The sequence below is a fragment of the Crinia signifera genome, chromosome 5 (genome assembly GCF_055691185.1).
Source record: "Crinia signifera chromosome 5, ASM5569118v1, whole genome shotgun sequence".
Classification (NCBI taxonomy): Eukaryota; Metazoa; Chordata; class Amphibia; order Anura; family Myobatrachidae; genus Crinia; species Crinia signifera.
The window spans coordinates 210,134,180-210,422,265 of record NC_139221.1 but is presented as its reverse complement, the minus strand read 5'-3'; the positions used below and the strand labels follow the sequence as shown (position 1 = coordinate 210,422,265).

The following is a 288,086-nucleotide window of genomic DNA, read 5'->3' as shown; positions in this document are numbered from 1 at the left end:
CCGTCGGCTATTTTCCTTCGTGGGGGTCCACGACCCCCATAGAGGGAGAATAGAATAGATGGCTCGCGTATCGAGCCACCGTGCCTGCAGTGTGGCGAGCAGAGCGAGCTTGCAAGGGGCTTTGTTGCGCTCGCCATGTTGTCTGGGTCCGGCCAGTCGGGATAATGACTGTCGGGGTCCCGACGTCGGGATAATGACTGTCGGGATCCCGACTGTTGGACCCCTATACCACACCCCACAAAACTACCTACCGACATTTAACCATTTCTGTATAAACCTCCACTCTCCATCTCTTAACCATATTTTTTAACCCCGTTAAGTATGTAGCAGATACTGTAAGAGCTTTACAAATGCCATCCTTTCCCTAAACTCATATCTTTCCCTTTTGACCACCTATGTGCTCTTCTATTCATTTACTGCAAATATTCTGTCACCATTTTCCAGAATGCATTATCCACCATTCATACCTTCTTTATAATTAGTTATTCTACTTACATACAAAGCCATTACTCTGACTATACCAACTTATAGCTCTTTGCTTATCTCAAAATATATCCCCACGACTTCTCCACTCTGCACAAGATCTGCGTCTTTCATCCACACTCATTACTCGCTCACACTTACACTTGCAGGATTTTTGTCGTGCAGCACCCAACTTCTGGAATGCCCTTCCACGCACATTAACACTCTCCTCTAGCCACCAAACTTTTAAGCGTTCCCTGAAAACTCTCCTCTTCAGGCAAGCTTATCATATTCAGGACCCCCCACACAACCTCCAGTAGCTTTCATATCTGATTACATCCCATCAGGAATGTCTTGTAATCTGGTGAGACTGCCATGCTATGGCATCCTGGTGAGACTGCCATGCTATGGAATCCTATCCTTATTTATCCCTCCTATTAGCCATATATATTGTAAGCTTGCAAGCAGGGCCCTCCTGCCTCTATGTCGGTTTGTTTCTACCCAGTTTGTTTTATCACTGTATTTTCCAATTGTAAAGTGCAACGGAATCTGCTGCGCTATATAAGTAACTGTAAATAAATAAATATGATTTCCCATTCTTGTATACTGTATTTCCCTCAAATTTGTTCTTTAGTTCACTTATAGCTCATACAGTATGTGAGGGACACTGTGCAATGTGGAACACGAACTGTATACAAACAGTTTCATCACTTTCCTGGAATATTAAAGATACCATCATCATGAAGCCACACAGGCAGTTTGGGATTACTCTGTACAAAGGATTCTGGGTCACTGAGGATAACAGCCAGACAGAGTATGCCCTCTGTGTACAAGAGCTGTACAGAGTTCAATCTATTGAAGAAATCTAGGATGCATTCAAGCTCTAGCTATGGCAGAACGTTTTATTTCATTCTAATTCTGCTACAACCCTACAGCTCAGCTGCGATACACTCCTGAATGTCTGAACTTGGACTTGAACGTATTCTCATTTGAATGAATGTTTGGTTCTGCAGCAAACACCCTGCCTGGTTGCCTGGAAGCTGGTTGGACAGTACTTCTCAAGGATAACAGCATACAATACACAGTGCTGTCATATTCATTTTACATAGCCTTGCAGTCTACAAAACAAGTACAAATAAATGAAAGTGCAGAACCAGTGGTTCTAGAGCTGGATTCCACAACATATGGCCCAAGAACAGATTTTATCTGTGCATATTACAGAACTGAAAGGGTTATTTCAGAGCAATAGCGCAATTAGTATGCAGTAAGCTGCTACAGAACTGCCACCACACAAGTAACAGTATGAATAAAGTCTGATAAGAAGAAAGGGAGAATTTCCATCTCAATGGCGAGCCCCTGCAACCTAGATCTAGAAGCCTTACATAAATGTGTGACTGCTTTGGTTGCACTTTAATGTTCAACAAGCTGAGTGAAAATAGGATCTGTTCTTATAGACATGGAACTACTACATATGGATGTAAGCATTACACAGTTGGTAGCCATTTTGATGCAGAAGTTAATTATGCAGGCCGCCAAGTTAATTACAAGATCTCCTGCTGCATATGGTACGGCAAGGTAAAATAGTACAGTAGTGATGTGGATCACCAAGCAAGACTGCTGAAATTGCTTAGGGCTTCTCCTTTATATAACTTTGTAGCACTCGCTGTGAGAAAAGTTTACTTTATGAAAAGTTACCAGGATGCTTATCTGGCTTCCAGATTTCCTCTGAAACAATATAAGTAATTTGGGGAGTTTTTTTAATCTCTAAGAGAGCCTGTATAATGACAGGTAGAAGCCAATTATATACAGTATAGATTAATTGGAATATAATGTAGAGCAGGGTTGCCGACTTGCATAAAATCCTCTCCGGGAGAAGCCCGGAGAGGAATCTTTCATGACGAGTTTGGGGGGCGGGGCTTAACAGTGACATCATTAAGCCCTGCCCCCATTATGGCAAATAGCCGAAATAACTGATCTCCATGGAGGGGGCGGGCCTAAAATGACACGATTGTGCCATTTTAGCTCCGCCCCCTCCTCTGAGACCCGCGGATTGCGGCATTTAAATGAGAAATTCCGGGAGGGTCGGCAACCCTGATGTAGTGCATAGTACCATGTGATAAGGTCCGCCAAACCACTTAAAGGGACAGACCCAGCAAAGTCCAGTGATGAATGTCTGAAAGGAGTTTTAGAGACAACAATGTAGCCTTAAATGTAAAAGTTATTAGAAACATGCCATATAAATTGACATGATTGTTTAATGGTATGTGATCTAAACTTTATAGTGCCATTTGATCAGTGTGTTTGTACCGTTTGCTATCTCTTGCATTTCTGTGCACACCAATGTGTACTACTTCCAGGCAGGACCACTTGTACCATACCATACCATACCATACCATACCAGGTGAGGTGAGCATCACATCTCATGCATCAACCATATACAAATATATATTGGTTCATGTGAGTTATACAGAGGACAGAGATAAACTACCAACCAATAATCTCAGAACTGTCATTTTGCAAACAGAGCCTGTAGCATGATAGTTAGGGGCTGATTTGCTGGTATTAGTATCTCTTCATTTTATCAGTCTCCAAGGCTTAGTGCGTAGACACCATTGTTCTCACCTCTTCTAATTGCTCTATTGTTCTCATGAGGAAACAATTGATTTCTACATGTGAAACTCAGCTCCCAGATGATTGATTTAGTAATAAATAAAATAAAAAGAAAACAGGCACTTTTATTAGACAACTTACAGTGTGGTGGGTATAGAACAGGCATTCCCAAACTGTGGCCCTCCAGCTGTTGTGAAACTACACATCCCAGCATGCCTTGCCCTAAACCCCCATCCCTGCCACTCTATAGCCTAAACATAACCCTCCCCTCACACAGCTCACCCTAAACCCCCATCCCTCACCACTCCGCAGCCTAAACTTAACCCTCCCCTCACACAACTGACCCTTAATCTTAATTTTCATCCGTCGGGATTCCACCGCTGATATTGTAATTATCAGGATACTGACCACATTCCCTTATGACAATGCTTGTTAATGTCTTACATTAGCAATGACAAATCATGTGACAATGATAATAAAATGTGATTTTAAAAGAAGAAAAAACTAAACATGACCAAGACCTATTCCTGGCGTATATAAGGGTTACCTGCAACATGGGCCTGGGTTGCCTGTGCACTATGCAATCATTACCGCTTACTGGTCACCATTGTCGAGCAAGTCCCTACCAATCTGGGGGCACCTCCAAACCAGTCCAGGAAAAAAAAAAAACAAAAAAAAACCATAAATAAAATATAGCAGTGAAGTGTACAGAGTGTAAGGTGTCATAGCATTAAGGTTATGTGAAAGCAACTACAAGAGTTAAGGGTTGTTCCAAAAGTAAAAAAAAAAAATATGAAAAAAATATATAGGTAAAAGGCACAGAAAGAAAAAAAATGTGTGAGGGGAACACACAGATTCAATGTCAGCCTATAATTGCAGCATGGTAGTTTTATTTCCAGCACACTGTGCTGCTATTCTACACCATGCTGGGCTTTGTTGGAGTATTGTGATGACTGGCTACCTCAGACTCAGCCAATGTGGGCCAGAGCTCTCATGTCAAACGACTGATATCTGAAGTTACATTTCTTCCAGCTGCATTTTGGGAGATGAATTCCATGGGCTAAATGTAATAGCCTCTATGTTCAGGGGGAGCAGGGTTTTTGCGTGAGTCTGTCTGTGTTTTTAAATCCGCAATTATTTACAAAGCTGGCACACAAACTCTTGAGTTCCAGATGTACAGGACCTATTACAATTCTCCCCATGTGTCCACTTATTAATGGGTCATAGGGTTGATAGTCCAAAGGTCGACAGGTAATAGGTCGACATGTGAAAAGGGTCGACATAACTTAGGTTGACATGGTCAAAAGGTCGATACAAGCAATAGGTCACCCTCCTACCTTTTGACTGTCTGTAAATACCCTGTTTGTTGTATCACTGTCTCCTTTTGTAAAGTGCATCGGAATCTGCTGCGCTATATAAGAAACTGTTAATAAATAAATAAATGAAAAAAGTTGATATGTCGGCATGGACAACAAAACATGTGGAAAAATCATGAGTGTACTGGGTCCCCTTGCATGGCGAGGGAACTGTGGTCACGGTGCCATGCTACACTTGGCAAACTATTAAAATCTAACTATGTCCACTTGGATAGTAAAGTATGAAGAAACTCCCTTTTTTTTTTAAATGTGAAAAACACGTCAACCCTTTTGATCTCGACCTATTGCTTGTGTCGATCTTTTCACAATGTTGACCTAAGGTCTGTTGAACTTTTTCACGTGTCAACCTATGGCCTGTCATCCAATAGTAGTCAACATATTGACTGTCAACCAGCGGAACGCATCCTGAGCCAGGTGAGGACAGGACACAGGCTCAGGAAGTACATCAATCTATGAACATTCTAGGTTTTACCCAACAAACATATTATTTAGGCATGCAAAATGGAGTTTCTAAGTGACCAGATTCCTTCGGGATGCGGTCATTCGTCAGACTGCATTTAGGTCTACAGTCATTAGGTCGACCCCACTAGGTCGACTGGCAGGAAGGTCGACCTGACTTAAGGTCGACATGGGCCAAGGTCGACATGACTTAAGGTCGAATTTGCATAAAGGTCGACATGAGGATGGTCGACTGGTCATAAGGTCGACATGGGTTTTTCACTGTTTTTTTGAGCCGACATGTGCCGACAGGCGGTATTTCATGCCCTACCATCCACTAGGGCGTGGTGGGAGAATAAAATAGTGTGCCGAGCGCAGCGAGGCACCGTGCCCGAAGCATTGCGAGCGAAGCGAGTGATGCGAGGGTCCGATTCTCATTGCCAACTGTGTCCATGTCGACTGTGTCGACATTCGGATCAAAAAACAGTGAAAACCCCATGTCGACCTTATGACCAGTCGACCTTCCTCATGTCGACCTTTATGCAAATTCGACCTTAAGTCATGTCGACCTTGGCCCATGTCGACCTTAAGTCAGGTCGACCTTCCTGCCAGTCGACCTAGTGGGGTCGACCTAATGACTGTAGACCTAATTGCAGTCTGACGAATGATCCCATTCCATTCCTTCTTAGTGTGCCTGTCCCTGTCTAGTCACTGTCTCCGATTTTATAATTATAAAGGGAAATTCAATGTGACCCCAAGAACTAGCACTTTCTCCCTGATGAATTGCATTACCAGCACTGTCACTAGGAACACTGGCAGTAATACAATAAAGAGCAATTACACTAGCAGGGAGCAAATGATCACTTCTTCTTCCGGTGAGTTTTGCCTTCAGTGTTCATGTGGCATTCACCTCATCATTTAGTTCAATACAGAATTGCAGCCCTAAAACAACCAGTCCAGCTATATATTTCACAACTTGCAAATTTACAAATGGTTGAAGGAAAAATGCAAATGGCTGCCCCACAGAATTATGAAGCAAAAAAAACATTAGGATCATATGACTGAAACCTCTGCATATCATCCAGTTGTGCAGCACAATTTGATTTATGTGAAATGTGCCAACTGCGCTCTTGTATAGTGTTGCTTATTGATATTGGTTCCCTTATCTAACAGAAGAAATTCTTAATACAGCTTAAGCATTTAACAATTAATCATTCATACTTCTGCCACCACCCTACAACCAAGTAATTAGTGATATATGCAAGCGAATAGTTAACAATGATGAAATAACAATGATGAAAGTGCTCTGATACAGTAATGTAATACATTGCTCTAGCAAATCAAAGGTTAAGTATTTTGTATACTTTGTTACCCAATATTTGCATACCGGTCAGTGACTGTGCTCTGCAAACAGCTGTGAAAGGTACATTAATAGTACTGGCTTCTGTTCCAGGTAGCCGTTCCCTCAGGGATATACAGCAGTATTGTCCACTGTGGGCTGTGGGATTACAATTACTGCTAAGAGTCACACGATAGATGTGTTCTTGTTTGCACATTATTTTTTTATTCACAGTTTCTTATATAGCGCACACATATTCCGCAGCGCTGTACAGAGAATATTTGAACATTCACATCAGTCCCTGCCCCAGTGGAGTTTACAATCTATATTCTCTACCACATGTCCACGCACACATTCATTCTAGGGTTAATTTTTGTAAGAAACCAATTAACCTACCAGTATATTCTTGGAATGGGGGAGGAAACCGGAGTACCTGGAGTAAATCCACGCACGCACGGGGAGAATATACAGACTCCGCACCGTTAGGGCTATGGTGGGAATCAAACCCATGACCTCATTGCTGTGAGGCAGTAATGCTAACCATTACTCCATCTGTGCTGCCCATCTGCACATCTGTTACTGTAATAAATAAATGCACTGTACATACATAATAGGACGTAGTTGAGTTAATTAAAAAAATAACATAAAATAATAATTGATCCCTTTCATTTTTTTAGCACAGAAGTAAAACAATGTCATTCCTTATTAGATAAAGAAGGATATTGAGCTTTTTTTAGTAAGTCAAAAGATTTGTTGTCTCAAGAATTATGATTTGTGACCCACAGGGCAGCTTTAAAAAGTTCTATCTCCTATCAGAAAGACAGATTTCATTTTTTTGCCAGTGAATATTGGCTATTTATAGATAAAAATAAATTAACCAAGTCTTTTATTCAATTATTATTTTTTCATTTATTTATATGGCAAAACAAATGACCTAAACAGAAATAAGAATAAAACAACAAATACAGTACAGAACATTGCAGGATAATGTTTATAAACATGTGTTTATAAAGACATGCAAGACATGGTTTATAAACATGAGCGTCCACAATACCCAGAGCCGGACTAGACTTTTTGGCACCCTGATACAGAAAATGCCACCCCCTCGTATTTTTTATACATGGACATAAGACAAGCCACTTGTACCCCTTTCACATTGCCAATATAACCTGGGTAGGACCTGGTTTGTCGCCGGGTTGACCCAGGCTGAAGTGCGGTTTGAAAGCACCAAACCTTATGTCCTAAGTCGAACAATTCAGCATTTCAACCCGAGTTACAGTATAAGAAAGTTTAACTTTAAACCCGAGTTTTATCACTTCACCGAGCTTAAAAAATCTGCCCCTGTAGGAGCAGCAGTGCCTGCTGGGATTGCCGGCATCATGGGAGGACATTTTTATTTGAAGATGAGTAAAAAAATTGGTGGTGGGGAAGGGGGGGGGGGGGGGGGGTTTGCACTACTGTAGTGGCCAAGCAGTGGCATACCAATACCCCTGGGGACCCCACAGTGGTGGGGAGGCACTGTGTAAGTGTGGGCGGTGGTCTGCGGGGCTATTGTTACACCGCTACCGCCTGCCGGGACCTGCCGCACCTGTGGCCGGGACCCGCAGATTACTTGTCTGCGCTCCTGGTTTTTCTCCTGGCTCCTGCTGCAGTGCTATGAAAACTGACCATCACAAAATGTCCACCCCCATACAGCAGACAGTTTTTTAGGATGCTAGAGGAGGCGGTGGCCTCCTCTAGAATTCTTACAAACGGTCTTCTATTAGGGGCAGCCATTTTGTGAGGGTCAGTTTTCATTAGTTGAAGACTGAGGAGACCAGATCTGCGGGTCCCTGCCAAGAACGAGGCGGCAGCGGCAAGCGGCATGCAGAGAGGTAAGGGGGGAAGACGGGGGTGTTCAGCGCCCACCCCCTCTTCCGCGGACATCAAAGGAAATTAGTCAGTTCAGACTGGCTTATTTCCGTAGGGAGAGAATTCATTTGATGGTCCGCTACATCAATTGATTTCTCTCCTCTTTTGGCCACATGCGAGTGGATGTGTTCAGCATACATCCCCTTGCATGTTAGTGTGGGGATTTGGTGGGGGCGGGCGGCGTTTCAGGGCTCGCTAAGCAGTGAACAACCACTGCTTAGTGAGCTTTGCTGAATCAGGCCCAAAGAACAGAGGAGAGAGTGATATCATTGAAGATGGAGGAGGGACCTTGGCTGGGGAAAAGTCAATGACTTTACCACGTTCTCCATTCTGCCATCTGGTCATTATTTACTATGGTAAGGTAATAAAGAAGATATCTGAGATAAATAGTGATTACAAATTTTACTGCGTAGATATTTAAATGCATTTATTATTTGTATTGTTATGTCTTTCTTCTTTATTGCTTTGGATTGTGTGTTGTCATACTGTAATCAGCACATGGCGGTATCGATCAGACTGAAACATAAACCACTCTGGAAATGACGAAACTAATGACAAGTATCTTGTGATTTAGACAATATCTATATATCTAATAAAAACATTATTTACGCAAATGATGGTTTTATAAGCAGATTACTAGGAACAGTCGGACATCTTGCCAGGACTCCTCCTCCTGTATTTACAGAGCCGGCCCTAGCCTAAATTATGCCCTAGGCAAGATTTTGACTGTTGCCCCCTAGCACCGCCACTAGTTCCGCCTCTGACCCTGCTCCCCTTTCCCAGCATCATCAACCCTCATCATTGCAGTCATCATTTTGGTGCTCCTACCCGCAATATTTTAAATAGAAACAGCGCACCCATTCGGTGCGGAGCCCATACAGGGGTGTGTTCTTGCTGGGAAGGGGCATGGCCACACAATAGTACCCCCAATTCAAATTATGCCACACAGTAGTGCATCTTTATTCACATTATATCATGCGATGGTGTCCCTTATTCACGTTACATCACACAGTAGTACCACTTTACCTTATGTACATTACTCCTCATATTATTCACATTAAACCCTTCGAAAAAAATCCTGAGAAAATATTGTATTTTAAGCACCTCCATGGCCACACTGAAACCCAGCACAAAGCAGTGTGTGCTGGATAGAGGAGAAGAGCTGCAGCTGCTGCTGTCACTTAAGGGGACGGGGCCCGGGGCCCCCACTGGGTAATTTGTACCCCCTACCCCATTCTCTAGGCACCCCTGATAATACCACACAGTAATGCCCCTTACACATGACACACATTTTTAATTTCCTTATAACCATAATGCCCCTTACACATTATGCCAACCTTTATTAATGCCCTTCATACACATAATGACACAAATAATGGCCCTTACACATATGTCACACATTATTAATGCCCTTATACACATGACACACATTATGCCCTTACACATGTCACACATTATTAATGCATTTATACATGACACACATAATGCCCCTTACACATATGCCGAACACTATTGCACAACCCACCCAACCGCAGACAGGACTCGCACAGCTGCTAACAGCCTCACTCACACACACAAAATAGGCATGCTGCATATCATTTTAATCAGCAGAAGCTGCTGATGCACCTAGGCATTCCAAATGCCCAAGGCAATTGCCTAGTTGGCCTATGCCTAAGGCCGGCTCTGTGTATTTACATGTAGTACAGATGGGTTGTAGAGATATTTGGTATCTGGTATCTGAAAGTTGGCCACAAAGCAAAAGAATAATGAGTTCTCGTCTCAGAGCCACCATGTAAATGCCTCTCAGTTTATGCCTCGAAGGCTTACTCTGCTTTTAAGATGAGAACATTACTGAATCAAGTGTTTATAGTCTCAGTGACAGCAATATCGATTGCACATTCTATGGCAAGTGTCTGAGTGTTATTTGTAGTTGTATTTCTAAACTACAATTTAAAGCCTGCCTAGATTATAATTCTATAATTATGTTTTATTTGCTGTCATCTGATATCCAGTACATGTATTAATTGACTGTTTTACAACTAGCGGGTACCTTGTGTTTCCTGGAACAAGTCACTGCAGCCAGATGCTACCCCCTGAATGAAAAATGACCAATGCTAGATTAGAAAACAAAGGTGCAGAACATATGATGGGGTTGGCAGTTCTTAGAGGGAGCAGTTTGCACCGGCGGATGGGAGGAGTTGGTGAGATGAAGGCTTTCCTTGCTAAGTACAGAGTAGGTGTGCTGTGCCAGTAATGCTAATAACAGTTGCATGTCATCATTACACTGCTTACATTTACAGTGAATGTACCTAATCATTTTGGCAATAACTATCTTTAAAGTTCTTATCCATATGTAAGGTGCATGTAGCACCCAGGCCTCGCAAAAAGAGCTTGAAGGACATACATAAACACTAACTGATGCATACCAGACTCCCATCAGTCCTGCCTGTCTTCTGCAGTGCTGACACACTCTGTTTGTGTCACAAATTCATTACATTATATCCATGTTGCTCTGGGGTTATGCAACTGGGCACCTCTGAAGGCGGGGGCGGGGTTTAAAAAAAAAATGAATAATTAAGCACATGTGGCTAAGCTGGCAAGGCGGCCCCAGGAGCGGATTTAGGGGTGAGGACACCCTTACAAAAACAGTAATACCCTCCCCCCAACTTGTATTTTTTTAATTGATTGGTTATTAACCCTCATTTGATGATAGACAATTTAACAGACTAATAAAAAAGCCACTAACTGCCATTTTTATATTTGTAATTATGTATACATATTTACTAAGTAGTATAGTTTACGACACTCCATTGAAGATGGCATATGGTACAGTACAGTGGGCAGTTACTGGTATATTTCAGGCTGACAGTACCAATTCAAACATCCAAGTGCCGCCTCCAAAATCATGGTGCTATAGCTATAATTCTTCCTACTACTCCATATATGCGATATTACTAGTAAGTTACTTTATGTGACCATTGCCTTACATGTGAGCAGCACAGAATATATTTTCTCATGAAATATGAATTTAAATCTCCAGATAATATTTGGTTGCAGTTAAAATGTATTTTCTAGGTAATGTAATTTAATTTTCCTACCAGAAGGTCCTGAGAGAAATACACCATTTTAGTTAATCCATAACTTCCAGTCTGAAGTTCCTTACATAGACGTCAGAAGTTATTCCCTACTTTGCTGTTATAGGGAACCTTGCATTCCATGCCGTGTGTATTGGGTGTCCTAACTGTTCCCAAATTAACTTGAAGGAACCATGAGGACATGGATATATTTACACAAAGTAGCTGACCGCATTATGTTGTCCTCCTTTACATCATCTAATGTCCATGGGGCTCTGCCACTCCTCAAGTTTGGTTTCATGCATCATTGACATGTTAAATGTAATGCCCTGGGAAGACACAATACAGAGCTGAAGCTAGTCTTAAACTGGGTACATATACCCTGGAACATATATCTGCAGATCAGAGGGCATGTGCATGCCTTCCAAATGTCCTAATATTTGCAGGATAGTCCCATTTTATTGGGACTGTCCCGCATTTCACCCACAACCAGCAGTGTCCCATGGTTGGGGTGCAGTTGGGAGTCCGCCTGCCCGTTGCTGATCTTCTGAGCATGTGCACAGCATCTACTCCGGGAGGCAGAGGGACAGGAGGCATGGCTAGCAAGTCTCAAAGCGATGGCCATGCCCCAACAGCGGCGAAACAGGGCATTGCCTTGTGATTGTGGACATTCCTGCAAAGCCACGCCCCCTTTTCAGGAGTCCCTACCCCTGCCAGGAGAAGCTTGGGAGGTATGAGTGTATTCTGTTATACACACTGCCAGATCAGTCTTGACTGTCCTCACAACTGGCCAGGTGCATTTACATGTGCCCGATCAGTTCCCTCCAGGTTGTGAAGCAGGTGAACAGACAGTTGGCCAATATATTGGTGAATCATGCTGTGTAGGTATGATCTGCCATCAGCTGTTACACAGTCAACGCAAAATCTATGTCTGTGAATGACATTATTCACAGACATATTGCTGTTATACACTGGCCGACGGAACCTGCGATATATCGGCCGTTCAGTTGAATGGCCACTATATTGGCCAGTGTATACTCATCATCCATTTCATCTTCTCATTTGGTCAACCATCTACTGTAATTTATCAAACAGTGAATTTGGTGGATTTAGCAATACTTTCTTTGTGTTGGTCGCTGTGATCAATTGTGTAACTAAAGTTTGGTCAATATAGTGTATGGTGCAGTGGTTCCAAAATGTTTTTGAGTCACAGTTATCAAGAGCATCACAAAAAAAAAATTCAAGGCACCCCTAGGCAAAATGTTTCCTATTGATAAATTCAGAAACAATATTAAATTAAGGGTACTTGTGAGTTATCCGGGCTGCCGATTTTTTGATTGTATGCCTTAAGTTAAGGCATACAATCAGATGCGATGCGATGCGATATCGCATCGCATCGCATCGCATGCGACCATCGGATGCGATGACCCGATTTTTCCATAGGAATCAATGTTAAAATTGACTGAGTCCATTTTAACATGGAATTCAATGGGAAAAAGGGGTCCTTTTCATACCCCTACTATCCAAGTGGGCATGGAGTTGGATATAAACCTGTGGCGAGCGTAGCGAGCCACCAAGCCCGAAGCGTGGCGAGCGAAGCGAGCCCCGCGAGGGGACGGTATTCTGTGTCCCCTCGCAGGGCTCGCTACGCTCCCCACGCTTCGGGCTACGTGGCTCGCTACGCTCGCCACAGGTTTATATCCAACTCCATGCCCACTTGGATAGTAGGGGTATGAAAAGGACCCCTTTTTCCCATTGAATTCCATGTTAAAATGGACTCAGTCCATTTTAACATTGATTCCTATGGAAAAATCGGGTCATCGCATCGCATCGCATCGCATCCAATGGTCGCATGCGATGCGATGCGATGTGCCCGATCCGACCCGATTTAGAAATCGGCAGCCCGGATAACTCACAAGTACCAAATTAAGTAATTTGTGTTTATATGTCATCCATAAGGTCAGTTATGTGACGAGGGACAAGATTTTTAAAATGGCAAGGGACACCATCAGTCCCCATGGGGAAAAACACACTAACTGGCCTACACATAAAAAACCCCCCATTGGTCCCCACATGAAAAAAAAAAAATCACATTAGCCCTTCATAAAAAACAAAATTAATTCACACTGTCCCTAGATGAATGCAATAAAAGTTGGGAGGTATGCTGTACTGAACTTTAAGTCCTGCAAGGAGGGACAAAGGCCCAAAATTAGGGAGCATGAGTTGCTGCAAAAGGGGGTGTGGCCTTTCATCACGGCACCCACGAGGCCACGCCCCTGTTTTGCTCTGTGAGCCTCTAGTCATGCCCCAGCCCCTCTGGCTGCGGGAATAGACATTGTGTCCCAACTGCCCACCCCACCGCCGCAGGACACTGCTGGCCACAGGAAGGACACGGGAACATCCCTGAAAACCGGGACGTTCCTGCGGTATTCGGGACAGTGGGGAGGTATGGTACAGTGCCAGGCTTATATGCTTGCAGAACAGATGAGACCTTATGCCAATGCAAACTGTTTTCAATATGGAGTGATCCAGGGTGTAGAGTTAAAAATGTATCTATTGTTCCATTGGCATTATTGAGAACTGCTCATGGCGCACTAGGACTGCAAAATAAATAACAGATTTCTCTGCAGTATCCCTGTTGCAAAATTGGAAGAAGCAGTGTTACCTCATTTAACAAAAGCCATGGAAAGGGGTCATCACTACTTCATAAATATACCCCACAGCCCCAGAACATTATACTGTACATGAGCAGCTGTGATGAATATTCAGAGGCAATATAATCTCTGATCAGTCTTGTGGCAAGAAAGAAATGCTGACCCATAGTTAGACAGGAATTTTTTTTTTAGCACAGTCTAGAAGGGTTCTGTACTGTGGTGATATGCATTTATATACAGTATATAGGAAAGCCTGAAGACACTGTCAGATTAAAATGTATTAGCAATACATTCAATGATTAATATCAAGCAGTGATATACTTATTTTTAATACATGAAATTATAAAATGAGCTCTGGCACCTATCTGAAGATTAATGCATCTGGTTCAACTTTGATAATGATATCCACTGGTGTATATATAATTTATTGCTTCTGGCCTACACAACTGATCTGCCAATGAGCCAGCCAGGAGAACACTATCATTATTATCAGCAGCTGTAGAGATTGCTATCTGCAGTGCATTTATTGTACAGTGGTTAGAAGAGCAGATCAAAATGCATTGCATGCACATTTTTCATTTTTGTCTTTTATGCAGATATAATGTTGATTTTATTTTTGGGTAAAGTTTAGAATGAATGCTCGAGCAGAGAAAAAGGTATATGAGTGTCATTTATATTCCCTTTGAAACTACATTTCAACATAAGTTTTACGAATTCAACTGATTTGGAAATAATTCCTAAGACTTGACAGCTTTTCAAAATGTATTGCATTATTAAGCTTCCCAGCAGACAGCTTGCATAACATGTTTCCATAATTACATCCAGGGGATTTTACGGCTTAAAGTCACTTGTTATATACCATGTAGAATGTTCGGTACTTGTGTAGTTTCACGGCACCAGCATGGCGCTGTGCGTCTTAGTCCCCTTGCGGGGCTCGCTTCGCTCGCCCACGCTGCGGGCTCGGTGGCTCGCTACACTCACCACGCTATTTAAAATCAACTCCATGCCAACATGGATAGTGGAGGTATGAACTATCCATGATGGCATGGAGTTAAGTTACTTTTTTTAACATAGTTTGTGGCGAGCGTAGAACCCGGAAGTAGCACGCTGGTGCCGTGAAACTACACAAGTACCGAATGTTCTGTTTGACATTTAGCTATTGCAAACTATACTAACCATGATGTTCTTCTTGATTTTAAGAGTGGAATGTACAAACCACTTACGCAGTACATCTTGCCACTTACTAATTGCATATGTTGGTACAGTGCGAAGTATCTCAAAGGCCAGTGCTCCGATAACCTAAGATTATGGCCGGGAAATATCCGCTGGGCAGGTCGAAAGCAGTGGCCGCGTTTTACATGGGCTTCCTGGCTAATAACATCACCTGAAGACAATCTCTGCACCCCAAACCCAACAGTGGTGGCGGGGAACATTCAGAGATACTTCCAGGCTAGGCGGTTCTATCTTCCCCAGCTCCCTAGAGCTGTAAACCAGATGGCGACTTTCAGTGCAGGGATGCGGCAGTTATCTTCCTGTCAGCTCAGATGACTCCCACTGGACCAGGCAGCATCTGTACCATACCTTGGCTTGTTGCTGGCCACCTCCCAGGAAAATACTTATACCCAGCCATCCAGACACCAGGGCTCCCAGGGTGGGGTGAGTGGCCTCTGCACTGCACTCAGCAGCATAACAGGCCATCTGATTAACCCCACCTACTTCCATACCATGACACCTGAAGAATCATTGCACCTTTACTGTCTTAGTTTATGAAGCTGGAAGATATGTGAAGTATTACAACTAAAGTGGTGAAATAAATATAATACTGTACTTCATCTTTCTATAATTAAGAAATATGTAGCTACATCCCCAAGGGGCTCCAGAGGCTCCCAAGCTGCAAAAGTTCCCCAATTCCCGTACCACCGACTGCCGCTACCCTACAATGTCTCCAAAACTTGAAAATATATTCTATGTCTCACCTGACAATGGCCTCATGATTTCTCCTCTGCACAAAGGGAAAAATAAATATGTGACATCCTCTCACTGCTTTAAGACACCACATTGGTGCCATTTACAGAAGCAATTACTGCAGCCACTGCCTTGCTTTCACAACACACCAAGAGACTGACAGAAGCAGAAGAACGTATTTCTGCATTAGAGGATGCATTCATTGAAGTGAAATCCCAACTACAAGCACAGGAGGTTACTCTAGCAGCATTGACCGATAAATTTGAATATTTGGAAAATCGTAATAAGAGAAAAAATTTGAAACTTATAGGCCTCCCAAAATCTGTAAAACCTAAAGATCTTCTTTACTTGGTTAATACATGGTTGCCTGAAACCATAGGCATTTCCATGAATCTTTGTCACCTCAAGTAGAGAGAGCACATTGGATTGGTTTAGACCAACAATGCCCACTTCCATTTACTTTCAGACTTCTGAACTACATGGATAAGCTCAAAATACTTGAGGCACATTGTAAAGTTCCAAACCTACTTTATGAGAAATCTAAATTGCACTTGTTCCAAGATTTCTCCTTCAAAGTCTCCTCCAGAAGAAGGGAATTCTCCACCTGGCGAAGTTGAGGGTATTGCACCTAGGAAAAGCATACTTCTTTGATACTCTCACAGTGGCACAGAACTTTCTTTGTTCTCCAAGAACCGCCTCTCCACATTCCCATGTGAATGATAACGACTGACTTATACTAAATAAATATCGAATATCAGTGAATCTGGTTGATCACACAATATTCACTGTTGAGGGGGAAAGGGGCTGTCGACCAGTGCACAGGTTAATGACAAGGAAAAAAGGTGATAAACGTGGAGGTATATATCTGGTCCACAATAGCTATGTTGAGAGCATGCTCCCTCCATACATTTCGGAAGTGGAGGTGCACCTAGGAGAGTAACTATAGTTACAAAAAAGGAAGAAAAAGACTCTCTCTTTTTTGGGGGCACTCTATCGCTAAGATCACGCGTGGTAATCTATAGGTTTCAATGAATGAAATTTCAATTATCATAGTGGTGTGAGGTGAGGTACCCACAATCAAACTTGCCGCCCTGATGGCGTGTTATACAGGCTGAGGCCACTCTGTGAGAGCGGGCTCCTGGATTAAAAATCCAGGTTGTTTTACTGCACAGTAGCAGTAACTATGTAGAGGCTTTAAGTTATTAGCTAATACACAAGGTAACGGGGAAAAAAAAACGAAATGAAGTTTTTTGAAATTCCCCTTGGTTTCTGAAGCAGTTTAAGATTTAACTTTTAATTTATTCGTTTTTAAAATATTGGCTAGATAGACATTTTTCTAGACAGAGACACACATTCACATACAAACAAAAATGACAAGAAAACAGGTGTATACGATTGTCTCTCCGTGCACTGCGAGGAGATTGCCCTTATATGCAGATAATGATCCCTGTCCTGTACAATTCCCCTTTGGAGTCTCTCTGAGGATTTAATCAGAGAATATGCTCATTCTCCTACAGATATCTTGCAATCTAGGGAACAAGGCTCTAAATGATACTGTATCCTTAGGGTTTACAATCAGAGACTTAGTTGCAAATACCTCAGAACATTAGGGGCTGGATGTATTAATATACATCGCCACCCTTCGCCTGCCAGCCGCCGCGAGGCTAGCATCGGGTTGCGGTGACGGAGACCCCTGCGATACCTGTAATGTGGTGTGCGAGGGTCTCCGTCACATCCCGGCGGCTGGCAGTGTCCCCCTGCATCTCCTCCTCCCCCCTGCAGCCGGATGTCCTCCCGGCTGTGACACCTGCTGGGGGAGGAGACAATGGAGGATGGGATGGGGGGGGGGGTGCGCGGATGGCGGGCGGCGATAGAAGCCCATAGGCTTCTATAGGATATCGCCACCCAGAGGGTGAGGGTGGCGATACCCTGCCCAGCGGAGACAGGGCGGACGGCTAATGGTAAATAGGAAAATGTGGTAAAACACCCGTTTTACCGCATTTTCCCCTTTAGTACATCCCGCCCTAGCCACATACTAAATACGATAATTGAAATGTAATATTGAAACCTATAGATTACCACGCGTAATCTTAGCGAAAGAGTGCCCCAAAAAGGAGAGAGTCTTTTTCTTCCTTTTCTGATCACACAACATGCCTTCCATATTCCTGAATAACAGGCTGGTACAACTGCCATTACTTGTTTTTAGTATGTGGCTATGGTGAGTGGGCTTAACCCACTATTAACAAACCTTTTGATTATGTTTCCATATCTTTTAATTAGCCTTTTGGATATATTTGGTTTAGAAGATGATCTATAAGATTGTTTCTTTAGTTCATTGAAAAATACAAAATGACTGACAGTTCTGAGTTTATGATATGCTCATTATGTACTTACATTAGAGATTGAAATTATAAATGTTAATCGTACTCACACAGTCTTTCTATTATCCCCATTCTGCTCGCTGGGACCGCACTAGGAGTTTTTATTAGAGTGTAGTCAGCTCCGATTCCCGTAATCCCGGAACTGGTTGATGTCCCATCCTTCTAGTGTTCCAACTCCTGACACTATGATCATTCACACATTTAAATTAGTGTCATGGAATGTTGATGGCCTAAATATACCCCTTAAATGAAGAAATATATTAGACATTTGAAGAAGTTCTGTCCTGATATAGCATTTTACAAGATTGTCACTGCAAAATAACAGACCCTAAAACACTAAAAGACGCATGGGTCAAAGACGTTGGTAGTGCATTGTTCCCACAAAATGTAGAGGCGTTCTGATTCTATTTATTAAATCACTTAATTATACTATTCGTGATGAATGGGCAGATTCTAAGGACAGGTATTTCTTTTTAAAAGTTCTCATTGAAAACGACCCATTTACTGTTGACATGTATATATGCACCACCTGTCTCTAGCACACTGTTCTACTCAGGGGCGGATCCAGAAAAAAATTCCAGGGGGGGGGGGCACCTTGGCTGGGGAAAAGAGCGAGGAGCTATTTTGCATGTGCAGGGAAAAATGGGGATGCCCTTGCAATAGGAAATAAGTAATGGGTAGGCAGTGAATGACGTAAAGAGTGATGACGAGACAGGGGCATAACTAATGCTTTTTGGGCCCCATAGTAAAATCTTGAAAGGGCCTCCCTTCCCTCCGATACAATGCCCTTTAAGTTGGGGGGGGGGGGGGGGTGGGGGGTGGCAGAAGAAAGAGTGAGTGAGACAAGGAGGGTGATGGGGAAAGAGAGAGAGACAAAAAAGGAAGATTAAGTAATAGAGAGAGTGTCAAGGAAGGACAGGTACTGAGAGAGAGGGTGTCAGGTATAGAAAAGAGGAGAGAAAGAATTAGAGTGAAAGAGTATCGTAGGGAAAGATGGGAAGAAAGAGAGAGGGTGTCAGCGAGAGAAAGGAGGAGAGATAGTGGGAGAGAGAGGTGTGTCAGAGAGAAAGGGGAATGCCAGAGAGAAAATGGGGAAGAGAAATTTAGATAGAGAGGGTGTTAGCTAGAGAAGAGTGAGAGACATTACCATGTATCGACTGTCAGAGAACGATGTAAAGTGTGGAGATATAGGTGGAGAGGAGAGAAATAGAGAAGAAAGAGGGAGCAGGGGAGGGGAAAATAGAAAATGGAGGGAGGGAAGCAAAGAGGTTGGAGAGAGGATTCAGGGAGAGGAGGTGGAGGAGGGGGAGAGGAGGAGAGGAGAAGGAGGAGAGGAGGAAGGGAAGCAGAGGAGAGGAGGAAGGAGAGTGGAGGGGGAGGAGTAGAGGAGAGGGCAGCAGAGGAGAGGAGGAAGAGCAGAGAGGAGGGGAGAGCATGAGGGGGAGCAGATGAAAAGGGGAGAGAATGAGGGGGAGAAAAGGAGAGGATGCTGGGGAGAGGAGGTGAGATGGAGCGGAGGAAGGGAAGCAGAGGAAGGAGACTGAAAGAAGGGGAGCAGGGGAGGGGGACTGGAGGAGAAGTGAGGTGGAGCAGAGGAGAGGGGAGAGTGGAGGAGGAGAGCAGGAAGAGCAGAGAAGAGGGGGGAGGGAATGAGAAGGAGCAGAGAAGAGGGAGAGAGGATGAGGGGGAGCAAATGAGAGGTTGAGAGGATGAGGGGGAAGAAGAAGCTGCAGGGGAGAGGTGGTGAGGTGGAGCAGAGCAAGGTGAGTTGAGGAGCGGAGAAGGGAGAGCAGGGTCCCCAGCTCCCGCTCTCCAGTCTGCTCCTCAATCTCCCTGCGTGCAGAGTCTCCTCCACCTCCTTTTTACATGGCCCCTCATAGTCGCTCTCATGGTTCCCACAATGGCACACAATATTAACAATTAAAAAAAGATATTCTAAACGACCCCCCCCCCCCCCCTAAAATCAGCCACAGGCTCTGCTTATACCTCTGACCCTATGGAGACAGCAGGCCGGGGGCGAGATGCGGTGGCAGCGCACGGAATGGCCAGCCCCTCCACACCACCGCCTAGTGGCTGCATGACGTCATGCTCACTAAGCCTTAAGGGGCCCCGAGGCAGGGTAGTTATTGGCTGGCACAGGTGGGTACTGTGCTAAGTGCCGCTCCTGGGAAGCAGTGTGACCGCAGGTTCGAGGCCCACTGCCACGACTCATGCGGAAGGAAGCCAAACACCATCATTGCTGCTACACTGCGTGATGAGTCCTAGTGATGGGCCCTGAACCTCTGCCTCCCAGGTGCACTTTTTGTTACTATACTGATAGTAAAGGAATGATTGGGTTTAGTTCCTCCTTGCTGATAGGACTGCAGGTAAGGACAGAATTTGATGCCCTTACATTGTTTTTTATCTTGCCTCTAGTGTAGGCAATTTTCTTTCAGATTTTTCATGGTAATATGTGTCTGTCTGTTTTAATAAAGGTTGACACCTTCTTGTGTCTTATTCAAAATTACTGCATGTGTTTGCGTCTCTGTTTATGTATATATAATCTGTTTTGACAGTAATCTACAACAAAAATCTAGAGTGCAGAATACCATCACAAGTCTTACAGAAAAAAAGCCCTGTGCATACAATGCACTTCACTGGCTAACAGGTAACATTGTTGCATTTTAGTTATATAATACTTTCACTTCAGACCAATTTGTAGCATCTGTCTTATTGGGTTAGTAACAAGATCACCACTGTGTGGTAACTGTTAAATATGATAGTGTTGTGAAAACGCAACTGGTATATTATCAATTCATATAATTGGAAATAACGGATAGGTTATCCCTTTCTACTGGCCATCTTTCCCTCGCCGTTCAAACATTCTCTTGTCTCACCTATTCTTAGAAGAAGAAAAAAAAATCCAACCTGGACCCTTTATCACCCACGAGCTATCGCCCCCCCCCCCCCCCCCACCTATATTTAATACACCTTATTCTATTTGTGAGTCACTACTGTTCTCTTCAGGGGCGGATCCAGAAAAAAATGACAGGGGGGTAGCATCTTGGCAGGGAGAAGAGCGAGGAGCTATTTTGCATGTGCAGGAAAAATGGGGATGGCCTTGCAATAGGAAATAGGTGATGGGGAGGCAGTGAATGACGTAAAGAATGATGAAGAGACAGAGGCATTACTAATGCTTTTTGGGCCCCATAATAAAATCTTGAAAGGGCCTCCCTTCCCTCCCATTACAATGCCATTTGGTGGATGGGGTGGGGGGGGGAGGAGTGAATGAGACAAATAGGGTGTTGGGAAAAGAAAGAGAGACAAAAAGGAAGATAAAATGAGAGAGTGTCAAGGAAAGACAGGTAGTGAGAGAGAGAGGGTGTCAGGTAAAGAGAGAAAGAATCAGAGTGAAAGAGAGTATCATAGGGAGAGATAAGGGAGATAGAGAGAGGGTGTCAGGAAGTGAGATGGTGTTGGAGAGAAAGGGGGAGAGATGGAGAGAGAGAGTTAGAATGTCAGGGAGAGGTATTATGATAGAGAGAGAGTGTCAGGGAAGAGAAAGGGGGAGAGATAATGGGAGAGAGAGAGGTGTGTCAGAGAGAAAGGGGAATTTCAGGGAGAAAGTGGGGAAAAGAGAATGAGAGAGAGAGAGAGAGGGTGTTAGCTAGAGAAGAGTGAGAGACATTACCATGTATCGACTGTCAGAGAAAGATGGAAAGTGTGGAGATATAGGTGGAGAGGAGAGAAATAGAGAAGAAAGATGGAGCAGGGGAGATGAAAATAGGAAATGGAGAGGTTGGAGAGAGGACTCAGGGAGAGGAGGTTCGGTGAGGTGGAGAAGGGGGAGAGAGGGGAGAGGAAAGGTGGAGGAATAGAGAAGAGGGGGAGCAGAGGAGTGGAGGAAGAGCAGAGAGGAGGGTAGAGCATGAGGGGGGAGCAGAGGAAAAGGGGGGAGAATGAGGGGGAGAAAAGCTGAGGATGCTGAGGAGAGGAGGTGAGATGGAGCGGAGGAAGGAGGCTGAAAGAAGGGGAGCAGTGGAGGGGGCTGGAGGAGAGACTAAGGAGGAGAGGTGAGGTGGAGCAGAGGAGGGGAAGCTGAGGAGCAGAGGAGAGGGAAAGCAGAGAAGAGGGAGCAGAGGAGATGGGAGAGGAGAGGGGGAGCAGAGGAGAGCAGGAAGAGCAGAGAAAAGGGGGAGGAAATGATGAGAAGGAGCAGAGAAGAGGGAGAGAGGATGAGGGGAGCAAAAGGAGAGGTTAAGAGGATGAGGGGGAAGAAGAGGAGAGGCTGCAGGGGAGAGGCGGTGAGGTGGAGCAGAGGAGGGAGAGTGAAGGAGGAGCGGAGAAGGGAGAGCAGGGATTTTAAATAGTTGTGACAGCAGGTGTCCCTCCTAATCTGCTCTGTACCTCCCTTCCCTCCCATTACAATGCCATTTGGTGGATGGGGTGGGGGGGGGGGGCAGAATAAGGAGTGAGTGAGACAAAGAGGGTGTTGGGAAAGGAAAGAGAGAGAGACAAAAAGGAAGATAAAATGAGAGAGTGTCAAGGAAAGACAGGTAGTGAGAGAGAGAGAGAGAGAGAGAGAGAGAGAGAGAGAGGGTGTCAGGTAAAGAGAGAAAGAATCAGAGTGAAAGAGAGTATCATAGGAAGAGATAAGGGAGATAGAGAGAGGGTGTCAGGAAGTGAGATGGTGTTGGAGAGAAAGGGGGAGAGATGGAGAGAGAGAGATAGAGTGTCAGGGAGAGGTATTATGATAGAGAGAGAGTGTCGGGGAAGAGAAAGGGGAAGAGATAATGGGAGAGAGAGGTGTGTCAGAGAGAAAGGGGAATGTCAGGGAGAAAGTGGGGAAAAGAGAAATAGAGAGAGAGAGGGTGTTAGCTAGAGAAGAGTGAGAGACATTACCATGTATCGACTGTCAGAGAAAGATGGAAAGTGTGGAGATATAGGTGGAGAGGAGAGAAATAGAGAAGAAAGATGGAGCAGGGGAGAGGAAAATAGGAAATGCAGAGGTTTGAGAGAGGACTCAGGGAGAGGAGGTGCGGTGAGGTGGAAGAGGGGGAGAGGGGAAGAGGTAAGGAGGAGGAGAGGAGGAAGGGAAGCAGAGGAGGGGAGAAAGGAGAGTGGAGAAATAGAGGAGAGGGGGAGCAGAGGAGTGGAGGAAGAGCAGAAAGGAGGGTAGAGCATGAGGGGGAGCAGAGGAAAAGGGGAGAGAATGAGGGGGAGAAAAGGAGAGGATGCTGGGGAGAGGAGGTGAGATGGAGCGGAGGAAGGAGACTGAAAGAAGGGGAGCAGTGGAGGGGGCTGGAGGAGAGGCTATGGAGGAGAGGTGAGGTGGAGCAGAGGAGGGGAAGCTGAGGAGCAGAGGAGAGGGAAAGCAGAGAAGAGGGAGCAGAGGAGATGGGAGAGGAGAGGGGGAGCAGAGGAGAGCAGGAAGAGCAGAGAAAAGGGGGAGGAAATGATGAGAAGGAGCAGAGAAGAGGGAGAGAGAATGAGGGGAGCAAAAGGAGAGGTTGAGAGGATGAGGGGGAAGAAGAGGAGAGGATGCATGGGAGAGGCGGTGAGGTGGAGCAGAGGAGGGTGAGTGGAGGAGCGGAGAAGGGAGAGCAGGGCTTTTAAATAGTTGTGACAGCAGGTGTGGAAAGGGGGGGGGTTAGGAGTGAATTGCGCTGCTGTATATAGAAATTGTACCCTAGGTGACTGTACAAAGATAAATGCAGGACACACTGTAGCTTTTTTTTATATAAATTTTATATCTAGAAAAAACACATAAATTTACAACAAATAAAAACAATAATAAATATAAAATAAAACATATGAATGTACTGAGATTGGGATCCCAAAACAGCTATTTTAGTTTAAATAACTTCACAGCAGAATAGAATAATGAGCTCAATAAATGCAAAGTGGCTTGAAATTGGCAAAGATCTGCAGGTACTTGTTGCAGCGAAAGAATATACAATAGGAGATATCAAAATATGTCCGGATCGTTCGGGACTGGCCAGTCGAATAAATATGATTTTCAAGCAATTATTAGGCAGTCACAAATATTTAATGCTCACCAGATTAGTAGTAGGGGTTTAATGTTGGTAGACCCAGTTGGTGAGGTTAAAGAGCCCCTCGGATGGAAATGGCTGTTCTCCTCGGCAGCACGCCGGTGAGGTGGCCCCGCGGTGTGGGGTGCAGACACCGTTCGAACTACGGCAACACTGAGTAGTTTTGGAGAGTAGTATGCCGTCCTGCAATCTGGTAATCTCTGCGCAGTGTAGTTAGACCGTACACAGCTGATGGCCGGCGGCTCAGGGTGAGGTGAGCCGCACTTCAGCTGGGGGAGCACAGTCAGCGGTGAGCCCAGGGAAGGATGGCAGCGGAATGCACGCTCAAGTGAGACTGGATGAACGGAGCTTGAATCAGCTTGAGACGGCTAAGTGCCGTTTGATGTATGCACAAGATTTGTGCTGCTGGCTGGGGAGCACGCGAGGTGGCTGTTGCCGGTGATGTTATGCGGCTAGCGCTTCCTCCGTGAGGTTCTTGCTGTGATAAGGCTGGTTGAAACACCTTCTCAGGTACAGGATAATAGCTTGTCAACGCGTTTCGTCCCCTGTTGTATGTTGGGAACTTTTTCAAGACATCTGTCTTGAAAAAGTTCCCAACATACAACAGGGGACGAAACGCGTTGACAAGCTATTATCCTGTACCTGAGAAGGTGTTTCAACCAGCCTTATCACAGCAAGAACCTCACGGAGGAAGCGCTAGCCGCATAACATCACCGGCAACAGCCACCTCGCGTGCTCCCCAGCCAGCAGCACAAATCTTGTGCATACATCAAACGGCACTTAGCCGTCTCAAGCTGATTCAAGCTCCGTTCATCCAGTCTCACTTGAGCGTGCATTCCGCTGCCATCCTTCCCTGGGCTCACCGCTGACTGTGCTCCCCCAGCTGAAGTGCGGCTCACCTCACCCTGAGCCGCCGGCCATCAGCTGTGTACGGTCTAACTACACTGCGCAGAGATTACCAGATTGCAGGACGGCATACTACTCTCCAAAACTACTCAGTGTTGCCGTAGTTCGAACGGTGTCTGCACCCCACACCGCGGGGCCACCTCACCGGCGTGCTGCCGAGGAGAACAGCCATTTCCATCCGAGGGGCTCTTTAACCTCACCAACTGGGTCTACCAACATTAAACCCCTACTACTAATCTGGTGAGCATTAAATATTTGTGACTGCCTAATAATTGCTTGAAAATCATATTTATTCGACTGGCCAGTCCCGAACGATCCGGACATATTTTGATATCTCCTATTGTATATTCTTTCGCTGCAACAAGTACCTGCAGATCTTTGCCAATTTCAAGCCACTTTGCATTTATTGAGCTCATTATTCTATTCTGCTGTGAAGTTATTTAAACTAAAATAGCTGTTTTGGGATCCCAATCTCAGTACATTCATATGTTTTATTTTATATTTATTATTGTTTTTATTTGTTGTAAATTTATGTGTTTTTCTAGATATAAAATTTATATAAAAAAAAGCTACAGTGTGTCCTGCATTTATCTTTGTACAGTCACCTAGGGTACAATTTTCTATATACAGCAGCGCAATTCACTCCTAACCCCCCCCCCTTTCCATTTCTTTTTTCTCTGTGTGCCTGACGGGCTCACGGGAGTGTATGCTGCAGCTGAAGGTTTTCCCTATACAAACTTTTTTGATCTATTAGGATTACTAATTATTGTAATTGCCGAGCGCCAGGTAGTGTGTATATAGGTGCCTTCTTTAAGGCTACCCTATTTCACACAACACCCCCTATTTTTGTGACAGCAGGTGTCCCTCCTAATCTGCTCTGTACCTCCCTTCCCTCCCATTACAATGCCATTTTGTGGATGGGGTGGGGGGGGGGGGGGCAGAATAAGGAGTGAGTGAGACAAAGAGGGTGTTGGGAAAGGAAAGAGAGAGAGACAAAAAGGAAGATAAAGAGAGAGAGTGTCAAGGAAAGACAGGTAGTGAGAGAGAGAGACAGGGTGTCAGGTAAAGAGAGAAAGAATCAGAGTGAAAGAGAGTATCATAGGGAGAGATAAGGGAGATAGAGAGAGGGTGTCAGGAAGTGAGATGGTGTTGGAGAGAAAGGGGGAGAGATGGAGAGAGAGAGATAGAGTGTCAGGGAGAGGTATTATGATAGAGAGAGAGTGTCGGGGAAGAGAAAGGGGAAGAGATAATGGGAGAGAGAGGTGTGTCAGAGAGAAAGGGGAATGTCAGGGAGAAAGTGGGGAAAAGAGAAATAGAGAGAGAGAGGGTGTTAGCTAGAGAAGAGTGAGAGACATTACCATGTATCGACTGTCAGAGAAAGATGGAAAGTGTGGAGATATAGGTGGAGAGGAGAGAAATAGAGAAGAAAGATGGAGCAGGGGAGATGAAAATAGGAAATGGAGAGGTTGGAGAGAGGACTCAGGGAGAGGAGGTGCGGTGAGGTGGAAGAGGGGGAGAGGGGGAAGAGGTAAGGAGGAGGAGAGGAGGGAGGGAAGCAGAGGAGGGGAGAAAGGAGAGTGGAGGAATAGAGGAGAGGGGGAGCAGAGGAGTGGAGGAAGAGCAGAGAGGAGGGTAGAGCATGAGGGGGAGAAAAGGAGAGGATGCTGGGAGAGGGGTGAGATAGAGCGGAGGAAGGGGAGCAGAGGAAGGAGACTGAAAGAAGGGGAGCAGTGGAGGGGGCTGGAGGAGAGGCTATGGAGGAGAGGTGAGGTGGAGCAGAGGAGGGGAAGCTGAGGAGCAGAGGAGAGGGAAAGCAGAGAAGAGGGAGCAGATGAGATGGGAGAGGAGAGGGGGAGCAGAGGAGAGTAGGAAGAGCAGAGAAGAGGGGGGAGGGAATGATGAGAAGGAGCAGGGAAGAGAAAGAGAGGATGAGGGGAGCAAAAGGAGAGGTTGAGAGGATGAGAGGGAAGAAGAGGAGAGGCTGCAGGGGAGAGGAGGTGAGGTGGAGCAGAGGAGGGTGAGTGAAGGAGGAGCGGAGAAGGGAGAGCAGGGTTTTTAAATAGTTGTGACAGCAGGTGTCCCTCCTAATCTGCTTTGTATCACCCTCTCATCTCCGCTGCACTCTCCCCATGCAGGATCTCCTCCGCTCTGTCCCCAGCGTGGATCTCCTCACCATCAGTATAGGGTCCCCAGCTACCACTCCCCAATGCCGTGTCTGCTCCTCTCAGACCCCAGGCGCCTAGTCTCTTCCTCCAGCTCTTGGCGCCTGATATCTGCAGCAGCAACGCGGGCTCCCCAGCTCCCTCTCTCCAGCGCCGGGTCTGCCCCTCTTCCTCTGAGGGTACCTGGTCTCTTCCGCTTGCTCATGGCTCCGGATCTGTGCAGCAACGCAGGGTCCCCAGCTCCCACTCTCCAGCGCCAGGTCTGCTCCTCTCCCTCAGTCGGTGCCTGGCTTCTTACTCCTTCTCATAGCGCTAGATCTCTGCTGCTGCAACAGTGCAGGGTCCCCAGCTCCCGCTCTCCAGACTGCTCCTCGATCTCCCTGCGTGCCTGGTCTCCACCACCTCCAGTTTGCATGGCCCCTCACAGTCGCCCTCATGGTTCCCGCAATATGGCACACAATATTAACAATAAAAAAAATATATTCTAAACGACCCCCCCCCCTAAAACCAGCCACAGTCTCTGCTTATACCTCTAACCCTATGGAGACAGCAGGCTGGGGGCGAGATGCGGTGGCAGCGCACGGAACGGCCAGCCCCTGCACACCACCGCCTAGTGCAGGCCTGGCCAACCTGTGGCTCTCCAGATGTTGTCAAACTACAAATCCCAGCATGCCTTGCCACAGTTTTGCTATAAGGGAGTGTTAAAACTGTGGCAAGGCATGCTGGGATGTGTAGTTTCACAACATCTGGAGAGCCACAGGTTGGCCTGTCATGGCCTAGTGGCTCTCTGAGCCTTAAGAAGCCCCGAGGCAGGGTTATTATTGGCTGACACGGGTTGGCGCCGTGCTAAGTGCCGCGCTTGGGAAGCAGTGTGACCACGGGTTCGAGGCCCACCCCCACGCCTCATGCGACAGGAAGCCGCCATCATACCATCATCGCCGCTACACTGCGTAATGAGTCCTAGTGATGGGCCCTGAACCTCTGCCTCCCGGGTGCACTTTTTGTTACTGATACTGACTATAAAGGAAATGTTGGGTTTAGGGTTTAGTTCCTCCTTGCCGAAAGGACTGCAGGTTGATGCCCTTCATCGTTTTTTATTTTGTATCTTAATTTAGGTTTGGAGTAGGCTATTTTCTTTCATTTTTTTTCCATTGTAATATGTGTCTGTATGTTTTAATAAAGGTTGACACCTTCTTGCGTCTTATTCAAAATTACTGTGTGTGTTTGCGTCTCTGTTTATGTATATATAATCTGTTTTGACGGTATTCAGCACTCTAGATTTTTGTAGTAGATTACTATCACAAGTCTTACAGAAAAAAAGCCCTGTGCATACAATGCACTTTACTGGCTAACAGGTAACATTGTTGCATTTTAGTTATATAATACTTTCACTTCAGACCAATTTGTAGCATGTGTCTTATTGGGTTAGCAACAAGATCACCACTGTGTGGTAACTGTTAAACATGATAGTGTTGTGAAACCGCAACTGGTATATTATCAATTCATATAATTGGAAATAACGGATATGTATGTCTGTTCACCACCTATATTTAATACACCTTATTCTATTTGTGAGTCACTACTGTTCTCTTCAGGGGCAGATCCAGAAAAAAATGACAGGGGGGTGGGGGGGGGGGCATCTTGGCAGGGGAGAAGAGCGAGGAGCTATTTTGCATGTGCAGGAAAAATGGGGATGGCCTTGCAATAGGAAATAGGTGATGGGGAGGCAGTGAATGACGTAAAGAATGATGAAGATACAGAGGCATTACTAATGCTTTTTGGGCCCCATAATAAAATCTTGAAAGGGCCTCCCTTCCCTCCCATTACAATGCCATTTGGTGGATGGGGTGGGGGGGGGGGGGGAGCTGAAGGAGTGAATAGGACAAATAGGGTGTTGGGAAAGGAAAGAGAGAGAGACAAAAAGGAAGATAAAATGAGAGAGTGTCAAGGAAAGACAGGTAGTGAGAGAGAGAGAGAGAGAGAGAGAGAGAGAGAGAGAGAGAGGGTGTCAGGTAAAGAGAGAAAGAATCAGAGTGAAAGAGAGTATCATAGGGAGAGATAAGGGAGATAGAGAGAGGGTGTCAGGAAGTGAGATGGTGTTGGAGAGAAAGGGGGAGAGATGGAGAGAGAGAGATAGAGTGTCAGGGAGAGGTATTATGATAGAGAGAGAGAGAGTGTCAGGGAAGAGAAAGGGGGAGAGATAATGGGAAAGAGAGAGGTGTGTCAGAGAGAAAGGGGAATGTCAGGGAGAAAGTGGGGAAAAGAGAATTAGAGAGAGAGAGGGTGTTAGCTAGAGAAGAGTGAGAGACATTACCATGTATCGACTGTCAGAGAAAGATGGAAAGTGTGGAGATATAGGTTCAGAGGAGAGAAATAGAGAAGAAAGATGGAGCAGGGGAGATGAAAATCGGAAATGGAGAGGTTGGAGAGAGGACTCAGGGAGAAGAGGTCCGGTGAAGTGGAGGAGGGGGAGAGAGGGGAGAGGAAAGGAGGAGGAGAGGAGGGAGGGAAGCAGAGGAGGGGAGAAAGGAGAGTGGAGGAATAGAGAAGAGGGGGAGCAAAGGAGTGGAGGAAGAGCAGAGAGGAGGGTAGAGCATGAGGGGAAGCAGAGGAAAAGGGGAGAGAATGAGGGGGAGAAAAGGAGAGGATGCTGGGGAGAGGAGGTGAGATGGAGCGGAGGAAGGAGACTGAAAGAAGGGGAGCAGTGGAGGGGGCTGGAGGAGAGGCTATGGAGGAGAGGTGAGGTGGAGCAGAGGAGGGGAAGCTGAGGAGCAGAGGAGAGGGAAAGCAGGGAAGAGGGAGCAGAGGAGATGGGAGAGGAGAGGGGGAGCTGAGGAGAGCAGGAAGAGCAGAGAAAAGGGGGAGGAAATGATGAGAAGGAGCAGAGAAGAGGGAGAGAGGATGAGGGGAGCAAAAGGAGAGGTTAAGAGGATGAGGGGGAAGAAGAGGAGAGGTTGCAGGGGAGAGGCGGTGAGGTGGAGCAGAGGAGGGTGAGTGAAGGAGGAGCGGAGAAGGGAGAGCAGGGATTTTAAATAGTTGTGACAGCAGGTGTCCCTCCTAATCTGCTCTGTACCTCCCTTCCCTCCCATTACAATGCCATTTGGTGGATGGGGTGGGGCGGGGGGGGGGGCAGAAGGAGTGAATGAGACAAATAGGGTGTTGGGAAAGGAAAGAGAGAGAGAGAGAGAGACAAAAAGGAAGATAAAATGAGAGAGTGTCAAGGAAAGACAGGTAGTGAGAGAGAGAGAGAGAGAGAGAGAGAGAGAGAGAGAGAGAGAGAGAGAGGGTGTCAGGTAAAGAGAGAAAGAATCAGAGTGAAAGAGAGTATCATAGGGAAAGATAAGGGAGATAGAGAGAGGGTGTCAGGAAGTGAGATGGTGTTGGAGAGAAAGGGGAAGAGATGGAGAGAGAGAGATAGAGTGTCAGGGAGAGGTGTTATGATAGAGAGTGTCAGGTAAGAGAAAGGGGGAGAGATAATGGGAGAGAGAGAGGTGTGTCAGAGAGAAAGGGGAATGTCAGGGAGAAAGTGGGGAAAAGAGAATGAGAGAGAGAGAGAGAGAGAGAGAGAGGGTGTTAGCTAGAGAAGAGTGAGAGACATTACCATGTATCGACTGTCAGAGAAAGATGGAAAGTGAGGAGATATAGGTGGAGAGGAGAGAAATAGAGAAGAAAGATGGAGCAGGGGAGAGGAAAATAGGAAATGGAGAGGTTGGAGAGAGGACTCAGGGAGAGGAGGTGCGGTGAGGTGGAAGAGGGGGAAGAGGTAAGGAGGAGGAGAGGAGGGAGGGAAGCAGAGGAAGGAGACTGAAAGAAGGGGAGCTGTGGAGGGGGCTGGAGGAGAGGCTATGGAGGAGAGGTGAGGTGAAGCAGAGGAGGGGAAGCTGAGGAGCAGAGGAGAGGGAAAGCAGAGAAGAGGAAGCAGAGGAGATGGGAGAGGAGAGGGGGAGCAGAGGAGAGGGAAAGCAGAGAAGAGGAAGCAGAGGAGATGGGAGAGGAGAGGGGGAGCAGAGGAGAGCAGGAAGAGCAGAGAAAAGGGGGAGGAAATGATGAGAAGGAGCAGAGAAGAGGGAGAGAGGATGAGGGGAGCAAAAGGAGAGGTTGAGAGGATGAGGGGGAAGAAGAGGAGAGGCTTCAGGGGAGAGGCGGTGAGGTGGAGCAGAGGAGGGTGAGTGAAGAGCGGAGAAGGGAGAGCAGGGATTTTAAATAGTTGTGACAGCAGGTGTCCCTCCTAATCTGCTCTGTACCTCCCTTCCCTCCCATTACAATGCCATTTGGTGGATGGGGTGGGGGGGGCAGAATAAGGAGTGAGTGAGACAAAGAGGGTGTTGGGAAAGGAAAGAGAGAGAGACAAAAAGGAAGATAAAGTGAGAGAGTGTCAAGGAAAGACAGGTAGTGAGAGAGAGAGGGTGTCAGGTAAAGAGAGAAAGAATCAGAGTGAAAGAGAGTATCATAGGAAGAGATAAGGGAGATAGAGAGAGGGTGTCAGGAAGTGAGATGGTGTTGGAGAGAAAGGGGGAGAGATGGAGAGAGAGAGATAGAGTGTCAGGGAGAGGTATTATGATAGAGAGAGAGTGTCAGGGAAGAGAAAGGGGGAGAGATAATGGGAGAGAGAGGTGTGTCAGAGAGAAAGGGGAATGTCAGGGAGAAAGTGGGGAAAAGAGAATTAGAGAGAAAGAGGGTGTTAGCTAGAGAAGAGTGAGAGACATTACCATGTATCAACTGTCAGAGAAAGATGGAAAGTGTGGAGATATAGGTGGAGAGGAGAGAAATAGAGAAGAAAGATGGAGCAGGGGAGAGGAAAATAGGAAATGGAGAGGTTGGAGAGAGGACTCAGGGAGAGGAGGTGCGGTGAGGTGGAAGGGGGGAGAGGGGGAAGAGGTAAGGTGGAGGAGAGGAGGGAGGGAAGCAGAGGAGGGGAGAAAGGAGAGTGGAGGAATAGAGGAGAGGGGGAGCAGAGGAGTGGAGGAAGAGCAGGGAGGATGGTAGAGCATGAGGGGAAGAAAAGGATAGGATGCTGGGAGAGGAGGTGAGATGGAGCGGAGGAAGGGGAGCAGAGGAAGGAGACTGAAAGAAGGGGAGCAGTGGAGGGGGCTGGAGGAGAGGCTATGGAGGAGAGGTGAGGTGGAGCAGAGGAGGGGAAGCTGAGGAGCAGAGGAGAGGGAAAGCAGAGAAGAGGGAGCAGATGAGATGGGAGAGGAGAGGGGGAGCAGAGGAGAGTAGGAAGAGCAGACAAGAGGGGGGAGGGAATGATGAGAAGGAGCAGGGAAGAGAAAGAGAGGATGAGGGGAGCAAAAGGAGAGGTTGAGAGGATGAGAGGGAAGAAGAGGAGAGGCTGCAGGGGAGAGGAGGTGAGGTGGAGCAGAGGAGGGTGAGTGAAGGAGGAGCGGAGAAGGGAGAGCAGGGTTTTTAAATAGTTGTGACAGCAGGTGTCCCTCCTAATCTGCTCTGTATCACCCTCTCATCTCCGCTGCACTCTCCCCGTGCAGGATTTACTCCGCTCTGTCCCCAGCGTGGATCTCCTCACCATCAGTATAGGGTCCCCAGCTACCACTCCCCAATGCCGTGTCTGCTCCTCTCAGACCCCAGGCGCCTAGTCTCTTCCTCCAGCTCTTGGTGCCTGATATCTGCAGCAGCAACGCGGGGTCCCCAGCTCCCTCTCTGCAGCGCCGGTTCTGCCCCTCTTCCTCTGCGGGTACCTGGTCTCTTCCGCCTGCTCATGGCTCCGGATCTGTGCAGCAACGCAGGGTCCCCAGCTCCCACTCTCCAGCGCCAGGTCTGCTCCTCTCCCTCAGTCGGTACCTGGCTTCTTCCTCCTTCTCATAGCGCTAGATCCAGTGGCGTAGCTACAGGGGTCGCAGCGGTCGCACCTGCGACCGGGCCCCTGAGCCAGGGGGGCCCAGCCCCCGCCACTGTCCGGCCGTCCTGGATGAGGGTAGTGAACAGTAGCACCCGTTCCCAGTGGTGCTTTGCGGGCCCGGCCAGCGTGCGTCGCGCTGACGTCACGCGGCTCTGGCACGTACCCTCCCGTACTCCTCTGTTGGCGTATGGTCTGCTGAGGCGCCATGGATTAGGAGGACCTCCCACACTCCTCCGCGGGCGCATACTCTGCAGAGTATACAAAGCGCCGTGGAGCAGAAGGACTGTGGAGCACCTGCGGCGGCTGGCGGGAGTCTGGACACAGTGAGAGGGGAGCAGTGAGCAGAACACAGAGTGAGTGGGCAATTGCATACATATAAATGTTGGAGGCTTCACCTTAAACTATCATTTTATCTTGCCTGCACCTTTGTGAAGGATAACACATTAGTTACAGACAGTGTTATGGGGATCTCACATGGAACTTGGAAGAGACTAGTTAGTGGTAACAATGCATGCACTGGACATTCTAATGGGAGTAATTGCTTGTTGCCACTATCATTGCATGCAGTGCTGCGATGTCACTGCAGACTGTCCTTCCCCACTAGGATTGCATTTTGAAAAGATTGAAAGCCAGGAAACTGCTAACCTGGGCCTCTCCAGTTTTATCATCTTTGTTCTTTTAATATTTTATTTAAATAAACTACTATCCTATGTTTAAATGTTAGTTCTATTATTAACATAATATACTTGATGTATTAAAATATAAACAGACCAAGGTTTTAATTTTGTTGTATGTAGGGGGGCCCCAAGCTGACCTTTCGCACCAGGGCCCATGAACCCTTAGCTACGCCCCTGGCTAGATCTCTGCTGCTGCAGCAGCGCAGGGTCCCCAGCTCCCGCTCTTCAGTCTGCTCCTCGATCTCCCTGCGTGCCTGGTCTCCACCACCTCCAGTTTGCATGGCCCCTCACAGTCGCCCTCATGGTTCCCGCAATATGGCACACAATATTAACAATAAAAAAAATATATTCTAAACGACCCCCCCCCCCCCCCCCTAAAACCAGCCACAGGCTCTGCTCAGGGGCTGGCTGGCAACTTTTAGCCTAGGGGGCAAGTCCAGAGCACTGGCCCATAATCAGCCATGTCACCGCTGGAAGGAATGCTTTTGCGCGCCGTAGGCGCGCCGAAAAATTAGGGGCGTGGCCTATCATAAGGGGCGTTGCCTGTACCATGATTGTATTGTGTACCTGCAGATTGCACATTTTAGCGAACCTTGTAATACCCATTACACATAAAGCCACATGCCGTAATGCCAATTACACATTATGCTGAACACCATGATGCCAGTTACACATTACGCCCAACACTGCGATGCTAATTACTCAATACACCGCACACTGTGATGCTAATTACACATTATGCTGCACACCTTGATGCCCATTACACCCCATACTGTGATGGCAATTACCCAATGCTCCCCACACCGTAATGTCCATTACGCCCCATACCATGATGCCCATTACACCGCACAATGTGATGTCCACAGTGCCAGATATGCCCCCACAGTGCAAGATATTCCGCCACAGTACCAAATACACATATGCCCCCACAGTGCCAGACACAAATGCCGCCACAGTGCCAGATATTCTGCCACAGTGCCAAATACGCATATTCCTCCACAGTGCCAGATATGCCCCCAGAGTGCCAGAGACACATATGCCCCCACAGTGCCAGAGACACATATGCCCCCACAGTGCCAGAGACACATATGCCCCCACAGTGCCAAAGACACATATGCCCCCACAGTGCCAGATATGCCCCCACAGTGCCAGAGACACATATGCCCCCACAGTGCCAGAGACACATATGCCCCCTCAGTGCCAGAGACACATATTCCCCCACAGTGCCAAAGACACATATGCCCCCACAGTGCCAGATATGCCCCCACAGTGCCAGAGACACATATGCCCCCACAGTGCCAGAGACACATATGCCCCCACAGTGCCAAATACACATATGCCCCCACAGTGCCAGACACATATGCCCCCACAGTGCCAGATACACATATGTCCCCACAGTGCCAGATACACATATGCCCCCACAGTGCCAGATACACATATGCCCCCACAGTGCCAGATATGCCCCCACAGTGCCAAATACACATATGCCCCACAGTGCCAGATACACATATGCCCCCACAGTGCCAAATACACATATGCCCCCACAGTGCCAGATACACATATGCCCCCACAGTGCCAAATACACATATGCCCCACTGTGCCAGATACACATATGCCCCCACAGTGCCAAATACATATATGCCCCCACAGTGCCAGATATGCCCCCCACAGTGCCAGATACACATATGCCCCCACACAGTGCCAGATATGCCCCCACACAGTGCCAGATATGCCCCCACACAGTGCCAGATATGCCCCCACACAGTGCCAGATATGCCCCCACAGTGACAGAAACACATATGCTGGGGTGAGGGAGGGGGGGGGGGGGGAGAGCGCTTACCCACTCGCTAGCTGCGGGCCGTGCTGCGGCTGGATCAGCTTCTCCAGCCCTCCTGCGCTGGCCGCGGCTTCCAGAACACGGCCGCGGCTACAGGAAAATGGCCGCCGGCCTCCTGCACTGAGAACATGTCCTCAGTGCAGGGGGCCGGCGGCCATTTTCCTGTAGCCGCGGCCGTGTTCTGTAAGCCGCGGCCAGTGCAGGAGGGCTGGAGAAGCTGATCCAGCCGCAGCACGGCCCGCAGCCAGTGGGTGGGTAAGCGGCCCGGGGGGCATATGGCACTCTGCCCCCCGGCCCAGCCCGCCCCTGGCTCTGCTTATACCTCTGACCCTATGGAGACAGCAGGCCGGGGGCGAGATGCGGTGGCAGCGCACGGAACGGCCAGCCCCTGCACACCACCGCCTAGTGGCTGCATGACGTCATGCTCTCTGAGCCTTAAGGGGCCCCGAGGCAGGGTTATTATTGGCTGACACGGGTTGGCGCCGTGCTAAGTGCCGCGCTTGGGAAGCAGTGTGACCACGGGTTCGAGGCCCACCCCCACGCCTCATGCGACAGGAAGCCGCCATCATACCATCATCGCCGCTACACTGCGTAATGAGTCCTAGTGATGGGCCCTGAACCTCTGCCTCACGGGTGCACTTTTTGTTACTGATACTGACTATTAAGGAAATGTTGGGTTTAGGGTTTAGTTCCTCCTTGCCGAAAGGACCGCATCGTTTTTTATTTTGTATCTTAATTTAGGTTTGGAGTAGGCTATTTTCTTTCATTTTTTTTTCCATTGTAATATGTGTCTGTATGTTTTAATAAAGGTTGCACCTTCTTGCGTCTTATTCAAAATTACTGCGTGTGTTTGCATCTCTGTTTATGTATATATAATCTGTTTTGACGGTATTCAGCACTCTAGATTTTTGTAGTAGATTACTATCACAAGTCTTACAGAAAAAAAGCCCTGTGCATACAATGCACTTCACTGGCTAACAGGTAACATTGTTGCATTTTAGTTATATAATACTTTCACTTCAGACCAATTTGTAGCATGTGTCTTATTGGGTTAGCAACAAGATCACCACTGTGTGGTAACTGTTAAACATGATAGTGTTGTGAAACCGCAACTGGTATATTATCAATTCATATAATTGGAAATAACGGATAGGTATTTTATGTATGTCTGTTCACCACCTATATTTAATACACCTTATTCTATTTGTGAGTCACTACTGTTTAACTTCTACTCAGACCTGAATAATTTACAAGGCTGGATGGGACGGCCACTGATCTTGGGTGGGGATTTAAATGTAACTTTACAGCCTTCTTTAGACATTTCCAGGGGTCACCGACAAATCACTGGGGTCGCAAAGCTTCCTCCACCTTAAATATGCTGGACCCATGTTGTTACATGAACTTCCCACCAATACACCTTTTTATTTTACATCCACACAATGGCCCTTATTCAGATCTGATTGCGGTACACATTTGTTTGGAAAATGGGCCATGTGCACTGCAGGTGAGGCAGATGTAACATGTGCAGAGAGAGTTAAATTTGGGTGGGGTGTGTTGAAACTGAAATCTAAATTGCAGTGTAAAAACAATCCAGTATTTACCCCCCACAGAAACAAAATAACTCACACAAATCTAACTCTATCTATACATGTTACATCTGCCCCACCTGCAGTGCACATGGTTTTGCCCGTTTCCTCCGATCAGATCTGAATAAAGGTCAATGTATTTCCCGGGTTAGATTACAGGTTATTGACTTGCTTTTTATTACATGAAGTTGAATCCACAGTGATTGATATCTTATATCTGATCATGCCCCCATATTAATCACAATTACTGTAGGTACTCAAAAAATCACCTCCATGGATGATTTAAAAAAGATTCTCTGACAAACTTTTCTTAATTATGTAAATGATAATTCTGGTCACCTTGATTGCATTAATTTATTTTGGCAGGAATTAAAACCGGCAATACCAGGCAATTTGAAAGCATATGTGAGATGCTACAAAAAACAACTTAAGATTCAAATCTTACAGGCATCTAGAGAGGCCACAAGCTTACTAACCCTTACTGACTTTCTTGGCAGAGACTAATACTACTTTCAGACCGCAAATGCCGTGTCGCACACGGGATTAGGACACGGGTCCCATCCCCAGAGCAACACGGCAATGCGGTCTGAAAGTTCCGACACCGACACGGCATATTGCCGAGTCGGTGACGTCACATGGGGCGGTGCTGGGCGGCGGCGCGTCATCGGGGGCTCGGGAGGAGGCAGTATTTGGAGCTGACAGTGCTGCCTCCTCCATACTGTTAACGGGACACGGGTCGCTCGACCCAGGCACCCGTTCACACTGCGCTTGACACGGGTCATAGCCGTGTTCAACCCTGGTCATTACCAGGGTTGAACACCCGTGTTGCTCGACCCGTGGTGGCCTTTTCAGACAGCACCGTGACCCGTGTTCAGGCCCCGCGAACACGGCAATAAGCCGTGTTCGGAGTGCGGTCTGAAAGCGGTATAACAGAACGCTATATAGACTACAAAATGGCTTATAATGCTATAATTACAAAACAGGCTCAACTTAATTTACCAAAAACAAAGATCTTTGGTTTGGGTAATAGCCTGGGGAAATTATTAACAAATTTGGTCAAACATTCCCGAACCAGCAATCATATATGTTCTATCCGAACTGCCCAAGGTACTGTCTCCACAAGACCTTATGATATTAGTGAGACCTTTCTTATTTTTAAAATTGATATAAAGCTCCTCCTGATGACCCCATACAAGGCCATGTCTGTTTAGATTAGGTGGACCTGCCCAAACTCTTGTCTGACGACAGAAATGCATTTTTGTCTATTATTACAGAAATTGAAATTGATATGATCATAAAAAAAATTGCCCTCTGGTAAAATGCCTGTCCCTGACAACTTCACAGCACACTAATATAAAATTATTCTTCTCCAACTGACCTCAAATTCCTCTTATAGACCAATTTCTCTTTTGAATCAAGAATTTAAAATATTCACAAAGCTGTTAACAACTCGACTCTAATCGATTTTGCCTAAACTTTTACACCCAGCACAAACCAGGTTCCTTTGAAATAAACATTCTGTTCCTAATGTTAGAACACTTTTAGCAGCCATGCGGATAAAGCGCTTGGAAGAGTCTCTTGGAACCATCTACTTGAGAAAAGGCCAAACCAAATTCTTGAAATTGAAATATCCTAAGGTTTTAGCACTATTTATCACTGTCACTTACCGAACAATAAATGCCCTAAATACTTGTAATTTTCAGCTATTTAGAGGAACCAGACAGGGATGCTCATTATCCCCACTTTTATTTAATTTAGCTCTGGATTCTCTGCTTCTCATTCTTTGTACTGTTGTGGGGTAACATCAATGGTAGGATGTAATATATGTGCAGTGTAGGAACACTGATGACATCCCAATATAGTAGAGCAAACAGCAGAAGACTCAATAGATGTTTTGCACTGTGCTACTGCCCACTGAAGACTGTGAAGATACTGGCAGTGATGAATATCGGTGAAGGAGCATCGATTGTGAGGTTTATCAATGGCAGAAGTTAAGGAGTATTGATGGCAGAACACCGATGGAGCAGAAGATTGATGGCGGAACACCGATAAGAGGAGTATCAATGGCAGAACACCAATGAAGCAGGAGTATCAATTATCAATGGCGGAACACCGATGGTCTTAGAGATGATGCTGGAACATTGCTGGAGTCAGGCGGCACCGTCAATCCTCTGGAGCTGGTTAGCCTGGAAGCTGAAAATAGAGCACAGCAACAGCAGAGAGACACTATCACAGGATAGACAACCATAGCACTGATAATCAGGAAGCATGGATCAGGGAACATAAACCTGCTGGAAAAGAGCTGTAGACATTTTGACACACATAACCAGCAAGCAGTTCCAATACCAATATTTTTCTGGTAGATGTGCACTGCTCAGACAATGCCAGCAAAGAAATATGTCACTCATAAAAGATGCATTTCTGATATTATTATAGACACTGGCCTTGGACCACAAACCCAGGGGACCTCTGCAAGCAGTGATGTAACAATGGCACTGCAGCCCAAGAGGTGGCTTGGGGGAGCCAGCACTGTGGTGGCACCTTGTCTCTGCAGATTCCAATGGATCTAGCATCCATATGGACTCTGCTGAATGTGTCCCTCCATAAATGTCTGCCCTAGAACCAAGCATGTATCTCCTGGCAATGAGCATAAAATCCCTGGCAACGGGCATGTAACTCCGGTCAATAAGCATGCAACCCTTGGCGCCAGATTTTTTTTGGGGGGGGGGGAATATATTTTAGTCTGTAAGAGCCATGGGACACCCTAGGTTTCCACTGCACACAGTTTGGGAACACTGTATAATGAGATTATTTCAGTGTAAAATTTATTGTGTCCGGTAATTGAATGGTACATTCACAATCCGGCAGTTTTTTACTTGCATTTAAAAACATATTGAGGGAAATTTACTAAGCCAAAATTGTGTAAAAAATAGGTGTATTTCTGTATACGAATACACCTATTTTTTTACTTTAGTATTTTCGGGATTTACTATCCCAAAAATAAGCCAATTTGTGTTCGTATTGATGGCACATTCGTATTTGTATTTACAAATATGAATGAATACACAATCGATAGAATACGAATAGAAATCACCATTCAAAAGAATGGTGATTCCTAATTTACTAAGCGGCCGTTTTAAATTACGGCCTCTGATTATCGGCAAACTGCAGATAATTGTCAGCCAAACAAGCCAGGAAAATACACTTAATTTTCCTGCCGTGTTTGGCAGAAGCGTGCATGGATCAGTCAGATCTGTGCAGGCTTCAGTGTACCTACGGGCTCAAGATAGGTAAGTATCAGAATGTATGGGCATTGTATGTATTAAAGTTTTATTTTTTGTGTGTCAGTGTGTTTACTTAACTATTTCTATTACTGTGGAACTACAAGTTCTAGCAGGCCCTTTAATGTCCCGCATGCTGGGACTTGTGGTTCACCAAGTCCCAGCATGCGGGGGAGGCTTGCTGGGACTCATAGTTCCACAGTATTAGACAATAGTTTTTCATTCTATTTTTTACCACTTCAATCAGACCGGTACCCAACGCACAGGGGTTCCGGGGACAGCACCAGGCTTCAGCCTGGGCAGGTAAGTTCTGGAGGGGGGGAGACCCCTTCATTGGGGGGGTCTCCACTCCCCCAGGACCCCTGCCCAGACTGGTCAGTAGGGTTAATGTTTTGGCCGAGGGACCTTATATAATAAATGTCCCCCGGCTGCGTGTGACATTACCCTGCTGGCTGGTTGGGCCTGGGGCTGGTTCTTAAAATACGGGGGACCCCTATTCATTTTGTCTCCCGTATTTTGGGAGCCAGACCCGGCTCTGGAGCCTGGGGCTGTTTTTTTAAAGTCAGCGGAATCCTATTTCATTGGTTTACTGATTTTTTAAACCAGCCCGACTCTTTGAGCCTGGTGCTGGTTACGGCCGTGGGGAGGGGGGGACCCCACGTCCATTTTTTTTATTTATACAGTATATTTTTTTTATTTATTTTTTACACACTGCAGCCTGCACGGATCTGACTGCCTATACGAAATGGCCACTAATACGAATCAATACAAATGAATACGACATCGGGGATTACAAAGCAGTCATATTTGACTGCTTTTTAAATTATCCCCCGGAACACGAATTTGCATAGGGCTAAAACAGCCAAATGCAGTCGTATTCATTCTTATTAATAATACGAAAATTTGTATTCGTATTCTTAGTAAATTTCCCCCATTATATGTACATTCTTGACTTGTATCATCATCCTGATACAAATATACCCCCTTTAGCTGTACACCCTAACACTTAATGGGGCCATTCTGTGGGGTAAATTTACTAAGATGGGCATTCTATTGAAGATGGGATGTTGGTAATTTTACCCCTGTATGTCTTGTTTGAATTTCCCTTAAACACAGCAAGCCGGCACTGCCAAAATTGTACAGTAAGGGGCAGTAGCTGAAAGTCAGATAATATTTTCATGGTAAATAGAAATCACCTCGGAAACACTCATCCAAATTTAGACGTCACTACGCATAGACCGACCCTGATATACAAAAGTCATTAATCAGTTAGACTGTGGATGTGCAAATTCTTTTAATTGTCTGCATACACGGGATGTCTCACTCCAACAACAAGCAGATGGTTCTATTAATACTATCCTATTTAGCAATGCCAAATGGACTTGTAAAACCCTGCAATTGAAATAATATTTATAGAATGGGAAATTCCCATGTTACCTTCAAGTACAGTACATATTTTCCAAAAATCGTTGTGGCCTGCTCCTTTATTCACTGTACAGCTATATTTACTATTTTTTATTAATTCTAGAATGCTCATTAACAAATATTGATTTTAGATCAGACACTTAAACAAGGCCATAAGAAGGAGTGAGCGGCTGCTGCATCAGCACAGGGTGGGATAGCCTAGGGTTGGTGGCATACCTATCCTCGGCTGCAGCCGTGCCTTGCTCTGGCTTACAGTTCCTGCACTGTGTGTGTATGGGTCAGTGGATCGACCAAATTAAGGTAGACATACATTGGGTCGACTACTGAAGGTAGGCCTTAGGTCAAAACACGGAAAAGGTCGACATGCCACATTGACAGGGTGAAAAGGTCGATACAATCATTAGATACAGAAACAGAAGGGCGATGTGACAATTTATTTAAAAAAACAATAATACACACAATAATTAGGCATAGTACCGTGTCTGGCCTTATCATCAAGGCTATTTATGTCGCTTAATAGACAGTCAGAGGAATGGTTCTCAGTGGGATCCCGGGCCTCCACCGAAAAATAGTCCTCCCACAATAGCCTCGGATGGTATAGCAATAAGTCCAGTCCAACGGCCTCTATGTCCTTTTAAAATCCTCCACCTCCATTCCTCTGACTGTCTATTAAGCGACATAAATAGCCTTGATGATAAGGCCAGACACGGTACTATGCCAAATTATTGTGAGTATTATTGTTTTTTTAAATAAATTGTTACAGTTTTACGCTATGTGCAATGTTGAATTTTAAACCGAGGTATACAAGTGAAGGAGAAAGGGAATCTTATTCGCAACATCAGACAACACTATACGAGATATCTTGTGGCCTAAGGAAAGGCTCATTTGCGGTACGGGGAATATTCTTTGACCAGAGAGATTTTTTATCATATGTTTATTTTAATATCTACACTATGAAGGTGGCGATTTGTCTTTTCTTCTTGTTTTGAGGTATCGCACTTCTACGAGACTTATCAACATCGAAACTCCTCATATCTCAAGTGGGAGCGCCCTATCAGACCCTTCTGTTTCTGTATCTACTATTGCCGGATAGTTGGGTGACTATCATTTTTGATAAGGCTGCACCCTTTGTTTAGGGCGCAGGTTCTTTTACCACTTTTTTGATACAATCATTAGGTTGACATTGGGTAGGTTGACATGGGTTTTTCAGGTTTCCCACTCAGTGCCTCGCTACCCTCCACACACTGTTTTATTCTCCCTCCATGCCCTAGTGGATGGTAGGGCATGAAATACCGCTTGTCGTCACATGTCAGCTCAAATAAACCCCTGAAAAACCCATGTCAACCTTTTGACTGTCGACCTTCCCAATGTCGACCTTTTGAGCCTGCCAACCTTAGGCATGTCAACCTTTTTCATGTGTCGACCTAAAGCCTGTCGGCCTTCAGTGGTCGACCCAATGTATGTTGACCTTAATAGTGTCCACCTAATGACTGTATATCCACTTTGCAGGGTCAGAGGTGTAGCGTGGAGCCATTTGCCGGAGCACACACCCCACTGCACATATATCGTACATAGATTCACACACACGCAGTGATGCAAGTAGAATTTTGACAAAAATGGGCATGGTAATGCTATACATGCAAGTGGCATAAGTGTACATTTCCGCCCCACCAAGTCATTTTAGTGCTGCATACCTGATGTGATCTGTAGTGCCACTTACACACAATGCCCCAGCTAACGCCACTTACACACGTAATGACCCCACTCATAATGCCCCTACTAATGCCACTTACACACATAATGCCTCCACTAGTGCCGCTTACACAAATACTGCCCCTAGTAGGTATTACTGCCCTACATGCTCCATGCAAGATGTTACATGCTCCTTGTCCAGGGGTTTCATGCTCCTTTCATAGGGGTTACATGTTCATTGCCCAGGGGTCACATGCTCCTTGCCAGAGGGTTACATGTTCATTGCCAGTGGGTTACATGCTCATTGTTTGGGGGTTACATGCCTGTTTCCATGGGGATTGCATGCTCATCGACAGGGGGTACATGCTAATTGGCAGGGGGTTACATGCTTGTTGCCCAGGGTTACATGTTACGTTACCATGGGGATTACATACTTCTTAGCCAGGTTGTTACTTGCTTGTTGCCATGGTGGATTACATGCTTGTTGCCAGTGAGAATTACATGCTCATTGCCAGGGGGATTACATGCTCTTTTCCCAGGTTACATGCTCATTGGCAGGGGGGGTTCATGCTCATTGCCCAGGCCTAGGGTTTACAAACTCTTTGGCAGGGGGGATTACATGCACATTGCAATGGGGGATTACATGCTCTTTCCCCAGAGGGTACATGCTCCTTGACAGGGGGTTATATGCTCATTGGCCTGGCCCCATGGTTTACATACTTGTTGGCAGGGTGGATTACATGCTCATTGCCGGGGCTTTACATGCTCATTGCATAGAGTTAGGCACACAGCCTGCAAGCGCTCCCAGAATCCTCAATTCCATCTATAAGGGAGCTCTATGGACTATTTTTGGAGAGGTGCAGGGTATCTGTCCATCCATGGTAAATGCAACATTATCTAAGGTTGTTGTGAGCATACTGTACATGGGTGTGTTATTTGTCAGTTGAGGTTTGAGGTGGTATTTTTTTATAGGTTAACAGTGAGTTATGGTTATTTTTCATTATGGAGCTTTGTTCCTTTCTTTAGGGATTTTTATGGTGGTGGGTTGGGTTTCTGTGCCTTTTAGGGTACAAGAATGTTTCAGTGGCATTTCCCCTCTGAGAAGGGTGAATTTGTCACTACCTCAGGGGAGGATCTGATTTGAGGTGGTACTGCCCAATCCAGTTCTCACTAGGGCATACAATAATAAGTAATTCATTCTTTAATCAAAATAACTGTGGTTGGCTAACCAGGCGCAGCTGTAACATTATTGGAGTGACACAGGCAGGTTGCTGATAGTGGTGGCCATACTTGAGGCAGATGATATACCCCTAGTGTAGAGATGGGGAAGTTTCAATGGTGCAATTGATTGTTATTTCTAAAGTCACCCAAGATTTATGGCTGTGTCTGTAGATACTGAAAGTGGACAGCTCAGTCTTTGCATAATCTAACCCACCAGAAAAAGTATTGTTTCACAGATTTGGCATAAAGGGGGTTATTGTAATTCACTTGGAAAGGCATAATCACTCTCTAATGGACAAAACCATGTGCACTGCAGGTGGGGCTGATGTAACGTGTAGAGAGAGTTAGATTTGGGTGTTTTATTGTTTCTGTGCAGGGTAAATACTGGCTGCTTTATTTTTACACTGCAATATAGATATCAGTTTGAAGTACACCCCCACCCAAATCTAGCTCCCCCTGCACATGTTACATCAGCCCCACCTGCAGTGCATATGGTTTTGTCCATTAGAGAGTGATTGTGCCTTTTCGAGTGAATCAGAATAACCCCTGTCGAAGTCGAGTTGCATATACACCACAATAGAATAGTATGGCCGGCATCTTGGTTCGAAGAGTTACGTAAATGGAGTATAGGAACCCGGTGGAATAATAATGCGAAACCCCGTGTGCAGCCATACTCATATATAGATAAAATATAGATAAATGGTCTTAATTTGCAACACATATCTTAAATGATAAAACACAACTTTTATTGATCATATTTCGCATCTGTGTGTTCCGTCTCTCATGCGCAGCGCTCCGGTTCTTGTATAAAGTACGCAACTTGTTACAGCCAAAAGTTACGGAACAATTACTTATTTAATGGTCATTTTGCCACAAGGACAGTGTAACTGGGAGATCCGGATGGAACACGTTTTCACAGCTTGAGTTATGACCCCTATGACGATGCCTTAAGACAAAGATACCGAGGTGCATTCCCCTGCACCAATCCAAGAGAAGCGACACCTGATCTTCTGACCAATGGAGACCCTCAATGCCCCCTCTACCTGGACACTATAAGCACAACATAAAAGTTCTCTCATTGTACTTTTTCTTCTTCCTGGACTGTGATCTGGATAGACTACAGGGAGCTCGGACCGAGTTTGCGCCTGCGTGCTGAGAGATGGTAACAGGTCATCTTTGTATGTGTAGTTTGTATTGTGGCTGATTGTATTTACATTTGTAATATATATATATATATATATATATATATATAGAAGAGTCTTGGTGGTCTGGCACTCACGCTTTGAAGTAGTTTTTAGGCCAGGTGCCTTCTGTTGCAAATGTGTAGATAGAAGAAGAAATGCAGCGGCACTCATGGACTTGTGAAAAAGAATTGCTTCTTTATTGTAGTATTTCTACGTTTCGGTTTGTCTCCAAACCTTCATCGGGAAGGATGAAGTTTTGGAGACAAACCGAAACGTAGAAATACTACAATAAAGAAGCAATTCTTTTTCACAAGTCCATGAGTGCCGCTGCATTTCTTCTTCTATCTATATATATATATATATATATATATATATATATATATATATATATATATATATATATTCATTTCTGTAATCCCCTGTTGTCTGCTAAGGACTAAAATATATGGTTAAGGATTTTATACCCTTATTCCGGAATTCATACCAAGTCTTGTCTAATATTCGCAAATATTGGAAAGGTTAACAGGAAATTATACCTGGTATTTTTACTCATAATTTAGTACTAAGTACTGTGAAAGGATACCGCTTTCAGGGCATCGGTTTAGCGTGTATTATGCACTGATAAGGTTCGCTATGCGGTGCTACGCCTTAGTTCACCTGTAGCTAGGAATAAAAGGTTATAAGTTTACGGACACAGTACGTAAACTGGTACTTCACTTATTATCCATCGGTTTAATCTTATATAGACATTTACACCCCTAAAGTCACAGATGCAATTGTGGCAAAAGACTCAAGGAAGGCTGCAACTATGTCCATCTCAGAATCAGGCCCTATGAGAAGTGATCTGATCCCCCCAACAATCCCCATCCTGTTAGGGTTGCTTCCATGAATTTTCCGGGCTGGTTTTTCCATCCCAGTCTCCTACTTTACATCTGCCATGGCGTGATTATTAATAGCAAATATTTCCTATACATTGGCAAACTGTAAATATGCCTCTGAAAGGGGATGCAATGTCAGTGATCAGACCGATGTCGGTGAACAGTTTCAAACCGGTGTTTGAAATACCAATGCCGTAATCCTGATCGGTGGCCACAACACTGGCACCAGAATCCCGCCATTAGTAGAGATAATGACGACAGAATCAGGACATCTGGCAACACTATCATAATTATACCAGGGTGTCATAGTGTTAGGCTGGGGTGGGTTAGGTTGAGGCACTAGGGGGAGGGGAGGGTAGGTAGTATGGGGAGAGGGTAAAATTATTTTCAACAGAATGCCACTGTCAGTTCTCAGGTCACGCATACTGAATCCTCTGTAAAGGTGCCCATACACTAGTAAGATTTATCTTCAGATCTGGCTGGTTGGAACAAAAACATGGTTATGGATGAGTGACAGTTTGTCAGTTTTCCAGCATTTCCAAGCAAATGGTCAACTGTCATTTGCTCTCATCCATAACCATGTTTTTGTTCCAACCAGACAGATCTGCAGATAAATCTGCGTGTGTATGGCCACCTTAAGTTGTGTAGCAGTGTGGCAAATGACCATGGATGGGATGCATTAACATCCGCCGCCCCCCTCCACCGGCTACTGCACTAAGGGGCCCATTTATCATTGTTCCCATTTACAATGCGATCTAGGCAGAATATTACCTTCCAGGATCGCATTGCAAAATGCGATCACTTTGTTGGGATGTATCATCCCTGACAGTGCAGGGACAGAGCTCTGAAAGGAGCCCGTCCCTGCGAAGCACTGACCCGGAAGCCATGGGACTGCGCATGCGCGATTATGCGCTGACCCCCCACCGACCCCGCTGACCATACTGCCGCCAGTGCAGTGTGTAGCCCATAGGCTACAATGGGCTATCGCCATCTCAGAATGGCGATAGCCCAGGAGTGCGAAGCCGGGCTGCCTGATGTTGATACATCGGGCAGCTTTGCATCCCCCATAGAAATCTATGGGGTATGTGGCCAGTGGCGATGCAGGGGGGATTTATTACTTGTTAAATGGGGCCCTAATACTAATCACATATGCTGTAACATATGCGATTAGTATAAAAAATGGCAGCTCTTGCGAATAGAGTTGCCCTTTGCAAAGCAGACAGCAGGGGTGAGCGGGACCCCAGCGGCTGTCCCCCTCTTGCTGTTGTCCAGCACCGTCTCCTCCTCCCTGCATCGGAAGGGGAAGTATGAGGCTTTGGAGGAGGAGATCACTGGTCCGGGCCGCACAACAGGAGTCTGCCCGGACACAGGTGAGGGCAGAGGGGATCGGCGGGGGTTCATGAAGGGTGGCGGGGATGTGGTAAGTAGCCCACAGGCTTCTATGTGGTATCGCCAGCGAAAATCATGCGTGCGGGTTTGTCTGCATACTAAAATGCGGTAAAAACAGAGATAACTGGGTTTTTACCGCATTTTTGTGATTGTGCATCCTGCCCTTTACCACTAACTGTATTGTATTTATGCATACATTTGTATGTTCTTAGGTGGGTTGCATTAATGATAACTGGGAGGAAACATCATTTGATTGAATCATTTGTCCTAAAAAGACATTGCGAATAAGCTAGAAGTGCAGTCAAAGGGCGGGATGTACTAAAGGGAAAATGCGGTAAAACGGGGGTTTTACTGCATTTTCCTATTTACCATTAGCCGTCCGCCCCGTCTCCGCTGGTCGCTGGTTTAGTACATCCCTCTGGGCGGGATGTACTGAAGGGAAAATGCGGTAAAACGGGGGTTTTACCGCATTTTCCTATGTACCAATACCCGTCCGCCCCGTCTTCCCCTGATACCCTATAGAAGCCTATGGGCTTCTATCGCCGCCGCTCGCCGTCCACGCGCCCCCCCTCCTGTCCTCCTTTGATCTCCTCCTCCCCCAGCAGGTGTCATAGCCGGCAGAACATCCGGCTGCAGGGGGGAGGAGGAGACGCAGGGGGACACTGGCAGCCGCCAGGATGTGATGGAGACCCCCGCAGACCACATCACAGGTGTCGCGGGGGTCCCCGTCACAGCAACCCGATGCTAGCTGCATATGTTAGTACATATGCGGTAGCATTGCGGCGGCTGGCAGGCGAAGGGCGGCGATGTATATTAATACATCCCGCCCAAATAGAGAAAGTGATCATTAGGATTTGTTGGTTACTTAGGGGATTTGCTAAGAGACTTTTGTTGGCAGTGTAACCTGGTCAAAGAAAGATGCAAAGTATGAGGCGTAACACCTTGAGATGCACTTGGATTATCAGGGGTGAAAGGGTCAAGGAAGATATCATGGAAAGTTGTAAAGGAAGAGCATCTGTACGGCGATGTCATGATGACATAACACAAATAGTGGAAAAAGGTACATTACTAGGATTATTCAGCCGTACAGCATTATTCACAATATATTGTCTACAAAATCCCTTTATCTTCTTATTCTATGGGTGAGATTTAATAGGATGAGAGATTCAGAAAGTGAGAGATTTGGGAAGAAATCTCCAGGTTTTTTTAAAGCGGCAATCATTTACACTGCAAAATCAAACTGGTTTTGCGGTGTAAATGATTGCCGCTTTAAAAAAACTGGAGATTTCTTCCCAAATCTCTCACTTTCTGAATATCTCATCCGATTAAATCTCACCCTATATCTTATTACAAAATCATCTGTATAATGAGTACAAGTGTTGCTTTAATACTCTGGAGTAAAATACACTGTCCTGGTTTACTATTAAAATTAATTAACCATCCCATTATTCACCCCACTCTAGAACTGGTTATACTAAAGGTGGCCATACATCAGAAAGATATTGTACCCAATCATACAATCTCAATTGATTGTAAGATGGATTGTATGCAGATTGTGTGCACATCTTGTGTACACAAATCATACAATCAATCATCAGATGGATTGTATGACTGATTGTATGATGGATTGTATGCAGATTGTGTGCACATCTTGTATACACAATCATACAGCAGATGGATTGTATGACTGATTGTAAGATGGATTGTGTGTAGATTGTGTGTCCAAAAACCACCAAGGACTGCCGGGGATTTCAAGGGAAATTGTACACAATCATGAGCGCAATCGATCTTAAGATCGATCTTTCTGATGTATGGCCAGCTTTAGGTGCATTTCTCGAATAACTGTGTATTTAATCCTGGCATTATGTGACCTGGCTGTTCATGGGCTTCTCAAGTAAAGTTAATTAATTAGAATGAATTAGACACATGTGGCTGGTAATCACGTGCTTGCATTTTTTCATCATTATTACATTGTGTAATGTTCCTCTGGACCGTTTTCATAATGTGATGAGCATCATAATAGATCTCATTATTAGGTGGACTCAGGGGCGCCGCTATAACAGTTCCTGCTTCCCCTCATTAGCGAGGTGAAGCAGGAGGGGACACCGACAAGATGTATCAACATCTTGCCGGCCGAAGCATGGGAGCGCTAACTCCCCCCTCCGGCGATGTCCCTCCTGGAGACATCGCATCAGTTAATACTGATGAGCCATCCCCCCCCCCCGGCCGGCTGACTGCGCATGCGCAGAATCTCGCTACTCTTACAAGATCCCCAGTGCAGCTCAGAGCCAGCAGCAGGGACAGCGCTGTCCCTGCTGTGGGCACAGGGCATCACCGCCGGCAGCTGTCAAAGTCGTTAGCTGCAGGCGGCAGAACGGTCAGCGATGCTGACCGTTCATAAATTAGGCAGGAGGCAGGCGCGCAGCACGAAATATCGTAGCTGCACTATGCCTCCGGCCAGCAGGTTTCATAGATATAGTGAAGCGCTATCCCCTGCTTTAGCGCTCGGGGATAGCGCATATGCCCCACACCGCCGGATCATAAATCTACCCCTTAGTGTGTGTGTGTGTGTGTGTGTGTGTGAGAAACATAATCCTTGTAAGCACTGTATAAACATGTTATACAAATAATTATATTTAGCATTCATACACATTACTGCCTTTACTACGAATAAGCTTTTATTAATAAATGGCCATGACATTTTCTGCTGCGTGGTTTACAGCCTGGTGTTGATCTGGTTGTTGCTCTTATTTTGAAGAGAAGGGTTTCTCAACCTCAGTCCCCAAGGAACACCTTATACCCACTTTAAAACAAAAAAAACGCCCAGGAATTCATATATGGGTCTGGAATATGGTCACTAGGTCTACAAGCATTAGGTCGACGTGCATGAAGGTCAATCACTGAAGGTCAACATGGGCTAGGATGACAGGGTCATTAGATCGACAAAAGAATTAGGTCGACATAGGGAAGGTCGACAGACAAAATGTCAACATGGGGTTTTTAAAAAAAATTTGAGCCAACATGTGCCTACAGGCGGTATTTTATGCTCTACCATTCACTAGGGCATGGTGGGAGAATAAAATAAAATAGTGCCCAAAGCATGGATGATATGTTAGAGCATATGTGGCTATTAATAATGCGATGCCCGGCGATAATGGGCAGCGGATGTTACAACATCCCGCCCTCAATGTCTGTCTATCCAAGGAGCTATACCCTCGGGTCCCTTTTAGACTGGCGGCATAAACCTGTTTATTGCAGGGTCAGTGACATCACCGTTCACAAGTGCAGCAAGGCCCTTGGATATGAGACCATCTCCTAGTGCCAGTTCTCCTTATGCTGTAGAAATGTAAATGGGTTGCAGGCTTACCTGTTTACACTGGCTTACCTGTTAACAGGGACCAACCCTGTAAGCTAGCCGGGATAGATTCCTGAGTCAATGGATTCCTGACTACCTATTTTACACTGAGGCTTTTATCAGCAGTGGAAAAGGGGTATAACAGTCCAAGTATTGATTATAATTGAGCTGACCTAACTAGAACCCCTCTTAATTTTGATTTAGCCGTCTCTGCTTAAGCCATCAAACCATCAGCACTGATGACTAAAGCCGGCAGGAAGGCCAGATTCACCACTATGCCAGGACTATCCAACAGACATGCCACCGGAGACATCACCACTTGGGACCCCTGCGAGGACTATGCGGTGCAGCATCGCAATGAGTACCCTTTTGCTGCAGAACATATCCTGACAATATCGTACAGTGCCTATAATGTCAGAACATGTGACTATGACTACACCAACTAGGTCGACAAGCATCGGGTCGACAGGCAGCAAGGTCGACATGGGTCTAGGTCAACATGGGTCAAGGACAACATGTGTCTAGGTCGACATGGGTGGACCCAAATGAATGGGTCTGAATTGGCTCCTTGGTCCAATATTTACCAGCAACTACAAACTATTTCTACTCCACCAAACCATACACCATCTTCAGTGGACAGGACATGTGCACACTGTCACTGCAAGCTGTCCTACCCAGTAAATGTATAAATGTAAAAGTCATAGTTCATTGCTTTATGTGCATCTAATATTATTATTTATACTTACCTAGTCTCCCAGAAGTTGCGTCAGACTCCCATTTTTTTGGGTAGCCCCCGCACATGCTTCAGCATTCCACCTGCTTCCTAGTGACACAGACAATTATTGAAATCACTGGTCCCAGTATAGGGAAAGGGCTAAAAGAGGCAAATTTGTAGCATTTAGCCCTGATGGGAACAGGGCTTAATTCATACTTGCTTATTCTCCCGGAACGGCCGGGAGACTCCCTGCAATCCCTCTACAGGGGGTTCCAAGGGGACCAGTTAATGCGATTCATGCTGAATTGTGTCATTGTGGCCCCGCCTCCACTGTACATTGCCTGTAATATCACTATTATGCAGTAGGAACGTGGCCACGATGATGAATTGCGAGTGCCATGCTCTCTGCACATCCTCCAGAAGTGGGCCCTGCCCCCTGCTTTGCAGAGCTGGCTGCCCACTCCCAGAGAGGATAGCAGTGGCGGTTTTTACCTATGGGCTGCAGGGCTGCAGCCCCCCCCAGGTAAAATCCGCCACTGTAGTGAAGCCAGATTCAGTCTGTGAGACTGCACTGGCTTCACTGTGACTGGTAGTGACTTCCTATTGGAAGTCCGAACTGCCAGTCACCAAGGCATTCACATTGGGAGGTGTTCCCTCCATCCAGGACGCCTTGCTGCGGGCTGCCAGGCAAAAATGGCAAATGCGTATTCATAGTACCTATATCGGTACTGTGCACGCGCTGGTCCCGGTGCCTGTAACTTATATTGTACAGGCGCCGGGACCAATGTTCCCTCTAATTTTACAAAGGCTGTGGGCGGCAAAAAATATTGGCTGTGCAACTTTGGAAGGAAATTTATATTTTCACTTATATATAGAACTGGAAACACTTATATATAGAACTGGAAAACAGCATTTGTGTCAACTTACCTCAAAATGATATTAAACATTCAAACAGAGCCAGCAATGTAGTTTATGGGTGAAACACACATTGAGTCCACAACTGCAAAAAGGGGACCATTGCTGCTTTGTGCGCACTGTTGTAATGTCTGTGCGCGCACTTGGCGAGTTGTGTGCGCGCGCACATGCGCACAGCTTATAGGGAACACTGGCCGGGACCATGATTACTTATATGGGCTGCTGCCGAAGCAGCCCATAGGAGCTGGCCATATGCGCAGCACATATATTTGTACTGCGCATGCGCCAGTCCCGGTGCCTGCAGTCATAGGAGGGCAGGCACCGGGGATGGGAAGAAAGTGGCGGCGGTGGTGGCGGTGACAGGGGGAGGGGGTACCTGCGGCCAGAGGTAGCCCCCCTCCCCGAAAGAGGTAGAAGTCGACACTGGAGGACAGTTAGAAAGTTGGCAACCCTGGCCTAATTATGTCACAGCTCAAGCTATACCACTCCAGAAGCACCCAGAATCTTCTAGTAGGTAAGTATGCTATTATTATTATTATTATTATTATTATTATTATGAATATTTAATGTCAATCATTAAATGAGGGCTTATAACTAAACCATTGAAAATAATAAAATTGGACAGAGGTTCGGCGCCATTGTTGTTGGTGCCCAGACTACTAAATCCATCCATGTCCACATTACAACATAGCCATATTAGAGCAATATCCATGGGCAAACATAGACCGCCCCTAGGCACAACATTAACGGTCACCCCCAACATGTTGAGGCCACCAACCACCACCACAATGTATTTACCATTGTCCCTTCCTCCCACAGTTACAAAATAAAAAATATGTCTTAATGACAATTTACAAAAAAAAAAAAGAGACTCATCTTGCCATTGGCCTAGCCGCCCTCCAATAGGTGCCACCCCTAGGCATGTGCTTACTGGGAAATCCACCACTGGCAGTATCCCCTCATACACTTTAATACAAGAACAGGCATATACAACCAATGTGCAGCAATGCCTTACCTTGCTATAGTCATGACAAATGAACATATTAAATCTTAAAAAGATTTAAGACACGCGCTCAAGTCTGACACAACAAGGTTATCTATATGCCAAGAAAGTTGTAATCTTAACCAGGGTTGTAGACAGTTGCAAAATGTGTTTCCAATTAAATTCTATTTTCAACTGCAGACAGATATATGTAGAGAGCTCTTCGTTTTAATAATTTGACCCTGAAAGTTTTTTATTCTAAAATTGATCAACCATTATTCATTGTGTGTATTTTTAGCTGCATGAGTATTCTGGATCACGAACCGTATTTTTATACCAGAGATAATCAAAACGTTTTGTCATGAACATTTATAACTTTTACGACTTTAAAAATATACTCACATTCGCAGTTGCATAAAACACGCTTTGCCTATTAATTAGAAGGCTTAGCTATAGTTAGAACTTCAATATTTATTGTAAGCACATTCCAGATCTGTTTATAAATAAATCTAAAAATAACAAAACGATAAAAAAAAATAGCAGTGTTTTTTTCCACTTAAAATGCAGTGGCTATAAAAATGATTAACACTTTTTGTCATGTTTAACATTTTCCTATTTACTCAGAAAATGTTACCACTATCAGCCTAATATACAGGGGGCATATGTAATAGAGTTTGAGTTTGCCAGAGGTGCAAGGTACCGGTCGATCTCGGAAGTGTTTTTAAAACTGCAATAATTTACAAATAAAAACAGGTTGTTTTTGCCTTGTAAACGATTGCCGCTTTAATAAAACATCTGTGATTGTCTGGTATACCGCTCCTTCAGCAAACTCAGACCCTATAAAATATGCCCTACTATGTTATATTTATTTATTTGCAGTTTCTTATATAGCGCAGCAGATTCTGTTGCGCTTTACAATAGTAGACAGTGATAAAACAAACTGGGTAACAGACAGACTTGGTGGTTAGAGGGCCCTGCTGCAAGCTTACAATCTATTAGGTATATAGGAGGGAAACACAAGGACAGGCATCAGTAATAGCATAGCAGTCCCAACAAGTTACAAGTCCAGAAGGGAAGCTATATAATACATAAGTGCCTCAGAGGGTTATGCGTGTAGAACTTAAATATGATAGGCTTGCCTGAAGAGGTGAGTTTTAAGGGAACGCTTGAAAGTTTGGAGGCTAGCGGAGAGTCTAATTGTGCATGGAAGGGCATTCCATAGGATGGGAGCAGCCCGATGAAAGTCCTGTAATAGTGAATGGGAGCTAGTGATCCGCTCAGATGAGAGACGCAAATCTTGTGCAGAGCGGAGTGGTCGAGATGGGAGATATTGTGTGATAAGTGCAGAGATATATGCTGGTGCAGTATGGTTAATAGCTTTATATGCAAGTAGAAGTGTTTTATATTGAATACGGTAATATACAGGCAACCAATGGAGGGACTGGAAGAGCGGATCAGCAGACGATGAGCGTCTTGCAAGGAAGATCAGCCTAGCAGCAGCATTTAAAATGGATTGCAGTGGCGAGAGTCTGTTCTTGGGAAGACCAGTTAGGAGACTATTGCAATAATCAATGCGGGATATAATGAGTGCATGGATAAGAGATTTAGTAGTGTCTTGTGTGAGATACGGTCGTATTTTGGATATGTTTTTTAGATGCATGTAACATGATTTGGAGACAGATTGAATGTGGGGAACAAAGGACAGGTCAGAGTCGAGGGTGACCCCTAAGCAACGAGCTTATATCAAACAGAAGTTTTATTTATAGAAAAGTACCAGTCCAAGAAACTAGGTACTTGTGTATTATCATGGCGCCCATCGCATTGCATCGCATACCACTAATTAAGGTATGCGATGGGACCGATTTGAGGCTTTTCCCAGGCACAGTGTACAATTTTAATATCGCGTCGCATCGCATGCCATTATAATGGCATGCGATGCGATGCGATGCAACGCTATTTCAATGTTAAATGCCCAGCCAGACCCGATTTTTAATTGTATCCCCACCCTGATGGGTAATAATAAGTATGTTAAATGCCCCCCCATTGTTAACACCACCCCACTATCAACGCCAACCCGAAGCGTGGCGAGCGCAGCGAGCCCGTGAGGGGCGGCGGTACCCGTCCTCCGACCTTTTCATACCCCCACTATCCACGTCGGCGTGGAGTTGATTTTATATAGTGTGGCGAGCGCAGTGAGTCACCGAGCCCGAAGCGTGGCGAGCGCAGCGAGCCCCACGAGGGGACGCGTATAACTTCACAAATATTATGCGGCCCCTCGCGGGCTTTGCTGCGCTCGCCACGCTTTGGGCTTGGAGGCACGCTGCGCTCGCCACTCTATATAAAATCAACTCCACGCCGACGTGGATAGTGGGGGTATGAAAAGGTCGGAGGACGCGTACCGCCGCCCCTCGCGGGCTTGCTGCGCTCGCCACGCTTCGGGTTGGCGTTGATAGTGGGGTGGTGTTAACAATGGGGGGGCATTTAACATAGTCTTTACCCATCAGGGTGGGTGTATAATCTAAAATCGGGTCTGGGGGGCACTTAACATAGGAATTAGGCATATGGGTGCACTTAAAATCGGACGCATTTGATTGTGTTGTTTTTTTTTTTCTTTTTTAAACAATTTTTTTGAGGGGTTATACAGACCGTTCTTTATATCTATATATTCAATATAACTAACTGTGGCCTTTTATGGTTTCTCAGGATAATTGATGTTTGCGGTGTTCTAAAAGTTAATACATGAATATGATTCTTTTAGGTTAAAGTAATTACAAGAGAAAATTTATATTATTCCCATAAATAAGATATTGTTAATGTAAGATATAATTGATTATCTTGTGATAGTCATATAAATGTTTGTAATTTTTATTTTTTTATTTTATTTTATATTTAATTTCTGTTTTTTTTTATTTATTTTTTTATTTTTTATTTTTTTCGCTAGTTTAAGTTGTAGTTATGTTTGATTTGTGGAAAAAATAATAAAAATTACTCAATTTAAATTTTTTTTTAAATCGGACGCATTGCATCGTATGCGATCATATCGCATGCGATGTGATGCAACATGATTTTTGGTTGTACAATGACCTGCAATGGAAATCGGGGGCGCCGTGATAATACACAAGTACCAGAAGCTATATTAGAAATATAATATTTCTTAATATGTCATGTACTGTATATTATCAAATAGAAATGGAGACAATAAAATAAATAATTAACTGTGTTAACAAAAAAGACAAATAGAGTTTTCATACAAGGGAGAACCTGTCCAATAGACAAATACCTTAGACGTGTATAAGGGTACATCTGTGCAGTGTAATGTGAATTGCTACTATTCTGTGGTCACTCTCCTCTATATGAAGCCACACCCCTATATTTTTCATACTCCATACAGATAAAGCCTGAGTGGCATCGACCCAAGATTGCTGTATTACAGCAAGACTACCATTTTGGAGGAGCCAACTCTATAGTGCTGGACTACCAGCATTACAAATCATACAACGAAAGATTAGACATTTACGCATAAGTAAGTAACATAATACAGACCAGGTAAGTACGATGTGAACAGACAAAATACAGTGAATATAAAGGGTCCTGCCTATGAGAGTTTACAGTAAAGAGATACAGGGTAAAGCATAGACAAAATGAGCTATAGGACACGACATGTAGAGTGTGTAGGAGCAGTATCAGGGAGCGTAGGAGAGGCTAATATGGGGGACAGACTAGCAGAGAATCCTAGATACAACAGAAGTGATGTTTGGTTGGAGAGTGGATGATGGTGGTTCAGGGGTGAAAAGATGTAAATTGAATACAAACCATGGGGGTTATTCACACCTGATAGCTTAGAGCCCTGCAATCAAATAGCCTCCGCCCGCCAGAGTAAAATCCCGCAATGTGCAAGGCTGCGAAAGGTTTGCAAAATTACAGAAGATCTACAATTAACTGCAAATCCATTCACAACTCACTCATCATCAAATGTGTGTGCAGTAACCCACAACCTACTTGGCTGATGCACTAGAAACAGGCTGATCGAGGCCAGACCCAACATCACACACCTTCCCTGAAAACGCCTGGACACACCTGCATTTTTTTGTTCACTCCCTGAAAATGTCAGGTTACCACCCCCTGTCAATCAACTTGCAAAGGCCTGCAATTAAAAAAGACGATGGATTTTATTGCTGGATGTCTTGTGCATGTGCACTGTGATCCGAACGCATACACAGTCAATCAATAATTGGCCAGCCAGCAAATTCACAGCTATGATGTCAGAGATCTATGGAGATAGTGGGTGGACTGGTGGTGAAAGCATTGTAGACGAAAGTCAGCAGAATTAATTGAATGCTGAAGGTAATGGGGAACCATTGGATTTAAGGATCTGCACTGTGTATAAGGAGCAGAGGGGGAAGATGATTAGTTTTGCCACTACATCTTGGAGTGATTGCAATGGGGTAAAGACCAGAGAAAAAGATGTTGCAGTAGGCATACACTGTGGGCAGTATTCAATGCCGGCCGGGAAGAGGGTTAAACAGCGGGGGTTGCCGAAAACAAGAGACCCTCGCCGTTTAACCCCCGCACTGGCTGCTTACCCTATGTTCCGGGGGAATACTCGCTGTCACAGGACGGCGAGGATTCCCCCAAACAGCAAAGCTTGCGGCTAATTCAGGGAGCCCCCTTCATTTAGCCGCGAGCCTCGCTGTTGTAGCGGCCGCACACACCGTTTCCATGTTGCTGCAAAAACCCAGCAAGGTGGAAACGGCGTGTGCAGGGGGTCAATTAAATATTGACCGTGCGAGCTGTGACAGGAAGCAGTCAGCACTGCTCACTGACACAGGGAGCAAAAGTCATTGAATATACCCCAGTATCTTCTCCCATATTTTCAACTACAGTATCTATTAATGGCGATGTTTAAGGAGTCTGCATTTTTAAGCTGTACTGCATCAATCATCAGAAATATATGATATTACTCAGGGTTTCATTAATCAATAGAACTAAGATTTATCTTCCTGTTCCAGACAAAACTGCACAAATTCATTTTCTTGTTTATCTTCAAACTATCTATAATAAATGTAATGTTTCCTGTGCAACATTTAATGCATAGGTCTCTGCATTCTGCCCTTAGCTGACCCTGAACATTGTACAACTGTTGCTGTCCATCATAAGTCTTGAAGTGCTGTGAGATCAGTAGAAGGTAACACTATAAGCTCTAGGCATAGGCGACATGGGAAGATGTGACCGGAATATATTAGATGATAAGCTTAACATGGGTCATGTGACTAGCAGTCCAATTTTCAGCTGCCTACACATGCAAAGTCCACTTAATGCCACTAGAGTTTGTTGCAGTCTTTTAACTGTGCTATATCAGTTTTGGAAACATTGACACATAGGTAGTGCTTATCCCTCTACTTAGTCGCCTTTCATAGCTATGTGAAGAATTTAGGTAAATTAATTGGAAACAACTGGCCAATAGATCTGTTAGATGAACCTGCCACATCTTCCAGCATCCCTTCTTACAACTGAGAAAAGAACAGCTATACAGATTGTATTGGGAAGGGCAATGTAATGCAAAAATGGACTTAAACCCCATACACACTAGACAATAATGTAAAAGATAAAACTTTTGATCAAAATCTTTTATAGTCACTTTTAGTGAGTAAACTCGTTTAACGATACGCACTTCCACTCAACGTAAATTACACCCCCTTCTGCTGAATATGCAGGTCAGTTTTGGCTATGCAGCCAATGACCCGCATGTTCAGTGGGTCCCAGTGACGTCACTCACCAATATCATTTACAAATATCGTTCAGTGTGTATACTGAATGTTTGCCATGGGGTTCTCTGGGGAAAAACTGCCGATATTGCTCATAGGGCATGTTGGCTAGTGTGTGTTGACTGTATGTGAGATAGGGATCTGCTCTTTTTTTGGTGTGAAATGTATCAGGGATGTCTTAGTCAAGCAACTTGCTATGAACATAATTTTGGAAACAACTCTTGTAGGAAATCTTCTATGAGTGCTCCAGTGCTGGAACATTAACAGTAGAGCCCTTGTATAACTGGCCCAGGGCAAATGCCCCTACAGTCCTTTTTATAGCTATAGATCTGCAATAGTGTGTGTACATGTTGCAAGACTATGTCCCTACTACATATACTATGAGAAGATCATTTGAGGTATCCAATACACCGTGGTAATTTACTGTGGGTAATTGTATCGCCGAGGGCTATCCTATTGACCCCGAAGAGCTGTCACGAGCCACAGCTTATCTGAGAATTTGTTTCAGCTGCCTCGGGCAGTTGAAACAAAATCCCAGATTAGCTGTGGCTTTTACGGGACACAAGAGCGAAAACACACAGGTTTCAATGAACCTGTGTTTTCGCTAAATATTTTTTTTGGGGGGGGTCGAGGTGCGATGACCTAATAGGATTACCTGAAGAAAAAAATTGTCACAACATTGTGAAGAATCTGATTTTATCTTTTTTTCTCACTGGATACATTTTCACTGATAATTGGATGCCGGCCTGTGTCTCTGACCCCTGGAATGTGTATGTCTCCATATATATTCTGAATCTGACCCTTGTGTGAGTATTGTGGCATGTGAATCTGCCCTTGTGAGTGTATTTTAAAGTGTGAATCTGCCCTTGTGGGTGCATTGTAAGGTTTGTATCTTCCCATTGTGTGCAGATTGTGAATAGTGCATCTGCTTTTGTGGGTGGATCATGGAGTGCGGATCTACCTTTATGTGCAGATTGTGAAGTGCCAAAATCAGGGCCAAAATTTCCATGCATACATGAAACGGGCCCACTGTGTTAAATATTACACAATTACACTGCAACTGTATGTTCTATTTAAAGCTGGGTACATACTAGGCAATATATCATCCAATCCAATATATCTCATCGACCAATGTGTAGGCACTGTTGCTCGCTCCCACGCACCATTCATTCCCTCTTCTGATCTGAATGCAATGCAGGCAGGCCTGATGATATCATTAGGGACACAATGCTCATGGATGTGGTCACTGAATGATATATGTTACATGGTAGCACAATATGTTTTATTGTGTTTGGCTGACTGACATTGTTTTGTCAGTCGTATCACCAGCCACAATCCTAGATTGTTTAAGCTGAGTACACACTAGATATAATTTCTAACAATATGCATGATAATGATAATGATAGAAATTATATCTGCCCTGCAGGAAAACATTCACCATAACACCACAGTGCAAGACGAAACTAAAAAACATGCTGTCTGTAAGTGCCTCCCTAACTACCTAGCTAGAGCTGGCCAGCTCACACACACCCCTGAATGTCACCATTAATGCCGTGTGCTAATGCCATCTCATGCGGGGAACTGGAGCGTTCCTCCAACTGCTGGTTATACTTGGGAAGGTGACAGCCGCACTGACCCTAGTGCTCAAGAACGCTCTTATCCCTCTATGGGGGATACAATACTGAGCCTAGTTACCTGCACGCCTAATGCCTGATTTGCAGCCTTAGGCCTGGTGCCCAACTTAAAATTGTCAAAGTGACTTTGGCCTAGCGTTTACAATCCTGTGTGCCCTGAACTGTTGGTCAGGCCCTTTTACTTCGGCTGGGGCTGAGAAAGTCCGACTGTGTTCTATGGATTTTATTCCTGAACACCCAAAGATCTAGGGAGGGGGTAGGTGGCCCATGGCTGCCTACCTGGAGTAGGCGCCGGGAGTCTTCTTTGTTGAACCTGGAGTCTTCGGTCCTTTTCCGTGACCGTCAAAGCCCTGGTCATGGCTTCCACTATCTTCTGGCTCAGCCGGCATCTTTTCCTGTCTTCAGCGCTCTCACTCCGCTACTGCACTTTTCTTGCGCCCCCGGCAGCGTATGATGTCAGGTGCCAAGTGTGCGGCAAGGTAGTGTGTGGCGAGTGCTGATTGGCTTGCCGCATCCGTTTCTGCCTGACTGACAATTTGGGAGCCCTAATTGCTTCCAATTGGTGCTAAAATGAAACCGCTGTGGGCTGTGTTTCTTAGTGGTAGACAGAACGCAACAATTAGCCAATAGACGCTTGCGGTCCAGCAGCCAATCAACTGGTGGCTGTTGGACCGCGAGCACCTATTGGCTAGCACGGTCCAGCGGGAGATGTGCATGTCTCCCAGGAACAGCGGGGAGCCGGGAGCGGGCGGGGGTGCCGGGCTCCACACTAATCCCTCTGTGTTCCACACTACTCCCTCCCTCCCACCCTCACTCCACACTCCCTCGCACCCTCTGTCCCTGCTCTGCACTATCACTCCCACCCTCCCTGATCTGCACTATTACTCCCACCTTTCCCCCCTGCTAGCAATTTCAGTCCCCCTTGGCAACAAGCAACAAGTCCACCTTGGCAACAATATAAGCCCCCCTTTGGTAACGAGCAATATTAATACCCCTAGGCGACAAGCAATTTTAGTCCCCCTTAGCAATGAGCAACTTTAGCCACCCTTGGCAACGAGCAATTTTATTCCCCCTAGGCAACAAGCAATTTTAGTCTCTTTTGGCAACAAGCAACTTTAGCCCCCCTTGGCAATGAGCAATTTTAGTCCCCCTTGGCAACGAGCAATTTTAGTCCCCCTTGGCAACGAGCAATTTTAGTCCCCCTTGGCAATGAGCATGAAGCTCCTTGGCATCGAGCATGAAGCCCCTAGCATTGAGCATGAAGTTCCTAGCAATGAGCATGTAGGTAAGTGGCACTTATGTGTCAGATGTGAAATAGGCATTACGGTTTGTTATATAGTATGTAATGGACATCATGTGTGACCTTATGTGTAATTGGCATTACCGCATGTGGCTTTATGGGCAATGGGCATTACGGTGTGTGGTGTAATGTTAGGCCGTGTACCATTTTCGCCACTACAAATCATGGGGGGGGGGGCAAACATGCCCTTGCTACACCGCTGGTAATGCCACAGCCAAGCAGAGACTTTATATACAAGTCCCCCCGGCCAAAGCATTCACCCCCTGACCGGTCAGCCTGTGCAGGGGTCCTGGGGGAGTGGGGACCCCCCCCCCCAATGAAGGGGTCCCCCCTCCAGAATGTACCTACCCTAGGGCTGTCCCCGGGCTGATAAAAGTGTAAAAAATAGATTAAAACTATTGTATATTGCTGTGAAACTATGAGTCCCAGCAAGCCTCTCCCGCATGCAGGGACTTGGAGATCCGCAAGTCCCAGCATGCGGGCCATTAAAGGGCCCGCTGGAACTTGTAGTTCCACAGCACTACAAATAGTTAAATAAACACACTGACACACAAGAAAAATAAAACTTTATTACATACATAGCCCACTCAAACAGATACTTACCTATGTTGAGCCCGTAGGTAGCCCACCTTCCATCCATCCGCATGTCCTGAACAAATCCTTTGGGTACCCGTGGAAGGAAATTATACTTACAAGGGTCCTCTGGCGTAGATCTGGTCCTCGTCAGTAGTACTAGGCATCCACGGTCTCTGCAAAAAAAAAACCCTGAACCAGCGAACTGTCAATAGGAGACGCAGGATGTTTGTTTACATCCTGCGGCTCCTCCTCTTGAATGCCGCTATTGGTGGCCTAGCAGCTCTTGATTGGAGCCAGTATGTTCTGGGCTCTGGTGAGTTAAATGGAAATCCCATAGTCAAATCATACACAGCCAATAACTTCCGGATATCCGGTGACATATTCTGGCCCTACCAAAGAATAAATCCGTTTTTTTAGGTATTTTTAATACTCATTGTAAGTATTTAATATGCTTATGTTTTACATTCTGTCTCCTGCTCATCTAGAATTTTTACTTCCGTTGAATTTAATTTACTTAAAAAATAATTGTACTGGGTGCGCAACATGAATTAATTAGCACAGGTATATAAACCTTCAAATATTTTAGCCAGTATTACTTGATAAAGCTGCTGACGCAGCGAAATGTGTTGGTGGACCAGAAGGGTGACTACCACAGGTCCATTTCTTCAAATAATTCCACTATTCACATTGAGAGACTGGACCAGCCCCATTACAGCTTGGGATAGCTTATTCCTCAAAGTGAACTCTGCATATACTGTACCTTCCACACTCTGCAGCAAGATTACTTATCTCCTCCAGCCTATAAAGGGACTCCACCAGTAAGATGAATTCCATTTGAGACCTTATTCCAGTGAGACAACAATAAGAACGGACACAAATAACCAAAAAGTCCAATAGGACTAGTGGGTTAATATTCCACGCTATAATGGACTGTAGTTTATGTCATTACCTTTTTTAAATTTATTTTAATGTATGTGATTTTATTTAATTTATTATTAAACTGTGATTTACATTATTATTTGTTAAAGTACTGATATTCCTAGCGCACGTCCCAATATATTTAACTGCAGCTTGGCTCAACAGCTCTGCACCAAGCGCCTCTGTTTGATAACTTGTTATCTACCCCTTAGCAGCCCAATACAAATGCCTTTGACATTGGAAAATATGAATCCTGAGAATTTGTTAGCTTAGTAAATTTGCCGAGTTCTCAGGCTGTGTTTTTGGCCCGATTATGACTGATCACCGCCGATCCCATTCCTACACGTTTGTACAGGGGATCGGCTGTGATTGGCCACCTTAGCAAATTTCCCTATTAGAATAGAAAAATTATCAAAATTCAGGTTGAATAGCCATAATATTTCCTGTTGTAGAAAAATAAATGACTGTGTTTAGTGTTGCAGCTTTACACACATAACATATAGAAATAGATGTTGAGCATTGACACTTATGGTTTGGTGACTGTCTAATTGTAGTTCTGTTTTCCTCAAAAATATTTTCAGATATTACAATCTTTGCACTGGCTAGATCAAAATGTATGGTCTATATTTGTTTAATTTTCTAGTATGGAAACATAACTTAGTACCTTTCTGGCTAACAGATAAGCACTGAATATTTTATGAGTAAATTCTTTTTATTATATTTTTAGCAACAGTAGACATCAAATATTAATCATTGATAATGTTGTTATGGTTTATAGTTGACATTAAAATACAGTGATGTCAAGACAAATAAAGAGATTTCATTTATTTAACCCTTAAAATGTACTAAGACAGTGACATGTTATTTTGGACTTTTTTGGACTTATAAATATACTTATAATCAGTGCTATTTTTGTAGGAATATAGGTTCAGGAACTTTGGGTGGGGCAGAACTTAAGTGGCGCATGTCAGCATCGTAAATGTAAGTATGCAGGGGGAGGGTTAGGATTAGGCACTAGCGGGGGACCTAAACTGGGTACACATTAGATGATATGTGTACCCAGCAAGCTTGTGCACGATGGAGGTGCTGGCATTGGCATGTGTTCATACACACTTGCCAATGCCATCTGCGAAGAGCAGCAGCAGCTTGGAGGGGGGAGGGGAGTGGGTGGCAATCTGCATCATGGATCTTGCTAATGACGACCTCAATTGGAGCTGCATGCAGGGCCGACAGAGGATGTAATTGACAACGCACTGGAGTTAGCGACATAGGGCCATATTTTGGTTCACTCTCAGAGGAAATTCCTTCTCAAATGGACAAAACCATGCACACTGCAGGGGGGGGGGGGGGGCAGATGTAACATGTGCAGAGAGAATTCGATTGGGGTGAGTTATTTTGTTTCTGTGCAGGGAAAATACTGACTGCTTTATTTGTACACTGCAATATAGATCTCACTTTGAAGAAAAACCCCACCCAAATCTAATTCTCTCTGCACATGTTATATCTGCCCCACCTGCAGTGCACATGGTTTTGTCCATGTGAGAAGGAATTTGCCTCTGAGAGTGAACCAGAATAAGGCCCATAGTGTGTACACCAGGCATTCCCAACCACTGTCCTCAAGGCACACCAACAGTGCAGGTTTTAGAGATATCCAGGCTTCAGCACAGGTGACTTAATTAGTACCTCAGTTATTTTGATTTAACCATCTGTGCTGACGCCTGGATATCACTAAAACCTGCGCTGTTGGTGTGCCTTGAGGACCATGGTTGTGAATACCTGGTGTACACAATATAGATGACATGCACAAAAATGTCATCATGGCTGGTCCCTCTCATGCATATGATCTAGCTTATCATTTAGTGTGTAAACACCTTTAAGGTTATGCTGTGGTGGTGGTGGTGGGGAAGGGGGGGGGCACAATGTATTTATTCCAACAGTACAGTATACCAAAATGTCTTTCTGGTACACTGTAACTATCTAGAAGTGTGCCCCGATAATAGGACAGCTTCTCTGCTCCCAGCACCTGAGCAGCAGCAGGACACAGCTCCAACCAGAGCAGGAATCAGCTGTCAGATCCCCACGCTGAACAGGCTGCTGTGTCGGATATTAGTTCCATTGGTTCACGGTGCCAGACTGGAATCAACGTACCAGTCCAGCGGAAGAAGCAAATTTTAAATAGCACCACGTCTCCCGTACACAGCGGGGAGACGGGAGCTAGCGGGGGAGATGGAGAGGGCGATGCTGCGCCAGCAAATACATATATGATTGTGCCATGAATACATATACGAATTAACGTATACGAATATTACGAATATGCCTAAAATAATTGCATTTTGCAGTACAAATACGATTTTTTATTTTTTAGCCGTATTTGGCTCAGCAAATTTCCCCCACTGTGTGTGTATGCACCTTAAAGTTTTTCGGCACCCTAGGCAAAAGTGTAACCTACTGCCCCCCCCTCCCCCCCAACCCTGCACTGCCACTGATATCCATTTTGCAGCCCCTCAGAGGAAAGTGTACATGTGACGTCTGCATTAAGTACTACAAGATCTCTTCCTCATAGTCATTCATAATTTTTTGATAGACAAACTCAGTGGTGACTCCATAGATCCCAGCACCCTAGGCAGCTGCCTAATGGTAGAGCTGACCCTGAATATACCTCCCTGAATGTACCTGATGGCAGGGGATGTAACGGGGCAGAAGCACTGTGCTGTGAATAAATATGATATGAAAACGATGTTCCCAAGCCTCTCTGCATATTGCGTCATAAATATTGTTTGACCGCAGTTGCCATGGTAGTAGTATTAAGTTCAGCAGAATTGATGTGAAAAAATCAATAAAAAATGTGACAAAACATTAACACAAGCAAAAGGTCAACATTCTACAATGTATTTTTTTTAGTGTGGTGTCCAGAACTGTACTCCAAATTCTAGATGAGGCTTAACCAATGCCTTATAGAGTGTAATAATTACAGTGTCGTCCCTTGTTTCCATGCCCCTTTATATACATGCCAGTTACCTATTTGCCTTGTTTGCTGCTCCTTGGCACTGAGCACTGCAACCAAGTTTATTATCAATTTGTACATCTAGGCCCTTTTCCAAATCCAATCTACCCCATTTTTGAATTAGATATTTTTTTTATTATTTCCATTGACATAACAACAACAATAAAAGATAAACAATAAAACATAGAAAAGAAAAACAAAATAAAAAAGAAAATTATACATATATATAGTATGGAGTATCTCTCCAGCATTGGCTTTAGGCTGTCCAAAGAAAGAGAGTCCTTTACACATAATAATCCCTTTACATCTATTTATCATATCCATACATTTCAATTAACCCAAACATGTGCGTGGTGTGTCCATGGAGAGAGGGACAGCGGAGGGTAGAAGAGAAAAAAATATATATATTTTTTTCTTCCTTTCCTTCTTCCGCTCCTCACTTCCTCACTTCCTCCCCTCCCTCCCCCCTCCCCCCCTCCCTTAAGTGTCTATATATTTGTAGATATAAACCTATCTATATTTTCAGAATGTATTTTTCCTAAGTTTTTTAGTGTACGTGATTTACTAAGTGTCCTAACTTTTCCTATTGTGCTAATGCAGCAATATATAAAATTGCTGTATAAGGGCAGTTTTCCCCCCCTTTTCCCTCCCCTCCTCCCCTCCACCCCCCCCCCCCCCTTAAACTGCCTTCGTGGGTTTTCGTGAATTTTCCTTTGTTATTTACATGTTGTGTTCCCTTTCATCCCCCCCTTTCCCTTTCTATTCCTTTGTGCGGTGTAACCTTATATTAAGTGTATGTGTTTGTGTTATCAGTCCCAAAAGGGGGAGAGGAACAGGAAGAAGAGAGAAGAAAAAAAAATATATATCTAAAAAAAAAAAAGGGGGGGGGGGATTTTCATCTCTCCCCTCCACCATCCCCCCACCGAGACACCCACACACACCTAGCCTATGTACTTAGGTTACTTATAGAAGTCCGTTCTAAAACCAAGAATTAACCGTCTAGTAAAGGGACATTTACAACCTTGTATCAAATTGTATGAATACATCGATACATAACCAAAATTAGATTGAAACAATAGTTTTCGCAATTAGTACATGCCTTATTTTATAACCCAATCAATAGGATTATCCTAATCATATCTATACAATGCAGCCTGTACATATTTTCCCTTCGGTTCTCCCCTCTCCTACTCCCAACCTCACGGTTTTTCCTTTCTGTTATTTTCCTAGATAACCTGGACCAGCTCCACACAGATCCATATATATATATATATATATATATATATATATATACACATAAAAAATATATATATATACATATATAAAATATATAGAAAAAATAATAATAATAATAGAAAAAAAATTAATAATTTATAAATAAATAAATAATAAATTCATTTATTTATCGTATCCATATACCAATATACAATCTACCTGTACTTCAAACAACTACATCTGTATTATGTCTTACCTAACAAATCTACCCTTTCATTTATTTTCAAGACACTATATATCCTACTTTATAATATTGGTCGGTTCTATGTCGGTTTATTTTTTTTCAATGTCACAGCAACCTTTCCTTCTGTTTCTTATACTATCTTCTATTCATTTCTACCTACTCCTGAATTACACCATCTGTCCCATTTTTCTGAGAATTTAATTGGTGTCCCTCGCATTTTAAACATATGTCGCTCATGGCGTGCCACTTCGTTAACCAGTGCTCTCCACTTATGTATATTTGGGGGATCCGGCGAAAGCCATACCCTTGCTATAATTACCATAGCCATTGTACTAAGGCATAGAGAATATCTATATATCTTATTTGAGTACTTTTCTCCCAAATCTATACCAAATAAGCATACCAGAGGGTCTATCATAGGCAACATTGGGGCCGTACTTCGTACATCCTTCCAAACCGCCCTCCAAAAATCATAGATAATTGGGCATTCCCATATCATATGCCAAAAATCCGCATTATCCTTCTGACATCTTGGGCATTCAGAGTTGCCTCTAAGCCCTGCCTTTTGAAGAGATGACGGGGTCCAATAAACTCTATGGAGAATATAAAAAAATATTTGCCTATAACGTATACATGGAGTAGTATCTTTCAAAGAGCCCATCATCTGGCTCCATTGCTCATCATTAAGATGCCCAAGATTCATTTCCCATTTTGCTCTTAGATTACTAATTTGGTCTGGAATACCTTTATCATTTATAACTGCGTATATAGCAGACATTTTCCCCTTCTGCCCCAAATTTAATAACATTTTTTTAACCGGTGAATCATACATTATCGGGGGACCTTTGGGGAACTGGGCTGTCACTGCATGGCATAGTTGGAGGTACCGAAAGAAAGCAGTATTCGAGATTCCTAAATTATTTTTTAATTGTTGGAACTCTACCCCATTTAATGTGTAGTTAGCACACTGGTTATGTCTCCCAAGATGCATTACCTTACATTTAGCAACATTGAAAAGCATCTTCCATTTATCTGCCCACTCTTCAAGTTTGTTTAAATCTCCCTGAAGCAAGGATACATCCAAACACGTTTTATTAACCATTTTACAAATTAATGTTATTTAATAACGGCCCTAGCACCGAACCCTGGGGTACACCACTCAGTGCTGGTATACAATTTGAATAAGCACCATTTATAACCACTCTCTGTTCTCTCTCTAGCAGCCTTTTTTTTACCCAGATGCACAAAATGGTACTTGTTTCCTAGCACGGCCACAATCTTGTCCATCGTGTACCTTAAAGTTAAGGTACACGATGGACGCGATGGACCCGATTTCCTTTGAAATCAGGTCCATTTTGCCGGCAAAATCGGGACCATCGCGTCGGTCGCGTGCATTTACATGGCCCGCGACGCGACCGACGCGATTTTGCCATAGGCTTCAATGTTAAAATATTTTTAACATTGAAATCGGGAGCATCGCGTCGGTCTTGTGCCATTATAATGGCACAAGATGAGATGGACTTGATTAAGTCCATTTTACATAGCAAACAATGTGAAATGGGCCAATATAACCCATTTCACATTGTATATGGCCCCGTCATCGTTAAAAAGTTAAGCAACCCCATTGTGAGCGTCACCCCATGATTGACGGCAACCCGAAGCGTGGCGACCGCAGCGAGCCCGCGATGCGTGTCCTCCGACCTTTTCATACCCCTACTATCCACGTCGGCGTGGAGTTGAGAATATAAAGTGTGGCGAGCGCAGCGAGCCCGAAGCGTGGCGAGCGCAGCGAGCCCCGCGAGGGGACGCGTATACCTGTGAAGTTATACGCGTCCGCTCGCCACGCTTCGGGCTCGGTGGCTCGCTGCGCTCGCCACACTTTATATTCTCAACTCCATGCCGACGTGGATAGTAGGGGTATGAAAAGGTCAGAGGACGCGTACCGCCGCCCCTCACGGACTCGCTACGCTCGCCACGCTTCTGGTTGGCGTCAATCGTGGGGTGCCGTTGAGGGGGTAAAATTTGGGGTGTCTGGGGACTACTTTACATTGAATCCAATGTAAAATAGGGTCCCAGGGGCCCTATTCACATTTGATTCAATGTAAAAACCGGGTCCATCGCGTCGGTCGCATCGCACGCGATTTGGTCGCATACAATGCGACCGACGCGATTTTTCCGACCCGATCACCCCGATACAAATCGGTGTGGCCGTGCTAGGAAACAAGTACCCACAAAATTTACTCCCTGGTCCCAATTCCCTCATTTTGTGGATTAGCCTCTTATGTGGTACCATATTGAAGGCCATTGCAAAATCCAGGTATATCACGACGACAGCATTGCCTATGTCTAGGCTTCCTCATAGAAACTAATCGGCTTGCTTGGCACAAGTGGTCATTTATGAACCCATGTTGTTTGCTGCTGATTATATTATTTAGCACTAAATATTCCTGGATACAATCTCACTGGTCTATAACTTGCTGGGTCTTTTCTATTACCTTTTTAAAATACTGGTACAACTTCTGATCATCTCCAGTCTCTTTAAACCAAACCTGAAGAAAATGATTTATCAAATACGGAATGCAATGGGTAAGCTTACTCTTGTCAGAAATCGCAGCGCACTTTCACATCTGCGACCGCGTTGGCATTCCTTACCCGCAGAATGGTGCGTCCTGCGGTGCAAGTCCCTGAACTGTCCCAAGTATTCTCCATGGCAAGATCTGCATGGCGTTTCCCTGGGGCCTAGTCAGCGTCCCACACTGATCCCAAGACAGTCCCACGCTGCATGGGCGCTGCCATGACACCTGCAGTAAAGTCAAATCACTGAATCTCCCAATAGGTTTCCTGTGACCTTGACACTCTGACCTGTGCACTTGACCATGTAATGAAGGTGTGCGCAGGTACTTCCTGGAGTTGATTGATGCTGTGACTTGCAGCCAATAACAGGTGGGCAGGGGGGGATATAGGTGAGGCCTCTTGCCCTTCCCTCTCGCCTTGAACAACTAGTCTGATCCCTGAGTACCTCCAGAAGTAAGCGTTCTAGGCTCCAGGTTCCCTGTTCCAGAGTTCCTGTGTTATACCTGAGTGAGCTCATTGTCTGCCCACGGTTCGCAGGCCATCAACATCCAATGTCAGATCCCAGGCCGTCGACCACCCTGTCAGCTCCCAGGCCGTTGACAACCATCTTGGCTCCCAGGCAGTCGACAACCCTCTCGGATCCCAGGCCGATGACATCCCTTTGGCTCCCAGGCCACCAACATCCCTCTGGCTTTCAGGCCATCTACAGTATATCCCTCCGGCTCCCAGGTCGTCAACCAGTATCTCCGGCTCCCAGCGCGTCTACACCTCTCTCAGGCTTCCAAGCCGAGGCAGTCCATATATTCAAATCATCAACAATTCCTAGTTCATCCAGTCCAAGCCCCAAAGTGCCACTGTCTCAAGTACACAAGCACTCATCACTTACCATCTCCCATATTTGGCCAGTTAGGTGTGGGAACTCAAGCAGATGGCTGCAACCTCGCCACCGAACACAGCGGAGTCCAAGCCTCATTGCGGGGTTCCCTGTTCGCAGTGCCATGCTATATGAACTACCCTTACCTGAGACCTCCTGTGCTCCTGTTCCATAATCTACCACTGGCTCACTGCTGCCACATCCGGGAACACCAAAGTCCCGAGCCCTGACAACTCTTCGGTGAATACTGTATTAAATCCTCAAGGACTAATCCCCACCTTTTATGGTGCCTGAAGTTTCCAACGTTTGGTCCTCTCTAGTAAAAACTGATGAGAAAATGTGTTTATCACCTCCTTGATTTTCCCTTTTGCAAGCATTATTTATCAGGTATACGCCAGCCAGCCAGATTGAAACTCCGCCCAGTGCAAGCCTGCAAATTGCTTAGCAAAAATTAGCAGGATCGGCGAATAGCTGCAAATTCTTTTGCAAGCTGCTCATCAACGAATCATTTTTCCAGTGTGTGCAGTCTGTGTGTAGACCAGGACTTACTCAGCAGCTGCAATAGAAACGGTCCGATTGGCACTTCTGACTTTTCCCTGACACACCCAGAAATGTCCGGTTACCAGCCACAAATGCTGGCTTTCTGTCAATCAACCTGCGTAGGGCCAGCAATAAAAAAAATGGCTGGATTATCTTGCAGGCCTCACGCTTGCACACTTTGATCCTTACACATGAGCAGTCTATCGATAATCGCTCAGCCTGCAAATTTGCAGTTGTGTGATTACGTCTACATAATGCCAATGAAACTGTGTGATATGAACTTTGTAAAACTGATCTTATTCCACCGGTCATTCGGTCCACTATAAACAGGTATCTCAATCCATACACATTTCTGACCTACAACCTACAACCCTCTAATACATCATCATATTAATTGTTATTTATATGTCACCGCAGATTCCTCAGCTCAGTACAGTCAATAGTACAGAAATTGCTGTCAATAATACATAACTACAGCTTAGGTTAAAGTTAAAATCAATCCAAGAATAATATTTGAACTAATATATGAACACTAGAATAATGCATGAGTACATTAAAGTTTAATAACTCATGTCTGTGTCCAGAGACATCTTAACATATGGGCTTAATGGGCAGCTACCCAAGGCTCCACCTTCAAGCAGGGGCAGATTGGGCTGTGAGTATTTGTCTCCTGAGCTGCTTGGAAGGCAGTAGAGAATATCTGAGTGACCAGGGAGTGTTCAGACAGGGAATGGCTGTCAGCATGCTGATTGGTGGATGGCTGAAACTATCTACCAATCAGAGTGCTGACAACCATTCATTCTATGGGAGCAAGTGGAGAGATGATGCAGGACTGCAGGAGGGGCACGCTATGATTTGTTTAAAAAAAAAAAAGTTAATGGGTGTGTAGGGGCCACGTTGCTTTGCCCAGGTCCTGCAATACTGCTAAGATGGCACTGTCTGCATCCCCAGCAGCAGTACCCTCATTTCTGCATTGCCAGTACCAGCACCTTCATTTCTGCATCCCCAGTCCGAGCACCCTCATGTCTGTATGCCCAGGACCATCACCCTCATGTTTGTATCGCCAGTACCAACAGCCTTGTGTCTGTATCCCAAGCAATACCTCCCTTGTGTCTGTATCCCCAGCACTTGCACCTGCACATCAACAACCCCAGCACCTGCACGTCTGCATCCCCAGCACCCGTACCCGCAGGTCTGCATCCTCAGCACCTGCACCCTCACGTCTGCATCCCGAGCACCTGAACTCACACGTCAACATCCCCAGCACCTGCACCCGCAGGTCTGCATACCCAGCACCTGCACCCTCACTTCTGCATCCCCAACACCTGCACCCTCACTTCTGCATCCCCAGCACCTGCACCCTCACTTCTGCATCCCCAGCACCTGCACCCTCACTTCTGCATCCCCAGCACCTGCACCCTCACTTCTGCATCCCCAGCACCTGCACCCTCACTTCTGCATCCCCAGCACCTGCACCCTCACTTCTGCATCCCGAGCACCTGCACCCTCACTTCTGTATCCCCCGCTCCTGCACCTGGGTGTCTCACCCATCATACATTGTCCAGCACAATAGGGGGCTATCTTAAAGATACCTGTCAGAAGATTTCCACTCTCCCTTTTGGTATCCAAATGGCTAAAAGACAATAAAAACATATAAACAATAAATTTGAAGGCAGATAAGAACCACTCGGCCCATCTAGTCTGACCCCCCCTCCCTTTTTTTCCACAAGATCTAAGTCTAAATGAAAAAGGTCAACATGCACAAGGTCTCTGGTGACAAAAAAGTTGACACAAACAAAAGTTCCACACATGAAAAAGGTTGGCATGAGTTTTTGGGGGATTATGTTAATTTTATTTTTATTTTACTTTTTCATACTATACCATCCACCTGGACTCAAATGGAAACAGAAAATGTGTGGAGTGAAAGCATGGCAAGTGAATCAAACCACGTGAGGGGACGTGGTATACTAATCGGGGGTCTAACTGCGCAGGTGTCAACAATTACATCTTTTCAGGTGTGTTCCTCTTCCAGGATACGGTTGGTTGGTCGACCTAAAGATGGTCGACAGTCATTAGGTCGACACCATTGGGTCGACATAGTGGAAGGTCAACAGGTGTCTAGGTCCACTTGAGACAAGGTCGACAGGTGTCTAGGTCGATATAGGAGAAGGTCAACATGTTCTAGGTCGACACAAGCATTAGGTTGACATGGGTTACGTCGATAGACAAAAGGTCGACATGGGGGTATCCACTAGGGCCTGGTGGGAGAATAAAATAGTGTGCCAAGAGCAGCAAGGCACCATGCCCGAAGCATGGCGAGCGGATGCAGTGTACTGTACTTAAAACTGTGTCCATGTCAACTGTGTCGACATTCGGATAAAAAAACCAGTAAAAAAACCCATGTTGACCTTCTAACTGTCGACCTATTGCTTGTCTCGACCTAAACACCCGTCGACCTTGTCCCATGTTGACCTAGACACCTGTCGTTCCAGTATGTCGACCAAACAGTGTTGAACTAATGACTGTCGACCATCTTTTTGTCGACCCAATGATCCCATTCCCCTTTTCCATGTTTATTTTTTTTTGTGTAGACATTTTGCCAATTTTGTCCTTGTAGTTACCAAATAATAGAATAATAGACTGATCAGGCAGCAGCCCTAGAGCAATGGGTACTGGTGGGGGGCGGCGCAATGCCAGCACAATCCTACTTGACCTCTTGCATCTGCAAAGGAAAGGCAGCGCACCTGTAAAGGGGGAGATATATTGCTCAGCAATATATTGCTAGCAATATATTGCTCAATGTCTCCTTTTCATCAGCGACCAGAGATGGTCGCTGATGAAAGGGAACCTCTGCCGGCGGTGCCGCAGAGGTAATCAGCTTGCTCCTGCGACCAGCGATTAGACCGGGGCTGAAAACGGGAGCGCGCACCTGGCGATTTATCGCCGGGGCACACTCCCATCACTGGCAATATGGTCACCAGCGACCATATTCCCAGCGATATCAGCCCCTATCGCAGCCATGTGTACACGGCTAAGTACATTCACTTGACATTACATCGCTGGGCACACACCGCCAGAGGCGTAGCTACGGTGGAGCCGGTGGAGCACAAGCTCCGGGTGGCGACATGTCACCTGGCGCCGGCTCCCCCGCCCTGCTCGCACGCTGTGCCCAGCATCAGTCTCAGTGGGGTAAAATCCGGCGAGCGCACTCACTGCGCATGCGCTGGAGGCAGGGATGCGGCGCCATGACGAACGCCTCTGAGTCATCTTATGCACCGACTGTAGGCACTCCCCTCAAGCTCAGAGACAGCCAGTCGCGTCCATCCCGGTCCCCAGCCCGCCCCCTGCCGACTGCTGCATATTAATGAACTGAGTGTCGGTGAGGAGGCCGGGTCCTAGTTCCGCATGCCCTGGATACACACCGCCCAGCCTCCGCCTAAATATACCGGAGACACCGCACTGCAGTAGCCTAATCACCGGGGATTCCAGCGGAGGAGCCCTCAGAACACCATTTCCTGTCATTGCCACCCCAAGGTACAAGCACCCCCGCCTGCTGCCATTCATCCATGACAGGTGCATCCCTGCCACAGCGCCCGGCCTTTCCCCGGTGCCAGGACCCGCAGAACTTGCACTCTATTCCCTGTGTCAGTGCAGTGACCTGCAGAGTTTACATTTTATTGCCTGTCAATGCTTTGACCTGAGGAACTTGCACTCTATTCCCTGTCAGTGCCGTGATCTGCAGAGCTTACGCTCTATTCCCTGCCATTGTGAGTGCTGTGGCCTGCAGAGCTTGCACTCTATTCCCTGTCAGTGCTGTGACCTGCAGAGCTTACGCTCTATTCCCTGTCATTGTGAGTGCTTTGGCCTGCAGAGATTGCACTCTATTCCCTGTCAGTGCCGTGACCTGCAGAGCTTACGCTCTATTCCCTGTCATTGTGAGTGCTGTGGCCTGCAGAGCTTACGCTCTATTCCCTGTCAGTGCTGTGACCTGCAGAGCATACGCTCTATTCCCTGTCATTGTGAGTGCTGTGGCCTGCAGAGCTTGCACTCTATTCCCTGTCAGTGCTGTGACCTGCAGAGTTTACGCTCTATTCCCTGTCATTGTGAGTGCTTTGGCCTGCAGAGATTGCACTCTATTCCCTGTCAGTGCCGTGACCTGCAGAGCTTACGCTCTATTCCCTGTCATTGTGAGTGCTTTGGCCTGCAGAGCTTGCACTCTATTCCCTGTCAGTGCTGTGACCTGCAGAGCTTACGCTCTATTCCCTGTCATTGTGAGTGCTGTGGCCTGCAGAGCTTACGCTCTATTCCCGGTCAGTGCTGTGACCTGCAGAAATATGCCCTTGCTCTGGGCACCGTGGAACCTAGCTACACCACTGCACACTGCACACATGCAGGTTACACAGTGCTCACAATTAACTATGTCTCTACAATATGCATTCTGTGCTAGGACAATATGCAGACAGGGGCATGGAGGAATATAATGCTCTGTACAGCAGCTGAGGCAGTAACTGAACACAGGGAGGCAAATGGTAAACAGAATGCAGAGTACACAGGAGCTGCTCATGAGCCCCCATCAGCAGAGAAGAGATCAGACACACGGGGCTGTCACTGTGCTCGTCAGGGCGCTGTAGGAGGAGAAGAGCCTGCAAGGATGAGAGCTGTAGTAACCAGGGTGACCAGCTCCGCTCGAAAAGCACTGCTCTCATTGGCCGGTGTTAGTCAGGATAATTTCCGCTCTAGCTCGGAGTGGGGCGTGTACAATGAGGAGCCGTGGTAAGTGCCGCACTTGGGAAGCAGTGTGATCGCGGGTTCCAGGCCCACCTCCATACGTGAGGAAGCAAACACCATCATCGCTACACTGCGGGTTGAGTCCTAGTGATGTGCCCTGAACCCAGGGCCGGCAACAGAAATCTTGGGGCCCTGTAAATTATATTTCTGGGGGCCCCATCTAATTCCAAATCCGCACAACGCTCTTCCGCATGAGCCTCATTTAAACTTTCGCTGCTCCAGATTCTGCTTTCAGGTGCAGACTTCTCTCGTTCTCAGTCCTGCTGGCCTGGCTCCTGGCTGCTGCTTCTTGCTGGCTCCGGCTGCTGTTGGCCTGTCACTTTCACAAAAAATGCTGAGCACTACGAGCAGGCTGTGCAGGTGCAGAACAGACTACCCGCGCATGCGCAGTAAAAGTACAGGAGCCAGAGACTGAGGCCACAGCACCAGCGGCGAGTACGGCTGTGCACCTGTGGCCCCAGGCCGTGCGCACACACAGAGTAGATGGCTCTGCACGCCGAGTGGCCAGTGAGTGAGTCAGTCAGACTCAGCCAAAAAAAGATGGTGCACAGTAGACGGCCGGGCCGCAAGGGTCACTGACAAGCCAGCTAGTACAGGCAGTGGCTGTGCCAGGGCATGGAAACTCTGGGGCCCTTCAGATCTATGGGGCCCGTCACACTTGTCCCCCTTGACCCCCCCTGTCGCCGGCCCTAGCTACAGGCTCGAATAAATATCCATGGCAGCCTGTAGAATCTGCGACTGCAATAAAAGGCACACAGGAATGCGCCTCACGTCACAATTGCAGGAAAATTACTTGCAATTACGCACTAGTGGATGACAGTGTACATGTGTACAGAGGCGTAGGGAGGGCGGAGCCACCGGAGCTCCTGCTCCGGGCGCCGATTGGTTGGCTGGCGCCGCCGGCCCGCCCCCCCTCCGCAAATGGTCCCTGACTCCCTGCTACTAGTGTGGCGGGCAGCGCCGGCGGCTGCCCTGCCCGGCGCCTGCCTCCCCTCCTGCCCAGGCTGCTCGCCCGGTCCCCGCCGCCAAGCGTCACGGGCGGTGAGGCCGGGCGGCGGGCTGACAGTCACCACGGCTGCCTGTGAATTGCTGCTGCTGCTGCTCGGTCTGGCTTCCGGGCAGCGCAGGCAGCCAGCGTATCAGCACTAGTGTGTGTGTGACAACAATGTCACACTCCTCCCAGCGACTCTGACCCCCTCCCTCCTCCCTGGCTACAGCAGCGCGTCATCACCAGCCTTCCCAAGCGCTGGCTGTAGCCTGGAGGAGAAGGTGTGTTGCTGGCTGCCGCCCGTGCGATATTCAATTATTCAAGGTGGATAGATTTTTTTTTTTACAGCTAAACGGGGGGGGGGGGGGTGTGTGTGTGGGGGGGGGGGGTGGTGGTGGTGGTGTGGGTGGGGTGGGTTAGTGAATCTCTGGCTTCTGCTGCTGCCCTGGCCTGCTGTGCTGTTTATATCTTTATTTCTGCTGTATATATATTTATCTATCTTTATTAATTTATCTTTATTTACAGCTGTCAGCATGTTATATATAGCGCAGCAGCTTCCTTTACAGTGTCTTAGCGCAGCAGATTCCGTTACAGTGTCTTATATAGCGCAGCAGATTCCATTACAGCGTCTTATACAGCGCAGCAGATTCCGTTAGAGTATCTTATATAGTGCAGCAGATTCCGTTACAGCGTCTTATATAGCGCAGCAGGTACCGTTACAGTGTCTTATATAGTGCAGCAGATTCCGTTACAGCGTCTTATACAGCGCAGCAGATTCCATTACAGCGTCTTATACAGCGCAGCAGATTCCGTTACAACGTCTTATACAGCGCAGCAGATTCCGTTACAGCGTCTTATATAGCGCAGCAGATTCCGTTACAGCGTCTTATATAGCGCAGCAGATTCCGTTACAGCGTCTTATATAGCGCAGCAGATTCTGTTACAGCGTCTTATATAGCGCAGCAGATTCCGTTACAGCGTCTTATATAGCGCAGCAGATTCCGTTACAGCGTCTTATATAGCGCAGCAGACTCCGTTACAGCGTCTTATACAGCGCAGCAGATTCCGTTACAGCGTCTTATATAGCGCAGCAGATTCCGTTACAGCGTCTTATATAGCGCAGCAGATTCCGTTACAGCGTCTTATATAGCGCAGCAGATTCCGTTACAGCGTCTTATATAGCGCAGCAGACTCCGTTACAGCGTCTTATACAGCGCAGCAGATTCCGTTACAGTGTCTTATACAGCGCAGCAGATTCCGTTACAGTGTCTTATACAGCGCAGCAGATTCCGTTACAGTGTATTATACAGCGCAGCAGATTCCGTTACAGCGTCTTATATAGCGCAGCAGATTCCGTTACAGCGTCTTATATAGCGCAGCAGACTCCGTTACAGCGTCTTATACAGCGCAGCAGATTCCGTTACAGTGTCTTATACAGCGCAGCAGATTCCGTTACAGTGTCTTATACAGCGCAGCAGATTCCGTTACAGTGTATTATACAGCGCAGCAGATTCCGTTACAGCGTCTTATATAGCGCAGCAGATTCTGTTACAGTGTCTTATATAGCGCAGCAGATTCCGTTACAGTCTGTCTTATATAGCGCAGCAGATTCCGTTACAGGGTCTTATATAGTGTCTTATTTTTTAAGTTTTTTTCTTTTCAAATGTAACATGCAAACACATGTTAGCCACGCCCCTAATTCATTACTGGGGTAGGGGGGGGGGGGCGCGAAATATGCCCTTGCTCCGGGCACCATGGCACCTAGCTACACCGCTGCATGTGTACTATGGTAAATGCTAGACCAAAAGTCCCCCATACATTTTCCCTCTGCGCAACTGTGTGTAATCAGCACATGTAATACAAATAACAGAAGTAAGTGCAGGTAATAAACAGCAGGTCTCTTGGAGCTAAGGGAGAGACAACTCCAGGGCCATCTTAACTCTTGGGCTTACTGGGCAGCTGCCCTAGGCCCCATAATTCCAGGTGCCTTTGGGCAGGGGTTTGCTGGTGACATTGGAGTTTGTTATGAGGCTAGTAGAGAATGCTCCCTGGCTGCTTTAATTATGAATTACACAAAATCAGAGCTGCTGGGAAACATTCTGTACCGGCCTGCAGCCAAACAGTTACTGGCTGTAAGCATGCTAATTACTGGATGGCTGATAGCAGGTGGAGAGACACCATGGGAAGTTGTGATTTTCTTTTACTTAAGTAGGGGCCCCAGTGCATTGCTTTGTCTAGGCCCACTATGCCTTTAAGACGGCCCTGGACAACTATCCATATGCATAGACGTTGCATACTAGTCGCAGTTTGATTGACAGCATTTAGGGGTGGAAACATGGCATTTTCTGGGTGTGTTTGTGAAAACGCAGACATGCCCAGGCATTTTATAGGTTGGACTCTGACATCTGCAATGAACACTTCCAACCTGGTTCTTAAGCAGATTAGTGGAAACCCTAGACTGGCGCAGATAGAAAAAAAACCTCTTCGATGGTTCACTTTTTGCAAATTTATCTGTGAATGAACTGCTATTTGCAAAACACTCCAAATTGTACAAGGGGCAGTTATTTTTTCTGTCTGGGTGGGACAATTTTGATTGCAGGCAACTGCTTCTTCTCTAACTAGCAATCCATGCTGATTAGGCCCGTAAAGCAGGGGATGACACATCTGTCACATTCACTGTTATGCTAGTTAGATTACACTGGTTTTATTATCAATCAGTCTCTAGGACTTGTGCTTACATAATACACTCAGAGTGTATAATGTAGAGTGACATTGCACAGGGTATGTCAGGCAGATTTGCGACTACCGAGAGTTGCATGGTTCTGACACTTATGACCACTTGCACCTGGAGGTACAGGACAATGTATGGTTGATTGTTTTTCTGAACACAGCAGTCAGTGTAAATTCTATATTCATGACACATAATCGCTGCTTTTCTTTTGGAACCCTGTCAAGAACAGTTACAGAAAGAATCAGTGTTTGTGCATCAGGAACTTAATGCTGACAACGTCATTGTACATAGAGAAGAGCAGTATATGCTAAAGCCCCGTACACACGGGGAGATATATTGCTCAGCAATATGTTGCTAGCAATATATTGATGAGCGATATATTGCTCTGTGTTTCTTGTTCATCAGCGACCAGAGATGGTCACTGATGAAAAAGAAACTGCCAGGGGAGCCCGGCAGTGGAAATCAGCTGGTCGCAGGAGCATGTTCCTGCGACCAGCGATCACTACAGGGGTAAAAACGGGAGCGCGCACCCGGCGATATATCGTTGGTGCACACTCCCATCGCAGGCAATATGGTCACTCAGCGACCATATTTCCCACGACATTACACAAAATCGCCCCCGTGTGTACGCACCTTTAGTACAGCGTTGCCTAGGCTTATAAACACACCTCTGCATACTCACAGAACTGTGTCTGTTGATGATTTGAAATAAGAATGGTTCTTTTTTTTTGTTTACACTTTATTATAAAAACATTTACATTTCTGATACTTTGTGTATACTTTTGGGTATTTAATAAACATTGATTGCAAATATTTTTAGTTTTACAAATAGTTCCCAAAGCACCACCTAAAGGTGCCCATACACGTTACAATTATTGCATACAATATTGTATACAATATCGCATTTCATCCGATCTCGGTTTTGCGATGACATCAGATGAGATGAGATCTAGTACAAAAAGTATGTGCAGCACATACTTTTTGTACTAGATCTCATCTCATCTGATGTTATCGCAAAACCGAGATCGGATGAGATGCGATATTGTATACAATATTGTATACAATAATTGTAACGTGTATGGGCACCATTAGGCTAGTTACCTGATTGACATGTCATAAGACCCACTGTCATGCCAACCAAGCAGCCAATCCAGGTAAGTGTACAGACTTACCAATTGGCTGCTTAATGTGTTGGAAAGAAAATCCAGCTAAGCAAGCATTTGATTTAAACCTGATCACTGATCTGCAAAGTTGCAGATGTTTGCCCCACCCAGAAAGAATATCCACCCCATCACCGGATGTCAGCTGCCCATTTCCTTCCCAGCGTGCACGAATATGTAAGGGTCTTGAAAGCAGAGCCGGCCCTAGCCTAAATGATGCCCTAGGCAAGATTTTGGCTGGTGCCCCCTAGCACCGCCACTAGTTCCGCCTCTGACACTGCTCCCCTTTCCCAGCACCATCAACCCTCATCATAGCAGTCATCATTTTGGTGCTCCTACCTGCAATATTTTAAATAGAAACAGTGCACACATTTGGTGCGCAGCCCAAATAGGGGTGCGTTCTTGCTGGGAAGGGGCATGGCCACACAATTTTACCCCAAATTCAAATTATGCCACACAGTAGTGCAACTTTATTCACATTATATCATGTGAGAGTGTCCCTTATTCATGTTACATCACATTGTAGTACCACTTTACCTTATATACATTACTCATCAAATTATACCCTTAGAAAAAAATCCTGAGAAAATATTGTATTTTAACCACCTCCATGGCCACACTGCAACCCAGCACAAAGCAGTGTGTGCTGGGCAGAGGAGAAGAGCTGCAGCTGCTGCTGTCACTTAAGGGGAGGGGGCCCAGGGCCCCCACTGGGCCCTCCCATCAGGCTTTGGCCTGGGTAATTTGTACCCCCTACCCCTTTCTCTCGGCACCCCTGATAATACCACACAGTAATGCCCCTTACACATGACACACATTATTTATGTCCTTATAACCGTAATGCCCCTTACACATTATGCCAACCTTTATTAATGCCCTTCATACACATGACACACATAATGCCCCTTACACATATGTTTCACATTATTAATGCCCTTATACACATGACACACAAAATGCCCATTACACATGTCGCACATTATTAATGCCCTTATACACATGACACACATAATGCTTGTTACACATATGTCGCACATTATTAATGCATTTATACATGACACACATAATGCCCCTTACACATATGCCGAACACTATTGCACAACCAACCCACCCGCAGACCGCACTCGCACAGCCGCTAATACTGTGACCTCTGCCTCTGCTTGGATTCAGATGTTTCCTCATACATCTTGTCTCAATAGGCCATGCAGCTCCTGGCCCTTCTGCTAACGTTGGGTGCCTTTTTTGCTGAAAATTCGTCTTATTTGCATTGTTATGACCAGCACACACAAGGAGCTTCCGATGATTAAAATGATATGCGGCATGCCTATATTTTGTGTGCGACTGTGGCTGTACCTGCATACGGAATGCTATGTTACAGTGATTTCCATGAATACACTATTTCATATGCAGATACAGCCTCACTCACACAGAATATAGGCATGCTGCATATCATTTTAATCAGCAGAAGCTGCTGATGCCCCTAGGAATTCCAAATGCCCTAGGCAATTGCCTAGTGTGCCTATGCCTAAGGCCGGCCCTGCTTGAAAGTCACTTTTATATGTGTGCACCTTCCACATCTTTCGATGGTCGGCGACCAAGATGTGGGAGGTTCCCCCTGCCCTGCAAATGGATGTTTATGTTAAACATCCATTCACAACCTGTGCGTGGCAAGGGAGGGTGGGCAGCCCTGCATTCATAGGCGGGGTTTGGTGGGCAGCCCTGCATTCATAGGCGGGGTTTGGTGGGCAGCCCTGCATTCATAGGCGGGGTTTGGTGGGCAGCCCTGCATTCATAGGCGGGGTTTGGTGCGCAGCCCTGCATTCATAGGCGGGGTTTGGTGGGCAGCCCTGCATTCATAGGCAGGGTTTGGTGGGCAGCCCTGCATTCATAGGCGGGGTTTGGTGGAGCCAAAACCAGAATAACCCCATTAGACTGATTGAGGCTGGCGATGATGTCACAGACCCTCCCTTAAAATGTTTGGGCTTGCCTGTGTTATTCAGGCACTCCTTGAAACTGGCCAGTTACCACCTCCAATCCACAAAAAAACAGGACTGTCCTGTGAAAATTGGGGCAGTTGGTAGGTATGTTAATACCTGAAAGTTAAATTTACAGAATATGTTATCTGTGATCTTATAGTTACAGCTTTTTGCTGGTATTGAGTCATAATTTCCTTTAGTTTCTCTGTCTTCCTGTTTCCTGTATCTGTTAAAACGCAGTACCTACCACTTTGTGTCATGCTTTTCACATTGTAATAAATTATTTATAGCAATGATAAATACATGTCTGGCTAGGGACAACTTTGCTGACAATAAAAAGTAAATTGAGTTCACTACAAATGAGCGGGAATGTACCATCATTATAACCTTTAAAGGTGGCCATGCACTGGTACAATTTGGCCTTTTCCTACACGATTTTGATGCATTGGGATAAATCATGTGAAAAGTGTCAAATCGTATGTACTTTAGTTACTATTCAGATCCGTTGTGCTGTCCCATACACAGCAGATCCGCAGAATGTCACTGCTGAACCAAGGATACACTGTATCTCGGGGCAGTGAATGGCATTGCATGTGATAAAGTCTATGCAAAATGACCGCATATGATTTATCGCATGCTATCTAGCCGCCAAGGAGTTGTCACATGCGATACCTCGGGGCCTTTACCGAACTGATCAACACTGCACATCACCAATCCATGGCTCCAGAAGCACAAATGAAAACTCTACAACTCTATGAGGGCTTTCTCTCCTACCTCCAATGAGTGTCAGTACAATGCTGGACTTTTTGTCTTCCGGGTTTCCATTGCCAAGTATGGGTTAATGCATTCAGAAATGGCATTACCAAGAGACAAAAAGTTTAGATTTAAAATATTGCATTAAACCTGAAATTGATAGAAGTCTATAGGTATGGGGGCAAGCTTGGCTACATATGTAAGTACCAGATATTTAATTTCTCTTATTTTAACATTTTGATCAATTAAGAAAAGTTTTAACAATAGACTCCCCACAGTCCACTTTTTTAATAAAAGGCACAATCAGTGGTGTAATAGTAACTCAAACAGCAGTGGTAAATGCACCACCATTGTTCGGGTTTGGTTGGGCAATTCGCATTACTTGAACTTTATCCTTCTCTTGTTTTAAGGCCCCCATACACTATGCGATTTTGGACTGATTCCCCGCGATTTAAGCACTTGGGCCGATAAATCGCGTGAAAATGGCCCAAATTCGCATGTGTTTCATACGATACGATGCGCGGTCCCGTGCGCATCGGACCGGATCAGGAGGTCGGACTTGCAGCATGTATGATCGCGTCCGCCCCAGCACTAATCTGATTAACGCTGCATCCCCACTGCTTCCTCCTCAGCCGGCCACTCATTTGAGAGCTGCCATCGCCATAGCCTGCCCCCACTGCTCCTCACCACCACCCAATGCCATACAATGTGATGGTATACGATTTTAAATTGTATAATGTTAAATGGTACCCCTATAAGATTACTAATTGTATAAGCACCGTAAGGGTTGCTTACAATGTTAAGAGCACCCCCACGACACCCCCACTATCAACGCCAACCCAAAGCGTGGCGAGCGCAGCGAGGCCGCAAGGGGCGGCGGTACACGTCCTCCGACCTTTTCATACCCCCAATATCCACGCTTCGGGCTTGATGGCTCGCTGCGCTCGCCACACTATATAAAATCAGCTCCACACCGACGTGGATAGTGGGGGTATGAAAAGGTCGGAGGACGCATACCGCCCCTATGCTGCTCCCTACTGCCATTTTCCCCTCCCCATGCTGCCATACAGCCCCCTCACTGCCAGCCCCCCTATGCTGCTCCATACTGCCATACTCCATCCTTCCTCCACCTGCCCCTACCTTAATAGACTTTAATTAAATAGGTGCATACACAAAGCTTTTGCTTGTTCTGGTCCTTCTTAACCATATAATTTATTATATCGCCCAGAGTGTACAAAAATGCCATGGGGGGGAGCAAAATTTCTAGTTACGCCACTGGCTTTGGGGCTGCAATTCTGCAAAGGGGACAGGATGTCTGATCCGTATTAAGGAGAGGATGAATGGGGCCAATTTTGTCCAAAAATCTCCTTCCCTCAAGTAAGAGCATTGAAGATGGAACGTGGCTGGGTCTTCCAGCATGACAATGACCCCAAACACACTGCCCGGGCAACTAAGGAGTGGCTCCGTAAGAAGCATTTCAAGGTCATGGAGTGGCCTAGCCAGTCTCCAGACCTCAAACCATTTGAAAATCTGTGGAGGGAGTTGAAAGTCCATTTTGCCCACGACAGCCCCAAAACATGACAGATCTAGAGAGGATATGCATGAAAGAGAGGGACAAAATACCTGCTACAGTGTGTAAACCGGATCGAGAACTACAGGAAACGTTTGACCTCTGTAATTGCCAACCGAAGTTATATTACAAAGTATTGAGTTTAACTTTTTGATTGTACAAATATTTATTTTCCTCAAGAATATACAAATAAAGTGTTCCAAAATCATACAATGTAATTTGCTGTATATTTTTTTCCACATTCTGTCTCTCACAGTTGAAGTGTACCTACTGTAGGATGGAAATTACAGACCTCTCTCATCTATTTAAGTGGGTCAACTTGAACAATCGGTGGCTGTCCAAATACTTTTTTGCCCCACTGTGTGTGTGTGTGTGTGTGTGTATGTATGTATGTATGTATGTATTTATGTATATATATATATATATATATATATAGGCTGTGGTGTGCGGTCCGGCACTCTCCCCTCCCGACAACAGCCCCGGTGCCTTCCAGGCATAAACGATAACGACACACTAGTAATAGGCGGCACTCCGAGGTCTTCTTAAATCAACTTTGTATTAGGTCAGGACACCAACGTTTCGAGGCTTACGCCTCTTTGTCAAGGTGATATAAAGCAGTGAACCTGCTTTATATCACCTTGACAAAGAGGCGTAAGCCTCGAAACGTTGGTGTCCTGACCTAATACAAAGTTGTTTTAAGAAGACCTCGGAGTGCCGCCTATTACTAGTGTGTCGTTATATATATATATATATATATATATATATATATATATATATATATATAGATCTATATCTATATCTATATATATACTGGACTATATATATATATATATATATATATACGCAAGTACACACACTCACCGGGCTTGCAGCTGCAGTCATGTTGTAGATAGGCAATATGGTCCCTCCTCATGCCACAAAATACAGTTTTAGGTTGATGATTTGTCTCATCCCCTCCCAACTGACCCCACAACTTGGACAAAAGATGCAGCAGGAGGCAGGGCTTAATAATATAGTAATAGGCAGGGCTTAATAAAATAGTACTAGCTCTCTTTTTCTGTCAGAACGTTTATCTCTCTAGCTCAGTCTCTTGTAGTCATTAGCATTTGGCACCACTTCAGCATCATCGCTTATCCAGTTTCTTTCCTCAGACCTGCAGCACCTCACTATGCTCTTCTGCTCTGCTCCTCAGCACATATGCAGCCAGTGAATTCTTTCCTTAATTGCCAGTTTGTCACTTTTTTGAGTGCTGAAGCGCAGCCTTGTGGCAGCTTCCTATATTGCATTGTCTATTGGCTCTAACAGAGACAAGGCATTATACTAATGCTGCACACAGGGATGCAGTTAAAATCCCGGCGGTCGGGATCCCGGCGTTCAGAATCCCGACGCCAGAATCCCGACCGCCGAAATGCCGACACATTCTCCCTCCTGGGGTGTCCACGACACCCCTTGAGGGAGAATAAATTAGTGTGCCGAGCGTAGCGAGGCACCGGGCCCGCTGCGTGGCGAGCGCAGCGAGCCCTCAAGGGGGGGCGATCCACGTCCCCCCCTTGTTGGCATTTGTTCCCGACCGCCGGGATTCAATACTGAATCCCTGCACACATAATGCACTTGTGCAACAATGAGCAACATGCAGGAAGAAGACTTGTGGGTGCATTATACACATGACACTATGGGGGAAATTTACTAAAGGAAATTTGTAAAAAATAGGTGTATTTGTATCCAGAAATACCGTTATTTTTGACATTTACTATCCCGAAAATACGGCACATCAATACGAATACGAATTGCCGTATATTCGGGATAGTAAATGTCAAAAATAAGTGTATTTCTGGATACAAATACACCTATTTTTTTACAAATTACCTTTAGTAAATTTCCCCCTATGCCACATAGATCTATTGGAAAAAGAGTGCTTCATAAATAAAATTATTATTACCATTAATACAGACCCTTATTAATGTTATGCCACACATTAGAAGTAGCCCTTATACACATTATGCAACACAGTAGAAGCAGTCCTTACCTCTCTGTTACTAAAGAGGAATGCCCCTTATACATATTACATATTACCTCCTCTGTTTTGCTTATCGCATTGTGCCAACTCTGAATATTCTACATCATTTATGTAATGTTAGTATATTAGAATGCTTAATATTTGTAGACACTCCCTTACTAATATGTGTAAGCCTGAATCTTCGGTGATGGTCCCTAGGACCAGGGGAATGCTGGGAAGTGGGTGTTCCTTGGGCAGTGTGTCTGGAGTTGGATGGAATAAAACAGCACAGCAGTGAACTCACATGTCTCTGTGTCCTTATGACTGGATTTACAAACATATGAACAAACCAATTTACAACCCTCCAAGTGCATTACCATTTGATGGGAGGGGTGTACCAGAGGTACACAACAGTTTTACTTTAAAATAAAGAATTTCCTACCTTTCACCTGCTGAGGGTACTTTGCACAGAAAAAAACAGTAAATTTGCAGGGATAATGCAAAGAAGCTCGTAATTGAATAGAGGGTGCGGTGGTCTGTGAATCAGCACCATGTGAAAACTTTGGTTTTGTCTCTGTTACCTACCTGGCTGTTGCAGTGACCAGTCACGCCGCTGATGGCTGCCTACATGTAATGTCTTAATGTAATGTATGTAATGCCGGTACTTGTTTCCTAGCACGGCGCCCACGATATTACATTGTATGGCATCTCATCGCATCGCATGCGGGCATATGGCATGCGATGCAATGCGATAAAAAATTGTATAAGCCCCTATACGATTTTAAATTGTATAAGCACCCTAATGGGTGATTATGTCAAATACACCCCCACGCCACCCCCAATATCAACGCCAACCCGAAGCGTGGCGAGCACAGCGAGCCCGCGAGGGGCGGCGGTACGCGTCCTCCGACCTTTTCATACCCCCACTATCCACGTCGGTGTGGAGTTGATTTCATATAGTGTTGCGAGCGCAGTGAGCCACTGAGCCCGAAGCGTGGATATTGGGGGTATGAAAAGGTTGGAGGACGTGTACCGCCGCCCCTCGCGGGCTCGCTGCGCTCGCCACGCCTCGGGTTGGCGTTGATAGTGGGGGTGTCGTGGGGGTGCTCTGAACATTGTAAGCAACCATTACGGTGCTTATACAATTATTAATCTTATAGGGGTACCATATAACATTATACAATTTAAAATCGTATACCATCGCATTGTATGGCATTGTATGCCATATACAATGGTATACAATTTTAACATGACATAGGGGGCCATCGCGTCGCATCGTATTGTATACCATTGTATGCCTTATGGTATGTGATGCGATGGGCGCCATGCTAGGAAACAAGTTCCATAACGCCCCCCCCCCCCCCCCCCCCTTTCATCCCTGCTTGATGCTGCACTGTAAATCCACAAAAAAATCCTAGTGGCCAATAAAGTTGATTCTATTCTAAGATGGCATTATGTGAAATTCTGAAATTTGTATTTTTGGTGCTTAATGAATTTATGTTTCCATACCATTGGGGAGTCTAAGTGAATTTCTGTTGTCTTCTGTACATATTAAGGAAAGTGATTAGACAAAATGCTGATACACTAGGGCACAATGATACAAGAAACTTTGGAAATCCCTGGTGTAAGGGATAGGAGGCTGCTGCAAAACAAAGTAATGTGTGACTTCTCAGAAGCTGCAGCAGGGGGAGTCTGATGCTGAGTGTTAGGGGGAATTGCGGAACTCCTGCAAGTATAGCCAGTTCATCACTGAATAGCAAATTATGACAGCATGAACAGTGTAGTGAAAGCAAATAATAATAATAATAATAATAATAATAATAATAATAATAAAAAATTCTCACCCATGACAAATGCATGTCATATATATATATATATATATATATATATATTTTTTTTTTTTTTATAAAAAGATTAAAATAAATAAGTTGTCTATCGGTAAAGTCGGTAATTGGCGGCTGCAGAACCTCTTCTTCGTGACACAGTGCTTGGTTCTGGCTGGCAGCTGTCCCTCTCAGCAATATGCAGCACAAATGACCAAGATTATTGTTAGTGTGCCTGCTAGTCCGACTCCTGGGCACATAGGTGACAGTCCCGTACAGGGCAGTGCTAGGCAATGGCATAATGAGTAAGGAGGAAGAGGGTGAGGTGCGGGCAGCTTTGTGCAGTGGGGAGGTGCTAGCACTAGGGGAGTGTCTGTACTGTAGCACTGGCCGTACACTGGAGGAGACAGGGGAGTGAGACACAGAGCCGGCTGCGTGCTGGGACAATCTGCAGAGCAGCAGCAGCGCAGGTCGGCCAGGCGGGGGATGCTGCTCCGGGGATTTCTCTGCTGGATCTGCCAGGGTCAGCCAGTGCAGCCACACTGTTGACTTGCAGTGCCATCCTCGCCCCAGGAGAAAGTGCCCCCGCTTCTAGTAATGTAGCATTTCTCTGCACATGGATCCCGGTGCTGTATGTATAGTCACTCATACCCTGCATGCTCAGTGCTGCACAAGGTGTAGTAGTTACGTTGCTGCAAGCAGCGGGCAGTAGAGCGGTGTGCTCTTCTACATCATCCCTGCAGTGCCCGGATCCGTCTTGGTTGCAGGATGGGTGGAAATCTTGGCTGTCACCGGTCCATTCCCAAGGACCCGTCAGACCTGTGCCAGAAGAACCGCAAGTTCAGTGCAGCCTGTAACTTCAGCAACATCCTCGTGAGCCAGGAGAGGCTGAACATCAATGCTGCCACCGAGGAGGAGCTGATGACTCTGCCAGGGGTGACCAGGCAGGTTGCACAGAACATAGTAGAGTACAGAGAGTATATTGGGGGCTTTAAGAAGGTGGAGGACTTGGCTCTGGTTAGTGGGGTGGGGGCTGCTAAATTGGAACAGGTTAAGTTTGAGATTTGTGTCAGCAGTAAGAGTGGCTCTGTCCAGCACTCTCCTAACTCTCTAAGGAAGGACATGGAGCATGGGCACCATGGTCAGCACCTCTCTGCAACAAGGGTCAACATTAACACTGCAACAGCTTCCCAGTTCATGGGCCTCAGGGGGCTGACAGATGAAATGGCACAGGATATTATCCTCTACCGCACCCAGCATGGTCCTTTGAAGAGCATTGAGGACTTGGTCAAAGTGGACTCCATTAGTTCATCTTTCCTGGATAAAATCAGGCACCAAGTCTATGTACAAAGGTCACGGCCTCCATCCACACATACTAATGGGGGCTTACACTTCATGGCCAAACCTCATCCTAGTCCGACCTCCTTAAGCCTGCAGAGTGAGGACCTTGACTTTCCACCTGGAGGACCCACTCAGCTCATCTCCACTCGCCCAGCTGTAGAAGTCTTTGGAGGTGTGAGGGAGGGTAAACCTGTGCTAAGGTTGGCAACATGGAACCTACAAAACTGTAGCCTGGACAAGGCCAGCAACCCTGGGGTCAGGGAAGTGATATGTATGACCATACTGGAGAACTGGTAAGTAGAAATAAGAAAGACTGTTTTAATAAATTCATATGTACAATTGTATACAACTTGGACCTATTTCTAATATCTATATACATAAGGGACACATGCGCAATGTTTATACTTGTCAATATTTGGAGCCATTCAAAAGGAGCCAACCTACTTTGGATGTTCATGTGGTGATTGATTCTTGCTAACAGAATTTACTTAGGTACGGCAGCTCATTAACAAGAGCAAATTAATTAAGCGTGTGAAACTGCACTATATATATATATATATATATATATATATATATATATATATATATATATATATATATATATATAGCATGGACAAGAAAAAGGCGGCACTCCAAGGGTTTGGGATCAAAGTAGTGTATTCAGAGATGACACCAACGTTTCGGAGCGTGATATGCTCCTTTGTCAAGGCGGGTAAAACAGTGAATCATTCACTGTTTTACCCGCCTTGACAAAGGAGCATATCACGCTCCGAAACGTTGGTGTCATCTTTGAATACACTACTTTGATCCCAAACCCTTGGAGTGCCGCCTTTTTCTTGTCCATGCTGTTTATTTGTTTGGAGGGCACCAAAGGTAACTGACATCGGAGGGGAGAGTGCCGGACCGTCCTTTACCTGTATGTATGTATATATATAGATATATAGATAGACAGATAGATCTATCTGTCTGTGTGTGTGTATATATATATATATATATATATATATATATATATATATATATATATACGCATATATATATATATATATATTTTTATTAGTTGTTAACCATAGGCAATGCATATGCAGGATGCAATACACACATTTTACCAATAATGCCTATGTACTCATATGCAGTCATAGTAATAACATAATAATTAGACAATACATGTCCAATAAGTTACGATCATTAAAGCCATAGTAACACATGACAGCGCTACACCTGAAGTGTCATGTAATAAGTATGTGATAAAATTTTAGTTCCACCTGAACATTATAATTACATGAATAATTATCTATATGGATGGCATACATGGATGGATATAGAAGATGATTGTGTGTAGTTCATGTTCGTAAATGAGAATATAAATAAATATTGATGGAACACTTCTGGATCCTGGATCATTTAATTGTAAATTGTTTGGTTTTATTACATTAAAGACATGACTTAACTAAAACAAAAATATTTTACTACAGTATGTCCTAAGGCTTGCATATTGTAAAATGCTTTTAAACTCCATGGGGTGAACTCTATCAGCTGTGCGTTCTCCTGCAGTGCTAGAAAGTGTGGCTGTATGCCTCTCAGCACCTCCATCCTATCAGAATCTAGTTTACAGTCAGATATGGCTGCACAGAAAATTTGCAAGTCCAGGGCGAGATTGAACTGTGAGATGGGCTAATAGCATTGACCACATTGTGTCTCAAGGCATTTATGTCATTGTAATTATGTAGTTATTTGGCATTTTGTGGTAGGCATGTTGGACTCATAAGCATTCAACAACAAAATCAAGGTGTACAGTATCCATGTATGTACACAATGTCAGGTACTGTAGACACCAGATCAGGTCATAACAAAAACGCATTCATATTTGCTTTAGATAAATTTATAATAATACATCAGGCATACTCTTTCTTCTTATGTCCATGTTTCGACTTGGGGTATAATTGCATTTCTAGCATATGTGTTACATGACAGTTCGATGAGTATCTGTGTACTTTTCCATAACTTAGTAATAAACATCAAACAGAACAATAGAAACTGTCTATTTTCACTACTTCCTATATGAAACTAATCTGATTTCATATGATTAACGCAGATCTAATTCAAATCTATGATGAAATACTGATGTGTAATAAATGTTTTAATATTACATACCATAACAGTCTTGTTACTGACTAAGTATTAACCCCTCCCTTTCATGCACCTGAAAAGTAGTACTGAACTAATTTGAGCATCTACCACTATCTGTATGTATACCATAACAGTACACTGCCATTTGTGTAACTGTAAATCAGACAGAAGAGACTGAAATATAGATCATTTATGCATTTGTTGGTTATAGCTTTCTGCATCTAGACAGATGGAAGTTTGGTTTAGAACTTGGGCTGACAGAAGAGGTATAAGTGTCCTGGGAGGCGTTCCTCCAATCAGAGATTGTGGTGCTGATCATTGACATCATAGACCAGGACCACTCTGCTACACCATCACTGACATCAATGAGCAGCAGCCAACAGCTTTCTATGTAAGAAGCTGGTAGATGTTTCTCTACTGTCATTGGTGGATATTCAGTGTGGGGGAACTACAGGGATATTGAACAGACTATACTAGTGGCATTATACCACTTTAGGTGCACACTAACCTATGTTCATGTAATGGTATCCCCCTAACCCTGGTTGGCACAGGCATTTGTTAGTGTGCAGATATTGTTACGCTAATATGTAGCAGTTTATTTAAAATGCTGTGTTTGCACTATGGCCTCTTACAGCCAAGCCCTCTATTCTGTAAACCCAGATCATTCAAGTGATCAGGCAGTGTTATGTTTACTCCTGCACCAGCTTCATGTGTACTTCCATTAAAAGTAAAGTGTTGGATTTCTCTCTCTCTGTATGTGTGTGTATATATATATATATATATATATATATATATATATATATATATATATATATGTATACTGTCTTATGTTTAATATGGTCAAGACAACATTAATTAGGACATTGCTTTAATTTATATATTGTACAAGTGTTTAATACCAAATCAAACTCTAGGGCGATTTTCATGCAATTTGTGCACTTTTTATGTGATCGCGGTGATCATTCATATGAAAAGTGCCCAAATTGCATTTGATTGACAACAGGTTTGAAGCTATGCGCGGTCCCATGCGGATCTCACTATAGCCTGCGAGTCGCGCCCGCTGCAGAAGCAACCTGCCAGATTGCTTCCGAGCCAGACAGGGTTGTTTGGGATGGTATGCAATATATAGCGTGCAAAAAGGTCCTGGGCGGCTCAAGAGCGGATCAAGGTTGACTTCTCCTAGGGGTGAAGTCACCTAGTATATGGACGGCTTTAGTTACAGTACTTTGGATGATTCTCTATAAACGCAGAAATGTTCTGTTTCACATACAACATTTGATTCATTCCAGATTGCTATATTAGATGACACAAGGTGATATTCTGTATGGGTATTGTTATGTATGATCTGTCATGGTTCTGAATATACGTCTTACTAATATTAACCGGGCTAGGCCACAACAGTCAAGCTGATATATTGATATGATCTATAGCATAAATATTGGGACATCGACACAATTCTCATATTTTAGGCTCTACCACCACAATGGGTTTTAAATGAACAAAACAAGTTGTGCTTTAACTGCAGACTTTCAGCTTTATTTGAGGGTATTTACATCCAAATCAGGTGAACGGTGTAGGAATTACCACAGTTTCTATATGATCCTCCCACTTTTTAAGGGACCAAAAGTAACGGGACAGTTGACGCAAAAGCTATTTCATGGACAGGTGCGGGCTATTCCCTCGCTATTTCATCATCAAATAAGCAGGTAAAAGGTCTGGTGTGACATTTGCATTTGGAATTTGTTGCTGTCAGCTCTCAATATGAGATCCACAGAGCTGTCACTATCAGTGAAGCCAGCCATCATTAAGCTGAAAAAGCAAAAGAAACCCATCAGAGAGATAGCAAAAACATTAGGGGTCACATTTATTAAACAATATTTGCAGCTAAATTCCTGAAAACACCCATTTTCGGGATTTAGTTACAAATATTAAATATCACACTGATGTATCAAAGGGTGACCGCAGCGGGATCTCCAATCCCTGCTGCAATCCCCCCTGCACCACCGCCGGCCGCATCCCCCAAAGGTTTCTTGCCGTTTCGCTTCCCTGGGCTATCGCCATTCTGACATGGCGATAGCCCATTCTAGCCTATGAGCTCCTGTTTACACTGCCGCCTTTTTAAGCCCTGTCCATGCGCCTCAGGGATGATACATCCCGTCGATGGGATCACATTTTGCAATGCGATCCTGGGCGTAATATTCTGCCAAAAATGATAAATGGGCCCCAAAGTGTCAACAGTTTGGAACATTCTGAAAAAGAAAGAATGCACCGGAGAGCTCAGCAACACCAAAAGACCTGGAAGACCACGGAAAACAACTGTGGTGGATGACTGAAGAATTGCTACCCTGGTGAAGAAAAACCCATTCACAACAATTGGCCAGATCAAGAACACTCTCCATGAGGTAGGTGTATATGTGTTAAAGTCAACAATCAAGAGAAGACTTCCCAAGAGTGAAGGAAACAGGAAGACCAGATTCGAGTTTTCCAAACAACATCTAAAAAATCTAAACATCTAAAAATTCCTAGACAGAATTGCCCCTCCCTTTTGGCACCTGAGTGACACACCTTTGATTGAGCAGCTTACCAACAAAAGTGTTGAACATCTAAAAAAAGCTTTTACAGTTCTGGAACAACATCCTTTGGTACAAGTTGATCTTTGTCTCATCTGTCCAGAGAGATGGTAAGAGAAGAGTATGGAGAAGGAAAGGAACTGCTCATGATCCAAAACATACCACCTCATCAGTGAACCATGGTGGTGGTAGTGTCATGGCGTGGGCATGTATGGCTGCCAATGGAACTGGTTCACTTCTATTTATTGATAATGTGACTGCTGACGAAAGCAGCAGGATGAATTCTGAAGTGTTTCGGGCAATATTTTCTGCTCATATTCAGTCAAATGCTTTAGAACTCAATGGACGGCGCTTCACAGTGCAGATAGACAATGACCCAACAAAGTATTAAAAAGTGAAAGTTTAATTTAGGTTTTTTAAATTTGTCCAATTAATTTAAGTCCCTTAAAAAGTGGAGGCACATATAGAAACCGTTGTAATTTCTTCACCGTTCTCCTGATTTGGATGTAAATACCCTCAAATTAACGCTAAAAGTCTGCACTTAAAGGGCATCTTGTTAGGTTCATTTCAAATCCATTGTGGTGATTTATATAGCAAAATATGAAATTTGTGTCAGTGTCCCAAAATTCATGGACCTTTCTGTATGTAAAAAACATTTTGTCTTTATGTGTTTAGTAATGGGATACGAAGTATGTAGAGTTTAACGTACATTTTAATCTACACCAATTACTTTAGATGCACTAAAATGTATAGCACAATGCAAATAAAATCTATTTGATTGTCTTATTTTTATATTCATATTAACTCACATTCAATTAAAGTGTTAAAAATGTATGTTACTCACCTAGAGGTTGAATGCAGAGTTGCACACATTCCTGTTTGCGTAGCTTATCTTGTGTGAATTTGCAGTGTGCATACTCAGAAAGGAAGCCCATGTGTATGCAGGTATGCAGAGGCAGACGGAGAAAGGGACAGGTGGGGTTCACATGGAAACAAAATGAAGCAAATATAGATATATACGCTTGTTAGGAGGCATATACATTGCACCTAGTGTACAGCAGGTCCAAGTACACACTGATGAGGATTTGTACACAGGGCCAGATTACAGACCTAATTGGCCTGGAGCTGAAGATGTTCAAGGACCTATTAGGAGAAGTGGAGGCGGTGAGGCCAATTTGATGTAGGCATGTAGAACCTGTACACTACTGTATATGCCCCGGTGTCTCCCTAAATCTATAAAAGTGCAAAAATAGCATAAATGTGTACAGTAGAAATGCCACTTTGATACTTATGATTTATGACCAACCATGTGGCATAGTGGTGTCTGTCTGCTGATCTTCAAGCTGCCATGATGATGGGCCTATTTTTATGTGGAAGCCCAGAGCTGCAGCTGTAGATCGCTGCTTAGCGAGCCTTCTAATGTCGCCCGCTGGTCATGCGAATGCTCGCCCCTCCCCCCAGAGAATATCGCCGCCACACTGCGAATGGATGTTTTGCATAAACATCCGTTTGCAGGGTAGTGTGCAGGTCCAAAATCATTTGATGGTTGCCGACCATTGAATGATTTCTACAGTGCTCGCAAATCTAAGTCAATTTGGGCAGTCAGTCTAGGAAACACAGCTTCCCGCCTCCATCATGCGCCCCCCCCCGTGCGAGCGCCACGGTGACTATACAAGTCTCTGAAGGCACCCGCACATAAGCCCTCCACATGCGCATAAGCGAATATGGGCAGTGCTTTACCATTGGTCCCCTGTGCGAACACACGGGGCAGGGGCGCGGACTAACAACAATCAGGGTCCCTATGTCTTCACATGCAAACTCATGAGAGTGCATATCGCTGAGCGATGTTGGCGATATACCGGTCTGATCCGCTGCATATCGTTCAGAGTGTACCCAGCTTATGCCTGCCTGGCATTGATCATATCCCACCGAGAAAAATGCTCTCTACTGAGTGAGCAGGTTCCACTCTTATTTTTTCCCTCTAGCTAGATTGTGCACAATGAGGTATGTATTAAAGTACAAAAAATAGTATCACAGAGGTTTAAACTTATGTGAGACGTTTAAACTTTTACAGTCCAGAGTTTGTAGGACATATTTTCCTAAATCACTTGTACTACTGTATATTCTAGTAGGCTGTAATATAAGACCTGCAACCTATGAGTGACCTGAAAGTTAACACTCAGTCTAATTCAGTAAACAAGGCAGTGTGCCATTCATCCTTTAAGCTTTCTCTTTGCTTGCATTGGTTCTGAGGTCTAATATCTCTAAATATGGAGACTGTTTGCTGTAACTAATATTACATTTATGACCATGGGTGTATATTCACAATGTAACATGTAACTCCTGACTCTATCCTTCTCTGTCCATCCTACATTAGGTATTTTCCCCTTAGTAACTGTGGGGAGTGTATAACCCCAAAGTTCTACTATATCACCACCACATAAAATTGACCAGATGCACTAAGCTTTAAAAAGTAAAGAGTGATAAACTACCAGCCAATCAGCACCTAACTCTCATTCTATCGGCTGTGTTTAAGAAATGACAGTTAGAAGGAGCTGGTTGGCTCTCCACTTTATCTCTTTTTTGAACATTGGTGCACCTGGCCCACTATATTAGAGATTCCACTGCCGGTATTGTGCATAAGACAGCATGCAATGTGCATAATCCTGGAGCAACACAATGTCCAGCTTTAACCATAAAGATCCTGGCTTGATCCTCGACCTGTACCTGCTGTTAACCGTTTGTTATACTGCCGCTGATTCTACCTCTTAAATAAACCATATCTGCCATATTGCCATCTGCCATATTGACTAAGCCCTATTTGCACAAAACTGCCACATAGTACGGAGTGTATACCAAAATGGCTACCTTGTCTCCCTCCTGGCTCCTCCTCCCGCCCTCTGTGGGATGAGATATACTGACATGTCATGTGATGTCTGCAAGGAGCCACGGGTGTATGAACAAGATGTGCGTGTAACACCGCACCTCAACCAGCTGTTTACCCCATTAGGAACTACTGGCCACACCCAGCTCCATTTTAAAAAGTAGCACTTGAAGTAAGTGACATAGGGAGTGATGGACATGGGCATAAATATATACAGTAAGTGAGGGGATGGGCAAGGATGGCAAACCTCCCAACATCTTGATTTTAACTGGATAGTCCCACTTTTTGGGCACAGGCATGTGGCATGCGCAAAGCCCCTCTCTGCTCTTCTGAAAAGTTGTGAGGTAAGCGGTTTGCAAAATATAAGGGGGTGATGGGCATAAAAATATATAAGGTAGATGGCGGGTATCAATTATAAGTGTGATGATGGACAAAAAATATAGACGATGTGATGGGCATAAAATATATAAATAGGGCCTTATTCTAGTTCACTCTTAGAGGCAAATTCCTTCTCAAATGGACAAAACCATGTGCACTGCAAGTGGGGCAGATATAACATGTGCAGAGAGAGTTAGATTTGGGAGGGGTTTTTCTTCAAAGTGTGATCTACATTGCAGTGTGAAAATAAAGCAGTCAGTATTTTACCTGCACAGAAACAAAATAACTCACCCAAATCTAATTCTGTCTGCACCTGTTACATCTACCCCCCTGCAGTGCACATGGTTTTGTCCATCTGAGAAGGAATTTGCCTCTAAGAGTGAACTAGAATAAGGCCCATAGTATCTAATGTAATAATGCATCCATTTATTATATTACGTAGCTCGCGTATGGACAAAGCATTGACCAATTTATGTGTTTTTTTTCAGGCATCATTACCAGTTACACAAAGAATAATGTCTATAAATATTATTCAAAAGATGTTTCAAACTCAAAACCCTTTCTTTACAAGCCATTGACTTCCACACGGCCTCGTATAAATCCCTAGGTTTCTTTGGTTAAATGATTTTGATTGGTTGTTAAAAATGTCCTTTCTTTGCATCCAAACCATCATAGACACTTAATTGCAGCAACATAAAGTGTTAACAGTTATTTATATTAAACTATAATTCATTTAATTACAATAAAACTTTCCTAGCACTGCCCCTGACATTTCCCGCATTGATCCAGTATTTTTACTTTGTGGTTTTCATAAATATTTAGCTTAATAGGGTTTAATTGGGTTTGCACATACAAGAACGCATATCTGAGTGAAAATTCTAATTTTTAATTACTACTGTAGTTCGCTTGTGGTTCAAGTAATAGTGAAGATTAATTAATAGTTTACATTTAAAATACAGATTTCAAACAATTTAGCTGTCAACCTGCTCTATCAAAATAAAATGAACTCATCTCAACTGTCAAGAACATTTTATCTGAGTGTTTGCTAATACTAAATTTGTTTACTGTCATAACGCAGTGTACGATTTGCAGCATTGTTAATGCATTATGACTGCAAGAGGCTTTAGCAGGATAACATGACTGACAGTTTCTCTTCTGCATGGAATCTGTGGAATCAGGGTATAGAACAATGACTAGCTTTGTTTATCTTGCAGAGGAGGAGAAAAGCGTCCTATAATCTGCAGGGCTGCTCTAGAAACTCTTTGAGGACAGTGCTGTTAGATAAATGTACAATGGAAAGTCTCAGGCTGATTAAATATACCGCCAGTCTTTAAATAATGTATTGATTTTTTTATTTGCGCTTTTAGAAATATATAAATGAGAACGTTAAATAGAAACTGGGACCTGACTGGAAATGTTATTGCAGTATTTTCGTATTCCACAGAATGATCTGTAAGTGGCAAGCACACAATTGTTGGCAATGTACAGTATGAGAGTAGTTCTGAATAGATTTCTATAGCTTCTCCTACACTTTAGAACTAAATGCAATTATGGTGAGTTGCAGGTGGCTGCAATACAAAAATGATTTATTCAACAAGTTTGAATAGAGAAAACATTTCATTCTCCCATTCTTGTCACTTTGTGCACTGTATGTGGAAGTCAGACAGAAGATTGTAGCCAAACATGTACAAGTTCAGGACTACAAATCAACCTACTCAGAACTTTCTTTTTCTGTTTCCAAAACATACAGTTATCAGGAAGTTTAAGTACCATGGCACTGTAGTCAACCTCCCATTACATGGGCGCAAGTAAAAACTTAGTTGAAAGGGATACATATGGATGATCGTTGGTCAGGATGCTGGTAGTTAGAATACCAACAAGCATCAGATAAGTATACTTACCCTCCCCCTGCCCACTCTTACCCTCTCATTCAGCAGCCTAAACCCCCTCCGCAGCCTGACCCTAACCCTCCCCACTAGTGCCTAAACATAACCCCCTCTACCCCAACACCTAAACCAAACCCTCCCTCCCACTGCCTAACTCTAACCTTCCCTCCCATGCAGCCTAACCTGAAGTCTTCCCACTAGTGCCTAAACCTAACCCCCCATTCCCTAGGCTGCCACAAGCACTCCCATTAGGCATCTCAGCAGTCGGGATTCCGGCATCGGCAACCTAATTGAGGTCGGAATTCTGGCACTGGGCTCCAGGCGGTAGTAGGCATGCTGACGTTGGTATTCTGAATGCCGGCATCCTGTCCACCTCTATGTGGTCGGAGTTAACAACTCCCAAAAGATTGGAACTGGCACTAAAGGGGCCAGTACATCTGTGACTGTTGCTATTCACCGTTCTGCTAATTCCTGGCTCAGGATTGGCAAGTCAAATTTTTCATATATAAAATTTCCAAAATGGATGGCCAATCATTGATGCCCGCTGTGGCTTTGCACACTGAGGGGCAGATTTATTAAGCTTGGAGAAGAGATAAACTGAAGATAAAGCGGAGAAAAGGTAAAAGGAGATAAAGCACCAGCCAATCAGCTGTGTTTGAAAAAGACAGTTGGGAGTTGATTGGCTGGTGCTTTATCTCCTTTTACCTTTTCTCCGCTTTATCTCCAGTTTATCTCTTCTCCAAGCTTAATAAATCTGCCCCTGATTGTCAAATTGGACATATGGGACATATGGCAGTACCTAGACTGTATCATATGTCTAGTCTTATTTGAGCTTTGTCCATTTGTATTTCTACAAGTGACAGTGAGTTTGAAAGTGCTGACATGATAAAAAATAGTACATAAAAAAATTCATGAGTTCTTAGAAATAATATTTCAGTCTAAGGGCAGTATTCAATGAAAAAGTTCTCCGTGCATGGAGAGCGTTTTATTTAGCTCTCCATGCACTCTCCGTGTTCCGGAGGGCTCGCTGCCACTCCTGCTCCCTCTATTCAATGTGGTTAAGACTCGCCGCCACTCGCGGTGAGTCTTAACCCCTGCAGGGAGCAGGGAGCTTTCAGGGAGCCGGAAGCAGCCAGAGAGATTAAAGTCTCCCTGGCTGCTCCAGAGGACTGTGGAGGGGAGGGGGGCTCTCCAGGACCCAGGCTGCACCCCCCTATAGCCAGCGGGGGACCCAGTATTCACTGCACCATTCGTGCATAGTTACGTTCGGCTGCAGTGAATATATGAATATCTAATGAGCGGCTCGAGCGCTCCGGCCCCCTGCTGGCTGCACTGTGTAAAAAAAAAAAAAAAAAAATTTAAAAAAATATTTTTTTTTATTAAATATATATTCATGTGCTATAAGCACATGAATAAAAATAACATGCCCTTCACAGAAAAAAAAACCTGATTTTTTTACACCAAAATTAAAAAAAAAAACCTTTTAGAATAAAAGTTCACATTCCAGCTCTCCATCAAAAGATGGAGAATTTCTACACCGAGAGAGACGGCGAAAATTACTTAAAAAGACGGCGAATATTTCACATTGAATAGGGTTGCTCGCTTTTGGAGAGCAAAATGCTCCGTCCAAGGCGAACAAAGCACAAGTTCTCCACAAAACACGGAGAACTTTTCTCATTGAATACTGCCCTAAGCCAGAAAATTGTTAGTTTCTATATAGATAAACAGTATGTACTGTAGGTGCTGAGTCAAAATGTAAATGAATGTTTTCTTGTTCTTGAGTGCTGAGTTGTGGAATATTACTGTATGTGAAATTCTGCCTTCCCCAGAGTGATATATTGTGTTATGAACGTGAAATTATTAGAATAGTGAAAAACAGCAGAGATGCACAGATTCTATGGGAATTTAAAAATATGTTTTGCAGCAAAGAGCATTTTCCCTGAGCTAGACTAGCTAATACAATATGTTCTTAAATAATGTGGAGATTACTGATGTCTCTGGCCAGTGTTTTGGTAGTGTAGACCCCAGCAGATGTAATTAATGGGGTACATTCTGCTTTTCATAGCAGAAGAATAACAATGTCCACAGTCCATGTATTGCATATATTACTTTTAAGGCCCCCACACACTAGAACGATTTTTTGGCCGATTGTCCGATTTCCGACCACCAATTTTTATCGATAATCATCCGGTTATTGCGGATTATTGGTAAAAATCGTATTTACATCTCCAGGGTTGAGGGCCATTTGGTCTTTCAACTACTTTTAGCTCAACTTAATTCTACCCCATATTATTTCAATGCAATTGTCTTCTTTATCCCAAAAGTCACAACTGATTAAAACAGATTATATACAAGGTGAGGTTGTAGAGTACAACAAAGGTGAATTACGTATTTAGTACTCCCAGGAGTCAGGAATTCCATTGACCTACTAACAAAAATGACCATTCACCTTGTCACATAGAACTGTTGCGCTATTATACTATTAAGCTGAGGATTTAATAACTATATATTTTTTCTGATACTAAAACCAATGACTTACAATAAGTTTTTTAGATAGTGGTTTAAGTGATTTACGTATGTGATTATGTTTGTGAACTGCCAGGATGCTGAAATACACCTGGGATTCTGGGCACTGTAAATTACCCATTGTTAATGTCATTTCATAAATGAGTTAAACTAACAATACCACAGTGACTTTACTTCATGTTAATGATTAATAGTAGCCTACAGTATGTAAACAGTCAAGGAATTTGTGTATCTTGTAGTTCTGAAACACCCAGATTAGCATTAAATAGGACACTTCTATTTGCATCATCATGGACATTATGGGCGGGATGTTATAACATCCGCGGCCCCCCTTCGCCGGACATCGCATTTTTAATAACGGCATATGCTATAACATATGCCGTTATTCATGCAAGGGACAGCTCTTGCGGTAAGAGCTGTCCCTTGCGATGCGGTGCCGGCGCTGGACTTCCGGGTCTGTGACCCGGGAGTCCATCTGCGCATGCGCAGACCCCGGCGCCGGCCACAGGGCACGCTGGGAGGGATCCGTGACGGATCCCTCAAACAGCGCTGCGGTAAGAAGCCCATAGGCTTCTGCAGGGATTCGCCAGCTTTAGCTGGCGATTCCCTCCGCAGCGCTGACACTGCGGAGGCGCCATATAGCATATAGAAATGCGGTAGAAACCCCGAAAACGGGGTTTTTACCGCATTTCTGCTATATAGCATCCCGCCCTATGTATTATGGTTCTGATTCAGGCCTGATCACAAGCAGTTAGCCTCCGCCCAGACAGAGTGAAAACCCACCATGTTTAAATATGCAAGAGAACTGCAACAATTTTACAATCCACATCCATAAGCAATTCGCTCACCAGCTAATGAGTTTCCCAGTCTGAGCAATTGTTAGTATGATTGGGAGCAAATTGCATGTGCTTTTAAGCACATACAATCTGTCATTAGATGGCTCATACAACCAAGGTTAGTTAACACTCTCTCCCTGACTAGCAGAGAAGAGAGGTGCCGATTCTGTTCGGCCCATGGCAGTGAAGATGGTGGGAGCCGCAGATGTATCCAAGCAGCAGACGGGCGGGCGGCTGAAGAGAGCGGTGGATGTCCTTTTGCTCAATTCTGTCACTACTCTGAAAACAGCTTTCAGAGGATTGCTGCATTCAGGCTATTTAATAATGGCATAACACAGCAGATGTGAGCAGATTGATAGTTGCTTGTAACCTGTAAATAAAAAAATAAAAAAAACTGGGTTTTTTGGTACTCCTATCCTTTTGATCCTAGTAGGCTAGTCCCCTATTTAAATGGAGCTTCAATCATACAATCATGCAGCAGCCGGATTGTATGACGGATTGTGAGTACATTGTGTATCCAAAAACCACCAAGGACTGCCGGGGAGTTGAATGGAATGTTGGACACAAACACAACTAATATTGTAAGCAGGTCTTTCTGATGTATGGCCACGTTGAGCCTTCCACAACTCTGACAAAGACAGACTGATCAAGGCCGGAGCTGACGTCACACACACCCTCCCTTAAAATTCCTGGGCATGCCTGCATTTTTTTGACACACCCATTTGGGCTTGCGCATATATGCAAGGATCCTTACGAATGCAATGTCAATTGATAATCAAATGGATTGCAAATTTGCATAATGGCGATCAACTGAATCAATCAGTATGTTTGAAATAGTAATCTCATTAGGTAGCTGAGAAAGATAGATATAGTTAGCTCTTACTTGACATTTGTGTTATAGTTTACCAATCTTTGTTTTAAACCCAGTTACATTTCCTTCATTCCAGTGGTGGATTTTACCTATTGGCTGCTGCCACCCCAGTGAAATTTGCCACCTCAGTCAGCCATTTGTAGTCTGTGGCTGGCTACACTGGGACTGGTAGTGACCGCCCTTTTGAAGCACTACCTGTCAATTGCACACATGACAGGCAGCCACATGGAGAGGTGACCTCTCCCTCTACAGCTGCCAGTCCGGGCTGCGATTATCAGAGTGCTTTCTTTTGGGCAGCATTATCTGCTTCTTTGCGCTGTACCTGATGCAGTCTGCAGAAGCCAGCGTTATGCGCAATCCCACCACTGCTTGTGTGCATGTCACGGCACCTATCAGGTCACTAGCCCAGGTGCTGGGACCCGGCCAACAAGAGGTGTAACCCTGGGAGGCAATAAAATCATCTGTCGCCGGCTTTATGTTCCCAAGGGGGCACCACTTCTGCCCTGCGACTTTAAATCAGTTAATTAAAAGCTATGGATATCATTTCTGTGGCTGACTCCCCCTCTAAGCAGGACCATAGTTGTCACACTCTCTTTATTCTAAACATTATTTTTGCAAGTGTCACGCCCTGTCTTCTTCTAGTTCTTAAAATTTATCTTATACTATTAAACCGTAAGGGGGGAATTCAATTAGCAGCGGGGTTTAACTCCAATTTCCCTGCAGCACAGGGAAAGGCTAATCAATTTAATAAAGTTTTTCCCATGCCAATAACAAAATTGCGATTCAAGCAGAGAAACCACTGCTTCTGCGTAAAATGTGGAATCAATGGGTTTTTTTTGCCACGTGTGAACTAATTTTGTAGGGTGTTTTATGCAGACTTAACCTTGCAGCTCAATGAGCTGTGAAGTTCAGTCCGAGTGCACATGCCCAGACTAATAATATTTGCTAATTGAATACCTCCTGCAATTAGCTGCGCCTTTACTCCCCATATAGTATAAAACAGAAACTGTATTGATCTACTGAAACCATTGGGTAAATATATGAAGGTTCATTATTATGGAGAAATGGTATGAACAGTGTTATGTGTGCTGATACCACTACTCCCCATATATAAAAGAGGAGGTGCAATATGGGAACGGGAGCACTATGTCATCATTATCAACGCTGCTACTTTTAAGGTAGCATGCTAAGATGCGGGGGCATTGTATGAAAACCTGCAGCTATCAAATTTGACAGCTGCAGGTGTCACTGTCCCATTGACACTGTAGCAGCTTCTGCCGCTCACTGTTCCAGGTCACGCATGGGAGATCTTGCGATAATAGCGAGATCCCATGTATGCGCACTGGAGGCGGCGGGAGGAGAACCCCAGCACATCAGTAGTAGGTTTTAACTTTTCGGCTCCGGCAGACAAGAAGTTAATCCATCTTGTCATTGTGGCTTCCTGCTTCTTTTCGATAAAGAGGTAACAACATAGGTGCAAGGGGTGCAGCTGCTATGGGGCCCAGAGCTGAAGGGGGCCCATCTTTACTGTCTAAGTAGTATGTTTTACATACAATGATCACCATCAGTTGCTAAATAGAAGGCCCATTCAAACTTTTGCTATGGGGTCTACAAATAACTGGTTACGCCCCTGCGTAGTGGGGCAGGGGCGTAACTGATATCTGGCTGTACGAATTCACGGCCGTGCGAACAGGTCTGAATGAGGCCAAAGGTACTGATTTAGTCGGCACAGTTCTGATCATAGCGCACGTGGATGGAAAGTGCGAAAAAGTAAAAAAAATAAAATATATATAGAAAAATTGGGGAAAACTAATTTCGACCAGTGTCATGTTGACCTTTTAACCATGTCGACCTTTTGGTTATGTCGACCTAATGCATGATGACCAATAGTGTTGTCAGCATATTCACTGTTGACCTTATTACTGTCGACCTAAAGTCTGGCTACCCCCTAGTATAACACCTTTTTATTTTAACCTGTGAACTGGCGTGTAAGAAGATATGATATAAAGCTAGAGCAATGGGTTTGACAAAACAAAGGAAGCTAGCTATACCCACTTACAGAGCAATTACACTCAGCTTTCAGGTTGCAAAATGATTATATGGTACCTTTACTGAAGCCGTGATTGCCGTTTCTCCCTGCTGTGGTGTGTGTTTGAGTGAACTGGATGTCTTCCTGAGATCTAATGATTGGGCTCTGGCCAGACCTGGAACCCAGCTTACAATGTTAGGAATTTTTTTAAAAACAGCATTTAGTTCCCAAATGGGTACTGGCTGATATTTTACTGTATTAACATACAGATATATACCGTATGTGGTCCACTATATAAATATACTGTACGTGTGTTCATTTCTTGTATTGTTGCATTGTAACTTCAGAAAGCGCAGTGTTTTTACGCTATGTTTTATTGTATATTCTAGTATTGATCATCCAATGTATTGCTAATCCTGGGGCATTTTTTTGCAATCTCGGGATTCAGGACTGAAAAAATGCCTCCATATACATAGTGGATCTAATACGAGCTGCAAGAGGTTCTATGAACATGGCAAAAATGAAACATGACAGTCGGCAGCCCTGGCGGGTACCATTGTTCCACGTAAAGTGGGAGGAGACAATACCACTTGTCATAACCATAGAAGAGCAGCTTTAATAGCCATTACAAAATGACCGTAAAAACCCAAAAAGGAAAGGGTAGAAAATAAAGAAAGGCCAAGAGATGCGATCAAATGCCTTCTCTGCATCCAGCGCAAGAACAACTAATTGTGAATTAGAAGCATTAATATGATGGATCAAATGAAAAGATACATCTGATGTTTTCTGAGGCTTGCTGACATTGGATAAATCCCACCTGCTCAGTGTCAACCAAATAGAATCAGAATCAGAGTCAGAACAGAATTTCACTGAGTGGCCAAGATTTTAGCAAATATCTTAAGGTCTGCATTCACAAAGAGAGGGGTTCTTTCCTTTAAGAAATAACAATAATAGGGGGATTATTGTGGGAAATTTGCTAAAATTGGAGTTCTATTTCACATGGGATGTTGCTATAGGCAACCAATCTACTAATTTATTTAGCACATTCTAGAAGATAATAGGTAGTATCTGATGGTTGCCCATAGCAGCATTCCATCTGAAATAGGATTCCCATCTTAGTAAATTGGTTGGCAGGTCTGATAATAAAGTTGGTTAGGTGGGTGGGCCAGTGTTTTAGTGGACAGACAAGTTGGATAGTTGGTTGGTTTGATGGTTGGAGGAAAGATGGTCGGATGTATGACCAGCAAACTGTGTATGCTTAACGATTTGACTGCCGTGTCAGCAGTCCATCAGTACAGTGTGTACCCAGACTAACTCTGCTGTAAATTGTCTGGTCTAATAGGGTGTACACACAGGCCGACTCGGCAGCCATTGATTCCAATTTGTTATTGACAGCAGGCTGCTGGCATCGGCCAGGAGCAAGGGATGGCGGGACACACGGTGCATGGGGGGAGGATGCTGCATTGAGCAGCATGGCACTGCTTTTGATCTAGCAGTTCGAAGCAACGAAAAAGGGCTGAAGCTTGAGCCCGAAACGCGTTGGTGAAGGAGGGGACACATCTAATGGTGAGACCTTTTTGCTATTTACCATCTGGCAACTTCACCTCAACCTGTTCCGGATGCAGGGAGAGAGTGAATTTTTTTGGTCTCACATTATTTGTGTTTGTTTTTTAACACATTTTTTATTGTCTGTTTTTATCTGTATACCATATGGAATACATTTTTTACGGAGTTCACTGGTTGTGGAGAATATCCTTACTTGGAAAAGACCAAAGAAACCGCTTTGTGCACATAGGGCCTCATATAGAGGTGAGTGTCTGTCTATCAGACGTCTTGATGTGTTATTGGGGATTGAATCTAAAGTGTCGAGTGATATACCTGAGGATTGTGACCCTGCTCTAAAGATACCCTTATATGAAAATAGGGCCTTTTCATCAGGTCAGTAACATCCATATTGGGCATACGAAAAAGAGCGTGAGGTCAGAGGAGGAGTGGAGGGGAGACCGTCCTTGGAACCACATAAAGATACCTTTATGTGCATATAGGGACCCCCACGGAGGTCAGTAGAAGGCCCCGTCCTGTCCAGACAGTGTCTAACAGACATCAGTCAAACCAGGAAATCTTCCAGCAAGTTCTATCCAAAATAACCTTTAAGGGACAGCGCTGAAGTGTTTTTTCATTTTTTAGTATCGAAGCAGAAATAGACTTGCCTGCCATTGTGCGGTTCAGGGTCACTTTCGATTCGATTTGGACCATATAGTCCAAATTGAATTGAAAATGTTTACACAGCATAACTCCCCATTCAAAGCAGTTTTTGGAAAATCCCTTCAGAAGGAAGTGACAAATAGCATGCAGAGCAGGAGCTACATACATATAAACAATTCCGGGTACTTATGTATTATCTGGACTCCCATGTTAAATGCACCCCATTTTTTCATACCCCTACTATCCAACTACGCATGGAGTTGATTTTATATAGTGTGGCGAGCGCAGCAAGCCACCGTGCCTGGAGCGTGGTGAGCGCAGCGAGCCCCGCGAGGGGACGCGGTCTCATAAGAAAAACGGGAGTCCACATATTACATAAGTACCCAATTCCGTTATGCCTGGGGCTATTCAATTAAAGTCTCTTTTTCTTGCATGTCAAATTCATATTTTTTTAGGTGGTGAATTTACTAAGATGGAAGTTCTATTAAAGATGGGATGTTGCCCATCGCAACCAATCAAATTGTATCTATTATCTTATTAATTAAGTAGAATCTGATTGGTTGCGATGAGAAACATCCCATCTTCAATAGAACTCTCCTTTATGCCATGGAATCCGGATGAAGTTTTCAGACCTACTGTATGTCAGCCTGTGGGCTGACTTTGAAGACTATGTAAATAGCCCAAGGGATCAATTAGCCCACAGTAAATTACTGCAGCTAATAGAACCCCCCCCCCCCCCTCAGTAATGCTCAGGCTTTTAATAATGTAACTTACTAATCATCCATGTCCAAATGTAAAAGTACAGCGACAATAACCTAGCTGCTCTGCAAACACAGTGAATTAGAAGCTCAAGCTAATGAGCTTTCACAAGTATTTCCTTGGTAGTTAATTTTCTCATTGCCTGTTATTATTACCTAACTTCCCATATGTTGTAACCTTATTGCCACTACATATATACAAATTAATACTCAGCACCAATCTTTCTGCTGGGAATAACATTAACATGCCTCACCAATTCTGAATAATTGGGGCTTTCATATGCAGGCTTTGTGGGAATTCGGCTTAGTATGCCCATATTCCACCGACCGCCAACACAGCTGTGCCGGGAACCGCCGGTGATTGACAACCCAGTGCGCCCATTTGTGATGTCAGTCCCAACGGATCAGGCAGTGTGTATGGGAAAGACGCTGCCTGATCTGTCTGTAGATATATCTGCAGATCAACTGATTTGCAGATATATCTAATAGTGTGTACCGAGCTTAAATTACAGTGGCTAATTGATTTTCCCCCTATATCTCATCTCTCTTTACAAAAACCACTAGCAGACCTGGGGTGAACTACATATTAAATTGTATATATTTGAATACAATGTAATTACAGTCCCTGTTGGTTTAATGGTCAGAATACTTTTGTCCAAATAGTGTTTATATTAACTATACAGAGCCTGTGTGATTTTGCCCTGCACGTTTGCAGAACAGATCTATTGGCCCATTTATCATTTAATATTTGCAGCTAAATCCCCAGAAACACACGTTTTTGGCAGTTAGCCGCAATACTATGTATCAACTGGATGTATCAGGAGGGATCCCTCCTGCACCGCCGCTGCTCTCCATATGAAACTCTGTATCAGACCCTTCTAATGATTCTAAATCATTAACTTATGTTTTACCTGAACAGATGGGCCTTACAGGTCTGATATTTGCCTAGGAGATGTAAAAGATATGCATGGTACAGGTATCATGCTTCCTTGGGCAATATATGTGAATAAGCAAATTGTCCTTATCTCCCTGATCCGTACAGTGCTATTTCATGTGCTGATAAGCAAGTGTTGTGTAGCATCATAAGTTTACTATAACATAAAAAATACACTGAAATAAAAACATTTGCAGTAATGCTAATAGGGTATGGTCTAAAGTTGAGATTCTACTTTTGAAAAATAGTTCAGCTATTACTATAATAGTTCAGCTATTATTTTTTTTGTTGACTTGGTGGTGGTGGTGTCATTATAGATCATTACCAGACAGAAGCGAGTTCTACTTCTCTACTGAAAGTTGCTTTTTAAAACCCTTTAATTTCTCTTATTCCATGTGATACCACAGTCCTGTTGTTTGTAAAAGGGAACAGAAGGAATCTAGATATTGTTCATCGTTTTTCTCACATCCTCATTGCACTAGGTTTGGCCTGGACAGCCTTGCGTTTTGACATATCTAAAACTACAGCAACATCGACTGCAACGGAACCCAGCAGGGAGCCGGCATCAGCAAAGAGCATACACACTTGCCTATACAAATAGTTATTTTGTAATATGCTGGGACCATAGGTATGATGATTTCTTTAGCACTACTACTTTATCACTACTGCTCCTTTTCCACCAAAGTACTGGGTCTGACCCAGGTCTAATCCTCCTTGCTAGCCAGGCAGTGGTGGATTTAAGGACCAGGCCACCTCTAGACACCCCCCCCCCCCCACTTCAGTGCCAGCTCCCACCACTATACTGTATATTGGAGACTGACCCGCTGCCTGCTGACAGCCAAGGCAGCCCCCATACCCACAAGCACACATAAACAGACCTAGCACCACAATGCACCATGCAGTATGTAGCATCAAAGCATCCTTTCTGCCTGGATGAGTCAACTACAGTGCATCCGGAAAGTATTCAGTGCTTCACTTTTTCCACATTTTGTTATGTTACAGCCTTATTCCAAAATGGGAAAAATATTTTTTTTCCCCTCAAAATTCTATACACAATACCCCATAATAACAACTTGAAAAAAGTTTTTGGAGAGATTTTTGATCATTTATAACAAAAAAAAAAAGAAGAAATCACATGTACATAAGTATTCACAGCCTTGGCTCAATACTTTGTTGATGCACCTTTGTCAGCAATTACAGCCTCAAGTGTTTTTGAATATGATGCCACAAGCTTGGCACCCCTATGTTTGGGCATTTTCGCCCATTCCTTTTTTTGCAGCACCTCTCAAGCTCCATCAGGTTAGATGGGAAGTTTCAGTGCACAGCCATTTCAAGATCTCCCCGTTGATGCTAAAGCAGATTCAAGTCTGGGCTCTGGCTGAGCCACTTAAGAACATTCACAGAGTTGTCCTGAAGCCACTCCTTTGATGTCTTGGTTGTATGCTTGCGGTCTTTGTCCTACTGAAAGATGAACCGTTGCCCCAGATCAAGAGCGCTCTAGGTTGTCTCTGTACATTGCTGCATTCATCTTTTCCTCTATTCAGACTAGTCACCCAGTAACTGCCACTGAAAAACTTCCCCACAGCATGATTCTGCCACCGCCGTGCTTCACTGTAGGGTTAATTCTGGCCTGGTGATGAGCAGTGCCTGGTTTTCCCCAAACTTGATGCCCGGCATTCAGGACAAATAGCTCAATCTTTGTCTCATCGGACCAGTAAATTTTATTTCTCATGGTCTAAGAGTCCATGTGCATTTTAGATGGCCAGCCACCTCTAGGAAGAGTCCTGGTGGTTCTGAACCTCTTCCATTTATGGATGATTGAGGCCACTTTGCCCATTGGGACCTTCAAAGCAGCAAATATTTTTCTGTACTCAGATTTGTGCCTTAAGACAATCCTGTCTCAGACTACAGACAATTCCTTTGTGCTTTAACATCCACTGTCAAGTGCGGGACCTTATATAGACAGGTGTGTGCTTTTCCAAACCATGTTCATTCAACCATTGAATTTACCAAAGGTGGACTCCAATTAAGATGTAGGAACATCTCAAGGATGATCAGTGGAATCAGGATGAACCTGAAGGCTGTGAATACTTATGTACATGTGATTTCTTAGTTTTGTTATTTTTTATAAATTTGCAAAAATCCCCCCTTTTTCACGTTGTCATTATGGGGTATTGTGTGTGGAATTTTTAATGGGGAAAAAATCAATTTATTCCATTGTGGAGGCTGTAACATACCAAAATGTGGAAAAGTGAAGCGATGTGAATACTTTCCGGATGCACTTTACTTGAATCCTGCAGTTACAGCACAGTTAGCTAGTGGCCCTAAACAGGAACTGTGCTCCTGGCTGACAGAAAGCAGCATTGGTAATGTAGGAGACAGGTGTCCTGAACAGAGCTCACCTGAAGCAGATCCCAGGGTTGGGGAAGTCTCCACACACTACCTCCTTCTCCTGTTTGGTTATGTGTTATGCCTAGTGCACATGCACTGACTTTCTGCTGCCTCATCCCCCAGGTCTACTGAGCAAAAACCCTAGTGAATGTGCATTCACATGCAGAAATGGGCAGTGGAGAAAAGGTATTAGTAATGTTCGGTTGCGAGTTTTAAAATCGGGTAAAATCGGTCACTGTGCTCAGCCTTAGGGAAGCCAGATGAAGTCATTGAGGGGTAGATGTATGAAGCAGTGATAAGGGAGAAGAAGTGATAAAGTGCCTGGTAAATTAGCACCGGCCAATCAGCTCCTGAATGTTAAGTTACAGGCTGGGTTTAAAAAGGGTCAGTTAGTAGCTGATTGGCCGGTGATAAAGTACCAGGCACTTTATCACTTCTCCTCCCATATCACTGCTTCATACATCTACCCCTGTCTGTCCTAGCTTCACGGTCACTGGCAGTGATTTCCTATTGGAAGTCCTACCTGTCGGTTACCCACATAACATGCAGTCCCATCGGGAGGTGTTCCCTACCTTTGGGATTGCTATAGTTAGAGAGCTGGCTTCCTGTAGGAAGTTGCTCCATGACTTGCTGTGCAACCTAATTTGGCTTCTATGGGCTGCAGTTGGGGGTATCTGCATTGTACAGACGCTGGGATCATGATCACAGGCGGGGACTGGGAGCAGCGTTAAACAGGGGTGAGCGGTAAGTAGCTGCGGCAGTGTGGGTGGGTGCTGGCAGCACGGCAGCGTCAGCCCTCCTCCTTCAATGAGATAATGTGTGTTTCTCAAGTCATATATCAGGGCTTATATAATTTGTAAACAAATGATGACTGATAATAATCATCCCTATTCAAAATGAACTTAAAAGAGGTCAGAACAGGTCATTGTTGTGTGTCAAAACAGCTCCATGTAGCCATACAGTTTTTATCCAACCCCTCTATATAGAGGTTTATTTTAATCTCCCATGTCCTAATAAGGATATTTCTTGAAGACTATAGATCCTTAGTACAGTAGTATAGTAGAGTCAAATTTAATTATCCTGACCCAGGCAAAATGCAGGTCTGGGCCCCTCTCTTCTGAGCAGCCCTGCCAAAATGCCTTTCTCCAAGAATTCCCCCTACACATTCACTCCATACCATGCTGTTTACTCATCCTTGTTGCTTCTCATATTCCCAAAGAGAACTCTCCTCTCAACATATCCAGCAATTCCAGATGTTATATAACTACAAGCCCCAGCATACCAGACAAGATGGCGTTCTAGTTCCACATCAAACTATAGGGCATCTGGTAGTATAATACTAGTGCATTTCAAGGCTTTACTACCTAAATTGGTCCTAAATTATATTAAAAGTTCTGTACTCACACCCTGTCTTGTAACTGTGGTCAGAGCTCCCAGTGGTGATCAGATGCTGATGCCCACTTATCTTGTGCTCAGTATACACTTGGCGATATATCATTAACTATATGCACGATATTGACATTTTTAACAATATGTTATGAACATCGGTCAGTGTGTATGCTCAATGTCTTTAACGATGCACACTCCCGCACATCGTTAATGACCCTGTCTCTGACTTCAGTTCAATCTGTCAGTGACTGCATATACAGAGCTGGTGGCAGGTGACATCACTAACCAATATTGTGAACGATGTATCGCATGTGATCCGGCCTCCAGGAAGCTGTCCGTTCAGTTGATGGGGTATCGCATGTGAGGCTAGCATGTGATACCTCGGTGTAGTGTATGACCACCTCCAAATGACCCGGAAACTCCTCACCGGCTAGATCTCATGCCATATATTATGTGGTAATTTTGCATATGATACATCATACGATGTGTGGGAGTGTGAATCGCTAACAATATTATTAAGCATACGCATGTGTGTACATATGAACATATGTGTGCACATATGTTCATAACATATTGTTAACAATATCAATATTATACATAGCATTAACGATATATCGCCAAGTGTGTACCGAGCACAAGATGAGTGGGCATGCGATCCCAATCACCACTCCGATGTATCGTTGGTGCAGCAATGACAAAATCGTTGTAGTGTATTTGGGCCTTTAGTTTTATATGCAATAATTCTTTCCATACTATCAATGATTTGAAAACTCACAAGGAGACAAAAAGCCAAATTGGCATCCGATATCTGTAATAATGCCTGGTTATGGTTAATGTGCATTATTTCTTAAAATTTTCACTATGACCACTGTCAGAACTTCGAAAATAAAGAAGGAAAAGTACTCTCTTTTGTTTGGGGGCACTCTTTTAATTGTCAAATTATATGTCAAGGTTTTTTTTTGAATAAAATGTAACTTTTAATGTTTTTTTTTTAAATAATTTAGTCAGATAGACAGACAGACAAACAACATTAAACATTGAGAGTGAACAGTTGAGTAATAATAATTTTATAGAATAAATTTGCATTCAACTGTTTGTATAGACCACACTGGTTGTCTGATAGGAAAACACCTTGATCGGACAGTAACGGCTTTTATTTGAATGCCAGCCTGTGTCGGAATCAAGGTTTACTGTGCCTATCTTTGTGGTAGGGAAGTCGGATAGCGAAATATAATTCACAGTTTATAAGACCAGGAAGAAATTGTTCTACACTGGTGCAGTCCGGATATTTTCAAATAGGACATAGGCAGTATTGCTGAATATATGTATTATAAATCTGTAATTTTTGCAATTGCTGCTTTCATGACAATTTAAAGATACAGAACCGTGGTTTGGTATTTTGTTGCGCAGGTAACCGCTAAGAGAGAGGGTGTCAGATACAGATAATTTACTGAACTTAATTAGAGACAAAACCTTATCCAAAACCTTCCAGTGTCGCTCGTGCTCAGGTACTATCCCCTCCCAGATCCCCTTTTCCTACCCTTCTCCCATTTAAACACTGTCAGAACTTATCAATTAAGCAATGACATAAGAACTCAGTTTACACAGATATTACATAGTTGAGTCTTGTGTATTGTATATTTTGGTTTAGAAAGTGGCAAATGTACACTACAAATATTCACAAGTGAAACTTTACAAACTGTCAGCAATTCAGACAAACATATACGCACATGTGCAGATCCCCCACCATCGAAAAAGGGGCCAAATCCATTGTGAGAACAAAATGATCATTGAGAACGCTGCAGTATGAAGGCTGATGATAATGCTAGGGAGATATTTGTTTCCATATAGGACTTTTGCAGAGTACAATTTCGAGAGGATTTAAATACCCTTGCCAGCCTGACGCTTGCTAAACCCTCTCTGCTTCTTTGATCCGTAATTAAATGTTTGTCCAATAAAAGCTGTAATCTGCTCTTTGTTACAATCCTCTACTTATTTGCACAAAAACGAAAAATATATTTTTATATGTTTGCAAAGAGCAATAATAAATAATACTGAATATCTATTAGAAAATGTCCTCTAAAGGGTACAGTTTAATATACTGTATCAATATGAATTAGAAGAGTACAATTAAATATATTGCAATAAATTTGACATGCATTAAAAAAACTCTTATTTATATTTTGTAATATTGTAATTGAGAACTTTCACATAGATAAGTGTTGTCAATATATTTCTATAATATGTGCCACACATATACATCTGATATGCTACCAGGCCAATTCCTATTCAATAAATACTGTAATACATTCTATGGAGGATTTTCATACCTTGCAGAACATTGTGTCCCTCCTGGAGAGGGTCATCTCTCCAGGAGGGACACATAAATGTTCTGCTCCTGGACTTCCCTTAATGTACGATTGCCATCACCTGTGTTTAAAACACATTTATTTTCAATGAACCTGTTCAACACAGGTGACAGCAATCATACATTAAGAGGAAAGTCTAGAAGCAAAGCATTGTTTCTCTCCTGGAGAGGGTCATGTTGGGAGGTATGGATTTTATGCTTTAAGCAGCCCGTACACGTCCCGATGCGGGCGTGCGTTGTGGGCTGCAATAGCAGGGATCACATTGCATTGCATTGCATGTGCATGCGTTGTGCATGCAATGCGATGCAATTTGATGAAACCTAAGTACAAAAAGAATGTGCAAGCACATACTTTTTGTACTGTGCGATGAGGTGCGCGGGAGCGCCCACCTCAAAGCACACATCGGCTCAGCATGCTTAGCAGCGTGTATGGGCAGCTTAAGTCCTAGCTGTATACCAAGTGCCAGTACTATGCTAATTACAATACATTATGAGGGCCATAGGAACAATAAACAGGACAATCACCAAATAAAACACAGACATTTAATGTTCACACATCTTCCAGTTCAGGGTCATAGCGACTCTGATTATTTACAAATATAATACCCATATGTCCTCCACAGCTAAACCAGTGGTAACATACAGATCTAGAACTGGTGAGGTCCGAGCGGTGGTGGCTGGGAGCTTAAAGCAGCATGTGCCGGCCGACGATGCAGGAGGTTACTACTGAATTTGAAAAAATATTTTGAAAAGACTGGCCAGACGCAGATTGGCTGAAAGAAGAATTTCAGCCGATCCCTGAGAGTATTTTGCATGCAATAAATTACATGCGATTTATTGCATGTAAAAATGGCACATCAAGTGTCAAATCGTAAGTGAGCCTCCCGTGGAGCAGCAAGCAGGGGCGGATCTAGGGAGGAGGGCGCCCCTAGGCACAACAATATTGTTTACTAAGTAGGGCAGTTTATAGGGGCAGTATCTGCATGTCCTATCCATTTACACTCTATTTAAGATGGAATATAGTACAGTACAGTGGATATTTTGCAGTTATTGGTACATTTTGGGCTGACAGTACTATCACAGGCATCCATGTGCCGCCCCTAGGCACGTGCCTCACGTGCCTAATGGGAAATTCGGCTCTGGCAGCAAGGGCAAACCTGTCTGATTTGTCCTTAGGACAAATTGTCCCAGTGTATGGGGGCCTTAATACCCCATTCATACCACAAATGATGGGGTCACACCCAGATTTAGGACACAGGTGCATTCCAGGTATCGACCTGGCATTTGCATTATGCTTATTGCCGGGTCGGTGACGTCACACAGGGGCGGGGCGTAGTGAGGGACGGGGAGGAGGCAGGTCACACCGCACCATACCCCATACCCCTGGTGGCTAGCAATGTTGTAATGCCGGGGCATTGCTCTTGGGATTTTGATAAGGGACCCATTCACACCAGCACTACACCCAGGTAGTTCCCGGGGCTAACCCAGGAAATAAGGCTGGTGTGAATGGGTTATTATGGAATCCCATTGAGGACTGCTTGTCATTTTGATGATGGTGGGGGAAGCATTGTCAATGTTGCTTCTAGAAAGAGCAATCTCTAAAAGGCTCTATTGAATTCTGTGTTATGTGAAGGATCACACAATGCGACTATGACACCTACTCTTGCCTTGCACCTTCATTTGAGTGTGCAGAAAAATTAGCAACATTTCACAAATCGCATTGTATTGAATTGATTTGGGGGCACAATTTTTAAAAATCCCTCTTCTTAGAACTCATACAAAAAATTGCATTGAAAAACTACTGTTCAGCACTGGGCCTGTACTGCACGTTCTTTAATATGTGCATGCTTTAAAGCTTCCTTACACAAACTAATGACTGTACCTGTGTCCGACTAGGTGATATGCATGGGTAAAGGCATTACACAGACACGTTCATGGGCCAAAAGATTCCAATTAGCAAGTTCAGCCAGTAACTCTCCAGGCAAATATGGCTTTATCTGCAATTGTTATTAGAATCTCATCCAACACATTTGAATCTAAATTGAAATTGCTAAAAAGAAAGTTTTATAATATCACACTTACATATCAGCTTAGATTATTATTTAGTGTACTTAGCGTCCATTGCTGGCAGTCATTGAGAACAATATGCGAGTCACAGAAAAGACAGCCGAGTCTTGCTTGTGGGATCCAGAGGTAAATCCATTATTTAGAGAAGCCTGCTTGTGACGCTTGTGCTTTGCCTGTGTGTTTTTTCTGCCGGCTAAGCCCTGAGGCTTTTCTGCATGCAGCAGGCCACATGTCTCTGGCAGTCACAGGCTGCACGCACAGAAGCTGCAGTGGGAGCTGCTGCTGTTCTCTCCTCTGACTGATTGCAGTCATTGCCGGTCAATGAACTCTCTAAGGCGGGGAGGTCAATGAAAGCTTGTGGTGATTACCATGTATAATCTTACGCACTTTCCGTGTCAGGAAACGTTAGCACAATAAAGCTGCATTATTTCAAATCAGCTCCTACCTGTCATGACACAGGCTGGGTTTGAAAAATGTCAAGCAGGAGCTGATTGGCTGGCTGTTTATCACTCTCCATTTTATCACTTTTGCAGCTTAGTGCATCTGCCCCTATGGGAGAGATGTATGAACCCTTGAAGACAGAAAAAGTAGCAACCAATCAGCTTCTAACGCTAATGTTTCAAACAAATCTTATAAAATAGCACCTAGCTGATTGGCTGGTACTTTTACTTATCCCTACTTTAGCACACCCCAAGGTTTGATAAATCATACTCATATGCTATGCAGAGATAATTTTACTGGAAGTAGCAGGGGGGTACGATATTTGCTTAGTCTTCTAGCTCCTGCACAATTTTTGGCTAGTTCCCCGCATCCCAGAAGACTAGGCAAACCTTCCACATCCTGCGCACTTCCTAGTAATCCTGCCTCATGGTGTCTAATATACAGTAATGTCCCTGAACAATTGTGATAGGTAGATGTATAGGCCACTTATTATTTGATGATATTAGTGCAATACGTTTAGAACAGAAATTGATATGTCATTACATACATGTGTTCAATGCTTCATATTAATTATGTTAAATACAAAAAATTGAAGTACATAAATCAAATGAATGTGGTGAAATTATAATGTGTCGCCAATTACCTCACAAAGTGTAACTGATACCCCATTCACATCTCACAAACAACCCGGGTTACTGACGGGTCGAGGTGTGGTAAGAAAGAACCAAACCTAATAATTCGGGTCCACCAACTCGGTAATTCAACCCGGGTTATAAAAAGGGTTAATCCCGGGTCGCCATGAGTATAATGGGCGATCCGTGTTTAGTCTGAAAAGATCGGACCCGGAATCAAGATCCCTGGTCCCACCAGTTGGAATGGCCATCGTTGCCGTTGCCATCGATGGCAATTCTGCAACTGGCCATCGATAGTGCTTAACTATGCAATTGATGACCATCAATATTTTTACATATATATGGTCATCCAGCCTGTGGGCCAATCAAAACATGGGGGCGGGGCTTCGCAGGTGTTGGGGGTGCTCCATGTCCCAGCACTTTGGGGAAAAAAAGCAAAACATCGTTTTGCTATTCCTTCGATGGGGGAAACCATCAGGTTCTCCCCCATCGATGGCAAAAGTATTCGACATCGGCCATGAACCATAGATGATTTCGAATCATTGTTAGTCGATGGTCATCCCTACCCACCAGGCTTTGTAATGTGAAAGCGGCATAAGCAATCATCTATATATGTGTATAGATCTATATATATATGTATAGTGTCCGTGTGTCACCGAAACACTGCCTTCTGTTGGCAGCATTTGAAACTACATCTAGCTTTCAAAGCATTTGCTTTGGGCGGGCTTACTAGTGTACATATATATGAACTAGATAGACATATAAATCTCTGGCCCTTATGGCATCAAGCATCCTGTTCAAAGCGAGTCTAGTTCCGTAATAGATATATTAATGTATTATTTCTGTCTACAGCACATGACTGGCTTAAGGTGGATGTGGAACCATTATTTATATTACAAAGAAGACTATTTTTGTAATAGAATAATACCCCTTTCACATCGCACTTTTAAAACGGTATATTGCCGTTTTTTTTCCATTTTACAACGTTTAAGGCTGCAATGTGAAAGTGCCAGAGTTGATTTACCGGTTAAAGTTAACCGGTATTTCAACACGGTTAAAAAGCAGAGTCCTACACGTTTTAAAGCCGTTTTTTAGGCAGTGTGAATGGCTCTATTTCAATGGCTTGAAACGTGTCCCTTGGGGGTTAAATGGGTTGAATGTTTGAATGGTATTAAATGATTTTTAAAACTGTTTTCACCTGCAATGTGAAAGGTCTCAAGGCTCAGACCCGTTTTAAAGTCCCATTTAAGAATACCGTGTCATTACCCATTTCTGCAATGTGAAAGCAGTATAAGAGATAAATAATGTAACCGTGTGTCTAATATTTATTGTGGGTTAAACATATTAATCCATTTTAAAGGATATTATCCAACAGTATAATAAATCTTCCTCTTGCACACTAATGCCAGGTACACACGGTCCAGTTGTCGCCTTATGTGTTTGCAGGAACGTTGAAGTATTTTTAGCTGATGAATGGTGAAAACACTGATAGGGAGCATCATATAGCACATGCTGCAGTGCAAACACTATATTGTTCCTGACCTTCTGATCCCATATTACAGATAAAAATAAATTATACAGTGAGTAAGATTTATCTTATGTACAGCCTGTTCGACCACTGACTCCAATCCGATGTGCACAGCACCATGCATCAGGTCGGCTGGGATGTCATACAAATGAGATTTGGTCAGATTATCGTCCTGATTCGTCGAACTGTTGGATTTCATAACTGGCATGATTGATCTAGTACTTTGGCATCAATGATCTAGTACTTGGCATCAATGTGGCCCAGAAGGATTTATTCCCCCAACTAAGTTCAGTGTGATCGATCTTCTGTTCACCCTTTCAAACTATGGAGCTGATTTTGAATTATGTGCATCTACAGCACTTTTCTGTACAGCGCGGCAGATGTAATAACAATCTGGTTAGTAGTCCATCCGGAAAACTTTTGCAGGGTGCAAAAGATCTGACAGAGAAAGGCCTCCCATCTGAGCCCACATGCTGCAAGTAAGTGCTGTAGTCGGCTTACACGGCCATAATGCTCCCATGGCGCTACAACACGACAGGTCAGTTAGTTACATTAGGCCTGATTCTGAGGCATGGAACCATCTAACAATAATCATACAACATGGGATTAGGATCCTTAAATTCAATACAAATCTGCTCGAACAATTAAGCTTTACTGACAGGCATTTCATAAGCCCTTTACTGATATGATAGAACATAGATATTATGTAATATTATAAATGGAAAAATGCTATATTTGTGCCCAAGTAATTTGAACATTCTCCTATTGTAACTCAGCAACAAATGGACTTCATTGTAATATTCCGATCAAAATAAAGGGTGTTTTTTCTTTTGTTATGAAGGATTATAAAATGGTGAGTAACAAGGCCAGATCAAAACTTTTTCTTGTCTCCCAATCGCAACTGAAACCAGAACAACCAGTTCAGGATTATGTGTCCAGGCATCAACACAATTGGATTAACAATTATATTGTATGACTCACACATTTGTTTGAATATAACCATGTGCTCACTGTGATATTTGCTAATTTAGGAAAAGTGCACATTCACTCTCGTCTGTTGTCCTTTATTGTACCTTGACCCAGAGGCATACAAGGCACAGTATATAAACCATCTGCTAGCTAAAATTGTACTCCAGAACGTATCAGTAATAAAGATATAGAAATACTTGTTGTTACACCAGTGCTGTCTGCATCTTGCTTTTGCCTAGTTGTTTAGCAACCAATGTCAAGTATGTGTGACAATTTCCAATGTACAATGAGGATTTTATCTTTTTATGTGAGAGAACATTTTACACATGAAGGTGTATGATGGGCCTAAAGTAAAGAAAAAAGAAACCGTCAAAAGGGTGTTTAGTGGATAAAGGGGCAGATGCACTAACCCATGGAAAGTGATATCGTACCAACCAGTCAGCTCCTGTGAGACTCTGCTAGCATTTGGTGCCTTTTTTCTTGAAAATGCATCTAAACCTGGGTACACACCATACTATTTACCACCACTGGTATCGGGAGCTGATATAGTGGGTACACTCTAGGCCAGTGGTTCGCAAACTTTTTAAAATCACGGCACCCTAGAACATCAGAATTTTTTTAAGGCACCCCTAGTCCAAAAGTTTCTTATTCTGTAAATTGATTTGTATGTCATACATGGGTTTATTTATGGGTGAGGGACAGGATTAGCTTCCACTTGCCTACTTGACCCTCTCCATGAGGGAGAAAATGCTCTGTTTCTGGACTTCCCTGGTAATGTATGATTGCCATCACCTGTGGTGAAACACCTTTACCTAGCTCCCCACAGTTGATGGCAATCATACATTACCAGGGAAGTCCCGAAACAGAGTATTTTCTCCCGCATGGAGAGGGTCAGGTAGGCAAGTATGGATTAGCTTCTGTTTGTCCACATACTTTATTATTGGTAGCCCACCAGCAATGTTTTTGCCTTTTACAATGACCGTAAATAATTTAAATTGCCTCTAGACCGCTAATCCAAGGCACCCCTGCAAGTGTCCCGAGGCACCCCACGTAGCCACGGCACACAATTTGGGAACCACTGCTCTAGACAATACCAATAATATCGTTAACAATATAATTATTAGGCATATTGCTTAAAAAAAAAAAAAACACAGTGTGTACCCAGCTTTAGTCAGCTAGAGTGTGCCTGGAGACTGTGCTGAATAATTTGACATGCAATAATATTATATCTGTGCAACTGAGTCTCTGAATCTGTACATAAAGTGCTACAATGCATCAGACGCAGCTATTTTCCATAAGTTATGCTCTGCTTAATATATACAGACTCAGTCAAACACACAGATAATGAAGTGTCATATATCAAATTAATCAGTCTCCTGATGCATACTAGTTGCATTGTGTTGTGATTTAAGGGGACAGTGTTCTTACCGGAGAACACTGGCCCTGACAGATCGCTCAGCACACAGCGCTGACACATCACTGTGCAGCGCTGTGTGCTGAGTGAGCTACATGGCTCAGCAGTGTCGCCCCATGTGTAGGCTCCATTAGACACATTTTCATCAAATAAAAGTCCGCTGTTAGGAGAGCTGCATGGGGCCCCTGGCAGCTAACTGGCAATAAGCACTCACACTGCGTGATATATTAAGGCTAGATATATGAGATGGCATCTGTATGACAACATGTTTTTCATTTCCTAGTCCAAGTGTATTATCTCCTTACTATCCACAAACAGGGATGAAATCTGACCATAGAGATAAATGCAAGCTGGGCTCTTTTCAAGTAGTACAGTCCCCTCCTGAGCAATAAGATCGGGGCTTGCCTCAGTCAGTAACTGATACATGCAAGTATTACTGGCATGTTTCGCTTGGTCTCCACTTGTCTCAGGTATCATTTCTGTAGGGATGTATCATTTCTGTAGCATTTTGTGTATAAATCATGTACAGGTTGCGTATCCCTTATCCAAAATGCTCAGGACCAGAATCGTTTTGTATAAAGTATTATTCCGTAATTCTGAATATTTTTATATTTGAAATCATGCATTTATGTTGTATAAACACATCAAGCACATGACATGCACACAAATATATTTTATTTGTACAGGTTTTAAAACATAAAGCAAAGTTTGTGTACAATCTCAGGCACTGACGTTGAATGCCATGCAATCATTTTTTGCACATATTTTGTGCCAGTTACATATAATTTCCCCAGTAGTGCCAGTTACAGATGTACCCAGTATTTTACTTTCTGGGATCTATGGTTTTCAGAATAATTTGGATAACAGATATTTGGATAAGGGATACTCAATATGATCAGGGCCGTCTTTCCCATTGGGCTTAATAAGCAGTTGCCCAGGGGCCCAAGGATTGTAAGGGCCCACCACGATGGGGAAGGCGACTCTGCCCTGGGGAACGGCGGCGGGGATCCGGGCAGCAGGGGGGCTGGGAGCGATCTGGGCGGAGGCAGGTCCCGGGTGGCGTGTTGAGGTAGGCGTGGAGACAGGTCCCGGACCGTGTGTGGAGGCAGGTCCCGGCGGCGTGTGTAGACAGGTCCCGAGCGGCATGTGGAGGCACGTCCCGGGTGGCGTGTGGAGGTCCGGGCGGTGGCTGCCAGCAGCGTCCGTGCAGGCAGTGGCGACTCAGACCTTGATGTAGCGCTATTTGTCCGGCAACAGGAAGCGCTGCTGATTTTGAAAAGACTGCAATGCTTCCCGCCCAGTAGCAAATAGCACTACATCAAGGTCTCTGAGTTGCCGCTGCCTTAACTGACCCTGCCACCCGCCGATGCCCGCATTGCTATATCAAGCTCCCAGCCCCCCGCTGCTGCAGCACAGGTGGGTGGAGGGGGGTCGTGAGGGGGGGCCCTCAAATTATTTTGCCCAGGGGCCCACTGTATTGTTAAGACGGCCCTGAATATGATAAGTTAATTAAACATATTCCTGTTTGTTGAAGGACAAACAGGAACAAATTCCTTCATTCAGTATTTACTTTCGGACTTTCAGATACTAAAGCCCCATACACACTGGTCGACTTTCATGTGAAAGCCACTCAGTTTAATCATCTTAGTGTTAAAGTTGCCCAGTGTGTACGGGGCAGCAATTAGTGGTGAGCGCTGCTGCACACTCCCTCTTCATTGCTGCTGCCACTTATCTGCTGCTATTATCAGCAGATGAGCGACAGAGTGGACAGCTTTCTATACCAGTCTGCTATGGAAAGCCGTCCACCCCCAGGGAAAGTTGCTGGCCAGAAGGAAAAATGCTCAGTGTGTATGTACTGAGCGTTTTTCAGCCCAGCGACTTTCCCCATCATCGTTATCCATACACGCTGTTCAATATCATCCAGTGCGTATGGACCTTAGCAATGAGGCTCGCCGGTATTTGACACTTTTTTTAAAAGACCATTTCACAAATGTTAAGAAAGTTAGTTCTGAAAATAAGTTTGAAAGTGTACGTGATATTTGACACCATATACCCGACAAAAATAATAACAATTTCATAATTATTGCACAAACAATATGAGATAAAATGTAGTTAGCGTTCCCTTACAGTAGAAGCTAGAGGTGTTACAGTGAGTGGAAGATAGGAGCACCGGAGGAGGATTTCAGAGCTGTGCCTATGTTATGTAAGGCGATGTCACTGTTCATTTAAGATAAGCTGTTTTCTGCAGTTACACATATATGCTTTTTACGCCTCTTAAAAAAATCATTTTGACATGGTCATGTTCTAAAGTAGAACTGCTAAGCGTTATCTGCTGCTGATGCAGTTTTTGAACTGCTTACGCATTGGAATACAATCATCAGGATATACTGTATTGTTATTATGATCTGTCCAATAAATATAATGAAAGTTGCAGTTTATTTAGCAATATAAATTTGTTGTGCTTTGTTTTGTCATCGTAACCCAGTTGTAATTTGCAGGTGTTAGGTAGCACTTTGCCTGCTCAGTGCTTTTGGAAATACTTTCAGGTTTTCATGACTATGGGCAGTATTCAATGAAAAAAATTTGCCGTGCATGGCGAGAGATTTTTTCTCTCGCCATGCACTCGCCCTGTTCCGGAGGGCTCGCTGCCACTCCTGCTCCCTCTATTCAATGTGGTTAAGACTCGCCGCCACTCGCGGCGAGTCTTAACCCCGCAGCGGACGAGCGTCCGCGGCAGGGAGCTGGCAGGGAGCCGTGGGACGGTGGCAGCCAGGGAGATTAAAGTCTCCCTGGCTGCCCCAGAACATATGTGGAGGGGAGGTGGGCTCCCCGGGACCCAGGCAGCACAAGCTGCTCCCCCTCCCTAGTATTCACTGCACCCGATCGTGCATATGTAATGATCGGATGCAGTGAATATATGAATATCTAATGAGTGTCTCGAGAGCTCCGGCCCCCTGCTAGCTGCTCTGTGTAAAAAATTTTTTTTTTTTTTTTAAATATATATTTTTTTTAATTAAATATATATTCATGTGCTATAAGCACATGGATAAAAATAACATGCCCCTTCACAGAAAAAAAATCCTGATTTTTTTTACACCAAAATTAAAAAAAAAAAACTTTCAGTTTAAAAGTTCACATTCCAGCTCTCCATGAAAAGATGGAGAATTGCTACACAGAGAGAGACGGCGAAAATCAGTTAGAAAGACGGCGAATATTTCACATTGAATAGGGTGGTTCACTTTTAGAGAGCAAAATGCTCCTTCTAACGCAAAAATAGCACAAATTCGCCATAAAACAGGGCGAATTTTTGTCATTGAATACTGCCCTATGTATGTACAGGCAGCATGTACATACATCATTATCAGTCTGATTCCGAGCTGCACAACAGTCAGGCTGCGTTGCTGGCTTGTAGATAAATGCAGATAGCCACATGTGTGCAGTGTTGGCTGAATATGCGGCTAAGATATATTTGAAGCTTGGTTTGGACGCATGCACATTGCGATTAATTGTAAGATACATTCGCAGACTGTACATCTCTAAATTAGCCTCTTTAAGGGCCAGATGCACTAAGCTTCAAAAAGTGATAAAATGGGGAGTGATAATCAACCAGTCAATCAGCTCCTACCTGCCATGTCACAGACTGTGTTTGAAAAATGTCAGACAGGAGCTGATTGGTTGGTTGTTTATCAATCTCCATTTTATCACTTTTTGAAGCTTAGTGGATCTGGCCCCCAGTCATTAAGTAAAGAAGTTAGTATTGAGCGCTCTGTCACTATCAACATATTTCTGTACCTGGTGTGAGTCCTATTGGACCCACACCCTGCACTCATTATAAACACACCCATGGCTGGTGATGCAGAAAGAGTAGGTACATAGTTCAATGCAGATAATGGGTCTTGGCATCATTTAGGCTTAAGACTAAAAAAAAGTTTAATTAAACATGTCTAGAAGTACTACAGAGAAAGTATCCATGTGGAAATATTTCATGAAGACATTCCCATGCAGGCAGGGACAGAGATAAACTTGTGCACTATGAATGGCCCTCATTCAAGTGTGGAAGGAGTAGCGATGGACCTGTACTATGCATGTGTAGTACAGGTCTGAGACATGGGTCGCACTTAGGCATCAGACTGTCAGTGATCAGACGTGTCACCGTAGGGACCAGGGGCTAGATTCTCTAAGCTTCAAAAGTGATAAAATGGAGAGTGTAAACAGTCAGCCAATCAGCTCCTACCTGCCATGTCACAGACTGTGTTTGAAAAATGTCAGGTAGGAACTGATTGGCTGACTGTTTATCACTCTTGAAGCTTAGAGAATCTGGCCCTGTGTCTGGATCTCTGCCATGGGTCACGCAGCCGGGAAGATCCGATATTGTGTCCTTGGATTCAGTTCAGATCAGCAATGCATGCAGGAAGTGTGATCTTCCTGCTGCATTACCATGTTAGAGCTATCACTGCTCCATCTCTGTGTGCATCAGCAATAGTCCCTCCATAGACATCTGAATGTGGGCCAATGTGGCCTCAAACTAGCTGGAATACAGTAGCAGTACCACCTGCTTTGTGCACATTAAACTAAATGCAGGAATGTATGCATCTATGCAACCTCACTGCTCCTAGCCATACACTTGGATTTATTATCAGTGTGTACTTGCCACCACTATGGCTGGTGGAGGAGATCCATCTGAAAGCAGGCATATCTTTGTACGTAGCACACAAGTTTGGTGCCATGGCCTTGCTAAACATATCACATATGTCTGTTTTCTGTTACTTCCTAAGTACATCCTTTCAGCCACAAACACTTACAGTATGTAATTAAGGGGTAGACGTATGAAGCAGTGATAAGGGAGGAGAATTGAGCCAGAGGAGAAGTGGCTCATGACAACCAATCAGCATGAAGTAACATCAATAATTTGCATAATATAAAATTATACATGGCTCACTTCTCCTCCCTTATCACTGCTTCATACATCTACCCCTAGGTTCTTGTGATCACGTTCCTATGGAGCATCCATACTGTAGATCCAGGACTGTTATGCTTTCTGCATCATCAGCGGGTGTGGATTATTTGAAAGTCATTGTGTAGATAAAAAGTCAAAAGGCCAACATGCAGTAGGTTGATAGGGTCAAAAGGTCGACATGGGAACATAGACACATGAAAAGGTGGACATTATTTATTCAAATATTTTTGGTGTAAATGTCGACAACATGGACCCCGAATTTGTGTAACCTATACCCTCGCATGGCTTCGCTTGCCATACTTCAGACTTGCTGCATCACTGCGATTATCACACTATTAGATTCTGCCACTATGCCAACATGTATGGCGAAAAAATAAAAAAACAAGCCCGTTGAAATATTTTGAATGAAAAACTTATGTCGATCTTGTTATGTGTCTAACAGTTTGAACCTGTTGACATTTTGACCCTGTCTACCTATTGCCTGTTGACCTATCGTATGTTGACCCTGTTGACCTTTTGACCCTGTTGGCCTATTATACATCAACTTTTTGGGGTAGACCTATTGACTGTACATCTAGACACTATAGATCTAGCAATCGGAGCAGCTTCCGCTGTAATATGCTTTATTTGAAAGCTTCCTAAAAGTGCAGTAATCACATGTATTTGGGAACACAGCGACACAGTGCCACCTTTGCTTAGTAAGAGCTTACTGAAGAATATAGCATACTTTACTACTTGATCATAGCAATTATAATAATATATGTCTGAAACACTACATGCAGATCTACACTCAAAAGGAACAAGCATAATATTTATATAAAAAAATGTCCAATTTGTTAAGGCCCTATCTCACCCGATTGTGGAGGATCGAGCCAAGTGATCGGGTGAAATAGACCCAAATTGCGTAGTGTATGATATCAGATCTGATCCGATGTGCGGCACCATGCGCATTGGATTAGATATGGAGGTTGGACAGTCTGCACATAAGATAAATCTTATGTGCAGCCGTCAGTGCGGCAGGGAGCGAGGTTTGGGGCAGCGGGTCTCTGGTGCAGCGGGTGGGGACCAGAGAGCATGGTCCGAGGGACCGGACAGCAGGGTCTGAGGTTGCAGCGGGAGAATAGAAAAAATTCTATTCAAAAGACTGGGCTCTCAGCCAATCAGCGGCCACCCAGTCTTTTGAATAGGACTTTTTTCTATTCTCTCGATGCTACCCTGGTCCCTGCTCTCTGGTCCCCGCTCCCTGCCTACCGCTACCCCGGACCCTGCTCTCATGCCGCTACCCCACCTGCAGCTCCGATTTATCACATATAAAAAATGTTCCAAATCTTATCAAGCTCTCCTGGGGAGCTGCCGGGGGAGCTCAGGGAAAGTCGTCGGCCTAATGTATGAGGGGCATTATTTATTTATTTATTTTGTCTCTTTCTCTATTCATGGTAAAATATTGCTTTAAGTATTTTAAAAGAGAATATATCATAATATACAATAATACTGTGCCATCATTTTTTAAATCTCTAGAATTACATTTCTGCTCACTGTATCACTGCTGTAGCAATTGCATTGTGTTCCCCAGTGATCTGTAATTGCATTAAACCAGGGGTTCCCAATCTTTTTAGAATCACGGCACCCTATAGTAGCAGAATTTTTCCACGGCACCCCTAGGCCCCCCCAAAAATATATAAAATGAAGTAGATTGTGTTAATATGTGTTTCTTAGGTTCAGTTATGTGGTAAAGGGCAGGATTTGCTACTGATAGTACACATTTTATGATTGGCAGCCACCAGCACTGGTTTTGTCCACAAATAATTGATCATAAATAATTTGAATTGGTCCTGGACCACCAACCCGTGGCACCCCTGCAAGTGTCCCGAGGCACCCCAGGGAGCCACGGCACACAGTTTGGGAACCACTGCATTAAACTATTATTTTGTGAACAAGTATTAGCTGTGCTTGATTGAGAATGATAAGCATCACTGCAAAGAAACATCATTAGATCAGATATATTTATGAGCCAATTATAAGAGTAAATGGGGAAAAAAGTGTTTGTTTTTTTAAATTGCATTTATTTTAGGAAATTTAGAGTTATATCCATAACAACAGAATTATCATGAGGCATAACAAACAAAACAAATAACGGTACTCTTTACCTAGCACGGCGCCCATCGCGGTCATCGCGGGCATTGAATGCACTAAAAAATCGGGTGCGACGCGACCGACGCGATGCCCGCGATTTCCCATAGGGAACAATGTTAATTTTCTCAATTGACCCGATTTTACTGTTCAATGCCTCAATTGACACGATTTTTCCATAGGAAACAATGTTAAATGGCCCAAAGAGGCCAAATAGCCACCCTGAAGTGTGAAATGGCCCCCACAATTGTTAACGCCACCCCACGATCAACGTGAACCTGAAGCGTGGCGAGCGCAGCGAGCCCGCGAGGGGCGGCGGTACGCGTCCTACGACCTTTTCATACCCCCACTATCCACGTCGGCGTGGAGTTGAGAATAGAATAGTGTGGCGAGCCACCGAGCCCGAAGCGTGGCGAGCGGACGCGGATACCTGTGAAGCCCGCGAAGGGACGCGTTTACCTGTGAAGGTATCCGCGTCCCCTCGCGGGGCACGCTGCGCTCGCCACGCTTCGGGCTCGGTGGCTCGCTACACTCGCCACACTATTCTATTCTCAACTCCACGCCAACGTGGATAGTGGGGGTATGAAAAGGTCGTAGGACGCGTACCGCCGCCCATCGCGGGCTCGCTGCGCTCGCCACGCTTCGGGTTGACGTTGATCGTGGGGTGGCGTTACCAATTGTGGGGGCCATTTCACACTTCAGGGTGGCTATTTGGCCTCTGTGGGCCATTTAACATTGTTTCCTATGGAAAAATCGTGTCAATTGAAGCATTGAACAGTAAAATCGGGTCAATTGAGAAATTTAACATTGTTCCCTATAGGAAATCGCGGGCATCGCGTCGGCCGCGTCGCACCCGATTTTTAGTGCATTCAATGGCCGTGATGCCCACGATTTTTTTACCTGCGATGCCCACGATCAAAATCGTGGGCGCCGTGTTAGGTAAAGAGTACCCAAATAACAATAGAGAACAGACTGAGGCAACCATATACAAATAGCCCACAGGTTTATAAACGCTATATGATATGGCATAGTAGCGACAAAATGCGTGCCTGAAAGCGCCATTCAGATCACCGCAATAGACAATCGAAAAACAGTAGAGGCGAATGCTTACAGGAAGCAAACAAGTTCGAGCCCTCCCAAGAGGATCAATGAAACTCTGTATTAAATTATAAACAATTTTAAAAGGAAATACCTCTGCTATCATATAATAAACCAGGCCACACAAACAGCAACCTGTCTCATTTAAGTGTACATATAGCATATAAGTATCAATATATATATATATATATATATATATATATATATATATATAAATTATAAAATAACCGTAATCAAGTCAGCCAATGGCTCTGAAGGATGGGCAAAAAAACCTTAAGAACTCCCACCCCCCTAAATTCTGCCCCAACTTGTATAACCACACCTCAACTCATGTCATCCCTGGAACCAGTGTTCCCTCTAAGCTGTGCGCACGTGCGCGAGCACATAACTCGACGAGCGTGCGCACAGACATTACTACAGAGCGCACAAAGCAGCAGTGGTCCCTTTTTGCAGTTGTGGACTCAATTAATGTGTGTTTCACCCATTAACTACATTGTGTGCTGTGTTTTGAATGTTTAAATGTTTAATATAATTTTGAAGTAAAGTTAACACAAATGCTGAACGTCATTTTCCAGTTATATATAAGTGACCCCCCCCCCCCCCCCAAATTTTTATTTCCTTCCAAAGTTGCACAACCAAAATCTTTTGCCGCACACAGCCTTCATAAAATTAGAGGGAACATTGTCTGGAACCCCTAAATATCCTACCCCAGCTTGACAAAGCTACCTAACCCCCAACCACCAAACCCAAAGAAGTATATGAGGCCATTTAAACCCATTTGCCCTTGGGCAAGTAAAAAACTAATACAGGATTCATGGGCCACAATGAAATCCCAAAAGTAAAGCCCCGTACACACGGAGGGATCATACTGAGCGAGGTTTTGCCTATTATTTATAGGCAAAACCGCATGTTCTTGCAGGAAAGATAGTGCAAGCATTGGCATGTGGGAGCGAGCTCGCCATCGTTGCAGGGGATACACACAGAGCGTTCCGTGCTCCATTTCTGAGCGATCTAGTCAGATCGCCCCGTGTGTATGCCCCTTAAGAAACAAGACTGAAGGATAAAGGAACAGCGCAATCCATGGAGACATTAGAATAATAACAAATACATATATATATAGAATATATTAACAAAATCATCAGGCAGAATATAAAAAAAATTAAAACATAGCAATATGTTAATAAAAACAGATTAAACAGAAAATAAAAATAATAAATCAAATACAGTAAAATGAATAAATGAGGGCAAGCTGCACACACTTAGCAATGGTACTAACAGTGATGGACACTTGCCAGGATGAGGAAAAGGCCTGTAGACAACTCCAGGATCTGAGAAGCCAGAGCCAGACAATGAGGCAAGGCAGCATCCCAGAACTCCCCTGGACCTCCACAGAAGCAGAAAGGCCAGAGGAGATATAACTGGGTAAATCAGTGTGTGATAGGTTATATAAACATGAGCGTCAAGTTGGAGTGTGCCAATATCAGCGCTTTATTCCCTGCCTGTCCATGCCACACCCCCAGGGGAAAAAAAGTATTTTACTGGTTTGGCCTGCATTATGTATCAGTGTGCAGAATATTCTTTATTGTGATGGCCAAAAACTACCCAGCAGTGCCCAGAATTTCATCCACAGTACTGTATACCAATATTTTTTTGAGGTTACCCTGCTGATTCGGGCACTATTTAGAATTATTTGTTTTATAGATCACTAAATTGTTGAACGATTTTTACCATAAAAGTTAAATCTCTTCAGCAGCAGAAATGGTGGTGTGACTGTGTAATCACACCTAATTAGGTGGTGATCCTACAATACGTAGGTCTCCAACTACAGAGATAAAGAACTATATCCAATATTCTGCGCTAATTTTAACAAGGTGCATAATGGTCTGAATTAATACTATACACCAGGGGTTCCCAATCTTTTTCTCATCACGGCACCCGAGTATCAGAATTTTTCCAAGGCACCCCTAGGCCCCCAAAAATATATATAAAATTAAATAGATTGTGTTTATATGTGCTTCTTAGGTTCGGTTATGTGGTAAAGGGCAGGATTTGGTTCTGATTGTACACATTTTATGATTGGCAGCAACCAGCACTGGTTTTTTCCTGAAATAATTGATCATAAATAATTTGAATTGGTCTTGGACAATCAACCCGAGGCACCCCTGCAAGTGTCCCGAGGCACCCCAGGGAGCCTAGGCGCACAGTTTGGGAACCACTGCTATACACAATCAAATAGTTTTTTATTTATAAAAAAATAATAAATATAACAATGCAAATAAAAAATGAAAAATGTATAAAAAAAAATGAATATACAATAGAAATGTAATGCTCATATGTTTCTTAAGGTGGCCACCTATCATTCACAGTTAGACATAATTGGTTGTCAATGCAATCATATAAGCATATGTGCACAAATAATATATTAAAACTGCATAAAATTGACCCCGTTTTTTGATTGGTAATAATCTCCCCTCTATGGGGTGTATTCAATGCCGCGGCGAGCGGCCAGCGAGGGGGTTAAACAGCGAGGATTGCAGAAAACCAGCGATCCTCGCTGTTTAACCCCCGCGCCGGCCGCTCGCACTATTCAATGTTCTGGGGAAATCCTCGCCGTCACAGGACGGCGAGAATTCCCCAAAACAGCGAGACCCGCGGCTAATGCAGGAAACTCACTGTATTTAGCCGCGAGTCTCGCTGGTTCAGGAGCCACATACGCTAATTCCCCCTCGCTCAAAAAATGGAGCGAGGGGAAACTGGCGTATGAGGGGGCTGCGTTGAATACTGTCAGGGTGAGTGGTGACAGCGAGCAGGAAGCTATGCTCGCTGTCACCACTCGCCCACAGCTTTTGAATACCTGCCTATGTATATGGAGAAGAATGTCCCAATCGATGAGCCAGATCTAATGAAGCAAAAAGTCCAGTACTTATAAGTAACCAGTCTGTGTGTATTTATATCTCCACTAATTAGCGCAATACTCACAAGTTCCAAAATAGACAAATAGCTTGAGTAATGTTGACGCAGGGAGGCAAGAAGGCTATTCCATGCAAAGTTCACTGCCCTCTGTTCTACTACCTGCTAATAGAAGGTGATGGGGGTGAGATGCCAGGAAAGAAGACTAGCACACCGGCAGTTGTCGTCAGTCCAGTTTGCCGCATCTCTCACACCTGTACACCTGCCTTTTTTTATTATCACCTCCCTTTTTTATTTTTATTTTGGAAGTGGTAACTATACCTCCCCTGTGTTACAGGAGGAGTAATAAATTACCATCACTACTCCAAACTATTGGATTCTGTTACTAACATACTGTATTTAACATAATCATTGCTGGATGCCTATTCACTAACCAGTATGAGGTCCGCCATAAGATTTCTGTATTTATATTTAAAATCATACAGTTCTTGTTATTATTATCATTTTATACAGCACCCATAGCGCTGTCTTAATTCGGTTTTATACAGCACCCTTTAGCGCTTAGTTTTTCAGTTTTTTTCTTTCGTTTCAATTCTGATCAGGCGAGCTATGATGGCAAGCAGTGCCTATTGCTTACCGTCATAACCCATCCTCAGTATTCAACTGACCCCCTGCACTCGTGGTTTCCACCTCGCTATTTCTGCATTAGCCGCGAACCTTACTGCTTGGGGGAATCCTTGCCTTCCTCTGATGGCGAGGATTCCCCCGGAATGTAGAAAAGGGCGAGTACCCGGCGAGGGGGTTAAACGGTGCGGATGGCTTGTTTTCGATGATCATCGCTGAAAATAGGCCATCCTCGCCATAAATACCCCATCGCCCACTCTATGATAGTAAAGTATGAAACTCCACCATTTTTTTTTAAGTGAAAAACTCACCTTTTTCATGTCGACCTTTTCCCATGTTGACCTGATGCATGTCAACCTTTTCCATGTGTCGTCATTTTGACTAATAGTGGTCAACCTATTGACTGTCAACATAATTACTGTTGATTTATCGATTGCATCCCAATCTTTATACTGTGTCTATAAGGTGTATTTGGAGCTTGCATTCTGTGTTTATACTTATGGTCCCATGCCCAAAATATCATTATGGTGCTTGACACGGATTTCTTCTTTGTCAGTATAGACGCCTTGGTGTACCATCCAAGTATGGGAATAATCTTTACCAAGGCATTGAGGTATTGTTGCCTTATTGCAGTATACTAGTAACAGCCCTCAAATCCTCTGACTGCCTTTGTACTATACAGTAGCAAACTACAGCCCTTTGATGAAATCCAACATGTTGAGGAACCTGAATCCCAGTGCTAGAATTGGCAATCACTGAACCCCACAAATTGCAGATTTAGTAACACCATCATCAGTGAACAGCACAATTTCCACCATTGATTCCTTATGTATACTGTACGTCCCATTAATTACATTGAATTGCTTAGTGCAGGATATCTCCCTCATATCCTAGTAGTCCAGTTTTATTCGGGTATTGGTCAACAGTTTAGGTCAACAGTCAATAAGTCGACCACTATTAGTCGACAGGCAAAATGTGGACACATGGAAATAGTCGACATTGTCAAAAGGGCGACATTAAAAAGGTCAGAATGAAAAGGGTCAACATGGGTTTATTAAGGTTTTTTTTATTTTCTATGTCAACATGGACAGTGTACTGCGTCTCCTCGCAGGGTGCGCTGTGCTCGCCATGCTTCGGGCACGGTGCTTTTCTGCCCTCATCTCACTAATATGTTCCCCCACCAAATTTTCTTTAAATGTAATAAATTGTCAAAAAGACTCAATTAAAAGGCAGTAACAATAGCTATAAAATAGTATAAAGCATAAGAATAAAGCTCTCTGTAATTTATGTAAGTGCATTGGTCTTTACATGGAACCGAAGCATTCGTATACTATGAAATACCAGTAGCGCATTAGAAAGTCAGCTGATCGATACAATTTCTGACATGTTACGCCATAGTCTAGAGGGGAAGGATTGTTTTCTATTACACAGTAAATCTTGTGACCTTCTGAGTTCAAGGAACCTTAGTAACTCACATTATCTGCTGAAAAATAACCTTATTTAAATTGTGTAGACTACACATTATTCATTTGTTGCCTGTTCCCAACTTTCCTTGTTCCTCTTACATAACCAACTTGGGTCATCAGTCTTGCCAGTTTATTAGAGTTCAACATTTAACTGTGTACAAAGGTTACTATAGAGCATTCCGTTTTATCTCCAACTCCAGCTGAGCTGAGAAGGAAATAGAGACAAAACAAACCTGTATGCTTCAAATTCAGCCACAGTTCTTTAAGGGTAATTTGGTATAGGTCACATGTTTCCCACTGAGTACTCTGGAAAACACATTTTAGTCACCGAAATTTATTTTCTTGAACCCAACATACTAAAATGACAGCTTATAGTATGCTTGACTTACATGTGGACAATTATCAGGCAGCCATCTTGCTGCAGATACTGTTCATCATTATACAAACAACATGCTGTAGCTAATGGATTTTTAATATGTTTCTATTTTATGTAAGTTTGTGAATAGATGTTACATTTGTTTTTTTTATCAAATAATAAAGAAAGCATCCAACCTCACACACTTTTTTCCATTTGCTAGATATTCTCTGTAGCAAAAATGGAACAAACTAACATGTTCTTAATGGAGCCACACTCAAAATGTAAGGAGTGAGCATATTTAGACCTGATATTTAGAGGGGTCATACATGGATGGCAACCCAGAGGTGTAACCCAGAGATGTAACCCACTGTCTGAGAGTGTGAGACCTGGGTTTTGGGGATTACTACACAGGGAAAGGCACTGATTGGCTCTCCTGGTGGGGTGTTGGCTGATTGGCTGGGAGGGTGTGGCACTGGTGCTGGCCTCTGAGGTCATTAGGGAGCTGGAAGGAGCAAGAGGAGAGAGCTGCTGGCAGTGAGAGGGGCGGAGAAATTCTGGAAACAGGTATCATGTACCTAACATTATATGAAAATAATAAAACAAAACTTGTTTACAACATATCCTTGTGTCATACCATGGTTAATGCAATGCAGTGAGCTGTCACCACCCACTTTTCCTGACATGATCTCTGTGTGCCTTTAACCACTTGAGTGGTATGCCTGGAAATTTTCCGGGCTCAGCTGTGCTGCCGCAGTGGGCTGTCCCGGAACATTTCCGGGCATACCACTAACATCAAGGTGTGCGCCAGTGGTGTCCACTGGCGCATCACCTGTCCAGGCACCCCCCAACGATTCTTCCGTCGCTGCCCATTACCTCTCTGCTCCAGGCTACCTCATACCCCGGAGGTTCCCTGCCGCTGCCCCCGCCGCCATTATTTGCAGGAGGCAGGTTCGGGGTGGCTCGGGGGGACTCGGGAGCACTCAGAAAATCAGGCGCCCGAGTCCTCGTGAGCCACCCTGAACAACCCCGAGCCTGCCGCCTGCGGTCACTGCAGTGATTGACAGCTGGGGTAGTGGCAGAGGAGCTCCGGAGCGGAGGTGAGTGGGGTGCCCGAGTAAGTGGGTGGGAGGGAGCCTATGCTCTGTGGTGGGTTTTGCTGGGGCATCCTGCCCTGGTAGGTTTGCCCTGCCCCAGCAAAACCCACCACTCAAGGGGTTAAAACTGTCTTTTTCTTATGACACACAGTATGTTGAGGGAAAAATCATGCTTCTGTGTGAAAGGCGTTGACACAGGAAATACCCCGTTTTTTTGTGCTGTGTGAAAGGGGTTCAGAGCTTTTTAGCTGAGTCTTTCGGGTTTTTGGGGTTTTTCTGTTTTAAAGTGTTATAAAGGGTGTATTCAATACACCTATGCAATACTTCCACTTTCAATAGCATTAAAAGCAGTTTCTGGCAAAACAAGTCTGACTTTTTTAAAGTCGGATCTGTTGAGAAAGATAGCCTAGCGTCAGTAGCAGTTTCTTGGAATGGGCCGCGGATTGTTGAATTCTCATCCATTTTCTACAATTTGCAACCCTTTTCACCAATCTTCAGACTTTCTGACAGTCGGATCATTGAATTTTGCCATCGAAAGGAACAAAAATTACCTGGGATTCCAACTGTGAGAATCCCAGATTGAATACCCCCATAAACTTCTAAACCTTTAATGCATAAATGCCCATTAATCCATTTAAAAAAGTTTTGGGGTCATCTATTGTAAATTAACACATCACCATTAAGAAATTCATCCCTGTATAGTAATAGGTTACGGGATATTACATGTGACTACCTGTTTGCAGTGGTACCTATGAAAATGAGGTGTTTTACCTTGTTTTGTGCAGATTCATTTACATTAACAGATAATGTATGAAGTGCTCTATTCTAACAATACACCAAATGTATAGATTACAGTCATTTTAATATTATTTGATTTGCTGAGTCATATTATAGCAATCACAGAGCTATGGTAATATATTCCCTCTCTAACATGAATACTGTAGCTGCCCCGTAAGCTATTTACATCTCAGTCCACATGGCTTTATGCAATTAATGACACAACAAGCGGAACTGATCCTATGTTTAATCCTCACCATTGTGATGAGTAAGATATAATTATCTATAATTATTTTGATACTAAATTTGCGTTGCTTGACTAGTGGCCCATCTGTTCATTCAAATTATTGTTATTTATAGAAATTCATTTTAGTTGCCTAATGGAACGTTCAACACTCACTGTGTCTTTACAGAACACACAGATAGTAAATTGTGCTATTGTGTATTGAAGTATTTAGTAACATATCTTTCAGTAACCTACAATTGCAATGTTTAGTCTATTGGCATTAAGGATATGCTGTGAAAGGTTATGCATGAGTCTCCAGGTCCGGCAATAGAGGCGTACAGATGTACCAGGCTCTGACACTGTGAGATGCTACAACCACTGAGGAGACCACAGAGACCAGTGTACTGTAGCACTGCACGGTACAGGCAAGAGGAGGAACTGGGAGTGAAACAGCTGGAGGAGGGACTGGGAGCCTCATAGTCACGGCAGCCAGGGACTGGGAGTTTTTGCAGCCAGACTAGGAGCCACGGAAATATATATATATATATATATATATATATATATATATATATATATAGCAGGAAGGGGATGGTCCGGCACTCCGCTCTTTGCAGGGTATATGTGCCTTCAGCCAGTATTAGGTAATGGCTGTGTGGGGTTTGCTGCGGCACAAACAGAGTTGAGACAGCTATGCAAAAAAGATTAGGTTTAATGTGTAACAACACATGTCTCTGTGCCCGACGTTTCGGGGTCCCGTGTGCCCCGTTTTCAAGGAGCACACGGGACCCCGAAACGTCGGGCACAGAGACATGTGTTGTTACACATTAAACCTAATCTTTTTTGCATAGCTGTCTCAACTCTGTTTGTGCCGCAGCAAACCCCACACAGCCATTATATATATATATATATATAGAGAGAGAGAGAGAGAATCAAGAAAAAGGCTGGCACTCCGGGGTCTTTTGAAAACGTGCTGTATTAATGGCAAAAACGACCAACGTTTCGGGGGGGTCCCCCTTTGTCAAGGTGCGTGGTTATCACTTGCATACTTGTGTACAGAGGTGCAAACATTGGATGCACAGTGGGCTAATCTACCATCTGAGAAACCAACCCTATGATTTCACAGCATGGTTGTTGGAAGTAATGTGCCGAAGTTGTAACCAGTGGAGGCTCCAGGGGTGGGGCCACAGCTCAGTCCAAATTTCAAATTGTACTCACTGGCAAGTGGAGTGCTTCTTTGAATTTTGGACTGTGCTACAGATCTACCTCTGCACCTACGGCTGGTTGCAACTGCATATAGGATCACATACACAAGCTGTGACACGTTCCAGAAACAGTTATGAGACACCTGTGTTTGAGTCACTACTCCCCAATTACCTGCCATAAACAGACCCTTAATGTCAATCACTTTGTGAATTAATCCTATGCGCCTGCCCATTGCAGTAAATGAGCAGGGCAGCATATATGCAGTCGCTCCACAGCATAACAAACCAACATTGCACCCATCTCTGGATCAGGCCTATGATATCTTATCCCAACCTATGACAGAGTGTTGGACTCAGGGGAGCAGGGGACTCAATGTAATGATTCATATGGGCTGTTAATAAGGTGGCTAAAAATAGCAGGATCATAAGAGAAAATGGCAAAGTTCAATTCAATGTAATGATTGACTTGAAATTTGGTTGAGGCTTTGCTCAATGCACATTTCCATATTGTTCGACCTCTTTTCACAGCTAGATGCACTTCTATTGAGATGACCTTGGTGTATATTTAGTAAAGTGAGGGTTTTTTAAACGTAGAGATGTTGCAATAACAACCAATCAGATACTGGGCAGTATTCAATGAGAATTTTGACGATGTGCAGCGAATCCTGTTTAGGATTCGCTGCACATTCGCCACTGCCCGCCGCGTTCCGGAGCCTCGCCGGCTCCAGTATTCAACGAGTCGGGCTCACTGCCCCTGACCGGCGAATTTTAACTCCTGCGGCGATGCCGCAGGGAGCCTTAGGACGGCGGCAGGCAGGGAGATGGAAGTCTCCCTGCCTGCCCCAGAACGTTTGTGGGGGGGAGGTGGGCTCCCCGGGAGCCAGGCAGCACAGGCTGCCCCCCGGAATAGCCAACAGGGGACCGGGTATTCACTACACCCAATCGTGCATATGTAATGATCGGGTGCAGTGAATATATGAATATCTAATGAGCGGCTCGGCTCCCGGCCCCCTGCTGGCTGCTCTGTGTAAAAAAAATAATATATATATATATTTTAAATTAAATATATATTCATGTGCTTACAGCACATGAATAAAAATAGCATGCCCCTCCTCAGAATACAATTCCTGATTTTTTGACACCAAATGTAAAAAACAAAACACTTTATTTTAAAAGTTCACATTCCACTTCACCATAAAAAGATAGCGATTGCTACTCGGTGAATCATGGCGATAAAAACCTTGAAATGTATTTGCCATCTGGTCATTGAATAGGGTGATTTACCGTTTTAGTCAAAAAAATCGCCGTACAGCACGAAAATAGCACAAAAGCGCCATAAAACATTGAATACTGCCCTATATCTATTACTAGTAAGCCCACTCAAAGCAAATACTTTGAAAGCTAGTCTGCTACCTTGTGATTGCCTCTGTGTTTGTGCATGTGTGAGAGAAAGAAATGTAGTTTAACTCGATGCCAACAGATGGCAGTGTTTCAGAGACACACAATCAGACACTAGATTCTCTAGAAGATTAGTAAAAATTGGATTGGTTGCTGTGGGCAACATCTACACTTCTAGAAACTGTACTTTGGAAATGTATAGTATACATTGATGAGGTAATCCATTCATTTTAATTTGGAACACTGTTATATATCTTTAGATGTTTCTTAAAAAAATATTCTTCCTCATTTGTCTTATTTTTTTACACCAGTAGTAGTTTTTACAAAGTAGTAATTTTGTTGTTTATATTCCCAGTTATCCACCAGTTTATCCAGAGCATTTCTCCTATCATCCTTATATTGCCTCCAAACACCTACAATTCAATCCTGATCTCTGCAGATTAATGTTAATCCTAGTATTCAAAATCCTCACCTAAAGTATTAATATGAACTTAAATAGCACTGGCAAAAAAAAGCTGAGATCAACAGGATGACAGATTAATGATTCCAAAATCTATTTTGTGAACGACAGTGACCTCTTATACGCCATAGTATCAGGCTCTCATTAATGCCCTACATGCATAAAGAAACCAGTAGTAATTTAATTTGTTATATTTACATAGCAAAAGAGAAATGGGTGAGCAAAAAAACAAAATATGGATATTACCAAACATCAACCTGAGCTCAAATTGGCAACAGATAAAGGGCGAGATGTAGTAAACTTCAAAAGCGATAAGAGGGAGAGTGATAAACAGCCAGCCAATCAGCTCCTGCCTGACATTTTTCAAACCCAGCCTGTAACATAGCATGTAGGAGCTGATTGCTTGGCTATTTATCACTCTCCATTTTATCACTTCTGAAGCTTAGTGCATCTGGCCCAAACACTGTTAAAAATATGTGGTATTCCTGGGGTATTATAAAAAACACACCCATTTGCAAGTTTAGGGCCAGATGCACTAAGCTTCAAAAGTGATAAAAAGGAGAGTGATAAACAACCAACCAACACAGTCTGCGACATGGCAGGTAGAAGCTGATTGGCTGACTGTGACTCTCCATTTTATCACTTTTGAAGCTTAGTGCATCTGGCCTTAGGTGTTAAAAACTGAGTTCTTGTTGGTAAGGGATATACTGTAAGTGTTGCCAGTATTAGAATAAGTTCCAGTGTAATACCCAGCTTGGGGTGAGATAATTACCCTGTTGGGTGGCTCAGATGCCTCTGTATTTGTCCGTGTATTTTTGCAAGTCTTCCTCGCAGAGGTGAACCTCAGAAATTTGGCGCTGGTTCGGAACTAAAACAGAAAGCTCAGACCTGTGTCACAAGGAATACATGTAATCATGACATTTATAAAACTAATAAAAAAATTATTTAGAGCTGTATATTGGGGTTTATGTACTGTATGATGAAACATTTAAACAAATTCCATTACAGTGTATTACAAAACGACTATATTTCTCTTAATAGAAAGAGGGGGGGAGACACCGTTATCTTCTGCTTCAGAGTCCAATTGATTCCATAGCACCGCTATGGTATAAAGCAGCGGTTCTCAAACTGTGGGTCCTGACCCCAAAGTGGGTCCCGACCTTCTCAGCACCCCAAAGTGGATCCCGACCTTCTCAGGAGGGGGGGGGGGGGGGGGTGTTTATAAATATTAAATATCCAGAACCGGCCTCCAGGCAAAATAAAACCTTTTTGTATAGTTTACTAGGTATTAAATACTCATTTTTACCAACAAATATTTAGAAATTAGTAGGTCTGCCTCCTACACTCTTATGAAATGTTTACTTCTTAGTTTTGAATAATGTGAAAGTTAATGATGTACATGCTAATTGAGGACAGATGAATTCACCTCCCCGATTACTATAGATATATAAACCCATAAACTGGGCCATGAACACACACCCTGAAAAAGCTGTTTGCTATGCAGCGAAACGCGTCAGGTGGACATGTGCCATTCTACATACTACCCAGTCACCCAGACACCGTTGTCTTCTGCTACAGAGTCCATTGAATCCATAGCACCACCGTGACTGTGCACCAGGAACCTGCCCTCATTCATTGGTATAAAGCAGCAGTTCTCAAACTGTGGCTACTGACCCCAAAGTGGGTCCCGACCTTCTCAGCATGGGGTCGCGACTCCATGTTGCTGACCATTAGGCTGATGACTTTTGTAATCTCATTCAGTGATTCAAGGAGTCTGAAACATCTGTTGAACTGTCTGTTATTTTAGACACCTCCCATCATTTTGTGCCACCACAATGCTGCCGTGTATGTGCTGTTACCTTCTGCAGTAACTTGCTGGGGTCCTGTAATTATTTTTATTGTCTAATGGGGTCCCATAGCAAAATAGTTTGAGGACCCCAGGTATAAAGGGAGACCGGCATATTCAGCTTGCTGCAACCATACAGCCTCTGCCATCTCACCGGAGGAACGCCACCTCGACACTCATTGGAGGCATTTGCATCCCGTTGGTACCAACAGACTTTTGCACCCCCAAAAATATCCCCACTTTGGATTCCATTCATTGCATACAATTCAGGATCAGAGGTCACGGGTGACTACTACACTCTTAATATGTGCCTTCCTATTATTATGTTTTATTTTTAATTACTCAAGCATGCTATGTTTATCTTTTTTTATATATGTTTATAAAATGTTTATATATTTTTAACTACCATCCATAGTTAATATAGCATACCACCTTCTTTCCTTGTTTTGCATTTCTGTTTAAGGGTTTGACACCCCTGATAAATTGCTGCTGCTTAGGTTAAACCGCTCACTCCCAAAAGCGCCCTATCGATATCTTGATATCTAACCCCTGCTACCACAGTGGAGAAATGGGCTGTATTTCTAATACCCCTTTTAGACATACTACCCGGGATTTTAGACCCGATTTTTAAAAATCCCGGGTCCATTGCAGGTGCGCAGGACCCGGGATTTTAGAGGACTAAAATCCCAGGTAGAGCCTTTCAGACATACTTTAGTCCTGGGATTGTGCGCGTGCATGTGAAAAATCCCAGAATTTTGCCGTATTTCTGAAAGGGGTATAAGCTGGCTGTGTAAAAAAACTCACATGAATTCAGTCATTCTTAATGCTTGGAAAAGAAAAAGTGCATTATATATCTCCATTTTATTGGACATTATTGATACTTATATGGATGTTAACCATGCTATTAGGCACATTACTGGCCATTATTTTTTAACTTATGAATATCTTATTTGGAATTACTGCCAATGGGCATCTTGCTGGGCACTACTGCTCACATAAATTCCATTGCATGTTGACAATTTGAAAAAATATAATGATCTATATGATCATTGTATTAATCACACATTTATATTTAAATGTCAGCAAATAAAGGGCCCGTTTCAGAATGGATCACTGCTCAAAGCTCAAATGCAATTTCTTAAGCATTGCATACCACCTTGCCTGCATTTGCAATTGCATCAAACTGCGATGTGATTGGAGCGGTCGGCTGCCTGTTGCAAGGTGGCTTGCAAGCCCTAAGAAATTGCGCATTGCGGTGTAGTCCTTGGCCTGGAAAACAGGGGTGAGACTTCCTTATTTTCTTAAACGCCAGCCACCCCCGGATTTACCTTTAATCGTATTCGCTATTTTGCACTGTGGAACCCACCCTTTGCATGCGCAGATTGCAATGCAGGTTTTATTGCCCAAAATCAGCCCCATACAAAAGGGAAGCGGTCATCTATTAGAATGAACTTAGGTCTACAGTCATTAGGTCGACCCCACTAGGTCGACTGGCAGGAAGGTCGACCTGACTTAATGTCGACATGGGCCAAGGTCGACATGACTTAAGGTCGAATTTGCATAAAGGTCGACATGAGGAAGGTCGACTGGTCATAAGGTGGACATGGGGTTTTTCACAGTTTTTTGAGCCGACATGTGCCGACAGGCGGTATTTCATGCCCTACCATCCACTAGGGCGTGGAGGAGGTTATTAAAGCTGTGGCGAGCGAAGCGAGCCACCGTGCCCGAAGCATTGCGAGCGATGCGAGGGTCCGATTCTCATTGCCAACTGTGTCCATGTCGACTGTGTCGACATTCGGATAAAAAAAACCATTGAAAAACCCACGTCGACCTTATGACCAGTCGACCTTCCTCATGTCGACCTTTATGCAAATTCGACCTTAAGTCATGTCGACCTTGGCCCATGTCGACCTTAAATCAGTTCGACCTTCCTGCCAGTCGACCTAGTGGGGTCGACCTAATGACTGTAGACCTAAGTTCATTCTGACAGATGTACCGATTCCATACAAAAGGAACCATAAAATGTGCTTTGTTTTCTTTATATTGTTAATAATTTCCTGTAAACAATCATTACCACACAGTAAACAATTGTACTAATTTGCCCCTGCATCACCTCCCCACATGCACACTCTCTCCACTTCCCCCACAGTTTAATTGGGTCAGAAATTGGGTGCTACATGTAGACATTTCCCCAGAGCCCAAGCTCTACTGTGGGCACTATAGTAAATATTTTAAAGCCTGTATAACAGGCCCAGCATAGGCCAAACCATAGTAGTTTTACCCCTGATTGGCCTCTCCCCCACTGTGGCTGGCCCCTCCCTCTCTGCTGTTCCCTCTACTCCATTCCATCCCCTGTTGCTCAATCCCCAACAACGCTTGTCTATCTCTCTCCTGCTCCCATACTTTCTCCGGCAGCCGATCCCTAACTGTCCTGTCTCTATTGTGCGTCCAGGCTTCCACACTGTGGCCCGTATTTAGATCTGATTGCAGTACAAATTTGTTTGGAAAATGGGCAAAACCATGTGCACTGCAGGTGGGGCAGATGCAACATGTTAGAGAGAGTTACATTTGGGTGGGGTGTGTTGAAACTGAAATCTTAATTGCAGTGTAAAAATAATGCAGCCAGTATTTATCCTGCACGAAAACAAAACAACCCACACCCACACAAATCTAACTCTCTCTATACATGATTGTTGGATTTGAAGGGTTTCGGTTTCGGTTCTGCGCTCCTATCCCGGCTGCCTTTCCCTTGTCAATAAGGTCACCATCTGGTTAGTGGAATGTATACAAAGTACTACTACACACCTACTTTGTATACATCTCTCTATACATGTTACATCTGCCCCACTTGCAGTAGTGCACATGGTTTTGCCAATTTTCCAAACAAATTTAAATAAAGGCCTGTGTGCATTGAGTAGTTGGGATAAGTTAGTGTAAGACAGTGGTCGCTAACCCATCGCTCGCGAGCTACCGGTAGCTCGCGGAAGCGAATTGGGTGGCTCGACCACTGCCGCCCGCCTGCCCGTTCGCCACCTTTTCTAACTCCCTCCCGTGTAATCCACCGCCGCCGCTAGGGTAGGAGAGCGCATTGCGCGTCTCTCCTTCCCCTCAGTGTGTAGCCCTGTGACTGGGCTGCCATCAGCCAATCAGAGCTCGCGGGCCGGCAGCCAATCAGGAGCCGGCCCGCGAGCTTTGATTTACTGACGAACGGCCCAGTCACAGGGAACGGAAGCGGCACTGAGCACTGCAGCAAGCCAGCAACCGGGACCTAGTCCTCCGTGAACCACATCCCCCTCTGTGCTCCTGCAGCCCGGCCACCGCGCAGTCGGTTCTGGAACCCCGGCCTATGCCAGCAGCGTCTCACTGTCTGCTGCTGCTAATCTACAAGAGCTGCTACTGCTGCGGTCACGGCTCTGCCTCCAATGCGCTGACCCACGGTGCGGCTCGAGTAGCAGCAGCCAGTACTGCGAGACCGAGCCAGCCGGGCACCACTATCTCATCCTGTACCCCTGTATAACGCCGCCCTACTGCACACACGTCACTTGTGTGCCATGTTATCATACCACAGTATCCTCCTATCACCCTCTCTATAACACCATCCTCACATCACATCACCCTCTCTATAACACCATCCTCCTATCACCCTCTCTATAACACCATCCTCACATCACATCACCCTCTCTATAACACCATCCTCCTATCACCCTCTCTATAACACCATCCTCCTATCACCCTCTCTATAACACCATCCTCCTATCACCCTCTCTATAACACCATCCTCACATCACATCACCCTCTCTATAACACCATCCTCCTATCACCCTCTCTATAACACCATCCTCACATCACCCTCTCTATAACACCATCCTCCTATCACCCTCTCTATAACACCATCCTCACATCACATCACCCTCTCTATAACACCATCCTCCTATCACCCTCTCTATAACACCATCCTCCTATCACCCTCTCTATAACACCATCCTCCTATCACCCTCTCTATAACACCATCCTCACATCACATCACCCTCTCTATAACACCATCCTCACATCACCCTCTCTATAACACCATCCTCCTCTCTCTATAACACCATCCTCCTATCACCCTCTCTATAACACCATCCTCCTATCACCCTCTCTATAACACCATCCTCCTATCACCCTCTCTATAACACCATCCTCCTCTCAACCCCTCTATAACACCTTCCTCACATCACCCCCTCTATAACACCATCCTCACATCACCCTCTCTATAACACCATCCTCACGTCAACCCCTCTACAACACCATCCTCACGTCAACCCCTCTATAACACCACCCTCACATCACCAGTCACAGGGTAGGGAAGCGGCAGCACTGCAGCAAGCAATGGAGGACGGAGGAGCCAGCCAAGCACCGGACTCTCCTATCCCCGGCAGAAGAAGGAACAACAACAGTGAGTTCTGCTGCTGCTGGCACAGTGGGGGACATACCTGGCACAGTGGGGGGCATATCTGTTTCTGGCACAGTGGGGGACATACCTGGCACAGTGGGGGGCATATCTGTTTTTGGCACAGTGGGGGCATATCTGGCACATAGGAGCATATGTGTATCTGGCACTATTGGGGACATATGTGTATCTGGTACTATTTGGGCATATGTATATCTGGAACAGCACTATTGGGGGCATATGTATATCACACACCCATTTCCCATGTGGCTACACCCATTTTTTGGCGCACGCCTACGGCGCGCCCAACACAGTGCAGCTTGTGGCATGAGTAATGTGCCAGGGGCATTAAAGTGTTTGTCATAATGTGTAAAGGGCATTATTTGGTTATTAGGCAGATTTTTTTTTTTTTTAAATGTTAGTAGCTCTTCGGGTGGTTTATTTTGCCACGAGTAGCTCACATACCAAAAAAGGTTGGAGACCACTGGTGTAAGACATAGATAGATAGATAGATAGATAGATAGATAGATAGATAGATAGATAGATAGATAGATAGATAGATAGATACTGTAGATAAGCAAATAATATTTTTAGTGAAAACGGTGTAAATGTACATTACAATACAGTACAGAGTAATGGGTAGACATAGAAATGGGGCAGGCGTAATGCAAATACACTTTGCTTTACATAGTTAACATTTGCCATAAATACAAAATGTCAGCTTGTTTGATGATATATCATTTATTAAGTCATAATCTATATACATATATATGTTTTATGTTCTTGTTATGACAGAATATAATATAAACAAACTGCTGTACATCATGCCTTACACATTTGTCAAACCTAGTCTGTAATGCTCTACATCTTGTGCTATGACGTATAATGTTCTAAACACATCTAGATGTTCAGAACACATCTAGGCACCACTCATTTATGAATTCACTATCTCTTGGCCTAATGTGGGGTTTCGTAAGAAGCCATAGACAATAATTTAGAGTAACAAGCTATGAAGCGTTCACCCCCATAGTTCTCAGCGTGTTTATGTTGTGCTATGTGTGATGACTCCCCACAATGTCAGTAAAGTACTGGTATTTATGATGTTATTATACAAATGAATGTGTGGCAATGTATGCTCCCATAGCTGAGACACGTGATAACATTCAGAATTTATTTCTAACAAAATTATTTCAGTGATTCATTCTACATTCCAAAGCATGGTATGTTATTAGATTTATGCATTCAAATACACAACAAATCCATTATACAGTATATAGAATTGGTAGCCACCTCGATAAGGAGACCTAAACATGGTGCAGTCCAGTGATGGATTGATTTACCCTGCATTCACCTGTGTAGGGCTGGCATCAGAAATTGTGGGTCCAGGGACTGGTAAAATGGGCATGACCCTCCTACAGCAACTCCTGATTGCCAAAGGAACACATACACAGTACATTGCCAGAATTGTACTTTTAATTTCAAATGACTAGCAGTATAACCTGGCACTTACCTGCCGAATTGCTGCACCCTCCCAAGTCGCACAGGAGGGGATTTCATCATTGTAAGCTCACCCCTCACTTTACAATGCCTACACTTGGGTGAAACATGTTGTACTGCAGGTGGGGCAGATGTAACATGTGCGGAGAAAGCTAGATTGCATGGGGTGTGTTCAATCTGAAATATAAATTGCAGTGTAAAAATAAAGCAGCTATGTGTGAGTACATGCAAAAGCAGTCAGTATTCACCCTGCAGGGGAACAATATCAATGTATTTGCTTCTTTTGCATAGGACATTACTTGCTTTTTTGCTTTACTGAATCTGACCCATTGTGTGGTATTGAATGGTCAGTTGTATATGCTAAAGTTTGTAACACTATTAACACACCAGATTGGTGTGTATTATTTTGATTTATTTATAAGATCTTGGATAATTTTTTTATAAGTTAGACTATAAACAAATTTGAAGTTAGTCAAGTGACCATTACTACTTACTGAAGTAAATAGAAAGAGCAAATATCCACATATTTACAAACTAGTAAGCCTGCTCAAAAGCTAGTCTGCTACCTTGTGATTGCCTCTGTGTTTGTGCATGAGTGAGGGAGAAAGAGATGTAGTTTAACTCATTGCCAACAGATGGCAGTGTTTTGGAGACACACAAACAGACACTAGACATATATATATATATATATATATATATATATATATATATATATATATCATTAACTTCTTTATTTCTGTTTAGAGTTGTAGCATATTCTAAGTATTCTTTATAAGACCAGTTACTGGAAAAAATAAAAAGATTGGGGACTCGCACTAGTGTAGACACGTGTTTATTATATTGATTATGTCATATATGAGGGGAGTCAAAACTGGCCTTTGGAGACTTGCTCATTGTTAATCACTTGTTTCACATGTGGGTCAATCACCCTGTATGTGTTTTTTATGTGACGGACAGTGGTCACTATTGGAGTAAGGGCCAATTACAGCATTTGTTTGACTAAAAAAGAATATATAGCTACTTTATAAAATCTGTATTCCTGCACCGAACTGTGAGAGGCAACATTGTACAACAATAGCAATTCTCTGGTAAAGTGTTGGTCAAAAGTAGCAAATTCTGCTGCTAAACACTCACTGTGAGAGGCAACATTGTATAACAGACATTTGGCAACAGAGTCAGTGTGTGTAGCCATGTTTGGAAATTAATGTGTGGGAATTTCTGTCCCCTTATCACACGCAAAACTGTTTGTTAAGACAATGAGTGGTATTTCATTAATACAGATGTATAGGAGATACAGCCAATTGTATTGATAATTGCAGTTAAAATACTGAGAACCATATATTTGCAATATATGACCGCATGAGTAAATGTGCAATAATCAAACACACTTTCTCAGGATAAAAACTCTTAAACTGCATAAATCCACCCCCTATGAATACTGCACCCCTAATGGACCTGTATTTATAAGGCGAGTCCATGTCGGATGTATCGGGTTTGCCTACCCTGCAATGCAAAAGTAACAGGGGGGCACCCCGATTTCCCGTCTTAGGGGCCACCTTTCTCTTCTATCATTCTGGAACCATAAATGGACACAGGACTCTCTCACTCCTCGTTCTATGCAAATAAGTAAGACGAGTGAGCAGCAGAAGTACAGTGTACCACAGAGGTTCCAATACTTGTATTTCAATCTACACTAAATTTGATACTATCCCTTTACCTATATTCAAGGAGGGTCAGGGCAGATATACCTGGACTGCCTACCCTGCAATGCCACCAAGCAACAGGGGGACACCCAGGAGATCTGTCTAAAGGGATGATCCTTCTATACTATCCCTCTGGGACCCTATATGGGCACAGGGCTCTCTCACCCCTCGTCCTATACATTAAGCAAGACGAGTGGGCAGCAGAAGTTCTGTGGACATAGAAATCCCAACCTTTTTAAAGAAAATAAGAATAAAAACAGCGGAGACATTATGGTGACCCATGATTAAATCCTTAACACTAATCGATAAGTGAAAGAAACCAACACTGGTACACGACCGAGTGTAAGGAAATATGAAGGTCACATCTCTCTCAGAATTTTTCTGATCACCATGAGCCTGAATATCTATACCTAACCCAGCAGGTTATTGATAAATATTCGCAACTAAGGCATACATACGGAAATATCTATATTTCTTTGCCCTGTCTTTCCCTTTTTCCCTTTATTCCCCCCCCCCCCCCCCCCCCCCGTCGGCAACAATGTGTGGGACTATAGACAATTAATCAATTAACTTATTATGTTTTTGCAGTAAGGCATACTATTTTGAGGGAGTCTAGCGTGCACCCCACCCGAGTTTCTTTTTTCTCTTTTTTTTGGTTAAATAAGACCAGTTACTGTAAGTTATGTCCATTCTCACGTTGGTTTAGGGTTTAGCCTTCATGCAAAGTATTGTGTTGTGTGGTTGGAATGTATAACTGGATAGAATGGATTAAGGCACTTTTTAATGCCTGGCTGAATGGGGTTGGATTATGCATTTCCCATTATATTTGTTGTGGGAAATATCCTGTGATATTTCTGACTGGTGAAAGTATCATACTGTATAAATAGTCTATTGATTTTTTTTTCATGCATTTTACTTCATGTTAAATATATGGTTTATTTACTGGACTATTTACGTCAAAGATTTTTGTGTTGCTCTGACTGATGTAAGAATGAGTCATTGTGAAAATATTTATTGACATCAATTGTGTTGTCAGGGAAGTTTGTTTTGCAGAAGTTACATTATCAAACAAAACAATAATTGTTGGAATGTACATAACAGTTGAATGACAAAAAAAATGTTTTTATTGATCATCAAGAAAATATTCTGAGTTGTATGCCATGGCAATGGTTAGAGCAGTGGGCCAATGGTTTATGTATGCAAATGCATCATTTTGAGATGCACCCTGCTTTGAATTATATATCTCTTATATACATAGATCATACTTACCTATACTGCAGGAAGGTCTGATAGATCTCCTTGTGAACTGGAGAGTATAGGGAGATAATACTGGGAATCACAGGTCAGAAGGGAGGAGGCGGGGCCAATATAAACATAATTTGCATCATCATAGCTCCGCCTCCTCAACTGACCCACAGTTTGCTGCTTGGTGCGGTGCCTAATGACACACCCTTAGTGGTCATCTGCATCTAAAAGTTGGCAAGTATGAGTGGGTGCAAGTTGATGATGATGTTGGTTGTTGTTTTTTTATCACTCTTCATTTTATCACTTTGTGAAGCTCTCAATAAATTGATTTCAAGTGTTTTTTGGCCATTTGATGTAGACACAATAATGCGATAAATCGAATGCCCTTGCAACCTGAAATCAGGTGATGGACCGACGGCTGGGCTAAATAAACTATCAGATCGCACATCGCATTGCGCTAAATGGCATGTGTTAAAAAAAATAACATGCGATTCGATAGATGTTATGTGCAGCACATACTGTAATATCTTGAGATGTGAGATTCGACAAACGACCCCGTGCATCGCGTCGGGTGACACATACGATTGGCATGAGATCCATGCAGTTTGTCAGTGCGATTTATCAAACTCGCACAATTGTACCTGAGATCTCACAAGTGTATGGGCACCATAAGTCCCGTTTCTCCCCAATGCCTAGTTTGTTGATCAACCTTCTGTGTGCTGTAAAGAGAGATTGCTTTTCCTGTATTCACTAATACTGGAACATATAAAAAAACAGAGTTACTGTTTCTGCCCCGACTACCTGTTTTTCGAGACCCCAAGCTTCTGTCTTGACCATGATTATCGTCCAGTTCAACTACTTTGAGCACTATATTACTGATATTTTACTGAGAGACATTTATGGTGGCAATATCCAATCACTAACTTCATTGAGCACAATTATATATAATCTACAAAGTGTTCTTACATCAGTTAGTGAGGCCTTTCTGTGTTGGTGAACCAGCCACTGGCACCTATTGCCCAAGGCATTATCTGCACAGGTCACCTGGAGTGTGCATTACACTAATACAGCACTTGGGATAATACTTTAGTTTCCACATAGCTCATCCTGTAGATACCAATCTAACAAACTGGCTAACTGAGATGGCATTAGTTAATTGTCTATGAAACATTAATTGGCTAGACACACTCTATATGGCAAGGACTTTTTCAATTAAATGAAAACATTCAAAGCCCCCAAATGTTATACTACTTGTAATCCAGAAAGCCTGGCCTGCACATTTCATTCTACAATGCGTACATAGGAAAGTGATGATTGGTCTTTACAGTTAGGTTAGGTAGCCACTAGCATTGTGGTATCTTTGTCTTAACTCTAGAAACAAATGCAAGTGAAAAATACAAACAGTGGCAAATCCAAGCACATTTTACATTTGGTTATTAGCCATACATAGCAATGTTACCTGAATGTATGTGAGAGTCTTGAGGTTCTGTCAGCTCTCCTGGACTCAGGGCCATAACTAGGGTTGTGCAAGAGTTCATGGCCCTGGGAGTGGCCTTCGCTCTCTCACAGTACCTGCATGTGGCATTCTGGGTACATGGAATGGCACTCTGCAGCCAGTAGCTCTGCTGTCCAAAGCGTCCGGGGGCCATTCAGCTTGTGCAGCTGCCCAGTCCTTATGGTGCTCCAGGCAGAGCTCTGTTTCCCAGAGCCAGTGGCCCCACCCCCTAGGAAGCATGTTGTCATGATGTCACAGATTTAGGGGAATTGCACCATGTAGTATGATGATGTGAATCACTAGGATATGGTTGTATGTTACTTGCACTTTTGGCCTCCACAGCACATATAACTGCAATAAGCTCATCTGTATATAACAAAAACGCAGAAGATGCAGTTAAAGGTTGCAGCGGGTGCAGTGATGCAGGAGCAATTATTCTACCGTTATATCCATTTGCTGTGTTTTATTAGTATTAGAAAACACTAGTAAATGGTATAATAAGCCAGTGGTATGAAGCTTAGATGCTACAAAATTATATAATAATAATATTTATGAAGCATAAATGGTTCAAATGCTGCCTTGAACCTTTTACTGCCACTCCATTGCAATGTCCTTGGACTAGAGAGGAGGTGAATCATGGGGGGTAATTTACTAAGATGGGAGTTCTACTACTGAAGATGGGATGTTCCCCATAGCAACCAATCAGATTCTACTTCTTATTTATTTAGCACCTTCTGAAGATCATATAATCTGATTGGTTGCCCATAGCAACATGCCATCTTTAATGGAACTCCCATATTAGTAACTAAACCGCATGGTGTCTCTAGATGTATTTATCAGAGGGAGCTCTCAGTTGTACATTTATGTAGGGAGATGACAGTATTTTGTGTTCTTGATTTGGTTATTTTCAAACGTGGTTATCTCACACGTATTACAAAACATGTTACTAATAGAGTAGTACTGTATGTTGTTCATGGCATTATCAAAGTGTACAAGAAGTGGAAACATGTAACAGCTAACAAATGTGTTACAGCCAGGGAGGTTTGTGTAGAGCATTGCGTGGATATTGTTTTGTCCTGTGTTCAGTTCCAGACACATATCATATTCTAGTCAAAACATCAGCAGGTTGAGAAATACTGGTCCCTGAAAATGTGGAAAACACTTCCCAACAAACACAAGGTCACATGAGCCTGCAATTCAGGGGCAGGGCCCCCTTCCCTATCTTGACCACCTGGAATACCTGGTAAGACCTCCGGTGTTTGCAAAACTGCCCACACTACTCACCCTCTACATCCCCCTTTCTCTCTGGGCCTGAGACTGAAGTGCATACAGCCCCCCCCCCCCCTTTATGGCTGCAAGCAGTAATTTCCTGTGTCCTGTCTCAGTGTGAAATTCCCAGATGTTATGCCCTGGGAATTAGACACAGGTTTTTTGCAGGGTTTTTCCTGGGTAATACACGAGTGTATGGCAGTGTGAACAGCACAGACCCGGGTTTTTCTCACAAAATGCAAAAAAGCTAGTTCATTGGGGGATGTAATCATGTGATATGTGACAGCCAGCCAATAAAAGCTGGTTTTAAACAGCCAATCACAGCAATTTGTACAAATTTCCCAACACCCAATCAAATTCCACACACTTGTTGTAAGGCAGACCATGGAAAGCAGTGTGGAAGGGGCAGACACAGGAAATTCCCAGGTCTGAGGTGCAGTATGAAGGGAGTCTGTTGAGCTGAGAAGCTCTGTCCCCCGCCAAAAATCCAGCAAGAAAAACCCGGGATTTTGCAGGGGCAGCAATGAGAACGCAGCATTAGAAAAAGTGGGTAAGCATGTAGCCTTGATGTTATCTCTTTCCTGTTTCTTCAACAAAAAAACTTATATATTATTAGGATAATGCACATGAGAGTGACCACATCTCCAAGAGCCCTGAAATTATATAGGTTTTGAGGCGACTAGTGAATCATAGGCAGGAATTTATCATAAAGATAATCAAACAAAAGCAGATCATACATTGATAGCCCTGTAAAGCCTGCGTTATCGGGGATCCGCTGGGGATCTGATGTCCAGCCGCCAGAGACCTGTTTTTCATCCAATAACACATATGTAAGGGAACTTATCCCGGATGCTATATGTTGTTGCTTGATAATGGGTCATTTACTGCATGGTAAAATTGGGCTGTAATTGGAATAGGATATCCCCCATATCTACCGTATTTTCCGGCGTATAAGATGACTCCCCAACATTTCCACTCAAAATATAGAGTTTGTTATGTAAGTGCGCCCGGCGTATAAGACGACCCTCCCACTTGGAGGCATGTTTTTCAGGGGAAAAAAGTAGTCTTATACGCCAGCAAATACAGTAACTTTTTTTAATGTTTGTCATTAATCAGAATCACTTGTTATGTAAATAAGTCTGCCTCTAATTGTGTCAGAAAGAGAACGCATTGAACACTGCGGAGGTGTGTTCTGATTGGTAAGCGTCACAGTCCATGATATGTGTTGCGCACATCTTGGCAGGTATTTATAGTTTGTGCCACCGATTTTATCATTTAGCTGGTAGATATAGCTCTCAGCTGTTTGTCTGCCCAACTAACCTGTCTGTGAGCGGAACTCTGCCGTTTAGCACTTATATAACGAGAACTCACCTAGGAGTCAGTGTAAGGTGATTGTCCTGCACTGGTTGCCTTGGTTACAGTATAGATGATAGACAATGTCTAGGTTGCCAATCACTAGGTCGACAACTAATGGTCAACAGTGTTAGGTCGACACTGGAAAAATATCAACATACCTTAGTTTGACACTGCCAAAAGGTTGACAGAAGCTTATGGTCAACATTGGCAAGGTCGACCGTCAAAAGGTCAGCATTTTTTCTTGATTTTTTTGGTGTCTATGTAATGGTATGTCGACATGGACACCGTATATTTGTACCGCGTCCCCTTGCATGGCTCGCTTAGCTCGCCATGCTTCGGGACAATATTGTAATCCAACTCTGGGCCTGATTCAGACCTGTTCGCTAGGCTGTGTATATACACACAGCCTATCGAACAATTCGCTCCCAGGGTTTGAACATGCGCATTCGTGTGACCATCGTAACATTTCAGGAAATCGTTTCACGATCGGCCCAAGATCATGGTCGTTCTGGTGTGTAGCCTACATCAGATTTCTTATTTATATAACAAATGATGTGACAATGCCCTCTCACTTCAGGAGACAGGTTTCCCAAATGTACAGACTGCCAGGAAAGAAGATTGGGCAATGTAACGGACAGGAAGATCCTTCAGGGGCTTAATATAGAAGCCTGTAATATATTCATCTACTGGAATGACAAGAGGATATGCATTCCCTGCTCATGTGTCAGCTCACAGTAAAAGAAAGAAAGGAAATATGCAATAAAGACATTAAGTATTACATAATTATTTATGGTAAAAGCCATGTCATTGGGATGGAATCTACTCACATAACTGATGTTTTTATACTGTATTATAGCCTCAGTTGGTAAAGTGCCCTTAATGTAATCTGAGTATGCTGAGTGTATTAAATGCTGAGCAGGTGCTGGAAACTGCACCTACTGTAGCACAGATATATAATTAGTTTGTGCAAATTAGTTTTATTATGTAAATATGGACCTGCCCATCTTTGTGTACAAATCATACAGTACATTGTGTATATGTTATGTACACTTGTCACCTGCTTCATGTCAGTACACCATTTAAGGTGTTATGTCACATTACCATGTTACTTATACTTGTATGTTGTCAGGGTTGTTCAACTACTAGCACTTTCTGGGGAATTTTTTTTTGTATTCATCAATAGTTAATAAAATTATCTGCAAGCCTATTATACCGCTTTCAGACCGCACTCCGAACACGGCTTATTGCCGTGTTCGCGGGGCCTAAACACGGGTCACGGTGCGGTCTAAAAAGGCCACCACGGGTCGAGCAACACGGGTGTTCAACCCTGGTAATGACCAGGGTTGAACACGGCTATGACCCGTGTCAAGTGCAGTGTGAACGGGTGCCTGGGTCGACCGACCCGTGTCCCGTTCACAGTATGGAGGAGGCAGCACTGTCAGCTCCAAGTACTGCCTCCTCCCGAGCCCCCGATGACGCGCCGCCGCCCAGCACTGCCCCATGTGACGTCACTGACTCGGCAATATGCCGTGTCGGTGTCAGAACTTTCAGACCGCATTGCCGTGTTGCTCTGGGGATGGGACCCGTGTCCTAATCCCATGTGCGACACGGCATTTGCGGTCTGAAAGTAGTATTATTTTGTCTACTGCCTTTAAGGGTTTAGTGGGTCAGGCGTTAGGGCATTACGACCCAACAGCGATTTCCTCTGTGCCCCTATGGGCCTGTCCAACTCTGAACTTATGTCATATATTTTTGCTGGTACTCCAGCAGACGAGCGCAAAGAAGCCCCTTTCGGGCCACGAGGGAGAATAGCCCCTGTCAGTTGGGATCCCAACTGTCCGGTTTTTAAATGGTTGGGACTCCGATGTTGGTATACTGACTGTCGGGATCCCAACTGTCAGGCCATCATCCGGCACCCCTGTGTCCTCAGCTTGACCCCCTGTAAGCTGCTTGTGAGCCCCATACACACTGTGCTAGAAATAGCTCAGTTTTTACTGGCTTCTATTGGATTGTAAATTGAGGCCGATAAATATTAAACAAAACATAACGTGAAAGCCTGATGCTTGTAGCAGCATTTTTACCCCTTGCAGTCCAAATTAGTTTTTGCAATTCAAACAGTCTGGTTTAAATGTTTAAATTAACTGTAATGGTCTACATTGAATCTTGAACAATGCTAATGTTTTTATTTTAAAGTGGTCACCATTGGATCTGCTACTAGCGCTAGGGATGTTGAGCCTGACTAGACGTTGGATCTGAAGGGGTTAAGCCATACAGCACAGAACCCTATGATTTAAGCCCTTTTTCTAAGCGACCTGACTGAAAAAAAAAATATCAAAACTGCGCTAGGCAAATTTATCTCAGCAATTTTATTTATATATATTTAAGTTTTGACTGGCCAGTGACAATAAATAAATACAAAATACCTTATGGTGTGTACACATGGGTAGATATGCCTTGCTATGCGAGTCCAGATGTGATCAGATCGTATTGGGACTCGCATCACATGGCATGCATGCAGTAGCACAATTTAGATTATATAGTGCAGATCTGCACTATATAGTCTTGCCTGCCCTCTCTATCTGACCACCGACTTGCACTCACATGGGAGCGCGCATCAGCAGCACATCGGGCTCGCAAGCCCTAAAAAAGCATGCGATCTGCATGCGATATGGCTTCCGATGTTCACTATATCGGCAACATTGGAAGACATATCGCCCCGTGTGTACACACTAATAGAAAAACAGTAGGGAGTTAACTTACTGTATGGTGAGACATTGTAAAAAGTACTCGCTCACTTAGCCGCCTCTCTAAGCTACTGGTGCTTATCCAGTATAAACGCAGCTTTTTCCAGAGTGGCTGAGTGTCAACGATGGCTGTCTGTGCTGTTGAACAAGGAGATAGTACAAGGCAAGATGGTGCAGTGGTTGATTTCGGTTGATGCCTTTCCCTGCCTGTGTTAGCTTTCAGTGGCTTCCTCAGAACCAGTAGAATACCGCACTGCTGTCCCTATACCCTTTATAAAGGAATGTACCCATTTACTTCTGGGTTCACCCCGCCGCTCTGACTTCCTGTGTGAGGTCAGAGCAGGACTTGAATCAATCACCAGTCCCGTATGTTTAGTTGCCTGCATGCTGCGTGTTTAGATGGTTTCAAGCCTCGTTTCCATGCCCCCAGCCTCTCGTTCTGAGCATCTACGTTGCTCAGAATGCTCAGCACAGTCGCCCCATGTGTAGGCACCAACAGTGGCAAGTTTCTTACACACATAAATTTAGTTTCAGTGGAATAATTGCTCTGCTAACCTCATTTGTTAGATTTACTGTATGTGCCATTTTACTTACTTAACCTAATTCGCTCAAAGGACTCTATCCCTTTACTTGCAAATTATTTATACCGCTTTCACATTGCAAAATGCAGGGTCGCATTGGGACTTTGAAACGGTTCAGTCCCGGAGCGACCCTTCATTTTGCTCTCTCGATCACTCCAGCAATTTTTCCGGGTCACTGACATTATGCTGGGGCGGAGCGGCAGAGAGTCACCAGGGGTGGGGGATGAAGCAGCGCTTGGAATGCACATCAGATCAGATGTCAAACACCTGCGATTTGGCCACTTTTCATCTGATTTCTCGGTCCGATCTTTCGATTGGATAAAAACAGGCCTAATCGCACTACTGTATGGGGGCCTTTACACTAGCAACAGAATTTTTAGGCCCACTCCTGCTTATAGCACTCTCCATCCGGGTGTGTTTTGTTATTTTATACACAGTATATTACTTGTAAATAGTGCTGGCTAGAAATGCTCAGATAATAGTATAATAGTACTTAACTATCTCAGCCCTATAACACCCACATGGAAACATCATAAGCTAAGCTTTCCTTTTTTTCCACTGTAATAGGGCCCTCATTTATCCCTGTTTCTCCATTTTATTTCATCCACCTCAGATCTCTAAATCATAATGCTTATTTTCCCATCATTTGGATAGCTGAAACATTCAGATTAAGGCCCTTATTCAGATCTGATCGCAGTACAAATTTGTTCTCAAAATGGGCAAAACCATGTTCACTGCAGGTGGGGCAGATGTAACATGTATAGAGAGAGTTAGATGTGTGTGAGTTATTTTGTTTCTGTGCAGGGTAAATACTGGCTGCAATATTTTTACACTAAAATTTAGATTTCAGTTTCAACACACCCCACCTAAATTTAACTCTCTCTGCACATGTTACATCTGCCCCACCTGCAGTGCACATGGTTTTGCCCATTTTGGGAACAAATTTGTACTGCGATCAGATCTGAATAATGGCCTAATAGTAGTGGAAATATGTTCACCTATACTTTGCCTTTTTTTGGACTTAAAAGCCGAATGTACTAGATTTTTTTTTGCAGAACTAAGGTTTTCCTGATACATGGTTTAATGATTTAGCTGCTAGCTACACTTTAAGGTAGGAATCCAAATACCTGTGATGTATTGGCAAGTGCAAGTAAGGCATACTTGCCTAGCCTGATGCTGTTGGTCCCGAATTTTGGGGTAGTCCACCAAAGTATGTGGCTCTTTTGCATCCTGGTTGCTTCCTAGTGATAGTTAATAGCTGAGTAGCATAACTGTCGTGCTCAATAGCAGGTTTTTGCATAGAGAAAAATCTTGTTACAGTGATTAATCGCTTCTATTGAGTATAGTGTAGATTAGGTGCTGTAACAAGAGGTTTTCATGTCAGATTGTGCTCTGTTAGCCTTTGTAGTGTGGCATGCTGGGATGCGAAGAGTGCTCTGTGGAAGACACTTAAAGGATAAAGGACTTTTCTCTTTTTGGGGTCAGATAATCTCAGAGGCGAATAATCTCCATTGTAGCTAAAGTATTCCTAGTCACTGTGTCTTAGCTGTTACTTACATACGTTTCCTTTTATCTTCAGCATCAAGCTCGTAGCTGTTCAGGAGCTGTCAGATAAAGATGCACTGGAAAAGGTAACTTCTTTTTATATTTCATTTTGCAACAACTGTTCACCTGGTATTTAAACATAGGCTTGAAGCATGCCTATTTCACCCACAAGGCAAGGTGAGACTCATTGTCAATCTCAAAAGAGGCAGCAGAGATCAGAGATCTCACCTTTGTCGGTTGGCCCTTAACATGTACTACCCCACTATAGTTTATTACATTGCCATGCTCTCTTCCGCAGGGAGCTGCTGGTGTGACCACAGTGAGGGGAGAGTTGAGGAATGGAATGTTGAGGTGAAACATTGAGGTGAAACACCTCAGTGGTGAGGTGAAAACCTCATTTGTGCTGCCTTCCTCTAGGTTGGCATTGTCTGTCACGCAGCTCATCAATTATGTCAGTCACATCTGACCCAGCTGCACATCAGGTTTCTTACTATTAAGTGCTGTTATTGGCTGCAACTGCTTATGTTCCAGCATGCTCCTTTGTATATTTTAGGTATCTACAGTGATTGTGTTTAGGGGAAATAGTTTTGGAATTAGAACTCAGATTTGTAGAAAAAACATCAGAATACTGGAAATAACGTCTGCAGCAACATAAAGTAGGGAATGTATCAAAAATGGAATTTGCAGCATTAGCCAAATCATAATGCTTCCTGATTACTGATGACAAATCTAATATTATACAGCTGTGGCATATGGGAATTTTACTGAATAACAAATCCTGCACTGAAATATTATTCTCGTTTACAGTTTTTTATAGTTTTATTTTAAAACACAAACGTAATTTTTTTTAAGCGTGATAGTACATTATTTTACATTTCAAAATATTTCTTACGTTTGAAATTCCTTGATGTTTACATAAGTGTGCAACACACTTTAAGGTTTTGTAGAGCCACTGTTTGCAGCAATTACTGCACTAAAGGCCCATATACACTGGGTGACTTTTAGCTAAAAGCAGCTTAGTTTACTGGTCAGCATGAAAGCCACCCAGTGTGTACGGTATTACCAGCAGATGAGCGGCGGAGTGGACGGCTTTCCAGAGCATCCCATCATCTTTCACCATACAAGCTGGGCAAAATGCCCAGTGTGTATGGACCTTAAGTTTTTGGGGTTAAGAGTAATGCTGAATGCTGTGTGTGGAGAGAGGGACTGAGGGTATGTCAGTATCTCCCAGATCTCTTGGCATGCCCTCACAGCAGGGCCGGACTGGCCATCTGGCACTTCTGGCAAATGCCAGAAGGGCCAATTGCTGCATGGGCTGGTTCGTCCATTCATATAAGAATTCGGCAGCAATGCCTCCTGCACGCACTGTGCATAGGGGATGATGCACTGCCCCATCACCGATGTTTGAAGTAATTGCATAATGACATCACAACGCGATCACGTAATGACGCAGGGACGTGGTTGCATTCCACCTGCTATGCACAGTGCTGCCCAGGAGGCCCTGCTGCCGGATTATTACATGGATGGACAAATCAACGTGGCTGTCCTGGTATGAACAGTGTGGGAATAGGGGTGGCAACCAGGAGCTGCTGTAGACAGGAACAATTTTATTTCCTGTTACTGCAGCATGTCAGTCACCATCTGATTGAGGCCATGCCCACTGATCTTTCCACCCTCCCTTGATTCTAAACACGGGGCATAGGGGCTAAGATCACACGTGACTCCCTTTCCTTCAGCTCTTCTGCCTTTTTTTTTTTAACAGACCCTCCCCTCATGGTTACAAAGGAGTCCCCCCCCCCCCCTCTCTTGTGCGGCAAAGCTATCCACATTGCTGCACCCACACCCCCCTGTGTTAGTAGTGCCAGTGTGCATTCTCAGAGAGTGAAGCGAGATAGAGAGGAGGAGAGCAGAGAGAGAGGGAAGGAATGGGATTAGAAATAGGCCCTGACATTTTAAGTCCACAGGCCCACTGTGGAGTGAAAAAGTGAAGGATGGAGTTGTGTGCGCACCTTCGGCACGCATTTTTTTAAAGGGGGCGTGGCCATTCCAAAGGGGGCGTGTCCTTTAGTGTAGTGTACCACACCATATACCACTTTTACACATTATGCAACAAAATAGTGGACCCTATTATACTTGCCGCTTACACATGATGCCAAAAAGAATCCAAGTGCTTGTGCACGTTGAACTACCGCACACCCCGCAACGCTGACAGGGTAAGAAGCAGGCCAGCGGGACGCCGCTCCCTGCTTATCCCCAGCACGCACCCAGACTGTAACCAAGCCCCGTTTAAGGTTACACCTGCTGAGAGACATAAGCCCTTTTTGGGCTTATGGTACAAAGGGATCTGTTGATACCCCGATACCCTTAGGGGCTCTCAGTAGTGGTACTCAACGGGCCACCTGACCCATTATCCCCACAAAAACATCATTGCACCCCATGCACCAGTTTGTATTATATTTATTATTTATTATTATTTTGCACTATTTGTTATTTACTGGAATAAACATTTTATGCACCAAATACACCCTTTCTCTTTTTTCTATTCACTGTATCTAGTATACCCAGGCAGCGCTTCAGCCCAACCCAATTTCTCTTGTATAGCAGTACCTCTAGTGTCTGTCTCCTATAAGGCGGCGGCAGTGGTGTAGCTAGGTGCCACGGTGCCCGGAGCAAGGGCATGTTTTGCGCCCCCCCCCCCCCCTCCCTCTCAATTTGTAGTAGGTGAGGCTCCTGCTCAGTTAAAAGTGGGCATGGACCAACATTATACCACACACCGTAATGCCCATTGCACATTTTAGTGAACTTTGTAATTCCAATTACACATAAGCCCACACATGATGCCCATTACATACTATATAACACACAGCAATGCCCATGACATACTATATAACACCGTAATCCCCATAACATACTATATAACACACCATAATGCCCGTCACATACAATATAACACACCGCAATTCCCATTACATACTTTATAACACACCGTAATGTCCATTACATACTATATAACACACCGTACTGCTCATTACATACTATATAACACACCGTAATGCCCGTCACATACTATATAACACACCGTAATGCCCATGACATACTATATAACACACCGTAATGCCCATTACATACTATATATCACACCATAATGCCCATTACACATTTGACACATAAGTGCCACTTACCTACATGCTCGATGCCAAGGGGCTTCATGCTCAACTGAATCTTCTTGGGTGCAGCAGGGTGGGAGGGTGCTTGCAGCAGGGTGAGTGCAGTAGGGTGGGAGGATTGTGTGTGCACCCCCGCCTGTGCTGACAGCCAGCCAGAACGCCCCCCCACCCCGCCGCGCTCCGCTCGCCCGCATCTCCCCGCTCGCCCGCTCCACAGTGTGCCTGGCCGGGAGAGAAATGTGCTCCTATCCTATGTAAAATTCATATCTCCCGCTGGACCGCTAGCTAATAGGCGCTCGTGGTCCAGCAGCCGCCAGTTGATGGCTGCTGGACCGCAAGCGCCCATTGGCTAGCGGTCCAGCAGGAGAAGTGAATTTTATACAGTAGCACATCTCTCTCCCGGCCGGGCACAGCGGGGGAGCGGGCACAGCGGGGGAGCGGGCAGCAAAAAAAAAAACGTCTGAAATGACAGGGGGGCACGTTCCCGGGTGCCCCCCCCCCCCTGAATCCGCCAGTGGTCCCCGCTGTCACTACATCCCCGCCGTAAATGTCCCTGCCCTCCCTATTTGTGAATTTTGGCTCAAACTGTGTAGCATAATGTGAATTTCAGCTAAGTCTATGTGGCATACTGTGAATTTTGGCTCATTTCATGTGGCATAATGTGTAATTGGCAAATATAAGGGGGTCTACTATTTTGTTGCATAATGGGTATATGGTGTGGTACACTATACTCAAGGACATGCCCCCTTTTTCATGACCACACCCCCTTTTCTGCAGCTAAGGTGGGCCTGTGTACTTTAAATACCAGGGCCTATTTTTAGTCCCAGTCCGGCCCTGCCTCACGGTAATGGCATACAGGAGGCATGGCCCGTGATTGTGTCATTCTAGCAAAGCCATGCCCACTTTTCCGAGGCCATACCCCTTCACTGTGCATGCGTACCATACACATTGCAAATTTACGAAGGGAAATAGTAACAATTTTGCCCAGGGCATTTTTTCTTTCAGACTGGGCAGCGGCTTTCACCACACAGTCCACTGCGAATTCTCTAATTAGCAATCTATGCTGAACTAGGCCCTGAGTTAGGAGTAAAATAAAATACTTAGCTTTCTGTAAGATCTGCAAGTGTTCATAGAATACAAAAGTGAAATATTGAGAAAGTGTACATGTAACTGATCCAGTAGTAGTAGATTTGAAAAATGTTACATTTATTTATTTATTTGAAATCTCTTTGTGCCTAAAAAAAAAACCACAAATCATCAGAACATCGTTATACTGAATTATAATTTTTTTTCTTTATTAAAATACTCATGCTGTACATTACTTGTTTTCAGAAAGATAAAGGAAACATTTACATCTCATTCTCGCCTCCCAGTACTTATTATTCTCCAGAATCTTACTGTATTGGAAAATGATTATTAAATATGTGCACATCCCTCATTTGTAGATGCAATTCTAAGCACATACATTTTATTTTGCTGCACAAAACATTCTATTTTAAAATTATGGAAATACAATATATGATATATTTAAGTATTACGTTTATTTTATCATTTATACAGCTCTGTGCATATGTAATATGTTTTATATGTGTCTTTTTTTAATCACACATAACGATTTAATGCTGCATTCAATAAAATGATCATAAAAGTCAACATCAAAATAAACGAACAATCCAGTGTTTTTTGTTATTAAGGTTAAATCTGTCAGTGCCCCTTTAATCTGTTGTCGGGCTTGGTGGTGGTTTGGATTTCACAGCTGCTCAGGGTGAAAACTAAACATACCTTTTGGCAGAGACCCCAGTGAAACAAAGCTTGCCAAGAGAGGGTGACCTCCGTACCTCCAGCCAACCATTGTTTGCATGTTCACAAGGAGCTGTTCTCAAGGCTCTGTTTCAGGAGGGAAAATAGGATCTTGTTGAGTCACTTGAATATGTAATAAGATTTACCTTCCTAATCGTCTATTTTAAAGATTAAGTGGCAGGTCGGATGGGTTACTTGCATTTTACATGAGCTTACTGTATGTTTTCATAATCGCAATGACATCTCAGTTTAAAGTTATGTAATATTTACAATACAAGTGCTATGGCCTTGTCTTTCTGCCAATAACAGCTTATTTTTGAAGGAATGCTTTTATATATTTTTTTCAGTCATAGCTTTACATTTAAAAAAAAAAAATTCATACTTTATGAAAATGTATAGGCAATAAAAGAATATAATTCTTTCAAATAGAATGTCTAAGGCAGAGGTTTGTCAAACTTTTTTTAATTCGTTTTTTTAAATTGACTCAGACCCCCTCTCGGCAGCAAGGAACGCGATCCTGGGCTGCTAATAGAGCATTAGAGAGGTCGCATAGAGTATGGCGGCCTTTAGGCACTAGGGGGAGGGTTATGGCTAGTGGGTGGTTAGGGTTAAGCTGCAGAAGGGGATGGATAGGTTTTAAACACTCACTGGTCGGGTTGTGACCATCAGGGTTCCACTGTTGAGATTTTACCATTGAGTCCTGTCCGCCAGGATATTGTACCCAAATGTAACAAACAATAAAAAGTGGGGATCAGTGGAGACGTTATCCTTAGCAACCAATCAGCATCTACCTATCATTTTATATAATTTCTTAATAAGTACTACCTCAAGCAACTTATTTACTGATGTACATCACTCTTTTCACTTCTTTATAATCAACCCCTATATCCGAGCTTGTGACCACCCTTTCAGTGTATGGGAAAATACATGGAAGGTTATAATAAAGTTTTATCTGTTTCAGTCAAGTCTAAGCCGAATCTTTCTAATACATATCAGGTTAATAAATTGACAGTAAACATGAAGATAATCATAATGATAAATATAATAATTGACACCACAGTATTGTCATCAGAACATCAGCATGGCTCCAATTGTCGAAAGGCACCAGGTTTGCATCCTTAAATTGCCAATAGGTTCACATCTGCAATGTCTCCAAGTGAAACTGGAGGATGCACACAGTAATTGATAGGCACAGACGGGAGGGCTGCTGGCGGAGGTTAGACTTAAGGTGTGAGGGAGTGTGTTTGGGTGTAGTTAAGGTTTAGTGTTAAGGATAGGGGGAGAAGTACAGAACACTGATCCTCAGATGCCTGATCCTCATGTGACCATTTGGAGCCAGAAGAAGACGCTGGAGCTACCTTGGCAGCTGCTGGGAGAAAATAAGAACCCAATAGACCGGTGGTTGGCAACTTTAATTGGGGTGTTAACTACTCAGAATTTTTTTTTATCTCTTGAAAAGCTACTTGATAAACAACCAGATTTTTTTTTTTTTAAGTGGTCTGCATATCTATCTGACCCACTTCTAGTCCTTGGCCCTCCACGTTGATCTGTTCACCGCCTGCAGCACGGATGCTCTTCAGTGGATCCCCTCTTCATCCCGCAGTGACTCCCATTGACTTTTCCACTGTGGAGTGTTAGCTGTCATTCTGTCTCCCACTATCGATGTTGTTATTTGAGGGTCTCTGATACAGACGCAGCCACCACCTGTCTGTTCTGGACACTGCCACTGGATCACTTCCTCCTAACTGTCTCAGCAGTACTGCAGCTAGGTGAGCTACCTAAATTATGACCATAAGCTACCGATAGCTTGGGAGCTACAGGTGGGAGCAGGGCCGGCGCTACCATTAGGCAGCTGCCTAGAGCGCCAGCCACTAGAGGGTGCTCTTTTGTTCAGCGGGCACCTCCAACAGCAGCCGCCTGTCAGACCTCATGCCTGCCACAAGCACAGAGTATAGGCTGGTGAAGGATGTGGTAGAGGCGCGGGCGCTATGCAATTATTTCTATTAATTGTGTGCTGTACGTACACAGTATGCTTCAAGTAACAAGCTGCAGGCCTGCCTTGCAGCTCCTCGTCTCCTACTTCTGACACCCTCCATGTGCTCCCTGGCTGGCAGCTGTACCTGTCCCAGAGACACGGTATTGTAGTTATGTTTCATTTATTGTGCACTGCATACTTATATATCACATATTATGCTATTTGTAATATATATATATATATATATGTATCTGTAGGAAAATGTAGAAGGAAGCGCTTCTTAGTGTATTAACGTTTTATTAAAAGGCAATCTGCCACTTTGTAAAAGTTTAAAAGAATTACAAAGACTCATACCACACAATACATCAGTGTGGGCTTAGATACCACATGATATAAAAACACAATTTCCAAACGACACACGTCACCGTCAAAGATGTGGGGCTGGGGAACTCTCGCTGGTCACAGCGCGCTGGATCTGTAGGCTGGCTGCCACGATTTTTTCCAGGTCACAGCAGCTCTCCCTCTCCCGTGCAGTGATCAATGTGCAGGTAAGCGTCTGGTGAGGCACGCCCATGGGAGGGAGAGCTGCTGTGACCTGGAAAAAATCGTGGCAGCCAGCCTACAGATCCAGCGCGCTGTGACCAGCGAGAGTTCCCCAGCCCCACATCTTTGACGGTGACGTGTGTCGTTTGGAAATTGTGTTTTTATATCATGTGGTATCTAAGCCCACACTGATGTATTGTGTGGTACGAGTCTTTGTAATTCTTTTAAACTTTTACAAAGTGGCAGATTGCCTTTTAATAAAACGTTAATACACTAAGAAGCGCTTCCTTCTACATTTTCCTACAGATTGTCTTAATCCCTACGGATCCAGGGATTCCCATACTAGTTGGAAAGCAGCGGTCCTAAAGATTGTAAGGATCTAGTGTGCCCCACGGAGCAGATACCTGAAAAGGACTGTGACCTCTATCTTCTCCCTAACACTCAGGTGTAGTGGTACAAAAACATTTACAAGCTAAAAAGACTAGCGCATCTCCAGCCTTTTCCATATATATATATACAGGGGGGGTAGACGGGCGGCACTCTCTCGGATTTGCAATAAAGCGACACCAACAAGCAGGTGGGATAGTCGACGTTTCGGAAGTCACTCCTTTATCAAGACAAGAACAAAAAACAACAGAAATGTACATACCTATGTACCCCATGTCAGCGTGCATCATCCAATCCAGGCTCCACCGGAGATTGGTGTCCGCATCCCTCACTCTTCCGGGTTACCCCGTACTTCCGGCTTCAGCGTGTTGCGTGATGACGCACCACCGCGTCTCCAGTGTGTATCAGGGTTGCTAAGAAACCATCTCCAGGGCGCTCTGAAAGAAACAAACACACGCTTATAGTAGGACACCAGAACATATTAAACACAGTGTGAAAAAACAAGCAACAGTTATACAAATGGCAATCATCAAAGGGGCCAGCGGTACTGAAAGTTGGATTAAAGAAAAATATTAAATGAAAACTGTTCATTAAGACCTTGCGGTCTCATCGTGTCCAATTTATAAATCCAATACATTTCCAGTTGCAGCAACTTCTTAGCCCGATCACCGCCTCTCGGATCCAGGGGGACATGGTCGATAATGACATATCGTAAGCTAGCCAGGCTATGTTTTTCTTGGACAAAGTGCCTGGCTACAGGCTGGTCATTGTCTTTTTTATTAATCGCGGCTCTGATGGCCGAGCGATGGAGAGCGATTCTTTCTCGGAAAGTTCTTACAGTCTTGCCTATATAGCATTTACCACAGGGACATTTAATCATATACACCACGTGGGTGCTGGTACAGGTGACGGGATGCCTGATCTTAAATTTGGTGCCAGAAAGGGGGTGAAAGAAGAACTTGGTGTTTGTCATCCCACTACAGGTGGTACACCCTGTGCAGGTATAGCAACCACCTTCCTTAACACGAGTATGAGCAGGAATTCTCTTGGCGATGTCAGTACGGACCACCCAGTCACGTACATTGCGGCCTCGTTTATAGCATGGCATGATGGTGGTATTTCTCAGTTTCACCAGGTCACGATCTTGTTGAATCACAGGCCACAATTTTTTAGATGCAGATGTAATCATATTATCTGCATCATTGTAATCCCTAACCCATCCAATCCGATCCAATCCGATCTTTTAGATGGTCAGGATCCTTGCTTTTCCTTTTCAAGAGATCATCTCTGGAAAGCAGATCAACTTTTCTGCGTGCATTCACCAATGTGGTATCATCATAACCACGTTGTTTAAATCTGTCCATCATATTAGACAGTTGTGTAGGTAAAGTCGCAGTATTATTGGTGATGCGTTTGACACGGATGAGTTGGGATAGTGGCAATCCCCTAATCAGGGCTGGAGGGTGGTGACTCTGGGCACACAGCAGTGTGTTTCTGTCTGTGGTCTTAGAAAAAATAGATGTCATGACTTGTTGGTTTTCAATAGATATCTGGACATCCAAATATTGGATGGATGTCTGGCTCATACTGAAAGTGAATTTGATGGGACAATCTTGATTGTTGATATCACCCATCAATTCTCTGAACTCTGTTTCGGTTCCCAGCCAAAACAGTAAGACGTCATCTATATACCTCGTATATAGTGCAATCTTGGGGGCAACCTGCTGATTAAAAAACAACATTTGCTCAACCACAGACATATAGGCGTTCGCGAACGAGGGTGCCACGGGAGATCCCATGGCACACCCCGTTCGCTGTAAGAAGAATTCCTTATTGAACCAGAAGAAATTCCTGGTCAATGTAAGTTCAAGAAGCTGGACGAAAAGTTCAACGGGTGGACCCGCATACTCAGGATCTGACTCGAGGACTTGTTTGGTGGCTAGCAGCCCCCCTATGTGGGGTATTGTTCTTGTCTTGATAAAGGAGTGACTTCCGAAACGTCGACTATCCCACCTGCTTGTTGGTGTCGCTTTATTGCAAATCCGAGAGAGTGCCGCCCGTCTACCCCCCCTGTACTTGTTTCTTGGTGTCTGCACCCCGGTCCGTTTATTGTTATTATCTGCTGGAGTGCCGGTCTATCCCCCGCTATATATATATATATATATATATATATATATATATATATATATATATTAGCGGGTATATATCAGAAAGCACTCACCAGGACTTCTTTAGATTATGCTTAAAAGAGTTTAATTTCTCACATGGGTTACAGCGACAGTTGTCAGGTCAAGCAAGCCCTGGTGGCGATATTGGTGGTGTCTTGAGGAAGGCCGCCGGAGTGCGGTCGAAACGTCGACACATGACCTGACAACTGTCGCTGTAACCCATGTGAGAAATTAAACTCTTTTAAGCATAATCTAAAGATGTCCTTGTGAGTGCATTCTGATATATACCCGCTGTTTATGATTGGCTTTTCAAGCCATTGGATGGACACCCCAGGCACTGGATGAGTTAAAGGAGTGTGCCGACCCCTGTAACTGGAATATATATATATATATATATATATATATATATATACACACACGTTTTAAAGAGTATTTTATTAATCCAGAGTGCATGTAAGTGACAGGGGGGGGGGAGGGGATTCAGAGGTTTTGCATAGGGTGCCAAGAAACCTAGCACCAGCCCTGGGTTGTAGACCACTACAATAGACCATCATGGATGGTTTGTCAATAGTTCATTACATACATACATACATACATCCGACATATTCACTGACAAGCTGGTGTCGACATTCTGATGTTGACATGATTATTGTCCACCCGATGACTGCCCAAAAGTCATACCATACCACACCTCAGTAATACACAAATACCATGGAAAAAGTTTCTCCCTCTGTGCAGGTACACCACAGCTTTATAGCTGCCATTCACATGAGGGATTTAATAATTTGTGAATAGTCTCCTGAGGTTTTTGCCTGTTGTTCTGACTGACATAAAGCCAGATTTGTCACTTTTGGTGGTCCAGTGACACATTGCATATATATGAAACCTGTAAGCTATTTGTGAGGAGACAATGTACTCTTTGTTCTGGTTTTTAGAGGCCTGCTTTGACTGAGGTTGGGTTGATATTTATAGAGAAGAGTCATGTATTTTTCATAGTGTTCTTGATTTTTTGATATTGTTCCACATTTTAATGACACCACAGAGGTGACATCACATACTGTTTTGAAGAAAAATAGGGAGTCTTGCCTAACCTTCCAGAGGGCTAGGAGGTCACCCATTTTTTGGCCTAGAGAGTAGCAGGGCAGCACTTTCCCACTCGATAGGCAGCAAAAGAATGCTGCTTAGCGATCGGGCCTGAATAAAGCCCATACTGCAGCTCTCTTGTACTGCCAGGGGCCAACTGTGTGGCCACAAATATCTTGTGTTAGAGTTATGGTTGGGAGAAGATTAATTTACTTACTCACCAGGTGTCCGGATTCAAGGTGTCATGATGCCGTTGTTGGTCATGTGACTGCCGGCATTCTAATTGCTAGTGTCCCATACCCAACCCATTCTGGTAGTGTTGTAAATTCTGAACACACATGTTGGCCCAAGTTGCTGCTTTTAAAAATGTTATAGTCATTGATGCAATGAAAGACGTAGTGATTATGCACCAGTGTTTCACAGTGCTCAGTTTGTGGGGACCCATCTGCTAGAGATCTCTCCTACCCTCTCACTATTTAGTTACGTGTTTCACCTTAAACCTACTTTTTTTTCTAACCGCACTGCTGCAATGTAGCACAATAGAACCCCCCGCTGAAGGAAACTGACTCGAGAACATGTTCCTATGTCTAAAAGTAATATTTAGTCTAATTTTAGTTTTAGATTTTTTTGGCAGGCATTTTATTATTGGCTAAGCTCATTTTTTCATAAGTGCAAAGTTGATCCCTGAGAGGTACTTCAGATGGCACACAGACAGGTCTTCCTGACATTAGGGAGACATCATAGATGTATTGTAGTACACATTGATTGTGACGGGAAGGTAATCTAAGTGTTGCCCTTGAAACAAATGCATGTGGTTTTCTGGCATATAATCACAATTCTTTTATTAGAAGCTGGGATGTGTTTTTATTACTAAGAGAAAATTCAAGGTAATTTTGTTTTTAATGGTGCTAGAGAAATAAAGTATTGATGTGTTTTATTTTAGGGGCTTACCATGTAATAGAAACAAACAGTTTGTGGCTGATCTGTTTTATTACATCAGAACTATAGCTACATCATTGCTACACTCATACCAAACAGCCCCTCTCGGGTGCTAGGTCTTGTGAGCCTTCTGCTTGCATTACACGGCTTTTTTGCCGTAAATGTGTCTTGTCGCAATGTGATGCAACTAGGACGCATCAGGAGACTGTGATTAATTTGATATGCAACAGTTGTATATCTTTGTGGGACTTAGTTTTTGAATCTGTACATAAAGGGGTAAATTAATACCCCTTTGACACCAGCTCTAATAACTCGGTAAACCCACGTTTGCAGGTGGTGTAAACACTCCGACTGGGGTCTTGTGACCCAGGATTTTAACCCGGCAAACGTTCCACTGATCCGTGTTCAACCCGGATCACGGTGCAGTGTAAATGGGTAACCGACCTAGGACCCATTCACTGCAATGGGTAAAGCCCGCGTTTAGAGATGCTGTCATCTCCCAGAGCTGGCTCAGGCCACGCCTCCAGTGTCGGCATTATACCGGGTGAGAATACCATGTAAAAGGGGTCAAAAGCCGGGTGCGACTCGGCTTTCAGGCATAAAAGGGGAATGGGGGTTTTATTGAAGATGGTAATTTACCCATAGCAAACAAATCAGATTCTACTTCTTATTTATACCGCTTTCAGACCGCACTCTAGACCCGGGTTATTGCCGTGTTCTTGCGGCCCCAACACGGGTCAAGGTGCGGTCTGAAAAGGCCACCATGGGTCGAGCAACACGGGTGTTCAACCCTGGTATTGACCAGGGTTGAACACGGCTATGACCCGTGCAAGTGCAGTGTGAACGGGTGCCTGGGTCGAGCGACCCGTGTCCCGTTCACAGTATGGAGGAGGCAGCACTGTCAGCTCCAAGTACTGCCTCCTCCCGAGCCCCCGATGACGCGCCGCCGCCCAGCTCCGCCCCATGTGACGTCACCGACTCGGCAATATGCCGTGTCGGTGTCGGAACTTTCAGACCGCAATGCCGTGTTGCTCTGGGGATGGGACCCGTGTCCTAATCCCGTGTGCGACACGGCATTTGCTATGGGCAACATACCATCTTCAATAGAACTCCCATCTTAGTAAATTTACCCCAAAGCGCTAAAAAGTAGCGGCTGTGGCTTTTTCCATGCCAAGTTCCATTGTGCATTGTATACAGACTCAGTCACACACAGATATGCAAGTGAAACAAGTGTGAAATTAAACATCACAGTCTCCTGGTGTGACCTAGTAGCATCACAATGCATTTTCAGCAAAAAGAGATGCCAGGCATCTCACGCTGTGTGGCGTATTGAGGATAGATGTACAAGGCCACATCTGTAGACAAAGCAAGCAGGACCACACACTTCAGTACAGTTTTGGATGTTATTATGAAATATGTGATAATGTACTGTATGTTTGTGTGTGTTATAAATAGCAAGGCCACATAGGACTGAAACACTTTTATCGCTTGTTTCTAAATGTTTTTCAAGAAGAGACAGATGAATCCAGTTTAAAATCTGGGTTCATTGACTTCACAAAGTCACCTTCTAGTGGATATGTAAAGTAGGATTTATGCTGCAAGTTACCATTACTGTAAATCTTATATGGCATATCAGTGGGCCGCAAGGTGACTTCAGGTACTAAACATTATAACAGCCATAAAATATAAAAGCGAGGGGCTGCACCCATGGAACGCCCAGTGTTTCGTGGGTGTCCCCATTAAAACGCTGAGCATTCCCTGGGTAGTTTGGTGAAGACGTGATTGCTGAGGGTGGGCAGCTGACGTCGGCTAAACATCCATTTGCATCCAACTTGGCGTGTGAGGTGGGCGCGGTGTTCTTGCGGGTAGTGGCCGGCGTTTAAAGCACACACAAAGCTGCAAATTTCTCAGCTTTGCGTGTGAACCAGAATGAGGGCCAAAATCCACACCAGCTTTTCTTAATCTGATATTTCCAGTAATGTGAAATAGGGAAGGAGATTATTGTAGGGTTTATTATTTATTTTGGACTATAAATACATTGGTACTTGTTCCTAGCAGGGCGCCCAGATTTCCTACATACGCTAACGTAGTGAAATCGCATCGCATAAGATGTGAGATGCGATCTCAGTAGTTAATATGGTAAAACACCTAAAACACCACCACTCTCCACGTCACTCCGAAGCGTGTCGGGCGCAGCGAGCCCCGTGAGGGGCGGCAGAACGCGTCCTCCGACCTTTTCATACCCCCACTATCCACGTCGGCGTGGAGTGGACTTTATATAGTGTGGCCAGCGCAGCGAGCCACCGAGCCCAAAGCGTGGTGAGCAGACTCGGAATACATGTAAAGTAATTACACGCTTCGGGGGTGACGTTTAGAGTGGTGGTGTTTTAGGAGTTTTACCATATGAACTACTGAGATCAAATCTCACTTCTCTCACCACAAAAAAGGGCCATGCGATGCAATGTGCGGTTTCACTCAGGGTGCAGTGAATAAATTAACTAAATTAACTACTGAGATCGCATTGCACATTGCATCGCACGCATCGCAAGGCACAAAAAGCCATGCGATGCGATGTGCGATGCAATTTCACTACGCAGAATAGCCCACTAAGCAAATAGCTTAGTGGGCGCCCTGCTAGGACCAATACTACACTTCTATGCAATTGTAAATTTAAATACTTCAAGACTCCCTTGTAAAAGATAAACTAACAATGAAATATGTTGCATGTGTTTTTTTTTAGGTAACATGGTTACTGTGTAATATAAAACTTTCAATTATCCAAATAATTTAAATTATACATATTATTGAATATTTCATGATACAATGGTGGAAATTTACTAAGGCAAATATGCCTAAAAAATTTGTATTTGCATAGTGAAATACAATTTTGTTTTAGGCGTATTCGTATTTTTGGCATTTACCATGCCAAAAATACACATTCGTATTCGTATTTTTGACACATTCGTATTTGTATTTACAAATACAAATGTTTACGCCATCGGAAAATACGAATAGGAATCACCATTCAAAAGAAAAAACAATAGTTTATTATTCTATTTTTTACACTCCAATCAGCTCGATGCCCACCGCCCAGCGGCATCAAGGACAGAACCAGGCTTCAGCCTGGTCAGGTAAGTCCTGGAGGGGGGACCCCTTTATTGGGGGGGTCCCCACTTCCCCAGGACCCCTGGCCAGGCTGACTGGTCGGTAGGGTAATGCTTTGGCCGGGGGAACTTGTATAAAAAGTCTCCCCCCTGGCTGTGGCATTACCCTGCTGGTTGGGTCTGGGGCTGGTTCTTAAAATACTATTTAAAATTAAAAGTAATTTTGTCCCCCGTATTTTGGCAACCAGCCCTGGCCCTGGAGCCTGGGGCTGGTTTTAAAAAATCGGGGAAACCCTATCTGGTTGGTTTCATGATTTTTAATACCAGCCCCGGCTCTTTCAGCCTGGTGCTGGTGACCCCACGCCGTAATTTATTTATTTTTCTATTTTTTTTTTACACATTGCAGCCTGCACGGATCTGACTGATCTGTGCAGACTGCCTGTACGAATTCGTATTAGCGGCAATATATACGGCCGCTAATACGAATCAATACGAATGAATACGACATTGGGCATTACAAAAGCAGTCATATTTGACTGCTTTGTAAATTCCCATCGGAACACGAATTTGAATACGGCTAAAACAGCTGCATGCAGTCGTATTCATTCATATTAAGAATACGAATACAAACAATCGTATTCGTATTCTTAGTAAATTTCCCCCCATGTGTTTTCAGCATATACAGTAAAACAAGGCATCCCACTCAGCAAGGCACATAACCTTAGGTTGCTTTGTTTAGCTGGGTTTTAAATTGCATTTAATTCGCAATTTGTAAGTATCATCTAATTCCACTGTGTTACACTGTACAATCAATAGCTAAATATACAAGCACGGAAGAACATCCAAGTTACACTGTTATTGAGCCCATTAATATTTAATCCCTATTGTCTTCCAGGACTAAAGATAAGAGAAAATATATGTAATGACAAACATTGTTTGGTGTATATAAAGGTGTGTTTATGTTACAATACACGCTCAATATGTACTTTAATATTCCTTTCTTCTCACCGGAACACTGTAATGACCTGCCACGAAAGTGCATGTTTGACGCCATGTAAAAATCTTTAGAGGCCACTGGGCAAAAGTGTAAATATCCAACATTTCTACACTTAATAATAATGTATTTCCATAAATAATTCTTTATGTGTTACATGGCCCCGAGGCTAAAAATGTTCAAGGGCCTATTGTGAGAAGGGAAGGAGCTGAGATCAGTGGGTGTGGCCAACAACATGCGGGTGTGTATACCTTCTACAAACTATCAGCCCCACTGTCTCTCTAAGGGGGAAATTTATCAAAGCTTGGAGGGAGAGAACATTTAGAGATAAAGGGGGTTACTCGGACCTGATCACTGCTCTGCTTAATTGCAGAACCCTGCGATCAGTTGAATGCAGCGCCGCCAGATTGCTTAGCGTAGCCTGCGAAAAAAATCTGGAGTGGCGATTAGCGTAGCTTGGCAGCAGCAATAGAACAGTTGGATCGGGGCCGGAGCTAACATAACACACCTGACCCTAAAGAGCCTGGGCACACCTGCATTTCCCTGACAATCTCAGAAAATGGCTGGTTATTACCCAGCTTTCTGTAAATCAACATGCCTGCACGCTACTATCCGTATGCCTGTGCAGTCTATCAATAAATGCCCGGCCTGGGAATTCGCAGTCAAGCAATCAGGTACGCCAGCACGTAGTATATACCAACCAATCCTTTTATTTTATAAACACAGCCTGTAAAGTGTAAGGCAGAAGCTGATTGGCTGGCACTTTATCACTCACAATTTTATTTCTCTACAAGCTTTGATAAATACCCATAAATATGTAAATGTATAAAAAAAACTAGAAGTATGACCTCAAGCAATTTTAATACTTTAATGATTTATGTTTGACTGCATGGGCAGTTGGTGGTTAGTCATCATCATGCTGTCAAGATGAATGGCATGCTGTTATGTGGAGGTCTGAAATTGAAGTTTCATGTGCCTCATTGTTAATCTGGCCCTGCTTTCCTCATATTTCTTGTAAAATATTGTGTGATGTTATGACAATGGCATTTGTACAGATTTAGATTACATGTGTTTTAGATTACATTCATCAGAGAACCGCCAAAGTGTAGAGTAGATCCCCTTAAAACATACGGGATGAGATCTGAAGCTCTTAGATGATGCACCTGTTTAGATCTCGAACAGAAAATACTAACTAGTGGTATGTCACAGTGGCGGATACACCACCGGGCGACAGAGGCACACATCAGGGCCCCCACATTCCAAACTTTACTCTCTCCCCAACCTCTCTGTGATCACTTGTCCGTGGTAGCACACCCCTGATTCCTGATTGACATCCAATCAAAACTATCTGTACTTACAGGGGGCCTGACACATATATCTACACCTCAACTCTTAAGGCTTAGTGCGACTGAACCCCAAAAAACCCCATTTGCCCCCACACTCCAGTCTGCGGTGGTGGCGGGTAGTCGGTGGGTGGGTGGGTGGACGGCAGCTGGGTCTGGGTAGTCTGGGGCAGGCAGGGGGTCCCTGCGGCGGGTGGACAGTCAGCGGCGGGGTCCCTGTGGTGGATGGAAACTAGTTAGCATCCACTAGTTCCCATCCGCCACAGGGACCCCGCCACTGCTAATCCGCTGCAGTGAACGCAGTGCAGGTAGCATTAAACAGTTACACAGCGACAGCGAAGGGAGAGAGAGACTGGTACATACACCTCTGGAGGGAGCGGAGCGACTGGTGCCATGAGGAGAAGTTGAGCTGTATTGGCGTTAGCAACCTGGCAGCTCTGCTATAACCCGTTATGCGCGGGGGTGACCGGCAGCGACCGGCAGGCATGCTGGACCGGCCATTAGGAAGTGGCACCAATCCTAGTCCAGGTGATGTGCTATGTGGCACATGCAGTTATTGGCTGCTGACAGGGGTCCAAGGCACTGGCAGCCAGAGGTTTACTTTATATATTATTGTGTGTGTGTGTCACCCATACTATGTGTGCTTGGCATGTAATGACCACATATTACGCTGCTGAATAGATCAGTCTGGTGGTGAGGAGGACCCCCACAATTTTTGTTGTCCAGGGCCCCCACAGACCTTAATCCGGCCCTGCTGAAGTATAATGGGTCATTTACCAAAGCAAAAACTAGTAGATCCGTAATTTAAAGACTATAATAATTGCATCTACTTGTTTCTGTTTGCATTTCATTGTGCACCTCCATGTCACGTTCTTTGTAAACACAACCACAAAATAATCTGCCCATAATTTTGCAGTTTAAGATCTAAACAATGAAAACATCACATGAAAATGCAACTAACTTGGGTACTTGTGTAATATCTGGGCGCCGATTTTTTCATTGTATTGCATCACATCACATGCAATATAGTGGCATACAATTCATGCGATGCGATTTTTCATTGTAAAGACCCGATTTTTAATTGTATAGTCACCCATGGGTGTTTTTATACCCCCACTATCCAACTACGCATGGAGTTGATTTTATATAGTGTGGCGAGCGCAGTGAGCCACCGAGCCCGAAGCGTGGCGAGCGGACACAGTATACATGTAAAGTAATCCGCGTCCGCTCGCCACGCTTCGGGCTCGCCACACTATATTAAATCAACACCATGCGTAGTTGGATAGTGGGGGTATGAAATCACCCATGGGTGACTATACAATTAAAAATCGGGTCTTTACAATGAAGCATCCCATCGCATGCCTTAAGTAGTGGCATGCAATGAAAAAATCGGGCGCCCAGATAATACACAAGTACCCTAACTTGCACTGTATTCATGTATCCTTAAATGTATGCTTTATAAGGCATTTATGTATTAAATTAACCATGAGAGAAAGGACTTCAGTTCTGTCTCATGTGCTTTTGTGTCTTCAAAGCTTTATATACAGTGGTCAGTGCTCCTACTAATGTGCTTTAGTAGGAGCCGGCACTTAAACTTTTAGAAGTGTGCCTGGCTCCTTCTTCTCTATGCCCAGGCATCCTCAGTTTTAGAAATGTGCCCAAGTGAGCTGGTCACCCTGGGCTATTCTCTTTAGTTTTTATTTAATTTTATTTTTTCATATATTAAGAGGACAGGCAGCCATTTCACTGCCCCCATCTGCCTTCCTAGTGGGAGCCACCACAGGGACCCACCACTGCTTCCTGAGGCTGGTGTCCGGTTCCCTGGCCACCTAGTCATACAAATCCTATGGAATTTACAGCAGCTGCATGCAGCTTGTGTCCGAGTCTCCATGGCCCTCTGCATGACTGGCAAGCACATGGCAGTGGTACATAGAACCGCTTCCCCTACTCTGTTCAGAAGATAGTTATCCCCACATGCTTTGAGTACAAACAAAGGGTTATCCATTATAACAGTATATGGAAGTTTTATGTGGAATAGTGTTAACGGTGTGGATTCCCTACTGTACTTTGTATTTCTATCTTTCCCACCTCCTCCTGTTCTTACAGGTGGATTTGGATGCGGGTACCCGTTTTCGGCTTGTTGAAAGTTCATAGCTCCGTTTGGGCTTGTTGAAAGTTCAGATCTCTGTCTTATTTTATATCAACATCACTTGATCCTGTTAGGAGTCCCAGTGGACTGCAAGACTAATTGAAATATACTTGCTGGAGTAAAGCTGGGTACACATATATACAATCCTCGGGCCGTTCTGGGTCGGACAGACGTTCAGTTGTATAGGTGTGTAGGGTATCCCGACTCCCACTGTACGAGCGATAAACGGGCAAAAACGGTCTTGTCCGTCCATACTCGGTCGGTCGAAGGTTCAGTGTTTCATTTTCATCCGACAGGCCGGGCCCATTTCGGAACAAAAGTGCAGTGTGTACGCACGGTCGAACGATATGCTGGCCGTTCTTGCGACTATACTGCCAAAGCTGGAAGGCCCACGTGGGCTTTCCATAGCTGCATGATCTCTCCTACAGCACAGCATGTAGTCACTCTCTCGATTGTCATTGTCATTGCATGATGGTTAACACCCCTGCTGCACAGGTACTTGTAGTGCCACGTAATAAGTTAAGTCCGGCAAACCGTTCTGAAGAACAGTGTATCTGGCCGTCTAGATGTAGTCAGCCGGCAGGGTGACTAGAGACAGACATATGGCAAATAGCCGGCTGACTACATCTAGACGGGCACCCAAGCTATTTGCCGTATGTCTGTCTCTAGTCACCCTGCCGGCTGACTACATCTAGACGCGCAACCCGGCTATTTGCTGTATGTCTGTCTCTAGTCACCCTGCCGGCTGACTACATCTTTTTACGTGGCACTACAAGTACCTGTGTAACAGGGGTGTTAACCATCATGCAATGACAATCGAGAGAGTGTGTACAGTGTTACAATCTTTTTCTTGCGACTGTTTGGACGGGAGTACATTGGACGTCGCAAGTAAAATTGTACAGGTGTGTACGCGCGTATCGGCTGTTGCTTGTAGATGGTCCGATGCGTCTACGGTCGGTCGAACGGATGCAAGAAAACAGGGATTGTATAGAGGTGTACCCAGCTTCAGAGTCAATGGAGGCAGGATGGCTGTTGAAACACTGTATTAAACAGGATCAGGAACAGGTATCAGGTTACAGATACAGGAATCAAGTACAGGTACAGGTAACAGGTCACGGGTCACAGGTACAGGAATCAGGTCACAGGCAAGGTACAGCACATCAGGCAAGGTTGAGGAAACTGGCCCTGAGCTCAGGGCAAATGCAGCTTTTGAAAACCAGAACCAGCCAATCCCTGCAGCACACAGAGACAGGCCCCTCAATTATCAGTATGTGTTGCAGCTGGGAATGGCATTCTGAGAATAGCCCAGTCCAGCTGATTACACCAGCTGGAAATGCTCCCAGAAACCACAATTCTGCAGGCAGAACCCAACAGCAGCACCTCTGTCCAACCCCTTGAGGTGGTGAACTTCAAGTTTTTATCATGAAAGACAGTGCTCTTAATGGCCTTGCAATTGGCCAATAGGGTATGTGAGTTTGAGGCACATCCCATAGATTGGCTTACCTGGTTTTTCTCGAAGATCGTGTTGAACTTCATATTATGAAAGCTGTCTTGCTCAAGGTGATTTCTTCTTGCCATGTCAAACAACATTTTGTAGTACCTCTATTGTCATATGATTCCCTGTCTTCTCATTCCTCAAGCTCTTCACATCTACCAAGACAGGATAGATTTGCTGTGCAAGACTGGCTCTTTAATTGTGCTTAATGATGCTGTTAATCGTGGCTGGTGGGGTCCAGGGGTTAAAGTGAGGGGGAACGGGGTGGAACTGAGTTTCACCACCTCTAATAGTGAGGTGGAACATTTTAACCTCCACATTTGCCCTTCACAGTAATTCTCACAGAAAAACATTCTAGTTTGCAGGGGATTCCTAAAACCCTACCACTGGCCCTGTCTCTGCCTAATAGGGGGAGGGTAGGGGGGGTAATTAGGCAGCATAGAGAAATGAGTTCCCCCACCTCTGCATGACCAATTTAAGCCCTGGTGGGGTCTAAAAGCCGGCGCATTTAATGTGACAGGCATGCTCAGCTGATTCTCAGATGCCAGCTTCCATATCACTGCATTCTATGAACTCTGTTGGACCTATCTGATCAGCTGCCCAAGAGGCATTGCAAACTGCATCAGTGCACATATTTTTGTTAATTTTTACAGTTTTGCAGGTTACCCAGTGCCCAGATATGGGGGCAGATTTATTAAGCTCGGTGAAGTGATAAACGGTCTGGTTTTTATCACCGGCCAATCAGCTCGTACCTGTGAAGTTGCAGGCTTGGTTTGAAAAATGACAGGTAGGAGCTGATTGGCCGGTGATAAAAAAACAGACAGTTTATCACTTCACAGAGCTTAATAAATCTACCCCATGGACTCTTAGTACCAGAGCATTGGTAAACCTGCTAATGCCTGCACATATCTGCAAAGACTCACCGGCGAAAGCTGTAAAGACATTATCACCCAGGATCATTGACTATTTCGTTGTTAAATTATCACAACTGATCTTCGCTGATTTAACCTTGTTATTAAAAAAATGTACATTATTGTCATGATTGGGCTCTATTGGTTGGCAGATATCCCAGGCAAAAGGTACTGGAGGCATCAACATGTTGCAAATATATGACAAAACAATTGTTTCATTGTTCTTGTTACAAAAGATCTCATGGTTTCTGTGTGAAAATTGTAAAAATAATTAAAACTGGATTGTTTGCCTATTTATAGTATTCGTCACACCGTACTAGTTTATCACATCCTTGTTAGTGAACTAGAAATTTACAATTATAGCTGGCTCCTCAGGCAACTGAATATTCATAGTCCCATTCCTGTGGTCAGAAATATTGCCACTGAAGCTGTCAGACAAATCCATGTAGGGTTTTCTTTAAATTGAACAGATTTGTTTGTATCCATGTCCGTAAATAATCCATGGTTTCAGTTTGATTTGTTCTTGTGTATGGTCACATACAGTATGTCATGCTATCAGTCCCAACTTGCTATGGATGATGACCTATACAGTAAATACATACAGATGATTACGCAACACTAAACACTTGAAGTTATATTGTCATAGGATACACCCTGTTCTGATACAATTCAGATTTAGCAGATTTATGGACAGATTTAACAACAAATGATATACTTGTTACCACTGGTTACCAATGATAAATGGTATTCCAGACAATTAGCTGTCATGTGTTTAAAAAAAGGACACACACTGATTGGTTGGAGCACCATTTATCAATCGTAACTAGTGATAACAAGAATATCACTGGTTGTTAAATCTGCCCCTTAAATTGTGAGAGATGAAGTAGCAACTAACCTGCAAATAACAGTCATTTTAAATATCTCCCTTTGGGCCAGATGTATCAAGTTTCAAAAAGTGATAACATGGAGAGAGATAAACAACCAGCCAATCAGCTCCTAATGGTGCGTACACACGGGGGGCGATTTTGTGCAAAATCGCGGGAAATATGGTCGCTGAGCGACCATATTGCCCGCAATGGGAGTGTGCACCGGCGATATATCGCCGGGTGCGCGCTCCCGTTTTTGCCCCTGTGGTGATCGCTGGTCGCAGGAACATGCTCCTGCGACTAGCTGATTACCACTGCCGGGCTCCCCCGGCAGTTTCTTTTTCATCAGCGACCATCTCTGGTCGCTGATGAAAAGGAGAAACTGAGCGATATATTGCTCAGCAATATATGGCTGAGCAATATATCTCCCCTGTGTGTACAAGGCTTAACATTTATGTTACAGGCTGGGTTTGATAAATGACACTAAGGAGCTGATTGGCTGGTTGTTTATCACTCTCCATTTTATCACTGAAGCTTGATATATCTGGCCCTTAACATTGTATTAGGATTCAAAATAATCTAATGTCTAGTAAGGGTGAGGAAACCATAACAGGATCTTTGTTTATATTTACAGTTTTGCTCAGAATTAAACCAGCCTTCTCTGCCTAACATTCGTAAGTGGAAAGGAGTGAAAGGATCATGGAAGTGCATTGTTTCTGAAAAGCCATCGTCCAGCCCAAGTGAGGTATGTGACATTCCCATTGCTGCTGTTTTCTAGTTCAAGGAAATTTTCCCAGCTGTATGGGAGTCGGTTTTCATTTGTTTTGGCAATCATCACACCAGTGTTATTATTCTGATCAGTTTTTGGCAAAGCTTAGTTATCCGGCTGTTCTTTTCAGAGTCATGTGCAGCTGAGCCACCTTAGGTTGGAAGTGGTGAAATTAATTTTGTGTCCATTTGGAATCAATTTTTTTCCATATAAGATCTCTACCAAAGTTTTATTACATACTATAGGGTAGGCATTCCCAACCACAGTCCTCAAGGCACACCAACAGTGCAGGTTTTAGTGATATCCAGGCTTCAGCACAGATGGTTTAATCAGAATCTCTCAGATACTAATTAAGTCACCTGTGCTCAAGCCTGGATATCTACAAACCCTGCACTGTTGGTGTGCCTTGAGGACCGTTGTTAGGAATGCCTGCTATAGGGAATAGCACAGCGTGACTACTACTAAGTCAATTAGCATTGTGTATGTTGTGTGGCAGTACAGTGTCTGTATGCATATGTAACCAGGGCTTAAAGTGGTCCTGCAGAGGTAGGGGAACTCATTTCCCTCTGCCACCTAATCTCCTCCCCCCTCCCCCCATTAGGCAGAGCCAGGGCCAGTGGTAGGGTTTTTGGCACCCCCTGCAAACTATAGTGTTTTTCTGTTAGAATGTCTGTCCAGGGCCACGGTGGAGGTTGAAGACACCTCACCATTGCAGGTGGTGGTACTCAGTTCAACCCCCCGCCCCACCCCCACACACACTTTTGCCCCTTTATGTACATATTCAAACATGTGTGATCCTGGCACTTACACCTGTATCTAGAGATAAGGGATAGGGCAGGAAAATGTGCTTTTAACAAAAGGCAAATATATTCTATAAACCCAATTTCACCCAATTTACAATCAATATTTGTAAACATGTTTTTCTATCGTGTGATTGGGGAAAGGGGGAAGAAAGTGAGATATACTGTAATTTCATTTCGCCACTCCTAAATTACTGAATGTTTCTCACCTACCTAATAACAGCGAAAGATATAGTCAGTCAGTCTGTCTGTCTGTCTTTGCATTTAGAAATAGAGAAAGCACATCAGGTATCAAAGATATCTTCTGCAGAACCTCTAATATTCTTAGGGTATCCCCTTGAAAAAAAAGTTTTGGGGAGTTTTGCCCACACAACCTTTATAATAAATATACTTCTACCACATACTTAACATGTGAGTGACTTAGCTTCTTGCAAAATAGGAAGGTACAGGATCCACTCATGGCTCACACCATGGGTGAGGCTGTGCATGGAGGCTAATGAGACTTTACAGGGTACATTTTCAACTGAAACCAGTGTGAATGGGGAGGTTGCCACGAGATGGGTGCTAGAGTGACTCAATGTGGGGGATAAATATATATAAAGTGGGAGGTGAGAAGGGTGCAGGGCTGGTCCCACAGTCGGGTCCAACTCATATTAACTGGCCACACACTGTAGGGTCTGGAGCTAGCGTCAAAGGCAGGGTAGGTGGGCAGAGCAGGGCAGTGAGGAAGAAAGAGCAGCCAGAAAGGAAATCACCTGAGCCATGCATCCCACTACATTGACTGGCTACTCACAAAACCTTTATTTTTTCAGAAATCCGTGAAGCCTTCTGTATTAATAAAAATGATCTTTTTATTGTTTACTTTTTTCTTCCGCCATTACTATACAGACAGTGGCGACCAGTAAGCAGCCCTCCATCTACTATTTCGCATCCGTCACCGTATAGGTGCACCACCTCACTGACTTGTCACCAATCCGTGTCACCGCTCATCGCTCGGCCATACATACTAGGCGGTTTTGAGCTCAAATGTCCAAATTCTGCAATCCCTCTGTTGACACCGCCAGCTGCATCCCCCATAGGTTTCTATGGGGAATGCTATGCTGCCCGATGTATTAGTGCCTTATTCATGTTTGTAGGCAGTGACCGATGTTCATGCAATGTAATCCCTAGATCACTACTATTGGTGAATATTGCAGATGCCACCTTTACCACAAGATAATGCACCATATACAGGTATGCAACCGCCCATGAGTATATACAGTACTCTATTACAGAAATGATTTTAGAATTGTAAAGTACAGTGTAATGTAGTATTATTTTACTGTATGTTATTTTTGAAACAGCCAAGACTCAAGATCTGTTATGTTTTCTTGGCATGCACACATAAATAATTCCTATTCTTCAAATGAGCTAAATAAAGGATGACTCTCCCCCTTAGCCTTAAAATAGAGTAAAGGAAAAAGCACTGTGATGACAATAATAATGCTAACGGATTGAAGCAGATAAAAAAAGTTTTTTTTATATAATGCATTATATTATAATTACAGCAGAACTACAAAACAAAATATTTTATATTAAATGTTATGTAAGGAACATAAACTAAATAAGGTAATATACTGTACCGTGCCTAATTCAGCACGGATCGCTAAATTGAGAATATACAATCCGGTCGCTTATGAAACAAATGCGTGTGTGCAGTATTTGCATTGTGCATGGGTGCCTCCGATTTGCAATTAATTATGCGTACACATTCTGCTTCAATACAATCGCATTTTGATTGACAGGAAGCCAGCATTTAAGGGGAGGAAACATGGCATTTTGCAGGTGTGTTTGTTAAAACGCAGGTGTGGCAAAGTGTTTTTTTGGGTGAGCCTTAGCTCCATATATTGGAAAAATTGAAATCATAGGGATCTCTGTGTACACTAACTCAGCTTAGCCTGATATTACATATACATGCCCTTACTATGCTTAGGCTTATAGCCTGATTTTTTGGGGAAGAAAGTAGGAGAGAGCTAGTAATAGTGTACCTGCAGCCTGATTTGGGGCCAGATACACTAAGCTTCAAAAGTGATAAAATGAAAAGTGATAAACAGACAGCCAATCAGCTCCTACCTGCCATATCACAGACTGTGATATGTCTGAAAAATGCCAGGCAAGTGCTAATTGGTTGGTTGTTTATCACTCTATTTCATCACTTTTGATGCTTAGTGCATCTGGCCCTTGGTTGGAGTAAAGGCCCCCATACGCTACTGTGACTCCTCCAAGGGAGAAGTTGCAGCTGATCCCCCTTAAACTGTCCAGGAAGGGAATACTTTTGTGCTGCTGAGCTGATTCGGCCGGATATCATTCGCTAGCAATCTAATTCCCCCCATTATTTAAAAAATGTTGCTCTGTCATAACTTGGTCCTTATCTAAGAATGTCTTTATATCATTACAATATCCTTCAGCCGGGGGACAGAGTGGGCATAGAGATGAAAGCATGTCATCATGGCCCCACCCCCCGCTTGTAATGCCCACATTACCAACATCATTGTTCTGCTGTGACAGGAGATACACTGATGCAATTCAGTGCAGATCGCTTCAGCGTCAGTTGGGGGGGGGGGGGGACTCTTGGAAATTGCCCTACCTTTTTGTGTGTTGAAGCCATTTGTTTACATTGGGTATTTGGCCCCTTTCCATAACATTTTCATAATACACACCTCCAACTTGCTATAACATGCCATGGTTACATCATACAAACTCCAGTACAATATATTAGGCTGCAATATAGTGAAACCTTATTTGTCTTTCTAACTTAGGGGGAGATTCTCTAAGCTAAAAATGCGGTAAAAAACCAGTTATCGGGTTGTTACCGCATTTTGGGATGCACTAAGCATCTCCCGCCGGGTTACCGCGGGGGGGGGGGCATCGCCAGAAAAATCTGGCGATGCCCCATAGAAGCCTATGGGCTTCTACCGCAACCCTCTGCTGCACCGACCCACCGCCGCCCTGCACCGACCTCCGCCGCCCCGCATCGCCCCCCCTCTCACCTGTGTCCGGGCAGCACAGAGCTGTGCTGCCTGGACCTGTGACCTCCTCCTCCCTGCACTGATCCTCTTCCGGGTGCAGGGAGGAGGAGAGCCCGGCGCAGCAGCAGCGCCGGGTAAGGGAGGGAGGGGGAGAGCCGCCGGGTCCCCATGGGACCCGCTGACTCTCACCGCAAAGGACAGCTCTTAAAGCAAGAGCTGTCCTTTGCCATAATTATTGCATATGTTAGTGCATATGCGATAATTATGAATGCGATGTGCGGAGATAGGGGGCGGAGCTGGGGTGCGGATGTTAGGAACCCCCCCCCCCCCATAAATTGGGCCGCTGTCTGAGGCATAATCAACTCATATTAACCCTTTGAGTGCTAAGGGAATTTGTGATAATTGTCAAGCAAACATTTTTTATTCATCATAATGACCTGTACTGATTACCTTTATAAAAGAAATATCTTTTTTGACACATTTTTTATTTTAATTTATATAACAAATGTGAGCGACGCTGGCGTGTTTTTTTTTTTTGCTGATATTCTGAACATCTCTCAGAGATGTTGGCACTCAAAGGGTTAAGCAACATTTATCATGAATATAGATTATAACTGGGACATGGCAGAATGAAAGTCGTGTTTAGTTTTACTATTTATTATGGTTGTGCTCGAACTAACAGTAGTGTGTGATGGACAATAATTGGTAGCTAATCCAAAATTCCTAATGAAGAGGGTCTGGAGTATAAACAATAATCACACCAATTATCACACCATAATAATGCAAAAAAAAAGGCTTGCAGAAAAATTGTGGTAAATAATATTAGTTTTGTTGGAATTGGAGTGCACTACTATGCAGACTCCATGTTGCTACACTTCTAGGAAATTCCTGTACCAAGATGGTTGCCAAGGCTACAGTACTACTGAGCATGACTGGAGCCATATAGCTACCAGGCATCATTAACCAGTTACTAAAGGCCCCCATACACTAGGGCGACTTGTCCTTAGGACAAGTCGCCCCCGACTTCCCCCTGAGCTTCCCCAGCTGCTCCCCGGGGGAGCTTGATTAGATTGGCACTTGATGTGCCATTTTTTACATGTGATAAATCGTGTCGATTTATCACATGTAAAAAACCCGGGGAGCAGGGGGGGGGGGGGCTACAGAGGTGGGAGCTGGTGGGAGCAGGGGACGCTGCGGGGGACACGTCTGTGTCCCCCGCTGCTGGGGACGCTGCGGGGGACAGCGTCTGTGCGGCGAGGCGGTAGAGGGAGCAGGGGGGGCTGGGGACGCTGCGGGGGACACGTCTGTGTCCCCCGCTGCTGGGGACAGCGTCTGTGCGGCGAGGCGGTAGAGGGAGCAGGGGGGGCTGGGGACGCTGCGGGGGACACAGGCGGCATAGAGCCGGCGGGAGCTGTCAGTGCTAGAAAAAAAAAGCCTATACAATGAATGGGCAGCCTGTGATTGGCTGAGTGCTCTCTCAGCCAATTGCTGACTGGCTGAGAGAGCGCTCAGCCAATCACAGGCCGCCCATGCATTGTATGTTTTTTTTTTTTTTTATTCAATACTGACAGCTCCCGCCGGCTCCCCCTGCCCGGCTCTATGCTGCCTGTGTCTCCCGCAGCGTCCCCAGCCCCCCCTGCTCCCTCTACCGCCTCGCCGCCCCACTAGGTCCCAAGTCGGGTGGTCGGACGTGCAGCAGGTCCGACCACCCGACGCAGATCCGATGCGCACGGGACCGCGCATCGGATCTGAGGGGACACCAAAACTAGCCGATTTTGGTCCGATTTCGGCCAGATCCGACTGATCTGGCTGAAATCTGACCAAAATCGGCTAGTGTATGGGGGCCTTAACAGTAAGTACGGTAGGACATGACTTTTCTTCAGTAAATCTACTTAACTGGTGAAGTAACTCAGCTGTTCATAATTGTAAGGAATTAGCTCATACTGTATGTTCAAAAACTCTGCTACATCCTCAACCCTGTACCCAGTTACATACCTCCCAACTTCTGTGTTGGGGAAATAGGGCGCGAGTTACGCCACTGATTGCAAAGCTAATTTTTTTTCTCTAATGGACAAAACCATGCTGCCCTGCAGGTGGGACTGAAGTTACGGGCCAGTTAATTTACTCGAGCTGGCAGTTTTTGAACCATATTTGTGTGCGCTGGGCATCGCTGTACTTTGCTGGGCTTTTTACATAATTTTGCACAATCACAGCTGCAATTGCCATTGCCAGATATTAATAGTAATGTATTGTAAACATGTAAAAATGACAGTCAGATGCCGGTCCCGCTCCTGCCAGCCTACTCTCCTTCGCTTGTTGGGGTGAGCAAGCTGCCTCCTTGCACTGTGCTGCAGCAGCTGCCCCAGGCTGAGATGGATGCCGACGGTGTGCGATCACGCAGGGGAGGGAGGTTGACGCTGGCATCCGGCGGCTGTGCGTGAGGTCACGTAAGAGTGTACGGGGTGTGGTGGGGACCGGGTGGCTATGCTTATCGGAGGGCAGGACCGAAGGGTGCTATATAATATAGCGGGTATGAGTATTAAAACTGCGGCCCAGCAGCATGACTCGGGCCGCCGTGGGTGCTCATCAATTTCCGTGCGTGCTCAAGCCCTTGAGCACCCACAGAATCGGTGCCTATGCAGGTGCCCCAGCATCAAAGATGTACACAAACCATTGCTGATACCTCAGCATAGGAGATCTACACAAATCACCACACGCTCCCTACTATCGGAGATGTAGACAAACAAACTCCCCATCAGAGATTTACAGATGCCCCACCAGCAGTCCTCACAGAATCACAAGTGAAATAATTAGCTCCATCTGTGGATCTTTTAAAATGTGTCAATAAGTAATGAGTGCACATGTGCACCTGCCGGGTGACCTGGAAAACTTGAACTGTGTGGGGTCCTGAGGACCGAGTTTGAGAACCCCTGGTCTATGTTGATTGGTTTTAGAGAGGGAAAGCCTATGCTTTTTTTTTTTTTAAATCAGACATGTACACAAACATAATGGTATACATACATCTCTTATTCGTACAGTCCAGAGGCAGAATGGGTCCTGTGCAGCCATAAACAGTGCCTCCTAAGCAAGACAATACATGCCGCGGTGTGCCACAGCGAAGTCTGTACCGCAGGGTCACTCAGATAGCCAATGTTCACGCAGAGTGAGACAATGCCACATTTTCGGACAAAGCAGCAGATCACAAAAGCTGCCAGGAGTCTATTTAGAGAAGATGCTTTCCCTGCCAAGAAAACATAATTTGAAATGAATTATCTTTTCAGCCTTTAAAAATACAGTGACTTATGGAAATCAAGATCGGGAACTTGTGTAGTGTTCATTTTCTTAGTACAACTTACAAGCAACAATTTTCTATTATTTTTTGATAACACTCTGTTAATTTAACCCATGCTAGTTACTGCTCTGCATCACAGGAGATGGGACTTACCAATAGCTGGATTACTAAGGGCTGCGCAGTCTTCTTCTAAAGGCCCATACACACTGGGCAACTTTGAGCTGAAAGCAACTCAGTTTACTTGTCTGAGCTGCTTTCAGCTCGAATGCCGCCCAGTGTGTACGGGGCAGTGATGAGCAGTAATGCGCACTCCCGCATCATAGCTGGCCACTGCCGCTCATCTGCTGGTATGAGCAGCCGAGAGGGCAGCTTTCCATAGCGTTCTGCTATGAAAAGTTGTCCACCCTGGGGAAAATTGCTAAAATGGGCAAAAACCGCTCAGTGTGTATGCAATGAGCCAGTAGCGTAAGTTCGTCCCAGTTGCCCGGACGCAAGATAAATATTGGTGCCCCCCACCTTATGTAAATATATATAAATGTATGTATGTATGTATGTTATGGAAATTATGTTTAAAATAAAGAATGTGTGACATCTATGGTTCGGCTAGGAGGGGGAGTCAGCCACAGAAGCGTTGTTAATGGCTTGCACTTAACTGATTGAAACTTGCAGGCGAGAGGTGCCCCCTTGGGAGCAGTAGCCCAGCGGCAGATGACTCCATTGCCTCCCAGAGGGAGAGCGTTTTTCTGCCCAGTGATTTTCCCCATCATCTGTCAGCATAAATGTCTATTGTGTATGGACCTTAATTAGACCTGCTGCTTGTGTCTCGTAGGCACTGTCTGGTCAGTTGGAATAATGTTTTATATTCTATTGAGGTTATGGTGAATTAGTTAATTCAATATCTTCTCAGTTGTATTTGCATGTTGGCTATCAAATGTCAATATAAATATTACATTATCCAGTAAGTGCATTGCTCCCATTAATAACTCCCACTGGACAATCTCATATCTCAGAGATCACTGTGACTGTATGATTTATCATTTCTTTCTACCGGGCACATTAAATCTGTCTCACTTCCTCCTTTCATCAGCACTGCAGCACAGGAATACCAGCCAATGGGATGATCAGATAAAAGCTTTTCCTTACAATGCATTGCATATAACCTGCATGGTAATAGAAAGGCTAAGCAATTCCATTCCACAGACCAATCATTTATGAGCTAAAGATGGGATTTGTGCATTGCTGATGAGTGTGCTGACTTGGCAGGAAGTTTACTGGTTATTAATACCACTTTAATGGTATCTTATTGATCAAGCAAGTGTATTATGTCAGCATTTGACTTTTGCATAATGTCTATATAGTTTACAAGGTGCTAGAGATCACCAACACAGGGACAATGCTGCACATCTCTCTTATCTGCGTTATGCTATTATAAATTGTTGGTGATAGTACTATAGGATGTAAGGGTCATGTCTGACCTTGTATCCACATACCTCTATGGCCTCCCCTGGACTTAGGTCAAGGGTGGTTTAACAGTTCAATCAGAATGGTGGGACTGCTCATTTAAATAGAAGTGTTCTCTTCCCCAGCTGGGAAGCAGCAGTAGGTGACTGATCAATGCTGACACTACAACTAGCAGCTGCAGCCGGCAATTATCGCCCAGACCCGGGGATGTCAACTACTCACCGTAATATCTAATTACCCATACCCAGGCTTGCTGCCCCCTCTCTCATACTCCTGAGTATACTTTCCTCTATTCGGCACAGTGACATCTTCTGGAAGATGGTGCAGCACAGAGAAAGCATAGACTCCGGCACTGTGCTCCCTAGTGCCCATGTACCATCTTCCGAAATATAACTAGAGGAGGAGGGACCAGCTTCCCAGAGCAAGCAAGATAAGGGGCCAAATGTAATAGGGTGAGAGTTTCAGAAAGTGAGAGATTTTGGGAGAGTTTTCCCTTTTTTTTTTTTGCAGCAATCAATTACATGGTAAAATCATCCTGTTTTTGCAGTGTAAATGATTGCCGCTTTAAAAAAAAGGGGGAAACTCTCCCAAAATCTCTCACTTTCTGAAACTCTCACCCTATTACATTTGGCCCAAGATGTTGTTGCATGAAGAAAATGTGACTGACTATGGACAGTGTATGTGGAACCAGCTATTTGCTGTATTCATTGGCAAGTTTAGTATATCTATCATTAAGGGAAGTGGAACATATCATGTCAGTGGTGACTTGTTCCAAAGGGTGCACAGTCCTTGGATGTAATCAGATGTTATTGACTTAACCTGACACATGGACAATATATCAGTTCATCTGCATGAAAGTTGGTGAATAAAGAAATATTTAACAGTGTATCTTTCTTTTCCACACTATATAAGCCATCCCCTTATCAAACCTGTTGGCCTGTTTGTTAGGTTTTCCCTTTGTGCAATAACAAGTCTGTGTCTCTCTGCAAAAACCCTAATTTTAAGCAGTAGTGCAGGGGTTCCCAATCTTTTTTTAATCACGGCACCCTAGAGTATAAGAATTTTTTTCGCGGCACCCCTAGGCCAAATTTATTTTAATTAGATTGGGTTTATATGCGATTCTTAGGGTCAGTTATGTGGAAAAGGGCAGGAATTGCTTCTGTTTGTACACATTTTATGATTGGCAGCTACCAGCACTGGTTTTGCTTATATATAATTAACCTTTAATAATTTTAGTTGGTCCTGGACCACCAACCCAGGGCACCCCTGCATGTGTCCCGAGGCACCCCAGGGAGCCACGGCGCACAGTTTGGGAACCACTGCAGTAGTGTAATCTACTCATAAACCTGAGTGTGAGGCTGCTGGTAAGCCCTTTCTCTATGCCGATTCCCTCTTCCTATAGTATCCATCAGAGGAGTTGTGCCACCAGCAGTCTTCATCACTGATACCCCACTTCTTGTCTGCAGAGGCTTCTCAGTGATGTCCTGCACAGTCAGTCTGAAGAACAGTAATGAATAGGGGAGGGCACTGGGCTGAGGTATTAGAAGGAGTTATTTGTTTTTAGATTTAGTGGACTGTTAAATTCAGGATACCAAGAAATATAATTAAACATTCGGCATTTTTTCCTGATAGGTTCATATAGCTTTAATTCTACCTAATATCTGACATAATTTCCAGTCAAGGGACATTGATATTCCAATATATTGTGGTCTGGGAGCTCCTGTAGTGGGTTTTGTTTGTATTGGGGGTACAGGGGGGTGTGGTATAACACACCGACAGTTGGGATTCCGACAGCGGGGTTAGCACAAAGAAGCCCCTTGCGGGCTCACTGCGGGCACAGTGGCTCACTCTGCTTGCCACCTATTCTATTCTCCCTCTATGGGGGTCATGGATCCCCATGAGGGAGAATAGCCCCTGTCCGTCGGGGTTTTAATAGTCGGGATTCTGACATTGGTGTAATGAATGTCGGCATCCCAACTGTCGGTCAGTCATCTGGCACCCGTATTTCAGTGGTTGCAAAACTTTTTTAAATCACAGCACCCTGGAGTATCACAATCTTCTTCTTGGCACCCGAGAGCAAGTTTCTTGTTGATAAATTTAGAAAAAAATATAAAACTAAGTAAATTGTGTTTCGTTATATGTTGGGTTTGTAGGATTTGCCTCTGTTTGTCCACCTATATTACTATTGGCAGCCACCAGCACTGGTTTTGTCTATTACACTGACCTGAATGATTTTAATTAGTCCTGTACCACCAACCTGAGGCACCTTTGCAAGCGTCCCTTGCAAAGTGTCCTGAGGCACCCCTTGGGAACCACAGACCTATTTATATAGATGGAGTTTCCTGACTGAAGATAAGATGGATCTGCTAAGCAGACAGTTATATAAGAACTTTAATGCTGGGTACACACCAAAACGATTTGGATTGGATGCAAATCGTATGCAAATCGTATGCAAATGAGATAGTACGATTTGCATACGATTTACATACGATTTGAATACGATTTGCATACAATCCGATCCCCTCTGTATTCAGATGAATGGATCTTTTACAGATCCTACCTGCAGCAGGTAGGATCGGATTCGGATCCAATTCAGATCCAACCAAACGATTTTGACCAAATCTGCATCCAATCTGCATCCAATCAGTCTGAATTGGATCCAGATTGATGGGATTGTGCCAAAATCGTTTTGGTGTGTACCCAGCATTAGACTCAATGCTATTTAGTATAAAAAACATACTAATGGATCTCATTTACATTCAATGTATTATACCTAAAGGCACTAATTAGTTCCCCTTGGCTAATGAACATGTACTGTACAGTGATTTGTGTAGGATAAATATACCACAGGTTGGGATACACTACTTAGTATATCTTTCATTTCTCCACCTATTCCGTCCATACACCCATCTTTAGCTGCACAGAAATGCTAGTTACCAATGGCTTCCTTATTGGTGGCTTATAATGCTTCTGCCTTACTGCAGTCTCTTGCACTTTCCTCACCAATAGTTGTTCTATTTCCTGTCAGTGTACAGTATGTTATTTGTTTGTAGCATGATCACCTCTATGTACAGCATTACCATAGTATGTTAAAGTTTATAAATCAATTATATTGATACAGTAGTACAGTCCTCAGTCTGGGAGTGTTATGCTCACACCAGCACAACAAATATATTTGGGATTAAAGGAGCACAAACGCTAAAATCTTTGCTCATGTAATAGATGAATAATTTAAGTGTAAGTGTGTTTTGTTTTCTCTCTCTCCTGCAGAAAGCAGCATATTCTGGATTTCTATGGGACACAACAGCTGGAATTGAGCTAAAGAATGTTATTTTGCTGGAAAACTCTCAGAACAATGGAAATGGCAAGCACACTTACTCACAGCCCTATATTGCACATTTTAAGGTAATGAGTCACCAGCATTAATAGTATACTACAGTCAATGCAGTCCTCATGATTGAAGAATAGTTCACCAAAATGCAGCAATAAGTGTAAACAACATAAGCATAATACAGAGGAATAAAGCTGAGGATAATTTGGAAAATGAAGAATCGATAAATAAAAGCTTTGTGTATAAATTTGTACCACTGTCTCTTTTACATGTTGCCTCATTGGGACTGTAAAATGTTACAGTATGTTAGAGTATTCTTAGGTGTCTATACCAAAGTATAGGGATGGCCACTGACCATCTACAGACGGTTTTGCCATTGATTCTGGAGATCCAATGGTTCTCCACCATCGATGGCACATACTCCACCAATGGTTCTCCCCCTCAGCAGCCAGGACACAGAGACTATCTCTGTCCCCAATGTCGTCCCTGAAGCTCCACCTTCATATCTAATTGGCCCGCTGCCTTGTAATTAATAGAGCAGGAATGACTATTGGTAGGCAAAACCATGAATGGTTTATCCTCCCCCCCCCCACCAGTGGCTTCATACTATTAAGACAAACCACTAATGGTACCATCAATGGTTTTCCCACTGATGGCCACCCCTACTGCAGGATAGAAGAGAAAAGACAGCAACCAGGAGATACTGGTCCTGATTCAGAGGTGGGTGCATTTGCATTTGCTATCATTTCATTTTTGGATTAGCACCTTCTGTAATATGCAAACGTTATTTTCTGCCTTCCACTTGTCCCCCGGCATACCACAAACTGTACAAGGGATGAAACGGACACTTTCAGTGTCCATGTACAGTGCAACCATCGCACACACCATGACATGCACCGTTGGTACGCATGCGGCATGGGGCGTTTCTGGACTTTTCATTCATGAGCAGAAGCAAATATTCACATAACTGCACAAATATGGCATCCACCTCAGAATCAGGCCCACTGTATGTGCATAAGAATTTAAACTTCCAGTAATCATTGTCATTAATAGGAATAAATCATTATTATGTATAATTCCATGACTTGCCATTATATAAACCGGGTTCCTTGTTCTCTTTGTTTCTGTACACAAACAATATGTTTGAGCAGATGATAAGTAAGCAGCAGCGTCACCTGTGTGAAAAGGCCAGGGTATCTGTAATGTGCACACAATGGCATGACTGTGAAAAGGTCAATAACATGGCTGCAAAATGCGCTCCCAGTCCTCAGCTGCATAAGATATAAGGCCAACTTAACCAGAAACAAAACTCTTTCCATTATGTAAACAGGCAAAGCTCCCATATATTAGGAGAGCCTTGTATATTTTTAGTTTTAGTGTTATTTGCCTGAAAATGCAATTATTTTATATGAAGACATAAGGGTTGTGTGTCAATATGTAATGAAATCCTCAGAGCCAGGTTGTATATATCACACACAACACTTTTATGTAACAGTCACGTGTATATAGCTAGTGTGCATACCTCCCAATATGACCCTCTCAGAATGTTCTGTTCCTGGACTTGCCATCACCTGTGTTGAAACAACTTGCTAATCAAATGACCTGTTCAAAAAAGGTCTTGGCAAGCATTTATTAATAAGGAAGTCCAGGAACTGAGCATTGTGTCCCTCCCCAAACAGAAGGTATGTAATGGGGTGTTTGGAGAGGAATATGCTCTTGGGAGCTTGACCACACCACCATCAGAACAAAGGCACGACTCCTGTCCCAATCTGTGGATTGGAAATATTTAGAATTATGTCTGTGATGGCACAAGTACTGTAGAATAGCAGCTGCAGTTTGTCCTTTTTGTAAATGATCTTTATATTTGCTAAAATTAAGGCAAAATGGAGCAGTAGTGTTTTGCTTCAATGCAGAAGGCTGCTGGAAACAATTTTCTATAATGATATGTTTGCGATATTATTCCCCAGAGAGGCTAGCCTGTCTAGAGATATTTTCTTTTTCAGTGGTATTCAATTACCCCAGATCATTGGTTGAGGGTATTCAATTAGCCCTCATAAGCTAGCACGTACCATGGTTTATTGGGATTTTTTTTCTTTGTCCAATAACGGCTTTTCTTTCAGACGTCCAAAATGGATAGCCTGCAAAAAATCAGGAAACATGGTGGAAAGGCCCACTGCACTAAATTATGTAAATGTCCCAGCCTAGAGATTTTTATTGAGATGCCCACTGTAGGTGTCTTTGAATCACTACATAAAAACACACAGGTTGTTGGGTGCAAATCGATCAAACATTGACCTTCTGTATAACCATATGGTCTTGCAGCATGGCCACTAGAAGTAAGGTGCCAATGCTACTGTAAAGGCCCATACACACTGGGTGAGTTTGAGCTGAAAACAGCCTGTTTGAGCGGCTTTCAGCTCAAAGCCGCCCAGTGTGTATGCCCCAGCGATGAGCGCTGCTGCGCTCCCGCATCATCGCTGGGAAAGCCACTCATCTGCTGGTTATACCAGCAGATGAGCGGTGTTCAGGATGGCTTTGCATAGCTCTGCGCTATGCAACGCAGTCCTCCCTCCTCCATCGGCGCCGGGCAGGGGGAAAGCCACTCAGTGTGTATGCACTGAGCGGCTTTCCCCGCAGCGATGATTGACATGATCGCTGTCCATACATGCTGGGCATAGTCGCTCAGTGTGTATGGATCTTTACTGTGTACAGGATCGCAGTCGTAAGCTGTGACCAGTGAAATAACTCCTGGAGGCAGCTGTCAGGGGGGATACTAAAGGGTTAGAAAGTAGCAGTCGTAGACCTTTAAGTGGGCTGATCAGCAATAATAGATCTCTCTCCAAGGGCCAGGTAATAGCATCTGAGTTTTTTTTAAGGGGCAATCATTTACAATGCAAAACCAAGGCTAAAGTCCAAGTTCAGCCAGCAGCTTGCATGGATGCTGAACTCGGACGCTCTTTCAACATAACTCATTTGCTGCATCACCTATGACTTTGATCAGTGTAAAGGGCCCCATACATCAGCAATTAATTGTGACAATTTTCAGATATGGAGATGATTGCCACAATTAATTTTAGATGTGTGGGCTCCCCCTTTTGGCAATCCCAATCAAATTCGCCAATCGATTGCTTAATCAGGTTTTTAAACATGTTTAATAATCTGGTATTATCTTTAGATCTTTTTTATATGTGTGGGCATTCCCAATTCGTTGTCTTCATGTATTTACATTATGAACAGCTGAAATGACAATCGATTGGGGCAATTTCCAGATATGAAGATGCAATCTTTAGATGGAAAAATCTGCAGATCACTGAAATAAATCTGTAATGTGTGGGCAAAGTCAGATAGATTGTAAAATCCATTTATCTGGCCAAAATATCCCTAAATCTGAAAATCCATAAATTGTGATTGCTGATGTATGGGGCCCATAACCCCTTAGTACCCCCCTGGTAAAGCCGTTAGCTGAAGAGTCCTGGAATATGTAACAGGCAGCAGGGCACATCAGGGTTTACATTTGCTTCTTGAACGCAGTGTAAAAGTGAAGAATAGGATGTTCTGTGAATATCATTTTTCCTAACGGGGAATCAAATTAAGGATTTCATTTCTGTAGCCAGTTTCCTGTTGTGAAACAACTGCATCCTGTCCATGACCCGTTGATAAGAAAGCTATTAGATGTACTTATATGGAATGAATAGATGCACATGATGTGATTACCTGGATTGTGTGCCTCTATTTATTGGAGTTCTACGTATTGTGATTTGGAGTGCACCTATCAAGTTGCCTAAAAATTATTGGAGTGCCGGCATAAAAGGAATGCTATATGGAATGAATGGGATATATTTCTAGATTTTATAAATATTTTATAAAATTGCACACAAATATATTTGTGTATGTAAAACAGATGAAAATTAAATGTAATGCACAGATATCATGCACTTTTACATTTTTGGAACTAGTTTTCATCCCAGCCATGGTAGGACTATCAGAGCGATCCAGGGTTGGAAAGTGAGTGACATGTAGTAACCATGAAGTACACAAAGCAGCAGCTGAGCCATAAGCATACTTTCACAAGTGCATTGCGTCCAAAATGACAGTTGCCTGCGCATCCAAATCACTCTATTATAAGCTTTTCATGAAGGACATAGGGGATCATTCCGGTTTGCTTCAGCGACTTGCATAGTTGCGGAGCCCTTCGCAAATGTGGGCGTGGCGGTGACAGGGATCGCCCAGCATTTTATACGTGTCCCCAAGAAAATGCTGGACGTTCCCATGGCTACGCGGATGGGACGATGTCTGCCGGGGGCTGGCGACTGTCGTCACAGGACATCAGCCGCCCGCCTGCCCCATCTTCGTCCTGGTGCTCACAAATAACAGTTTGTTCTCGCTGCCGAGTATTCGTTGGGGGGAGGGGGGGGGCTGCTGGTGTCTCTGGTGCTCAGTAAGCTCTTCGCAGCTTACAGAGCAAACCAGAATCACCCACTTAGGGCCTAATTCAGACCTCTTTGCAAGGTTGCAATTTTTGCAGATGGATAAAACCATGCTGCACTGCAGGTGAGGAATATCGAACATGTGCAGAGAGTTAGATTTGGGTGAGGTGCGTTCAAACTGAAATCTAAATTGCAGTGTAGAAATAAAGCAGCCAGTATTTACCCTGCACAGAAACAAAATAACTCTGTCAAATGTAACTCTCTCTGCACTGGGGCATAAAGGGCCCACCAGGGGAATGCAGTGGTGGGGACCCATGTTAAGAGGTGTAGTCTTTCTTCTCCAGAAAGGGTGTGGCCAGCCACCAAAGGGGCTTGGCTAAGCAGTAAGGAGTGTGCAGCCTTGTTATTTGATACTGTAGTAAATACTGCTAATTAATGCAATATATCATAATAACTGCAACGATGCACAGTATAAAATACACCATAATCCTGTACACTATTGGGTAACATGTGTAAAGTCAGTATAAGTACACATATATGTAATGTCAAATTCAGTCTGGAACCAGGTTCCTAGAAAAGAAGGTGGGGGCCCTTCATCTGAACATGCAGTCAAATCTACCTATATCATCAACGGCCGCATGTTCAGCGGGGGGGCGTGGATGACGTCACTGAACAATATTGTGGTTTATGATGCAGTTACAGTGTATAAGTATTTCAGGTGCAGTTTCTACACACAGAGAAATATAATCTTTCTTTACACAACATTTGTTATTTGACTTTATATAACAAATGTGAGCAATGCTGGCATTTTTAGCGGATCTTTTGCACAGAGATGTTGGCGCTCAAAGGGTTAATATTTAAAAAATCTAATTTACGATTGAATGGGTTTATATTTGAGATCTTTTGTGTATTATACTGTATCTGAAAACTATAATATGTTTTTTACATTGCTTTTATTGCATGTAATAATTTCCTCTACCTGAAGCTTTCACCTTGGACTCTCATTGATATTTGTCGCTTGCTGTTTAGGTTGGAATGTATGACGTCACCCTGGTAAACATTCATCTACGACCTCCTCCAAGTGAAGTCGGAAAGCAGCAAAGTGACAGCCACAAATCTTCCACCTTTGGGCAAACACTGCAGGAGACCCTGAAAGGTATGCACAGCAACAGAGCCCAGTCTACCTGAGCATGACGCAGCCTGCCACTTACAGTCATTCCAGGAATGCTGGAAGGTTATCTGCCTGCCTTCTTCACTGGCTGTCGGGTTATCAATCACAGGGACGCTTACAGGAGAGAAATCTAGACTACAAAGCCAAGTTTGTATTCGTCTACCAACAGGAAAACTCACACGAACACTGTGTCATTGTATTTGTAATCAGAGGCGTAACTAAAACTCTGAGGGCCCCATAGCAAGATTTTGGAAGGGGCCCCCCACCCCCACCATTGTCACGAGAGAGAGGGTGTCATGGACAGACAGGGAGTGAAGGGAGGGTGTAAGGGAGAGAAATGAGGAGAGACTCCCTGTCTCTCCTCATTATGTAATGGAGAGGAAGGAGAGACAAATTGAGAGGGTGTTAAGAAGAGGAAGGGAAGAAAGAGATAGGGGAAGGGTGGGGAAAGAGAGAGACTAGGGCAGAGAGAGAGATAAGGATAGAGGTGAGATGGAGGGGGTGTTAGAAAGTGAGAGAAGAAGAGGGTCAGGGGAGTAAGAAAGAAAGGAAAGAGAGGGGGTGTGGGGAGAGAAAGATAAGAGCAGGGGGAGAGAAAAGGGGTGGAGGAAAGAGAACAAGAGAGAAAGAAGAGGTAGGGGAGAGAAAGCAGGAGAAAGAGGGAGGGAGTGGTGGAAAGAACAGGGGAGATAGAGGAGGTGGGAACAGGGTGGGGAGGACTCGGAGGAGTGAATGTTGGGGGTAGAAGGGGTGAGCGAGTAGAGGGGAGGCAAGGCCGCAGGAATGTGGAAAGGATGGAGATGAGGGGCTTGAAAGGGGTGTGACAGGCGTATTTCCCCGATGCTCCCCACTCACCAGCCATCAGCGGAGCTACCCTTTCAGCTGCACTTCTGAACAGCGCCAGCCCCGTCTGTCCCATGCGCGCAGAGTCCCCAGCTAGAGGCACGGGCTCTCCTGTGCATTGCTAAACTGTGTGTGCTGCCTCCAGCTCTCCGTCCCGTTCTCCGTCCCGTACGCAGCGCTTCCTGTCAGAGCCACATGCAGCCCCAGCTCTTCCTTGTGCAGCTTCTCCTGCCAGAAGCACAGACAAACACAGCTTCGGCGTTTCTGTGCGCCGATCTGCTGTGTGCAGGGGATCCTGCTATCAGCTCAGCGACGTGCCGCGCTCCTGTGCCCCAGGTCTGCAATGCTGAAAGGGGGACACGGGACAGCAGCGCATCCACTGCCCGCATACAGTACAGTATGTTAAAAAAAGGGGGGAAAAACAAAAGGGTGCAGGGGAAAACCTGCTGGTCCTTCGGGCCCCCCAAAGGCCCGGGCCCCATAGCAGCTGCATCCCCTGCACCCACTGTAGTTACGCCACTGTTTGTAATTATATTCAGGCTTATCATGGCCAGGTTAATTGCTAAAAGAGAACAAAGTGCACCCAAAAAGCTTTTTCCTCACTAGCTTTTGCAGTGTCACAAAACAGACTTTCCCAGCCATTTTCTCACTCACCTGTAATGCACTCTGGGATGCAGTCCATAAGTTGCTGGCATCCTGCAGACGATGTGCTGTGATTCCCTCACTAGTGCTCTCTGGCTTGGCGACCATTGTCAGTCACTGCCACATTCACTACGCCAGCAGTTCCCTCCAAAAACAGCCATGGACGGTCAGCTGCCGCCAATAGACCAGTCTGAAATCAGTTCACAGTCATGTGATTCTCACCACCAATCAGCAGCAAGCCCCCCCCTTCCCCCAATAGATAATCCATGGTTCTTTCTCTCCTTGGACAAATATAAGGACAAATGGACTCAGTAAATCCTTAATGCTGACAGGCGTCTTGTATCCTCCCTATGGAAAACCATGCTCCTCCTTCTCTCTGCATTTTTTACTTACTCCACCTCCTAGTCACTGTAATTCCTTTTGGGGCCCATGGTGTGCAGATGTTAGACCATTCTTTAGAAATCTCTCTACACACAGTATGGCCACTAAAGATATTGTTAGCGATATTGCTATGCACTATATCTTTTTCCCAGCGGTACAGTGGAAATCGATAACATCATTACTCATGGAACAATTAGACTAGTGTGTATCCAGCTCAAGTCCTGCATTTTACCCCCAGTACAATAAGGAAATGTAAAGAAGCAGATAAGTAGAAGAAAATAAACCCACAAAGGCAACCGAGTTAGGAAAATCACTACTTGGATACGGAAAAGCTAATACAACTCAATGACACTCACACAACACACCTAAGTCAGTTCTTGTCCATGTGCCTTAATAATCACCTCCCGGGTACCCCCCCACTCCCACCTGGATCGTCCCTGCAAGCGTCTAAAATCGCAACTACGTATCTGTATGAACACAATCAGTACACCTGTGTGGTGCCAAAGTGCAGTTAAGGTCCATACACATTGGGCGACTATGGAAGGAAATAATCAACTCTTCCCTAAAGAATAGGGGAGGATGGGCACCTACAATAGGGGTGCTGGGCCAGCTGCTCACACAAAGGGAATCTCAGTTCCCAAATAATTTCTAGATCAAAAGAAAAATGGGGGTTGTGTATCGCTAGTACAGTGTCAATATAATAAACAGTATTCAATATATTTGAATAAATTAATAATGAGTGATCAATTGGGTTAACAGTAGTATAACAATATTTATTTATTCAATTAAAAAAGATAAAAAGTGTCACTGTTTTGCTATCGAAACATTAAAGGTAATGCACCATAAAATAGATTCAATGAAATAATTGTAAAAATCAATGGATGGCAGTGGGAAGAACCATATAATAAAAATATGGAAATAAATATAATATACTTAATGCAGTCCCGCTTGTTCCTATTCTGGCTCCTTTGATGGTTAGTAGTCCACAAATAAATGATCCACAGCACTGTTGTTACTGGAATTGGTGGGTGTCCATAATCCTGACAGGGTCTTTATTAAGCTTTTAATTCAAAGTCAAATAAAGGATAACGCCACAGGACTGGACCAAAAAGATTGAGCAGGTGGTGGTGTCCCAATGTGGTAGAATCCAGATTTTGCTTGGAAATATTCAAGTGGAAAGATAGGCAGTTGGTTCAAAGCGGGGTGCTATATGTAGAGTCCACGGTTCATCCAATATAATGTGTGGACTGACGCGTTTCCTCATCTGCTGACAACTTTTTCAAAGGTACCTCACTGCTCATCGCTGGGGCATACACACTGGGCAGCTTTGAGCTGAAAGCTGCTCACACATGCTGTTTTGAGCGACTTTCAGCTCAAAGTCGCCCAGTGTGTATGGGCCTTAAGAAACATTATTCATCATGGGGAGAAATTTAGGTACTCTTTCTCTAGAAGGGCGCCCATCGCGGGCATCGCATGCACTAAAAAAACGCATGCGATGCGACCGACGCGATGACCGCGATTTCCCATAGGGAACAATGTTAAATGTCCCAATTGACCCGATTTTCCATAGGGAACAATGTTAAATGGCCCACAGAGGCCAAATAGGCACCCTGAAGTGTGAAATGGCCCCCCCAATTGTTAACGCAACCCCACGATCAACGTCAACCCCACGTCGGCGTGGAGTTTAGAATAGAAAGTGTGGCGAGCGCAGCGAGCCACCGAGCCCGAAGCGTGGCGAAGGGACGCGGACACCTTCACAGGTATACGCGTCCCCTCGCGGGCTTCACAGGTGTCCGCGTCCCCTCGCTGCGCTCGCCACACTTTCTATTCTCAACTCCACGCCAACGTGGATAGTGGGGGTATGAAAAGGTCGTAGGACGCGACCTGCCCCCCCTCACGGGCTCGCTGCGCTCGCCACGCTTTGGGTTGACGTTGATCGTGGGGTGGCGTTAACAATTGGGGGGGCCATTTCACACTTCAGGGTGCCTATTTGGCCTCTGTGGGCCATTTAACATTGTTCCCTATGGAAAATCGGGTTAATTGGGACATTTAACATTGTTCCCTATGGGAAATCGGGTCAATTGGGAAATTTAACATTGTTCCCTATGGGAAATCGCGGTCATCGCGTCGCATGCGATTTTTTGGTCGCATGCGATCGACGCAATTTTTTTCCCTTACGATGCCCAAGATCAAAATCGTGGGCGCCCTTCTAGGTAAAGAGTACCGAAATTTAATAAGATATAATTTATATTTCATATGGGATGTTGCTATAGGCATCTAATCTAATCAGAATCTATTTATTTTTTAATTAGCACCTTCTAGAAGATACTAGATAATATCTGATTGGTTGCCCATAGCAACATCTCATCTGAAATAGAATTCCCGACTTAGTAAATTTCTCCCATAGTGTTGCATTCCAAGCAGTGGAATTAGCATGGGTGTACTGTAGCATAATTTTTTTTATCGGTATAAACATAAATGTGTCTTAGCATCTGGTGTACTTCACTACTTCTTTTTTTCGGTATTTCAGGAGAAAAGGATATAATCATTTTAGGAGGGTTCAGCCAACCTCCAGATAGCAGCAACTTTGATTCTCTGAGAAAAGAAAAGTTCCAGAACTTGCTTCCAGCAAACACATTTACAAATATCAGCACAAAGGCACCTCAAGGAAACAAGTCTCTAGACAATATCTGGATCAGTAAGAGCCTAAAGAAAGTGTTCACAGGTCAGCAATGTGTATACTGTAGTTACTGAGGTGCATGTGTTGCGAATATCATTTGTGCATGTTGGTTTAGGGCTTTTCTTCCATCTACACAGTGATACCTCATGGTAGGATAATACTCCTTTCACATGGATTTGGTAAAAACCCAGGTTGTCTATAGGTGGGAATGGGTCAACTCAGGATTTGTTGCATAATGGTGAATCCCCACTTTTTGGATATAAATGTTCTTGCACTGTCCTGTGTCAGGTCTCAAATACACTCCCCTTCGTTCTTTGGGGTGGCAGCACCTCTCCTATGGGTTCTTGTTCCCAGGAACCCTGTGTATGGAAGGTCTGAAAAAAAGGGTGAGATAAGCGCCTCTAGTGTAGTATTTTAGTAATCAATGTGTCTCCCTTCACCACATGAAGACAGACCAACACCCCAATTTTAAAGGTGTACCGTATGAAGTGGTACTGTTTAGTGAGCGTCTTCCAAAGATAGTTCCATAGGCTAATCAGCAAACTTCAAGGAATACCAAAGCCTCCTTCCTTGGTCCTCTCCCCAATGTGAATTACTCTAGTCTCCGGAAGGTGACACTCTCAGTCCCCCACCTCTTCCCCCGGGAGTGACGTGCGGGTCGTCCTGTCAATCAATCAGCTGATTCGTTCTCCTAAGTAAACTTTCACCTAATTGGTAACCAAGATGGCGGGGGCTGTGTTTGTGCTGTGACTGTGGGCTAGGCCGTAGAGCGCCGCCGTGCGGTTCTGTCGTGCTCCGCTTCCTCCGCTCCCACAGGTCGGGCATGTGAGCTCATGGTTACATGCCCGACCTGTGGCAGCGGAGGAAACAGAGCACGACAGAACCACAGGGTGGTGCTCTATGGCCTAGCTCACAGTCACAGCACAAACACAGCCCCCGCCATCTTGGTTTCCAATTAGGGGACAGTTTACTTAGGAGAACCAATGAAATCCCACCCCATACAAGTCTGCAAATGACTTGCGAATTGATTTCTGACCTGCAAATCCATTCGCAACTCACTCACCATTGAATGATTTTCCTAGTCTGGGCAAGTGTGCGTAACTCTGACCCTTCCACAACTCTGCGACAGAGGCAGGGTGATTGAGGCTGAGGCTGACATCAAACAACCTCCCTGAAAATGCCTGGGCGCGTCTGCATTTTATCTGACACTCCCAGAGAACGGCCGGTTACCACCCACAAATGGTAGCTTCCTGTTAGACGAGTTGCAAAGGAATTGTGATAAAAGTAATGACTTATTTTTGTTATTGTTTGGCCTCATGTATAAGTGCTATACCCATATGCATGTGCAGTCATTCCATAATTGATCAGCATGAAAATTTGCACAACAGCGATCAGGTCTGAGTAACCCCTTTTAGACCAATGCAATTGAGTGCTTGCCAGCAAGGAGGTAGGAAGCTGCCCTCGGGGAAGGGTTACATACTTTACTTTCTACCCAAATTGGACAGACCCCTACAAGGAGTGACTTCAGATATGTTTGTTTGTTACAGTCCTCAATTGATCAATGCATACCGTACTGTAGATCTGGACTGACTGCAGCACTATCAGTGCAGTATCCTTGACATCGATCCATTTTCTCTCAGCAGCAAGTGTAAAAGAAAGATGTATTGAGGCTAAATGAGCACATGGTGGAAAATCTGCTTCTTGGATTTATTCAAGTGGTGCAAGAGATTGTTTTATATTTCCTTTAGAGCTAAATTTTGACTTTGGCACTGCTGGTACCAGAGGCAGATTTGGACCTCATGGGGCTCTAGGGAAGATACCAGTTTCGGGCTGTCCTCCCTCATACAATCCATTTCACTGTATTGTTGCTGCTGATTGCAGGTGTACGAATAGAGTATTGTCACATACAGTCTACTGATACAGTAAATGCTCAGTTGCGTAAATATCAGCATTACATACGAGTCAGACTCTGGGTCTTTAGGAAGTAGGCTGAATACCACTATCACATTGTAAGTAAGCTGACTGCCCACATACAGTGGATGAAACCATTTTGTGTGTCCAAACTATTTTTTTCTCTTATCAAAGAACATCAAAGGGACTTTGGGAGTGCGTGCGGGCAGGTCCATGTGATGTCAAGACACCACACAGTAGTCACGCAATGTTCCTCTGGAAACATTTTGGATGATGAGGATATCTTTATGGGGCTCCTTGGGAGCTGCTGAGCCCCAAGTGGGTGCCTAGTTTGCCCTGTGGAAGACTTGCCTCTGGCTGGCACTGTCCATCTGGATCACACAATCATAATATACAGGATAACAAAAGAGTTTACTGTGTTTTCCAATATAATTCTGAGACGGAGTAGTCTTCATCTCTATGATGTATTTGGGGTGGGGCAGTCAGACAGGCTCTCCCAGATGATTGGCTCCTGCAACAAACCCAGGAAATACAGTATGTTCACCTTTAGTTATATTTCACATGTATTTTAAATAAACATTTTCTGTGCACTTCAGATGTTCTTTTCTATTAATGTATTTAATCAAAACATCATGCACATAGCAGTATTGTCCACCCATCTGCCAATTGGATTTTTGGACATCCATGAAAATTATCTATTTCTCAGGTAGGCCAACACCACCTTCAGGTAAGCAGGGAGCTTTTCAGACATTGAGCCTTATTCTAGTTCACTCTTTCTGACAAAATCCTACTTAGATGGACAAAACCATGTGCACTGCAGGTGGAGCAGATGTTACTTGTGCAGAGAGAATTAGATTTGGGTGGGGTTTTACTTCAATGTGAGATCTATATTGCAGTGTAAAAATAAAGCAGCCAGTATTTGCACAGAAACAAAATAACTCACCCAAATCTAATTCTCTCTGCACATTTTACATCTGCCCCCCTGCAGTGCACATGGCTTTGTCCATCTAAGAAGGATTTTGTCAGAAAGAGTGAACTAGAATAAGGCCCATTGTGAAGAAGAGAGATTGGCAAATACATAATTGGCAAATACATACAAATCAAGCATTTTTTTATATGTATATTGGCTACTTTATTTATTGAAACAATTTCAGCTGTATTTTGGGATTTATAATATTTGTGGCATCAGATGAGGCATGGTCAAAATGTGAATGACCCTTCCAGCTACTAAACTTCTTTATTTCCATGTAGGTTACTCACTGGTGGTGAGAGAAGGACTTACTAATCCATGGATTCCGGACAACTGGTCATGGGGTGGAGTGGCTTCAGAGTACTGCCCTATATTAGCGGAATTTTACATGGAGAAAGACTGCAATAAGAAGGAGGTGGCTCCTAAAGCCAATGGAGTTACTTTGGAGCGCAACGAGGCAAACGTAAAACATGAAAGATGAGAAAATCAGTGTAGCACTCTAATCTGAACAAGACATGCCAGGGACATCTCTCCTGCTTTCTGACTATACTGTGAACAAGGACTGCTATGCTTTGAATAGTCCCAATATTAATGATTGGTCTCATATTTTAACACCTGGATCATGTAGAATACAATCTGTCATAGGTTAGCTGCTGCCTCTAGTCATCTGCCACAGCCTTCTATGGATGCTTGCGTACCGCACACAGATAACGCAGATGAATGACATAGAAGATGCAAGAAGGAAAATATACAGTGAAACCACCTTTATTTCCCTGTATTTTTTACCGAATTTGGAAGTGATGCAATAATACAACCCAAGACTGTAAGAAAGAGACCTTTAACACTGTTAGTGATTTTCTGCATTCAATTAATGAAATTACCTGCAGATTGCATGCTTTTATATGTGTTAAGGCCATTTTCAACATTTAACTATGCACTTTTAATCCCTTTAATGCTACTGGATACAGATGGCTAAAGAATGTGATTGGACGATGCTTAAATAAAATACACCCAGAAAATATGTTTACGTAACTTGAAATTGATCGCATCTTTATTCAAAGTTTACTTTTATCAGTTTATTTTGTGTACTGAATGATACTCCTTAATTTTTATAAATGTACTAAAATAAATCAGAGCGTCTGAGAATTGCATTATTGCCCATAGAAATGACAGAAAATACAAATAAAAAAACTGTATATTGCTGATGCTATTTATTGTATGTCAATATTAACTACTCTAGAAAAGGAAATGGAATATATAATGTACTAGAATAATGATTGCATTTGTACTGAAGATATGTTGTGCAGCCACTGCCTCTCATATGACACTTGCATTCTATGGGGGTTATTCTGGTTCACTCCTTCTGGCAAATTCCTTCTTAGATGGACAAAACCATGTGCACTGCAGGTGGGGTAGATGTTACTTGTGCAGAGAGAGTTAGATTTGGGTCGGGTTTTACTTCAAAGTGAGATCTATATTGCAGTGTAAAAATACAGCAGCCAGTATTTTCCCTGCACAGAAACAAAATAACTCACCCAAATCGAATTCTCTCTGCGCATGTTACATCTGCCCCCCTGCAGTGCACATGGTTTTGTCCATCTAAGAAGGAATTTGCCGGAAGGAGTGAACCAGAATAACCCCCAATGTTCATTGCAAATAGCTTTACTTTTGTGGCTAGATGATTCAAGGAGCACATACACTATACTGTCCAATCTCAGGAAACAGTTCTCAAAGTACTAGTACAGTGGTTCCCAACCCTGGTCCTCAAGTACCCCCAGCAGTGCACGTTTTCCAGGTCACCCAGCAGGTGCACTCATTATTCGATTTTGCTTCTATAAACCTGTCAAAATCGAAGCGTATGTACACCCCTTTAGTGTAATTATGTCAATTTCAGCCTTTCATAAATTATAATTTTGTTTATTAAAGTGAAGGGAATTACCAATCAGGCTGGCTGGCAACTTTTAGCCTGGGGAGCAAATGCAATCAAGTGGCCCGGCTTTTATATCAGTGCAAGGGCAACGGCAAAGTGGATAGATTAATGCCCATGGTACTAGCACCCCTTACTAACCCTGTCCGTCTCCCTGAAGCGGAGACGGACAGGGTTCCCGTCACCCGCCGATGGGAAACGGAGACGCGCGTGAGATGCACGGGCGTCTCAGTCAGATGGACGCCGGGCTGCTGGCGGATCGCCAGCAGTGATGTTCTGGCGATTCGCCAGCAAAAGGGAGTCCGGCTCCATCTGTACATACACATACAGGGGGGGGGGGGGATCAGAGGACATGTCCTGGGTCCACTAATATAAGCACACTCTCCTCTAACCCCACTGTCTTGTTATTACCAGAGCAGCAGCAATTAGGAGGGACTCAGGAGTCTGTGCTGCTGCGTGTAGTGCTGTACTCCTCTGAGGGAAGAGACCTGGCTAGCCCTGCTAACAACAACCCATCCATCCAGCCAGGGGCGGATTTAGGGATGAGGGCGCCCCTAGGCACAACAATAATGTTTACTAAGTAGGACAGTTGGTACTTGTGAGTTATCTGGGCTGCCGATTTTTTGATTGTATGCCTTAAGTTAAGGCATACAATCAGATGCGATGCGATATCGCATCGCATCGCATGCGACCATCGGATGCGATGACCCGATTTTTCCATAGGAATCAATGTTAAAATGGACTGAGTCCATTTTAACATGGAATTTAATGGGAAAAAGGGTTCTTTTTCATACCCCTAATATCCAAGCGGGCATGGAGTTGGATATAAACCTGTGGCGAGCGTAGCGAGCCACCGAGCCCGAAGCGTGGCGAGCGAAGCGAGCCCCGCGAGGGGACGGTATTCTGTGTCCCCTACGCTCGCCACGCTTCGGGCTCGGTGGCTCGCTACGCTCGCCACAGGTTTATATCCAACTCCATGCCCACTTGGATAGTAGGGGTATGAAAAGGACCCCTTTTTCCCATTGAATTCCATGTTAAAATGGACTCAGTCCATTTTAACATTGATTCCTATGGAAAAATCGGGGCATCGCATCGCATCGCATCGCATCCGATGGTCGCATGCGATGCGATGTGCCCGATCCGACCCGATTTAGAAATCGGCAGCCCGGATAACTCACAAGTACCGGACAGTTTATATGGGCAGTATCTGCATGTCCTATCCATTTAGACTCTATTTAAGATGGAATATAGTACAGTACAGTGGATATTTTGCAGTTATTGGTACATTTTGGGCTGACTACTATCACAGGCATCCAAGTGCTGCCCCCAAACATGTGCCGCCCCTAGGCACGTGCCTCACGTGCCTAATGGGAAATTCGGCTCTGCATCCAGCCACCAGCAATCACACTTTTACTGCGGACAGCCTCACAGCAGCAGCCTTCTCTTCAGCAGCAGCAGTGCGGCAGTTCAGCTGCATATCCTGCTATTACATAGTGTAGATTTATCTGTGTGAGGGAGAAGCTCTGGGAGGCGGAGCTACAAGCTGCAGCCTCCTTTTTATTACAGCACAGACTGAGCTGCCGGCACTGTATCTTCCATCACTGTCTGCCTCTTATATATGGCTGTGGCCCTGGAGAGCTAAACATTGAGTGGTCCAGTGGGAGGTGGCACCCTAAACCTGCCCCCCCCCCCCTTTCCCCTGGCCAGTCCGCCTCTGTTACCAATTAACTTCACACAGGAAATAAAGCTTTCATGTTGCCAGTCCATAAATACCCTCTAAGCATAGCTACAAAAGCAGTTTTTGGGAAGATTGCCGGCCCATTTATTTTTGAAAATGTTTAGTGAATTGTTTGAAGCCACTTTCTGTATTTAGGAATTCCACACATTAATCACCCTACCTGTGAATTTCTATTGCAATGTTTATAGTGAAGCCATCTTGTTCTCGCCATTGATGTCTGCCCATTGTTCTTATATGGATGATTTCAGGTACCAGGGGTTTATTCTCAAAACTTTTATATTTTCCTTTAATAGATTTATGCATATTAATTATGGCGATAGATAATACAACAGAAAGACCTATGCACACATATTTGATAGTAACAAGTGGGGGACAGATACTTGCGTATCTGAAAGGGGCGCCTGTGTGAGTCTGTTATGACAAGCTGCAACAAGAAAAAGGGGTGTCACTCCCTCAAAGGTAAAATAAATAACAAAAGGGTAGTTGCGCTACACACTAGATACAGGTATGCAATTTAAAAAAAACATTTATTTGACAATAATACATTTAAAAGTTATATTGGATAGCTTAATAAAGCCTTTTATAAAAAGTGATGAGAAAAAATTGCTGCAGTTATTCATGCATGTATTTGTAAAAAAATTTTGAAAAATCACCTTACATTCAGGTGTGTCCCGTTCCTTTTTGGGCCCAAATAAGGTACGGCCTTTTGGATCTCCAGCATGTACCTCTGTAAAGTGTCTTGATACACCATGGGTGGCTACCTGTTTGCAACTGTTCCTACGATGCTCTTAAAAGCATGTTTTGGTTTTCCTGGTAGTCCTACCGATGTACCTGAGGTTGCATGGGCAGCATAGCATATAAATTACATATTTCGTATAGCAATTTATGAATGCATTGATTTTTTGTTGTTTACCCTCATTATTACAGATTTGATACGTGGATTTATTTTTAATAAAACTGCATGCTATGCATCTGCTCCCTCCACACCTAAAAAAACTTGAGGTTTAGATCCTAACCACATATCAGTGGAGACTGTTGTGGTATTTTCTTTTATTGGTTTTAGGAAACTCAGAGCCAACACATTTCTCAGTGTTTTATTGCGTTTAAACACAAAGCGGGGGTTGAGCGGTAGTACATCAGTTAAGAGTGAGTCTTGTTTCAGGATGTTACAATTTTTTCCTACCATCTCCCGTATTTGATTTGAATGAGTGTTGTAAGTATGTTCGAAACTTCTTCTCCCACTTTGATCTTCTTATCATTGGTATTATTAAGTAATTTTTTCCTATCCATTGTAATGATTTCCTGATATGCTTGGTCCATTAGGTATTTGGGATACCCCTTTGGTTTGAAAGACTGCATCATATCTATGGCCTGTTTCTCAAAAGTTTCAAAATCTGAGCAGTTTCTATATAGTCTTTGTAACTGACCCTTCGGAATTCCCTTTTTCCAATTGGGATAGTGGGCACTATTATAATGTAGGTAGGCGTTAGAGCCTACTTCTTTGATGCAATTTGAAGTGATGATCCGATCTCCTACTGCTTCTAGGGTCACATCCAAAAAGGTAGTGCGGATTAAATTGATATTGTGTGTGAAACTCAAATTATATGTGTTAGTGTTTAAGTGGTTAACAAAATCTAGTGCTCGAAGGGGGTCCCCATCCCAAATTATAAACAAATCATCTATGTAATGGCCATAGAGGACCAGGTTCACCCCAAAGTCACTATCCCAGATGTATTTTTGTTCTACCTCCCCCATATAGAGGTTGGCGTAACTCGGGGCAAACTTGGACCCCATGACCACCTGTAGAAAAAATGTGTCTTGAAACAAAAAATAATTGTGCTCCAGGATATAGTAAATAGAGTCAGTGATGAAGCGTTGGTGTCTCTCCCCCAGGTCCCCATCTAATTCTAGTCTTCTCCAAATGACATCCTTACCCATTTTATGGGAGATGTTTGAATAGAGGCTTGTAACGTCCAGGGTAAGGAATGCATAGGTGTCTTTCCATACTATGTTTTGGATTAGTTGTACAAAGTGCATAGTATACCAATATACCTTTTAAATGTATTATTGTCAAATAAATGTTTTTTTTTTAAATTGCATACCTGTATCTAGTGTGTAGCGCAACTACCCTTTTGATATGTGTTTTACATATTTGATAGTTGCTGGATGAAGAAATGAGCTACAACAGGCAGTAAAGGTAAATACATATGGCCCCAAGCTATTAGATTTAGGTAGCCATTTTTTTTAAAAGGAGGTTTTTTGGGGGAAACTATTTTATTTTAGCTAATGTCACCTACATTAATAAAACTGAGTGCTCTATTTTAAGATGGCCACACGATGACTGATCCTTTGTTATTTGCTTTGTTTTTTGAGTTTTTAGCATACTTCCCAACTGTCCCACTTTCAGAGTAACAGACCTCTTTTCAGGACCTGGCCTGCTGTCATAACCATGGGCTGCAGTGTCCTATTGGCAGTCAGGAGATTTGGAGACACTACTCTGCTCAATCTACAGATCAGTGAGAGTGAATGAATGTCATATGTATGCGCACAGAATCCATTTAATGCTTGCAGATGCTGGGTGCCCTAAGTGTGAAAAATAAGCCATGCACCTAAAATGGAAAACAACAGGGAGCATGGCCTTGTGATTACTATGCGATGCTGCCCTTCATGCAAGTAGGGATGTCAATCCCGGGCCATTTATTCAAACCAGGGATTCTAGATTAAAAACCGCTCAATTCCAGGATTTCCAGCCAGGGTTTCCAGGATCACAGGATTGGAATATGTGAGGCTGAGTGTAGGGAACAGTGAGAGAAGTTCAGTGTATAGAGCAGTAAGGATGGATGGGAGAATAGAGCTGTGAAGGAGAGTGGGTGGGTGTAGGGAACAGTAAGAGAAGATGGGAGTAGGTAGCAGTGAGGAAGGGTGCGCATAAATGCATTGATAGGCTCCAATCCCAGGATTCAAATATCTAAATCTTTAGGCTGAGATCCCGACAGTCCCAAGATTGGCTTCCCATCATGCGGGTATGGATCATTGGGTCAACTCGAATATAGGTTGACAATCAATAGGTCAACTGGGTCAAAAGATAGACAAGGGCATTAGGTCAACATGGAAATGGTAGACATTTAAAAGACTGGCACTTGAAAAGAGTGGTCAGAAAAGCTTTTTAAAGGTTTTATGCATCATTTTATTTGTTAAACCACATGTGATCACAATTAGTGTACTACGTCCCCTTGCATGACTTCCTTGGCTTGCCCTGCTTCTGCCAAGACTGCTATTCCCAATCGTAGTCCACATGAATAAGAACATTGGGGAAAAAACTTCGACCTTAAGCAGTAAACCTTTTCCATGTTGACCTGTTGACCATATTGCATACTTGCTGACTTAATGGCTGCTCTCTCTATGTGTGGGTGGTGAGGGGGTGAGTCAATGGGGGCGGAGGTGGAGGCAAGGGGGCAGAATAGGGGCATTGGGGCAGATGTATTAAGCTTTAACAAGAGATAAATGCAGGGGTGATATTGAGAGATAAACGTCCAGCCAATCACCTCCTAACTGCCATGTTACAGGCTGTGTTTTAAAAAAGTCAGTAAGGAGCTGATTGGCTGGATGTTTATCTCTCCTTATCACCCTTGCATTTATCTCTTGTTAAGTCTTAATACATCTGCCCCATTGTGAGACATGTCTCCATCATCATGTCCCCTAAATGGATACTGTAGCCTTTGCTGGGTTTGCATATGATACATTGTATGCAAAAGCACGCATACAATGTATCATATGCGATCCTGCCACCAGGGAAACTGTCAGCCAGTTCAAGGGAAATCTTATATAACTTCTACGTCTGAGAAGTCTTATACTGTATGTATAGGGGTCTTAAGGTATCAGCAGGGGTGCCTGACAGGTACAGCAGTCAGTCCTATGAATGCAATTTGTCTGTGGTAGCACTCCCCTGGAATTGCAACGTGTAATGCACACAATAAATGAACTATTAAAGGGGGTCATGGGCGGGATGTAGTAAGACAAAAATGCGGTAAAACCCACGTTTTACCGCATTTTCAAATACCTGGCCACTGCATCATCGCTGGTGACGATACCCTATAGAAGCCTATGTGCTTCTATCACCGCCTGCCATCCGCCACAGACTCCTACCCCCCTTCCCCATCTTCCGTGCTGCTCCTCCTCCCCCAGCAGCATGTCACAGCCAGGGATATCCTTCTGGCTGCAGGGGAGGAGACGCCGGGTACCGCTGCAGAGCCCAGGAGGTGACGGAGACCCCCCACATACCACATCACACGTATCGCAGGGGGCCTCCATCACCGCACCGCGATGCTAGCCGCATATGTTAGTACATATGCACTAGCATCATGGCGGGGGTGTGGCGAGGGGTGGAGATGTATGTTAATACATCCCAACCCATAGCTGAACATTAAGATATCTAGTAATTGCAGTCTTGTGCGATTGGCCATCACACAACCACATAGCTTTTGCAGAGATCCAGTGGAGGAGTCACCTGAGCTCACTTGGTGTAGCTGCCTGTGGGGGGAGCAGCAGTACGCCTACTAGATGACAGGCAGCTGAAGATGAATGGGTGGGTGGGTGCTGGAACAATGGTGACCTGTGATGTGTGGTAACTGACACACCATACCAAATAAATGCAGGCCAAGTACAGCCAGGAGGTCATTCTGAGTTGTGCAAAATGCATCTGCATATGCGTGAACCCAGATACATGACAGGTGTTAATAATACTGGGGCTACTTTAAGGTCCATGGGAAGTGGGGTAACTATCGCCAAGATTCCAAACAGAGCAGCATTGTAAATACAGCCACTGTGACTGGCTGTTTGAATGTAGACCCATGTGTTACTATGTGCCCCATGGTTTGAGCTTTTGCAAGACACTGTGACAGACAGTAATATCTGTAGATGAAACCTTCTTAGAATAGGCAGTATCTTCAGGGGGTATGTCATACAAAACGTGTGCATACCCTTTCTGCATTTAAGTTGCACTAACACAGATATTGGGTGCAAGGTGTGTGGTGTACATGGGCCCTGGGTCCAGTGGGGCCCACTCTGCATCCATAAAATTATACTTAGCGCTTTTGATTCCCACGGTGATTGGTGATGCAGACAGAAATCATTTGGAATGAAGGAGCAGCAGTCATTTTCCAGAGAATTGCACACACACACATATACAGTATGTGTATGTATATATAGGGAATGGGGTGGGGTGGACTTGTCTGCGTATCAGGCACAATAATTCTGTTGCTGGCCCTGATGAGTAGACTGTGACACAAAGTCAGAATATATTTTGCTTTTAGAGAGGAGGGGGCCACACTGATCCTGCAAATGGGCCCTCTTTGCTCTTAAAATGCCCGCCTATGCTAGAACATTGTGTTTGGACTGTCTGGGTAGTAGCAAGTGCAATTTACTGTACATCAGGGCTGCCGACTTTAAGATTCTCCTCTCTCCGGGAAAAGCCCAGAGAGGAGAGTTTCAGCAGCCGCTCAGGGGGCGGGGCTTACGAGTGACATCACTAAGCCCCGCCCCCATGCCGTTAAAGCATCAAATTCACGGATCTCTGTGGAGGGGGCGGGGCTAAAATGACGCGATTGTGCTGTTTTAGCTCCGCCCCCTCCTCTGAGACCCGAGGATTGCGGCATTTTAATGCCGCGATCCGGGGGTCAGCGGGGGTCCCCCCTGAATCCGGGAGGGTTGCCCACCCTTCCGGGGGCCGGGAGGGGGTACCCGATTTTCGGGAGACTCCCGGAAATTCCGGGAGCAACCCTGCTGTACATACATTTCTAAATGTCACATGGTTTCACTAGGCACATGCTTATTACAAAGCAGAGTTTCTGGGTGTATCCATCTGCACAGAAAAGGGTGAAAAACAAACAAATATTAACTACTAAATAAGTAATATAAGATACTAGTAAGCCCGCTCAAAGCAAATGCTTTGAAAGCTAGTAAGGCAGCGAATGCAGCAGGTTACAGAGAAAATACATACCTCCTAACAGTCCCGCTTTTCAGGGGGACCATCCCATCCGACCCGGGTCCGGCAGTGTCCTGCAGTCAATTCAGAGATGCAGAGGAGCTGTGGGTCAACAGCTTTCACAGCACTGTCTAAAGCAGTGGTCAGGGAACTCGGTCCTCATTACCCCACGCAGTGCATGTTTTGCAGGTCTCCTCACAGAATCACAAGTGAAATAATTAACTCCACCTGCGGACCCTATAAAATGTGTCTGTGAGTAATTAGTACACCTGTGCACATGCTGGGTTACCAGCAAAACATGCACTGTGTGGGGTAAAGAGTACCGAGTTCCCTGACCACTGGTCTAAAAAATGTGTATACGGGTTGACTGCTGCCCTGGATATATATGTAAATAGGGTGGCCAATCCCGGGATCGGGAGCCGCGGGATCCCAGGATTTGGCCCCCAAAACACCGGGATTTCAATCCCGGGATTGGAGTTTCCAATCCCGGGATTTCGGGATTAGACTGCGCATGCGCAGTCTAATGCCGGGCAGCGTCTGAGCGGGTGCTCAGCAGCTGCCCGGCTTCTCCCGTCCCAGGCAGTGCGGCTCTGCGCAGCGTGACGACGTCAGAGGTCACGCTGCTCAGGCCGCACAGGCTGTCTGCCTCCATCCTGTCCCCGGATCAGCCCGCCCAGCCGTCCTGTCCCCGGACCAGCCCGCCCAGCAGCGGACCTGCCGACACACCGGGCCACCAGCGGACCAGCCCGGGCTCCATCACCCCATCTCGCCCACCCACCCGGCCGCTCCACGCATCTGTAAGTAAATATGCGGGGCGGCCGAGGTGGGTTTTTAATAATAGGGAAGCCAATCCCGGGATTGGGCATTTTTCAATCCCGAATTCCGGGATTGAAAAAATGCCCCGGGATTGGCTTCCCTATATGTAAAGGATTTCTTGTAATATATGCAGAAAAAAATCCTCCCAATATGGACCTTTGGAATATAGGGGTGCCAGACAGGGTCCCAACAGGCATTTACCCGACGCCGGGATCCCGAGTGTCAAAACACCAACAGCCGGGTTCCCGATGGCCACCTGCTATTTTCCCTTGTGGGGGTCCACGACCCCCATAGAGGGAGAATAGAATAGGTGGCGAGCGTAGCGAGCCACCGTGCCCGCAGTGTGGCGAGTATAAACGAGCCCGCAAGGGGCTTTGTTGCACTAACCATGCTGTCTGAGTCCGGACAGTCGGGATCCCGACTGTCGGACCCCTATACCACACCCGAATATACAGTCTCCACAATTTTCTTTAAAAGTAACACAATCTCTTTATTTCTTCACAAACCAACAGATCAGAAAAAAATATAAAAATAATGTAAAATATATTAGGTACTTGTGTAGTTTCACTCGCCCAAGCTGCGGGCTCGGTGGCTCGCTACGCTCGCCACGCTCGCCACGCTATTTAAAATCAACTCCATGCCAACATGGATAGTGGGGGTATGAACTATCCATGTTGGCATGGAGTTAACTTACTTTTTTTTACTTATTTCGTGGCGAGCCATGCTGGCGCCGTGAAACTACGCAAGTACCATATATTATATATATATATATATATATATATATATATATATATATATGAGAGAGAGAGAGAGAGAGAGAGAGAGAGAGAGAGAAAGAAAGTGTAGAGGTGCGCTGATGGCAGTTTCACCAAAACTGTATATATGCACACATATAAAGCAGTAAAAAGTTTTTATTTCATACAATAAAAAGTATATAAAATATGTATTTCATACAGATGTTCGCATCATAAATTTGATGTGAGATACCACTTCCGAGAGACCCTACGCGTTTCGTCCCATAGGGACTTCCTCAGGGGTAACAAGGTATCAAAACATGTATTCTATAACGAATGGTATGAGTACCAGAGTTGGATCAAACACCCTAGAAACGGGTGTAGGCTGGCAGGATATCAAAAATTCAGGATGGATATATAAACTATCCGACTGATGTCTTCACCAGATTTAAATTCAAGGGGAGTACTGTGTATCTCATCAGTCAGATGCTCTCTGACTGATGAGATACACAGTACTCCCCTTGAATTTGAATCTGGTGAAGACATCAGTCGGATAGTTTATATATCCATCCTGAATTTTGCTGCTAACCCCACAGGGTCACAACCCCCCATCCTTTTGTGTATATATATATATATATATATATATATATATATATATATCTTATCTGTTGGTTTGTGGAGAAATAAAGAGATTGTGTTACTTTTAAAGAAAATTGTGGAGACTGTATATTCCAAAGGTCCATATTGGGAGGATTTTTTTCTGCATATCCTACAAGAAATCCTTTACACATATATATATATATATATATATATATATATATATATATATATATATATATATATGCGAAAAAGCAAGGCGTCACTCGGAGACAGGTGAATTCAAATCTTCACTGCTTTATTAAGCACAAGGTAATAACCTTGGTTATTACCTTGTGCTTAATAAAGCAGTGAAGATTTGAATTCACCTGTCTCCGAGTGACGCCTTGCTTTTTCGCATATATTTGGACCTCGTTGTCTGAGGAGGGCACCGGAGCAAAAAACCAGTATTATAACCAGTGGAGTGCCGGACCCCGCATCTCTCTCTCTCTATATATATATATATATATATATTCAGCGCTGCAGACAACCCTTATACACATTTTTTAGACTATGTTCCACGATAGGATTGATTTCTCCTATTAGCATACCTCCCAACTTTTGCAGTTGGGAGGTCGGGATGTTCGCGCGACAAAGCCGCGTGCGCTCCCGAAAAGTGGGTGTGGCCTCAATAAAAGGGGGTGTGGCCTCACTGGGTGCCGTGAACTCCAGCCACGCCCCGTTTTCGCCGCTCGTCGGCGCTGAATAGACGCTGTGCGCATGCGCACAACGTCTATTCTTGGCAGGCTGGGGGGCTCCCAACTGTCTCACCCCACCGCTGGACAATGGCGGCCCCGGGCAGGATGCAGGAACGTCCCCGAATATCGGGACGTTCCCGCGGTAAGCGGGACAGTTGGGAGGTATGTATTAGGGTTCAGCAGCAGCAAGATAATAGAGCGCTCGAGACTGTGTGGACTGAATTTGTTTAAAAAAATTTTTTTCACAGCACTGGCCATGCCCCCGTAGTGATGGAAAATGGGGGCGTGTCCTGCAGACGTGGCATCTCTGAGAGGCCCTTTCCATAGTCCACAACCCTTTTCGGGCATGCGTGCGGTGGAACTGCTCAAGTGTCCCTCTTTCAAGACAACAAATGCTGGGAGGTATAAAAATATTGCAGCATCTAAATTTCAAGAATTGTTTACATGAAGTGTGTGGCATAAATACATTCATACTTTTTCATATATTTTTCAAACAACCTGGTGAGTGCTGCTACCTTGTGATTGCCTCTGTGTGAGAAAGAAAGAGATCGGGGGGGGGGGGGGGATTTTATAGAATGAGAGATTCAGAAAGTGAGAGATTTGGTAAGAAATCTCCTGTTTTTTTAAAGCGGCAATCATAGGCGTGCGCACAGGGGGTGCCAGGGGTGCCCTGGCACCCCCTAATGATCATCACCTCGCCAGCTAAATCCTCAATTCCTCCCCAGACTGCGGCACTGGCAGCAGTGGTGAGCCGGCGCCGCAGTCTCTGCTGGTCTCTGCCTGTCTCTGCCTGCGGTGCAGTGGCCACTCCAAAGATGGCTGCCACCTTGGAGGAGACAGACACTAGAGGTCAACATGACCTCTAGTGTCTGTCAGTGGAGCTCAGCGCGCCCAGCGCTACTCAGCTGGAGCGCTGTTTAAATTAATTTATTAATCTTCGCTCGCACTATGGGGAAAGCGGCAACTCCATCCTTAGCAGCCGCACAATGAAGGAAGCAGTTCCTCAAAAGTCCTATTCCTGCGCAGGGGCCAGGTCTCACTGGTATGTTTTCTGAAGCCGGGCAGCGCTGTGATGCAGAGATGGAGCCTCTCGGGGAGCCCTTCGCCCTGTCTCTGGATTCTCAAGCCTTCCTGACACCCTGCAACTCCCCCACACAGAATGGTAAGTACCCCAGGATCACTGTACCCACCAACCCCTCTGTGTGTGCCCCCCTTCCTTTGTATGTGACCTCCTGTACACTACTATCTGTGTGTGCCCCCCTCTACCCCACCTCATTCCTGGTGTTTGACCCCCTTGTACCCCCTTCACCTGTGTGACACCTTGTCCCCTGCTACACCCTTCATCTGTGTCTGTGACCCCATCTACCCCAATTTCCCTGGTGTCTGATCCCATCTTACCACCCTCCTCTATGTTTGTGGCCCTGCTCAACCCCCTATCCATGTGTGTATGAGACACCATTCCCCCATCCTTGTCCCTCTACCCCCCTTATGCCCAGGGTGTGACCCCTGTACCTCTACCCAAATGTCTGTGGCACCCTCTACCCCCATCCTGTGTATAACATATGGTACATGCCCTACTTCTGTGTTTGTGTGTGTGTGTGTGTGTGTGTGTGTAACACTACCCCGGTATTTTTGAGGCACCTTTTATCCGCACACTTCCCCTATCTGTGTCATAACTTTTAATTATGCCCCTGAAGGAACCCCCTGGGTAATGAGCATGTAGGTCTCCTTGGCAACAAACATATAACTGCCCCCTAGGCAAAAAACATGTAAGCCCCTTGGCAACGAGCATGAAACTACCCATTGCAATGGGTATTTAACTTCCCTCATGGCACATAGCAACCAGAATGAAACCCCTGGCAAGAAGCATATAATCCCCTGGCATTGAGCAAGAAACTTCTGGCAATGAGCATGTAACCCCTGGTATTGAGCAAGAAACTCTGGCACTGAGCATGTAACCCCTGACAATAAGCATGTAGGTAAGCTGAACTTATGTGACATAATATATGATAGGCATTACGGTATGTTATTTGATGTGTAATGGGCATTATGGTGTTTGGTATAATGTGTAATGGGCGTTACGTTGTAAATTTTTGCTGCGCAACTTCGGCGCACACTATCCCTATTTCTAGTGTGTGTGTATGTGGGGGAAATGATTCATTCATTGATGCCCAGTAGACGGTGATAGACATGCACTTCCAATGGTGCACCCCCTATTAAAATGGGCTGCGCACACCTATGGCGGCAATCATTTACACTGCAAAACCATTTAGAAGTGTAGATGATTGCCACTTTAAAAAAACTGGAGCTTTCTAAACAAATCTCTCACTTTCTGAATATCTGATCTTATTAAATTTCACTCGTAGTTTCACTTGCCTCTGTGAGAGAAAGAGATGTAGTTTCACTCACTGCCAACAGATGGAGACACACTAGACATATACAGGTTGAGTATCCTTTATCCAAAATGCTTGAGACCAGGAGAATTTTGGATAAGGGATTATTCCGTATTTCAGAATATTTTTTATTTCAATGAGTTATCATTTATGTTGTACAAATACATCAAACACGTAAAATAAACAAAAATATATTTTATTTTTGCATAAAACAAGGTTCCAAAACATGAATCAAAGTTTGTGTACTATCTCAGGAACTGAATGTGAATGCCAAGCAATCATTTTCTTGCACATATGTAGTGCCAGTTACATATCATTTCCTCAGTTACAGATGTTGCCAGTAGTGCTTTTAGCAAGAACATTTTTTTTTTCTTCACTTTCTGGAATGTATGGTTTTCGGAATAATTTGGATAACGGATATTTGGATAAGGGATACTCAACATGCATAGTTTATTAGAAGCAGTGGTAACTGGAATATTGAAAGTTACAGCAGTCTCTTGAATGTTTGTCTTAAGTAATCTTTGCAGTTAAAGATCGCCATCTTGAGGCAATATTAGTACTGCATCTACTTGTCTATTGTGTAATGTTTTGTTATTATTATCCTTTTTTATATGGTGTCACAAGACTACAACACCTTACAATGTAAATAAACAGAACAGTAAGAACAAAACAAGAAGAAAGTGACTTAAGGTATAAAACATTACAGGACATGGACGAGGTTTATAAAAATTGCATTACCAGCAGTCATAATATTCAAAGTAAGCATTAAAGAGGAAGAACCCACAGACTTGGTGCCATTGTAGACAGTGGACAGCAGATGATGGTATAAGTGAGGGAAGAAAAGGCACATGAGGGAAAAAGGCCTTGATTGTTACATAGTTACATAGTTACATAGTAGGTAAGGCTGAAAAAAGACTTGCGTCCATCTAGTTCAACCTGGTATAGATATCCATTGCTGATTTGGTAGGTTCTGGTATTTTACAGACAAATTATATTTCTTATTTGTACCCATGGATGTTTTTCTCCAGTAAATGTTTGTCCAACTTTGCCTTGAACGCATTTAATGAGCCAGCCGTTACCACCTCTCTGGGAAGAGAGTTCCAGAGTTTGACTGTTCTGACCGTAAAGAAATTCTTTCTACTAGCTGAATGAAATCTTTTTTCTTCTAATCTATACTCATGCCCTCGCGTCCTAGATTCCTTTCTAGTAGAAAATAGGGTGTGTGACAGTTCCTTATATTGGCCCTTGATATACTTGTACATGTTGAGCATGTCCCCCCTTAAACGTCTCTTTTCTAATGTAAATAGTCCCAAATTGCTTAATCTCTCCCCGTAGCTTAAATTCTCCATTCCCCTAATAAGCTTTGTTGCTCGCCTTTGGACTTTTTCTAATTCTATGATGTCCTTTTTATAGTGTGGGGCCCAGAACTGTACTCCGTACTCTAGGTGAGGTCTCACCAATGCTTTATATAGTGGCATAATTACCCTTGAGTCCCTAGTTTCCATTCCCCTCTTAATACATGCCAGAATTTTGTTGGCCTTTTTTGTAGCTACATTACAATGGGCACTACATCCTAGATTGCTGTCTATTTGGACTCCTAGATCCTTTTCAAGTATGGAATTACCCAGTTCCTCTCCGCTAAGGTTGTAACTTGCACACTGGTTGTGTCTCCCAAGGTGCATAACCTTACATTTATCTACATTGAACCTCATCTTCCATTTTTTTTGCCCACTCATCTAGAATTGCAAGATCATTTTGAAGCATGGTGACATCTTCTGGTGATTTGATGACTTTGCTAAGTTTTGTATCGTCCGCAAAGATGGATACATTGCTGAGTAACCCTATCCCAATATCGTTAATAAAAATGTTAAACAAAATGGGCCCCAAAACCGAACCCTGGGGCACTCCACTTAGTACCGGTATCATATCTGATACGGCACCATTCACAACCACTCTTTGTTCTCTATTACATAGCCAATTCCCTACCCATCTGCAGATATTTTCACCCAATCCTAGGTTCTCCATTTTATTAATCAATCTCTTGTGTGGGACAGTATCAAATGCTTTAGCGAAATCTAGGAAAATCACATCTACAGAATTTCCATTATCGAGGTTTTTGCTAACCTCTTCATAGAACCCTAGTAGATTAGTTTGGCATGAACAATTTTTCACGAACCCATGTTGGTTAGTACTGAGTAGACGGTGATGATCTAAATATTCCTGGATACCATCCCTTAAAAATCCTTCAAATAGTTTACCCACAATTGATGTTAAACTAACGGGTCTGTAATTAGCGGGATCTTCCTTTTTTCCTTTTTTGAATATTGGCACTACCTCTGCTATTCTCCAATCTTTTGGTACTATACCTGACGATAGTGACTTGCTAAAGATATAATGTAGGGGGGTAGCTAGTTCATCCCTTAATTCCATTAATACCCTCGGATGATCCCATCTGGCCCTGGTGACTTATTTGTTTTGAGTTTGCTTAGCCCCAGTATTATTTCCTTCGGCGTGAAATCCACAATGAGATCTGGCTTATTTGTCCCGTTTGTGGTAAATGTTCGTTCCACAGTCTGCTCTCCCTTAGTAAATACTGATGAGAAGAACTCATTTAACAGTTTTGCTTTTCCCTTGTCCTCAGTAACACTTTTTCCACTAGTATCAGTTAGTGGGCCTATGTTTTCCTTAATTAAACGTTTACTATTTATGTATTTAAAAAACTTCTTTGGGTTGGTTTTGCTTTCAGTGGCTATGCACTCTTCATATAATATTTTAGCTGCTTTGATTACCCCTTTACAAGTTTTGTTTGATTCTTTGTATTTTGCGAATGCCTCCTCATTCAAGTTATTTTTATAGAATTTAAAGGCTCTGGTTTTATTGTTGATAGCTGACCTTACTTCTTTGTCCAACCATGGTGGCTTTTTTTTGTTGAATTTACCTTTAGTTACTTTAGGAATGTATTCCATAGTTAGTGAATCAAGCACCTTTTTTAGAGTATCCCACATTTCCTCTGCATTTTTTCCCTCCATAACTGTTTCCCACCCAATTCCTGTTAGGGCTTCCCTGAATAATTCAAAGTTCGCTTTTCTGAAGTTTAGTATTTTTGCAGATCCTTTTTGATGTAATTTACTGAAGTTGATTTCCAGTGAAACCATATTGTGATCACTATTCCCTAATTGTTCAATTACTTTTGTGTTTGAAACTAAGTCTGTGTTATTTGTTAATACTAAGTCCAAGAGCGCCTCATCACGAGTTGGAGTTTCTACCGTTTGTGTAATAAACTGGTCTTTAAGTAAGCTTAAGAACCCATTGCTTCTTGCTGATTTACCTGTTTCGTTTTCCCAATCAATGTCGGGTAAATTAAAATCCCCCATAATTAATACCTGACCCTGATTTGATGCTTGTTTGATTTGGTTTAAAAGAAGAGACTCTTCCCTTTCATTTATATTTGGTGGTCTATAGCATACCCCTATTATAAATTTGTTTTTTGGTTTCTTATTATTGTCGGTTATCTCTGCCCACACTGTCTCCGAGTTGTCGTCTTCCAGGTCTGTGCTCATATTTTTCTCACATGATGTTAAGTTATTATTTACATATAGGCACACACCACCGCCCCTTCTATTTTCCCTGTCTTTCCTGTAGAGTGTATATCCCTCCATGTTTAATGCCCAGTCATGCGACTCATTACACCATGTTTCTGTAATACCAATGATGTCGTAGTCATCCCTACTGATCACCGTTTCAAGCTCCCCGATTTTACTCACTAAGCTTCTTGCATTAGCTAGTAAGCATTTTAATTTATGTTTATTTTTAGATATGGCTCTAATATTGTGATTAGTTTCACCCCAGGACATATTTGAATTCTTTACTAGCTTCCTCTTTCCCCTCTCCCCTTCAATAGACTCTCTACAGGCCTCCCCACCATGCACACTGCCTGCCCTCTCCATAGTTCCGGGAATTCTTCCTCTGTCATTCCCTCCTTCCCGTATACTAAGATCATCTGTACCTAAGAACTGTAATGGGGTAACGTGACTGTTACAACATAACATTTTATTACATGACATTCCTGATGCACCCTGAGAGTTACCCCCGATTATACCCTTGTTATGTCCCAGGACTTTGTCTATGTCTCCGTCCCCCCCCCCCCCCCATCTCCTTCCCCCATATGATTCCTGATCCCAGTCCGGCTTCTCTCCCTGATGGTCCCATAATGTCTTGCTGCCCCCACCCCCCCGTCGCCTAGTTTAAAATCTCCTCCAACCCTCTAACCATCCTTCCCCCCAGCACCGCAGCCCCCTCCTCGTTCAGGTGCAATCCATCACGGCAAAAAAGATGGCGCCTGACCGAGAAGTCCGCCCAGTGTTCCATGAACACGAATCCCTCTTTCCTACACCAATCCTTGAGCCACACATTTACCTCCCTGATCTCCCTCTGCCTCCCTGAGCTAGCACGTGGCACTGGTAATATTTCCGAGAAAATTACCCTAGATGTCCTCGCCTTTAATTTCTTACCTAATTCCCTATACTCTTTCTTGAGGACATCCCACCTACCATTGACTTTGTCGTTGGTGCCGATGTGCACCAAGACCGCCGGGTTGCTTCTAGCCCCTCCCAACAATCTGTCGACTCGGTCCGCGATGTGCCGTACCCGAGCACCCGGTAGGCAACAGACCGTGCGGCGATCGCGGTCCCGATAGCAGATTGCCCTGTCTGTTCTCCTAATGATGGAATCCCCTACCACCACTATCTGCCTTGGTACCTCACTAACTGTCATCCCGTTTGAGCTAGAGGGACCGCTCCTCTGGTTGCTAGAGGGAGCCGTCTCCTCCAGCTCCGTCATTTCGTCTCTATCCTCCCCCGAAACTTCGTCCAACCGGGCAAATTTGTTCGGGTGTGATAGATCCGAGATGTCGTTCCTGTCCCTCCTGTCCCTCTTGTTTCCCCTTCTAACCGTGACCCAGCTGGCTACCTGATCCTCCTCCTCTACCAGTGACCCCATCTGCAACTCCTCCACCGTTCTATTTAGGCTTTGCTCAAGATTGGAAATATCCCTCAGGTGGGTACAATCTGACCTATATATCGGCCGTTCGATTGAACAGCTGATCTATCGATAGAACATCGGCCAGTGGGTACGAGCGATATATTGTAAACGGCGTCATTCACAGATATATTACGTCGGCTCTGCAACACAGCCGAGTGGGACAGCAGAGCAGTCCCCCCAAAAAATGGGTTTGTCCCAGGAAAATTTAGGGCATGGCTTTGTGAGACAGGGGATTGTGCACACTGTTATGCCCATTACACAATATGCCACATACGGTAATTTCCATTACATATTATGCCACATTTCTGTGCCACTTGCCTACATGCTTATTGCTAGGGTTTCTTGCTCGATGCCAGGGGTTTCATGCACAGTGCCAGGGGTTACATGCTCAGTGGCAGGGTCTTTCATGCACAATGCCAGGGGTTACATGCACTGTGCCCAGGGTTACATTTATTTATTATTTATTTATTAACAGTTTCGGTACTTATGTAATATCTGGACTCCCGTTTTTCTTATGAGACCGCGTCCCCTCGCGGGGCTCACTGCGCTCACCAGGTTCGAGCACGGTGGCTCGCTGCGCTCGCCACACTATATAAAATCAACTCCGTGCGTAGTTGGATAGTAGGGGTGTGAAAAAATGGGGTGCATTTAACATGGGAGTCCAGATAATACATAAGTACCACAGTTTCTTATATAGCGCAGCATATTCCGTTGCGCTTTACAAAGGAGACAGTGATACAACAAACAGGGTATTTACAGACAGTCAAAAGGTAGGAGGGCCCTGCTCGCAAGCGTACAATCTATAGGGAAATAGGCATTGATACATAAGGATAGATACTGTATTCTTTATTGCATCGATTCCACCAGAATGCAAGTTTCTGTGACTGGTTCGGGAATTTGATAAGCTTGCCTGAAGAGATGAGTTTTTAGGGAACGCTTAAAGGTTTGGAGAATGGAGGAGAGTCTTATTGCTTACATGCTCAGTGCCAGGGGTTACATGCTCAGTGCCAGGGGTGCACATATTTTATTCATACTGTATGTACAATAAAGTGCTTTTCTTTTGAACACGTAGTGCACTGTGTGACATATATATGCATTTTGTAAAAAAACATAAGAATATAAAACTTCTCTAGCATTATAAAAAAAATCTATACATGCCGGACAGACAGGCAAAAACCCCACCTTTACATTTTGTAGACAGATCTACAAATGTTGGTAATGGGATGCTCAAGGGTTTGTGCAGCGGCAGTTTGCTCACAATTATGTTGAGCAGCAGCATACTCAGGGAAATGTGGAGGAATTGGTTAAGGGTGATGTGTGCTGTGTGGCGCCATGTTTCCTGGGTTTGGGGGACAACATTTTGTTGCCCTCTGTTATACATGGGGTAACTACCCTCAAAGAGATTGTATGGCACCTGTGGTGGAGCTTGTGGCTGTGCATGGCCTTGTACCCTGAAAGGTAAGAGTTCTGTAGCTCACACTCATTTAGCGCTGTAGGCGTGCATCTTCCTGCGCTTAAATTGAAAGATCCATTTCCTTCAGGTGTTCCAGCATTATGGTGTTATGGCTTTTGTGGCTTGCTCAATCTTTGTGGACTTCTTCTTACATTTTGGAACATCGTAAACTAATGGGAAGAACAAACACAACACTATGTCCACCAAGCTACAGGGTTGCCTACCTGACCCTCTCCTTCAGGGAGAAAATGCTCTGTTCCTGGACTTCCCTGGTAATGTATGATTGCCAGCACCTGTGGTGAGACACCTTTCTTATCAGTTACCTAGCTCCCCACAGGTGATGACAATCATACATTACCAGGGAAGTCCAGGTACAGAGCACTTTCTTCCTGAAGGAGAGGGACAGGTAGGCAGCCTTGAGCTACAATACGGTTTCTATAATACATTGTTGGTACCCCTACACTAGAAACCCACCATAAGGACTGCATACGGCGTAAGTTAGGTTAACGGGCTGGTCAGGGGACATTGCAGACCACTTCACCCCTTATTCAGACCTGTTAGCAAGGCTGCACTGCAGGTGGGGCACATGTAACACGTGCATGTCCATCTACAAAAATTGCAACATTGCTGACAGGCCTGAATCAGGTCCATAGTACACATGCATCTTGGTGAAAAATAGAAAAAGCAATGTTGACCGATACGTGTTTGAGGCCTGTTCCCTCCTGCTCACTAGCTACACGCTGCGACAAATGTCTATTATAAAAAAAAAAGAATATTTTACTGTATAACATTGGTTTGAGCCAAAGTATTAAATAAACTTACTGTTGGAACGTAACTCTGGAGTCTCGGTTTGTTGCGTCGATCGAGGGGCTGCACTAGCTTCAGGTGCAGATGACACTGATGGCGATCACTGCACTGGCATCGGTGAAGGCGCTGGTGACGCTGGACCCGCTGAAGAAGGTTGCAACTGAAGTGATGTATTCAGGATGTCATCTTGCGCTGTGCAGGAATCCATGTCACAACTGTCTGAGGCCTCAATATCAATGGGTGATGCTGCAGCATTTGAACCCAATTATGCTTTTGTTTTATGTATATTGGAGTACCCATCAATAAACCACTCCTATTATGAATACTGTGTATGGAGTAAAGATACCTTGATGCGCTACCAAGCATCTATATACCAGTAAGTTGGGGTACGCACTATTCTCTACCTCAAAGGGAAAAAGATACCTTTACATATGGGGTACTACAAGCCGCACTGTGAGTTGTGGTACAATTTCTTCCCCGTGCCCGAAGCTCGCCACGCTTCGGGCACGGTGTCTCGCTGCGCTCGCCAAACTATATAAAATCAACTCCATGCGTAGTTGGATAGTAGGGATATGAAAAAATGGGGTGCATTTAACATGGGAGTCCAGATAATACATAAGTACCCAGTAGGCAATATGCGTCTTAATGTTTCAATTCATTGTGCAGAATTTGTGCAGTTTTTCCCTCCAAGGCCTGTCATAAACTATAGCCTCAATCTTGTATGACGAATCCAAGTATCTGGATGCCTACCTACAGCCGTTCATACAAGCCGGCAAAGCGTATCTGAAGGACAATGCCATGTTCCTTAATGAACTGTCTAAGGTTGATTTTACAACACAAAATCTCCTACTTTGCACTGTCGACATTGTCAACTTGTATACCAGCATACCTCATTCAAGAAGTTTGGCAGCAGTGCGAAGGCTAATCACGAACAATCCTAAATATACAGGTCCAGACCTAGACTTATTCTTAAAACTACTCAATCTTGTGTTAACACACAATTACTTTGTCTTTAACAACGAGATCTATATCCAACTACAGGGATGTGCGATGGGGCATGTGTGGCCCCCATGTACGCAAATGCCATTATTGTAAGCATCAAAAACAATTTATTTTTCTCTAACCCTGATTACATCAATAATATCGCATTCTTTAAGCAATTCATCGATGATGTGTTCATAGCCTGGAGAGGAACCCCACATCAATTTACAACAATGATGGAGAGTGTAAACAGACTTGATGAGAATATAAAATTCACATATACATTCATTGAAACAGAAATCTCATTCCTGGATGCCAACATCCAACTACATGAAGGATCAATCACTACCACCATATACAACATAAAAATCCTTACTGTTATCATCAAGTTACCATCCAGCCCCATTGAAAAAGGGATTACCTTTCTCACAATTTGGCTGAGTGAGAAGAATCTCATGAGATAAATGAGGAACAACAACAACAACTAACATTGATGAAGAATAAATTCTTGGAGAGGGGCTATAGTCCCCAGGACTTACAATTAGCTTACAACAAAGTGATGGCACAATTCCATGAACCATCACCACAAGCAGAATCCAAAAATAAAATAATCTTTATATCAGAGTACACACCTTCAAGTAACACAATAATTAAGAAGGTCAAAAATGATTGCCCATTAAACAACATGGACTCTGAATTACCACTGCTTAACGACACAGTATTGACCCCCTGTTACAGGAGGGGCCGCAAAATCAAGATTTGGGTGATGAAATCTAATGCAGTGGAGCCCAGCACACAATCCATCCAGCATTTTTTAACAACAAAAAAATGGGCAATTATCACTGCCTGGGCTGCACAAAGTGCAGTTTCTTGGAGCCTGGAAGCACTTTCTCTCATCCAGTGGAAAAATCTGTAGAATCAACCAAATCTACACATGCAATTCCTCATACAGTATGTGGTGTACCTCCTTAGGTGCACATGCTGTCTTGCCTATGTAAGCAAGACCACTTGTAAATGTAAGGAATGTACTGTATGGCAGCCCACCGCAGCACCATATGACAAGCCTTAGAGGCAAAATCCTCAGAACAACCGGTGTCATGGCACTTTGTACAGAGGCGCCACAACCTGTCATCATTAAGATATGAAATAATAGATGGAGTTCCATTAACTATCAGAGGAGGAAACCGAAGGATTTGTGGATGAAGCCCTTCATTTGCTTTGCCGGGATCTGAGGATGGTCAATCTGTTGAAATCGGACCACTACATTTTGGCCATAGTGCTCGACAATAGGTTTAAAGCATGGGTCCTCAAACTGCGGCCCTCCAGATGTTGTGAAACTACAAATCCCAGCATGCCTTGCCACAGTTTTAACACTCCCTTATAGCAAAACTGAGGACCCATGGTTTAAAGCCTACATTGTATCTCTGTTTCCAGTGGACACAAGTCTGCAGAGCCTGGTTGTGAAAAAATTGTCAGCTCAAGCAGAACGTGACACGCTAACAACTCCTCCTTCATTCTCTACCGCAACTGGGGCTGCGAGGAAGCAACTTCGATTTCCTAACCAACCCACTGGCAGTGGTGCAGGGCAGGAAGAAGCAAGTTTGGACATCTGGTCCGGACTGAAGGACCTGCCAACGATTCCTGACATGTCCACTGTCACTGCATATGATGCTGTCACCATTGAAGGAATGGTACAGGACTACATTTATGACAGCAACCAAGCAGGCAATTCAGATAATTGGCTTTTTTTTCCTGCCAGTGCAAATACAGACTGTTTTGTGATGGCTCAAACAAACCAATAATTTCAGCCATAGTCGTGTGGCAAACTTTGGCGCTGAAATGATTGGTTTGTTAAAGTGTGCATGGCTTGTGTTATTGTGAACACTGATTCTACTAGTGGCAAGCAGACTGCTTTTAACTGCTATGTATGTTAAAAGTTTGTTTACCTGCACATGAAGCGCTTCTTATTCCACTGGTTTTTATAGATTTGTTCATTCTGACCCTGGATATGGTATCCAACAAAGGGAGCAGTGATGAATATATTTTTCCTTTAACATATAACATCATTATCAAGTAATGTGCTAGAGGGGTAGTTTAATAAAGAGAACATATTTGGAATAGAGATGGCCTGGCACCCAACTTATTGCACAAGAAAACACCTTGATGTAAATCCTGCATGAGCTTGCCCTCCATTGTCTGTATTTGCCAACTTCCATTGAAAAGCGAAGACAGAGATGTGCATCAGTGAGGAGGTGGGCTGTCTACTCCTGCACCTCATAACACCTACACCGGGAGTGATATGAAGGAGTAGATGTGATGGGACGACAGAGATAGTTGCAACTCTCTGCCATATCTTTCACGCAGTTAAATCATTAGAAATACAAAACAGCTAATACTTTTGGATGCAGTGGTGACAAAGTAATGTCTTCAAGTCAGATGCACAAAGGGGGGTTTCCAGTTTCCCAGAACTACACCTAATTTGGACATAGGAAGTGGAAAACAATCAGAATAAGGTCTTGAGTGTCTGGAAGAGCCAGTGAGTCACTATTGAAGTTTGCTTGTTTAACACACTGTTGCTCTCAGTGCATGCTCATGGTGCCAGCTTCTGTCAGAGACTAGCAGCGACCCATCTCATTACAGCTGATTATTTAATGTGCCCACTGCTATTATTTTTCATTCCTGCTGCCATCTTTGTTCAGCTGCCCAAACCACTAATTCAATTGCGACAACCCTTTCCAAGTGTCAGAGGTTACCTTAAGGTGCCCATACACTGCTGCGACGTCTCCCAGCAGTGTTCGGACACCCGATACCCTGCAAGCTGCCGGGACCTTTCCGGCGGCAGGGACGCATGTGATCCGTTGTGATGGATTGCATGAGTCCCTGCTACCCGCCCACCTCGCCGCCTGGAGGGAGGTCCCAGAATGGGTGGTCGGACGGCCAGCCGGTCCGACCACCTGGTCGGGTCTGATGCGCACGGGACCGCGCATCAGACCTGACTGCATGTCAGAGAGAGGCGATTTGGTCCGATTTAACAGGCCGATTGGTCGCAATCGGCCGAAATCGGACCAAATCGCCCCTGTGTATGGGCACCTTTACTGTTGCCTTCCTGCTATTCCAGCCGACAGCAGCAAACAATATTCCCTAACCCCTGCTACTCTACCTGGGCCAAACTATCTCCCATATTCTCAAAGTCTACCCCACCTAATCCACATTCATCCATATACCTAACATCCCTCCACAAACTTCATTCACCTCAGCTTTCTCTATTTCTCATATTTGATCTCTTCTAACCCTTCCTCTGTTGTCAGCATCCTATTCCTAGCTCCCCTCTTAGGATTTAGAACTAGACTACTTCCCTCCTCACCATTAATATTTTTACATGTACACATGCAGAAAGGAAACTCACAGGGGGTGATTCAGGTCCGTTCGCTAAGCAGCGGTTGTTCGATGCTTATTGAGCGGGTTAACGCTGCCGCCATGTGAATGAACCCCTGCCCCCGCAACCCCACGAATATACTCCGCAGCATTCATATGGCTGTGTACGCTCACACATCCATTCACATGTGAGTGTATGGCCGAAAAACCATTTGATGATCTCCGACCATTGAATGATTTTTTTAGCTGTTTGCAAATAAAAGTCAGTCTAGACTGACTTACTTGCTTCGTAAAAGGCTGAGAATGGGGCGGGTGCTGCTGTTATTTGACGTCAGGCAACCCCGTGCAGGCTTTGATGCCCAGCATTTTTCTGGGCGCACCCACCATTTTTCTGGGCACAACACCCCCTGTCTGCCCCCCGCCCGCCTCTACTGAACTCTTATGTGCAGTCAGTTTATGCAAACTGATGCCCATCCATAACCTCATGTCAGTGTCTTTCAAAATGTGTCACAAAATGTGCCACATTGATATAGCAACACGACGAAGCATGGCAATCTAATCAATGTACGTACGATAAATGAGGCAATCCCAGCCCTATATAAATGTACCAGCCGTCGAGTCTGAACAAATTGGACTATACAAGACACGGAGCTCCAGCAAAAGCCCACATAGGGGTATGCTCCGATTTCTGTCGGCAGTCTACTTCAGTTAAACAATATAAATCCAAATCCGCGCTATTAACGGGAATTATACCCCATATGGACGGTTACTCAAAATCAGTCCTCAGTGCCACCATATGGTGACACAATATTTGTATGCCGAATAGCCCAAATATAAATATACACAATGCTGTCTTGCCACATGAATACATACTCCTAAAATAGAAGTAGGAGAGATTTGTGCTACTCCTTCCCAGGTATGACCAACCAGGAAATTTAACGAGACTATACTAAGACTATTTATCTGCAAATAGAGCAGCGCATAAATATGCGTGCTGCCAAAGCAGTTCTTCTGGGCAAACAATTTGCTTGTAGATCAAATTAAAAACCAACTTGGTTCTGACACACAGCTTGATTCAAAGGGTATGATAGAGTACCAAATATCGCCCAACTGCAAATAGAGCAGCAAATAAATATACTGAAGGTGCTGCCAAAGCAGTTTATCTGAATAAACCACCCTTTTGCCAAGCAACAAAACTGTGTGTCAATAAAATCTTGTGTCTAAAAATCATCCAACTGTTAATATCGATACATCTTATCATTCCAAAGCAGCCCATCTGCAAATAGCGCAGCATAACACTTGGTAATATCGACACATCTCATCACTTAGCTGCCAAAGCAGTTTATCTGCAAATAGTGCAGTCTAACAAAGTAAGTCTCAAACAACAAGATCATACTGGTTGTCATAGACCTTCTTAACCAATTATACTTTGCCAGTCCTTTTCTTCTGCCATACCAAGAGTGTACTCTTATAAAATAACTGTCCGGACAGCATTTGCAATATCTTTGCCAAAATAATATTAGGGCACCGAACATTAAAAATAATCACTCACACAACACGGGCTTCCTATTTTTATTATACTGTCCAATGTTTGTAAAAGTTTAATTGTGTGCTCAAAAATTTCACCTGAACGGTTTTAACTATAATAAATAAAAGGTAAATTTTAAGTATTTTTCTTTCTTCTTTAAAAGTGCGCCAGCAAAAAGACAATCCTTTTCCTGTCTTTCTTCCTTGTAAGTCCATGAAAGATCCTGGTCAGATAGATTGCAGAGAATCCCCAGCGAGTAGAGGGAGAACGCACTGAAAAAAATTCCCAGTTTGTGGCCACCACACTATTGGTTTCCCAGAGAATGCACGAGTATGTAATGTACTGTTATCCCATCATTGTTATGCTGCTGCTGCCAAGTAAGCAAATTAAAGGAAATGTAACCTATACGAATATTGTGCTGGAGAGAAAAGAGCAAGGAAAAAGGTGTGATTGCCGTGATAACCCTTTCTGAACTTTGAATAAACTACTTGCTGTTTGTGATGAGACAGCCTGGTCCACCATCTTCCTCTACTCCCTTACCTGGCACTGGCGCGGATTTTACACTTACTGTACCTTAACACAGTGCAATTAACGTACAGTTTGTTGGCATTAATGGCTTAGAGGTTGCAAAAACGCAGGCAAGACAAAACCATTTTTTGGGTGTGTCACTTACCAAATCCATACTCAAGCAACATGCAACTGGCACTGTCTAACTACCTTGGCCATCACCACCCTGATCTAGAACCACTGCTGGTGGGCACCCTCTAACCAAAATCAGCTCCACACGAGTCCTCAGTGCCCACAGTAGCAGTGCTATTTACACACATAATGCCCACAGGAATAGTGATGCTTACACATATAATGCCCACAGGAGTAGCACACATTATGCCCACAGGAGTAGCAGAGCTTATGCACATAATGCCCACAAGAGAAGGTCCGATTATGCACATAATTCCCACAGGAGTAGCACCATTTATACAGACAGTGTCCACAGGAGTTGCGCTGCTTATGCACATAATGCCCACAGGAGTAGCACCATAGCGATCACGTGGATGCATTCTGCTTAGCCCCTTTCTGTGAAGGCAATGTGTAAGTGGCACTACAGGGGGAATTAAGTGTGTCACTAAAATGCCATGAGGGGGCCATAAAATTTATAATTACGCAATTGCATTTATAGCATTACCTGGAAGTGCCAGAAATGTTATCGCCACCATTATTTGCTATTAAACCCCTTTCAATGACTAATTAGAAGCCTTACTGTGGGGCATAATTTGTAAAAAGCATTTTTATATGTGGGACATGAACCAAGGGCATAACTGTGTGTGGCATGATATGTAATAGGCATTATGAGATATGGCATATTGCGTACTGGGCATTATGGTATGTGACATATTGTGTAATGGGCATTTTAGTGAGTTATAGAATGTGTAATGGGCATTATGTTGTGTGACTCAAAGTGAAATAAGCCTACCAGTTTGTGGCAAAATATGTAATGTCCATTATGTTGTGTGTTGCATATTGTGTAATGGGGCATTACTATAAGATGGAAAAATAACAAAAGGGGTGCCGAAATATACCCTTGTTTCAGAAACACAATGTCACCTGGCTACACACATGGTAATGCAGTGCGTCTTTAACACTCTACATGAAAATCAGATCCGAATTCTCCCCGTTTTTATAGACCAGGAAGTGTCTGACTTTTTCAGACCATCCGTAATGAGTTGTATAGTATAACATTTGCAGGCTGGAATGTAATAGGAGGCACGTTCGAAAGTCACACAAAACAGTTCTATAAAATTGGACATAATTAGAGCTGAATTGTTATGAGTGAGTTGTATTATGTAATGTTGGTAAATCAATAACAAGTACACAATTACTTCACATTTACAAAAATCTACTTTTTTTTGTTATTTCTAACTGTAAAAGTCTAAAATATACTTTGATCTCTCAGTATAGGTCATGAGCTGTACATGTAATTGATAGGACAAACAAGCAGTTTGTGCTGATTAAAATGACATGCAGCATGCCTATATTGAGTGTAATTGCAACTGTACCGGCATATACAATTTTATGGCATGCAGATACAGTCGTGGCTTGTCTACAGCCATGGCCAAAAGTTTTGAGAATGACACAAGTATTGGTTTTCACAAAGTTTGCTGCTTCATTGTTTTTAGACCTTTTCGTCGGATGTTAAGTTTTAAAGGATTTTATTGACAATTACACTAAGTTTATGCACAAAGTTAATATATGCAGTGTTCACCCTTCTTTTTTTAAGATCTCTGCAATTCGCTCTAGCAAGCTGTCAATCAATTTCTGGGCTTTATTCTGACTGATGGCCGTCCATTCTTGCCTAATCAATACTTGGATTTTGTCAGAATTTGTGGGTCTTTATTTGTCCACCCGCCTCTTGAGGATTGACCACAAGTTCTCAATGGGATTAAGGTTTGGGTTAGTTTCCTGTCCATGGACCCAAATGTCGATGTTTTTTTTCCCTCCTACTCTCTAAAAGCGCCTCTGTTTTATGGCAAAGATCTTTATAGGGGAAATTTCAGGGTTTCTTTTTCACAGGGGCCGGTGCTAGGCATCTAGATGCCCCAGGCACTGATAGTTTTTCAGGGGTTGTCCACCGTTATCAAGCTCCAGAGGGGGGATATTCACTAACATGCTCCAGGAGGGGCGGCTGCCGCTGACCTCAACCACAGGGGAGGGTGGGGTTTTTTGCTGACCTGCTCCACGCGGTGGGTGGGAGGGTGGTTTGACTGTGGTCACAGCTAACCTGTTGCAGGGGGGTGCAGGTGCCTTCTCCATGGGTGGGTGAGTGACTGGACGGCCGGGTGCTGGTAGTGTGAGGGACTTCGGAAACCTTACCACCTTTCCCTGGTCCACACGCGCCGGGTACCAGTGCTTTCCTGTATCTTTAGAACTCTGTACCGCCCTCCAGTGGCCAGCGCCCACAGGCAAATGCCTAAAGCTGCCTAGTGGTGGCGCCGGCCCTGTGTATACATGTATATTACATTACTAATATTGCACTCAACCTATGGACCTATGAGTCAGAGTGAAAAAAATTCAAGACAGAATATAATCAGGCGCTTGGCAAGGGCTGAATTTCTAGAAAAGCAGCTGCTTGGTGTGGGGGTAGTCAGTCCCCACTAGAAGGAAAAATGATGTGCAATCATGCAAAAGGCATGTACTGTAAGCAGCGCTTAGACAAAATTAACCACAATAAAAAAGCAGGTGTATAATATTGAAATTTGGTACTTGTTGTGTAAGAAAATCGCATCGCATGCCATTTTTGCGAGCGATGCGATTTTCCTATGTGATTTATTCACTGCTATTTTTACCCCCGGGCGGTGCGATCGCATCGCATCACATGCGATCGCATTGCACTGCAAAATCGCATGCGATTGTATAGGGTGCGATGCCATTTACTTTACTATACAGTTGTATGAGATGCAATGAGATTGAGGCACCCCCCCAGTATCCACGCCACACCGAAGCGTGGCGAGCGGCGGCGGAATGCGTCCTACCGACCTTTTCATACCCCCACTATCCACGTCAAAGTGGAGCTGATTTTCCTCTACCTCCCCCATGGCAGCCCTCACTCATGGGTTTCTCCCTTCTGGGTAGTGCATTTGGAAAGGAAAGAAAGACACCAGTCCCAGCCCCCATAAAAGGGCTCCTCCTCCTTCCTCCTGTGTCTTTTTTTCCTTTCCGGGTAAGTGCAGGTGTAGGAGGTGGACACTGGCTACCTAAGAAAGGCTTCCTGGAGGTCTCTGCGGCGGTTCTTACCCCCTGCAGATGACCAGGTCTCCCTGTCTGTTTGGGAGACGGAATTCGTGGCCGCATGCGGTCCCCCCCGGGGGCAGCTACAGGCGGTGGCGTCCGCAGGAGTGACGCTTAGGGCGGCGCGGGATAGCGTTGCCGCGTCACTGCCTGGCCCGCGTGCGTAGCACAGAGCGGGCGGACGTCGGCGGCAGCGCGTGGCGCGGCGCCGGCGAGTGACGCATTTCCGCTGTGAGCGGATGCGTACATTAGCCGGCGCCTGCAGCGGGACCCAGAGAGAACGCGGGTATCGCCACAGGATCTGAGGTCTCACAACAACCGGGTAAGGCGCCGGTGGCGCACGCTGCTGCACAGTTTGCCTCGATATTGGGAATAAGTGTTTTTCAATGGCTGGAAGTTTACTACTTCTGTTTCTTCCTGTCAGATTGTTAGTGGGTTTATTTCAGTGACTGTGCGCTGCTGCCATGGAGGAAGAGCGTAATATAAGGAAGTCAGGGTAAGCTATTAGTGCTGTATGTGTCCACCTGGTTAGAGTTAGTTTGGCTAGCTTATTTAGTGAAATGTTTTGTGTTTTTTTTAGGTCAGAGACCAGCAAGGATAAAGAGAGCAGATCTAAGCATAAAAAGCCACATTTGGATAAATGTGCAGCATGTGAAAAGGGGTTACCTCAAAAGCATGTCGGCATACTGTGTGACAGTTGTAAGGCCCCCCAACAACTGCAGCCAGCTCAAATGGCAGGCTTGGTGGAGATGTTAACTGCTGCATTAGCTGAGAAGTTTGTGGCTAAAGCAGATGTGGAGAAAAAATCATCCAAAAGAAAGCATATTATTGCTAGTGAGGACTCTGATGATTCAGTCCGGCAATCTACCAGTGCAGTTATACCAGAATTTGATCTGGATCAAGGGGATGAGGGGCCTAGCCAGGATAAAATGGAGGCTGAGGTTAACCCCGACGTGATCGATAATCTGATAAATTTGATATATAAATCATTAAATATCGATGATCCACAAGAGGATCTCAGTCTGCAGGAAATGTTGTTTAAAGACAAAAAGCGCAAAGGGAAAGTGTTTCCCCTGTCCAACACACTGAAAGAAGTGATTTCAGAGGAGTGGAAACACCCTGATAGACGGGTGGTGACATCAAGCAGAGTTAGCAAGATGTACCCATTTGATAAGCAGCAGGTGGCTTCTTGGGAGGTACCACCGAAGGTGGACGCAGCAGTGGCGAGGTTGTCCAGAAAAACCACATTGCCTCTTGAAGAGGCCAATATTTTCAAAGACCCAATGGAAAGAAAGATTGAGTTGGGTCTTAGGAAACAACAGTTGGTGGCAGGCACCGCTTTAAAGCCAGCAGCGGCTATGGCCGTGACATCCAGAGTGCTGAGAGGATGGTGCCAGCAACTTGAAAGTGACATGCTGGATGGCCTCAAGAGATCTGAGTTGCTCAGAATGGTGCAGGATGTACAACTTGCGGTTGAATTCCTATGCGAAGCATCATTAGATTCTGTGCGCCTGGCGGCAAGGGCCGGAGCTACAGCGGCTGCCACTAGAAGAGCCCTCTGGCTAAAGCCCTGGGCGGCGGACGTACAGTCTAAGAATAGACTATTATCAATGCCTTTTCAAGGGGACTATCTTTTTGGAAAACAATTAGATGATTTAGTGTCCAAAATTTCAGGGGGAAAATCAGTATGGTTACCCCAAGACAAGGCGGCTAAGAAGACACCGCCACCGAGGTTCAATAGATATCAGCAGGAGTTCAGAGAGTCACGGGCTTATAGGCCAGGAAGGCCGTACAGAAGGGGATCTTGGGTTTCCAGGGCCAATTTTCGAGGCCAAGGGAACAAAGAGAGCAGGTTCGCCTCCAAAAAAGACCCCCAATGACGCCAATCCACAAAAAGTGGGAGCCAGGTTGCTGAAGTTCCAAAGCGCCTGGCAGGAATCCACATCGGACGAGTGGGTTCTAGAGGTAGTCCGTTCAGGCTACAAGATAGACTTTTTAAGGAAACCAGGCGACTTCCTGGTTCAGTCTCCCATTCCAGAGGATTTGGAAGAGAGGAGAGCGCTGTTATCCAGCTTGAAGGAAATGCTGGACCAAGAGGTAGTCAGCATAGTGGCAAAACTGCAACAGTTTCAGGGATGGTTCTCCCGATTCTTTGTGGTGAGGAAGGCCACAGGAGGATTCCGGACAATTCTAGATTTACGCAGACTGAACAAATTCATAAGAATAAAGTCGTTCAGGATGGAGTCAATAAAATCAGTTATGCTGGATCTCAATCAAAACGACTTCATGTCCTCAATAGACCTCAAGGACGCCTATCTTCACGTCCCGATCTTCGAAGGGCATCGGAAGTTTCTGAGGTTCAGGGTACAAGGGGTCACCTATCAGTTCAATGCGCTTCCCTTCGGACTGGCAACGTCACCCAGAACGTTTACCAAGGTGCTGGTGGTCATAATAGCGTGGCTAAGAAGAAAGGGGATAAGGTTGTACCCTTATCTGGACGACATCCTGATTGTGGCAGAATCAGAGGACCTTCTAATACAGCACACGGCGGAAGTGGTAAACTGCCTAAAATACCATGGGTGGCTCATAAACGAGAAAAAAAGTCATCTCGCCCCGACTCAGAAAATTCAGTATTTGGGAGTAATCTTAAATACTCGAGACATGAAGGTATCTCTGACAGAAGTCAGGAGAAACAAGCTGTTGAAAAAAGTAGAATGGATGAGAAAGAGGACAGTGGTCTCATCTCGGGACTGCATGGAAACCTTGGGGCTCATGTCAGCAGCCCTAGAAACAATACCATGGTCCCGGTTTCACATGCGAAAGCTACAGGCGTGCTTCCTGTTACAATGGGACAAAGACAGCAAGGAATTGAGCCAGCGGATAACACTGTCAAAGGCCGCCAAGAAAGATTTGGATTGGTGGTCCGATACGGAACGTCTAGTACAAGGAAGAAGCTTCGCCACCAGAGAGCAGGTGGTGATCACGACAGACGCCAGCCAGTATGGCTGGGGGGCAACCTGTGCCGGCCAGATAGCTCAAGGCCACTGGTCGAGAGAATGGCAAGCATCCCACTCCAACCTGAGAGAGATGGAGGCGGTGTATCGGGCATGCGCTCACTTTCAGGATCAAGCGCAGGACAGAGAACTGGTTGTAAGATCGGACAATCAGGCGGTGGTGTCCTATATAAATCATCAAGGGGGCACGAAAAGCAGGGCACTATTAGAACAGCTCTCCAAAATCCTCGAGTGGGCAGAAACCAGGGTGGTAGGCATCTCGGCAGTATTTCTTGCAGGCAAGGACAATGTGATAGCAGACCGGCTGAGCAGAGAGAAATGCTTGCCAGGCGAGTGGGCCCTCAACAGCACAATCTTCGACAGTTTAGTGAGAAAGTGGGGCAGGCCACAAGTAGATTTGATGGCAACAAAAGTGAACAGGAAAGTACCAGTCTACTTTTCAAGATTCCGGGAGCCCCAGGCCGCTCAAGTCGACGCCCTGACGGCAGTCTGGGACATGGACACGGCATATGTCTTTCCTCCAATACCGGTAATCCCAAGACTGCTAAAGAAAATTCAAAGGGAGAATGTACAAGTCATAACGATTCTTCCCTACTGGCCCAGGAGGCCATGGTTCAGCACGGTGTGCAGACTGGCAGTAGACGGCCCATGGAAATTGCCAGCAATTCCAGACTTGCTATCGCAGGGACAAGTAACGAGGGCACAACCCCCGTCTTGGAACCTGACGGCCTGGTTACTGAGACCAAGGCATTAGAGGCAAAAGGATTTGACAAGGAAGTTATCGGGACACTACTTCAAGCCAGAAGAAGTTCCACAATGAAGACATACTATCGAATGTGGAAAAGGTATATGTACTGGGCAAGAAGCGAGCAGAAAGACCCAAAGTTAGTGGCGACAATATTGAGCTTCCTACAGAAAGGCCTACAGATGGGCCTCTCAGCTAGTACCCTGAAGGTGCAAATATCAGCACTAGCCTCTATGCTAGACTGGGACGTGGCAAACAACAGGGATGTGCGCCGGTTCATGCAAGCGGTGAAAAGACTGAAACTAAGGGTCAGAAATCCGTTGCCACCGTGGGATTTAAACCTGGTACTGGGTGTTCTCATGGAGGACCCTTTTGAACCAATACACGAAATACCACTCAAATTACTATCTTGGAAAGTACTATTTCTGGTGGCCATAACTTCAGCCCGCAGGGTCTCGGAGTTGCAGGCACTATGGATAGATGAACCTTATCTGAATTTCTATGAAGATAAAGTAACTCTAAGAACAAATCCACAGTTTGTGCCGAAAGTCGCATCAGAATTCCATGTAAATCAGGAAATTGTGCTCCCATCCTTTTGTTCCAACCCGTCGAACAGCAAGGAGGAGCGTCTTCATATGTTGGACGTTGTCAGGGCCCTGACAGTGTACAAACAGAGGTCAGCAGAAGTGCGACAAGCAAGGAATCTGTTTATACTGATGGAAGGGCACAGAAAAGGTCAGGCGGCGTCCAAGCAAACGCTATCAAGGTGGATCAGGGAATGCATCTTAAAGGCGTATCAAATAAGAGGCGCGGTACCGCCTGAAGGACTTAAAGCTCACTCCACAAGGTCGGTCGCCTCATCCTGGGCAGAGAAAGAATCCGCTTCAGTTTTAGAACTATGCAAAGCGGCAGGGTGGTCGTCGGTGCATACCTTCACAAGGCATTACAGAGTCGATGTGATGTCATCAGCAGATGCCAAGTTTGGGAGAAGAATCCTGAGCGCGGCAGTCTTGTGAAGAAGTTGAAGAAAAATTATTATTATTTGATTATTATAGCCGAAGTAGGCTCATGTTTCAGTTACGTGAGTATTAACCCCCCCTGTGTTGGCATACTGCTTGGGTATGACCCATGAGTGAGGGCTGCCATGGGGGAGGTAGAGGAAACACCAAGTTATTACCTGGTAATGGGTTTTCCTCTACTCCACCATGGCAGCATATATTCCCGACCCTCACTGGTTGTTATTTATGTGGTGTGTACTAACCTGTTATGTTTTTTAGCTGGAGAATTTAAAGACACAGGAGGAAGGAGGAGGAGCCCTTTTATGGGGGCTGGGACTGGTGTCTTTCTTTCCTTTCCAAATGCACTATCCAGAAGGGAGAAACCCATGAGTGAGGGCTGCCATGGTGGAGTAGAGGAAAACCCATTACCAGGTAATAACTTGGTGTTTATATAGTGTGGCGAGCGCAGCGAGCCACTGAGTCCAAAGCGTGGCAAGCGCAGCGAGCCCTGCGAGAGGATGCAGATTACTGCTTGGATACTGGTGGAACTGTATAGTAAAGTAAATGGCATTGCACCCTATACAATCGCATGCGATTTTGCGGTGCGATGCGATGCGATCGCACCTCCCGGGGGGGGGGGGGGGTGAATAATAGCAGGGAATACATTACATAGTAAAATCGCATCGCTTCGCATGCGAAAACACGCATGCGATGCAAAGTGATTTCACTACGGTACCGTACGTAGTGAAACTGGGCGCCATGCTAGGAAACAAGTACCTGACACTTTACTCAAACACAATTAATGCACATAAAAAATTATACACATAATAGGAACAATTAAAATAACATTTTTTTTTGGAGGGGGGGGATAAAACACTTCACCCATTGTGTGAGCCCACCAGCTATCGGTGGCTCACACAATGGGTAAAGTACACTTACCTTTGTGACTTATCCACATTTGGGCCACTAATTAATCCCTCCACTTACTTCCTGAGAACGTGAAGTGTTTTATTCTCCCCCAAAAAAATTATTGGTACTCTTTACCTAGAAGGGCGCCCATCGCGGGCATTGCATGTACCAAAAAATCGCATGCGATGCGACCGTCGCGATTACCCATAGGGAACAATGTCCCAATTGACCCGATTTTCCATAGGGAACAATGTTAAAAGGCCCACAGAGGCCAAATAGGCACCCTGAAGTGTGAAATGGCCCCCCCAATTGTTAACACCACCCCACGATCAACGTCAACCCGAAGCGTGGCGAGCGCAAAATCATGGGCGCCCTTCTAGGTAAAGAGTACCAAATTATTTTAATTGTTCCTATTATATAGTATGTGTATAATTTTTTTGTGTGCATTAATTGTGTTTTAGTAGAGTTTCAATATTCTACACCTGCTTTTTTATTGTGGTTAATTTTGTCTAAGCGCTGCTTACATGCCTTTTGCATAATTGCACATCCTATGAGTCTGAGTACATTCATTCAGATGTAAGTGCTACAATATCCTCAAGAGGTCCTCAGCACACCAAAGATACTTTGCTAAAAACACAATCTGGTACTGCCGCCCATACACGTCCCGATGCGGGCGTGTGTTCTGTGCTTAACTAGCACGCATCGCATCCCTTGTGCATGCATTGTACATGCAATGCGATGCGATGAAAACTAAGTACAAAAAGTATGTGCAGCACACATCGCACAGCCCGCATCGGGACGTGTATGGGCACCTTAAGTGTGATCATACTGTCAATCTATATGGCTTCATCATGTGTTACATAGGTTATGATTTAATTGTAAATAAATGTCACATTTTACCCACACAGTTCCTCATTGAACAATTTAGTATAAAGAAATTCACACTGCAAAAGCAGTTTTACATGAGAAATGACTCAACATTTAAGGGATAAGAAAAGGGGTTTTCTTCTCCTCAGGGCTATGGAACATCTGCTAATGATAAACCAGGTTTCATTTATATAATCAAGCTCCAAATCCCTTCAAAGATGTTTGGCCTTCAACACCCTGCATGACTGTAGCTGGCCATACATCAGAATGATTTCAGGAACGAATACATGATTTTGACGACTAGTGCAATGCATCATGTATGGTTTTTTGTGCATATCACATACCTCCCAACTTCTGGAACCTAGGAAGCGGGACACTCGCGTGGCTTAGCCACGCTGCGCTGAAAAGGGGTTGTGGCCTGTGCAAATGAGGGGTGTGTCATATGCAAATGACGCCGTCGTTGGGCATGCCCCCTTTTTACCCTCTGTATCGCTGAATAGACGCTGCGAACATTATCTATTCCTTCAGGCTTGAAGGACTCCCAACTGCCCCCCTTGCCAACCAGTCCAAAAAACCAGGACAGTCCCGTGAAAAATGAGATTTTTGGGAGGTATGACATCATGAGTGGTTTTGGTAAGAGTATGGCAGTTGCAGATCTTACAATAGATCTTATGTGAAATTACACACATAAGATCTATCATGTGTCTGGGAAGCTGCTGGGGAAATTGAGACATGATCTGGTACAGATGCTGGTCGTTCTGATGTATGGCCAGCTTATTTCTTCTACTCATGACCCCCACTATTAATACTTATGTATAAACATGGTTACAGGATGGAGTCACTGAATATACTGGGCCTGATTCAGAGGTGGGCGCTAATCACAAGCAGGTGGCACATGTTATAATTAATGCGCATGTTTCCCGATGGATGCAGAATGAATCTGGATTCAGGGAGTTAGGATGTTAATGTGCAATGTCACGAGCCAGGCCCCTGTCAACATGTCTAGTCCCGGATCATTAGTACCAGGTCTCCCCACCTCTCAATGATGCTGCTCCCATGTATATCAGCACTTACTCCTAGTTGCGCAGTTACAACAAAAATAAGAATCAACAAAGTGTGAATCTTTACCAACAGCATACAGTTTATTATTTTTAAAGTTTAGTATATTTAGCACGGCATGGTTCCACAGCAGAGAACACACAAATATTCTTTGATTTGTGTTTAATAATGTCTGTTTTTTTCATATGTAATATACAGTTTCTCTTCTGTTATTGAATTTGACAATATTTATGTGCACGTGCTACCTAAAATAAAGAAGAAAAAACAAGATTGCAATGTGTCCGCTCTTTCTTGGTTTGCAGTGTAGAGGCCTGGTGACACTGTGCAGGTCACACTATTAGCATTCTCAGCTGGTCATCTGTCAGTCCATTCACCTCCATGATCTTTTTCAGATAATCCATGTACCGGCCTCTATCTTTGAGGAACTGAGGAATTCGGGAGTTATGAAGAACAGCAATGTCTTTCAAGCGATCAATATCCTCATATGAAACCTTCCAGAATAACCACAGAATTTAGTATTAGTTAAACACAAGCCATCAGGTGAAGTACAGTAGATTTACTCTACCAATAACTTAATCTTACCAATAACCAACACTAAATACTCTGAGGCAGATGTGGCCATGATAACACACCAGCCCATAATCTCCTAACTGTAATTTTCCAAACCCAGCCTGTTTATTTACAGTTAGGAGCTGATTGGCTGGTGCATTATCACCGGCCATATTATCACTTCACCAGGCTTAGTACTGCCGCTCCTCTGTCATTTACAAAAACACCTTTAAAACATTTTATTACTTAGAAATGAAAAAAAAAAAAACATTATACAAAAATGTATATTATGAGATGTCTCCATTACCACTAATATTTATCTTCCTTATTAATATATTTTATTGTATATTTAAACATATATTTGACTGTACAACAAAGGGCAAATAAAATGGTGCATGGCCTGCATCACAAAACGTACCAGGAAAGACTAAAAGATCTTAATATGTATACTTTGGAGCAGAGAAGGGAAAGGGGGGACATGATAGAAACTTTCAAATATATCAAGGGCTTTAACAAGGTACAGGTGGGAGACATTCTTCACAGGAAGAGGAGCAACAGAACACGAGGACATGCACTGAAACTAGAGGGAGGAAGATTCAGGGGAAATGTGAGGAAGAATTACTTCACAGAAAGAGTAGTAGATAAGTGGAATAGCCTCCCATCAGAGGTGGTAGACGCAAATACAGTAGTACAATTTAAACATGCTTGGGATAGGCATATTGATATCCTTACAAAAGAATAAGGATCAAATATGGTTTGAGGTAACATGTTTAAAAAAGGGGCAGACTAGATGGGCCAAGTGGTTCTTATCTGCCGTCAAATTCTATGTTTTTATTGGTGACAAACAGCAGATTGTAGCACAACTTTTGCAACATTAAGTAGAAGTACAAAATTTCATGCATAATATTATCAGCAAACAATAGATAAAGTACAGTATATGCCCATCAGAAGTTACGTTCTACAGCAAGTATGTAGGTCTATACTGCAGCCATTTACTTGGTAACTTCCATGGGCCGATCTATAATGGGTGCAGACTGAAGACGTGTATCTACAGACAGTACTTACCTGTTGGTCCATGCTGCAGAAATCAATGGATAAATGGCATGGCTGCTATGTGTCTCAAAGAACTGCAAATGTGCAGTGCTCTCGGAGATCAGCACATGTGTGATGGACTCCCAACGTCAGGGTCTACTTGGCACTGTGCTCCATTGAGAGGGAATGCACAAAGGGCCAGATGTAATTACAAATGTATAAAATGGAGAGTAAAAAGCCAACCAAGCATCTCCTAACTGTGATGTTATAGGCTGTGATTGAAAAATGACAGCAATTGGTTGGTAGTTTACCACTCTCCATTTTATCACTTTTCAAGGCTTAGTACATCTCGCCCAACTATTGCACCCAGGCCTCACCTATATTAATCCATCTCCTCACGTCCAATACAATGTGGTAAGACAATAACACTCCCTTTACAGTATGGGACCATCCTTTAGAAATAGCTGCCTTCCTCAGTACAGCACGGGAGCATTGTGTTACTCTTTAAAAAGATGTTTGAATTTAGATTGAGCATAATGATCATAAAAGAGTATTTTTCCTATAATTGCATTATTTCATCATAAAATATACCTTTCCCATGCATGTTAGCAGTCGGAAATCTATGGTTTCTCTGTGTCTAAGAATACGTAGAATCCCATCAAGGTATACTTGATCCTTACTGAAGCAACCTGGGAAAGTGAAAATAAACATCACCATAAAATGACATATATGCCATTATAAAACATTTTAGCACTTGTATATTTATACGAAAGGCAGATTTACATGTATACTGTGGGGTTTATTCAGACCAAATTGCTGCTCATGGCTTCAGCCTGTGATCAGTCAGCCACCACCCCATCAGATTGAAATCCCGCCCCATGCACGTCTGCGAATGGATTGCGAAAATACCGCCGATTGTCGTCCAGCTGCAAATCCATTCACCACTCAATCCCCATTTAATGATTTTTCCAGTCTGTGAAAGTGTGCGTAACTCTGACCGTTCCACAACTTTGCTGTAGATACAGGTTGACTGAGGCTGGAGCTGACGTCATGCACCCTCCCTCAAAACGCTTGGACACGTCTGGGATTTTCCTGATAGTCCCCGAAAATGGATGTTTACCATCCACAAACGTTATTTTCTGTCAGTCAAAATCCAGGTTACGAATAAAAAAAAAATGCTGATTTTTGTTGCTCTGTGCCATTAAGCATGCAGTGACCCAGACACATGCACAGTTGTTCAATAACCGATCGGCTTCCAAATTTGCACAACAGTGATCAGGTTTGAATAACCCCAGTATATGGCACAGGATCACACCTATGAAACATACAACATGTAATAAATACTGTAAATATTGGGAATCAGAACGACAGCCCACCAGCTACACATTATAGCAGACAGCACATATGCATTTGAGTTCAATGTATCACTTTACTGAACAGTTTTAGACCTCACCAACTTGTAAAACCTCATTTGTCCAGTAGATGCCGCAGTACAGAATATATTGATGCACTAATTGACACAAATTACATCAGACAAGTAATCATTCTAAAGTATTATCTACAAATTTCTCAAGTAAACTCAATCAATGTATTGGAAATAAAGAGTGGGTTGTTACATTGAGCATAGAAAAGTAACTGATTACAAAAGAATAAGGCCACATACTGTAGCTGTAGAGAATATGTCCTCCATAGCTATGTAAAATGCAATTTCAAGATAATAGGAGGTTTAGGGCATTTTCATTTAAGGGGAACAACCATCTTAGCAGCATTCTTCAAATATTTCATAATGAGCAAAAAAACAATGGTTCTCCTAGCGAGAACCATCTCCTAGCATGCGCAGTAACTTCATACATTCTGCGCATGCGCTGGCCCAAGCCTCGGGGGCTGCCTTTGCAGCAGCCCCTGGAGGCTTGATCAGGTCCCCGGGTTTCGGCGCATGCGCAGTATGGTCCACAGTACTGCGCATGTGCAGAACCCGTTTTGGGGGCTGCTGCGCATTTGCACATAGAGAGGCATCCTGGAGGGAGGGAACACCTCCCAATGGGATGCCTTGAGTGACTGGCAGGTCGGACTTCCAATAGGAAGTCACTGCCAGTCACAATGATGCCAGAGCAGTCTCACAGACCGCATCTGGCTTCACTTTAGACAGAAAGAGTGGTGGATTTTACCTGGGGGGGCTGCAGCCCTGCAGCCCATAGGTAAAAACCGCCACTGGACCTAGATCTCTAACCCATGCTACTATATACATCTATAAAATACATTTCTATAATTTCATTGTTTTCTAGTGAGATTTCAAAACATCTACAGTATGCAGCCACCCTGTCCCCATGTAGACATTATCACCATCAGCCTGCATTTTTCCAAGCCCTATCCCTGGTGCAAGAGATTATAGAGATCTCTGCATATAATTATCGTATTTATTCTTCAATCCACAGAACTCTCAGCCTCCACACAAATGCCTCATTACGCCCAGTCGCACTGAGTCACCTACAGTTGCTCATTGTTGTGTACACCCGGCCTCGGAGCCTGCACAGTATGAAAAATTGCAAAGGTTTATTGGCAAAGTGAAGGTTTAACAAATCCCTTCTTCAAATCCTCATTTAAACAGCTCCTGACCTATTACTATATTTTTACAGCATTCTATAGAATATAGCTTTTTGATCATATATTGTGATGATATGATTAATCACCTTGTAATTAATGGTTTTATCAGGTGACCTGTATGTATGTATAGCAGAGGTTCTCAAACTGTGGGTCCTAACCCCAAAGTGGGTCCCGACCATCTCAGCATGGGGTCGTGACTTCATATTGCTGACATATTTTATGACAAATAAAGATTCTGATTCTGACACTCAGGCTGATGACTATCTCTCAGTCAGCCATCCAAGGAGTCTGAAAACCAGTTACATTATCTGCTACTTCCAACTCCTCTCATCATTTTGTCCCTTTACAATGCTGCCATACATGTACAGTCTGCTGATCTACAATGTGGTGGCCTTTCTGCAGTAACTTACTGGGGTCCTGTAATAATTTGAATTGTCTGGCAAAAAAGTTTGAGAATCCCTGATGGACATAATATAAAGATTCAACTGTATAATCCATTTGCTGTAAGTGACAATTTCCACTTTTAAGTATGTTCAAAAAGTAGTGTGGTTCTATTACACCGAATGCGGGTCTAAGGATAATGGGTTATAAATAACTTCAGACACTGATGAAACATATTTCCTTCTATGCTCATAATGCATTTATAGATTCCAATGTAGCATGTTTGCATTTACCTGGCTGGGATGTGTCAGTACAGCCCCTCTTTGCTCGTACACAGTAATCCCACCTTGTATTAGGGTCTTTGACAAACTGACCCACATTCTGGAACAGCTCACTGAATGACATGTTACTGGCTTGGTATACAGTGTAGTATAGAAGTGCAGCTCTCCACAACAAAGGATCTTTGCGAAACAAGACACTGTGTATGCTGGCCAGTCCTTCTTCTGTTGGGTTAACTGGTTTTAGGCCATATTTCTTACGCCCATTGCTGGTATTCCATGGCTGCTGGTTATTGTTCATGCCGCGATAATAATGAGTTCCTGCATTCATACAAGAAATACTGCTTTATTAAGCTCTAAAATGGAGATGAAGCGTGGTAAAAAATATAATTTATAAGTATACTGTTTGCACATGCTCTTATATCTCATTCAAATACTATGGAACACATGAATAGTATATACAATCAAGGATTTTTACAACATTCATGAAAAACAAATGGTTTGGGGTGGTAATAATTGACTAAATAAAAGTATACATAAATAAATAAAATAAAACAATATGAGGTGGCAACTCCCACAATCCTTATTGACAACACCCTGATACTATGATCTAAGTCAGGCATGTCCAACGTTGGTCCTCCAGATGTTGTGAAACTACACATTCCAGCATGCTTTGCAATAGTTTTAGCATTCTCTAATAGCAAAACTGTGGCAAAGAATGCTGGGATGTGTAGTTTCACAACATCTGGAGGGCCAACGTTGGACATGCCTGATCTAGGTGGTGTTGATTGTATTCATGAAAATAAAAATCTGTAACGATAGTCAAAATTGAATAGAGAGTTCGTCAAACTCACACCGTGTGTACACAGCCTAACAATGGAGGCTTAGAAATGGCAGCAGCAATGATGATTATTGATTATTTGGGTCCAGAAGTTGTGAACTCATATGGTAATCCAGTCGCTCTTCAAAGCAGTGATTTCCTTTGTATGATTACACTTCCTCAGACTGCCTTGTAATTTTCCACAGTCTTCACAAACTGTTTTTTATTTGTTCTTGTAAAAGTTACCAAAATAGACCTGGACACAGATAAACATGGGACTGTACTTGTGCCTGTCGAGAGCCTGGAGTAAACCAATCAAATGTGCTTCATTTTACATAAGTAAAATATATCCAACTATACATGAGTCCCATATTGGGAAATACAACAGGAAAAACATTATTAGAACATAGTAATTGTGCTTGCCCCTTGTCAAAAAAATCAAAAGGAATTATTTTTTAAAGGAGGTATGCTGGAAATTAGACACCAGGGAATGTAAATTAGTAGAGTACCATACCTATTTCATGTCTAAGCATCCCTTCGAGCCACTGTTCTCGTGCAGTGGAAATGTTGATGGTCATTGTCGGTCGGCCATTCACCACTGTCATAGAGGCCCGGGAAAGTAAATCATCTGTAAGGTGAACAACAATCTGAAACATGGAAACAAACATTGTCATCTTATGTGTCACACATAAAAAGCTGCCAGCAGATCCAACAAAAATAAAATCATAAATAATAAATTGAATTCTTTTTGTTTTAATAGTTCGGGGAACACAAGCCATTGATAGCTAATGGGAAATAACTTCTAAAAAATTAGACACAAACATTTAAAAATAATGGATAGAAATTCACACTGTTTTTTAAGTACATCAGATGCTCCATAGGGTCAAGATCCAACAGTAGCAATTCCAAATGTAGGCACTTACAAAATAGCAGGAATGGAACAGGTACTTTAATGATCACTCGCGACAAAAAAAATCTTAAAAAGCAGTAAACGATTTGGACCTCAAGGGACCTGTGTTACGCAGGATGGGCGCTACTGACCCCGAGTGTGGGTCTTCCGGCGGACAGAATGTTTATTTGCTTCTTGGTTTGGGGTATTGTTGCACAAAATTCTGCTTTTATGGGCAATTATTCTGAGAATGGGGCTGTAACGCTGAAAGGAACTCGATTTAAGCTTGAGTGCCCTCTTTCATTGGACATTTATTTTATGCTTTGAAGTACAGGGACTATGTTGGATGGAAGCGCCATATTGTAGATGTATGTATATACCTGTGTGTATATGTATATATATATATATATATATTGACAAGACCTATTTTGTGAATTAACAATTTGAGATTTTATAGTCTCGTCATCAGGATGATAAAGTCTTGAAAAGTTGATATACAAAACAGGTCTCTGTCATTTCTTCAAGTCACCTGAGTGCCTCCCCCAAATGATTGGAGGGTGTGGAATCCCATCACCCCGTTGCGCTTCCCTCTTACTAGTTAATAGGGTAATATAGTGTGTTTTCCAATTTGAACACTATACCTGGGAATGTACAGTGGCTACCGTTACTAATATGCATATAACAATGTCAGCCTGACACTAATTACCATCATCAGGACAAAAATATAATATAAATACAACCGGTTGTATATTCCCCATTTTTACATTTGTGTTTTTTTATTTTTATTGATTTTTAATGTATTTTTATCTGTGTATTTTATTTGTGTGTTATTAAAACTATATTCATAACTCCAGTTGGGTGCGCAGCTCTATTTGTCCATCCTCTTACTAGTTGTTTGATGTCATGATCACATGTGTGAGTGGAGTGTGTTGGCACAGCGTGTCATTGAGCTCTTCATTGGGTATAGTCCTAATAAATGCTGAATTGCCTTATCCTACCTGTGACTCACCTCTGTTTGCCTGTCAAGATAAAGTAAGTTACCCTACCTAGAATTTGTTTTATATGTGATAATGTAGTTGGTAGTCACGATTGAAATACATAACACATTCATATCTCCTCACTAATGCTGGGAGGAGGCATGATAGTGCAATGCTGAGCCTGCTGGAACTTCCTTATGCTGGCCACACATCAGACAGATATCGTTCCAACCAGCCAACTTTTGGCTGGTTGGAATGATAATCTTTCTAGTGTGTGGGAGCAAACGATTATCAGACGTTTGCTCCCACACGGCCAAGAACGCTGCTAAACGGCCCTGAACGGTCGTTCCAACTTGCTGGGAAAAATCAAACCTGTTTGATTTTTCCCAGCTGATCGTGCATATGTGTGGGGAAAGTTCCCCCAACTGCCCGATAATGAGGCGGACACTGACCAGCAGTGTCCGCCTACTTTTCCAGGTACCTTCTCTGCCGCCACTGGTCCAGATGCTCCCCGCCGCCAATCCAGCTGTCGCTAGTCCCTCCAGCAGCCGGCACCGTCTCTGCAGCCGCCCGGTCCCGGAGAGCCTGCACCGCATAGCGCAGGGGTAAGTTTCCTCCTCCGGCAGCTATCCCCGTCCCCCGGCAGCTTTCTGCGTGTCTGTGGCCGCCAATCCAGCTGTCGCCAGTCCCTCCAGCAGCCTGCACCGTCTCTGCGGCCGCACGGTCCGGAGAGCCTGCACCGCATAGCGCAGGGGTAAGTTTCCTCCTCCGGCAGCTATCCCCGTCCCCCGGCAGCTTTCTGCGTGTCTGCGGCTCCGGTATATAGTTCGGCGAGAGGACGGAAAAGCAGCCACCCCCCGCTCCGGCTCCGGCTCATACACCTGGGCATGGGAGAAGGCAGCCCGGCTCCTCTTCTTCCCTCCAGCTCCTTCTCAACCACAGGCTGCTGTCCCAGGGCCAGTTTCGGGCATTCCCCAGCAGGGTGACTTGGTACAGGGGGGGGGGGGGTCACTGCCATGGCTGCATATATATATATATATATATCGCTGTGTGTATATATATTATATATATCTATATATGTCTATATATATATATATATATATGTCTATATATATATATATATATATATGTCTATATATATATATATATGTCTATATATATATATATATATATATATATGTCTATATATATATATATATATATATGTCTATATATATGTACAGTATATATATATATATATGTATGTATGTATGTATGTTCAAGCCTATATCATCCCCTGTCATATGTGCAGTATAGACAGGGAAAGCAGCAGGTACCAGATTGGGTTCCTTGCATTGCAGTGTAATTAGCATGTGTCTGTGACAGGCATGTGGTGAGTTAAATACACCAGCACCCCTGGGCATCAGTGCATGTTATGTTCTTCATTATGTCATATATATTATATGTTTGATCATACGTTTATATCTATTATATGCTATATCACATCCTTGTATCATCCGGACACATCATCCCCTTCTGTCACATATATTTATAATGTTCTGTATTTTATTTGGATTTAAAAATAAAATATATATATATCTCAGCTTGCATTAGGCATTTCCTAGTAATACTGCATAGGAAAACCCGTCTTTATCCTGGGAAACATCTATTGGCAAGTTCGACCATTTTTAACCACCTGAAGTCACTGTAAAGTTCGACAAATATTCATAGTCCTCCCATAGCAAATGTCTGTATAAGATAAAGGAAAATATAACAGGCGTCAGCGTGGCACTCCGAGTAGTAGTAGAAGAAATCAGACGGACACAATGGAATGTCAACGTTTCATTTCTATTATCAGTAATTTCGTCAGGATACAAATAACAGTGTAATACATACCTTATATGCCCCACGCAATCAATGCTGAGTGGACCTCACGCCTCATGGCACCACATCTGCGTATGGGCGGCAGGTTGCTATGGTGACGCGTCTCCTCTGGGCCGTGTGTGTGGACGCGGTGCTGATGACGTCACAGACACCGGCGGCGCGGCGTGGTTCCCGGAGGCATGGGGTCCACTCAGCATTGATTGCGCGGGGGATATAAGGTATGTACACTGTTATTTGTATCCTGACGACATTTTTGATAATAGAAATGAAACGTTGACATTCCATTGTGTCCATCTGATTTCTTCTACTACTATCCGGAGTGCCACGCTGATGCCTGTTATATTTATTTATATATAGACCACAGCCATGCCCCCTCCCAGGATACAGAGAGGAGAAACAGAGAGGACTCAAGTGACATAGATAGTACACCCCCTGTTCCTTTTTTCGGCCCTCTCTATGTCCCACCCCAGCCAATTTCCCTCCAGTTGTGCTTGTTTTGTTCAATACATCCTAGGCTTTTGTTGGAAGTTAGCACTGAACGTGTGGGGAAAAAAAACATTTTCGCTAAGGAATGAGTTCTTCTTGGAGATGGTGCAAATATAGTGTTGCAAAAGAAATACAAAATATAATTATATTCATAAAACAAACATATTAGGCTTATTTTGAACATCACATAATATATCAAGACAAGAATTGTGCGCCTCAAAGTTTGTAACACCTTCATTAAATCACACTGCAATAGGACTAAAGGTGATCGAAAAGGACTTGATTTTGGCATACCAAAATGTTATGTGGTGTGAGCCAAAAGATCACTTGAGTGACCGCTATTTTTGTGCTGTAAATGTGATGGTATGAATCAATTTAAGAAATGCAAATGGGAATATCCAAGTATGATTTCTGCAACTGATACCACATAGCGAAGATTTACCTGTACCATCATTCAAAATTAAATGGGAATATGTAAAAATGTTAATTTTATTCAGTGCAAGTGACAACGGAGCTGAGTTTTTAACATACAGACCAAAAAGTCTTGAGATTTAAATGAAGAACAGGATGAACGATTCCACCAGAATATTCAGGTAATAGAAGAATGATATTAAAGAAGGTGGGATGGTCACATGATGGCCAATTACCGTTTCTGCAGATTACAAATTACAAATTCTGCAGAAGGATTACTCGCAACAAAAATACAAATAAATCCTACAACGGTTCTCATAGCTTCCTAACACTTATGTATGTAATTATCCTGTGTCTTTTTATAACATTTTATGAATCAAATTTAATAAGAATAAAATATTTTTAACTATTTTTAACATTCTTTAATTACATTTTTTATAAATATTAAAGACATGCATATCTCAAAAACTAAAGCCAATTGAAAAATAAGCATGGTATATTCGTGGTTAGGAGAACAAAATTAATTGAAATCGACTCAAACAGATTTGGCAACATATTGAGTGTTCCCCAGTGTAATGTATAATTAGTGCACAGTCTGGAACCTAATTCCTAGAGGAACAGATGGTCTAAAGGCAGTGGGGCCCACCTGGGGTTCCCCTATGCCCCGTGGGCCTGTCCAGCCCTGGATATGACTGATGCATTCATTAATCAGAAAATATCCCAGTGCCATCAATGTCACATAACAAATGCCATCTTTTCTGGGAGCCTAAAAGTATGGCTAGAATTTCTGCATGAGGACACCTCAGAGGATTAACATATGGAGCATGTTTGAAGGAGTGTCATTGATCAGAACAGTGTAACTTATATTTCACAGGGATGCGATAAGAATATGGACAATCACTTTATAGACAATGTACAGTTTATGTCGGCAGCATGTACCTGGCAACACTAATACCCCTTTTACACCAAAAACCCTGGTCGGACCCTGGTCTTTGAATGCTGGAGTATCCAGGGTCTGACCCTGCTTTATACCCCATTTACACAGCACTTTGACCTGGGTCGGACCTGGGTCTGCACCATTTACACTGAACCTGGGTCAGCCCTGCCTTAAATAATATTTTATATATATATTTATAGAAAAATATATATATATATATATATATATAGAAATATATATATATATAGAAATATATAATATATAGAAATATAATATATATATATATATATATATATATATATATATCAGGGCTGACCCAGGTTAAGTGTTTTTTTTTTTTTTTTTTTAAGGTGCTGGGGGTGCCGGAGGGTACCTGTCCTGCCTGCTGTGCTTGGTGTACCTGGGGGTACCGGGGTGCTGGGGGGTGCAAGGGGTGCTGAAGGTACCTGTCCTGTCTGCGGTCGGATCTCAGCGGAGAAGATGATGTGCGCCGTTGCTGTACCACCCCCCCCCCCCCCCTCCCCGGCAGACGGTCCCTGCGGCGTGCGGCGTATGGAGTGTCAGTGGCGGGGGTCCCTCTGGCGCATGGGAACTAGTACTAGTTCCTATGCGCTGGAGGGACCGCCGATACTGACACTCCATACGCCGCAGGGACCGGCTGCCGGATGCGGGGGGGGGTGGTACAGCAACGGCGCACATCATCTTCTCCGCTGAGATCCGACCGCAGGCAGGACAGGTACCCCCAGCACCCCTAGCACCCCCGTACCCCCAGCACAGCAGGCTGACAGGTACCCCCCTCTCCTCAGCAGCCGCAGGGACCCCCCTCCTCCCGCAGCAGCTGGGAACATCTTCCCCAGCGCTGCACGCTGTGGACCCGCTGCGGGTGCCTGCACCCGCAGCGGGACCATTTACACCGACATTTACACGGGTCCTATCCGTGTTCTACCCAGGTCAGGACCTGGGTAGAGGACCCGTGTAAATGGAAACGGATACCCCCCATTTACACCGCCGCGGATCCGGGTCTGACCCGCCGCTGACCCGGATTTTTCGGCGGTGTAAAAGGGGTTTGTTAAAAGGATAATTCAAGCATTTTAATGCTGTTCACAGTATAATTGTAAACATGCTGTTAAGTAGCAAATATATATAGTTAAAATCTTTCGACAATAAAATGCTTTCACTCGCATTTTAACAAGTTTAACATAGTGATGCCAGATTTACACTGCAGATAAGTACATTGTCTTCATGTGCAAGTCGACATTCCACACCCAACCCACTTCACAACTGTTTCAAAGGTGATGTTAACATGGCACTCCAAGGAAAAAGATCATCAGCAAAGGTGAATAGTGGGCAGAAATGCAAAGTTTAACCTGTGGCGCAAGTAGCCATGACCAAATGTGCCAATCTACAAATGTACTCTGGAAAAACGCTAGAAACTGCTTTTTTTCACCAATGTGTCAGTTGACAGACTTTCTTTTATTTTTCCTTCACGATTATGGACTTGTGTAGACTCAATCACATGGTGCATAAAAGCTGTACTGATCATAAGTGATGGCCCAAAGCATTAGTAACTCTATAATAATGTTTACATTTTTGACACATACAATATACAAAACCTATCATATGGAATATACTACAGGTTGGGTATCCCTTATCCAAATATCCGTTATCCAAATCCGGAATGTCATTTTTTTTTATTTGTTGCTAAAACATCTGTAGGTACTTGTGGAGTATCACGGCTCCCATCGTATGGCATCGTATGCCATATGTAGTGGCATACGATGGCATACGATGCGATACGATTTTTACCGATTTTTGAGCATTTTTGCTCAAAAATCGTATGCCATCGCATCCCCATCGTATGGCATCGTATGCCATATGTAGTGGCATACGATGCGATACGATTTTTACCGATTTTTGAGCATTTTTGCTCAAAAATCGTATGTGATCGCATCGGATGCCATACGATGGCATCCGATGCGAAGCGTGGCGAGCGCAGCGAGCCCGCGAGGGGCGGCGGTACGCGTCCTACGACCTTTTCATACCCCCACTATCCACGTCGGCGTGGAGTTGAGAATAGAATAGTGTGGCGAGCGCAGCGAGCCCCGCGAGGGGACGCGTAAACCTGTGAAGCCCGCGAGGGGACGCGTATAGCTGTGAAGGAATCCGCGTGCGCTCGCCACGCTTCGGGCTTGGTGGCTCGCGGCGCTCGCCACACTATTCTATTCTCAACTCCACGCCGACGTGGATAGTGGGGGTATGAAAAGGTCGTAGGACGCGTACCGCTGCGCTCGCCACGCTTCGGGTTGACGTAGATAGTGGGGCTGGTGCACTATGAAAAATGGCATTTGGGGGCATTTCACAAGTTTAATACACATTTCAATGCATTCTGATGCATTTCAGTGCAAAATCGGGTGCGATCGCATCGCATCGCATGCGATTTGATCTCGTAACTGGCATGACTGGGGACATTATATGTAACTGGCAGTACTGGGGACATCTGTAACTGGCAGTACTGGGGACATTATATGTAACTGGCAATACTGGGGACATTATATGTAACTGGCATGACTGGGGACATTATATGTAACTGGCATGACTGGGGACATTATATGTAACTGGCAGTACTGGGGACATTATATGTAACTGGCAGTACTGGGGACATCTGTAACTGGCAGTACTGGGGACATTATATGTAACTGGCAGTACTGGGGACATCTGTAACTGGCAGTACTGGTGACATTATATGTAACTGGCACTACTGGGGACATTTTATGTAATTGGCATTACTGGGAACATTATATGTAACTGGAACTACTGGGGACATTATATGTAACAGCACTACTGGGGACATTATATGTAACGGACACTACTGGGGACATTATATGTAACTGGCACTAAATATGTGCAAGAAAATGATTGCTTGGAATTCAAATTCAGTGCCTGAGCTAGTGCAAAAACTTTGTTTCATGCTTTGAAACCTTGTTGATTCATGCGCAAATAAAATATATTTGTGTGTATTTCATGTGTTTGATGTGTTTATACAAAATAAATGCAAGATACCTCATTAAAATATAAAAATATTCCGAATACAGAATATTCCAATATGCTTGTGGTCCGGAGCATTTTGGAAAAGGGATACTCAACCTGTACAATAGCCACCTCTTCAGTGAGAGACAGGTAAAAATATATTGTACACATTTTTTTTCTCTGATGGACCAGACTTGCCTGCCTGTTCCTCTCCATGCATGATTGCTATCACCTGTGGTAATACACTTTTTTTAAAAACATTTACAATTAGCTCATCGCAGGTGATTGCAATCTTGCAAGGACAGGCTCAGGTGTGATGGGCCCATGTTTTTTATTCTACTGTGGTTTAGACGTGTAATATTTCTTTATAGTAACTATACACTTAAGGCTGCTTTGTATAAATAGTGACAATCGCTATTTTTTTTTTTTATAGAAATCTATTTTCATAGATGAAGTAGAGATCCCGGTCCACATAATTGGGGATGCTGCTTACCCTCTACTACATTGGCTCATGAAGGGATATACACAAAATGTTGAGTTGTCCACGGAAAAGATAACCTACACCCACACCCTAAGTTCTGCTCGTATGGTAGTGGAAAATGCCTTTGGCCGATTAAAAGGATGTTGGCGCTGCCTGATGAAGAGGAACGATGTGGACCTACAGTTGATGCCCCACGTAGTTGCAACCTGCTGTATTCTACATAACATTTGTGAAATACAAAAGGACCACTTTCTTCCAGAGTGGAATGTGCAGGACACAGGGGGCAATCCTGAAGCAGCAGATTATGAGGGGGAGCATGTTGACAGTGCAGAAAGAATCAGGGCCACCATTGCAGCAAACCTTCCTTTAATGATTTAAAATAAAAATCAGTCAGAAATCTTCCAGTTGTTTGCTTTATAATGAAAATATGCATCAAACCGTACATACATTTCAAATCTTGTTTATAGATGTTATTCATAATGAAAGACAAAGATATGAGAGTCCAACTGGGAATAGAGAACAATTGTAAAACTTTGTGCCCATACAGTTTAACGTCATAGGACACATTATAAAATAGAACTGTATAAAATGGTGACTGCTCCTATAGAGAATCACACAAATATTAAGCAATAAAGTGCAACCTTTCTAAAGACTATAAAAACATGAGTGCAACCTTTCGAAAGATTTGAAAAAGAAGTAAAGTGCAACATTTTTAAACAATATTTTAAGACTAAAAGTTGAAACCTTAGCTCAAATTCCGGTACACAGAAAATTCTGGGGACTCTAGGATTGGCGGGTCACCACTAGCAGCACTATTGCCAAAGTTATAATTGGGCCCTCTGTATTCTGGTGTCAGCTGGTTTGGTTGGGTGTTAGTAGATGTGGCAGGATTGAAACTGACACCTCTATTGTAATGATCATATGGGTTGGGTGGGTAGTTAGGTGGGTGGTGGGGATGTGGTGCAGGTTGTGTGAAAAAACCGCCAAATGTACGTTCTAAAAAGGACATTTGCCTATCTTGCATAGCCAGCAATTGAGACATAAATGCCTGCTGGTTCTGTCTCTCAGCTTCCAAATATTTGTCCATGCGAGCATCCTCCTTTGCTTGGACATCAGTATCCAATTGGCGTAGATGGTCCACTATCACCGATGTCATCGCTTTAGCCGCTAGTTCAGACCGATTAAGCTTTTTATTTTTGGCAGGAACGCTGTACACTGTAATTTAAAAAAAACAATAACATTATACTTCCATGTTAAGTGTTATATAATAAACAGCAGTATTGTTTGCCAAAATGTGCTAGTGGCCTTCTTCCACCTGCATGCTAGCAACATACTGCAACAGATACTGGGCCTCATCCCGCCCTAACCCCACGTTGGGTGTTTTTACTATGTGAAATGGGTGTAAATATATAGAATGTCTACTTACAATTAGAACGTAATGGAGTGCTTCGATTGGGGAGCGTCGTCTGACTGTTTTCTTCCACAACATCATCTGTGGCTGCTTGGACGCTGTCAGAATGCATGGAAGCATCCAACATATTCTCTGCTGCACCATCATCACCAAACAGCAGCGGTGAAGCCGGGCTCATGTGTGCTGACATCTGCGTGGCTTCAGAAGGCGTTGAGACTGGCGGGGACAGCTGGGAAGCCTGGGTAGTTGGTACATCATGGCTGTCCTGGCTGTTGTGCGTCTGGCTGAAATGGGGTGCTATGGAGGAGGACAGGGCTACAGGGTTGCAGAGTGCCGTGTTTCCAAAAGCACTGTAGCACAGGTCATAGTGCACCCAATCGGGCCTAGCTGCACCACTTTTCTTGCGCTTCTGGTCATTCACTTTGCAGAACTGCTTCCGCAGAGATTTTAATTTATTTACAACCTGCTGTTGCGTGCGATGAATACCTCTGGATGCCAGCAATTCGGCAATATTGCGATACACCACTGCATCCCGAACGGTGCCGGTCATTTGCCGCCGAATCTCCTCATCTGCCCTGATTTGCAGGAGCTCACGTACCTCCTTGTCAGACCAGTTGGATGTATTGGACATGATGGTTCAGATCAGGTTTGGGGTCAGCCAAAGTGGAACACACTGCACAGGCAGTGTGTGCTGCAGCAGATGAGGCTGTGGAGTGTGCTTGTAGCGTGGTAGCGTGGTAACGCTGCTGCTGCGCTGCTACATGCGCCCTGTGCGGGTCTCCAGCAGATGACATCATCTGCCAGAGCCACAGAAGCTCCAATCAGCTCTTCGCGCCCCTCTACCCACCAAATAACCCGGATAATGGCCATTTACACTACCCTGAGCCCCGGATAAGCCCCGTGTCCGACCCTGAACATTTGCCGGGTCAGATTCCCGGGGAACAGTACCCGTGTTATTTTTTTTTAAGCCCATTTACACCATGCCCTGCCCCGGACTGGAGCGGCAATATCCCGGGTCCAAACTCTGGTGTAAAAGGGGTATTATTAACAAAAACAGCAATAAAGGTCAAAGTCTGCCAAAGACATTATGGACGCTTGTGCAAATTGAATTCCTGCGGAAAGTGTTTACATTAGGGAGAATACATCCTTAGCAGTAATAATTAGGTGCAATCTGGGCTGTCAAAAATACTGACACACCAAAATGTGACTTATGTATATGTAGCCTCATACTTGAAGCCAAGCTATTAATAAATCCAGTATTCCAGAGAGATGACCAGTCAATATAAGCTATGTCTGTCATAAATTTCTCATTACACAGATGCTGTATAATGTGTACAGGAAGGATACCGGGTAGCATACCAATGTTTGGAATGCTGTCAGTTGGAACCCTGACACTGGTTAGAAGCCCAGTGCCGGAACTCAACACCGCTCACAATGGCATAACCGAAATCCTGACATGCCCTGGTATGCCAGGGCAGGTAAAGACAGGGGGGTTAGGTTTAGGATGTATAGGGGAGGTTAAGGTTAAGTTTTTGGAGATAGGTCAGGTTTAGGGTATGGGGCCAAGAGGGTTTAGATTAGGCACTAAGAAGTGTGGGTTAGGCACTAAGGGGGAAGGTTAGACTGCAGGGAGGGATGGGCTAGGCTGCAGGAAGAAAGGGATAGGATTAGAGGGGGATAGGAGGGTTAGCATACTTAACACCCGGTTGTTAGGATTCTGTGCATCGGGATGCCGCTGAGGGTCTCCTGACCGGTGCCGGCATGCCAATGCAATCCTGTACAGGATGCAGCACAAAGGATGCCGGATCTTCATAACATGAGCAGGAATAATATATAATCTCCAATTATAACACACACTGGGCCAGATTCTCTAAGCTTCAAAAGTGATAAAATGGAGAGTGACAAACTGCCAGCCAATTAGCTCCTACCAGTCATGTCACAGGCTGGGTTTGAAAAATAACAGGCAGGAGCTGATTGGTTGGTTGTTTATCACTCTCCATTTTATCACGTTTGAAGCTTAGAGAATCTGGCCCACTGGCTCTAAAAATGTATCTAGTAAACCCATTGTCTATTCTGATCCTATTCTGGGTCATTAATATAAGTTTAAAATAAAAAAAAACTATATATATATATATTTTTTTAAAATACACAGCACACTACTTTGTAGTTACTAAACATAAGAGTTCGTAAGTAAGAAGAAACATTTAGGAACAAATTGTTAGGAGTGCAATAGCTGTTAATAATTATGAACATAATCATGGAAATTGTAATATATTTTATTTTTTACCATCTAATGTTTACAATATAATTTAGCTTTTCAAATCCTAAAAATATAATATAAAGCTGTATCACAAAACCAATATAAAATTCAGTCTCATACCCAAACAAATAAAAATGTACTTATAGCAAAAAGCTAATATAGGGCCTTTTTTTGGTTCATTCTTTCTGACAAAATCCTTCTTAGATGGGCAAAACCATGTGCACTGCAGGTGCAGAGAGAAATAGATTTGGGTGGGGTTTTACTTCAAAGTGAGATCTATATTGCAGTGTAAAAATAAAGCAGTCAGTATTTTCCCTGCACAGAAACAAAATTACTCACCCAAATCTAATTCTCTCTGCACATGTTACACCTGCCCCCCCTGCAGTGCACATGGTTTTGTCCATCTAAGAAGGATTTTGTCAGAAAGAATGAACCAAAATAAGGCCCATAGTTCTGCTGAGGATGATACAGATAGCCAGACCTTTAAGGGAACGGCTGTGTTATGGCACTCACCTCACCCACACAACCTTCTTTCTCCATGTATTTTCGAACCTGGTGCCATATTCGACTTTTTGGGAGCAGACTACCTCCTGTTGCTTGCTCAAATTTCTCATAGTTTCCATATTTCTCAAGTGTCCTCACCATAATACCAATCGCCTGTACACGAAGATGAAAGAATCTATTAAATAATGTATTTTTAAGAAGCTTAAAAAGCAAATGTGTTGAAAGAGAGGTAAATCAATTGAATGAGGTATTGAGAAAATCTAACATAAAAGAACTACTAGTAACAGTATATGTGCCTGAAACTTTAGAAGCTCAATATTCTATTTATATTTCTTGTGCAGATGAATGCACCACATATGCAATCCATGGTTATTGAACATGGTTAGAATATTGGGATTGTTCAATTGCACATTCCTATGGGTCAAGTACAATACATTCCAGTTTTTATATATGGATTTTATATACAGTATTGCACAAAATAGTGTTTGTGCAAGGGATATATAATTTATCAAAGAAGCTTGAAAAAGTTCAGTTGCTGATCGTAGACTTCCCTCTTGTTGCTTTTATTTGACTCTTAGCTGTAAACACTATATATATTTCTCTTGGAAAGTAAATCAAATGTTTCCAAATAATATAAATTTATGACATCAAATTGTTGACATTATTTTGTGAGAACTTTAAAAAAAAAAATCCATAATACAGAAATGACTTTCATTGCATGAACACAATGACAAAATTAGTGCAAAATTTGTATTTTATATGCCATTGTCTCAGCCATTTTTAAACAAATGTGGCAGTTTAAAATGTATTTTGTTACAAAATATAAAAATAAAATTATCTTGACATAAGTGACAATTATAGTACATTTTGTAGCTTACATATGCTTAGTTTATATTTTATTGCATATGCTTGATAACATTTTGTTCGATTGCATATATGCGGGACTTATAGTTCCATAGCAGAACCCAATGTTAGTTTATTTTTTTTTTACACAAAATATCAACCTGGCATCCACCGCCCAGGAGTGATGGGATTAGCCACAGACGTCAGCCCTGGGTGGGGGGAAGCCTGGGAGGACAACACTTCTTTATTCGGGGAGTCCACACTCCACAAGGTACCCCGACCAGGGTTGACCAGACAGGGGATGCTGTTTTGGGTGGGAGGGCTTATATAAAAAGTCTATGCCATCACCCTGCTGGCTGTTGGAGCCCAGTGCTGGTTCCAAAATACATGGAACCCCTAATTTTTTTGTCTGCTGTATTTTTGGATTTTTGGAACCAAGACTGGTCCAGCAGCCCGGTGCTGGTTTTTTAAACACAGGGGGACCCCAGTACTCACCTCCCCCCTGTTACACTCCTGTTACTAAAAAAATCGCACATTTATTTACAATTTGCAAATTCCAGTTACTAAAAAATCTCCAGGAATCGCAAGTGATTTATGGCTTGTTCTAAAAAAATAAATCACATTCCATACACATTATACTGTATATTTCGGCCAAAGAATCGCACATATGACATGTGGGATTTGGTGGTATTTTTTAGGTGACTATAAAATTGCAACCTCAATACAACCCCCTCCCCCAATATGTTTGTTTCAGGTACTACACAAACCAGTGATGTTATTATACAGAAATATAATGGCGAAAGACCATAGATTTTACCTGTTTTAGAAATCTGTCGGAGGCAACGCTGTGCTTTGCAAGGACATTTGGCAGTGCAGGATTGGCATATTCAAATTGTGGATTGTACCTAAATGCTGACTTAAAAAACTTAACTTTTTCTTTCTCAACATTTATGGGCTTTACAGCATTTAAAATACAATTTTTTTTCCCTGAGGCATCTTCTTTTACTTGTGCTTTTGAGATATCAGTCTCCTTTCCTGTAACCTGATTAGGCAAGTCATGTTTTCTTATGACCTTGATTTTAGGCTTGTGTGTGAAACCTATACTGTTTCCTGCCACAGATATACACTGAGGATAATTAGCATGAGTATCTCTAGTTTGGGAGTTAAAACTTGATATGCTCCTTTTTGCACAAAATGAGGTGTTCCTGCGTGATGTGCATAACATATTGCTCCTCTCTTTCTGCTCCTTATTTTTATCCAAAAATGACTCTTTTTGCGACTGTTGTTGCTCTTCTTTACTTTGAAGCAAAATGTTGTAGCTGCTGGTTCCTGTTCTAAATGTGTCTCGCAAAATACTCCTAGACCGCTCTTGGATACTCTTGGTGGTTGCTGGGGTGCGTGTTTTCTTCACATTTAGAACCGATTTCTTTGAGATATCTTCTTTAGGCAAATGAAGTGTTTCTGTATTAAATACAAACACATCAATTATGATGATGTATGGATTACATAGGAGATCAGTTTACTTTTGGCATTTTATTGTGCGATTTAAACAATTAAAACATTCTGGAGATATATGAACATCACCTAAAGATGCTCTTACACATTACAATTATTGTATACAATATCGCAACTCATCGCATCTCGGTATTGCGATGAGATCTAGTACAAAAAGTACTAGATCTTTAGTGACCAACATGAAAATAAACAAAACCAATTCTATAAAACAGATATCTGTGTAGTCCATAAACATTGAAATAATATCCTAACTACAACCAAGAACTAATTTTCTCTCAAGCAAACTCATCATTTTAGGACAATAATTAAGGGCCTTATTCTGATCGGTGCGGCCCGATCAGAATATGCGGCCACGAATCCCCGCCTTCCATACGGATCGCCACCTCCGTCCGTACGCGGATATGTGGCGATCCGCATGAAATTGGACGGGGATACGCCTCCTCCGTCTTGGGAGCAGCCCCTGCATTCGATGGTCGCCGAACATCGAATGCAGGGCCGCACGCTCCACCAGGTCCCGCCACACAAGACCACACGGACACTTGTCCGTGTGAAATCATGTATGGGGGCGGGCAGCTGACATCCGGCAATGTCAGATGCCCGCCCCCTACACACGCGTCACGGCCTCATTACCATGCATATGCCCCACGTTTGCATGGGAACGCCCATGAAACGCGGGGCGTATGCATAGGGTAATGAGGCTAAGTAGCCCCTCACGCCCCTCTACGCCCCCTGTGCGGCGTGTCAAGAATACGTGCGGCGAAATCGCCTGCACATGCGCAGAGTGACCTCTGCACATGCGCAGACGATCACCATCGGCGGGACGACCGCATGCGGAGAAATCCGCACCGATCAGAATAAGGCCCTAAGTTATCTCTGTTCTAAGTATACTACTTTACTGCTAAACGCTTTGGTACTTACGCTGACAACATAGCTTAGGCCTGAAGCGTGGCGAGCCCCGCGAGGATAATGGGGGTATGACGTTGATAGTGGGTACATGATCCATTATGTGTTAGCACAGCTCCAGTTACGTAAATTACGTAGTTTACGTAGCCAGCATAGTGGTGTATTGGTATTCTCAATACACCACTACGCAAACTACATAATATGCGCCCTGCTAATACATAAGTACCAGCTCTTTTTCTTACCTTGCTTCTACAATGGGGTGCCAAATCGCCCACTTCTGTCTGACCTATAGATTTAACATCTAGCACAGTGGTCCTCAAACTATTTTGCTCTGGGACTCAACAAACAATAAAAATAATTACATGACCCCAGCAAGTTACCACAGATGGTCATTGTGTCACATGTGTAGTCAGCAGCACATATATGGCAGCATTGTGGAGGCACAACATGATGGGAGTCTAAAATAACAGGAATCACTGACTGAGATTAGAAAAGTCATCAGCCTGATGGTCAGTAACATGGAGTCGCGACCCCATACTGAGAACTTCAGGACCCACTTTGGGGTCAGGACCCACTTTGGGGTCAGGACCCACAGTTTGAGAACCGCTGATCAAGCATATAAGTAAAACTGAATTTGTTCTGTTTACAATTACTGATCCAGCCACTACTTGAGTCATTTTTGTTTTACTAATTAGTCATACCCAGTAAGTCTAAAATATTGATCGATGTAATAATACAATTTAGTTTGTCTAAAAAGATCCAAACTTTTTCACATATATACTGTAGTACTTATAAATGTTGCTAGCAATGAATCTCTGTCATACCTTTCATTTTTTTGAAATAACAACCACTGCATTTAACAGGGTTCAGCATCAGAACATGAAAAACAGTGTCAGTCTTCGTTACATAGAGTGCAGCACTCTTATACCCCTTTCAGACTGCAAATGCTGGGTCGCACCTGTTATCGGGACATGGGTCCATCCTGTGAGCGACCCAGCATTTGCAGTGTGAAAGCTCCCCACAGTAACACGTCAGTAGCTGATGTCAGATGGGGCAGGCGGAGTGGTGGCACATCATCATGGTGAGGGAAGAGGCAGTGCTTGGAGCTGACACTGTCTTCAAGCACTGCCAACTCCATAGTGTGAACAGGACCTGGGACGCTCAACTCGGGATACCCATTCACACTGCACAGCAACGTGGATCACAAATTTATTCAAGTTGATATGCCGGGTTGCTCGACCCGGGAAATGTGGCTGCTTTGACACCGCAGTAACCCAGGTTGAGTTGGGGGTCTGAAGGGTATTATAGAGTTGGCTAAGAGCTGTAAATGACTATAACAATTCTGTTGCTGTTCCTAAGCTCCCTTGTCAAAGCAAAAGGTTGACACCAGGAGAAAATAATACTATAGAAGATGTGGATTGGCTTGTTTGTCATTCATGCTAAAGTTTCAGTAGACAATTTGTACACAATGTACAGTAGTTGACAATTTGTACATAATGTACAGTAGTTCTTTGAAGAAGCCTCATTTACATAAGGCTGTCTTGGGTTTATTTACTAAGATTGGAGTTCTATTTCAGCTGCTATGGGTAAACAAGCAGAATCTTGGTTGCCCATAGCAACATTGGAAATTTCTTATTTATTTAGCACATTCTATAAGATAATAGCTAGAATCTTATTGGTTTCTCATAGCAACATCTCAACTGAAATAGAACTCCAACCTCAGCAAATAAACCCCTCTGTGTCTGGAAAATGTTATTAGTAATAATAAAGTTGAATTGACCTAAAATACAATTAAACACAGATGCAAAAACAAAATAAAAATACTGACTAAGTTGAATTATATGACCTGCTTTAAATAGGGCAAAATTACAATCCCCTTGCAAATATCAAAGAATAATGTGAACAGATGACTGCAGCAACACTACTTATAGTAATGATATCATTTAGATGGATCAAGACCCACTCACCCAAACTGAAGGGCATCAGCATAATCAGTGCCATACCTCCCAACTTCTGTCCGTATGAAATAGCGCCCGAAAAGGGGGTGGGGCGTATGCAAATGAGGGCGTGGTTTATGCTAATTAGCCGCTATCTCATTTTCATACGAGAATAGACGCTGTGCGCATGCGCACAGCGTCTATTCTACTAGATTGGGGGTCTCCCAACTGCCACCCCCCGCAGCGGGACAATGCCTGCCGCGGGTGGGACAGCGGGACAGGACCCGAAAATCGGGACTGTCCCTCTAAAATCGTGACAGTTGGGAGGTATGATCAGTGCACATTTTGCCCAGTAGTTATACACTGCAAGCTATCTGCATCATTATGTCTGTGATGGTCTGCTCAAGCTGTATTTGTAAAAACACACTCGGATTGCAGTCAGCTGATGTCTATACATCTCTTACACCCACTCTAGGCATATGAAGGTGAGAGTGCAAAATAATTATCTGTTTGGGCCAGATGTACTAAGCTTGAAAAGTGATAAAGTGGAGTGTGATAAACAACCAGCTCCTATCTGCGTTGCTACAGGCTGTGTATGAAAAAAATGACAGGTAGGAGCTGATTGGTTGTTGGTTTAACACTCTCCATTTTATCACTTTTCAAGCTTAAGGCTTACAGATGTCCTAAGCCTTGAAAAGTGATAAAAAGAAAAGTTATAAACCACCAGCCAATCAGCACCTACCTGACATTTTTCAAACATAGCCTGTGACATGGCAGGTAAGAGCTGATTGGCTGGCTGTTTATCACTCTCCATTTTATCACTTTTCAAGCTTAGTTCATCTAGCCCATACACACTGGGTAACTTTGAGCTGAAAGCCGCTCAAAACAGCTAGTTTTAACGGCTTTCAGCTCAAAGCCGCTCAGTGTGTATTGCCTGACGATGAGCGGTGAGCGCTGCTGTGCATTCCTGCATCATCGCCGGGAAAGCTGCTCATTTGCTGGTATTACAGCAGATGAGCAGCTTTGAGCACGGCTTTGCATATCGCTGCACTATGCAAAGCCGTCCGCCATCCGCTGTCTGCTCCAGGCAGGGGGAAAGCGGCTCAGTGTGTATGCAATGAGCGGCTTTCCCCCCAGCGATGATAGCGATCATCGCTGTCCATACACGCTTGGCAAAATCGCCCAGTGTGTATGGACCTTAAGTATATCTGGCCCTTTATGTGTTATACTTGCCAACTTTCATCAAGCTACCTCTGAAAGAGTCCCGAAGGAGGCAACCAATCAAATGGGCGGGGACATGTGGGCCTACACTCATGTCATTGTGGCCCCACCCATGACTGTTCCTAGTCACTATTCACAGCATTTGCAACAGAGGGGTTGGATGAAGAACTTCAATGTGAACTCGGTCATCCAAACTCTGAGTTGCCCACATAAGTCAGCAAGTAGGTAGCACTCTTTCGACAGCCCAGGAAAGTCAGTAAGACTCTTCCTACCTTCTGGGAGAGTTGCCAAGAATGATTTGTACCCAGACAGAAGTAGATGGGGATTAAACAAACTGCAAACATTCAGGTTAAAGGATTGAACCAGGATGCGGTCACTAGGTCTACAAGCATTCGGTCGACAGTTATTAGGTCGACACATGAAATAGGTTCTGTCACCCCTATAACCAATTGAAATAGCACAGACTATTTCAGTCATTAGTGTGGGACGGAGCAACATGAATATGTATGTGAGAATGTAAGTGTGGGGATGTGGTCGCCAGGGTGACACCACTATTGCACCACATCAGTCAACAAATGAAAAGGTTGACCGATGACACAATACGTCAACAGGGAAAAGGTTGACATGAAAATGGTCGACATGAGATTTTCATTGAGATTTTTTAAAAGTTGTTTTTTCATACTTCCATCCAAGTGGACATGTAGTTATATTAGAATAGTGTTCCGAGCGAGCCATGCAAGGGAACATGGTACATTTATACAGTGTCCATTTACACCTATTGCTTGTGTCAACATTTTGACCATATCGATCTATGGTATGTCAACCTTTTTCATGTGTCTATTGCCCAATTGCCTGTCGACTAATAGCGGTTGGTCCTATTGCCTGTCGACCAATAGCGGTTGACCTATTGGCTGTCAACCTTAATTGGTTCAACCCTATGACCCATACCCATAAGTGTGACCCTCGATGAATGTGATGGAACAGTGTCATTATGAGGGGAAGATGGAGGTAAACAGGAAGCAATGAGCCTGATACTGGAAGTTCAGACTGGGGCAATGTGAGACTCCGCTCAATCTAATACTAGGAGTTTGTCGTATCATGTGCACCTCCATATTTACAGATAGGAACTTCCAACGTTGTGAGAGAGCACACACACACACACACACACACACACATCACTAGTATATGCATTAGAGATATTTATCATCAATTTAGAAATATGTATCAAATTACAAACAGATGGGTGTACTACAGTATGCAGTTAATGCTGCAACATTGCAATGTATATAATACGTAAAGCAGATATTACCGCACTACAGTGCTATCACAGATGGTAAAACAAACCCACGACTCAAACATTCACATACTGCAGTGTATCCCTAACATAACTGCAAAATGTACTACACAACCCACCCCTAGTTTATATGACTCAATGATGAAATAAACCAGAACAAACACAAAAGAAGCTACAACAAACTCTGTTTTGCTACAACAAACCTATCACATTTACAATGGGAAAACATACACTGTATGATGCTTTGCTATACTGCACTGCGTCAGAGCTCTGCACATTATCAGAAATTCTGAAAACAAAAAAATCAAAATGGAGTAAAAAAGGAAAATTTTCTATCCCAGCAATAACATTTGTAGAATATCACTCTGCATTTTACTTACCAGTCACACAGATAGATTCCAACATTTTGGTACAGTGCATGAATATAACTGGTATATTTCCAAAGGTACAGGCAAATTAAAAGCTATCCTCTCTCCTGACATTTAGCCTGTGGCTTTTGTTCCTCTCCCTGTGACAACAGTTGCAGCGTTATGCTGGAGAGTGCTTTACAGCTCTACCTTAATCCCCATGGCAACAGCTGGGAGTGCGTCACAGAGCAAATGAATAGGAATTAATTCTAGAACTGACACCACTCTCACCCTGCTCAGATAGCACTGCTCTGAATAATAACGTATGCAACTAGTGGCCAAAAAGTACATACAGAATAACATAGTAAACATAGCTATACTGTGATATTAAAAGTGTGTGCGACTACATAGTGTGTGTGTGCATTTAGGGAAGACTAGATAGGCCAAGTAAAAAATCTTTGTAACTGTAGTATGCCGGCATGTAAGATTATTTTGCTTCTCATCACCATCAGTGTGAACTTGCAGATCAGCATGTATTTGGATAATGATAATAAAATACAATATGTATTTTGGTTAACATCCAATTGTACATTGCATGCAGCTGCATTAGAACACCATCACTGAACATTGGCATTTAAACTAGAGATGAGCGATGGGGCCGAAGATTTGGATTTGGATTCATCACTAGATTTGGCTTTGTCGAATGGCGGTGAAAAGCTTTGGATTTGGTTTTGTTTTTAGAAAAATGGTAAAAAAATGCCCAAGTCACGTAATTTTTGCATTTTTCTTTGTCCCTAGAGTAATATTAACCTCAATAACATTAATTTCCAGCCCTTTCCAGACAATTTTGACCACTTTACACCTCGCAATATTGTTTTAGGGCAAAAGGTTGCACCGAGGTAGCTGGATAACTATGCTAAGCCACACAAGTGTGTGGCACAAAAACGTGGCTCATCTAGGAGTGGCACTGCAGCGGCAGACAAGATGGAAGTTTGAAAAACTAGGCCCCAATAAGACCCCTATCTGGCTTGATCGTGTTTATGATGTGCAGCCGAGGAGCAGTGGGTGTTTCGTGCAGCACTGACTTGTTCTGCATGTGTGTATCTGTTTTTATCAGTTTAATACCCAATAAGCCAGCTAAAAGAAAACAAAAAGGGGGGTTTAGGGTAAGGCGCTAGGATCACTATGTGTGTGGGAGCTGCTCAACTCGAGTGGTCTAGGCTCATTCAAGTGCAGTACAGAGGAAGGATAGTTAAGTGCTCACCTAGTGTGTGTTAGTAGTTATATATATAAGATGCATATGCAGTATGTAGAGAAAATATGTTTATTGTAACAACAATTGGTATTTACAGTAAGTAGGGGTAAACAAGTGGGGTGTGGGTGCCCTGGGCACAAATGGTACTCTACCATTTGTGCCCAGGGCACCCACACCCCACTTGTTTTACCCCTACTTACTGTAAATACCAATTGTTGTTACAATAAACATATTTTCTCTACATACTGCATATGCATCTTATATATATAACTACTAACACACACTAGGTGAGCGCTTAACTATCCTTAATCTGTACTAAAAGAAAACAAAACTATGCCCCAAAAAGCACATAATGGCAAAAGAGGTGCAAGATGGAATTGCCACTGGGCCCACCCACAATAAAAGAAGCAATGATCTATGGGATTCCTATATACCCACTCTCCTTCTCAATACAAGGAAAATGATACATGCTTGCTTAAGGACGACTACTTGGTACCTCACTAGAATGGCTGCTCAGGACCCTCCTGTCCCTCTAGACCAGGGGGGTCAAACTCAAATTCATCGGGGGCCGCATCAGCAGTTTGGTCACCCTCAAAGGGCCAGTTGTATCTGTAGGACTATGTGTCCACTCTTTATTATCATAATAGTGTCCTTCATACAAGTATGTCCCAAATAATACCACTGTAACTCAACAGTAGCATTTCCCTCCTGCTATTGCTGTGAACTGCAGTGCATTAGGGCACACGCTGCCTGCACAGGGGGGCAGCACTCAGTCTTAGGGCATATGTCCTGCTTATTATCATGGGACACAGCAATTAATGATGGGCTGCAATGTGCCAGTGCACACACACACACACACACACATAGGCAGAGAGTTTGACACTTACCCGCTCTGATGCGTCCACTCCAGTCTGAGCTGCTCCACCACCAAGGACACAGCTGCGCTCTCACACAGGCGCATTTCCCCCTCCCTCCTGTGAGTAGCGCTCCTCGCACTATCTATCCAGGAGTCAGGGCAGGCGACAGGGGGGGGGGTCAAAGGGGACACCTGTACCGGGCCCCAAGCTTGTGAGGATCTCAGGGGCTGTTAGCATGGCTGTGGCAGTGCAGTAACTAGCAATGGTTTATAAAGGCACCCGCCTGAAATCCGTAAGGGTACTTTCCTGGAACCCCCCTCCGGTATTAGTGAATATGAATTGTTTCTTTTGTAACAAAAAAAACACGTTCAGTATGCAGTGTTCTAAAATATTCTGCACAAGGGGACGGGGTATTGGGCCCCCAGATATATCAGTGTACCGGGCCCCAAGATTTCTGTTGCCAGCCCTGCCAGGAGTGGGGGGCAGCGTGCTCCCGGTCACTGTGCAGTGCACACTCAGCAGTAAGTGACCTGGAGCGCACAGCAGCAGCAGCACCATTCACCACGACTGACCTGCTCTTTCCTCTCTCTGGCTCCTATACAGCAGGTGGGAGCGGAGGAGGAGTTGAAGACCGGCGGCACTGCGCTAGAGGGCAGACGTTCTCTGGCTTGTAGGCTGCCGCGTATGTGCTGAAGAGGCGGCTTTCTTGTTTAATAAAAAAATTATAAAAATCGAGAATAAAAGGTGAAGGCTGGCGGCGGCTGCGCGGGCCACATGAAGAGGTCTGGCGGGCTGGATTTGGCCCGCGGGCTTTGTGTTTGACACCCCTGCTCTAGACTAAGGGGGATATTCAATCTCCGTCGAGCATCTCCCGTGGGGGAGATGCTCGACGGGCCCTATTCAATGCTGTCTTCCCCGACAGCATTGAACAGGGTTTCCTGTCAGAACGAGCCCGACATCTCTAGCTGTCGGGCTCGTTCTGCCGAGAACAGCCGGGAAGTGACGAGCTGCCGGCTGCAGCTCGTCACTTCCCAGCCGCAACTCGCGGCCACGCCCCCTTCTCGCCGCTCGGCGGCCGGGACATTGAATCCCGACTGCCGAGCTCCAGGCGAGCTCACCGAGAACGGGACAGGGGCACGGCTGTCGCGCTAGCTCGACAGCCGTGCCCCTGACATTGAATACCCCCTAAATATTTAAATGCTTCATAATGGATCTCTCGTTGATGTTCTTTAATAAAAATGTAACATTTTGTACGACGGTTTGACACACCACATTGGACTATTGTAATCTGTCATGATATGTTTATTGAATGTCATGCTGTATACAACAAACTGTATGTTCAATGATATACATGCAATGTCTCAATAAAAAAAAAAAAAAAAGAAATGATAAAAAAAAAAATAGTGCATCATTCTTATAATAACAAAAAGCGATCCATATAATAATCTCATTGCTCAACTCTGTGATTATTACCAGTCATCTCTCAATACATTGCCTAATGGGTGGAGGGGAGGGGGGTAATTAGGTGGCAGATGAAAGAGTTTACCCACCTCTCTAGGACCACTTTTACATCCTGGGTTGGAGCTGTATACCTGTTCAGAAACCGGGGGCTTCCTTCCTAATCGTACGTGTCAGTTTAACACCCACTAAGACCCCTATCTGGATTGATCGTATTTATGATGTGCAGCCGAGGAGCAGTGGGCGTTTCATGCAGCACTGACTTGTTCTGCAAGCATTTAATGGTTTTTATCAGTTTAATACCCAATAAGCCAGCTAAAAAAAAAAATAAACTAGGCCCCCAAAAAGTACATACTGGCAAAAGAGGTGCAAGATGCAATTGCCCATCCACAATAAAAGAAGCAATGATCCAAAAACAATAGTGCATCATTCATATAATAACAAAAAGCGATCCATATAATAATCTCATTGCTCAACTGTGTGATTATCACATGCATGATCCGGGCGGCAGCTGCAGCAGGCAGGCGGAAGAGGCAGGAACTGCACCGGAAGCTGAGGGATAGCGAGATAGTCTGGGCGATTTGCCTATGGGGAGCAGCACTATGCAGCCTGGCGGCCGCAGGTGCTAGGAGGGTGGCACGGTCAATGAGTGATACATTGTTGCTTGACAAATATTTCCCAATGTGCCTAATTTCATTGTAAAAGACTGGCCCAGAGAGAACGCAGGACATGTAGATTATGCGATTCTGGTTGCTGGTGACTACTCTAGGCTCATGGCTTCACACACCAGCAATAAGCGCTAATTCAGAGAACAAAATTAAGCGAAGGGCTAAAATAAGTATTTGGAATTGTTCTTCATTTGTGGTTTGCAAAAGGCAAACCCTACAATAGATTATTTTTGATGTCTCAGCAGGAACGTCTGGAATCATGGCGTTTACTATTTATAGCAGTTTAAATCGTGCACAATTGACCTTTGAATATCTACATACTAATCCACAGCACATGAGTTCCTGTTTGGGGCTTTGGCTGAATTAGTTGACAATGCAAGAGATGCTGATGCCACAAGGATTGATATCTTCACAGTGCCAAAGGAAGACTTGAGGTGGTTTTATACTTTGCTTTCTTGATTATGGAGCAGGAATGGATCCAAGTGAAGCTGCAAGTTTGGACATTCTGCTAAAAGAACTCTTGAAGAACTCTTGAGTCTATTCAAATTGGGCAGTATGTGGTTTAAAATCTGGTTCTATGAGAATTGGAAAACAGGAGAGATAAACAGGAGAGGACAGGAGGACACCCATCGACCAAAAGTGATTTTAAATTAATGCACAGCTTGGACAATGCTGCTTGGGTGCAGAACAATCACACACCAACCTTCTGACAGTATATATGCTATGGGTGCACCACACACAAATAATTGATTAGGAGAAAAATCGATTTTAATTTAATGCACAGCTTGGACATCTCTAATTTAAACAGTTGGTATTATACATGTGTCGGGATATTGAACATACTGTAGGTATTTACATCCTGGAAGCATAACAGTGTTGGTTAAGTAATTGTCAGTAATTCAGTTGTAGTAGGTAAATCATACCCTTTTGTAGTTCTATGCTACACCTCTGGACAGCAGTGCTGCAATAATTATCACAAGCTACATCTGCCAGGCTGTGGAAGACCGTACAAATGATCTCCTGGGCCTGCAAGATCTCACAGACACTGAGAGCAAGGGACAGTCTGCAAACTACTTGCCACTGTGCAAGTAGAATGTTCACTGTGCTCAGCATGAGGGAGTCAGTGACCTTACAGAGAGAAAAACCAGTATGGTAAGTATTATAGGTGTAATGGGCAGTACTAAACCCTAGGTGTCCCTACTATGACCCCTACCCAGTGTCTCCTACTATTTTACATGTTTAAGGGCACCAGGGCTCTATACACACATCAGAGTGGATATGGGTAAAAACTGGACCCCGGACCGCCAGACCAAACATCAAAATCTGCAGTCCGAAGCTTGTTGTGTCCAGTCTGGGGGTGTCCCGTCATAGGGGTGTCCTGTCCGGGGAGCTTCTCATGACAGCTGTCACCAGGGAGAGATGGAGGGGGAGAATAAAGCCTCCCTGTATGGTCCGGGCATGTAGCAAAAACCAGAACGGTCCGGAGCACACGGAGAGGATGTAATCTCCCCTTTCCGATGTCCCTGGTGAACTCAGGGCTGTCTCTACCATTAGTCAAGTCTGGCCTAAGTCCAAAGATCCCACAGGTAGATATAGGGCCACTTACAGCAGAAACATAGAACGGCGTATTAGGGTCTATAAAATATGCAACATACAGCATTAGATACCAAAAAATTCGGGGGGAGTGGCCGGAAGAGGAAGCCGCACGGACGCGTACTGGAGTGTCTCGTGCATGATCCTCTAACCGGAGACAAGTGCTGCAGAACACGGTACCGGTGGAAGCTAGACCCCAGACCCGATTCCTCAAACCTCTCGAGCGGTCACTACCTCGGAGCCGGGCCCGGCACGGAGCTGCAGGTTGAGGTACTGTAGACCGGAGAGGACCAGGACCAGTGACGTGACGAACGCAGGTGCCGGCAGAGTGGAAGCCGGAAGGGCGTAGCGGCGCGTCAGAAGATTGGCAGAAAGCCCGCAGAGGGAAAGTGCTCACGGCGGCCGAAGTCTCTAGGAGCATCAAACCCCTCGAGCGGTCTCTGCCTCGGAGCCGGGCTCAGGACGGAGCTGCAGGCTGAGGCACTGTAGACCGGTGAGGAGAAGCGGCGAACGCAGGCGCCGGCAGAGTGGAGCCTGGAAAGCTGCAGTGCCGCGTCAGAGACCTGACAGAGAGATCACCGAGGAGAGGACCGCGCTCACCGTGGCCGCAGACTCCAGGAACCCCGCTGTGGTGTGAAGCACTCACAGTCCCTCACCCAGGTGCCGGGTGCCCGGCCTGGTCCTGACGCTGCAGGCACAGCCAGAAAAAGCGGTAAACAGCAGGAAGAGTACCCGCCTGATGCCAGTGCAAGCAGAGTGAGCCAGACAAGCCAGCTGGGCCCGCAGGTGACCACACCACAGCAGACCCCGGAGAGGGAGACCGGACAGATTCACGAGCAGTTTGCAGGGAGGGAAAGACTGAGCAAGGAAAAAAAGAAAAAAAAGAAAAAAATATATACATCAAAATAGATCAGAGATATAAATAAAGATGACCAGTAAAGGCCGCAAGGGCAATGCCCAGGAACCAGCGGCCATTTTCGGCACCAAAAAGAACAAACAAGCTAATCAACAGGCCATGTCAACACCTACCATGAGCCCCTCAAGCTCAATTTCCAGATCTGACTCATCCCAGTTAGTAGATCCAGATCCCTATGATGTATTGATTCAAAGAATCACTAATTCTTTTAAGACAGAATTAAAAGCTGCAGTGACAGAACTAAAATCGGAGATATCATCTCTAGGTGCTCGGATAGATACTTTGGAGCACAAATCCGACGAAATATGTCACTTTCAGACAGACCTCTGCCGGGACGTCACAGAGATGAAAACAGAAATCTGTCTTTTAAAAGAACAAGTAGAAGATCTTGAAAATAGGTCTAGAAGGCAGAATTTACGTATACGAAACGTGCCTGAATCCATCGATAATCAAACCCTGCCTATATACCTAAAGGGGCTCTTGCAACACATGCTGCCGGACTGTAAAGAAGATCTGCTTATTTTGGACAGAGCACACAGAGCATTAAGAGCGAAACCCACAGCAGATCAACCCCCCAGAGACATTATCATTCGAGTCCATTACGATCTCATAAAAACAAAAATCCTGGACTATAGCAGAGCAAGTCCGACTATTCAATATAAAGACTCTTCCCTGTTGATCTTTCAAGATCTCGCCCCATCCACACTGAGGAAGAGAAGAGAGATGGGAGCAATTACTAAAGCCCTACGAGATCAGAAGATAGCGTACAGATGGGGGTTCCCCTTTTCTCTTAACTTCTCCTATGACGGAAAGAAATATATGATTAAAGAACCTGCCTCCGGTACAACAATATTAAAAGGTATCGGCATAGCCCCCGACCCCCGAAACACCCCAATGGATGCCCCAGGGACTCTTGAACTAAGGAAGCCGCCGAGTGCGGTATGGTCGCAGAAATAAAGCCGATGTATGATGAACATTCTATTTTTATATTTTTTTAAATTTTTCTTCTTTTTTTTTTTTTTTTTTTTCTTTTTATTCTATATATACAGTAATTAAGTCTGAAGCGCAAAGGACTTGATATAAAGGCATATTAGAGGCAGTAGAGAAATGTTCATAAAATAACTGAGATATTTAAGACACGCACTAACCATTTTTTGGAACCACGATTTGAGGTCCCAGAAAGACACTTAGAAATGGCACATTATGATAAGTAGTCACATATATTTAGAGATGTTTAGTTCAATAGCATTATGTTATAAGACATGAAACACAGTGGCACAGATTACACAAAGGGGGGAGGGGGTGGGGGGAAGGGGCGGGGGAAAAAGGGGAGTAGGGGGGGGGAAGGGGGAGGGGAGGGTTAAAAGGGGAGAAGGGGCGGTGCGTGGGGAAAAGGGAAAGAAAAAGGGGTAAGGTTCACACACTTCACACCCCACATAAATCCCCAATATGGGGTCTTAGATATGGGTACATTAATCAATATAGAAATTTCACTGCACTCTTTACTTTATTTTTTTATTATTTTCTCCTATATATACATAATAATTGATTTATTCCTCTCCTGCTTCTATTTATCTCAGATCTCTAGCTCTCCTCGCGCCTAGGCAATACGCTGTAGTCACCCCCCAACTTCTGGGGACCCTAGCGCTTTGATAAATGTGGGCTATGTCCCTTTAGAAAGCATATTAATCAATTCCAATTATAAGATGGAAAAGTGTGCATGAAATTAACTAGGTCTTACCTAAGAGTCAGGGAGGGCACACTGTAATATTATAAAAAACTGTGATTAGGGACCTTAATCTTGCTAATGTACAAATTGCTCAAATCATACTTAGGGTGGGTGGAGGAGTTGCTTGTATTACAGCACATAATTACCGGCTAATATATTAACTCTTATAGAGGTAAAGCAACCCGAACGGGGCAAATGAACGATAGAAATAGCCTCTTCTATAGAACTCCCTACCTCCCCACCCACCCCATTACATACGTCGTTGTAGAGAAGGGGGAAAAAGGGAAGGAAAGAGAAAAATTGTACTTTGTCCTCCTTTTTTTTTTTTTCTTCTTCTCTCTTGATTACGTGTGTGTTTGTGTGTGCGAAGTTCATCAGGAGAACATCGGGATAAATTCCCGCGCAGGACAGCCTTGAGAGGACAGTCCAAAACAGAAACTAATGGCATCTTAAATAATGGAGGGCCCGGGCTTAGGCGTGGGACTTGAAAGGTTCTAGAACAGCCGATTAAAAGGAGAGAGGGAGGGGAAGGGGATAGGAGGGCAGACGGAAGGCAAGGAGAGAAGGAAAGAGAAGAAAGGGAAATAAAAGGAAAGAAAAGGAATGGGACAGAAAAGAAAAGAGACCAGGGATTAACATAATAACCGGTCCCTCCCCCCCCCCCCTCCAGACCTATTCCCCCATACACCCATAATTCCCCACCCCCTAGAGCTGTTCACCAGCAGGTGACAAAAAAGAGAGGTAGCTTAACCTTACCGCTTATCAACCTTTCCCCTTCCTTCGGTGGGTTGTTCTAGTGGCCCTTTCCCCTCCCCTATTGAGATACTCCACCCCGAGAGGAATCCCCCCAACAAGGGAC

General features: G+C 44.0%; 3 protein-coding genes across 3 annotated transcripts; 1 reads left to right on the top strand and 2 right to left on the bottom strand.

The window, feature by feature from the left end:
* Nucleotides 1-91,134: 91,134 nt before the first annotated feature.
* On the top strand, nucleotides 91,135-213,503 carry EEPD1 (endonuclease/exonuclease/phosphatase family domain containing 1). Its single transcript, XM_083188494.1, has 7 exons — nucleotides 91,135-92,367; nucleotides 163,722-163,773; nucleotides 187,246-187,356; nucleotides 199,212-199,346; nucleotides 204,729-204,855; nucleotides 209,267-209,461; nucleotides 212,579-213,503. The coding sequence occupies exons 1-7, from the start codon at nucleotides 91,502-91,504 to the stop codon at nucleotides 212,776-212,778; spliced, it is 1,686 nt and encodes a 561-aa protein (XP_083044620.1). The 5' UTR covers nucleotides 91,135-91,501; the 3' UTR covers nucleotides 212,779-213,503.
* Nucleotides 213,504-251,839: 38,336 nt separating this feature from the next.
* On the bottom strand, nucleotides 251,840-279,000 carry LOC146080822 (putative tyrosine carboxypeptidase MATCAP2). Its single transcript, XM_083188493.1, has 7 exons — nucleotides 278,785-279,000; nucleotides 272,352-272,995; nucleotides 270,701-270,844; nucleotides 257,960-258,092; nucleotides 256,641-256,946; nucleotides 253,954-254,051; nucleotides 251,840-252,272 (listed from the first exon to the last, which is right to left on the bottom strand). The coding sequence occupies exons 1-7, from the start codon at nucleotides 278,822-278,824 to the stop codon at nucleotides 252,111-252,113; spliced, it is 1,527 nt and encodes a 508-aa protein (XP_083044619.1). The 5' UTR covers nucleotides 278,825-279,000; the 3' UTR covers nucleotides 251,840-252,110.
* On the bottom strand, nucleotides 265,278-269,888 carry LOC146080821 (uncharacterized). Its single transcript, XM_083188492.1, has 2 exons — nucleotides 267,943-269,888; nucleotides 265,278-267,731 (listed from the first exon to the last, which is right to left on the bottom strand). Exons 1-2 carry the CDS (start codon nucleotides 268,556-268,558, stop codon nucleotides 267,262-267,264), a joined length of 1,086 nt encoding a protein of 361 aa, XP_083044618.1. The 5' UTR covers nucleotides 268,559-269,888; the 3' UTR covers nucleotides 265,278-267,261.
* Nucleotides 279,001-288,086: the final 9,086 nt, after the last annotated feature.

What these genes read in the sequence shown, in the direction of transcription:
- LOC146080821 (XM_083188492.1), bottom strand. Translation starts at nt 268,558, where the DNA reads ATGTCCAATACATCCAACTGGTCTGACAAGGAGGTACGTGAGCTCCTG. An exon ending in CACTCCATTACGTTCTAATT is followed by an intron (nt 267,732 to 267,942) that starts GTAAGTAGACAT and finishes TTTAAATTACAG; the next exon opens with TGTACAGCGTTCCTGCCAAA.
- EEPD1 (XM_083188494.1), top strand. Translation starts at nt 91,502, where the DNA reads ATGGGTGGAAATCTTGGCTGTCACCGGTCCATTCCCAAGGACCCGTCA. An exon ending in ACTGCAGGAGACCCTGAAAG is followed by an intron (nt 204,856 to 209,266) that starts GTATGCACAGCA and finishes TCGGTATTTCAG; the next exon opens with GAGAAAAGGATATAATCATT. An exon ending in CCTAAAGAAAGTGTTCACAG is followed by an intron (nt 209,462 to 212,578) that starts GTCAGCAATGTG and finishes ATTTCCATGTAG; the next exon opens with GTTACTCACTGGTGGTGAGA.
- LOC146080822 (XM_083188493.1), bottom strand. Translation starts at nt 278,824, where the DNA reads ATGCACTGTACCAAAATGTTGGAATCTATCTGTGTGACTG. An exon ending in CCGACAGATTTCTAAAACAG is followed by an intron (nt 270,845 to 272,351) that starts GTAAAATCTATG and finishes CTTCGTGTACAG; the next exon opens with GCGATTGGTATTATGGTGAG. An exon ending in TACTGACACATCCCAGCCAG is followed by an intron (nt 254,052 to 256,640) that starts GTAAATGCAAAC and finishes TCACTTTCCCAG; the next exon opens with GTTGCTTCAGTAAGGATCAA.